At 46.7% G+C, this 288358-nt stretch overlaps 1 long non-coding RNA gene across 3 annotated transcripts; it reads left to right on the top strand.

The window, feature by feature from the left end:
- Positions 1–103013: 103013 nt before the first annotated feature.
- Positions 103014–280033, top strand: LOC147111465 (uncharacterized). 3 transcript variants are annotated; one of them, XR_015079693.1, is made up of 4 exons: positions 103014–103442; positions 103525–103687; positions 103939–104091; positions 279305–280033. It is a non-coding gene; the product is annotated as an uncharacterized LOC147111465 (long non-coding RNA). The 3 variants fall into 3 exon arrangements; XR_015079692.1 differs by having other exon boundaries at positions 103014–103687; XR_015079694.1 differs by lacking the exon at positions 279305–280033 and adding an exon at positions 136903–140164 and having other exon boundaries at positions 103014–103687.
- The last annotated feature ends 8325 nt before the right edge of the window (positions 280034–288358 follow it).

Genomic DNA, 288358 nt, shown 5'->3' with positions numbered 1-288358 from the left:
TTTAAGGTGATTGACTTGTCAATGCCAATATTGTATCGCTTATCAGGATACCAGATCTGACCACCATTTAATAAAAGTCATCAAATATGTAACACATTGTGATGGGATTAAGCAGCAATGTTACAGCTTGACGAAGTAGGCGACACACTCCCTTCTGAATCAGAAGGCGTTGGTTATGAGCTCATAATTTAAGCTGACACTCCACTCTAGTACTGTATCGCTAATGGTGCTGCCCTACAGGTGAGATGCTGTCTGGCTGTTCCATGGTTCAGTAGGGTGTTAGAGATCCCATGCCACTATTTGAAGAAAGGCAGGGAGTTCTCCAGGTGTCCCAGCAAACATCTCTTCCTCAACCAATACCACCAAAACCAGAATATTCATCTGAATTTTGCTTGTGGGATAGTGCTGGAGCAGAACAAATGTTGCATTTTCCTACGCAACAGCAGTCACGGCACTTCATCTGTAACTCATTGTGTGAAGCACTTTGCGATATTTTAATGTGGCAAAGTTGCTAAAAAACTCCAAGTATTATTTACTATTCAAAAGACATGCCTTCATTTTGTAAAACATAAATAAAGTGTTATTGCAAATTATCTTTAAAATGATTCTTTAGACCATACTTGTGAATATTTGATGCGAATTTTGACTACTATCACTTTTTTATTTTGAACATTTTCCCCATCACAACTTTCAGGGATTTTCATTAATTTCAATATGAATTGAATTGTTCTTATTGGCTGCTTGATCTTAACAAAAACAGCATCAAAGTGACAAGGTCATGCATGTTTTAAAGCAAGGTTCATAAGCAACGTCGCTGTTAATTCATGCATAAAATAGTTCTCTAGAAAGAGAGTAGACACATGCTGGGTTTCATTCACGTTCACTTGAATGTTACTGTATGGAAGATGTCTGGGACTGAATTGAATCCAAACCTTTTTGGCTTATCAAGGATGAACTGTGTTTCACTATGAAACATGCTGAATTGAAGATTGCTAGGTGCAAATATTTAAGAAGAGTTTCCTAATCAGAGCATTTTAATTGTAATAATGGCCCAGAAATGCGGGTCGGGGGCTTCCCGCGGGTGCAAGCCTCCGACCTGCACTTACCTAGCACGCCGGCTGTTGAGCTGTGGGCCCGTGTGGGATTCCGATCCTGGGCCTCCTCCAACGGCCGGTGTGCAGTGTTTGCCTATTCCACGGGCGTAGTTAGTTCGATGCGTCCCCTGGGATCATGTGGACCATGGAGAGCCAATGGTAGCAGGGAATGCTTCATTCATAAGTTTGACAGGAAGAGCTGTCAAACCTATAAATACTATAAGCCCCAAAACATCACTAAAACTTCAAATAAGTAAAAAAAAATCACATTTTTAAAGTAACTATAAATTATGTAAAATAACTATTTTAAACAATAATTTAAATTTTTGAGAAAATTAATTACATTTTCTAACGGGGCTAAAAATAAACTTACCTTTCTTTAAAGTATTTAAAAATAATAAACCTGTGGAAAGAATGTTTTAATTTTAATTAATTCACCACCTACCTTGTTAAAAGCAGGCCTTCCACCTGCTTTTATATGTGTAACTCCTGGAGACTTAGCCTCCTGGAAAAACCTGGAAAAAAATCGTAAGTTCAATGCGCACGCGCTGTCTCTCCAGCGCACGCGTTCCACCTCTGAACCCCTCCTTTCAGGGAACGAAAGTTCCAGTTTCCCACGCATGCGCAGTGCGTGCACGAAACCGGCACTTCCATTGGGCTTACGCGTGAGTACCCCGTGCGTACTCACCCGTGGAGACCCGAATTTCTGGGCCAATATTGGGCTCAATTTTAACTCAGCCGTCAAGCGGGCTTTGAGGCGTGTGGGGGGTTAAAATCGCAAAACCTGAGGGTCGGATCCCCCGCCTGGTTCCCGACACCTAGCCATTTTAACCCAGGCGTGTCTGATGGTCCCAAATCAATCCTGCCTCCAACAGGCGGGACTGGTCTTTAGGGCCTTTAAACAGCACTCATTGGCCTTTATAATCCCATTTTATCAGGCCCTTGCTTGTTTAAACCTTTTCCCGCGTAAAACACGCCTGGTGGGGATCACACCTGTGAAACCTGCCATGAGCACTATTGGCTTGCAGACTATCATAGAAACATAGAAGATAGGAGCAGGAGTAGGCCATTCGGCCCCTCGAGCCTGCTCCGCCATTCAATGCGATCATGGCTGATCATCCAATTTCAGTACCCGGTCCCTGCTTTCGCCCCATACCCCTTGATCCTTTTAGCCTTAAGAAATATATCCAACTCCTTCTTGAATATATTTAATGAATTGGCCCCTACTGCCTTTTGTGGTAGAGAATTCCACAGGTTCACCACTCTCTGGGTGAAGAAATTCCTCCTCATTTCTGTCCTAAATGACCTACCCCTTATCCTTAGACCGTGACCCCTGGTTCTGGACTCCCCGACCATCGGGAACATCCTTCCTGCATCTAGTCTGTCCAGTCCTGTCAGAATTTTATAAGTTTCAATGAGATCCCCTCTCATTCTTCTAAACTCCAGCGAGTACAAGCCCAATCGACCCAATCTCTCCTCATACGTCATTCCTGCCATCCCAGGTATCAGCCTGGTGAATCTTCGCTGAACTCCTTCCATGGCAAGAACATCCTTCCTCAGATAAGGCAACCAAAACTGCACACAATACTCAAGGTGTGGTCTCACCAAGGCCCTGTACAACTGCAGCAAGACATCCTTGTTCCTGTACTCAAACCCTCTTGCTACGGAGGCCAACATACCATTTGCCTTCTTAACCGCCTGCTGCACCTGTATGCTTACCTTCAGCGACTGGTGCACAAGGACACCCAGGTCTCGTTGCACTTCCCCTTCTCCCAATCTATTGCCATTCAGATAATAATCTGCCTTCCTGTTTTTGCCACCAAAGTGGATAACCTCACATTTATCCACGTTATATTGCATCTGCCATGCTTTTGCCCAATCACCCAACCTGTTCAAATCATCCTGTAGTTTCTCAGCATCCTCCTCACAGCACACATGCCCACCCAGCTTTGTGTCATCTGCAAATTTGGAGATATTACATCTAGTTCCCTTGTCTAGATCATTAATATATATTGTGACTAGCTGGGGTCCAAGGACCGATCCCTGCGGTACCCCATTAGTCACTGCCTGCCACTCGGAAAAAGAGCCGTTTATTCCAAATCTTTGCTTTCTGTCTGCCAACCAGTTCTCTATCCAAGTCAGTACCTTGCCCCCAATCCCATGTGTCTTAACTTTACAAGCTAATCTCTTATGCGGGTCCTTATCAAAAGCCTTCTGAAAGTCCAAATACACCACATCCACTGGTTCTCCCTTATCTATTTTACCAGTTACATCCTCAAAAAATTCCAGTAGATTAGTCAAGCACAATTTACCTATTGGAAATCCATGTTGACTTTGTCCGATCCTGTCACTGTTTTCCAAGTGCTCTGCTATTACATCTTTTATAATGGACACTAGCATTTTCCCCACTACCGATGTCAGGCTTACCGGTATTCCCTGTTTTCTCTCTACCACCTTTTTTGAATAGTGGGGTAACATTAGCTACCCTCCAATCCATGGGTGTTCCAGATTCCATTGAATGTTGGAAGATGATCAGCAATGCATCTGCTATTTCTAGGGCCACTTCCTTAAGTACCCTAGGATGTAGATTATCAGGCCCTGGGGATTTATGGGCCTTCAATCCCATCAATTTCCCTAACACCATTTCCCTACAAACACTGATTTCTTTCAGTTCCTCCCTTTCATCAGACCCTATATTCCCTGACATCTCTGGTAGCTTATTTGTGTCCTCCTTTGTGAAGACAGAACCAAAATATGCATTTAATTGGTCAGCCATTTCTTTGTTCCCCATTATAAATTCCCCTGATTCTGACTGCAAGGGACCTACGCTTGACTTCACCAACCTTTTTCTCTTCACATATCTATAAAAGCTTTTACAGTCAGTTTTTATGTTCCCTGCAAGCTTACTCTCATATTCAATTTTCCGCTTCTTAATTAATCCCTTTGTCCTCCTTTGTTGAATCCTAAACTGCTCCCAGTCCTCAGGTTTACTGCTTTTTCTGGCCAATTTATATGTCCTCTCCTTGGATCTTATGCTATCCCTAATTTCCCTTGTTAGCCACGGTTGAGTCACCTTTTTTGTTTTATTGTTATGCCAAACAGGGATGAACAAATTCTGTAGTTCATCCATGCGGTCTTTGAATGTTTGCCATTGCCTATCCACCGTCAACCCTTTGAGTGACATTCCCCAATCAATCCTAGCCAACTCGCACCTCAGACCATCGTAGTTTCCTTTATTTAAATTCAGGACCCTAGTCTCTGAGTCAACTACTTCATTCTCCATCTTAATGAAGAATTCAATCATATTATGATTGCTCCGACCCAAGGGGCCTCGTACAACAAGATTGCTAATTACTCCTTTCTCGTTACATAAAACCCAGTCTAAGATGACCTGATCTCTGGTTGGTTCCTCGACATATTGGTCCAGGAAACCATCCCGCAAACACTCCAGGATTTCTTCCTCCACAGTATTGTTACTAATTTGGTTAGCCCAATTTATATGTAGATTAAAGTCACCCATGATGACTGCTGTGCCCTTATTGCACGCTTCTCTAATTTCCCTTTTAATGCCATCCCCAACCTCCGCATTACTGTTTGGAGGTCTATATACCACTCCCACTAACGTTTTCTGCCCCTTGGTATTTCTCAGTTCTACCCATACAGATTCCACATCATCAGAGCTAAAATCCTTCCCTACAATTGTGTTAATCCCTTCTTTAACCAGCAATGCTACCCCACCTCCCTTTCCTTTTTGCCTATCTTTCCTGATTATGGAATACCCCTGGATGTTGAGTTCCCAGCCTTGGCCACCCTGGAGCCATGTTTCCATAATCCCAATCAAATCATATCCGTTTACCTCTATTTGCGCAGCTAATTCATCCACCTTATTACGAATGCTCCTCGCATTAAGACACAAGGCCTTCAGGCTTGTTTTTTTAACGCTCTTAGGCCTATTAGAATTATTATTTACTGTGGCCATGTTTGATTTAAACCGTTGATTTCTCTGACTGCCACTTATGTTTTTCTCCTTCCTATCTTTTGGTTTTATCCTTGTTTCCCTTTCCTCTGTCCCCCTGCTCAGTTTCCCAACCCCTTGCCATTTTAGTTTAAACCCTCCCCTAGAGCACTAGCCAACACTCCCCCTAGGACATCGGTCCCAGCCATGCCCAGGTGCAAACCGTCCAGTTTGAACTGATCCTACCTCCCCCAGAACCGGTTCCAATGTCCCAGGAATTTGAATCCCTCCCCCTCGCACCATTCCTCTAGCCACGTATTCATCTGAAATAACCTTCTATTTCTACTCTGACTAGCACGTGGCACTGGTAGCAATCCTGAGATTACTACCTTTGAGGTCCTATTTTTTAATTTACGTCCTAGCTCCCTATATTCAGCTTTTAGGACCTCATCCCGTTTTTTTACCTATATCGTTGGTACCTATATGCACCACGACAACCGGCTGTTCACCCTCCCCTTCCAAAATGTTCTGCAGCTGCTCTGAGACATCCTTGACCCTTGCACCAGGGAGGCAACACACCATCCTGGAGTCAACCATTAAAAATGAGATTTGATCAGTCATCATTTGCAGGTGGCAGGACTTTGTTGTCTCAGGCCTGGGGCAACTTTTACCAGGCTTAACCACACTTGTGGAAGGTTGGAGCCTCACACACTTCTCCAGTGTGATCTCCTGCGAAACCCCTGTCGCCACCCTCACTCACTGCTTCCTCAACTGAGGCATCTACCAGAAGCATGGGAGGCCTTTTTTTCCTTCCCTTCTTGGCATTAGAGGACCTCTAGCCCCATTCGCAAAATAACACACGCCAGAACTGCAGCAGTTGCCATCAGAATTTTTATGCAAAACAAACAACTGATGGCATTTTTACAAAATACATAACATTTCACCCAAGTGACTACCCTTGTGACTATTTGTGCATTATTTTCCTCTTACGCGTGCTCCTACGTAGTGGGTCCCCTGTGGCTTCAGCAGATGTGGAGGCCCCTTGCTCACTTTCCTGCTGCTCCTGTCTCGACACCTTTGGCGGGCGTCCTCTGGGGTGGCGAGCCTGTGAGGGCTCGTCAGCAGGCTGCTGCTCCTGCGGCTGTGCAGGAGTTGAGACATCTATCTCAGTTGGGTGTGGACTCCGGCGGGGCTCTGATTGAGGGCTCTGCAGTGGCATGGAAGTATGAGCGCTTGGAGAGGAGCTCCCACTTCCTTGAGGTCTGCCACCAACATCCCTCTCATGGGTCAGGTCCCCCTCAGTACCAGCAAGTGGCTTGAGAGCACCTTGCTGCACATCAGGGGGTCCATGGGGACCCGTATCTGCAATGGCTGTCCTACTCAGAAGAACTTCCATGAAGGTCTGGTTTCTCTGTTCATTAGATGCCCATCGCTCCTCAGGAGATGTCATTCTATTCTGAACACTCACCATGTTTTCCATACCCTGGCGACTAACCTCCTCCATGGCCGTAGCCCTCCTCTCCTCTACCGCAGCCCTCCTCTCCTCTACTGTAGCCATCCTCTCCTCTACGGTAGCCAGCCTTACCACGGAGGCAGCAATCATTTCCACGTAGTTAGCCATCCTTTCCGTGTTTATGCGTTCATGCGCCACTGACTCCACAAAGGCTCTGTTCATGTTCGCTATGGACTCCTCCATTCGCTCCACACTCGCAGCGACCCTGGAGACAAAACCTGCCAGAGACTCCTGCATCTGTGCATGGAGTTCCATCACCTCTGAACTTACAGATGGACCCAGAGGCTGAGGGTTGACATGCAGCTGAGCCGAGCTGGCAGAGTCCTGCGCCCTCCGACGAGGACTCTCCACTTCTGTCCCTGTCTCCACAATCTGCTGATGCTCACTTGTGAGCTGTGATACACCAGGTGACAACTCTACTCTATGTCCCGAAGGTCCCACCGAGGTGTGAGTGTCTGCGCTGGTGCTGGGCGCGCTTATTTCTGCTGATGCTGCGCCCTCAGATGTTGCAGGTTCCTCTGAGGAGTCTGGCTGCTCAGGCTCTTCCTCCTGCACAGTGGGGATGGGGGCTCTCGATGGTCCTGTGGGGGAGTCAAGGAAAAAGTTAGAGATGTGATGCCAAGGTTACATGCACATTGCATTTTGCAGATGATCATAAGTCCATATGATGTAGCTTCAGAGTCATTATCAGCGACTCATGCAATGCCAATGAGAGTGATGGAAAACTATTCTGTCACCAGCTTGCGGGGATGCACCTGTCTGTCCTTCCCCAATTTCCGCCTCTCTGTCAGCCCCGACAATCTCCAGGATGGCTTCCTCCCAGGGGGTGAGCTGGGCTAATGAGGGCGGCCCCCCTCCTGTCCTGGCTCACTCTCTCCTGTTGTGAGCTCTCTTTTCCTGCAATGAGGGAGACAAGTGGAGGTTGAGTGAGAATGAAGGCGTGAGTGCAGAGATTGCATAGCATAGATACTTAGAAGGAGAAAAAGATGGAGTGAGATTGCAAGTCCAAGGGCCCTCAGTTGTGTTCAAAGCATCAGAGTGAGAGGGAGTGTGAGGGCTGCCTGGTCAAATAGTTATGAGAATGTGAGCATAGAGAGAGAGGGAATGGGTAAGGGTGCATGGATGTGAGCGTCAAGTGGGATGTGGAGGAAGAGATTGTTAAAGCTGAGTGCTGGTGAGGAAAGGCAATGGGGATCAGATTGAGGGTGATGGAAACTTCATACAGTACTTTTCCAGTGTGATGAAGGTCATGGAATCTTTTCCTGCACTGCATCCAGGTGCGCCGTGTGAGCCGCAAGGAGTTGACTTCACCAGCCACCTGTAGCCACACAGCCTTGGTCTGACTGGGAGGCCTCTTCCTCCCTGAAGAAGGGAACAGGACCTCCTTGTGGGCCCTAGCACCATCCAGCAATGCCTGGAGTGAAGCCTCATCAAATTTGGGGGCAGCTCTTGCCCTCCCGCTGGCCGTTGCTCCTGCAGGCTCCTGTGCCATCTTAATGGTGAAGTTTGGAAGCCTGCAGAAGAAGCAAGGCTTGCTGTGGACCCTAAAAGCAGCAGCAATGATGACGTCATATTCTGCGACTTTCTGACTGGAAATACTCAATTGCCAAGGCTTCCCACACGTTGGAAATCAATTGGCCAATTGAGTTAAAATTGCATCAATCTCACAGACCCATTTGGATTCGGGGAACCTGACAATTCCCTGCACCTGAGTTAAAATCGACCCCATTGTCTTTAAAAAAAGGTTTTGTAGGAGTTCTCAACTCTTAACGAAAGTACTGAGATTGAAACTAGCAGTTAACCAAACGTGGTTTAATGCACTGGTAAAAGTTACAAACAAAAACGCAGGAGAAACTCTAAACAGGTCTGTACAATACTTGGTTCCACGAGGACTGAAAGGACACCTCCATGGAGGTTGCTATCCTTTCCATGGTGATGCGTTCATGCGCCAATGACTCCACAAAGGCTCTGCTCATGTTCGCAATGGACTCCCCCAATCGCTCCACACTCGCAGCGACCCTGGAGACAAAACCTGCCAGAGACTCCTGCATCTGTTCCTGGAGTTCCAGCACCGCTGATCTCATGGATGGACCCAGAGGCAGAGGGTCGACATGCAGCTGAGCCGAGCTGGCAGAGTCCTGCGCCCTCCGACTAGGACTCTCCACTGCTGTCCCTGTCTCCACAATCTGCTGATGCTCACTTGTGAGCTGTGATACACCAGGTGACAACACTACTCTATCTCGCGATGGTCCTACCAAGGTGTGAGTGTCTGCACTGGTGCTGGGTGCGCTGAATTCTGCTGACGCTGCGCCCTCAGAGGTTGCAGCTTCCTCTGAGGAGTCTGGAGGCTCAGCCTGTTCCTCCTGGCTAGTGGGGACGGGTGCTTGCGATGGTCCTGTGGGAGAGTAAAGGAAAGAGTCAGAGATGTGATGCCAAGGTTACATGCACATTGCATATTGCAGATGAAAATAAGTCCATCTGTTAGAGCTTCAGGATCATTATCAGTGACTCATGCAATGTCATTGAGAGAGATGGAAAACTATTCTGTCACCAGCTTGGTGTGATGCACCCTGTCCGTCCCCCACTTGCCCATCGTCCTCCACTTCAACGATCTCCAGGACAGCATCCTCCCAGGGGGTGAGGTGGGCTACTGAGGGTGGCCCTCCTCCTGTCCTCGCACTTTCTCTCTTATTATGAGCTCTCTTTTCCTGCAATGAGGGAGACAAGTGGAGGTTGAGTGAGAATGAAGGAGTGAGTGTAGAGAATCCATAGCATAGATGCTTAGAAGGAGACAAAGATGGAGTGAGGTTGCAAGTCCAAGGGCCCTCCCTGTGTGTTGTCAGTTGTTTCCATAGCATCACAGTGATAGGGAGTGTGAGGGCTGCATAGTCGAACAGTTATGTGAATGTGACCATAGAGAGAGAGGGAATGGCTAAGGGTGTATGGATGTCAGTGTCAAGTGGGATGTGGAGTAAGAGATTGCTAAAGCTGAGTGCTGGTGAGGAGAGGCAATGGGGATCAGATTGAGGGTGATGGGAAAGTCATACTCACTTTTCCAGTGTGCTGAAGGTCATGAAATCTCTTCCTGCACTGAATCCAGGTTCTGCGGGTTACTGATAATGAGTTGACCTCCTCTGCCACCTGGATCCACACAGCCTTGGTCTGCTGGGGAGGTTTCTTCCTCCCTGAAGAAGGGAAGAGCACCTCTTTATTGGCTCTTGCTCCCTCTACTAGAGCTTGCAGGGCAACGTCATCAAACCTGGGAGCAGACCTAGGTCTCTCGCTGGCCATTCTGCCTCCAGGTGCCTCTAACATGAAAGGCCAAAAGGTTGGCAGTCTGCAGAAGAAGCAAGGCTTGTTGCAGACCTTAAATGCAGCAGCAATGATGACGTCATCGGAGGCGACTTTCAGACTGGAAAAACTCATTGGCCATGGGTTCCCACACGCTGGGACTCAATTGGCCAATTAAATTAAAATTGCATCATCCTCCCACATTGATTTAGAATCGGGTGGCTAACATGAAATGTGGATTACATGACCCCAGCCCGCCCCAGTATCAAAATCCTGTCCTCTATGTTGAATTTATATAGAACCTCACTTAGATCACACTTAGAATACGATACACAATTCCAGTCTTCATCTTAAAAAAAGGATATAGAGGCACTGGAGAAGGTGCACAAAAGATTTACAAGAACTATACCAGACCTGAGAGGTTACAGCTATCAGGAAAGACTGAACAGATTGGGGCTTTTTTCTCTAGAAAAGAGAAGACTGAGGGGTGACCTTATAGATTTTAAAATTACGAAGAGGCTTGATGGAGTAGATGTAGAGAAAATGGGCTGGATTTTCCAAGCCCCGAGGAGGAGGGCATGGAGGCGGACTGCTGATAAAGTAGCAGAAAGTGGGGACGGATGGCAAACACGCCCCCATCCCGCCTCCGTGCCCTTTTGCCAGGAGGCGTGAAGATGTGCTGCTTCGGGTCCCATCTCCTGGAGGCGGGAAAGGCATTTAATCCTTTTAACTGCCTGTTAACAGGTAGTTAACAGGCAGAAAAAAGGATTAGAGCCATTTTACCTTCACAGGGGAAGGCTTCCCGACCAAGGAGAACCCCGTCGGGTTGGAGGAGATGTGAAGGGGGTCTGCGGCGGTCGGAGGCATCTAGAAGTAAGATGTAGAGGTGAGTGATGGGTGCAAGTGTGGAGTGGTAAGTATGTAAGGTGAGTGATAAGTGTAAAAAAATGTTCACTTACCTTGTTTTCTTCCTACTGCCTTCATCCTCTCTGGATCGGGAGATCTGACATCCTCGTTGTCGATTTCACAGACTGGCTGTTGGATCCTCCGAACCAGCAGCCATCTGAAATCGACAAAGTTGAAAGGTTTGATGAGTCCTGAACACAAGGACTCATCAAACTACAGAGAATGTCAGTGTTTGACAGCATCACAGAGCTGTCAAACACTGACATTTCTTCTTCCAAGAAGTCTTGACAGATAGCACATCTGACGTTGACGTGCTCTGTCAGTAACTTCCTCCCTAATTGGCCTGCTGAGCCCGCAAGGCGGGCTTAACAAGGTCAATCGGGGGAAAATCCCTCTGGTTGGTCAGACGAGGATGGAGGCGGGACATTGACACGACAAGCAGCAGTCCTGCCTCCAACTCATCTCCATTGAGAAAATCCAGCCCGATGTCGCCACTTGTGGAGGAGTCTAAAACTAGTGGTCATAAATAGAAGATAGTCACTAATAAATCCAATAAGGAATTCAGAAGAAACCTCTTTACCCAGAGAGTGGTGAGAATGTGGAACTTGCTACCACAGGGAGCAGCTGAGGTGAATACCATAGATGCATTCAAGGGGAAGCTAGATAAACACATGAGGGAGAAATGAATAGAAGGATATGCTGATAGCTAGATGAAGGGCTGGATTTTACCAGCCCTGAGGAGGAGGGTTTGGAGGCGGGACTGCCGGGAAAATGGCAGAAACTGGGAGCGGGTACCGATCGTGGTACCGACCGTGCTCCCAACCTGCCTCTGTGCCATCTTCCCAGGAGGTGGGCCCCGAGTCGTGCAGGGACCCGTCTCCTCGAGGCGGGAAGGTGATTAGAGCCAATTAACTGCCTGCTGACAGGTAGTTAACAGGCAGTTTTGAGGCTTTTCCCCATTTTACACCTGCAATTGTGGGCTTCCCGATGGCTGCGAACCTCGCCAGGGTCAGCGAAGTGAGCAGTGGGTCTGTGGGGGTGAGAGGGGTCGAAATGTCAGCTGTAGAGGTGAGTGATAGGTGCAAGTGTGGACAGGTAAATATGAGAGGTGAGTGTAAAGTGTTGGAAAAGTTTCCTTACCTTTGCTTCCTTCTGCAGGCTTCAACCTCTGAGGATCCAAAGGTACCTCATCTCAACGGCAGAGATGACAAAATGGCTGCTGCATTCTCAGATGCAGCAGCCATCTGCTTTCTGCTGAGGAGAGAGGTCTTGGTGAGCCTTCTGTGCAAGGGCTCACCTTAGAACAGAGATTGTCAGTGTTCGACAGCTTAACAAAGCTGTCAAATGCTGACAATTCATCTGTCAAAAAAATTTCGACAGATGAAGTGTCATACGCTGACGTCATCTGTCACCGGCTTTCCCTTAATTGGCCGGTATGCCAATCAAGGGAAAATAGCGTGGGTTGGTCAGACGTCGCTGGGGGCGGGACTGAAACCCGGAAACCAGGAGTCACGTCTCTAGCACGTCTCCATTGCTACAATCCAGCCCGAAGTAGAGTGGGAGGAGGCTTGTGTGGAGCATAAACACTGACATGAAGCTGTTGGGCCAAATGGCCTGTTTCTGTGCTATAAATTTTATGTAACTACTCTCGCAGCTTTAGTCTAAAATGTGTAATTTAAGTTCTATTCACGCACTCTGTAAACACTGAATAAAATATTATGTGTAAAGCACACACAGCAAAGAAGCTCTTTATCCTCTATCCCAGCATATAATCTGCTATAATTTAGTTCATTAGGCACAATACTTGCTGTCTTGTAGGTGCAATAAAATCTATGTAAATAAGTGCGGCAAACTATTTATTTGGTTAACTGATCTTTGGTGTTCTTTATTCTAATTAGCATCAATGAAGAGTGCAATATTTTATGTTCTATAAGCAAGATTTTTTGATAAAGTTCTGCTTGAAGAAAGGGTAGATTTTCTAAATAAATTGACACACTATTACTAATACTGTTAGAGCAGTAACAATTTACACTACAACAGAGATTTAGAAGATCTTTGCTCTATATTCAAAGAATAGTTTGTTTTTATATTTCACTACCAAAATAAGTCAGTATTCGATGAGGTCCTACATCACTCACCTGATATTATGTGGGACTCTACAACATGTGACATACTATCTGACATGAATCAGTCATTCATGAAAGAAAGACTTATGAAATAATACTGAGTGGCTTACGGGTGGCACTGTCCAGGGAGAATATAAATACTCGGGCACGGGCCCAGCTTGCGCGGGACATTCTTAACAGGAACTAGTGAAGGACACAACTAGACCTCCATGTTGTAAAACAGTTGATTAAAGCTTTGTTTAACGCTTAGACCAAGTGCCTAGTAGTTTTCTTACGTCACTATCGACCTGGCATCAAAGCTTTTGAGGCTGAAATAACATTTTAAGAATTAAAAAAAAAATTAAAATGTCACCAACCTCCATGTAGTAGACACAGGGGTGATCTTAACCCTACTCTCGCTCAGCAGAAACCTGGTGGGTGGGCAGTTAAAATCGCCCAGGCTCTTACCTGTCTAAATGTCGCCATGATCGCAACATCTGCAATTTTAACCTGCTCTTCTGAGCGGACAACAAGGTCAGGCGCCCGGAGCCAACAGGGTCCTTCTTTACATAGGCATGTTGCTGCCCGATGACATCATTGAGACCCGACTGTAATTTTAACTCAGGCCTGAGCGGGGAATCCACCTGGAGTTAAAATTGGGGCCAACTTGGTGTTAATCAGTGAATTGCAGATTGTAATCTAATCTCTGGGTTTAGCTGGTGAATAAAACTTTGCTCTTGTGGTTTTCAACATAATTTGAAGTTGTTGATTCGATCACTACCTTGTAATGACTGCACTGACAGCCATCGAGAGTCCTCTCTATATTTAATCCTTGCACAAATGGGAGTTGCATAGCTATTAGAGCAGAATAGATGTAATGCATTTAAAGCCAAATTAGTTTCAGGTATTAAAACAGAAAATGCTGAAGATACTCAGCAGGTCAGGCAGCATCTGTGAAAAGAGAAACAGAGTTAACGTTTCAGGTCGATGACCTTTCGTCAGAACTGGATCGTCCAGTTCTGACAAAAGGTCATCGACCTGAAATGTTGGCCCAGAAATTGGTGTCGGGGGCTTCCCGCGGGTGCAAGCCCCCGACCTACACTTACATAGCGCGCCGACAGTTGAAGCCTGGCCCTGCATGGATTTCCTGTCAGTGGCCCGGATCAGTTCCTGGCACGCTGTGCTTGCATGATCCAGCGGCGTAGTTAGTTCAATGAGCCGGCTGGGATCACGTGAGCACTGGGCAACCAATCGGAGGTTGCAAAAGTTCATTCATGAGTTTGATAGTAAGAACTGTCAAACTCATGAAAACTCTGGGTGCCCAAAACAGTACTTAAACTTCAAATAAAAGTTAAAAAAAATCCCACTAATTAAATGAACTATTAATAACTGTAAAAAACTAATTTAAACAATTATTCAAATTTTTGAAAAAAAATAATTTTTTAACAAATCGGGTCTAAAAATACACTTACCTTACTGTAAAGTCTTTAAAAATAATAAACCTGTGGAAAAAAAATTCTAGCTTTAATTGATAGACCACTTACCTTTTAAAACTAAGTACTTACATCTGCTTTTTTCTCGCGTAAAAACTGGAGGCCTTATTGCACGGGCAACCCTGTAAAAAAAAAGGAATTTCAGCGCGCACGCGCAGACTCCTGCGCGCATGCATTCGACCTCTGAACCCCTTGGTTCAGAGGAAAGGAAATGCTGGTTTTCCGCGCATGCGCTGTGCATGCTGAAAACCGGCACTTCCATCGGGCCCACGCATGAGTACACGCCGCTTACTCACGCGTTGGGACCCAAATTACTGGGCTGATAACTCTGTTTCTCTCTTCACAGATGCTGCCTGACCTGCTGAGTATCTCCAGCATTTTCTGTTTTTATTTCAGATTTCCAGCATCTGCTGTATTTTCTTTTTGTATTAGTTTCAGGGAAATTGTTAAGCATTTTGGAGAGGAAAACCAAAGGGTAGAATTAATTAATTCATTTATATAATTAAGACGCTTGCATCTATTACATGCCACATCTTGAATTTATATGTCACACTAAAATTTTGTGCGTATGCAACACTTTAAATCTTAATGTCATATTTTAAATCTCTCTTTTAAACTATAATCACTGACCAGGAATGAGGAATAAACGACCACAAAACCATCCAAATTGTTCAATAATTTTTTTTCCCCAAGCTGCTTTCAGCCCCCATTTTCTTGTTCATATAAAGTGGTCACAAGAGAAAACTTTAGGTGTAAAGATATTGAAACTCAATTTTTGTAGGCAATGCTGAAATTAAATATGCCTGGGAATTATCTTGTGCAATCATAGCATACGAAAGCTTAATGCATTCATATAGCATTACTGATTCCATTTTTTTAAAAATCAAGGCATTAACTGATTTAAAATAAAATGCTTCTGTTAAAATAATGGAAAATCAACGTCATACAAATGTGTTAGCATTCACCTGGTAATATCGCACACAGTCATTTCTAGACTTATAATTTACTACTTCCGAGGTTGGGGGGCGGGGGGGGTTGGTGGTCAGTGGTGGTTGATGATGCCATCTTAAACACAGAGCTCCTGGAACGATACTCCTTAGGTGTGCCAACAATTGTGCCCAAATAAGCGGGCCTCCCACTATAATTTACTTTCCCTCAGGACTTGACTGTGGGCTGACCCATTTTGAGAAGGCCTCGACTGGCAAGCTGTACGGTGATGCCCGATTGGCAGCTGGCTGGTATTACGTAGATGAGGCCTGAGGCTCAATTTCAACCAAGCCTCTGGCCTCCACCTTCGTGCGCGCCACCCACTTTGCGCCACAAAACCGAATTCCCGGACCTATGGGGGTGATTTTGCCAATGTGGTGCTTTTGGAGGCGGGACCCCCACTTGTCGGGTTTTAGTCCCGCCTCCATCAACTCCTGGCCAACCCACGCTATTTTCCCTTGATTGACCTTGTTAAGCCCGCCCAGCGGGCTTAGCAGGCCAATTAAGGGAAAGCCGGTTACAGAGACCGTCAACATATGACGTTTCATCTGTCAAATTGTCATCGTTTGACAGTTCTGTGAAGCTGTCAAACACTGACATTCTCTGTAGTTTGATGAGTTCTTGAACTCAAGACTCATCAAACCTTTTTCTTTTGCAGAAATGAGATGGTTGTTGCATTGGAGAATGCAACGGCCATCTGTCATCTCTACCGTGGAGGTGCGAGACTCTCCGCATCCCCATCGACTGAAGCCTGCAGGAAGAAACAAAGGTAAGTAAACTTTTTCTAACACTTTCCACTTACCTCAGATACTCACCTCTCCACACTTGCACCCATCACTTACCTCCACAGCACACTTTTGGACCCCTCCGACTGCCGCAGACCCACTACTCGCCTCGTTGACCCTGGTGAGGTTCAGAGCCTTCGGTAAGCCCGCACATGTGGGGGCAAAATGGTGATAAGCCTATTTTCTGCCTGTTAACTACCTGTTAACAGGCAGTTAAGTGGCTGTAATCCCTTCCCGCCTCCAAGGAGACGGGACATGCCTCCTGGCAAGACGGCACGGAGGCGGGTTGGGGGCGGGTTGGGCACCCGCCCCCAAATTCTGCCATTTTCCATGCAGTCCCGCCTCCATACCCACCTCCCCAGGGCTGGCAAGATCATGCCCATATGTCTCTGCACTCTTAGATCTCTGCTCCTCCAATCTGCTAAGAAGCTTATCATCTTAGGTATGTTTAAGAGTGAGTCAGAGGTCTAGGACATCACTATAAATGGTGCTGGTATGAAATACAATCACACGGTCTGAAATTAAGCAAATCCTGACCTGGTGGCTGGCCGGCAGAGATAGAGGCAGTGGCTTAGGCCTCAGAGCTGCCTGAAGCACATAGAGTTGCTCAGCTAATGTTGTGAGCGATCAGTAATTGGTCATGTATCCTATGTGAACACAAAACTATGCTTAAGATTTTTTGGAGTTAATTACTTAGCAAGCTTAAACAGTTTCAGCCTCTTAAAGTCATAATTCAGATGGATTCATCTGGACAATGCTAATTTTCTGCACTTCTTTCAACCATCCTGTGCGATGGCCTGGATGGGAATTGAGAAGACTCACCCACCAGCTAAGTTTGAGTGACAGGGAGCCAGACTCATATTCATTACCTTCTGCTTCAGAGACTAAACTAAGCTACTGGACCACTTTTACTGGATCAATTATTTAAATTTATGCTGATTACTTTGAAGTTCAATGACAGATGCAAAGAATATACAAAACGCTTCACTCAAAAAAAATTAATTTCCAGTCGATTCGTAGTATTAACACCATGACCAGTGGAGTAAGGTACAAAGTAAAATCGTGCTAGCAGATGTTAGATAAAGATGTCACACAATCTTTCAGATAATTATTGATACATGGTTAATCTGGGATCAGAAAGAAAGAAAAAGAAAGACCTGCATTTGTATAGCACCTTGCACGACCTCTGGACATCCCAAACTGCTTTACAGCCAATTAAGTAATTTTGAAGCGTGGTCACTGTTGTAATGTATAAAATGCGGCAGCCAATTTGCACACAGCCAGGTCCCACAAACAGCAATCTGATAATGACCAGATCATCTGTTTTTGTGATGTTGGTTGAGAGATATATTTTGGCCCAGGACACTGGGGAGAACTCCCCTGCTCTTTTTTAAAATAGTGTCATGGGATCTTTTATGCTCTCCTGAGAGAGCAGACGAGGCCTCGGTTTAATGTCGCATCCGAAAGACGGCACCTCCGACATTGCAGCACTCCCTCAGTACTGCACTGGGAGAGTCAGCCTAGATTTTGTGCTCAAGTCTCTGGAGTGGGACTTGAACCCACAACCTTCTGACACAGAGATGAGAGATTATAATTGGTAGATGATAATTAACATAGCTACCTTCAGGGGTCTGTGGACATGCACTCTAAGGCCGCGATTTTATCAGCGGTGTCAGGATGGTGGTGGGAGAGCTGGTTTCCGGGTTCCAGTCACAATCCTGGCTGCAGCCGCTCTGTCAAAGGGATTTTCCCTTGATTAAGTCCACCCTGCGGGCTTCCCGGCCAATTAACAGGAAGTGGGTCTTGTTAAGTATGTGTATTGTATTGAACAATTAACACAAAGACTTAAACGTTTAACTCAAACAGGTCTTTACTGGTTGGAGGTAGGGACTATACGTAGGTCTTTACTTCATGCCCACAGGCGGGAACTGAGGGGAGATCAGTACCCACAGTACTATTTATACCCCTATGGCCAGGAGTGGTACTGCGTATCACTACGCCCTACAAGTAGTGCAGTCCTGTCCATAGGTTCAAAGTAGCACACATATTACATACACAACATTCCTCCCTTCCTAGCTTTACAGTCATCTCCCCATTTAACATAACGTAATAACATATATACATATATAACTTCAGGTTTACATAACAGAATAACATAGATACATAGATAACTTCATGTCAAAACAGATCACAGATTCAGTCTCTGCAGAAAACAGTTCACAGATTCAATCTCTGTGGTGTAGTCGGTTCACGTTGCTGGAGTGACTCATTCAATAGTCCTTCCATGGATTTAACAGTTTGAACTTCCGAACTGAATTGGCTCCGTTCGGAGGGACCACGTGTGTGATCTGGTAGAGGTAATAATGGTTCAGATGGGTCATCTTCCGTTTCGACTTTTCCTTTTCTGCTTCTTGGAGACTCTCTGGGCCAAGGGCTGCTCTGTTGCAGTCATCTCAGTCTGTGTTGCCACCTCAGCTCTTCCAATAACCTTTGAGAGCTCCGAACCCCTTTCGTTTGAATATTGAAGTTCGTGTTCAAGTTTTTCCCATTTCAGAGTCCTGTCCTTCAGCATATGCAGGAGTTGGCTGACCGTTAACTCCTCTGACATCAGACGTTTTGTGTGCTCCTGCTCCATTTTCTCCATCAGCTGCTTCTGTTGTCTTTCCAGATTCTCCAACTCTATATCAAAGAACTCTTTCGTTGCATTCAACTCTTGCTCAAAACGGCGAAGCATTTGTTCTAATTGCTGTTGTAGTTTGAAATGGAGTTGAGTTCGAGCCCGGTGTCCCTCAGAAATGGGCACATCAGTAGACTTGCCAGACTCAGAATCCACAGTTAAACTATGTTGTTGTTGCTCAGTGAAATTCTGTGCTGAAACTTTGTCTTTTGCACCTGAGTTGGGCTTACCATCATCCGTTCCAGAGTCTGGGCCGACTATCTTCACCGAGTTCTCACTCGTTATTGTTTGTAGGAAATGCCAGTCCATATTCATTTTCCTAATCCACTCCCGTCCTAGTAGTGGAGAACCTCCTTCAGATATCACATATAAGTCCATTATTTGACTGTCTTCGCCCTTGTGGACCACTGCAACCTCTATTTTCCCAATGGGGTACACTCTTTGCCCCGTGTATGTTTTCAATATAATCCCCGTATCCTGTAGGGGAATATGTTGGAATAACTTTCCGTAATCTTTCTTATTTATGACCGTCAATGCCGATCCAGTGTCCAATTCCAGTTTTACTTGGACTCCTTCTATCTGAAGAGTGACCCAAATTGTCTGGAGGTCTGCACCCTTACCAGCGTTGAGTACTCTTAAGCTAGCCAGTTCATTACAGCTTAAGCTAGCCAGTTCATTACTGCTAGCGTCTGAATCGGACTCCTGTTCGGTCACCTTGTGTACCTTTGCGTATTTTCCTTGCGGTGACTTCTTGTTGCTGGTCTTCTTCCCTGACCTGCATACTCTAGCTATATGTCCAAGCCTACCACAAGTTCTACATTCTTGGTTTTTAAACCAACACTGGTTCTGATCATGCGTTGTCTTTCCACAACGATAACATTTGCCAGAACTCACACCCAATTTGTGTGCACTGAGCTCCGGTGACCGTAGCTGCATTACTGCCGTGCCTCTCGCTGCGGCTTCGTGTGCTGCTGCCATAGTGACCGCCTTCTCAAGCGTCAGCTCATTCTCCTCGAGCAGTCGCTTTTGTGTATCCTGTTTAAATAAACCACACACAAATTTGTCTCGTAGTGCATCTGTCAGTCCCGTTCCAAACTGGCAATATTTCGCTAATTTACACAATTCCAGCAAATATTCAGCATTGCTTTCATGCTGTAGCTGCCTTCTGTCGTAAAATTTAAATCGTTCCGCTAGCATCAGCGGCGTGGGGTTTAGATGATCTTTCAGGACAGTAACAATCTCATCGAACGTCTTATCCGCCGGTTCATCTGGTGATAACAGGTGTTTCAATTGCCCGTATGTCTTCGCACCCATTAAATTTAATAATGTTAGAGCTTTATCTTGGTCACGAATTTTATTGGCCTTACAATAATTTTTTACTCTTTCAACATATATGGCCCAATCTTCGAGGTCACTATCAAAGGTGCTAATATTCCTGTGTTTAGGCATTGTAGATTTGCAATTTCTCAGATTTTATTTTGTTTACTTGTTATCAAAGATGGCGGCTTCCCGCTCTTGCCGTCGTCCTCCGCCCACAAAATGGCGGTTTTCCCACGCTTGGCGGTCTTCACCCGTCCCCTGACGCCGTCTCCCTTCAGCCCCCGAGTGCGGCCCTTATCTTCGCCGCGATCGATAGCCCGCGCTGTGCACCGCGGCTCTCGCACCTTGAGCTTCTGCAGCCGCCGCGCCTTTCAGTCCGAGTGCGGCCCTTATCTTTGGTCCCGATCGCTGGCCCGCGCTGCGCCTCGCACTTGAAGCGGCTCCCGGCCTCTGGCTCACCCGCCTCTTGCTCGCTCCCTCCCGGGCTCTGGCTCACCCGCTCGCGCGTTTCACCGCGGCTCTTATCAGGGATTGCGATCGCCCTTATCTTCTCCAACTTCCCCAGCCCTGTCTTTGCAGCCGACGCTGCACGGCTTACCCCACCACCTAGGTTGAACAAGGAAACTGCAGAAAGACTTCTGTCAGTCGCTGGAAGCTGTCAGGATGGCTGCTGCACTCCAGTGCTCAGTCGCTGATGGAGGCTTCAGAGTCCTAAAGCCTGTCGCTTCTAGTGGGGTGGTGATGTTTGAAACCTCTCTTCAACTGCCGCAGGGTAAGAACCTGACTCGTCGCCAGTGTTAAGTATGTGTATTGTATTGAACAATTAACACAAAGACTTAAACGTTTAACTCAAACAGGTCTTTACTGGTTGGAGGTAGGGACTATACGTAGGTCTTTACTTCATGCCCACAGGCGGGAACTGAGGGGAGATCAGTACCCACAGTACTATTTATACCCCTATGGCCAGGAGTGGTACTGCGTATCACTACGCCCTACAAGTAGTGCAGTCCTGTCCATAGGTTCAAAGTAGCACACATATTACATACACAACAGGTTTGATGACGCGTCATCAGCTAGTTTCCTTAAAGGGACTACGGCCACATTGAGTTTAACAGTTGTTCTGTTAGTGTTTGACAGCATTGAGGTGCTGCAAACACTGACAAGTACTGCACAAAGGTGGACGCTTGCACCCAGGCTCTCCAATGACTCCCTCCATATGCTTTTGGAGGGAGTCACAGCACGCAAGGAGGATCTCTTCCCTTCTAAGGGCGGAAGAGACTTCCCCAGGACAGCAACGCAGCCTGGTTGCACATTGCATAGGAGGGCAAAAGCAGGGATGTCGTCAGGGGTCCCTGGCTGCAGTGGCGCACACCTTTCAATGATCTCAGTGGATCACAAAACGTTACTGCAAAGCCACACTCAAACTCACCCTGCTGTGCCACTCAACACATCCCTATCACTCTGCCTTCCATACCCTTCTCCTGCACATCCATACTCACACCAACTTACCTTGCACCTCCACCCAACCCTCTCTATCACTTCCCCATCTCAGTAGCCACCCCTCACACTCACCCTGATCCTATACAAGCATACCAACTAACAACACACAAGGATAGGCATTTGAGAGGTTTAGCCAATGTCCATGTGAAGTTTCTGGTAATGTGTTGTCATACAGGGAAATCTATTATTCCATCACTGTCCCTTATTGGACCGATCTGAGCACACATTGAGAAGTGTCTTTCTGAGTTCCAGTGAATGCTCAGACATTACTCCCCCTGCCCCCCCCATATAGTGATGTGTGTGCATGGAATGGTTTAGACATTAAAGGGATGCTTCCTTTGCTGGTGTGGGATGGTGTCAACCTGGCATATCATGTGGCAGCCAGGGTTAACAGCGTCAAGAGAAGTAAATCTGGCCATGGTGATGCCATCGCTGGCCTCCCGGGCAGCAATGTTGTCAAGGGCTGATGCCCTGTGTCCAGTGCAGCATCAGGTGATGGCGGAGAAGGTTGGTGATGTCGGTGTGCCTGGTGATGTTGGTGTTGGAGCTGATCGTGGAAGGATTCAGAGAACCAAGGTCTGATTTTTTCAAGGGCACCGATGTTGTTGCAATAAATGACAGCTGCAGGTGAGATGACAGAAGCGATCTGTCAATGGTGAGAGAGGTTGTTCCAATGAGGTGGCACTGGACATACAGTTGCCTCTAAACACTTGCAAGCTAAAGAAATCTCCATATGTATTACAAATGAAGTAACCAACAGTTTCTGCGTCTGAAACTGACCATCTGCAACATGGCATCCTTTACACCACTTCTGCAGCTGTCAGCTTTTCACAAACCTCAGAGCAGACTCAAATCACGCCAGGGTGAGCTGGCGTGTTCCCTGAGCAGCGGGTAACCCATGGGGGAGAACGTAAAATTGGAAGGAAGCCTCAAAATAGTTTTAAATTGGCTCTTAACAAGCCATTTAATTAGCTCAATTCTATCCCCCGCCGCTTGGTGTCGGGTCAGTTCTCCACTGACAGATCCAACACCTGGGAGACTCGCGTGGAGGCGGTTTGACCGTGGGTTTCCTACCCACTGTCAATCTTTGCTATTTTGACAGCGGACCCACCTGCAGACCCACCTTCTGAGCGCTGGCAAAGTTCCGGCCTAAGTTTTCAAACATTTCTCTCAAAGCTTAATTTGATCATTACCTTCAAACAGATAATGTGGTCCTGACGCTATGCCATCGGATTGCCACCCATTAGGCACTGCCCACACCGTCACACAAATGAGACAATCTCGCCTGATAACATGAGATCAGCTCATGATATACTGGGCGCACTAGGATGTCAGGAGCTGGAAGTTCACTGGCCAGTAACTAACAAAGAGCTGCTGGTTGCCCATTGAGCATTGACTTTGTTGAGTGGGGGTGGGGGGGGGGGGGGCGGTGCGGCGGCAGCAGTGGGAAGGAGAGATGGCCGTAAGGGCCAGGCAGGGAAAACTTTTTTTTAAACCTGTGTTAGTATGGAGTGGGACATCTTAAAATTAAAACATACATTTATTAACGGTTGATCAATACTGCATTGTGAAACAAAAAATAGGAAAGCTAACAACAGAACTGAGCGTAGCAGTACCAATAAAACAAAGTCAAGAAAGGTTACAATGGAGAGAGATGCAGGGGCTAATTTTAACTTAACCCACCAGGCGGGATAGTGGTGGGTTCGGGTTGCCCGCCTGCTGTACACCCGCCCAATTTTACTCTCTATTGAAGTCAACAAGGAGTAAAATGGGTCCGGGTGTAAAACTGTAGGCCAACCCAATCAAGCCAACTGCCTGCCGGGCGTAATAGGTTAAAATTTACTCCACCGAGTGAGAACAAGACAGAGGATCATTTAGAATCTACAGAGAAGGATCGTCCGCCAGGCAAGCCTTTTCTGTGTACGCTGCTCAAGTGTGCGAGTGTGAACAATTCCAGTGCTACAGGGTTCTGCAGGAAGGAACAGCGGCATCATCGGACGCAACCTGTGGCTCGAGGACCTATGCAAGAGGGAGAGACTTAGGGAGAAAAATTCAGTTGTTTGCACCTCCCGTTAGCGCCTTAAGAGGGCGCTAATGGGGCACAAAGCAACTAGCGCCCGGGCGCGGCGATGTTTGCGCCGCTCGCGAAATTAACTAGACATTTTGCAGTGGCGCTAAACACTACCGCCACGATCTCCTGCGCCAGCAGATCATGACATCAGTCGAGTGCGCAACACCCCGGTAGCGCCCTGGACCAGATATTGAGTGGCGCCCCCTGCCTTACCACCTGCCGCTAGCAACGACAGGTTGAGGGGAGTGTTTTGCAGTCAGGAAGGGACTGGGGGAGCGCTATTTAAAGGCAACCGCTTCCTGCCTTTTTTTGTTGGTGACATTTGTGCACCACGCATTCTGAGAGAGAGAGAGACTTCTGGAGAGATTCAACGCTGTGTGAAGGAGTTTTGGGTACTGAGCAGCACTTTGCAGGTTCATTTTGAAATGCACTTCCTTGCTTTGCCAGCGCTCTGAGGTAGCTCCTCGCTCCTTGGACTTTGCGTCTTAAGACAGGTGTGAAGCACCTGATTTAGCGCTCCAATCACCTCCAGGGGCAATAAAAGCCAAGTTTGCCGTCAGAGGGTATAATTAGCGCCAGGCGCTAAACTTTGCGCACGGCCGATAATGGCGCCCCAAACGGGGAGATACTGAATTTTTCCCCCTTACTTTTATAGACAACTGGGGAGCTTTTCAGCAGCAAGGTAAGCGTTTTAGGAGGGATGGCCTCCATCTTAACTTTCTGGGTGCACAGATGTTGGCTGAGAATTTTGAGGTGGCCTTTAGGGAGGATTCAAATGAGTTGAGCCAAGGGTTAGCATGGATAAACCAGCCAGTAATTTCACTCGGGTAGGTAGCACTAATAGACTGCCCAGATTTTCTAAAGGTAAGGAACGGAAAAGGAATGTTTCCCAGAGTCAGCTAACTGATAGACCATTCCATGCTAGTGGAAGAAGTATGAGAAATAAGCTGCTGGAGCTACAATCCTATGCAGCATTAGAAAACCCAGGTGTTATAGGTGTTATGGAGATGTGGCTAGATTTAAAAGATGGTGCCAAATGCCATATCGCAGGGTGTAACTGTTTTAGGAAAGGTAGAATAGGTCAGAAGGGATGAGATGCTGCCTTATTTGTCCAAGACAATCTGCCAGCTGTGGTACTGGCACATCAACATTAGCTGAAGCTGTTTGGATTCAATTAGTCCAAGCCAATGACCCTAAGTCTATGACTGGCACCAGTTATAGACCTCCAGGACAGACATCCCTAACTGATGAGGAACTTTGTTCATAAAGTGCTAAGACAGAGGGACAGAGTGATCTCCTGGATGAGTTTCGATCGCCTAGATGGGTCGGAGAGGAATTTCCCAGATTTTTTCTCCCAAATTGGCCATTGGGTTTTTTATCTGGTTTTTCGCCTCTCCCGGGAGATCACATGGGTTCGGGTGGATGGAGAGTGATAGAAGATTTGAGGTTAGGATCAGATCAGCCATGATCTTATTGAATGGTGGAGCAGGCTCGAGGGGCCGATTGGCCTACTCCTGCTCCTATTTCTTATGTTCTTATGTTCTTATGCCTTCTAACCTGGTCCTTTTTTGATGGACTTCCTCTGAATCCTGGTGAGAAACTCAGGGGGAGGGATCAAAGTGACCAACCGGTATCATAACATATTCTTTTATTCACTGGATGTTGGCATCGCTGGCAAGGCCAGTATTTATTGCCTATCCCTAACTTCTCATGAGAAGGTGGTGGTGAGCCTCCATTTCAGAGGGCAGCTAAGAGTCAATCACAATGCTTTGGGTCTGGAGTCACCTAAAGGCCAGGCCAGGTACGGATGGCAGATTTACTTCCCTAAAGGACACTAGCGATCCAGATGGATTTTTACAACAATCCAGTAGTTTATTTAATTAACTGAATGATGGGATTTGAACTACGTGTCTCCAGATTATTAGTCCAGACCTCTGAATTACTAGTCCAGTAACATTATGTTACCGTACCCCTATGCTAACATGTTGGTTTATGACCAGCGCGCGACCCCTGTAGGACAGCAGTCGGAGCAGTCCTGTCCAGCGCCCGAGGCAAGCGATAACTTTGGCCTCCGGCTCTTGCCAGTTCGCCAGCCAGACTTCCTCGGCAGGGCACAGGTAGACTTCCAGGTTCCGGAGGTGGGTGGTTCTCCAGGCATAGGGCCAGAGCTCCTCCGGCAGAGACTCCACCCACCACGGACCTACCAAGAGTCCTGGATATTTGACCCAATTGCTCCTTGCTGTGGAAGAGGCAGAATACACTCACTGGCGCTCGTGCATCCTCCGCAAGTCAACAGGGTCCGTGACCACGATGAGCACGTCATCGGCGTAAGCTGAGAAGATGACCTCCACGCCTGGCCCACGTAGAGCCAGTCCCAACACCTCCTTCTGCAAGACGCGCAGGAAAGGTTCCATGCAGATTGTGTATAATTGGCCAGACATGGAGCAACCCTGACGTGAAAGGATTCGCAAATTTCATGTCTCCCCTGAAGATTTACTTCTGGCTTATTGGAGAAACCCTGGCTGGACTGAGTTTAAAATCCAGGGCTCCAGGGCCCAACAAGATGGCTACGGTCAACCTCATGGCCAAGGCCTGCAAAGTTCAGGTTTGGACTGACAAAGAAGGAATGTTCCAGAAATTAGAAGGCAGACAGGCCTTCTGCATTTATGTATGAGAAGCAAACAGTGGCATTCGGGACTCTGATTAAAACCCATCAAGGCCGTTTGCACAGACAATCAACATGTAATAGCTGCATTCAGACCTTCGTTAGCTGACTTCAACACTGTTTGGAAACGATCAACGGGGCATTAAAACTGGAATGGCCCCATCACAAGACCAGTTACACAAAGAAAAACACTTATGGGACGTTTAAAGACCGATTAACCGGCCATCCAGGGCGATGGGCCCAGACCGGTTTCCTTTGTATCATCTTCAACACGTTCAGGTCAGACAAAGAAACAAGCTGATCTGACAGGTGATAAGGGCTCCCAGAAAGGGGTATAACTAGCCCCTCGGGAAGCCATCTCTCTCTCTCTTGCCTGGACTCCGGTGCCCTGCCTTACCATCAAGAAGATCGACGACGAAGAGCCCGTCCAGGGGAGCAGGATACCGACAGTTACCTTTGAATCACTGGGGTATCTCTGCTCTGGGCGGCGAAAACCCTAAAGACATCGGCAGGCAACGGGGCACGGAGCAGGCGTTCTAACATCCGAGACTGGTGAGCATAAACTTTCTGGCCCATCGCAAGACAACTTAGATAGGTGTAAAGGGTGGGAGTTAAGGGGATTGCTAAAATTGTCATTTTAGTCATTTTCCCTCGATGCGTCCATTTCTCCTCCCCCGCTAAGTGTAATTGTGTTACATACATAGTAATTTTTCTCTGTATAGGGTTTATTTTTCTCTATTTTTAATAAACATTGGTTTTCTTTGCACCAAACCACTGGTCTCGTTTTGTTTATATCGCTGCTCGTAATAAGTCCGGTGGTCAGAACCAGAGGGGAAGCGATTCGAACCGCATGGAGCTGGAGCAGCTCAGATATGCCTGACTGGCCAGACACAAACCCCAAACCAAAACCCCCTACAACGCATTCCTCTCCTGAAGTGAAGGGGCACCATCAAAGACCCGTTTACCTTAATCAGACACTCCGCGGAGGCATACAGACGTTGGATCTGGGCAACAAAATGTGACCCGAATCTGAATGCCCGCAGAGTCCTGAACAAGTATTCGTGATACACCCTGTGGAACGCCTTCTCCTGATTCAGGGAAAGGAAGGTGTTCAACAGACCAGTCTTTTGAGAATAGTGGACCAGGAACCGGACCAGTTGGATATTATCTTGGATGTTCTGGCCTGGGATCATGTAGGACTGGTGAGTGTGGATCATTTGGGCCAGCACAGTACCAATGCGAGCAGACATTGCCCTGTGAAAGGCCTGGTAATCCGCGCTGAGGGTGGAGACCAGGCACAAATTTTTCAGGTGCCGGAAATCCCCCTTCTTCGGCAGCAGGATAACAACTGCCCTATGCCGAGAGGGGCATCCCCCCGATCAATAGACTTCCTTCAGGACCCACAAGGAGTCGCCCCCACAGGATGTCCCAGAACACTCTGTGGAACTCCATGGTCAGCCCGTCCATCCCTGGGGCTTTGCCCCTCAAGAGCTGGCGGAGGACACTGGTCAACTCCGCCAGGCTTAGCGAAGTGTCATGGTGCCTGGCCCCCTCCGAACTGACCTTCTGCAGGTCCTCCCACAAAACTCTACGAGCATCCTCACTGGAAGGACAGAGTGAACAGAGCCCCATAATAGGCATGGATCCTGGTGCTGATTTGCTGACTGACACGCTGAACTTACCTCTGGGTTTTGTAACATTTGCATATTGAATTATCATTGACCCGCAGGCATCTGTAAGGAATACCTATTATATTCACATGTGATCACATGCTGAGTTGTCATTGGCCTGCAGGCATCTGTAAGGACTACTATTGTTTTGAAGACCCAGGCTAGGGGTTCTAATGCCAGGCTTTTTCCAATGGTGCTGCTATGAGTAAGATCAGACCTAATGCTTAATAAAAGAGTTAAACTGTAATGCTCCGTTGTCCTGCAAGTTATTATTTTTGTACAAAGTGTACAAAACAAGACAGGTTTCCCATGCGATATCAGATCCCTCTGCTCCCAACGAGCCTCCGAGTTCATAATGGGGCCTAGAGGTCTGGGTTGGCTTTCCTTTTCCTTTTTTTTGCTTCTCCAGAGCTCAGCTACAACTTCTTTCTACTTGAAAGCAGCTGTGACTTTTGTAGACATCATCAGCAATTGTTTCCTTACACAGCATGTTGTTGAATCAACTAGGAATAAACACATTCTAGATCTGGTTTTCAACAGTGACCCTAGTGCTGTATCAAACCGCCATGTGAGGGACCACCTGCCACCTGCCAACTCTGATCATAATATAATTAGGTTTAATCTTATTGGCCAATCCAAGGTTGCAGCCAATCTAATGCTGGTCCCAGATCTTAAGAGGGCTGAAGATGTGGCAAAAGTTGACTGGGCAACCCTACTAGATAGGAAATCAAGTACTGAGGACAAATAGGTTCTGTTTAAAACCATTCAACAGAATGAAGCCCAATGGTTAAAAGAAGAGTGCATGGTAAAACAAAACCATCATGGTTGATGAAGAATGTACAGAGGCAAATTTGATTGAAACAGAAGGCCTTCCACACACTGAAGGCATTTAACTCTCATAAGAACGGGGAAAAGTAATGCATGCAATTAAGGAAGACAGAAATAGCCTTAAGATTAGCCAAGAGATCTCTGGGAAAGAAGATGGTGCATAATTGGGGCAGTAATAGCAAAAGCTTTTTTAGCTATGCCAGAATTCAAAAGACCATAAAGGATCGTATAGGGCCACTAACGGATACTGTAGGACAGATTCAAACTGATTCTCAGCTGCTAGCAGAGCTGCTGAATGACAATTTCACATTGGTCTATACTCCTGTACATGATGCTTCTGTTCCAGACGAGGGGTGTTCAGTATTGAATAGCATCATTAATATTAAAATAGATAGTAATGTCATCTTGGATAGATTAGGAAAGCTCAAAATTGATAGCGCTCCAGGTCTGGTTAATATCCATCCAAGGGTGATTAAGGGGATGGGACAGATGCTCTGTGAGCCCCTTGCCCGTATCTTCAATACTTCACTAGAGTCAGGGATAGTTCCCTTAGACTGGAAGCCAGCTCATGTAGCTCCTATTTTCAAAAAAGGGGACAAATCAGCACCAGGGAACTCTAGGCCTATCAGCCAGACATCCATTATTAGGAAGATGCTAGAAGGGATCATAAGAGATGCTCTTTATGATCACCAGGAAAGGGAAGGAGCCATTAGAAATTCACAACACGGCTTTGGAAAACACAGGTCATGCCTAACAAATTTGAGAGAGTCTTTTTGAGGAAGTCACTAAGGTAGTGGATGAGGGAAATCCGGTAGACATTGCCTACCTAGACTTTCAGAAAGCCTTTGATAAGTTACCTCACCCTAGGTTACTTCACAAGTCGGAATCTTGTGGTATGAATAGAAATTTCAAATGCTGGATGAGGAATTGGCTCCATTTCCGCAGCCAAAAGGTTGTAGTTAACGGATGTGGTTCAGCTTGGAGACATGTTACTAGTGCTGTCCCCCAGGGCTCAGTCCTAGGCCCGCTACCCTTCACGGTCTTTATTAATGACCTCGACAGTGGTGTTGGGAATATGGTAAGTAAATTAGCAGATGACTCCAAAATCTGTGCAAGGGTTGAGATGGCAGAGGAGCGCAATCAAATCCAAAAAGATTTAGATGTGCTAGGGGAGTGTGCCACACATTGGCAAATGGCTTTTAATTTAGGTAAATGTAGTGTCATGGATGCTGGCCGTATCATTTGTAGGGAATAATACTAAAAGAGGCCGAGAGAGAAATAGATCTTGGTGTTATTGTGCACAGATCACTGAAGGTTCATGACCAATGTAGTGAAACAGTAGCTAAAGCTAACAGTGTATTGGGTTATATTAATAAAACCATTCAGTATAAACAAAGGACACCATTTTGACACTGTACAGGTCGCTGGTCAGACCACATCTAGAGTACTGTGCCCAGTTTTGGTTTCCCCTGCCCCACATGGTGGGTGATATAGTGGCCTTGGAAAAGGTCCAGAGGAGAGCTACAGGAATGATTCCTAGCTTAAAGAATCTCAGCTACTCAGAGGCGCAAGGACCTCGGTCTGTTTACGTTAGAGCAGCGTAGACCTAGAGGTGACCTGACAGAGGTCTATAAAATAATTAAAGGGCTGGAGAGAGTCCTTGTTGATAGATTATTCTAGTTCAACAGATTGGGGAGGACCAGAGGATATAGACTTAAACTATGTAAGAGTAGGAATATATAGGATGTTAGGTGGTTCTTGTCTTCCCAGAGAAGTGTGAGCCTCTGGAGTATATTGTCAGCTGGTGTACTGGGTGCTGACTCTCTGCACACCTTCAAGTGGGAGCCAGACTAGTTCCTGACTGAAGCAGAGATCACATCACAGAATCACAGAAACCCCACAACGCAGATAGAGGCTATTTCGGCCCATCGAGCCTGCACCGACACATATCCCACCCGATCCCTGTAACCCTTACACCAACACATATCCCACCCTATTCCCGTAACCCCACGTATTTAATCCCCCTAACACTAAGGGTCAATTTATCATAGCCAATCAACCTAACCCGCACATCTTTGGACTGTGGGAGGAAACCGGAGCACCCGGAGGAAACCCACGCAAACACGGGAGAATGTGCAAACATCATATAGAAGGTACGATAGCAAAATACTGCGGATGCTGGAAATCTGAAATAACAACAGAAAATGCTGGAAAAACTCAACAGGCCAGAGAAAAAAAAGGAAAAGTCACAAATCAAAAGTGTGAATAAAAAATATACAAAATATATATAAAAAATATAGGCACTTTACAGCCTTCCGGACTCAATATTGAGTTCAACTACTTCAGAATCATAACCTCGGCCCCGATTATGTTTTATATTTTTTATCCACACTTTCGGTTTGTGACTTTTCCTTTTTTCTCTCTCCCACACGGCAGCTGTCTCTCACTCTGCCAGCGCATTTCACACTTCATCTAGAGCCATTGTTTGTTTCTTTACCTGCCCTATTACCATCTCGTCTCCCCTTGAATATCTCTTAATGTCTCTTCTTTCATCCCCTCCCCCATTTCCCAGCCCCCAAACAGCCTTTTGTTTCATTTCCTGCCTTTTCTCTCAGTCCTGACGAAGGGTTTCGACCTGAAACGTTGACTCTATTTCTCTCTCCACTGATGTTGCCTGGCCTGCTGAGTTTTTCCAGCATTTTCTGTTGTTATTTCATATAGAAGGTAAGTGTCTTTATAGGTAATACTTGGCCCGTGTGATTTCCTGGACTGTTTTCGATCACCTGAGGGGGTTGGAGTGGAATTTTACGGAGTATTTTGTTCCTTATTGACCCTAGGGGCTGGATTTTCTCAGCCCCGAGGAGGCGGGTATGGAGGCGGGACTGCCGGTAAAGTTGCAGAATTTGGGGGCGGGCCCCCATTCCGCCTCCGTGCCCTCTTGCCAGGAGTTGGGAAGCTGCCCTGCCCCGGGTCCCGTCTCCTCGAGGTGGGAAATGGATTAAATCCTATTAACTGCCTGTTATCAGGTAGTTAACAGGCAGAAAATAGAATTAGCCCCATTTTCCCATCCGAAGTGCAGGCTTCCCGACCTCGGGGAACCCCGCCAGGGTGTAGGAGATGAGTAGGTGGTCTGCGGGGGTCGGAGGGGTCTGAAAGTGCAATGTAGAGGTGAGTGATGGGTGCAAGTGTGGAGTGATAAGTACGTAAGGTGAGTGTAAAGTGATAGAAAATGTTCACTTACTTTTTTTTCTGCCTACAGCCTTCAGCCGCTGTGGAGCCGGAGCACTGACATCTCCATTGTAGATTTCACAGACTGGCTGTTGGATCCTCCGAACCAACAGCCAGGTGATTTCTGCAAAGTTGAAAGGTTTGATGAGTCCTGAACACAAGGACTCATCAAACTACACAGAATGTCAGTGTTTGACAGCTTCACAGAGCTGTCAAACGCTGACATTTCTTCTTTCAAGAAATCTTGACAGATGGCACATCTTACGCTGACGTGCTCTGTCACTGACTTCCCCCTAATTGGCCTGCTGAGCCCGCTGGGCGGGCTGAACAAGGTCCATCAGGGGAAATCCCGCTGGTTGGCCAGAAGCTGATGGAGGCGGGATTGAAAGCTGGCAAGCAGCAGTCCCACCTCCAAAAGCTTCCCATTGACAAAATCCAGCCCGAGTTCTTTTCTGGGTTTTTTTGCCCTCTCCCAGGAGTGCACATGGCTGTGGGTGGGTGTGAGGTGGCGGGGGAGAAGGGGACTGGGGGTTGGGTGGTGGTGGCGGGGAGGGAAGGAGGGAGGGGGAAGGACTGTTTAGCCACGTGCTGTGGGGCAGGCTTGATGGACCAGCTGGTCTTTTCCTGCCCGTCATTTTTATACATTCTTAAGGCTGCTGATAAGTACACGGAATATAGTATGAGACGCCTCATATTCTTGGATCTCGTTGATAGATGAACAAGTAACATCCTGGCAGCCCATCCATCTCTGACTATAAACTATAAATCAAATTTATTAACAATTGAATTTAGCAAAAGCAAGAGCAAATATCACAGATATCACAAGGCAGACAAATTTTACTTAAGCTTACAGTTCCTATTCCTAAAATAATAGAGTTTGAACGTCCTTGAGGTTCTCCATAATGACACCTAATTAAAATCAGATTCAGTAATGTGACGTTTATACAAGATATTGAATATTCCTGCAGTGTCTCTGCTAACCCTCACTTGTTAACAGCCTGGTGAGGCAGAAACTCATTAAAAAGCCTTAATAGTTTTACCAAATCTTTGCTTTGAAATTCAAACTGAGACAAAGAGATATTAAAAAAGGTATCTTTCACCATTGAATAGAACTGTCACTCACAGTTGGATTCAATAGTATCAGGCTGGTTACCCAGAAATCTGTTTCCCGACATCTACCCTTTTTCGAACAAGGACAAGCTGCAAGAGCACGTCCTAGTAGGATCTCCTGATGGGACAAACACTTAGCTCTGTCTCTTTTTCACAGCCAACTAACTCATTAAGTGTTTCTGTCACCAATATGGATTTGGCAATTAACCTTCATTAAGTCGTCTACCTATACAAATGTGACTTATCCAGCCCTTTGAAGTGACATTAGCACATGCGACATAGTATATTCACAAGACCATCTGTTGCTAGCCAGCAGTAAACAAATTAAAGAGGTCACCAGCTGGCCAAGTACCAAAATACCATAAAATGTAGTCCTTCGTGATCTGAAACACGACATATTTCTGATCTGTCACAACCCTTGTCCGGCAGGTGTTATTAAATTCAACCCATATTTTGACCAGTGGGTTTGAATACACCCAATGCCAGAATTGGAACTTGTGCTTTCATTGTTGTGAAGAAGTCAGTGTTGTGTTATCAGGCCACACACTTGAGGACTACGTGGCCGAATCAGTAATGGTGCATGCTTTGAATGCATGCGTGCATTCTGGGACCGTGCTTTGCTGCATTGGGCAAGTAGGCCTGAAAGCCTAATTTGTGAAATCCAAATCCAACAACAGGAAATGGTTCCGTATTTTTGGAGGCAATGCATCGACCCTGTAAAAATTGCTCCCATGCTGAGTTCTCTGATTTTTTTTTCCACATTCATTATATTATAACTGTTTATACATATGAGAGGCGATCTCATTGAAGCATACAAAATGATTACAGGGCTTGATAGGGTGGATGCTGGGAGAATGTTTCCCTTGGCTGGGGAGTCTAGAACCAGGGGCCACAGCCTCAGGATAAAGGGTAGGCCATTCAGGACTGAGTTGAGAAGAAATTTCTTCACACAGAGGGTGGTGAATCTTTGGAATTCTCTACCCCAGAGGGCTGTGGAGGCTCAGTCATTGGGTATATTCAAAACAGAAGTGGATAGATTTCTGACTGGTAAGGACATCAAGGGATATGGTGATAGGGCCGGTGAATGGAGTTGAGGCAGAAGATCAGCCATGATCTCACTGAATGACGGAGCAGGCGCGAAGGGCCGAATGGCCAACTCCTGCTCCTATTTCTTATGTTCTTATAAAATAGACTGCTGAGAGTCACTGCTCTGGCCATTGGGAGTTTCCTTTATAAAGCTATGTTTTACCATGGCATCTAAAGTTTTGTCTTTTATTTCCCCTTTTAGGATAGCTATATCTGCATTGACTCATTGGCCCAGAAATTCGGGTCGGGGGCTTTCCCGCGGGTGCAAGCCCCCGACCTACACGTACATATCGCGCTGAAATTTGAAGACTGGGCCTGCGTGGATTTCTGGTCTGTGGCCTGGTTCAGCTCCCGGCGCGCTGTGCGTGCGTGACCCAGCGGCGTACTTAGTGCGATGAGCCGGCTGGGATCACGTGAGCACTGGGCAACCAATGGGAGATTGCAGAAGTCCATTCATGAGTTAGACATAAGACCTGTCAAACTCATGAAAACTCCGGGCGCCCAAAACAGTACTTCAAATAAAAGTTTTAAAAAATCCCACTAATTATATAAACTATTAATAACTGTAAAAAAGTATTTTAAACAATTATTCAAATTTCTGCAAAAAATTGTTTTTCAAGAAATCGGGTCCAAAAATACACTTACCTTACTGTAAATTCTTTAAAAATAATAAACCTGTGGAAAAAATGTTCTAACTTTAATTATTAGACCACTTACCTTTTAAAACTAAGTCCTTATGTCTGCTTTTTTCATTCGTAAAAAGTGGAGGCCTTCACGCACGGACAAACCTGTCAAAAAAACCAAAGTTCAACGCGTACGCGCTGCCTGAAACGTCGCAGGCAAACCGCCTCTTAACCCCTTGGTTCAGAGGAGAGGAAATGCTGGTTTTCCGCGCATGCGCTGTGCATGCTGAAATCCGGCACTTTCAACGGGCCCACGCGTGAGTACCCCGTCTGTACTCACGTGTTGGGACCCGAATTACTGGGCCAATATGTTCTTGCTTTCTGCTATTAACATTTTTTTTGCATTAAAGACTGTTTCCCCAATTTTTTCCCCGCAACCGTCTTGCTGACAGATGCCATTTCACTTGCAACAAGCAAATTGTTTAGTTTAAGTATTCCTTTGGACATTTTTGTGACAGACCTAGATTTTGAGAAGGTAGCGGAGTTCCTGTGGAGGAAAGAGAAACAAGTGCAACTGAGGCATTTGGCACTTGCTCGCCCATCTCTCAGGAGTCGAGTGCTTGGGCCTAGACACCTTGGTATGTCCGAAGAGACCTGGCTTGGCCTTTTCATTTTACAAGGTAAGCTGTCCCCTAGTTAGGCCTTCTTCTCGAGCATGTCCTCCAAACAAGTTCCACCACAGGCACAGATACATTGTGGTCATAGACTTAGTACTCTTCCTCAGACCAGGGACCTTTTCTTTCATCTGCTTGGACAATGTACAGACATGGAACATATTGTTGATCTGATCTGCTATCTTCTGCCATGCTTGTTGCACATGGTGGCACCCAAGAAGATTGCACTCAGCTCCAAATATGGCTACCCTCCTCTGCCATAGCTCATCTAAAAGAAAGAAAGACTTGCATTTCTATAGCGCCTTTCATGACCTCAGGACATTCCAAAGCACTTTACAGCCAATTAAGTACTTTTTGAAGTGTAGTCACTGTTGTAATGTAGAAAACACGGCAACCAATTTGCACACAGGAAGCTCTCACAAGCAGCAATGTAATAATGACCAGATAATCTGTTTTTAGTGATGTTGATTGAGGGATGAATATTGGCCAGGACACCAGGGATAGTTCCCCTGCTCTTCTTCAAAAAAGTGCCATGGGATCTTTTACGTCCACCTGAGAGAGCAGGTTTAATGTCCCATCCAAAAGACGGCATGTACTCTGACAGTACAGCACCCCCTCAGTACTGGCATGTCAGCAAAGATTTATGTGCTTAAGTGTAGTCACTTTTGTAATGTAGAAAACGCAGCAACCAATTTGCGCACAGCAAGCTCCCGTAAACAGCAATGTGATAATGACCAGCTAATCTGTTGAACCCACAACCTTCTGACTCAGAGGCAAGTGTGCTACTAACTGAGCCACAGCTGCCACACATCTAGGAAAATATCCAAGCTTTCTTCACTAAAGAGGAAAGCTCTGGCCATATTCCCTTGGGTATGTTCCATTGCTGATATAGCAGATGTGCTGCAGTCCAAGAAACCAGTCTGCTTGAAGTAGTTTAATAGCTGCCACTATTCAAATATCTTGCCAATAAGTGCACTCTCTCTGCTTGTGGAAAACATCCGGAGAGCCTACTCTAATGATATTCATTAACTGACCCTGCTGAATCCAGTGAGGTAAGCTGGCTGCGTCACTAGTGCAAAGTCTCATAAGGTTGCAGCACTCCCCACACTGTTCGGATAAATCAGCCCTTATATTTCAGCCATTATATTATTTAAACTTCAGGGGTGAATTCCTGTGGGGGGGGCGGGGCGGTTTCCTCCTGATCGTCTCCCATAACTTTGGCAGAAGAGCTGTGGAAACCCTGCAATAATGTTGTTAACGCCATTTACGCCATTTTCTGGGATTTGCCCAGCTCATCTGTTGAATTCACAGCAGATGACTGGGAGAATCCCCACGGAAATCCACCTGCTTCATGTCAAAAAGGGCTGGGGGTGATAAAATGTTAGGTTAATTAATTAGATACATGCTGTGCTCAATTTACACTGTAGGTGTTTGCATTTCTATAAGTTTTTACAAAATTAATGCAGATTGATGTTCAGTGCATTTTTGTGCAGCCAGGAACCAGGACTATATGGTTCACCATAACTTTGAAAGAGTTATAAAAACTGAATGCCTACAGCATGAAGTAGACGGAAATGCAGGATACGTTTCAAAATGGAGGAGAAACCTATGCCTAATAATCAAATATCAATCAAGAAAAGAACACTAGATAAAAATGAAACTTTCTAATTTTATTACTTAGCCTAAGAATAGATTTTCTTTGCTAAAACAAGGTCCAAATGTCAGTATGTGCTAGGAAGAAAGAACTAAAGGGAGTACTGGGGCATGATGAAACAACACAGTTAATGTAAAAGATTGTTTTCCAGATGGTTTGCTCATTCAACTGAACCCAAACTGAATGTGATTTTGTTCCCCCATTAATGAGCAAGCATTAGATTGGAGAAATAGATCAGCTGCTTCTCATGCCATACCTGAGACTGAAATGTCTGAAGCTTTTCAAACATGGGGAGGGGTACTTTCCCTTTGTCCTCTTTCATTATTGCTTGGTTCAGGTACATTCTACATTAGAATGGATTTTCGCTCCAATATACCAACAAAGGATGAAGATGAAGATGGAGTAGAAGTGTTGTTACTCATTCCCATTTCACACCTCCCATTTCATCCAATGGTCTGTGGTTAGTGTCCAGACTTTAAGGGACGTGTCATCCTTCAAGTCATGTGATTCTGTGCAAAAGCAATTTTGTGTTGAAGGTGGCGACTCGATACTATCTCCAGGTTTCTCACTTGCTGATTGACACCACTGCCTTGGACAGAGGCTGTCAGCCATTTATGACATTGATGGGTTTTCTTCTACCCCACTGGAGAATAAATTACTTTCCCTTTTTTATCCTATGCTCATTTTTGTGTGCTTTATTGCCTCCAGGCACAGGAAAGAAACACAGGGGGGAAGAGCTGGAGAAAGACATCTTAAAGGAGCAGCCAATGGTTATTTGGTCCGTTCCCTATAGTATAACTGCTAGTAGCAACCCATATGAATGTCAGATCACAGTTTTGTACCAATACACCTGCACTCTGATACTGATACATTTCTGTCCCCTGTACAAGCATGGAAAGGTTGCAGGGTAATTGGCAATCTCTTCTGCCATGATGTTCTGTATTTCTTTCTAATAAATTTGGATATTTTCTCACCAGCCTTCCATCATGTTTGAGCTGGATCCAAGTGTTCCAGAATACAGCTGAGTCAGATGGGATAATGTGTACACATTGGCTAAAATAAAAAAATGTTCTTGCAGAAAGTGTCTCCCATTTTTGGTGCATTATAAACACTGGACTGGTGCACAAATTACTCCCATCCCCAATTACACAGCCTTTAATGCTCCTCTGAATGTATTCCAGGAGATCTTTGGGTGGGGTCAGCAAAGAGCAGACTCAAGGGATTTGTTTCTTCCATCCCTTAGCATAAGACCCTGTGATTCTTTGACTCATTTGATGGCAATCAATCAAGGTTTAACGATCTAGTCATAAACATTCTCCAAGGCACAAATCCTGGATCATTCTTTAACAAGTGCTCTGAAGGATAGTCTCCTTGACAACTGTGTGGTGGACTCTTAATTGTTATTAATAATAACGATGTAAGCTTTGTCAGCCATGGCTCAGTTGGAAGTGCTCTCACCTCTGAGTCAGAAGGTTGTGGGTTCAAAATCCCACTTGAGACTTGAGCATAAAAAGCTAGGCTGACACCCCAGTGCAGCTTCTTCTCCTTCTTAGGCAGTCCCTCGGAACCGAGGATGACTTGCTTCCACATTAAAAATGAGTTCTCAGGTGACTGATGAGTCCAATGCGGGACCTACAGTCTCTGTCGCTGTTGGGGCAGACGGTGGTTGAAGGGGCGGGTGGGTGGGGTGCTTGGGTTGACGTGCGCTCCTTGCGCTGCCTGCGCTTGGCTTCCGCTGGCTCCCGGCGAAGAGACTCGAGGTGTTCGGCGCCTTCCCGGATGCTTCTCCTCCACTTTGTGCGGTCTTGGGCCAGGGATTCCCAAGTGTCGGTGGGGATGTTGCACTTTTTCAAGGAGGCTTTGAGGGTGTCCTTGAAGCGTTTCCTCTGCCCACCTGGGGCTCTCTTGCCGTGCCGGAGCTCCGAGTAGAGCGCTTGTTTTGGGAGTCTCATATCGGGCATGCGGACGATGTGACCCGTCCATCGGATCTGATCGAGCGTGGTCAAAGCTTCGATGTTGGGGATGTTGCCCTGAGCGAGAACACTGACGTTAGTGCGCCTATCCTGCCAATGGATTTGCAGGATCTTGCGGAGGCAGCGCTGGTGGTACCTCTCCAGTGCTTTGAGGTGCTTGCTGTACATGGTCCATGTCTCTGAGGCATACAGCAGGTGAGTATCACTGCTGCTCTGTAGACCATGAGCTTAGTGCCGGGTTTGAGGTCCTGGTCTTCAAACACTCTCTTCCTCAGGCGACCGAAGGCTGCACTGGCACACTGAAGGCGGTGTTGGACTTCGTCATCCAGTGCAGCACTGAGGGAGTGCTGAGGGAGTGCTGCACTGTCGGGGGTGCCGTCTTTCAGATGAGACATTAAACCGAGGCCCTGTCTGCTCTCTCAGGCGGACGTAAAAGATCCCATGGCACTATTTTGAAGATGAGCAGGGGAGTTATCCCCGATGTCCTGGCCAATATTTATCCCTCAATCAACATCACTAAAACAGGTTATTGGGTTATTATCACATTGCTGTTCATGGGAGCTTGCTGTGTGCAAATTGTCTGTCGCATTTCCTACATTGCTACGGTGACTATGCTTCAAAAGTACTTAATTGGCTGTAAAATGCTTTAGGATGTCCCGAGGTTGTGAAAGGCGCTATATAATTGCAAATTTTACTTTTTTTTGCATTGTTCTCATATTAAATATTTTCTGTTACCTTTAATGTCTACACAGCATTATTAAAAAGAACTGTGTTATAATTTGTGTAATTCAAACGCATGGCGTTGTAGTCCTCACTTGTAATTTTATATATCAACATTGAAATGAAGAAAAACAAAATAAAACTGCAAATGCTACCTAAATAACACAAACAATATGCAGAAAATTACATGGAAGCACTTTCCTATTAGATCAGACACCTTATCCTAATGTTCAAACCTGTTTAAAGATGATTTGCATTCCAAGTATTCCCATGCTCCAAGTTTTGCCTAAAAGAAGGGGTAAAAGGACTTACATTTTCTATAGCGCCTTTTACATCCTCAGGACATTCCCAAAGTGCTTTACAGCCAATGAATTACTTTTGAAGTGTAGTCACTGTTCTTGTGTAGGCAAAACTGTGGGAGCACCTTTACCACATGGACTGCAGCAGTTCAAGAAGGCGGCTCACCACCACCTTCTCAAGGGCAACTAGGGGATGGGCAATAAATACTGGCCTTGCCAGTGATGCCCACATCCCATAAACAAATAAAAAAACAAAGATCTTCCTTCCAGGACTTCCAACCAACACTTCAACCGCATACTTACAGGCTAGATTTTCTGATCATTTCGTTCATGCTAATCCATCTATCTTCTATCTTCTATCTTCTATCTATCCATCTATCTTCTATCTATCTATATCTATCTATCTATTCTTTCTATATATATACTAGCTGGAGTGCCCGGCGGTGCCGAGGGTTTTTTGAGGGCATGTTGTTATGAAAAAAGTAGAAATAATTTTAATATATATAAAAGAGTTTGTCTGTTTGTGTGGGAGAGAGAGAGAGAGAGAGAGGGAAAGAGAGAGGGAAAGAGAGAGGGGGAAGGAGAGAGAGAGAAAGGGGGAAGGAGTGAGAGGGGGTAAGGAGAGAGATAGAGAGAGAGTGGGAAGGAGAGAGAGAAAAAGGGGGAAGGAGAGAGAGAGGGGGAAGGAGAGAGAGAGGGGGAAGGAGAGAGAGAGGGGGGAAGAGAAAGAGGTGGAAGGAGAGAGAGGGGGGAAGGAGAGAGAGAGAGATTGGGGGAAGAGAGAGACTGGGGGGAGAGAGAGAGAGACTGGGGGGAGAGAGAGAGAGACTGGGGGGAGAGAGAGAGACTGGGGGGAGAGAGAGAGAGAGACTGGGGGGGAGAGAGAGAGAGAGACTGGGGGGGAGAGTGAGAGAGTGACTGAGGGGGAGAGAGAGAGAGACTGGGGGGAGAGAGAGAGAGAGACTCTCCATATCCACAGGAAACGAATATCGATCTTTGCTAAAGCCCTGAAGGACGTCGCTTTTAACCGGGTCCATACCCAGACTCCAGGAGGACCCCCCCGACCACCAGAGATCAGCGGGGTACATACCAGGACTACTACAGAGACCACCACCACACCAACCAGGACCAGAGAGGACCCCCATGCACAACAACAATGTCAGACCTGCACCACTCCTGTCCTACAGGGGAACAGGACCGCCCCCAGCCAGACAGAGGGAGAGATGCACAGGGCGTACGCAATACCTCAGGCAGAGACAATCCATTAAGAGACACTATGCAGATGTGCAGCAGCATCTCCTTCCGCCTTATGGATCAGAAAATGAAATAAAAAATTAAGGACTAGTTACTAGAAAGAGTTGTAACCAAGTAGTATTAGCATTTATAGACAATTGAGATGTTCTTTTTTTCCCCCATTTAGACACGACAAACACATATCATTCTTTAACCTATCATAGTAAAAGATCAAACTTAACATGAAATCCTTATATATTTCGACCTGGAATATCCAAGGTCTATGCTCTTCGGTGCTCGATGTGAAGAGTAGGACCCCAGAGTTCATAGATGAAATTAAAGATCTGGATATTATCATTTTACAGGAAACTTGGTATAGAGGAGAAGGACACACTGGCCGTCCCCAAGGGTACACAGAGCTGGTGGTCCCCTCCAATAAATTGACAGGAGTAACCCAAGGCAGAGACTCTGGAGGCATACTGATTCGGTTTAAAACAGAGCTTAAGAATTGCATCAAATTTATAAAAAAGGGCGAAAACCACATGTGGCTCAAAATTGAGAGGGGGATTATCTCTAACACTTAAGATGTTTTCATTTGCGCACTCTATATCCCCCCAATGGAATCCCCGTACTTTAAAGAGGACACCTTCTCCAACATTGAGAGGGAGATTATCCAATTCCAGGCCCAGGGGAACGTGTTGATCTGTGGTGACCTCAATTCAAGAACTGCCGAAAAACCAGACTTCACCAATAATCAGGGAAAAAATTACATATTCGGGAATAACCACTTCGATATCCCTTCCCATCCATACAGGCATAACTGCGACAAACAGACAAATACTAACGGAAAACAGCTCCTGCAGCTCTGTCGAAGCCTAGGTCTGTACATTGTCAATGGTAGGTTCATGGGAGACCTCCTAGGAAGATCGACCTATTGCTCACCTCTTGGCTGCAGCACCGTAGACTATATGATTATGGATTTGGACCCATCCTCTTTCAGAGCATTCACAGTCAAACCACAAACAACACTGTCAGACCACAGTCAAATTACTATGTATCTTAAAAAGACAGAAACAACCAACACAGAAACACAACCCAGTAAGCTGTACAACACCAAAAAATCGTACAGATGGGCCAAAAACAGCACGGAAAAATACCAGAAAGCAATTAGCAATCAATCAACTCAAGCTCTCTTGGACACCTTTCTGGAAAACATATACACTCACAATAAAGAAGGCGTAAACCAGGCAGTGAATAACCTAAATAATATTTTTGATAATTTGGCAACAAGGTCAAACTTGAAAGCTCACAAGAACAAACCCAAAACAAAAAACTATGAAAAATGGTTTGACCCAGATTGCCATAACATGAGGAAAAAACTTAGAAAAATATCAAACCAAAAACACAGACAGCCAGAAAACGAGGAATTACGCCTTACTTATTGTCAGACACTAACACAATACAGAAACACACTCAGAACCAAAAAAGAGCAGTATATTAAGAATACACTCAGCTCCATTGAGGAATCCATTGATTCCAATTGTTTCTGGGACAACTGGAATACATTACACAAAAAACAACATGACGAATTGGCCATTCAAAATGGAGACACATGGGAAAACCACTTTGAAAAATTATACCAGAAAAACACACTAAGGCCAGAGCAATACCAAATATGCAAAAAACTGGAAAAGCTCGAAATGGCCATAAAAGATAACCAAAACCCGCTAGACTCCATAATAACAGAAAAAGAACTATTTGAAAAACTCAAGGACCTGCGACCAGGAAAAGCTTGCGGTGCAGACGGCATACTAAGCGAGATGATTAAACACACAGACGATAAAATGAAACTGGCTATCCTAAAACTCTTCAACTTGGTTCTGAGTGTCAGTTACTTCCCTGATATCTGGAACAAAGGACTCATAACGCCCATATACAAAAGTGGGGACAAAGTCGACCCAAATAACTATCGAGGCATCTGTGTAAACAGTAACCTGGGGAAGGTATTCTGTAGTATCATAAACAAAAGACTTATAAACTTCCTTGAGGAGCACAATGTCTTGAGTAAAAGCCAAATTGGATTCCTACCAAACTATAGAACATCAGATCATATCTTCACCCTACAGACCCTAATTGACAAACATGTTCATCAAAACAAAAGCAAAATTTACGCATGCTTTATAGATTTCCAGAAGGCTTTCGATTCCATCTGGCATGACGGTCTATTCCTGAAACTTATCGAAAGCGGGGTAGGGGGAAAAACATATGATGTAATTAAATCAATGTATACAAACAATAAATGTGCAGTTAAAATTGGAGACAAACAAACAAAATACTTCCCACAGGGGCGTGGGGTGACGCAGGGCTCGCCCATCTCACCGACACTCTTTAATATTTACATAAATGAATTGGCAAAACTACTTGAACAATCTACAGCACCCGGCCTCACCCTATATGAATCCAAGGTTAAATTCCTCCTCTATGCAGATGACCTGGTTCTGCTATCACCAACTAAGGAGGGTCTACAGCAGAACCTGGATCTGCTGGAGTCGTTCTGCCAGACCTGGGCCCTGACAATAAATCCCCAAAAAACCAAAGTCCTTGTGTTCCAGCAAAGATCCAGACATCAGGGACCCAAAATAAATTTCACACTAGGAACAACCAAAATTGAACAAACCACTAACTACACATACTTGGGCTTAAAAATCAGTTCTACGGGAAATTTTCATCTGGCTGTGAATGAACTGAAAGAGAAAGCAAGAAGGGCTTTCTATGCCATTAAAAAATCAATCCAAATAGAAATCCCAATTAGCATTTGGCTCAAAATTTTTAAATCAGTAATTGAACCAATTGCACTCTATGGCAGTGAGGTGTGGGGACCGCTAACACAACAAGAATTTGCAAAATGGGACAAACACCCAATTGAGATCCTACATGCAGAATTCTGTAAAAGTATCCTCCGGACTCAAAGGAAAACCGTAAACAATGCATGCAGAGCAGAACTAGGCCAATATCCATTAATAATCACTATCCAAAAAAGAGCCACCAAATTTTGGAAACACCTAAAAAGGAGCAACCCCCACTGCTATCATTACGAAACCCTGAAATGCCAAGAGAGGACCATAAAGAAGAATACCCTCAGTCAACTAGTCCTGGGACTCAGTGAAGTAACTACTAACACTACTAACAATAACCAGCCCCAGGACAGTGACAGCGTAACACAAAGAATTCGACCCAACACAATCGTCACTAAGCAAAAGGAAAAATATCTGTCATATTGGGCAGAAACAACAAAAACCCAAAACAAACTCAATTGCTTCTTGGCCCTAAACAGACAATACAACATGGCTGAGTACCTGACTATGGTAAAGGATAGCAAACTGAGAAAAATCTTGACAATGTACAGACTTAGTGAACATAGCCTGGCGATAGAAAAAGGTAGACACAGGCAGACCCGGCTACCAAGAGAGGACAGGATATGCTATCACTGCAGTCAGGGAGTGGTGGAGACAGAGATGCACTTCCTCACAGCTTGTAGAAAATATCAGGGCATAAGGGAGAATTTCTACCCAAAATTCACAAAAATATGCCCGGAATTCAGAAATTTGAATGACGACCAAAAACTCCCATACCTACTAGGGGAAGAGAGAAATTGTGTAACCTTAGCGGCACACTATGTTACAGCTTGCCATAAACAGAGGGACAACCACTAAATATAAGAAAAGAGTATATACAAATTATATGAATGTATATTTATACACTCAGGGATATATCTGTTTATACACTGTATGGATAGACCTGTGTTTATGTGTTCAACCATGAATGTTTTTCGATGCTTTGGCAACATAAGATGTACCTTGTCATGCCAATAAAGCGATTTGAATTTGAATTTGAATTTGACTGGGGGGAGAGAGAGAAAGAGAGACTGGGGGGAGAGAGAGAGAGGCTGGGGGGAAGAGAGAGAGAGAGACTGCTGGATTTAGTTCGGGATTAGCCTGGAGAAAGAAGGCGAGCTCTCCCTCCCTCTCCCACCCCTTCACTCTATCCCTCCTGCACCCCCTCTCTCTCCCTGCCCCTCTCTCTCCCTGCCCCTCTCTCTCTCCCTGCCCCTCTCTCTCCCCTCTCTCTCTCCCTGCCCCTCTCTCTCCCCTCTCTCTCTCTCTCTCTCCCCCTCCCTCCCCGCTCTCTCTCCCTCCCTCCCTCTCCCACCCCTTCACTCTTTCCCTCCCTCACCCTCTCTCTCTCCCTGCCCCTCTCTCTCCCTGCCCCTCTCTCTCTCTCTCCCTGTCTCTCCCCCCCTCCCCGCTCTCTCCCTCCCTCTCTCTCTCTCCCTCTCTCTCTCCCTCCCTCTCTCTCTCCCTCCCCCTCTCTCTCCCTCCCCTCTCTCCTACTCTCCCCCTCTCCTCCCCCTCCCTCTCTCCCTCCCTCCCCCTCCCTCTCTCCCTCCCTCCCCCTCTCCTTCCCCACTCTCCCTCCCTCTCTCTCCCTCCCTCCCCTCTCCCTCCCCGCTCTCTCTCCCACCCTCTCTCTCCCTCCCTCCCCTCTCCCTCTCCCCCTCTCCTCTCCCTCCCTCTCTCCCTCCCTCCCCCTCTCTCCTCTCCCTCCCTCTCTCCCTCCCTCCCCCTCTCGCTCTCCCTCCCCCTGTCTCTCCCTCCTTTCCTCTCTCTGCCTCCCTCCCCTCTCCCTCCCTAGCGCCTCAGGCCCAGCCCGACTCACCTGAGCTGAGTTCCCGCTGATGAGCTCCCACTGCGGCCCGCCGCCCCGGAGACACCGTGGGCGGCGTAGCACCTGAGGCCCGGCCGGAGTCACCCGAGCTGAGTTCGTGCAGCGGCCCGCCGCCCCGGAGACACTGCGGGCGGCGTAGCGCCTGAGGCCCGGCCCGAGTCACCCAAGCAGAGCTGCTGCTCCGGCTGGCCGCCGAACGTGAAGAACAAACACCCTCCTCACCTGTTAGCAACACTGCCAAATTAATAACGGCCGCACGATAGGAAAAAAATGGAGATGCTGGAAATCTGAAATAACAACAGAAAATGCTGGAAAAACTCAGCAGGTCACGGATGTTGCCTGACCTGCTGAGTTTTTCCAGCATATTCTGGGGTCTTTAATGGCCGCCACTCACCTAAGCAACAGCAGTTTGAAGGATTAGGCCCCGCCCACACATGCCATGAAACTCCCCCCGTGACGCAGCGCGCTCCCCCCGTAGGATTGGTCAACCTTCACGTCACTCAATGCTAATGAGCGGATTGCCCCCGTATGATTGGCCAACCGCTAATGAGCGGAATTTTGAACGTTTTTTGTCTACTGTCCGAACAATTTTTGTCTGACCAAAAAGTAAATATGCCTATGACACCCTCCTAATCATAACCTTTCTTTTGATATAACATATGTGTAGGTACTCTATAACTTTTGAGTGATGCCCGGACATACACAGAGACACGCAGACAGACAGATCGATCCTTTTATATATATTATTATTATAGATAGATATATGTATATTATTTATTTATTTATTATATATAAAGTGGTTGGTTTGCCTGTCTGTCTGTCTGTCCATCTGTCTGTCTGTCTGTCCGTCTGTCCGCTATACACTCAAAAATTATAGAGCGTACCTACCCATATGTTATATCAAAAGAAAGCTGATGATCAGGGGAGTGTCATAGGCATATTTACTTTTTGGTCAGACAAAATTTGTTCGGACAGTATACAAAAAACCTTCAAAAATCCGCTCATTAGCGGTTGACCAATCCTACCACTCATTAGCGTGACCTGATGGTTGACCAATCGGTGCGTCACGGGCGGGACCTAATCCTGCAGCCTCCTGAAACTTCGCCGCCATTTTTTCCCCTGCTTTTCCTCAAAGCTGCGTCGGCCCGCCAGAGCGGGAGGTGAGTTGGGGTCACTCGGGCCAGGCCTCACAACCGCTCAGCCCGAGACACAAAACGGGGGAGCGGCAGCGGCCGGCTGTCAATCACGTGGCCCGAGACTGCGTCGACCCGCTGGAGCGTGAGGTGAGTTGCGGTCACTTGGGCCGGGCCTCACAACCGCTCGGCCCGACACACAAAGCGGGGGAGCGGCAGCGGCCAGCCGTCAACCGCGCAGCCCTCTAAACTGCCCTGGCAACGCCGGGCCCCCCCTGCTAGTTTAAAATAAATGGGATAAATTCAGTGTTACTATGATGCCAATTGGAAAATCAAGGCTGATAAACAGAAAGTGCTGAAAAAATACGCACATTAAGATGATTACACTTTATAGTGAAATACCTATACACCTATTACTCATTGTGACATAATGAGGGAATGTTTGAATATTAATCAATCCATGCAAAACTAACTCGACAAAAGGAAGGCTTTAATGTATTTAACAAACACATTACATTATGACTGTATTTCTTGAGTGTAAAGCACTGAGAGTTCATCATTGCATTTGATTCGTGATTCATGACTATGTGATAATGAATAAAGTGGTAAAATGTTTCATCCTGCAGCTTTCTCGCGTACTCTCACTGAACAAGGTTATGGACATGGTTTTTGTAATTTGAGAACTTTTTCTTCATTCATTCTCGGGGTGCGGTTGTTGCTGGCAAGGCCAGCATTCATTGCCCATCCCTAGTGGCAACATTGGCATCAGCTCATTCTCTCCTGCTGCAGCAATGGTCCCAATGTCAATCACTCCCACTGCTGCTAAAACGGTCTCGCCAACTCCAAATTGTCTCAACAGACCCAGCCCAATCGCTTCTGCTGCCACAGCAGTCCTACCACTCCCAGGACCTCCATCCCTTGTCTCCGCAGAGTTCTGTTTTGTTCCAAAGCTTGAGTTCCTTGCAGCCACATCCCCCCCACCCCCGCTCCACCCCACCCCCCAAGGAAGAAATAACAGGAGAAAGAGTTAGAGAGAAAGAGAAAAAAGATGGGGGAGAGAGCAAGAAGAGCAGGAGTAAACCAGAAAATGAAAAAGAGAGCGAAGCAGAAAAGGAGAGAATGTGAGCAAACTAGAATAGGAGGGGGAAAAAAGCAAAGCCAAAGAACAACAGAATATTAATCAGAAAGGGAGAGAAAGAAAACCAGAAGATGAGAAAGAATGAAGCAGAAGAGAGAGAGAAAAAATTATAATCAGAGAGAAACAGAAAAGAGTTGAGAAATAAAAGGGGTGAGAAGGGCAATGACTATCTCCAACAAGAGAGTCTAGCCACCGCCCTTGACATTCAAACACATTACCATCACCGAATCCCCCACCATCAGTATCCTGGGGGTCACCATTGAACAGAAACTTAACTGGACCAGCCACGTAAATACTGTGGCTACAAGAGCAGGTCAGAGGCTGGGTATTCTGCTGCTAGTGTCTCACCTCCTGACTCCCCAAAGCCTTTCCACCATCTACAAGGCACAAATCAGGAGTGTAATGGAATACTCTCCACTTGCCTAGATGAGTGCAGCTCCAACAACATTCAAGAATCTCGACAGCATCCAGGACAAAGCAGCCTGCTTGACTGGCACCCCATCCGCACACCATCCTGACTTGGAAATATGTCACCGTTCCTTCATCGTCGCTGGGTCAAAACCCGGGGACTCCCTCCCTAACAGCACACGGACTGCAGAAGTTCAAGAAGGCGGCTCACCACCACCTTCTCAAGGGCAATTGGGGGTGGGCAATAAATGCTGGCCTTGCCAGTGATGCCACATCCCATGAATGAATAAAAAGAAAAATTCACATTGGCCCAATTTTGCAGTCAGCGGTGAACGAACAGCGCCTGCCGTTCATTACACTGGCACTTGCCCAGAGACTTTCTATGGGGTTTTGCACTGGTAATTCCTGTCAGCCAACTAGCGAAAAAGCGCAGGGGATCTGAGACCCATGTGAACAGGACAAGCAACTGTGTGTCTCCTTCAATAATCAGATTGAAAAATCATTAATGAGGTAAGCAGAGTCGGAACCAGGAAGTGTCAGTGAGAATATTTAATTCAATGTAAAATCATGTACGGAAAGCAAAATAAAGAGAAAATTTGAACTAAGAGAGAGAGAGAGAAAATGAGACAAAAAGAAAAAGTAAAAAGAAGTATTTAAATGCTTTTATTTTCAGTGCCAGAGAGGTTGTTTGACAGTAATTAAGACTTACCACGTTGTTAAAAGGGTACTTACACTGGAATGGACAAGCCCTAACTTTTTCTGGTGGGTTTAGCCCATATCTATGAGGTAAATACAGCAACCTCACGCCATTCCATGTGTTTCAATGGCGTGTCTCTTGGCGAGGTAGCAGTATCGTAGAGCTTTTGGGGGAGCAGGGCATCTCGGACAGCAACTTTCGGATTTTCGTCTTTAACTGCGCAGGTGCACTCGCCGGAAGTTGCTGTCCGATTCCTGCGTAAGTAACGGTGAGCGCCGTCAGCTATTCCTATCTGAGCAACTTTAAAATAGCCAATAGCCCATTTGAAACAGTACACAGGAATTTAAAGCATGTGTTTGAATTAGTGTGCTAAAATATGCAGGGAGGGGGGCCTTGTAGTTTAAGTAAATCTGCTATATGTTAGAGGAGAAGATTGCCTCTGCTTGCTATATGAAATTAAATTGTAAATGTATTCTTTACACTTGTGTTCATGGTTTTGGAACAAATCGGAAAAATTTTGCCCCGTGTTGTTTATTTCCTGTTTCTGTGCTGTGCCGTTCCAGTAATACTGTTGGCTGCAGTTAACCTCAGTTTTAAAACATTCATCCCATGACATTTCATTGAGTTCAGCCAACAGTTACTACCTCGCATATAGGCCCAATGCCGAAAGTGAGGATGCTCTCAACCCAGGACAGTTGAACTCACAGCAATAGGGTGACTGGAAATATTCAACAACAACGACAATTTGCATTTATATAGTGCCTTTAACGAGGTAAAATGTCTCCAGGCACTTCACAGGAGCCACATAAGGAGACATTAGGACAGGTGGAGATAGGTGTTAAGGAGTGTCTTAAAGAAGGAGAATGAGGTAGAGAGGCGGAAAGTTTTAGTGAGGGAATTAAAAAGCTTAGAGCCTAGGCAGCTGAAGGCACAGCCACCAATGGTGGAGCGATGAAAATCGGAGATGTGCAGAAGGCCAGAATTGGAGAAGCGCAGAAATCTTGGAGGGTTGTAGGGTTTGAGGAGACTACAGAGATAGGGAGGGGCGAGGCCATGGAGGAATTTGAAAACATGGATGAGAATTTTAGAATCGAGGCGTTGCTGGACCAGGAGCCAACGTAGGCCATCGAGCACAGGGCTGATGGGTGAACAGGACTTGGTGTGAGTTAGGACACGGGCAGCAGAGTTCAATTCAGTAAACATCAGTTTCTTTGCATACACCTCCACTTCAGCTCTATGCTCATCAAGTTAAGCTCTGGATGCATTGTGTGCTGCTTTGCACTACATACCGCTCCATCTACATCATTCATTTACATCTGCTGCATGCCACTCAATGTACATTGTGTGCTGTTCCACATACCCCAACTGCCCTCAGTTCTGCTGATAATCTATCAAGCACAGTGCGAGATGCCTGCACAGCAGAGAAATGAAGTTATAGATGCTCGTTCTGCATTTGCAGAGTGATTGGGAAAGAGAAAGGGCGGGAAATTCATATACTTACCACCACCTGTTCGCACCAGCGATTCTTGAAAAAATGGCGGCCGCCGCTCTTGTGCCATTGCGGTCCCCGCGGCGGCCGCGTAGGCCCCTTTGCGCTGCTGGTAACTGGCACTGCCCTGCAAAAAAATGGCGGCGTGGTGATGTCAGTTGTCATGCAATGCTGGCTTAACGTCATCTACGCGAACTTCGACCCTAGCGCTCAATTCAGTGCTGGGTCCTAAGCAAGTCAGGTTCACCTGGCGTGTAAGCAGGCTGTCAGACACTGACGGGGGCGATATCTGCAGCTGTTAAAGGGACACACACATCAATCAGGTAAGTTTGAATGGAAGGGTTTGGCCTTGGTTTCTTGGGTTTTATTGAAGTGGTGGCTTGCTGCAATAAATGTGAAAAGATTTTTTAGTGTTTTGAGAGTGCTGCTGGACGCTCGCAAGGGCTCGGATGGTAAGTGAATGCCTTTGAGAAGACAGAACATGCTGTGAATACTCAGTGGGTCACGCTACATCCGTGGACTTCACGTCTCAGGTCGACATGCTGCCTGACCAACTGAGTATTTGCAGCATCTTATGCTGTCATTTCACATTTAGAGTATCTGCTTGCAGAGGGAAGAGGAAGACGTAGAAGAGGAGGAATCAGACGGAAGGATGCATCCCAGACAGCCCCTTTGTGGCCGGGATATCCGGGATGGAATCATCTGCCTGTGGCCCCACTGGCTGGGCAGGCTGAATTTCTTGGGTGTGTGAGATGAGGAAGACAAAAGGGTGGAGTTGTGCAGATGGGAGGGTGGGAAGCCTAGAGGTGCATGCCAGAAGGGGGATAACGTACGAGGATACCCACATCTTGTATCCTTCCAGCCCTGCCACAGGCCAAGGGCTCAGCCATGCCCCTGCCAAGAATGACCTGTTCCGCCTCCTCCAAGTGGGTGAGGTGATGCTAGGAAGGGTAGATGTGCCTTGTCATTGGTGCAGATTGTTGGTAGGTGAGGGATTGGGGGTCCTGCATTGAGCAGTGTGTGAGGCTAGTGGTGCCGTTGGTAGGAGATGGCTTTTGAAGATGCATTCACTGACCTTGGCCTGTGGTCTGAGATCATGAAGCTTCTTTGGGCACTGGAGCCAGGTGGTGGGGGCGACACTGCTGGCAGTGATGGCCTTGGTAATTGTAATTTATATACCTTTATAAGGGGGGAACTATCTTTTACAGCTCATGTATACTGCAGTACCGGCAGTGACCACACCTGTATATAACACTGAGTAGTAATCTGTACAGATCAGTTCCAGTGTGAGCCACATTGAGTAAACACCTGTTGTACCGTTCTCCTGCAGTCTGTGTCTTGTTATACACAGACACAACATTGGCGACAAGGCAAGTTCGAACCTACCTGCAACTCTGCATCACCTCCCGGGGATTCGTTCCTGGAGATCAGTGGATTGGAGGTCAAGGCCAGAGACTCGGGCGTCGACCACGGGCAATTGCCCAGTCATCCAGCAGAGACTCGAGAATTGCAGGGGAGGCTGTCGAGAGCCAGGCTTGGCTTTCCAGTCGAGGTGGTCCAGCGAAATGGGCTGGCAACAGGTTGTGCGCAGACCCTTCCCGGACAGCGGCGGGCTAGAGCCCGACCGAGCGGCACAGCAAAGGGCCAAGCAGCATCAACGGGGGAGAGAGAGAGAGGGCAGAGCGCACAGGATGCAGCCGGTGTTCAGGGGCTGAGCAGCGTCGAAGAGAGGGAGAGAGAGACGCGCAGAAACCCGCGAGGCACCGCCATTGCCACGAGGACTGCCGAGTGCGGCGTTGGCAGCAGCGCAGGAGAAGCGCGCAAAACCTACAGGGCGCCGCCATTGCCACGAGAACCGCCGGGAGCGGCGTTGGCAGCAGCGGGGGAGGAAGGAAAGCGCGGGAGATGCCATTTTAAACCATTGGGAGATGCCAATTTAAACGACACCCAAAATGCCGAAGAGTGGCAGTATCACCGCATTTGACAATGAAGTCGAAGATTGGACTACATATGTCGAACGAATAGAGGTATACTGCAAGGCAAATGAGGTGTCAGATGACAAGAAAGCGTCGGTATTGTTAAATTTAATGGGTGCAAAGACGTATGGTTTATTACGAAATCTAGTAACCCCAACGAAGCCAATGGAAGAGTTTTGAAGACATAGTAATGATACTACAGGAACATTTAAACACCACACTGCTACTGATAGCAGAAAGGTTCAAGTTTCACAAACGGAACCAGCATAAGGATGAAAGCAATGCTGATTATTTAACAGAACTGCGCAAACTATCGAAACACTGCCAGTTTGGAGCGGGACCGGCAGATACCTTAAGGGACAAGTTTGTGTGTGGGCTTCAAAGTGAAGGAACCCAGAAACGGCTTTTATCTGAAAAGGACCTTACGCTGGAAAAGGCTTTCAGCATTGCGGTATCATATGAAGCAGCAGCACGGGGCGCTGCAGAGATACAACAGAGACCGCAAGAATTTAGCACAAACGAAATGTCATATAGAACAGAGAAGTGCTATCGCTGCGGCAGAACAACACACGACCAGAATGATTGCTGGTTCAAAGACAAAGTGTGCAGACAGTGTGGAAAAGTAGGACACATAGCACGAGTCTGCAGGTCGGGAAAGAAAACCAGCAATAAGAAACCTACCAAAGAAAAGTACAAGAAGGTACATAAGATGACAGAGAATAGTTCAGACGAACAAAAGAGTGATAACGACTCCGAAAGCAGGGAACTGAGTTGTCTGAAACTACATAATGTGATCACAACGGAGGATCACCGAACCATTTGGGTCACTCTCAAGATAGCAGGAGTCCAGGTAAAGATGGAATTGGACACAGGATCAGCCCTAACAGTCATAAACCGACGGGACTACGAGCGGCTATTCTCACACATACACTTGAGAGACACAAAAATTATTTTGAAGACGTACACGGGGCAAAAAGTCTACCCCAAAGGAAAAATAAGGGTGACCGTTATATATAATGGTAAGGAAACACCAAAACTAGACCTGTATGTATTGCAAGATGGAGGACTACCATTACTGGGACGTGAATGGATCCGGAAAATACAACTGGATTGGCATTCCATACAGGCACTGATTGTGGCTGACAAAAAGGATGACGACGTCACACCTGGGCGACTGTCAAAGATCCTAACTGACGCAAAAGAAGTGTTCCAGCAAGGACTCGGAACACTAAAAGGCCTGACAGCGACGATTAAAATTGAAGAAAACGCAAGCCCAAATTTTTTTAAGGCCAGACCGGATCCTTATGCGATATGCCCAGCCGTCGAAGCAGAGCTGGAGAGTCTGGAACGTTCAGGTGTACTGTCCAAGGTAGACTGGAGTGAGTGGGCTACACCCATCGTCCCTGTGATGAAAAAGTCGTTGAGCAGCACGCCTGGGGAACCAAGGAAGGTTCGCATCTGTGGGGACTTTAAGGTAACAGTGAACCCAGTCCTTCACACCGTGCAATATCCACTTCCGCGGATTGAAGATATTTCCGCCTCGCTATCTGGAGGGAAACGCTTCACTAAGATTGATCTGGCCCAGGCGTATCTGCAAATGGAGGTAGAAGAAGCATAAAAAAAATACCTCACAATCAACACCCATAAAGGTCTCTACCAATACAACTGGCTGGTATTCGGGGTAGCATCAGCTCCGGCTATTTGGCAAAGGGCAATGGAACAAGTCCTGCAAGGGATCCCAGGGACCCAGTGTTATTTGGAAGACATCCTGGTCACGGGCGAAAATGACAGTGATCACCTTGCCAACCTGGAGCAGGTGCTCACTAGATTGCAGGAATATGGGCTCCGAGCTAACCGCCCCAAATGCGAGTTTTTTAGAAAACAGATCTCGTATTGTGGCCACGTTATCGATAAAGAGGGGTTACATAAGTCCCCAGAGAAGATTGAGGCAGTAGTCAAGGCTCCAGCACCGGAAAATGTGTCACAACTGAGGTCGTTCCTCGGGCTGGTAAACTGCTACCATAAGTTCTTGCCAAATTTGTCTACAATACTACACCCACTGAACACCCTACTGCAAACTGGGGTGCCATGGAAGTGGAGTAACAAATGTAGACGAGCTTTCCAGAAGAGCAAAACACTAATCACATCGAAAGAGGTATTGGCCTATTACAACCCGGCATTACCAATTCGGTTGGCATGTGATGCGTCACCCTACGGCATTGGAGCGGTGCTGTCGCACAAATTCTCGGACGGCTCAGAGAGGCCAATGGCCTTTGCGTCACGATCACTAACCTCAGCCGAGCATAACTACGCCCAGGTTGACAGGGAAGCCCTCAGCCTAGTGTGGGGAGTGAAAAAGTTCAATCACTATCTGCACGGGCAGAAATTCACCTTGCTGACTGATCACCAGCCTCTTGTCTCCATTTTTAATCTGAAGAAGGGCGTTCCGGTGATGACTGCACAACGACTACAAAGATGGTCATGTTTTCTAGGGGCACACCACTATGAGATTGAATATAAGGGCACAAAACAGCATGGAAACGCTGATGGGCTATCACGCCTGCCACTGCCTACAGCGGAGGAAGCACCAGCAGTGGATCCTTTCAAAATATTCCATTCGACTATAGTTGAATACCTACCGGTAACGAACGCTTGTATCGAAAAGGAAACCCGAAATGACCCGACACTGTCTTGGGTATATGATTTGACGGTGAAGGGATGGTCAGCACATGGCGACTCACTGTTGCCAGCATTCTCGACAAGGAGAGAACAGCTGTCAGTGTGCTGGGGGACCTTGATGTGTGGATCCCGAGTGGTAATTCCACCCAAGTTAAGGGATAGAGTGCTCAACGAGCTTCATGAGGGTCATCTGGGAGGGGTAAAAATGAAAAGCCTAGCCAGGGCTCATGTGTGGTGGCCGGGAATCGATAAACAAATCGAGGACGTGACCAAGAGCTGCTCAGGATGCCAGAAAGTCCAAAATGCACCACCACAGGCCCCTCTACACCCATGGGAGTGGCCCTCATCTCCATGGCAATGGGTGCATATTGATTTTGCTGGTCCATTCATGGACTCAATGTTTTTAATAGCCGTGGATGCGCACTCGAAATGGCCTGAGGTCATCAAAATGTCCTCCACCACCACGGAGAAAATTATTGCAGTCCTACGGACCATTTTTGCCAGGAATGGCTTGCCAGAACAGATTTGCTCCGACAACGGACCACAGTTTGTGTCCGAAGAGTTCCGGAGGTTCTTGAAAAAGAATGGGGTAAGGCATTACACATCCACCCCGTATCATCCAGCCACAAATGGATTGGCTGAGAGGTTCGTACAAACCTTTAAGAAGGCAATAAAGGCTATGTACAATGACAACATTCCGCTGCAGCACAAGGTGGACAATTTCCTGTTCGCCTACCGGAATGCGACACATGCAGTCACCAACCAGGCCCCAGCCATGATGTTCTTTAACCGAAGGTTAAGATCTCGCCTGAATTTGCTCAGACCAAACGTGCGAAGAGATGTTGAGAGTAAGCAATTCCAGCACATCCATGAGAAGCCAACAAGGAGCTTCAATGTAGAGCAACCAGTCTTGGCCCGCGACTACCGAACAGAAAAATGGCAGCCAGGAACGATATGCACATGGCAGGGCCCACTAATGTACACAGTGGACGTTGGGGAGAGCATCGTGAGACGCCATGCTGACCAGATCCTAGATTCACAGGAACAAGTCAACCCCATGCCTCGCCCATATGTACCTGGTGATGAACCCGACGTACAGGTCGCATCTACCCCAGAAACAGTAGCATCGGAAGCTGATGAACCAACCGACGACAGGGGGCCAGAATCGCCTCCGCACCAAGAGCAAGACACTCGGGAAAGGCGCTATCCAGAAAGGATCAGGAAGCCTCCCCAAAGACTGAATATATAAATAGACTATTTTCAGCTAATGTTGCATGTTAAAAGTGTTAATTGTAATTAGTTTGATATTTAATTGTTAAATGAGTGTTATGGTACTGTTAATCTAAAAGGGGAGGAATTGTAATGTATATACCTTTAAGGGGGAACTATCTTTTACAGCTCATGTATACTGCAGTACCGGCAGTGACCACACCTGTATATAACACTGAGTAGTAATCTGTACAGATCAGTTCCAGTGTGAGCCACGTTGAGTAAACACCTGTTATACCGTTCTCCTGCAGTCTGTGTCTTACTATACACAGACACAACAGTAATGTACTCCCACATTGTTCTTTCTGGAGGGCCTCCTGGCCCCTGTGCATAGAGGGCTGCTCTTGCAGTGTTGACCCCCTGCACAAAGCTGGAGCGCTGCATGTGAGACCCTGGGTGCCCCTTCCCTGGCTTGCTGAGCCATTTGTGTTAGTGCTGAAGCAGTCTTCCCATTTGTTCAGTTTAAGAAGGTAATTCAGCTTTACGAACTGAATAATCATATTTGGAACTTCTTTTAAATATTCAATATTTGTAAAACGACAGAAGGGACTGAAAAATGCATTGAATAGGTGCATTTTATTTTACCTTGTTCAATGTGCATGACCCCTTTAAATATCAGAGCTCCTCACTGCCCACAATGCATTGCGAGCTTCACAGCCTCGCACAAAGACGCTCGGGGAAGCAGCAACGCCGCACCAGGACTACAAATTGGTCCCGGATCCCTCGTGCAACACCACCAGGACGGCATTGCACCTAAGGTTAGCGCTGCGCCAACTACCTCCATGCCCCCCACACCAATTTAGGTCGGTTAGCGCGGCGGCCATTTCGGGTGGCCGTTACCGGCAGTTGGCGGTGACACTGACTGCTTTGCTGGCGATCACCAATATTTCCCCCAAAGCTTCTCAGAACTTTACAAATGCAGGGATTCAGAGAATGAATTTAAAGCTGATTTACTGCCCAGCTGTTTAAGGTGTGACTCTTTATAGCAAAAAGCCAAGAAATATATAAATATTTCGTTTCATCTCTTCTTATTTGATCATTTTGGCTAAAGGGATCATGGGGTATGGGGAGAAGGCAGGGACAGGGTACTGAGTTTGGATGATCAGCCATGATCTCATTGAATGGCGGAGCAGTCTCGAGGGGCCGAATGGCCTACTCCTGCTCCTATCTTCTATGTTTCTATCATTTCCTTCTTAACTAAATATCCCTGCAATGGTACTTGGTGTATTTAAGCAGAATCTTTTGGTAAAACATTTTTTTTTTTAATCAGAAATTTTATTCAGAGCTTCCCTCAAAACTTGCATGATGGTACAGTCCTTCCAGAAGTTTTAACCTGTTTATTTGTCGGTTATTTTAAAATAAAAGGCAGTTGCTATAACTTTGTAAAATACATTAAAAAATATTTGAAAATTAATGTTGAAATTTGGCACAGTTTAAAGCTTCATTTGTCACATCCTGGGGATTTGCAATCTGATTAACTTTCTATTGGTAGAAAACAGTGGAGAAAGGGCAGGCTTATAAATAGCAGTTGCCGAAATGCTCTGTTAACATTCAGTAGTGCTGTCATTTATTAAATAAATGATGGAAGTTATAATTACAGGGACATTTTTCAGAGTTGCGGCCTTCAATCAACATTGATGGCTCTGGAAATCTGGACAAAATGCAAGTTCAGGCCTTTTGCACCGGCATTGTCTTTCAACAGAAAACACTGTTACAGGTATTTCACAGAGAAAATAGTATTCAATGGGTAACATAGAAACATAGAAACATAGAGATAGGAACAGGAGTAGGCCATTCGGCCCTTCGAGCCTGCTCCGCCATTCAATGAGATCATGGCTGATCTTCATCTGAGATCTTAGCTGATCTTACCAGTTCAGTACCCCGTCCCCGCCTTTTCTCCGTAACCCTTAATCCCCTTAGCCTTCAGAAATATATCCAATTCTCTCTTGAAAATATTTATTGAATTAGCCTTCACAGCCCTCTGTGGCAGGGAATTCCACAGGCTCACCACTCTTTGAGTGAAGAAATTCTTCCTCATCTCTGTTTTAAATGATTTGCCCGCTATTTTTAGACTGTGGCCCCTGGTTCTGTGCTCCCCTGCCATTGGAAACATTCTCTCTGAATTCAGCCTGTCCAGGCCTGCCATAATTTTATATGTTTCGATGAGATCCCCTCTCAATCTTCTAAACTCCAGTGAGTACAAGCCCAAACTATTCAATCTCTCCTCGTAGGTCATTCCCGCCATTCCAGGTATCAGCCTGGTGAATCGCCGCTGCACTCTTTCCATGGCAAGAACATCCTTCCGCAGATGGGGCGACCAAAACTGTACACAATACTCCAGATGCGGTCTCACCAGCACCTTGTACAGCTGTAGTAAGGTATCCCTATTCCTATACTCAAACCCCCTTGATATGAAGGCCAACATACCATTTGCCTTCTTAATCGCCTGTTGCACCTGCATGCTCTCCTTCAGTGACTGGTGCACAAGAACACCCAGGTCCCTCTGCACTTCCCCATCTCCCAATCTATTGCCATTTAGATAATAATCTACCCTCCTGTTTTTACCCCCAAAGTGGATAACCTCGCATTTATCCACATTATAGTGCATCTGCCACGTATCCGCCCATTCCCCCAACCTGTCCAAATCGCACTGTAGCCTCCTGACATCCTCATCAGAGCCCACCCCTCCTCCTAGTTTAGTGTCGTCAGCGAATTTGGAAATATTGCATCCAATTCCCTGATCCAGATCATTTATATATATTGTGAACAGCTGGGGTCCCAGGACAGATCCTTGCGGCACCCCGCTGGTCACTGCCTGCCACTCCGAAAACGAGCCGTTTATTCCAACTCTCTGTTTTCTATCCGCCAGCCAGTTCTCTATCCACGTTAATACTTTGCCCCCAATCCCATGAGCCTTAATTTTGCATGATAATCTTTTGTGTGGAACCTTATCGAAGGCTTTCTGGAAGTCAAGGTACACCACATCCACTGGCTCTCCCCCATCTATTTTACCAGTTACTTCCTCAAAAAATTCCAGCAGATTAGTCAAACACGATTTACCCTTTGTAAATCCATGTTGACTCTGTCCGATCCTTTCCCCATTTGTCAAGTGCTCCGCTATTTTATCCTTAATAATGGACTCTAGCATTTTGCCCACAACCGATGTAAGGCTTACTGGTCTATAATTCCCTGCTTTCTCTCTACCCCCCTTTTTAAATATTGGGGTAACATTAGCTACCCTCCAATCCACGGGTACTGTTCCCGAGTCAATGGAGTTCCGGAAGATGATCCTTAGAGCATCTGCTATCTCCAGGGCCACCTCCTTAAGTACCCTAGGATGTAGTTTATCAGGCCCCGGGGATTTGTCGGCCTTCAGTCCCCTCAACTTACCCAACACCATATCCCTAGAGATACTAATTTCTGTCAGCTCCTCCCTCTCATTAGTCCCTATGTTTGCCGATATTCCTGGGAGGTTATTTGTGTCCTCCTTTGTGAATACAGAACCAAAGTATGAGTTTAATTGGTCTGCCATTTCCTTATTCTCCATTATATATTCTCCCGAATCGGACTGCAAGGGACCGACTTGGGATTTTACCAGTCTTTTCCTCCTGATATACCGATAAAAGCTTTTGCAGTCTGTCTTTATGTTTGCTGCAAGTTTACTTTCGTATTCTATTTTCCCCTTCCTGATTAATCCCTTTGTCCTCTTTTGCTGTATCCTGTACTGCCCCCAATCTTCCGGTCTGGTGCTTTTTTTTGCCAGTTGATATGCCCTTTTTTTTGATTTTATGCTGTCCCTAATTTCCCTCGTTATCCACGGTTGAGCCACCTTTTTAGGTTTATTTTTATGCCAAACCGGTATAAACATGTTCTGGAATTCTTCCATTCTATCTTTGAATGCTTGCCATTGTCTATCCACTGTCAATCCCCCCAGAAACACCACCCAATCAATCTTACCCAATTCCCGTCTCATACCCTCGTAATTCCCTTTATTTAAGTTCTGGACCTTAGTCTCTGATTCAATTTCCTCACTCTCCATCTCGACTGAGAGCTCGATCATATTATGATCGCTCTGACCCAAGGGGCCTCGTACAAGAAGATTGTTGATAAGTCCCTTCTCATTGCACAATACCCAGTCTAAAATGGCCTGATCTCGAGTCGGCTCCTCGACATATTGGTCCAGATAACCGTCCCGAAAACATTCCAGGAATTCCTCCTCCTCAGAATTTTTACTAATTTGGGTAGTCCAATCAATATGTAAATTAAAGTCACCCATGATGACAGCTGTGCTCTTATCGCACGCTTCTCTAATTTCCCTTTTTATGCCTTCCCTCACCTCCATATTACTATTTGGAGGCCTATATATCACACCCACTAACGTTTTCCTCCCCTTGCTATTTCTCATTTCTACCCATACAGATTCCGTTTCATCCGAGTTAATATCCTTCCTTTCCATTGCATTAATCCCCTCCTTTACCAGCAATGCTACCCCACCTCCCCTACCTTTTTGCCGATCCTTCCTAAGGTTAATAATCTTCTTGTGATATCTTTATTTCAAATAGTATATGCTCAGCTTAATGGCAGAATCAAGAAAGAAAGTACTTGGAGTTCTCGAGCGCATTTCATGACCTCAGGATGTCTCAAAGCACTTTACAGCCAATGAAGTACTTTAGAAGTGTAGTCACTGTTGTAATGTAGGAATCGTGGCAGCCAATTTGCGTGCAGCAAGCTCCCACAAACAGCAATGTAATAATGAAAAGATAATGGCCCAGAAATTCAGGTTGGGGGCTTCCCGCGGGTGTAAGCCCCTGACCTGCACTTACCTTGCGCGCCGACCGTTGAGCTGTGGGCCCCCGTGGAATTCCGATCCTGGGCCTGCTCCAACTGCCGGCGCACAGTGCTTGCGTATCCCAGGGGCGCAGTTAGTTCGGTGCGTCCCCTGGGATCACGTAGGCCATGGAGAGCCAATGGTAGCAGGGAATGCTTCATTCATAAGTTTGACAGGAAGGGCTGTCAAACTTATAAATACTATAAGCCCCAAAACATCACTAAATCTTCAAATAAATTTTTTTTTAAATCACATTTTTTAAATAAACTATAAATTACATGAATTTACGTAAAAAACAATAATTTAAATTTTTGAAAAAAATAATTTTATTTTCTAAGGGCTAAAAATAAACTTACCTTGCTTTAAAGTATTTAAAAATAATAAACCTGTGGAAAAAATGTTTTAATTTTAATTAATTCACCACTTACCTTGTAAAAAGCAGGCCTTAAAATGTGTAAATTTTAGAGGCTTACCCTCCCGGGAAAACCTGCAAAAAAAAACGCAAGTTCGATGCGCACGCGCAGTCTCTCCTGTGCACGCATTCGACCTCTTAACCCCTGCTTTCGGGGAACGGAAGTGTCGGTTTCCCGCGCATGCGCAGTGCATGCAGGAAACCGGCACTTCCATTGGGCTTACGGGTGAGTACCCCGTGCGTACTCACCCGTGGAGACCCGAATTTCTGGGCCAATGTGTTTTTAGCTGTGGGTTGAGGTATAAATAGTGGCCAGGACACCGGGGAGAAATTCCCATCTCTTCTTCGAAATAGTGCCGTGGGATCTTTTACACTTTCTTAAGAGAGGGCAGGCGGGGACTTTGGTTTAACGTCTCATTCAAAAGACAACAGCTGCAATAATGCAGCGCTCCCTCGGTACTGCATTGGAGCATCAGCCTGGATTTTGTGCTCAAGTCTCTGGAGTCGCTTCCCACTCCCAGACCGTTACCTGTGGTGTCCCCCAAGGATCTATCTTTGGCCGCCTCCTATTTCTCACCTACATGCTGCCCCTCGGTGACATCATCCGAAAATACAACATCAGGTACCACATGTACGCTGACGACACCCAGCTCTACCTCACTACCAGCTCTCTCGACCCCTCCATTCTCTATGATTTGTCGCACTTTGATTTGTCCGACATCCAGTCCTGGATGAGCAGAAGTTTTCTCCAACTAAATATTGGGAAGACCAAAGCCATTGGGCGAGAAATTGGCCTTCTTTGCACCTCCCGTTAGTGCCTCCGGGGGGCGTTAACGGGGCGCTACCAGCTTTGCGACCGGGCGTGGTGAGTGTACCGATGCCCACGGACTTCCCCTGCAGGTTAGCGGCGGCGGTAAACCCTAACGCCACGATCTCCTGCACCCCGGAATGCGTGACATCATCCGGTGCGCAGCGCCCCGGTACCGCCCCGGATGCGAGCTTGGCTTCCACCCCCTGCACCTACCTCATTGTCAACACCGGCAGCTGCAGGAGGCATTGTCACCACAGGTGGCCGCTTGGGGAGCGGTAGTTAAAGGGATTGCTGGTGAGGTAGGTGAAAAATGTTTCATCCAGACTCTGTGCTTTCTCTTCTATTTTTCAGGAGCCGCGCTTGATCAGCCCTGCACTCTGTTAGAGTGCTTGGGGCTGATCGGCGCCGATCGGAGGTATTGTTGGCGAGCAGGGGATTCGTTTTCTTGCAGAGCCTGCAGCGATGGCTCTTCCCTTTAGGGGAGGGAAGGAGCCTCTGATCTTGGCAGCGCTGCACTGGACATTGTGCAAGGCTCTGCCGCTAGCGCCTCTCTTGCCTGGTTTAGCGCTCCAGGGGAACTGGTAGTAATTGATTTAGCGCTCCACTTCCCTCCTGGAGCGCTAAACCGAAAGTTCGCGTTTGTTAGAATTGGGTAGCGCCTGGCGATACTTTTGCACTCCCGCAAAAGTTATCGCCCCAAACGGGGCGCTACGCAATTTCTAGCCCATTGTCTTCAGTCCCCGCCACAAACTCTGTTCCCTAGTTATTGAATCCTTCCCTCTCCCTGGAAACTGTCTGAGGCTGAACCAAACTGTTCTCAACCTTGGTGTCATATTTGACCCTGAGATGAGCTTCCGACCACACATCCGCTCCATCACCAAGACCGCCTATTTCCACGCCGACTCCGCCCCTGCCTCAGCTCATCTGCTGCTGAAACCCTCATCCAAGCCTCTGTTACCTCGAGACTTGACTATTCCAACGCTCTCCCGGCTGGCCGCCCATCTTCCACACTCCATAAACTTGAGCTCATCCCAAACTCTGTTGCCCGTATCCTAACTCGCACCAAATCCCATTCACACATCACCCCTATGCTCACTAACCTACAATAGCTCCTGCTCCGGCAACACCTCAACTTTAAAATTCTCATCCTTGTCAACAAATCCCTCCATAGACCCGCCCCTCCCTATCTCTGTAACCTCCTCCAGCCCCACAAGCCTTCGAGATCTCTGCTTTCCTCCAAATCTGGCCTCTTGCGCATCCCCAATTTTAACCGGTCCACCATTGGCAGCCTTTCCTTTCATCTGCCTGGGCCCTAAGTTCTAGAATTCCCTCCCTTAATCGCTCCACCTCTCTCTCTCCTCAAAACCTACCTCTTTGACCAACCTTTTGGTCGTCCGGTCCTTATGTGGCTCGGTGTCAAATTTAGTTTGGTAACGCACCTGTGAAGCGCCTTGGGATGTTTTGCTATGTTAAAGACATTTAGGACTGAGATGAGAAGAAATTTCTGCACACAGAGGGTGGTGAATCTTTGGAATTCTCTATCCCAGAGGACTGTGGAGGCTCATAGAAACATAGAAGATAGGAGCAGGAGTCGGCCATTCGGCCCCTCGAGCCTGCTCCGCCATTTAATGAGATCATGGCTGATCATCCAAATTCAGTATCTTGTCTCTGCTTTCTCCCCATATCCCTTGATCCCTTTAGCCTTAAGAAATATATCTAACTCCTTCTTGAATATATTTAATGAATTGGCCTCAACTGCCTTCTGTGATAGGGAATTCCACAGGTTCACCACTCTCTGGGTGAAGAAATTCCTCCTCATCTCAGTCCTAAATGGCTTACCCCTTATCTTTAGACTGTGACCCCTGGTTCTGGACTCCCCGACCATCGGGAACATCTTTCCTGCATCGAGTCTGTCTAGTCCTGTTAGAATGTTATAAGTTTCAATGAGATCCCCTCTCATTCTTCTAAACTCCAGCGAGTATAAGCCCAATTGACCCAATTTCTCCTCATGCGTCATTCCTGCCATCCCAAGATGCTATATAAATGCAAGTTGTTGTTGTTGTATTGGGGCTTGACCCCCCCACAACCTTCTGACTCAGAGGCGAGCGTGCTGCACTGAACCAAGGCTGACAAGCTGCCGGCCAAAAGGATTTTCAAGAAATATGGAGAGTGATTCATTGGTTCACCTTCTCCTTTCTTTCCTTGGTCCAATATGAACGTGAAGTTTGAGCTAATTACCTGTACATGCATTTACAGATCGACAGTCGTAATGCCCAAAGTGTGATGAGCAACTTTTTATAAGCAATAGATAATGTAAGGTTTTCATCATATATTGTTGGTAGTTTACTGTGTGATATATACATTTTATAGAATAGCTTATATGGTTTTACCTCACAAATTATGTGTCCGATAGCTCCTCAGAGAAGGGAGGCAATACAAGGGATGAGAAGTATAAGCTGGCAGCATCGTCATGTCTGCTAAATATATGTGATGAGAGAGAGCAGTCTAGCATTCTACCACAGCAGCTTGAATCCCATTTCCACACACAGCATTCACTACCAATTTAGCTATACTACATGACAGGCACTTCAACAAATTCCCTTCCCAATCAAAGAAATGCTTATTGAGGGGAAAATCCACTCAGTTTGTCAGTGAGCGTGGTGTGAAGACATTTAAGGTAGGCAAGCGGAAATGCTTGTATTGCATCCAGAAGGAGTCCAAGAAGAAACAGCTGGCAAAGCAGCGAGCTGCGAGCTTCTTGTTAGCAGGGAATGATTCCATTTGCAGTGAGTCTGACAAATTATAGTTGACTTTATCTTTGCTTCCAGCAAAAATGTGCAAGGTGCTTACTGAGTGCAGGGTTGCATGCAAAGACTGAAAGTGGCTGATGTCTCAAGTGCTTAGCTTGAACTCTGAGACTATGTGGAATATGTTCATATAAATAAACCACAGACTCCTGCAATCATACAGTTTAATGTTGCAGTATATTTCAATCACAGAAATCCAAAACAATTCATTAATGTCTCCATTGCCTTGGTTGTGACGTCTCAACCAGCCAATGTGTCTGAGTCCAATGTACAGAAATATATACAAACGCAGACATCCAATTATTCTGATACCTGAAGCTATTCAAGTATGATTCACTCCAAGTACCAGACAGATTAACTTTGAGATGCTCTGTATACACTTCAATTCATTGTGATGTGCTGATAGGGTTAGATAAAGTAGGGTGGGAGGAGGCTCATGTGGAGCATAAGCACCGGCACAGACCTGCTGGGAAAATGGTCTCTTTCTGTTCCATACACTGTATGTAATTCTATATGTAATATGATATAGAAAATGATAGAAATACACAATAGGTCATTCAGGAACTAAAAAGAAAAAAGATAGTTTGCCTAGTTGGATAGTGTGAAAGTGGCTGATATCTCAAGAGCTTGGCTTTGATTCTGTGGCTATAGACCCTTTGGCCGTGATTTTACAAACCTCGGAAGGTCCCGACCCCACTGCTGTCTCCCTCCCGGCCTCTGAAATGAATTTCCCCTGATTGGGCTTGACAAGCCTGCCCAGAGCGTTTGCCGGCCAATTAGAGGAAGCGGATCTGGTGACATAGAAACATAGAAGATAGGAGCAGGAGTAGGCTATTCGGCCCCTCGAGCCTGCTCCGCCATTCAATGAGATCATGGCTGATCATCCAAATTCAGTACCCTGTTCCTGCTTTCTCCCCATACACCTTGATCCCTTTAGCCTTAAGAAATATATCTAACTCCTTCTTGAATATATTTAATGAATTGGCCTCAACTGCCTTCTGTGGTAGAGAATTCCACAGGTTCACCACTCTCTGGGTGAAGAAATTCCTCCTTATCTCAGTCCTAAATGGCTTACCCCTTATCCTTAGATTGTGAGCCCTGGTTCTGGACTCCCCCGCCATTGGGAACATCCTTCCTGCATCAAGTCTGTCTAGTCCTGTTAGAATTTTATAAGTTTCAATGAGATCCCCTCTCATTCTTCTAAACTTCAGCGAGTATAAGCCCAATCGACCCAATCTCTCCTCATACGTCATTCCTGCCATCCCAGGTATCAGTCTGGTGAATCTTCGCTGCACTCCCTCCATGGCAAGAACACCCTCCCTCAGATAAGGTGGCCAAAATTGCACACAATACTCAAAATATGGTCTCACCAAGGCCCTGTACAAATGCAGCAAGACATCCTTGCTCCTGTGCTCAAACCCTCTCGCTACGAAGGCCAACATACCATTTGCCTTCTTAACCGCCTGCTGCACCTGCATGCTTATCTTCAGCGACTGGTGCACAAGGACACCCAGGTCTCGTTGCACTTCCCCTTCTCCCAATCTATTGCCGTTCATATAATAATCTGCCTTCCTGTTTTTGTCACCAAAGTGGATAACCTCGCATTTATCCACATTATACTGCATCTGCCATGCATCTGCCCAATCACTCAACCTGTCCAAATCATACTGGAGTTTATCGGCATCCTCCTCACAGCACACACACCCACCCAGCTTTGTGTGGTCTGCAAGCTTGGAGATATTACATCTAGTTCCCTCGTCTAGGTCAATAATATATATTGTGAATAGCTGGGGTCCTAGGACCGATCCCTGCGGTACCCCACTAGTCACTGCCTGCCACTCGGAAAAAGACCCGTTTATTCCAACTCTTTGCTTCCTGTCTGCCAACCAGTTCTCTATCCAGGATAGTACCTTACCCCCAATCCCATGTGCCTTAACTTTACACGCTAATCTCTTATGCGGGACCTTATCGAAAGCCTTCTGAAAGTCTAAATACACCACACCCACTTGTTCTCCCTTATCTATTTTACCAGTTACATCCTCAAAAAATTCCAGTAGATTAGTCAAGCACGATTTACCTTTTGTAAATCCATGTTGACTTTGTCCGATCCTGTCACAGTTTTCCAAGTGCTCTGCTATTACATCTTTTATAATGGACTCTAGCATTTTCCCCACTGCCGATGTCAGGCTTACCGGTCTGTAATTCCCCGTTTTCTCTCTACCACCTTTTTTGAATAGTAGGGTAACATTAGCTACCCTCCAATCCATGGGTACTGTTCCAGAGTCTATAGAATTTTGGAAGATGACCAGCAATGCATCTACTATTTCTAGGGCCACTTCCTTAAGTACCCTAGGATGTAGATTATCAGGCCCTGGGGATTTATCAGCCTTCAATCCCGTCAATTTCCCTAACACCATTTCCCTACAAATACTGATTTCTTTCAGTTCCTCCCTTTCATTGGACCCTATGTTACCCGACATCTCTGGGAGGTTATTTGCGTCCTCCTTTGTGAAGACAGAACCAAAGTATGTATTTAATTAGCCTGCCATTTCTTTGTTCCCCATTATAAATTCCCCTGATTCTGACGGCAAGGGACCTACGCTTGAATTCACCAATCTTTTTCTCTTCACATATCTATAGAAGCTTTTACAGTCAGTTTTTATGTTCCCTGCAAGCTTACTCTCATACCCTATATTCCCCCTCTTAATTAATCCCTTTGTCCTCCTTTGTTGAATCCCAAACTGCTCCCAATCCTCAGGTTTGCTGCTTTTTCTGGCCAATTTATATGTCCTCTCCTTGGATCTTATGCTATCCCTAACTTCCCTTGTTAGCCACGGTTGATTCACCATTTTTGTTTCATTTTTATGCCAAACAGGGATGAACAAATTCTGTAGTCCATCCATGCGACCTTTAAATGTTTGCCATTGCCTATCCACCGTCAAACCTTTGAGTACCATTCCCCAATCAATCCTACCCAACTCGCACCTCATACCATCGTAGTCTCCTTTATTTAAATTCAGGACCCTAGTCTCTGAGTCAAATAGTTCACTCTCCATCTTAATGAAGAATTCTATCATATTATGATCGCTCCGCCCCAAGGGGCCTCGCACAACAAGATTGCTAATTATTCCTTTCTCATTACATAATACCCAGTCTAAGATGGCCTGATCTCTAGTTGGTTCCTTGACATATTGGTCCAGGAAACCATCCCGTATACACTCTAGGAATTCCTCCTCCACAGTATTGTTACTAATTTGGTTAGCCCAATCTATATGTAGATTAAAGTCACCCATGATAACTGCTGTGCCCTTATTGCACGCGTCTCTAATTTCCCATTTAATGCCATCCCCAACCTCCGCATTACTGTTTGGGGGTTTGTATACAACTCCCACTAACGTTTTCTGTCCCTTGGAATTTCTCAGCTCTACCCATACAGATTCTACATCATCAGAGCTAATATCCTTCCTTTCAATTGTGTTAATCTCCTCTTTAACCAGCAATGCTACCCCATCTCCTTTTCTTTCTTGCCTGTCTTTCCTGAATATTGAATACCCCTGGATGTTGAGTTCCCAGCCCTGGTCACCCTGGAGCCATGTTTCCATAATCCCAATCATATCATATCCATTTATATCTATTTGCACAGCTAATTCATCCACCTTATTACGAATGCTCCTCGCATTAAGACACAAAGCCTTCAGGCTTGTTTTTTAACACTCTTGGACCTTTTAGAATTATTATTTACTGTGGCCATTAATGATTTAAACCCTTGATTACTCTGACTGCCACTTTGCTTTTCTCCTTTCTGCCTTTTGCTTCTATCCTTGTTTTCCTTTCCTCTGTCTGCCTGCACAGGTTCCCAACCCCCTGCCATTTTAGTTTAAACACTCCCCCACAGCACTAGCAAACACTCCCCCTAGGACCTCGGTCCCAGTCCTGCCCAGGTGCAAACCATCCATTTTGTACTGGTCCTACCTCCCCCAGAACCAGTTCCAATGTCCCAGGAATTTGAATCCCTCCCCCTTGCACCATTCCTCTAGCCACGTATTCATCTGATACATCCTTCTATTTCTACTCTGACTAGCACGTGGCACTGGTAGCAATCCTGAGATTACTACCTTTGAGGTCCTATTTTTTAATTTACCTCCTGACTCCCTATATTCAGCTTTTAGGACCTCACCCCATTTTTTACCTATATCGTTGGTACCTATATGCACCATGACAACTGGTTGTTCACCCTCCCCTTCCAAAATGCTCTGTAGCCGCTCCAAGACATCCTTGACCCTTGCACCAGGGAGGCAACATACCATCCTGGAGTCTCATTTGCAGCCGCAGAAACGCCTATCTATTCCCCTTACAATAGAATCCCCTATCACTATCGCTCTCCCACTTTTTTTGCTCCCGTCCTGTGCAGCAGAACCACCCACGGTGCCAGGAAGTTGACTGCTGCTGCCTTCCTCTGATAAGCCATCTCCCTCACCAATATCCAAAGCGGTATATCTGTTTGAGAGGGGGATGCCCACAGGGGACCCCTGCACTACCTACCTGCGCCCACTACTCTGCCTGGTGGTCACCCATTCTCTTCCTACCTGTACATCCCTTACCTGCGGTGTGACCAACTCCCTAAACGTGCTATCCACGATGTCCGCAGCATCGCAAATGCTCCAGTGTGCATCCATTCGCAGCTCCAGCGCCGCAATGCAGTCTGCCAGTAGCTGCAGCTGGATACACTTCCTGCACACATGGTCGTCAGGGACACAGGCAGTGTCCCTGATTTCCCACATCGTGCAGGAGGAGCATACCATGGCACCGTCATTTGATCAGCCGTTTTCCTTAATGGGACCATGGCCAAATTTATTTTGACATTTGTGCTGTCGGTGTTCTACAGCATTGAAGGGCTGCAAACACTGAGCGAGTGGACCTACGGGAGGAATGGAGTTGGAGACCGGGGATAAAGGCAGCGTGGAGCAGAGACCTGGGAGTCTGAGCGAGTGGACTACCTGTGAGGGAGACAGTCGGCAAGCGACACAACGGAGTGATGCCAGAATTCAAAGGTGTCGCTGGCACAAGGGAGCTGAGAGGTGAGTATAAGGTGAGTATTTATGGTAAGTTATTTTTGGTCTGTTTTCAGTATAATTCTGCCAAGTAGTTCATAGCCTATCTAACAGAGGGAAGTGCTGATTGGTGGGTAGCTGTTGAGTGTTTCTTGTTAAGTTTATTTCTGCTAAATTACCTCCATAATCTGATAAATAGAGGCATGGCAGGGTAGCTTAGTCCCGTGATTTGCACATCCTGTGCCATGTGGGATATCCTGGATGCTTCTTGCAGCCTGGAGGACCACATTTGCAGGAAGTGTCACCAACCGCAGCAACTTGAGCTCCGGGTTTCGGAGCTTGAGCAGCAGCTGGAGTCACTACAGTGCATCCGCGAGGCTGAGAAATACTTGGAAAGCATGTTTCTAGAAGTGGTCACCCCGCAGCCTCAGAATGTGCAGGCAGAGAGGGAATGGGTGACCACCAGACAGAGAAGGAGGACCAGGCAGGTAGGGCTGGAATCCCCAGAGTGCATCTTGCTCGCTAACCGGTTCACAGTTCTGGAAACTGGTGGGGGTGATGGCTCCTCTGGGGAGAGCAGCCAGAGCCAAGGCCACGGCACCACGGGTGGCTCAGCTGCACAGGGGGGGAGGAAGAAGAGTGGAAGAGCAATAGTGATCAGGGATTCGATAGTTAGGGGAACAGATAGGCTTTTCTGTGGACGTAGACGTGACTCCAGGATGGTATGTTGCCTCCCTGGTGCCAGGGTCAAGGATGTCACTGAGCGGCTGCAGGACTCTCTGAGGGGGGAGGGTGAACAGCCAGCAGCCGTTGTCCATATCGGTACCAACGACAAAGGCAGAAAGAGGGATGAGGTCCTGCAGACAGTCTGTAGGGAGCTAGGAGTGAGATTAAAAAGCAGGACCTCAAAGGTAGTAATCTCAGGATTACTCCCAGTGCCACGTGCTAGCGAGAGCAGAAATAGGAGAATAGACCAGATGATTGCATGACTGGAGAGATGGTGTAGGAGGGAGGACTTTAGATTCCTGAGGCATTGGGACCATTTCTGGGGAAGGTGGGCCCTGTACAAGCCAGACGGGTTACACCTCAACAGAGCCGGGACCAATATTCTCGCTGGGAGGTTTGCTAGTGCTGTTGGGGAGGGTTTAAATTAGCTTGGCAGGGGGATGGGCACCAGCATGTAGGAGTGGAGGGGACGAATAGGGTGCATGGAAAAGTGAGTGTGTTGGATGGTACTGGAGAGGAAGGTAGTGCTGGAGGCGGAAGTAGTACCATATTAGATAGGAGCAGACTAAGAAAGGCCAAGAAAAATTCAAAAATGGGTTTAGAATGCATGTACGTAAACGCACAACGTGTGGTTTCCAGTTTCCAGTTTCCTGGCCCCAACCGCTTCCTTTTCACCATGGACGTACAATCCCTCTACACCTCCATCCCCCACCCAGATGGCCTGAGGGCGCTCCGCTTCTTCCTTGAACAGAGGCCCGACCAGTCCCCATCCACCACGACCCTCCTCCGCCTGGCTGAACTTGTTCTCACATTGAACAACTTCTCCTTTAACTCCACTCATTTCCTCCAAATCAAAGGTGTTGCCATGGGTACCTGCATGGGTCCGAGCTATGCCTGCCTTTTCGTGGGCTATGTGGAACAATCTTTGTTCCAGTCCTACTCGGGTCCCCTCCCTCACCTCTTTTTCCGATACATTGATGACTGTATCGGTGCCGTTTCCTGCTCTCGCCCTGAACTTGACAATTTCATTCACTTTGCCTCCAATTTCCACCCTTCCCTCACCTTCACATGGTCCATCTCGGACCCTTCCCTTCCCTTCCTCGACTTCTCTGTCTCCATCTCTGGGGATAGGTTATCGACCAATATTTACTACAAGCCCACTGACTCCCACAGCTACCTGGACTACACTTCCTCCCACCCCGCTTCCTGTAAGGACTCTATTCCATTCTCCCAGTTTCTCCGCCTCCGCCGTATCTGCTCCGACGACGCCACCTTCCACACCAGTGCTTCAGACATGTCTTCCTTTTTCCGCAACCGAGGATTCCCCTCTACTGTGGTTGACACTGTCCTCGACCGTGTCAGTTCTATCTCCCGCACTTCTGCCCTCACCCCTGCCCCTCCCTCCCGGAACCACGATAGGGTTCCCCTTGTCCTCACCTTTCACCCCACCAGCCTCCACATTCAACGGATCATCCTCCGGCATTTCCGCTACCTCCAAAGTGATCCCACTACCAAACGTATCTTCCCCTCCCCTCCCCTTTCAGCATTCCGCAGGGACCGCTCCCTCCGAGACACCCTAGTCCACTCCTCTATCACCCCAAACAGCCCTTCCTCTTCGCCTGGCACCTTCCCGTGCAAGCGGAGGAGATGTAACACCTGCCCCTATACCTCCCCCCTTCCCACTGTCCAGGGCCCCAAACACCCCTTCCAGGTGAAACAGCGATTTACTTGTACTTCTCGCAATCTAGTATACTGTATTCGCTGCTCACGATGCGGTCTCCTCTACATTGGGGAGACCAAACGCAGATTGGGTGACCGCTTTGCGGAACACCTCCGTTCAGTCCGTAAGGGTGACCCCGAGCTTCCGGTCGCCTGTCATTTTAATTCACCGCTCCATTCCCACTCGGACCTCACCGTCCTTGGCCTCTTGCATTGTTCCACGGAAGCTCAACGTAAACTCGAGGAACAGCACCTCATCTTCCGATTAGGCAGTCTGCAGCCTTCCGGACTCAATATCGAGTTCAACAATTTCAGATCATAAGCTCGGCCCCCATTTCATTTTCTCTTGTAATTGTTCCACTCCTTTTCCCCCCCCCCCTTTCCTTTTGTTTCTCTCTCACACCTGGCAGCTATCTTTTGCCCTGCCAGTACACTTTACACCTAATCCCAGCCTATTACCATCTCGTCTAGCTTCTAATCTCTTTTACTTCTTTTGTTTCTTTTATTCTTTTGTCCGATCGCAGCCCTGCCTCCGATCTAGTTTCTTTTCTTTCCAGTTTTGAAGAAGGGTCCAACCCGAAACGTCAACTCAAATTTCTCTCCACGGATGTTGCCTGACCTGCTGAGTTTTTCCAGCATTTTCTGTTGTTATTTCGGATTTCCAACATCTGCAGTATTTTGCTATCGTCGTCGTGTGGTAAATAAGGTTGGTGAGCTACAAGCACAATTAGCCATGTGGCAATATGATGTGGCAATAACGGTAATGAGGTTTAAAAATGGTGAGGAATGCACACTTAATATTCAAAGGTACAAGTTGTTCAGAAAAGATAGGGAAGGAAAAAAGGGAGGTGGGGTGGCAGTGCTGATTAAGAAAGACATTGTAGTGTTGGAAAGGGAGGACGTTCTTGAGGGGACAAGGACAGAATCCATTTGGTTAGAGTTGAGGAGTAAAAAGGGTATGATCACGCTATTGGGGGTATTCTACAGGCCTTCAAATAGCGAGAGGGAGGTAGCGGAGCAAATCTGCAGGGAAATCAAAGAGATATGCAAGAGCAATAGAGTGGTGAAATTGGGGGACTTTAATTACCCAAATATTGATTGGGATAATGCTAGGGTAAAGGGAAAGGAGGGGGAGGAATTTCTGAAACGTGTTCAGGACAATTTCCTTGATCAGTATGTTCTTGTCCCAACTAGTGAGGAGGCATTGCTGGATCTGGTGCTGGGGAATGAGGTGGGCCAGGTCGACCAAGTGTCTGTGGGAAAACACTTGGGTACGAGTGATCATCGTATCATAAGATTTAGATTAGCAATGGAGAGGAGCAAGGAACAATCTAGAGTGGAACTTCTAAACTGGAATAGGGCTAACTTCAATGGGATGTGAAAGGATCTAGCCAGGGTAAAATGGAACCAAAGACTGACAGGAAAAACTGTAATGGAACAATGGGTGATCTTTAAGGAGGAGATGTTCCATATACAGGTTAGGTACATTTCAACAAGAGGGAAGGGTAAGGGAGCCAAAGCAAGGGCTCCTTGGATAACGAGGGAGATTGAGAAGATGATGAAACAAAAAAAGAGGGTGTATGATGAATGTCAGGTGAATTCTTCAAGGGAGAACCAGACCAAATACAATAAGTTGAGAGGGGAAGTGAAGATGTAAATAAGATTGTCAAAGAGAGAATATGAGAGTAGAATGGCGATTAACATAAAAGGGAACCCAAAAATCTTCTACCGGCATGTAAACAGTAAGCGGGTAGTAAGAGGTGGGGTGGGGCCTATTAGGGACAAACAAGGTGATATATGCTTAGAGGCACAGGGCAAGGCTAGAATATTCAATGAGTACTTTTTATCGGTGTTTACTAAAGAGGTGGATGCTGACAAAATATTGGTAGAAGTGGAAAAGGTAGAAGCAATGGAAGGGGTGAAAATTGATAGACAGGATGTATGAGAAAGACTTAGTATGCTTAGGGTGGATAAGTTGCCTGGTCCAGATGGCTTGCATCCCAGGTTGTTAAGTGAATTGGGGAGGAGATAGCAGAAGGGCTTGCCATAATTTTCCAATCTTCCCTAGATGTGGGGGAGGTGCCTGAGGATTGGAAAGTGGCAAATGTGACACCATTGTTCAAGAAAGGGTGTAAGGACAATCCTAGTAACTACAGGCCGGTCAGTTTAACATCAGTGGTGGGTAAAGTTTTTAAAACAATAATCAAGGAAAAAACTAACGGGCACTTGGAGAGATTTAAGCTAATTAAGGAGAGCCAACATGGATTTGTAAAAGGCAGGTCATGTTTGACTAATCTAATTGAATTTTTTGATGAAGTAACAGAGAGGATTGATGAAGGGAATGCAATGGATGTTGTCTACATGGATTTTAGGAAGGCATTTGAAAAGTACCACATAGAAGGCTGGTTAATAAAATTGAGGCTCCTGGAATAGGTGGGTCTGTGGCAGCTTGGATAAGGAATTGGCTTAAGGACAGAAAACAGCGAGTTGTGGTAAATGGCTGTTTTTCAGACTGGGGGATGGTAGACAGTGGTGTTCCCCAAGGGTCAGTGCTGGGGCCACTGCTTTTTTTGATATATATAAATGCCCTGGATATTGGAATACAGAGTAGAATTTCTAAATTTGCCGATGACACCAAACTTGGGGGTGTGGCAAACAGTGAGGATGATACCAATTGACTGCAGCGGGGCATAGAAAGGCTAGCAGAATGGGCAGACAAGTGGTAGATGGAATTTACTTCAGAGAAATGTGAGGTGATGCATTTTGGCAGAAGGAACAGGGAGAGGCAATATACACTTAATGGCACAGTTTTTAAGATTGTGCAGGGACAGAGAGACCTGGGAGTTAATGTGCATAGGTCCCTGAAAGTGGCGGGGCATATTGAGAGACTGGTTAGGAAAGCATATGGGATCTTGGGCTTCATAAATAGAGGTATTGAGTACATAAGTAGGGAAGTTATGCTGAACCTTTATAAAGCGCTGGTTAGGCCACAACTGGAGTATTGCGTCCAGTTCTGGTCACCACAGGAAGGATGTGAAGGCACTTAAGGGTGCAGAGATTTACCAGAATGGTTCCGGGGAAGAGGGATCTTAGCTATAAGGACAGGTTGGAGAAGCTGAATTTGTTTTCATTAGAGCAAAGGAGGTTGAGGGGTGATTTGATAGAGGTATACAAGATTATTATGGGTTTTGATAGGATAGATGGGGAAAGGCTGTTCCCACTAGTTGATGGTACAAGGACTAGGGGACACAGATTTAAGGTTTGGGGCAAGAGATACGGGGGGTGTGAGGAAAAACTTTTTTACGCAGCGAGTGGTGAGGACCTGGAACTCGCTGCTGATGGAAGTGGTAGAAGCGGAGACACTTAATGTTTTCAAGGGGAGACTGGATAGACACTTGAGGGAACTAAACTTGCAGGGTTACGGGGATAGAGCGAAGGAATGGGACTGACTGGATTGCTCGACAGTGAGCCGGCACAGACTAGATGGGCCAACTGGCCTCCTTCTGTGCCATTATGACTCTATGGGCAGGATTTTCATTGGGCCGTGGAGGCGGGATTGGAGGCATGTGGGGGGGTTAAAATCTCAAAATCAGGGGGCACAAACCCATCCCGCCCCCAACCCGCCTCCATGCCAGTTTCAAAGAAGGCGGATACCCGACCTGTGCTGGGACCCGCCTCCCCGAGGTGGGAAGGGGATTAGTGCCAATTAACTGCCTGTTAACAGGTAGTTAACAGGCAGTTTTTAGCCTAATCCCTATTTTTATTGCTGAAGTGTGGGATTCCCGACAGCTCCAAACCACGCCAAGTTAGCGAGGCGGACCGTCGGGCTGAAGGGATTGGAGGGTTCGAGATGTCCGGTGTTCAGGTGAGTGATGGGGGCATGAGTGCAGAGGTAAGTGTGTTTGGTGTGTGTAAAGTGTTTAAAGCAGTTTTACTTACATTTACTTACCTTTACAGCCTTCCTTCCCTCAGGTCTCGGGAGTCCCTCATCTCACCGGCACAGAAAGCAGAATGGCTGCGAGCTGTCAAAAGTTGCAGCATTCAGCTTTCTGTTCTGGAGAGATCTCTAAATCAGCCTGAGAGGAAGGAGTTAACTTGGAGTACAGATTGTCAGTGTTTGACAGCTTCAAACAGCTGTCAAATGCTGATATTTCTTCTGTCAAAAGCTTTTGACAGATGAAATGTCAATCTGTGACATCACCTGTTGCCGGGTGGCCCTTAATTGGCCTGCTGAGCTCGCTGGGTGGGCTCAACAAAGTCAATCAAGTGAAAATCGCGTGGGTTGGCCACAACTCGATGGAGGCGGGACTACAACCCCGAAAGTTGTAGTCCCGCCTCCTACACGCCTCCTCAATGAAAATCCAGCCCTATGACTCTATGACTGAAAATTACTGCACAGAGTTGTAGGGCTGCACCCAGGCGCTCCCATGACTTCCTCCATATGATTATGCTTATGGAGGGAGTCGTAGCACACAGGGAGGTCCTCTCCCCTTCCCATGGGTGGAAGAGACCTTCCCAGGGGATCAACACAATGTGGTTGCACATTGCAGAGGAGGTCACAAGCAGGGATGTGGCCAGGAGGTCCTGGGTGCAGTGCCACAAACATTTCAATGATCTCAGTAGATCATGAAACGTTAGTACAAAGCCACACTCAACCTCATCCTGCTGTGCCACTCATCACATCCCCATCACTCTGCCTTCCCCACCCTACTCCTGCACATCCTACTCACAGCAACTTACCTTGCACCTCCACCCATCCCTCTCTATTTACATTATCACATCCTCATCTCAGTAGCTACCCCTTACACTCACCCTCATCCTAGTGCAATCATACAAGCACTTGGGTGTTTTAAGCAATGTTCATTTAATTTGCTGTCAAACATTGAAACCTTTATTTTCAACACTTTGCGTTCTTGGACAGATTTGTGTGCACCTTTGGAAGTGGCTTCGTGAGTTGCAGTGAATGGTGAGACATAACGGTACCCCTCACAATGGTGATGAGTGTGAAAGGAATGGCTTGGGCATTATAGGGATACTTTATGGTGTTGGTGTGGGGTGGTGCCAACCTGGTGCATCGTGTGGCAACCAGGGTGTACAGCGTCAAGTGAAGTCAATCTGGCCACGGTGAGGCCATCCCTAGCCTCCTGGGCAGCAATGTGGTCAGGTGCTGATGCCCTCGGTCCTGTGCAACATCCGTTGATTGCGGAGAAGGTTGGTGGTGTTGTTGGTGCTTCTGGTGTGCCTGGTGCTGCTGGTGTGCCTGGTGATGCTGGTGTTGGGCTGATAATGGTGGGATTCTGAGGACCAGGGTGAGAGAGTTTCAAGGGCACCCATGCTGATGGAATCGATGGCAGGTGAAGCAGAGATGATGGAAGCAATCTGTCAATGGTGGGAGAGGTACTGAGGCGAGATGGAGGCCGGTTTTGGCTTGGGTGTATCAGAAACTCGCCTCCACTGATAGTTTTCAAAAAATTGAGATTTTCCCATGATTGGCTACTTGATTTCAGAGGTGTGGGATGCCTTGCTCAATTAGTGTTTTAGGACTGAAACTCGTCTCTGTTGACAGCACTTTTCCAGTCTGATTTTATGGCTGGATGGAGACTTGTGTATAGACTTGCAGCATCCTGAATCTGTAGTGGAAATGCAGTTTAGAGAAGCGAGTGGTTAAGTGAACATTTCTCAATCAGCTGGGAGCTCTGACTTGACAATTGAAGCTGTCAACTCATCAGCTGATTCAATGGCAATTGAGCTCCTGCCTCAGCTTCACAGTCGAGGTCTAGGCACAGCGGGAAACTCGTGGGCAACCTCTCAAATCCAAAAAAGCTGGAAAAAACCATTGATAAGTGGCTGTAAACAAGCCACTAATGATTGTAATTGCCTCCCCTGCCTCTGTGTCTCGGGTGTGCTTAGCGCTGACAGACCCGACATTTGGTAAAGGCGCGTAGCGGCAGGTTCACAGCGGGGTCCCCACCTGCTGGGGGAAAAATATGCTTTCCCACCCAACCCGCCACCGAACATGCCCGCTGACCCCCTGCAACATCCAGCCCTTTGAGTTCTGACAAAAAGCCTATACTCTAAATGATAGGTGGTGATGGATCTGTTTTGCATTTACAGCATTGTCCGTTATATTACAGAATTCCAGCATTTACGGTTTCTTTCTTATTATCTCTACTTTGAAATTCTGTGTATGTGCAGAGAATTTTAAACAGATATAAATTGCGATTTGTACTGTGGCATGAATATCACATCGCAATACTTAGATTAGGTTTTTTGAGTTTTGGAGAGATGTGAATTCATCGGGGGAAATTTAATTCCCTCCGCCCAATGGAAACCTGGATGAACGCGAGTTAAATTCTAAGCAGTGCACTTACCACCCATTTCACGCTACCTAAAGGGTAGACCATTCAGGACTGAGATGAGAAGAAATTTCTCCACACAGAGGGTGGTGAATCTTTGGAATTCTTTACCCCAGAGGGCTGTGGAGGCTCAGTCATTGGGTATATTCAAAACAGAAGTCGATAGATTTCTGACTAGTAAGGGCATCAAGGGATATGGCGATAGGGCCGGTGAATGGAGTTGAGGCAGATGATCAGCCATGATCTCATTGAATGGCGGAGCAGGCTCGACGGGCCGAATGGCCTACTCCTGCTCCTATTTCTTATGTTCTTATGTTCTTATTTTAATGCCACTGTTTTCTTGGGCAGTTGAGGTATTTTTTTCATTCGTTCCTGGGATGTGGGCGTCGCTGGCAAGGCCAGCATTTATTGCCCATCCCTAATTGCCCTTGTTAGCCATTGTGTCCTCTGTGCACAATGCTTTGTGATCGAAATGACAGGTGATTATATTGGCTTTTCTTTCTGCCTGAAATTAAGATGGTGCCTCTGATCCCTACGTGTTTCCTGCTCATGATTTCTATCCACTGACACTGTGGAAACATGTGTCTGTTTGGACATGCCAAGTGAGGCCTGGATTGATGTCTGATACTCTCCAACACAATTGAACAATTACCAATACTTACTGTTCACATGAAGAATGGCCAATTATTAGAAAAGTGTAGTTCCTTCAGGAGGGCAGTAGACAGATGGGGAGAAAATTTGGGGGGAAGCGTCCCTATCCCAATAGCTGACCAATTACAAAATGTTGTCCTAAATGTGTTGCTATCCTCCATTAAAAGTTCTATTATTTCTAAACTTCTGTGCTTGTAATCCCCATCAGAAACATCTTTTTTCTTCTTTTCAGGAATTTACCTTCTCTACTGTGCCTATGACAAGCACCCTTTAAAACTATAAAGGCACAATTGACTATTTCATTTTATTAAATGTAACATCTGGGAACAGTCGGCAGCAGCCATGTAATATAATGTTTTGATGACTCAAGGATGATGGTAATTAGCTCAGGATCGACTTCCTGGATCCTCTGGAACTATGAAGTGTTAGTGAATCAAATACATAAAGACTCTGGAAATGATCAGCGGATCTTCCCCCCGCCCCCCAGTGCTGTTTAAAACACCTTTTGAGTGCTGGGATCTATTGTTGAATGATTGGATCTGGGAGTTGCCACAGAAACGTAATGCAGTCTGCTTGAAAGTGTACATCAGGTTTTTGAGATTTTCATCTCATGTTGTAAAAAGATGCTCCTGCTTAGTCGAGTGTGGGTTTAAGATGCCCTAGTAAAATTGAAGTGAATGGGAATCAGGGGGAAAACTGTCCACTGGCTAGAGTCACACCTTGCACAAAGGAAGATGGTTGTGGTTGTTGGAGGCCAAGCATCTCAGCCGCAGGACATCGCTGCAAGAGTTCCTCAGGGCAGTGTCTTCAGCCCAACCATCTTCAGCTGCTTCATCAATGACCTTCCCTCCATCATAGGTTCAGAACTGGGGATGTTCACTGATGACTGCACAGTATTCAGTGCCATTCACAACTCCTCAGATAATGAAGCAGCCCATGCCTGCATCCAGCAAAACCTGGATGACATTCAGGCTTGGACTGATAAGTGGCAAATAACATTTGCGCCACACAAGTGCCAGGCAATGGCCATCTCCAATAAGAAAGAGTCTAACCACCGCCCCTTGACATTCAACGGCATTACCATCGCCGAATCCCCCACTATCACCATTGACCAGAAACTTAACTGGAACAGCCACATAAATACTGTGGCAACAAGAGCAGGTCAGAGGCTGGGTATTCTGCGGTGAGTGTCTCACCTCCTGACTCCCCAAAGACTTTCCACCATCTACAAGGCACAAGTCAGGAGTGTGATGGAATACTCTCCACTTGCCTGGATGAGTGCAGCTCCAACAACACTCAAGAAGCTCGACACCATCCAGGACAAAGCAGCCCGCTTGATTGGCACCCCATCCACCACCTTAAACATTCACTCCCTCCACCACCAGCGCACCGTGGCTGCACTGTGTACCATCTACAAGATGCACTGCAGCAACTTGCCAAGGCTATTTCGACAGCACCTCCCAAACCCACGACCTCTACCACCCAGAAGGACAAGGGCAGCAGGCGCATGGGAACAGCACCACCTCCAAGTTCCCCTCCAAGTCACACACTATCCTGACTTGGAAATATATCGCCGTTCCTTCATAGTCACTGGATCAAAATCCTGGAACTCCCTCCTTAACAGCATTGTGGGAATACCTTCACCACACGGACTGCAGCAGTTCAAGAAGGAGGCTCACCACCACCTTCTCAAGGGCAATTAGGGATGGACAATAAATACTGGCCTTGCCAGTAATGCCCACATCCCATGAACGAATGCAAAAAAAGCCAGAAATTATGTAATAGGCTGTGATTAGTGTGTGACCTACTCTAAAACATCGGGGAGAAATTGGGTGAGTAGCGCCACCTGTTAGCGCCTAAAGAGGCAGTCAGTGGCTGTAGCACCACTGGCTGCGCCTCCCGCGATATTCAGCAGGGGCGCTAATGGTGGCGTTAGCCTGTTGCGCTGCGCTGCCACCGATGACGTCATCGGTGTGCACAGCGCCCCATTAGCGCCCCTTTCGCGATATTTGGTAGCGAACAGCGCTGTAGCGCCGTTCGCTACCCGCGCCCGGTTCACGGGGCCTTGCTGTGCCGGCAGCAGCGCAAGTTAAGGTGGAGGTGCGGGGTGGCCGCCTTTTTCGGCGGCCGCCTGCCAGCATCCCCGTCCCCGGCCTCCTGACCCCGATCGCGCTGTTGCAGGCCCCTCCCCCTTAACAATGGGAGGAAGGCCTGCAGTACCGCAGCGTGCCGTGCCGCACCGTGTGGCACTGCGGCACGTTGCGCTGTGATATTCAGTTTCAGCGCCCTAAGAGGGACACAGAGCGCCTCGAGCCTCGCCCCGTCTCCCTCGAGGGTTTCTGAAATGAATTTCTAGTGATCGGTATTACTCCCAACGCAGCGCAAAAATCAGCGCCCAGGCGAACTTGGCACCAGTTTGGCGCCTCAACCCAATTTCTAGGCCGTTTGTATGGTATTGATTTGGTGGTTAGTTTAAACTATGGCTGTTGCAGTGAGATCTGAGGTAGAGTCCTCCTCTTGGTGGGAAGTAATGGATTCAGCACTGGTTGTTGAAGATCAGCAGAATTGTCCAGAGAACACTTTTGCCTATATAATGGCGAGATTTTCCTGGGGATTTGCCCCATTGTAACAGCATAGTGACCCTTGAATGGCACATAAGAAACAGGAAATTATGGAGTAAGTGAGCTCCCCCATTAAGTACACCACTCCATGTTTTCCTGGGACTTTTGTGCCCATCCACCCTGACCCTCACCAAAAACTGTGAGAAGTGAATTATCATAGCTCCGCCCTCACCTAATAAAATCAACGGCGATGGCGATTTTCCTGGATTAATACCAATTGCCACTTACTCAAAAATAATGGCGCTGGTGGTCTCAAAGATCAGTTACTTTAAACATAATTCCAATGTCCGTAAAAACATTTATAATCAGCCTTAGCAACAGCAGCTGAGCCAGAAGCACTGCATCTGCGACTGGAAAACAGCGCTCAGTGAGTACAACAGTGATTTGTGATCCAAGGTCCCCGGTGCCATGCTTGAAGCCCCTCCCACCACGCGCTCTATTGGTTTGAGGTTTGCAATGGTGGGTTGGAGTAGTGCAGAGTCCGAGCCTGTCCCCCAGCCCTGCCTGCTTTGTTTAAAGTGATAGAGTTAGAATGGATGGACGTCTCACTCAATTATACACACACACCTCGGCGTACACACGATCCACTTGGCACCTTAGCATTGGTCATCGGCTGCACCACTTCTGATTCATCGCTGTGCCCGCCGTGGCGTATTCTAATCCGAAATGGAGTAAGTTATCAACGGCAAGTTCGGCACGCTAGATGGCGAAATTTACAGTGTACGTCATCGATCTCGCTGATGCAGGAAAATCTGGGATTCTTAGCATATTTAAACTCCGCTGAATTTAATGACAGCACAAAAAGGGTTAAGAGGTGGCATGTGTTACCAAATAGTTCCTTAAGCCATAGTGGCAGTTCCCTACCATTGATGCTTAGGAAGGGGGGGAAAATTGAACACCTATTAGTGTTACAGACTTACTGCTAGAAGTCTGCAAAGACTATCAGCGGTAGCACCACTATAATATAACAGTTGTGCAGACTAACAGCGATTTAAAACTTAATGCTTACGCATTTGTTCTGGGTTGAAACACTTCCCCTTAGATAATGTCATAGTTTTTCAAGTCTGTAACTACTAGAGTGCATGGGGTTAATTTTCCTCCAACTGCCCCCCCCCCCCCACCCCCAGCACAAATTGGTCAGCGTGCTTGACTGCTGAACCCAGATACATTTCTGAGTTCTGCTGATTTTCATCCCCAGGCTCTCATCTAGACTTCGAAACACCCTTGGGAATGGGTGGGCACCCGAGTTGGGAGAGGGGACTTGTCCACTGTTGCATGCTATTACTTCCTCAATGGAGTGGGCCTTTGGCGTAGCGGTAGCATCCCCGCCGCTGGGCCAGAAGGCGTAGGATTTCAAAACCCGCTCCAGACAGTCCCGGCAAGTGGAGTCGGAGCTCCGGCTCTAAATTCTGGGTTGACATCCAGCGGGATACTTGCGTCCGTGGGTGTGGGTGGCCCCCCCCCTCGTATGGGTTGTGGGAGCCCGTAAAACCCTCCCGCCATAGGACTAACCACCCTAATGGCTGGTACGAAGATGGTTACGGTCACGGAAGGAGCGTTAATCGCAGCCAGAAATCCTTCCACCACTTCATACAGTTCCCCAAAGGGAACAGTGTGAAGACACGTACGACGATGACTTCCTCAACATTTTAACATTAATCAGACATAACTTGCCTTGTGATGGGTGCCCTGAATTAACCCATCTTTTTGAGTATTAATTTTATTCAACATTCTGATCTAGAAGGTTTCCCACTACCAATGTTAGGCTAGTTGGTCTGTAGCATCCTGGTTGATCCTTTGCTTCCTTTTTGAAAAGAGGAAACATTTCAGCCCTTTGGCACAACTTCCATATCCAAGGACATTTGAAAGATTCTGGTCAGATCCTCTGCTATTTCCTCTCTTGACATATGAAGTCTACCATCAGGACTCGTTGCCTTTTCCCCTTTGAGTTTGACTCCAGTCGGGTCAATGCTGGAGGGCACCAGTGGGTGCGATCTTGGCATAACTGCTGGGCTCGTGATCCACGGAGTTTATAGGAGCAACATGTTTGTGAAATGTTCTATTTCTCTTTATGTTACCAGCCAATATTTTTTTTGAAAGAGCGATATCATCTGCTTGCTTGAGAATCCGTTTTGCCAGCATCTCCTTGCTAATGGGATACCATGAGTCATTGATTTATTTTGCCTGGGAAAAGATATTATTGAGAATTCCTGGCGAAAATACCTCTGATGCTGAACAGATTGAAACCGCAGTTTTTCAGTTCAGCAGTCCAATCTGAGCCTTAAGATTTTATCAGAAGGAAGACACTGTTCATCTGCAAAGACAGCTCTTGAAAAAGGCAATGGATTATGGATTTTGTTGATTACAATTAGCTTTAATATTTGTACTTGATCGTATTCACTTAATTCTTTGCACTTTACATTTCCATTAAATTGTAAACAAATATATTAATTGCTTTACTGAACAAATTCGGTCCATTTGTAATATCAGCTTAGTTAAAGGGAGCATGTAGTGTAATGCCCAAACTATGGTAAATCCAAAGAGCCAATCATTACATTGACAGTAATAATTAATCTTTGCAGTCATGCAACTCTACAAGAGCAGGAACTGCTGAAGTGATTTCTTTTTAAATACCTGCCTTCCAATATGTCAACATTATTTTCTGTCTCACTCCTTTCTCACTTCCTAATCATTCTTTATTATAGTATGTACGTTTTTCATTTTAAATATTTTCTGCTTTATTTTCCATTCAACTATTCTTCTACATTTAATAACACTGTACTGTCAAAGAACTATTGCATAACCTTGTTCTCAAAAATTAACATTAGACTCTCGTGGTCATAAAAACAGAAGAACAAAAAAAAAGGTTTTCTGCCAACCTTGCTCAACTTGTCTAATTCACACAATAAGACCTGCTCAAATTATTTTAATCGTCCAGAAATTCAGGTCGGGGGCTTCCCGCGGGTGTAAGCCCCCGACCTGCACTTAGCTTGCGCGCCGGTCATTGTGCTGTGGGCCCCCGTGGAATTGCGATCCTGGGCCTGCTCCAACTGCCGGCACGCAGTGCTTGCGTATCCCAGGGGTGCAGTTAGTTCGATGCGTCCCCTGGGATCACGTGGGCCATGGGGAGCCAATGGTAGCAGGGAAATGCCCATTCATAAGTTTGACAGGAAGAGCTGTCAAAACTTAGAAATACTACGGGCCCCAAAACATCACTAAATCTTCAAATAATTTTTTTTTAAATCACCTTTTTTAAATGTACTATAAATTACATGAAATAACTATTTTAAACAATAATTTAAATTTTTGAAAAAAATAATTTTATTTTCTAATGGGACTAAAAATAAACTTACCTTTCTTTAAAGTATTTAAAAATAATAAACCTGTGGAAAAAATGTTTTAATTTTAATTAATTCACCACTTACCTTGTAAAAAGCAGGCCTTACGCCTGCTTTTTAAATGTGTAACTTCTGGAGACTTACCCTCCCGGAAAAACCTGGAAAAAAAAACGTAAGCTCAATGCGCACACGCAGCCTCTCCCGCGCACGCGTTCAAACTCTGAACCCCTGCTTTCAGGGGAACGGAAGTACCGGTTTCCCGCGCATGCGCAGTGCATGCAGGAAACCGGCACTTCCATTGGGCCTACGGGTGAGTACCCAGCGCGTACTCACCCGTGGAGACCCGAAGTTCTGGGCCATAATATTAATACCTCTTTTCCCTTGGTGTCATAACTTTAGTCTTCTACCCTCTGTTGAATACGGAATTTGCCCATTTCTTTTCTAAATTCTACAGTCAAATTTGCATTTATTCCATTGGGTCACGATCTATTCTGTAAATTGGGCGAGGTAGTTACTCCTTAAGTTACATTTAGCTCGAAGTTTTCTTAGATTACTTCATGACCTCTGGTTCACTTCTCCTAGTTCAACACAAAGAAACACTGTTATTAGCTGTCTCAGCGCTGTGAAGCCCATGGTATACTCACTCACTATGTGGATTTCAGAGTTTAATTGTATCCTGCATGCAGCACTGTGTGAAGATCCTGTTCACTGTTGGTGCTACTGACACTATAATTTGAAACATGTCTGTAAACCATTTACCTCTGACATTAGGGGCTCAGGAAGTTTTTGAATTATGATTTTGAAAACAGGGGTATATTTTCTCTTGTATCCCTGTGAATGGGATAAGTGATCAATAGCAGTAATGAATGAGATGTATGAATACTCACTTTTAAACTAACTTTTGCTTTAACAATTACTTTTAACTCACACTAAACTGTCTCAGTTACGATGAAAACTACTGATATATTTATGTGCTCTCTTTCATTACTGCTTAAGTATTCTTAAGCCAGTGACTCAAGCTTCCTGTTGGAAGGGTTAAATAAAGGTGCTTATTCATAATAACAGCAGAAAATGCTGGAAGCACTCAGCAGGCCAGGCAGCATCCGTGGAGAGAGAAACAGAGTTAACGTTTCAGGCCTGTGACCCTTCATCAGAACTGGAAAATGTTAGAAATGTAACAGATATTAAGCAGGTGCAGAGACATATTCATAATTCCCTTTGCACGTTTCATTGATTTTGACGTTACCACAGATCAACAATATCAATAATTTGAATTTGTAGAGCGCCTCTAGTATAGAAAAATGATCCTAAAGCGCTTCACATAAACAATTGGACGACGAGGTAAAGAAGGAGATATTAGGATGGGTGACCAAAAGCTTAATCAAAGAGATGGGTTTTAGGAGGGTCTAAAAAAAGAAGGAGTTCTAGGGATGCAATTTCAAAGCATGAGGCCGAGATGGTGAGTGGTGCACAATGTCCAGTGAGAGGAACAGAGAATCCTGAAAGGGTTTGCAGGACTGGAGAAGATTACAGAGATAGAGAGGGGACGAGGCCATGAATGGATTTAAACACAAGGATGAAAGTGTTAAATTGAGGCATTGGAGGACCGGGAACCAGTCAGAGACTGGGTATTCTGTGGTGAGTGTCTCACCTCCTGACTCCCCAAATCCTCTTCACCATCTACAAGGCACAAGTCAGGGTGTGATGGAATACTCTCCATTCGACATTCAGGCTTGGGCTGATAAGTGGCAAGCCATTTTCGCACCACACAAGTGCTAGGCAATGACCATGTCCAACAAGTGAGAGTCTAACCACCGCCCCTTGACACTCAACAGCATTACCATCACCGAATCCACCACCATCAACATCCTGGTGGTCACCATGGACCAGAAACTTAACTGGACCAGCCACGTAAATACTGTGGTTACAAGAGCAGGTCAGAGGCTGGGTATTCTGTGGCGAGTATCTCAACTCCTGACTCCCCAAAGCCTTTCCACCATCTACAAGGCACAAGTCAGGAGTGTGATGGAATACTCTCCACTTGCCTGGATTAGTGCAGCTCCAACATCACTCAAGAAGCTCGACATCATCCAGGACAAAACAGCCCGCTTGATTGGCACCCCGTCCACCACCTTAAACTTTCACTCCCTCCACCACCGGCGCACGGTGGCTGCAGTGTGTACTGTCGTGAATGTTACCATTCATGTAGAAATGACTCATGAGATAACACTGGGCGGCCAGCTGGTGGCGCCGTCCAAGGAAAGTATAAATACTCGGGCGTGGGCCCAGCTTGCTCAGGATGTTTCTGTAACCAGGAACTAGTGATGTAACTAGAAACTCATGGTTGTGAAACAGTTGATTAAAGCCTTGTTTTATACTCAAACCAAGGGCTGAGTAGTTTTCTTACGTCAATTTAATCAACTGTGTATCGGCTTCACGCCCTGATTGATTTTGGGAACAGCCAGCTACGACTTCAACTGTAGAAGGGAACTCCGACGTAGTAATCAATCCACCATGGACAAACTACTCAGACCCGCCCATCTTGATCTGGACCCGAATTCACCTACACCTGCTAAGGTCTGGAAACACTGGTATCGTACCTTCAGCAACTTCCTCAGGGTGTGTGGTGAGAATGTTCCTGATAAATTAGAGATACTTGCCAATTATGTATCTCCTCATGTGTTTGACTATATCGAAGACTGTGTAGACTATACTCCGCTATCCTAATATTACAGCGACTATATGTTAAGGCCCGAAACGAAATTTTTGCTCAGCATGTACTGACCACAACTCGACAACAACCCGGGGAATCACTTGACGAATTCCTTCAAAAGCTTCGCAGGCTCAGCAAGGATAGTAATCTTAAAGTTGTCACAGCTGAGCAGTACCAGGAGGAGTTAATTTGTGATTCCTTTATTAATGGGATTGCGTCTCCCTTCACACGCCAGCATCTGTTGGAGAATAAAACCCTTGAGTTACAGGCTGCCTATGACCAGGCATGTTCTCTGGACTTAGCAAAGAGGAATGCAGATACCTATCTTTTACCATATGCACGGGCTGCTGCTATCACTTTTAGTGACTCCTTCGATAGGCCTCGGGCGGAAGCCCTCACTGATGTTGACTCTAACCTAGCTGATGACAACCCTACCCTAGAAGCCTTCACTGATGATGACCCTGCCCTAGCGGCATCTTGGCAATCTGAAAGGAAGTGTTTCTTCTGTGGAGGTGCATTCCACTATAGGAAATTTTGTCCTGCTCGTAACGCAATCTGCAATCATTGCAGTAAGAAAGGTCACTTTTCTAAGGTATGCCAGTCAAGAGCCTCTGTTAGTAAGAAAGGCCACTTTTCTAAGGTATACTGGTCGAGAGCCCCTGTTAGTTTTATAGCTACTATCTATAAAACTGCTCCTCCCCCAAGAACCACTACTAAGGTTACAGCTGTCAAGGATAAAACTGCTCCTCCTCCCATCACAGCTGTTTTTCCCCAAAGCCTGTCCCATGCAGCCATGAAGGTTTCGGTAAATGGACACATTTTGAGTGCACTAATCAACTCATGTAACTCTGACAGCTTCATTAGTGAGCAGGCTGTCAGTAAGTTAAAACTGCGTATTTACCCCTCGGACAGGGAAATTGCAATGGCTCTGACAACACTGACCACCAACTCTTCCAGCTTTTGTCTTGTCGACCTTATTCTCAATGGCTGCACTTATTTCTCCACCCGGCTCGGGGTGCTCAAAAACCTATGCAGTGATGTGCTCCTGGGACAGGATTTCCAGAAACAACACAAAGGCTCACTTTCAAGGTTGGAGGGTCAAAGCTGGAGCTTACTATTTCCAAAGTACCGTTTTGTGCACTTTCGGTGGCTTCGCTCGACGAGCCCTCCTTGTTTGCCAATCTTTCCCCCCGATGTAAGCCCATAGTCACTAAATCATGACGTTTCAGCCAAGGTGATCGATCCTTTATCGAGGCAGAAATCTCTTGCATTCTAGCTGACGGTATCTTTGAGCCATGTTCATCTTCCTGGCAGGCTCAAGTCATCGTTGTTAAAAACCCTCTGAAGCAACACAAGAAACATCTTTGCATTGATTACTCGCAAACTATTAATCAGTATACTGACCTGGATGCCTACCCACTACCACGCAAAAATGACATGGTCAATAACCTTGCCAACTACAAGGCATTTTCAACTTTTGAATTGAAGAGCGCATACCATCAAGTACCATTAAAGGACTCTGACAAAAAGTATACGGCCTTTGAGGCCAATGGTCGGCTTTACCAGCTTTGTCGCCTTCTATTTGGGGTCACCAATGGGGTGGCCATCTTTCAGCGGGCAATGGATAGCCTAGTCAAACAGGAGAACTTAACGGACACTTTTCCATATCTGGATAATATCACCATTGCTGGTCATGACCAGAAGGAGCATGATGCCAACCTCCAGAAATTTTTTGACGTTCTCCGTCGTCGCAACTTAACCTTAAATGAGTCCAAATCTGTGAAATCAGTACCATCAGTCAACATCCTTGGCTACTGGATGGGCAATGCTGTCATCAAACCGGATCCGGAGCGACTTCGTCCGCTTCAGGAGCTCCCTCCTCCTACGAATCTCGGCTCTCTTCGTTGGGCACTTGGCATGTTCGCCTATTATGCAAAGTGGATACCCCACTTCTCCGACAAGATCCAGCCCCTGCTTCACACAAAGTCATTTCCGTTGGAGGCAAAGGCTTTTTCAGCTTTCAACCTCCTCAAGCAACAACTGGAAAAAGCCACGCTTCGTTCCATCGATGAAAATCTCCCTTTCGTGGTCGAGTGTGATGCATTGGATGTGGCAATCTCTGCTACCTTGAATCAAGGTGGCCGACCCGTTGCATTTCTGTCCAGAACTTTGCAGGGTAGCGAGTTCCATTATCCTCCTGTCAAGAAGGAGGCTACGGCTATCATCGAAGCAGTACATAAATGGAGTCATTTTCTCGCTCGTCGCCATTTCACGTTTATAACCGATCAGCGCTCCGTGGCCTTTATGCTGGATAACCAGAAACGCACTAAGATCAAGAATAACAAAATTCAGCTCTGGAGGATGGAATTGGCCGCCTTTGGCTACACCATACATTATCGACCCGGCAAAGAGAATGTAGCCCCGGATACCCTCATGCATGCATTCTGCTTTTCCATGTCAACTTTGACTCTTGCTGATCTTCACACTGACTTGTGCCATCCTGGCGTTACCCGTATGTTGCACTTGGTGCGATCTAACAATCTCCCATTTTCTACGGAAGACGTGAAAAGAACATGCTCCACTTGTAGAATTTGTGCAGAATTAAAACCACAATTCTTCCATCCGTCGGATGGCTCGCTCATACATGCTATGCAGCCTATGCAGCGACTCAACATTGACTTTAAAGGGCCATTGCCTTCCTCAATGCGAAACACCTACTTGCTTACTATGGTGGATGAATATTCATGCTTTCCCCTGTCCCAATATGCTTACTTCCATAGTGATCAAATGTCTCGATCAGGTCTTTTCCCTTTGCGGTAAGGCCAATTTCATCCACTCTGATCAGGGTCCCTCCTTCATGTCAAGCGAACTCAAAAGTTATCTTTCCCAACAGGGAATCACCACAAGTAAAACGACACCGTATCATCCTATTGGTAACGGACAGGTTGAGAGATACAATGCTATCATTTGGAACGCTGTTCGTCTTGCACTGAGGTCACGCAACCTACCAGACCAGCAGTGGAAAACTGTGCTCCCTGATGCGTTGCATTCCATCAGGTCTCTTCTTTCTACGTCCACCAATGTCACTCCTCATGAACGATTCTTCGGGTTCCAGTTTCCCTCCACTCATGGGACGTCCCTACCATCATGGTTGGCGGCTCCCGGACCCGTGCTGCTCCGAAGATTCGTCCGATCTTCTAGGAATGATCCCCTCATCGACGAGGTGGAGCTAACAGATGTTAATCCCACATACGCGCACGTGTGGTACCCTGATGGCTGGGAGTCTACTGTTTCACTCCGAGATCTGGCTCCCTGTCCAACCGATCCCACGGACCCAACCGATAGAGGAATCCATAGTAATGATGCCGACACTCTGCGCTCCATTGAGGATGACACCCTACCCGGGACATCAAGGGATCTGCCAGCTACTCCGCCGGATCAACTCGGGGAGCCGAGCACTTCCCAGGGGATGGCCACCCGAAGCCAGGACGCTGGTCAATCTCCGGCTACCGAGCAAGATGAAGCCAGCTCTGTGCCTGTGGGGACCCGCACCCGGAGTCGCGATCTCCCCAGTCCCCCTCAGGTCGATCAAGGCGACATGGCCCTGTCAATCTACCAGTATGAACCAAGTGACCCAGGGACCAAGACACGATCCGAGGAAACGTGCCTTCCAGCCACAAACAGAGATCTAAAAGACTGCGGCTATTCGTGGTCCATCTAATCCGCTAGAAGGAAGTCGGCAGACTTCCAAATTTTTCAGGCGGGAAGAATGTCATGAATGTTACCATTCATGTAGAAATGACTCATGCGATAACACTGGGCGGCCAGCTGGTGGCGCCGTCCAACAATAGTATAAATACTCGGGCGTGGGCCCAGCTTGCTCAGGACGTTTTTGTAACCAGGAACTAGTGATGTAACTAGAACTCGTGGTTGTGAAACAGTTGATTAAAGCCTTGTTTTATACTCAAACCAAGTGCTTAGTAGTTTTCTTACGTCAATGTACCATCTACAAGATGCTCTGTAGCAACTCGCCAAGGCTTTTTCGACAGCACCTCCCAAACCCGCGACCTCTACTACCTAGAAGGACAAGGGCAGCAGGCGCATGGGACCACCACCACCTCCAAGTTCCCCTCCAGGTCACACACCATCCTGACTTGGAAATTTATCGCCGATCCTTCATCGTCACTGGGTCAAAATCCTGGAACTCACTACCTAACAGCACTGTGGGAGTACCTTCACCAGTGGTTCAAGAAGGCGGCTCACCACCAGCTTCTCAAGGGCAATTAGGGATGGGCAATAAATGCTGGCCTTGCCAATTAAAAAGAAGCCTGTGTAGGCCAGCAAGTAGGACCTGGTGTAGAATTGGATATGACAGCAGAGTTGTGGATGAGCTGATGTCATAGTTAATATTATAAAATGTGGTGGGTTAAAATGGCTGGTCCATTATATAAGAGCAACTAGAAAAATAGCAGATCCCAACTGGGCCAGACAGTAATAATTTCTGTATTATTCTCTCATATTCAGCCCAGTTCATATGCTACTCTACCCACCCCTGTACTTATACCACACCTGTTACATTCATTAAAGATTTTACACAAGGCAAACCCTTTTGTTTTGCAATGTGATACAAACTATTCCTTAAGGAAAGCGTCCCTCATGAAATCAATCATTGACCACAATGTATTATATATTGGTGGTCATATATACAATTTTTGGAAATCTTTAACACAAGCAAATACTAAAAGAAAATATGGATAAATATAGTAAAATTGCAGTTTCATTTGGAGCAGATGTTAACTACCCGCGCCTGAGGTTGGTAAACCATGTATAAACAGTCTAGGGATTATGTGAACAGGAACCATATCATTTTGGTCCATTATGAACTTTAGTAAATGGGCATGTAAGTGATTATGTGTTGGATAAAGTAAGAGGTTCTCTGCTCAAAGACGCAGAGCTATTTTGTTGATGTACATTTTGTCGACCCACCCACCTACTCTTTAAAATCCAATGATGATTAGGTAGTCATTTTTCATGAGGGTTTTCCAGGGATGGTGGTCACTATCTGTAATGATATCATCGACATGTTTCTGGAGATCAATCCTCTACTTGGCATTTCCAGCAAAATTGTAAACACATTCTAAAAGATTTTGCAAGAAAGAGGAGGTCCCCAGAAAGACATTTATGCTGCTTCTGTACACAGTAGCCAGAAGAATCCTTACCCCATGTGAGCCATATGTTTTTAATATCCTAATTCCTACCACCGTCTGGTTAGGCCAAACTGTCTGTTTCCATGTTTCTAATTTCAATGTAATTTAAACTGATGGAAGAAATTGATGTAGAGGGTCTAAAAACAGTATGAGGAAGTAAGCTGATATTGTGCTATATTTGAAATCTTCTAGCGAATTAATAATTAACTATTCTGTTTAATCACTATTTTAATTATTACCCTTTACTTACGTTTTCTGCAGACTCTGCTATTTTTATATAATTTCCAGATATTTTTAGATTATTGTTACACACTGAAAAGCATCTGTTTAGGTATTGCTATACCATCTCCATCTATTTGCACATAGGAACATAGGAACAGGAGAAGGCCATTTAGCCCCTTGAGCCTGTTCTGCCATTCAATGAGATCATGGCTGACCTGTGACCTGACTCCAAATACCCGCCTTTGGCCCATATCCCTTAATCCCTTTGGTTGACAAAAATCTAGCAATCTCAGATTTAAAATTAACAATCGACCGAGCATCAACTGCCATTTGTGGAAGAAAGTTCCAAACTTCTACCAGTACATCTGTTAGTAGGTTTGAATTTAGCCAGGGAATTCTTAAATGGTCTAGTTTTTAACAACTCCTCCTTGTGGCTTCTGTAACCCTATACTTTTCCAATCCAGTATTTCTGAACGAAAATATGCAATTATGGATAGCCAGTGAGTTGCTACATATTATTATTACAATTACATATTTCCCACATTACAACAGTGACTACACTCCAATGGTACTTCATGGCTGTAAAGCACTTTGAGACGTCCGGTGGTCGTGAAAGACGCTATATAAATGCAAGTCTTTCTTTCTTTTATATATACCTTCCCTTGATGTGGTGGGATGGCAAGCGTGATCCTGTGACATTGAGAACTATACTGGTGGGAGTATAACTCCTGGTAGGATCAATCAAGCCAATCAGGTCGAACGGTAGGAGCCAGATTAAAGACAGTCCACCAATCCTCCTGGCAGGGAGTTGTGAGTCAGGCTATCGACCTGGCCATGTAAAAGTGTCTCGTTTGGTTCCACTTTTACCTATCCAATCGTTGCCAGAGCATCTCCAGCAATGGCTTCTCTACCTAACCCTGCACCATTACCTCTGGAGTCTCCCAACGATTTATCCTTGGTCGCCTCCTGCTCCTCATCTACATGTTGTACCTCAGCGACATCATCCGAAGACATGGCATCAGGTTCCACAAGTACGCTGATGACAACAAACTCCACAACCTCGCTCGACCTGAAACCAACGAGGATGAGAAGTCGCTCGGTGCAGAGGCTGAGGGAGGAAAGCAGTGAAACTATCTCGGTAATAATATTTTTATGGTACTTGGTTGGGCGTTAGAGAACGAGAATTTTAAATGAGAGGTGAGAGGGATGGAATAAGGTGAGATGCTCAAAGGAGGAGAAAGTGCTGGAGGAGTAGTGAGACAGACCAAGGTGTGATTTGGTGATGAGAGCCACACCGCCACCACAGCGGTCTGAGCAGGACAAGTGGTGGAAGGTACAGCCAGGCGGGGAGGCTTCATTTAAGGGTAAGGGTAGCTAACATAAAAGGTAATCCAAAAGTCTTCTATAGGCATATAAGTAGTAAGAGGAGGGGTGGGGCTGATTAGGGACCAAACAGGAGACCTATGCATGGAGGCAGAGGGTATGGCTGAGGTACTAAATGAGTACTTTGCTTCTGTCTTCACCAAGGAAGAGGCTGCTGCCATAGACATAGCGAAGGAGGAGGTAGAGGAGATACTGGATGGGATAAAATTGATAAAGAGGAGGTACTAGAAAGGCTGGCTGTACTTAAAGTAGATAAGTCACCAGGACCAGGTGGGATGCCTCCTAGGACGCTAAGGGAAGTGAGGGAAGAAATCGTGGAGGTACTGGTCATAATCGTCCAATCCTCCTTAGAAATGGGGGTGGTGCCAGAGGACTAGAGAATTGCAAATGTTACACCCTTGTTTAAAAAAGGGTGTAAAGATAAACCCAGCAACTACAAGCCAGTCAGTTTAACCTTGGTAGTGGGGAAGCTTTTAGAAACAGGGACAAAGTTAACAGTCACTTGGACAAGTGTGGATGAATTAAGGAAAGTCAGCACAGATTTGCTAAAGGCAAATCGTGTTTAACTAACTTGATTGAGTTTTTTGATGAGGTAACAGAGAGGGTTGATGAGGGTAATGCGGTTGACGTGGTGTACATGGATTTCCAAAAGGCATTCGACAAAGTGCCGCATAATAGACTTGCCAGCAAAGTTGAGGCCATGAAATAAAAGGGACAGTGGCAGCCTGGATATGAAATTGGCTAAGTGACAGGAAACAGAGAGTAGTGGTGAACGGTTGTTTTTCAGACTGGAGGAAGGTATACAGTGGTGTTCCCCCGGGGTTGGTACGAGGACCACTGCTTTTCTTGATATATATTAATGACTTGGATGCAGGTGTACAGAGCACAATTTCAAAATTTGCAGATGACACAAAACTTGGAAGTATAGTGAACAGTGAGGAGGAGAGTGATAGACTTCAAGAAGACATAGACAGGCTGGTGGAATGGGCGGACACGTGGCAGATGAAATTTAACGCAGAAAAGTGCGAAGAGGTACATTTTGGTAGAAAGAATGAAGAGAAGAAATATAAACTAAAGGGGGTGCATGAACAGAGAGACCTAAGGGTATATGTGCACAAATCGTTGAAGCTGACAGGGCAGGTTGAGAACCAGAGGACACAGGGTTAAGGTGATTGGCAAAAGAACCAAAGGCGACATAAGAAAAAAACTTTTTACTGAGCGAGTGGTTAGGATCTGGAATGCACTGCCTGAAAGGGTGGTGGAGGCAGACTCAATCACGGCTTTCAAAAGGGAATTGGATAAATATCTGAAGGAAAAACATTTGCAGGGCTACGGGGAAAGGGCGGGGGAGTGGGACTAGCCGAGGTGCTCTTGCAGAGAGCTGGCACAGGTTTGACGGGCCGAATGGCCTTCTTCCATGCTGTAACCATTCTATGATTCTACTTTTCCTCTCTGTATCTTTTTTCTCTCTCTCTTAATCCAATCTTTCTTTCCCTCTCTTTATCTTTCTTTCTTGACTCTAATTGACCCTATATCCTGTCGTTCCGCTGTTTCTTTCTCTATTCTTAAATTTCATTGGTTAAGGAGATAGACTGTTGAGCTCATCGTTCAGCAAGGTCCCAGATGCCCCGCTGACCTCGCCGCGTGCCGTTATCAGCTCGCACTTCCAGCAATTTGCAATGCAAAAATAATTGGAGCTGAAGATAGGGAAAATATCCAACTCATGGTGCCCACCGCAAGATAAACCAAACACATCTGTTAGAGATTCAATGAGAGAGATTTTAATCCATTTCTATCCCATTCATACTGTTAGATCTTGAAGAGTTATTTGGAGAAATAAGTCCCAGAATTAGAGAATCAATGGTTTGATGTCAAGCTGGGTGGTTTAAGGAGTAGCTTTATGCTGTGCCAATTGGAAGTACAGATAGGAGCCAGGAATACACAAACTTGTTTGACATAAATATTCAAAAGTATTAAAAAATACATCTTGCAGCATGCAATTCTGTTACATTCCCAAATAAAATCTGTTTTGTGCTGCAATGCATCAATAAAATTGTACCCACTATCTGTACCTTGTCAGCCATTTTGGGACTTCTTAGTCAATATATCAGTGTTTTTCTTTAAGATGCTACGGGCTTGATAAAGTTAACTTCTAATAGTGGAAAAAGCAATGCAGAATGGCATTAGGAGTTTCCCCACTAATTTCTTTGGTAGTTCTAGACAACAGGAATATTTGGGGGTCATTGTATTTGCTTAGTCACTGAGCTGTGAATGTGTCAATCACTCTGCCAAGTACAATCACATATTCTGATGCAGGAACACAGCATGCTGTGAGCTTTACGATAAAGGGCAAATCAAGCTGAAGTATAAATGAAAAAGGAGTGCGGATGAGGTGATTTTTAAATAAAGAAAGAAAGACTTGCATTTCTATAGCGCCGTTCACTAACTTAGGACATCCCAAAGTGCTTTACAGCCAATGAAGTACTTTGGAAGTGTAGTCACTGTTGTAATGTGGGAAATGCGGGAGAACTCCTCTACTCTCCTTCTAAATAGTGACATGGGATCTTTTACATCTACCATAGATGGCAGACGGGGGCCTCGGTTTAACATCTCATTCAAAAGACGGCACCTCTGGCAGTGCAGCGCTCCCTCAGCACTGCACTGGAGTGTCAGCCTTGATTATGTGCTCAAGTACCGGAGTGGGCTTGAACCCAAAACCTTCTGACTCAGAGGCGAGAGTTTAAGTGTATAAGATTAAGCAGTTATGTATTGCGAACCCTAGATGGCACAAAGTTAAAGGCATATACACACACACACATTTTATGTATATATTTACACATTTGGACCATAGATACACATATATATATTTGGCCCTGAACTTTTGGTAATGAGTCATGCCAGCAGTCTATTTTTGAGAGGACTTGCACAAGTTGATCTAATTTCATGGTATCAAGGTTAAAATAGCAAATTTCATATTAACCTGTTAACTCATTTGTTATCATCAGTTCACGGCTCAATTTCAAGGCATTAGCTTCAAAGTTATTTTTAACTTTTTCCCCCAGTTTTCTCTCTCCACAGCACACATCTTCCATTATTGATGAGCAGCATGTTGCAAGGTCTCTGCTAATGCTCCTCGGAAACTGGTAGCTGTGACTTGAATATCATTGAATCTGTGCGCTTATCGGGCACGAGGCGAAAAATAGCCCCCAAAGACACTGGAAATAACTGTTTTCAAAACGCAACGTTATTCTGAGCTTTCAAGAATAACAACTAGAAATTTATCGATGATTAAAAATGATAAAGCTGGCTGGCAGATTTACAAGGCTCTAGTTAAGAACATAAGAACATAAGAAGTAGGAGCAGGAGTAGGCCATTCAGCCCTTCGAGCCTGCTCCACCATTCAATGAGATCAGGGCTGATCTTCTGCCTCAACTCCATTCACCGGCCCTATCGCCATATCCCTTGATGCCCTTACTAATCAGAAATCTATCGACTTCTGTTTTGAATATACCCAATGACTGAGCCTCCACAGCCCTCTGGGGTAGAGAATTCCAAAGATTCACCACCCTCTGTGTGAACAAATTTCTTCTCATCTCAGTCCTGAATGGCCTACCCTTTATCTTGATGCAGTGGCCCCTGGTTCTAGACTCCCCAGCCAAGGGAAACATTCTTCCAGCATCCATCCTATCAAGCCCTGTAATAATTTTGTATGCTTCAATGAGATCCCTTCTCATTCTTCTGAATTCAAGAGAATACAGGCCTAGTTTACTCAATCTCTCCTCATACGACTGTCCCGCCATCCCAGGAATCAATCTCGTGAACCTTCGTTGCACTCCCTCTATGGCAAGTATATCCTTCCTTAGGTAAGGAGACCAAAATTGTACATAGGGGTTCTGCTAACATGGAAACAAAGCTCTCACAGATTATGCATTCATCAGCACCCTTAAATTCAATTATTGTCTTGTATCTCAGTGTTAACCATCTATATATATAATTAGTCAGAGTCTCCTGTGCCTAGTTTCTTCCACTGCTCTCTGTCCAGAGCAAGATATTTGACTCCATTGGAGCATCATCTTGGCTTACATGCAGCAGATCGTGGTTTTCCACAAGTAATGTTCAAATCCCCAAGTCTGTAGCAGACTTGTCTTGTCTCTGGGCTGTTTCTATAACAAAACAACAACAGTAACTTGCATTTATACAATGCCTTTACCATAGGAAAACCTCTCAAGGTGCTTCACAGAAACCTAATCAGGCAAAAATTGACACTGAGCCAAAGAAGCAGAGTGACAATGCTTGGTTCAAGAAATAGATTTTAGGGAGGGTCTTAAAGGAGCAGAGAGAGGTGGAGAGGTTCAGGGAGGGAATTTCAGAGCTTTGAGGCTAGACAGCAGAAGGCACGGCCGCCAATGGTGGGGCAAAGGGATTGAGAGATGCACAAGAGGCCAGAGTAGGAGGAATGCAGAATTCTTGGAGGGTTGTAGGCTGGAGGAGGTTACAGAGATAGGACAGGTGAGGCCATGAAGGGATTTGAACACGAGGATGAGAATTTTAAATTGGAGGCATTGAGGGACTGGGAGCCAATGTCCGTCAGCAAGCACAGGGGAGTTGGATGAGCGGGACTTGCTGCGGGTTGGGATACGAGCAGCAGATCTTTGGATGAGCTATTTATAGAGGGTGGAGGATGGGAGGAACGCCAGGAGAGCATTGAAACAGTCGAATCTGGAGGTGACAAAGGCATTGGTGAGGGTTTCCGCAGCAAATGGGCTGAGGCAAGGGCGGAGACGGGCGACGTTACAGAGGTGCAGATAGGTTGTTTTTGTGATGGAGAAGATGTTGGGTCAGAAGGATGCCGAGGTTGCGAACAGTTGGCTTCGTCCTGAGTATTGCGATACCAAGCCAAAAAAATCCTGAACCATCTGGTGTGAATGGATTAAGGCAAGTCTTTTATCCAGTTCACATCTGACCAATTTGGATTGTTTCTAATTGATGTGTGGGGGGGGCGGGGGGGGGGCGCGGAGGGGAGAGTTCCGCTTTCTGCAGAACCTCCGCCCGCAGAAAACCCTTCGAAATCTTGCGCCTGGTCACAGTAGGCGTAAGGCCTGCTTTTACCAGCATAAGAGTTGAAAAAATGTAAAAGAAAAAAAATGGTTTCATTCATTTATAATTTAAAAATACTTTTAAAAAGGTAAGTTTCTTTTTAGTCCTGTAAAAAAAATTTCAAAAAATTAAATTTTTGTTTAAAATATTTAATTTATTGTAATTTTAACTCATTTTAAAAAAGGGATGGTTTTTAAAAAATTTATTTAATGTTTTTGTGTCTTTTTGGGGTGATCGCCACTCATATATTTGACAGGTCTATCTGTCAAAAGTATGAAGGGAGATTCCCTTCTCCTATTGACTGGCCTGGCCCACGTGATCCCAGGGACACTTGCGAACTGCCTGCACCCCTGGGATACCCGGGCCCTGCGCATTTCGAGTTGGAGAGGCCCAGGAACGGAAATGGCCGGACCTCGGAAGCCCTCAGGTAAGTTCATAGATTTTTTTCCGATAGGAGGCCTCCGCACGCAGGAAGCCTCCTATCAGAAATTACGGGCCATTAACTTATAGAAAAGATGTTGACAAACATCTAAGGAACACTCCCCATGCCACCACAAGACTCAGTGAGGAGCTACAGAAGAAAGATAACCTAAAAATAGAAATGGCTGGAAACTCAGCATCTGTGGAGAGAGAAACACAGTTAACGTTTCAGGTCGATGACCTTTCATCAGAACTGGAAGATTTTAGAGATGTAACAGTTTATAAGCAAGTGCAGAGCCTGGGAAAAGGAAGTGGGTGGGTGAGGAAAGGAATACAAAAGGGAGAGGTCTGTAATCGTTTGGAGGGCAGGAGTTAAATCACTTGCCCTGAAACGTTAACTGTCTCTCCACAGAGAGTTTCCAGCTTTTTCTGTTTTTATTTCAGATTTCCAGCATCCACAGTATTTTACTTTTCTTTTAGAAGAAAGTGATGTTTAACAAGGCGGCGGGAGACAAATGTGCATAAAAGAACATAAATATGTCAGGAAACAATAAATCAAGCCAATGGTGTTTCCACTTAGTGCTAGGACACAGGAGAAGAAAGATAAGGTATTGTGGTTTCAAAGCCTGGATCGAAAAGGAACGTTGTAACATGCAAAATGGATGGACAGGAAATGGCGTATCTGCCCCTGTGGCCTGTCCCATATAGTCGTGTTGTAACTAAACATCATGAACCCCCACCCCTCCCTCCAATGCTCCCCACCCACCAGCAGTCATGAGAAAGGCAAACAAAAAAGATTAAAAACAAACCCTAGGCCAATTCAGGGAAAAATGATTACTGGGAAATTCCTTCCTGAACACTCCCACTCCCCCCGAAGATGATCAAAGTAAGTTGGAGTAGACCACACTGACAATGACGCACATCAATCGACATCTCACCTACATTTTGCGTGCAGTGGCATCAGCCTTACCTGGTGACTCATCCAGGTGTGTTAGGGCTGCTCAGGGAACAGGTGGGGGATCCTCCACCATGGAAGATGGAATTGGCCAGGAGGAACGATTCCAAGAAGGAGGTTATCACTGGAGTCCCCACGTATAACAACCGGCGGAATTAGAAAACACATAGATACAGCCTCGATCCAAGGACCGAACCTGCACACTACTTTCCCTTCAAGATGCGTGGCCCTGAGGAGCTTAGGCCATCCCAGCCCCAAACTCCCCCTCCCCCATTCCCAAACACGAGAACCCCCCCGTGAACCGAACCCGTAACTCAATCCCGCCATTTACCTTGTGTTGGCGGGCGGCCTCCAGGTTACGTGATTTTCTGCCAACCGGCGGCATGTTAATGAGGCCCGGGGGTTAAAATAGCTCGGGCCTAATTTCTGGAGCGGCGGCTGATTTCCAACTCACCTTACCACCAACCCGCCCCAAAACCCACCCCGTGTTAAAATCACAGCCGATCGTTCCACCCTTTTCCCCTCACAACTGCTCTCACTGACAACAAGTCATGATCCAAAACCCTCAGCAATCAGTAACCAGATCTAAAGGGGGTCTGCAGTTTTTGCATTGACGATTATCTATTACCCCGAATGAAAGTTTGGCTCAATTCCCCGATTCCACGAGAGATTGGGAGCAATTTTCAAGCAGTGCCCACAAAGTGCACGAGGTGGTGGAGGGGCCGCCCACCTGGCTGAACGCCAGCGTGAGGCCGGGACTCATTAACATGCTGCCGGCAAGCTGTGGCCGTCAGACCGCTGCCCTGCTGCAGATCTCCTGCGTGAGTGGAAATTGAGCCAGCTCCCACACTGAAGCTGGCTGGTAGTTTAATCCTGGGGTGGGCGGAGGGGAAGAAATCCTGGGGCGGGTGGGCCTTGCACGTGTCAGCAGCCGGCAGGAGATTTTCTTCGTGGTATCGGAGGGGGCACTTGTGCGCCTCTTGGCCCCACCAAAATAAAAGTTAAAAAGAAACTTCTGCTCATTCTCTGAGCGTCCTCCAACAACCTAAGACCGGCGTGCGACCCTGATTTGCATTGTTAAGCAGCCTCCTGCCTGCTTTTAGGTGTGTGGCTGCTCATCTATTTACAGACCCACCTGAATATTGCACCAGGTAGGCCTTGAACGTCAATGGGGTGGCCAAGGTATCCCCCTCATACACCAATTTTCAACTGCCAAACACCCGTTTTTTTCAGGCGAGGTGAATATCGTCTACCCTCCGTGTTTCTCAGCATTTAGAAAAAATGCAACTATGATCAAGACATCAGGAGGAACATTTTAATTTACTTCATAATGTATTGTAAAAAATTATCCTCTACAAGGTTTTTCAATGTGATAGTCAAACACCTGTGAAGAAAGGTAAGCTAATTCATAACATCAAGGAGAATACTGAAATAGTGGTCTGTAACATATTTAATATCATTTTAAAAGCACGAATAATATTAATAGAATGTTTAGCAGGCATGTAACGATGTATCTTGTTGATCTCTCTCATGCGCCAGAGCTTCATATTTCATTCATGACTTTGTTACCCACGGGATAACAATTATACTGCACAGTTAACCTTTAAGTAACTTTTACTTACACTTGACTCGTTGCTTAATTCAAAGAAAGAACTTGCATTGATATAGCGCCTTTCACGACCTCAGAACATCCCAATGCGCTTTACCGGCAATGAAGGGCTTTTGAAGTGTTGTCACTGCTGTAATCCAGGAAACGCGCAGCCAATATGCGCACAGCAAGATCCCACAAACAGCACTGAGGTAAGTGATCAGAGAATCTGTTTTCTTTCTCTTAGCGATGTTGGTTGAGGGATAAATATTGGGCCCAGGACACCGGGGAGAGTTCCCCTGCTCTTCTTTGAAATAGCGCCATGGGATCTTTTACTTCCACCTGAGAGGGCAGACGGAACCTTGGTTTAATGTCTCATCCGAAAGGGCAGATTTTAAAAATGTCATGGAGTAAGTACTGTGAATTTGAAGTATTTGCCCCTAAATGGACCCAGGTCGTTACATTTCCTACTTTGAAAATATACCGATTTACTCATCACCCTGTGTTCTATTTTCTTACTCATCAGTGAGATTGTTGTGCTTATTTAGTGTTGTCAACCAAGATGATTTGCCTGGAGCAGGTCTACTTCCTAGCACTGATGTCAATAAGTTCAGCCTATTTCCAGACTGACTGTAATCCATCTCTTCTCTTTCTGTAGACCATGGCAATTTTTCCAGCCTGCTGACAGAAAGCATTTTTAGAATTTCTGTTGTACTGGTGACTGGCAGTTGTCCTGGTGACTGACAGGTGTCCTGGTGACTGACAGGTGTCCTGGTGACTGACAGGTGTACTGGTGACTGAGAGGTGTACTTGTCACTGACAGGTGTCCTGGTGACTGACAAGTGTGTTGATGCCTGACAGGTGTACTGGTGACTGACAGGTGTACTGGTGACTGACAGGAGTCGTGGTGATTGACAGGTGTCCTGGTGACTGACAGGTAAATTGGTGACCAACAGGTGTACCGGTGACTGACATGTGTCCTGGTGACTGACAGGTGTACTGGTGACTGACAGCTGTACTGGTGACTGACAGGTGTCCTGGTGACTGACAGGTGTCCTGGTGACTGACAGGTGTCCTGGTGACTGACAGGTGTTTTGGTGAGTGACAGGTGAATAGGTGAATGACAGGTGTACTGGTGAATAACAGGTGTACTGGTGACTGACAGGTGTCCTGGTGACAGACAGGTGTACTGGTAACTGACAGGTGTCCTGCTGACTGACTTTTTGGTGACTGACAGGTGCCCTGGTGACTGACAGGTGTATTGGTGATTGTCAGTTGGCCTGGTGAAAGATAGTTGTATTGGTGACTGCCAGGTGTACTGGTGACTGAGAGGTGTCCTGGTGACAGACAGGTTTACTGGTGACTGACAGGTGTACTGGTGACAGACAGGTGTACTGGTGACTGACAGATGAATTGGTAACTGAGAGGTGTACTTGTCATTGACAGGAGTCCTGGTGACTGACAGGTGTGTTGATGACTGACAGGTGTAATGGTGACTGACAGGTGTACTGATGACTGACAGGTGTACTGGTGACTGACAGGTGTCTTGGTGACTGACAGGAGTCCTGGTGACTGACAGGTGTTTTGGTGAGTGACAGGTGAATAGGTGAATGACAGGTGTACTGGTGAATAACAGGTGTACTGGTGACTGACAGGTGTCCTGGTGACAGACAGGTGTACTGCTAACTGACAGGTGTCCTGCTGACTGACTTTTTGGTAACTGACGGATGCCCTGGTGACTGACAGGTGTATTGGTGATTGTCAGTTGGCCTGGTGACAGACAGGTGTATTGATGACTGACAGGTGACCTGATGAAAGATAGTTGTATTGGTGACTGCCAGGTGTACTGGTGACAGACAGGTGTCCCAGTGACAGACAGGTTTACTGGTGACTGACAGGTGTACTAGTGACAGACAGGTGTACTGGTGACTGACAGGTGTCCTGGTGACTGACAGCTGTACTGGTGACTGACAGGTGTCCTGGTGACTGACAGGTGTCCTGGTGACTGACAGGTGTCCTGGTGACTGACAGGTGTTTTGGTGAGTGACAGGTGAATAGGTGAATGACAGGTGTACTGGTGAATAACAGGTGTACTGGTGACTGACAGGTGTCCTGGTGACAGACAGGTGTACTGGTAACTGACAGGTGACCTGCTGACTGACTTTTTGGTGACTGACAGGTGCCCTGGTGACTGACAGGTGTATTGGTGATTGTCAGTTGGCCTGGTGACAGACAGGTGTATTGATGACTGACAGGTGTCCTGGTGAAAGATAGTTGTATTGGTGACTGCCAGGTGTACTGGTGACTGAGAGGTGTCCTGGTGACAGACAGGTTTACTGGTGACTGACAGGTGTACTGGTGACAGACAGGTGTACTGGTGACTGACAGATGAATTGGTAACTGAGAGGTGTACTTGTCATTGACAGGAGTCCTGGTGACTGACAGGTGTGTTGATGACTGACAGGTGTAATGGTGACTGACAGGTGTACTGATGACTGACAGGTGTACTGGTGACTGACAGGTGTCTTGGTGACTGACAGGAGTCCTGGTGACTGACAGGTGTTTTGGTGAGTGACAGGTGAATAGGTGAATGACAGGTGTCCTGGTGACAGACAGGTGTACTGCTAACTGACAGGTGTCCTGCTGACTGACTTTTTGGTAACTGACGGATGCCCTGGTGACTGACAGGTGTATTGGTGATTGTCAGTTGGCCTGGTGACAGACAGGTGTATTGATGACTGACAGGTGACCTGATGAAAGATAGTTGTATTGGTGACTGCCAGGTGTACTGGTGACAGACAGGTGTCCCAGTGACAGACAGGTTTACTGGTGACTGACAGGTGTACTAGTGACAGACAGGTGTACTGGTGACTGACAGGTGTCCTGGTGACTGACAGATGAATTGGTAACTGAGAGGTGTACTTGTCATTGACAGGAGTCCTGGTGACTGACAGGTGTGTTGATGACTGACAGGTGTACTGGTGACTGACAGGTGTAATTCTAACTGACAGGTGTAATGGTGACAGACAGCTCTAATGATGACTGACAGGTGTCCTGATGACTGACAGGTGTCATGATGACTCACAGGTGTACTGGTGACTGACAGGTGAACTGGTGACTGAGAGTTGTACTTGTGATTGACAGGTTTCCTGGTGACTGACAAGTGAATTGGTGACTGACAGATGTATTGGTGACTGAAAGGTGTCCTGGTGATTGATAGGAGAATTGGTGAGAGGCAGATGTTTTGTTGACTGGCAGGTGTCCTGATGACAGACAGGTGTATTGAAGACTGACAGGAGTCCTGGTGACTGACAGGTTTTCTGGTGATTAACAGGTGTATTGATGACTGACAGGTGTCCTGGTGACTGACAGGTTTTCTGGTGATTAACAGGTGTATTGATGACTGACAGGTGTCCTGGTGACTGACAGGTGTACTGGTGACTGACAGGTGCATATATGACTGACAGGTGTCCTGGTTACTGACAGGTGTACTTATGACTGACAGATACATTTATGACTGACAGCTGTCCAGGTTACTGACAGGTATACTGGTGACAGAGAGGTGTACTTGTGACTGACAGTTTTACTGACATGTGTACTGGTGATTGACAGGTGTGTTGATGAATGACATGTGTCCTGCTGACTGACAGCTGTAATGATAACTGACAGGTGTCCTGATGACAGATGGGTGGAATGGTAACTCACAGGTGTCCTGATGACTGACAGGTGCACTGGTGACTGACAGGTGCATTTATAACTGACAGGTATATTGGTGACTGACAGATGAATTGGTGACTGGAAGTTGTACTGGTGACTGACAGGTGAATTGATGACTGACAGGTGTATTGGTGACTGAAAGGATTACTGGTGACTGGTGACTGAAAGGTGTACTGGTGACTGACATGTGTATTGGTGAATGACAGGTGTCCTGGTTACTGACAGATGTGTTGATGACTGACAGGTGTACTGGTGACTGACAGGTATAATTCTGACTGACAGGTGTAATGGTGACTGACAGCTCTAATGATAACTGACAGGTGTCCTCATGACTGACAGGTGTCATGATGACTGACGGGTGTACTGGTGACTGACAGGTGAGCTGGTGACTGACAAGTGAATTGGTGACTGACAGATGCATTGGTGACTGAAAGGTGTACTGGTGACTGATTGGAGAATTCGTGATAGGCAGGTGTTTTGTTGACTGACAGGTGTCCTGATGACAGACAGGTTCATTGATGACTGACAGGTGTCCTGGTTACTGACAGGTGTACTGGTGACTGACATTTGTATTGAAGACTGACAGGTGTACTGGTGACTGACAGGTGTCCAGGTGAATGAGAGGTGTGCTTGTGACTGACAGGTGTCCTGGTGACAGACAGGTGTATTGGTGAGTGACATGTGTACTGGTGACAGGCAGGTGTATTGGTGAGTGACTAGTGTACTGGTGACTGACAGGTGTCCTGGTGACAGATAGGTGTCCTGGTGAATGACAGGTGAATTGATGACTGACTGGTGACCTGGTGACTGACAGCTGAATTGGTGACTGACAGGTGTACTGGTGACTGACAGGTGAATAGGTGACTGACTGTTATATTGGTGATTGACAGGTGTTTTGGTGACTGACATATGTACTGGTGCCTGATAGTTGTCCTGGTGACTGACAGGTGAATTTGTGACTGGAAGGTGTACTGGTGACTGACCGATACACTGGTGATTGACAGGTGTTTTGTTGACTGACCGTTATACTGGTGACTGACAGGTGTATTGGTGACTGACAGATATACTGGTGACTGAAAGGATTACTGGTGACTTTCAGGTGAATTGGTGACTGAAAGGTGTACTGGTGATTGACAGGTGAAGTGATGACTGACAGGTGTTTTGGTGACTGACAGGTGTCCTGGTGACTGACAGGTGAATTGGAGACTCACAGGTTTTTTGGTTACTGAAACGTGTACTGGTGATTGACTGGTGTACAGGTGATTGACAGGTTGACTGGTGACTGACAGGTGTATTGGTGACTAAAGTTTGTACTGGTGACTGATAGGTGTACTGGTGACTGACAGTTGCATTGTCGACTGACAGTTGTCCTGCTGACAGACAGCTGTGTTGAAGACTGCTGGGTGTCCTGGTGACGGGCACGTGTCCTGGTGATTGACAGGTCTATTGATGACTGACAGGTGACCTGGTGACTGACAGCTAAACTGGTGACTGACAGGTGCACTGGTGACAGACAGGTGTCCTGGTGACTGACAGGTGTCCTGGTGACTGACAGGTGAATTGGAGACTGACAGCTCTATTGGTTACTGAAACGTATACTGGTGACTGACAGGGGTACAGGTGACTGACAGGTGGACAGGTGACTGAGAGGTGTACTTGTGACTGACAGTTGTACTGGTGTCTGACGGGTGAATGGGTGACTGCAAGGTGTACTGTTGACTGACAGGTGTCCTGGTGACAGACAGGTGTATTGAAGACTGGCAGGTGTCCTGGTGACTGACAGGTGTCCTGGTGATTGACAGATGTATTGATGATGGACAGGTGCATTTGTGACTGACAGATGTACTGGTGACTGACAGATATAATGATGGCTGACAAGTCTATTGGTGAGTGACAGGTGTACTGGTGACAGACAGTTAAATTGGTGACTGACAAGTGTCCTGGTGAATGACAGGTGTACTGGTGAGTGACAGGTGTTTAGTGATTTACAGGTGTTTTGGTGATTGACAGTTGTTTTGTTGATTGACAGGTCCTTTGGTGACTGACATGTGAATTGGTGACTGACTGGTGTAATGGTGACTGAAAGTTGTACTGGTGACTGACAGGTGTCCAGGTGAATGAGAGGTGTGCTTGTGACTGACAGGTGTCCTGGTGACAGACAGGTGTATTGGTGAGTGACATGTGTACTGGTGACAGGCAGGTGTATTGGTGAGTGACTAGTGTACTGGTGACTGACAGGTGTCCTGGTGACAGATAGGTGTCCTGGTGAATGACAGGTGAATTGATGACTGACTGGTGTACTGGTGACAGACATGTGTATTGATGACTGACAGGGGTACTGATGACTGACAGGTGTCCTGGTGAAATAAAGGTGAATGTTTGACTGACAGATGTACTGGTACTGAAAGGATTACTGAAGACTGACAGGTGAATTGTTGACTGACAGGTATATAGGTGATTGACAGGTGTCCTGGTGAGTGACAGGTGAACTGGTGATTGACAGGTTTTTTGGTGAGTGACAGGTGTACTGATGACTGACAGGTGTATTGGTGAGTGACATGTGTCCTGGTGGCAGACAGGTAAATTGGTGACTGACAGGTGTACTGGTGACAGACAGTTGTCCTGGTGACAGACAGGCGTATTGGTGAGTGACAGGTGTCCTGGTGACAGACAGTTGTATTGGTGAGAGACAGGTGTACTGTTGACAGGCAGGTTTATTGGTGAGTGACTGCTGTACTGGTGACTGACAGGTGTCCTGGTGACAGATAGGTGTCCTGGTGAATGACAGGTGAATTGATGACTGACAGGTGTACTGGTGACAGACATGTGTATTGATGACTGACAGGTGTATTGATAACTGAAAGGTGTCCTGGTGAATGAAAGGTGAATGTTTGACAGACAGATACTGGTGACTGAAAGGATTACTGATGACTGACAGGTGAATTAGTGACTGACATGTATATAGGTGATTGACAGGTGTCCTGATGACTGACATATCAATTGGCGACTAAAAGTTGCACTGGTGACTGACAGGTGAATTGGTGACTGAGAGGTGTATTGGTGATTGACAGGTGTCCTGGTGAATGACAGGTGAATTGCTGACTGACAGGTGAACTGGTGATTGACAGGTGAATTGGTGACTGACAGGTGAACTGGTGATTGACAGGTGTTTTGGTGAGTGACAGGTGTATTGGTGATAGACAGCTTTAATTGTGTCAGACAGTTGCATTTGTGAATGACAGGTGCATTGGTGCCTGTCAGGTGTACTGGTGAATGAGAGGAGTATTGGTGACTGACAGGTGTCCTGGTGATGGACAGGGATCCTGGTGACTGACAGGTATCCTGGTAACAGACAGGTGTATTGGTGAGCGCAAGGTGTCCTGGTGACAAACAGGTGTATTGGTGAGTGACATGTGTACTGGTGACAGGCAGCAGTATTGATGAGTTACCGGTGTACTGGTGACTGACAGATGTCCTGGTGACAGATAGGTGCCTTGGTGACTGCCATGTTTATTGATGACTGACAGGTGTATTGATGACTGACAGGTGTCCTGGTGAAGGAAAGATGAATGTTTGACTGACAGATGTACTGGTGACTGAAAGGATTACTGATGACTGACAGGTGAATTGGTGACAGACAGGTATATAGGTGATTGACAGGTTTCCTGATGACTGACAGATGAATTGGTGACTAAAAGTTGTACTGGTGACTGACAGGTGAATTTGTGACTGAGAGGTGTATTGTTGATTGACAGGTGTTCTGGTGAATGACAGGTGAATTGCTGACTGACAGGTGAATTGGTGACTGAAAGGTGAATTGGTGATTGACAGGTGTTTTGGTGCATCACAGCTGTACTTGTGACAGACATGTGTATTAGTGAGTGACAGGTGTCCTGTTGACAGACAGGTGTATTTGTGAGTGACAGGTGTAAGGGTGACAGGCAATTGTAATTGTGAGTGACAGGTGTACTGGTGACTGACAGGGGTCCTGGTGACTGACAGGTGTATTGGTGAGTGACAGATGTACAGGTGACAGACAGGTGCATTGGTGAGTGACAGGTGCCCTGGTGACAGACAGCTGTACTTGTGATGGGCCGGTGTATTGGTGACTGACAGGTGTATTCGTGACTGACAGGTGTATTGGTGACTGAAAGGTGTACTGGTGACTGACAGGTGTATGGTGAGCGACAGGTTTCCTGATGACCGTCAGGGGAACTGGTAACTGACAGGTGTATTGTTGACTGAGAGAAGTACTTGTGACTGACAGGTGTCCTGGTGACTGACAGGTGGACTTGTGACTGACAGGTGTCCTGGTGACAGACAGGTGTTCTTGTGACTGACAGGTCTACTGGTGACAGACAGGTGCATTTGTGACTGACAGCTGTATTAGTGACTGACAGGTGAATTGGTGACTCACAGTTTTACTGGTGACTGACAGGTGCATTGGTGTATGACATGCGTTTTGGTGACTGACAGGTGTACTTCTGACTGACAGGTGCATTGGTGGGTGACAGGTGTACTGGCGACAGACAGTTGTCTTGGTGAGTGACAGGTGCCCTGGTGACAGACAACTGTACTTGTGACAGACAGATGTATTGGTGACTGACAGGTGTTTTGTTGACTGACAGGTGTCCTGGTGACTGACAGATGTATTGGTGACTGACAGGTGTTTTGTTGACTGAAAGGTGTACCGGTGACTAACAGGTGTCCTGGTGACTGTCAGGTGTATTGGTGACTGACAGATGAATTGGTGACTGACATGTGTATTGGTAAATGACAGGTGTACTGTTATCAGACAGTTATCGTGGTGACAAACAGTGTTATTGGTGACTGACAGGTGTCCTGGTGACTGACAGGTATATTGGTGACTGACAGGTGTCCTGATGACTGACAGGTGAACTGGTGACTGGCAGGTGTCCTGAAGAATGACAGGTGAACTGGTGACTGACAGGTGTTCTGGTGACTGACAGGTATATTGGTGACTGACAGGTGTCCAGATGACTGACAGGTGAACTGGTGATTGACAGGTGTATTGGTGACTGAGTGTTGCACTGGTGACTGACAGGTGTATGGTGAGCAACAGGCGTCCTGGTGACTGACAGGTGTACTGGTTACTGACAGTTGTATTGGTGACTGACAGGTTAATTAGTGACTTAAAGGTTTATTGGTTATGGTCAGGTGTACTCTTGACAGGTAGGTTTATTGGTGACTGATAGGTGTCCTGGTGACTGACAGGTTTACTGGTGACAGACATGTGTACTGTTGACATACAGGTGTCCTGGTAACAGGCAGGTGTACTGGTTACTGACAGGTGTCCTGGTGACTGACAGGTGAATTGGTGACTGACAGGTGTGCTGGTGACTGAAAGGATTACTGCTGACTGACAGGTGAATTGGTGACTGACAGGTGTATTGTTGATTGACTGGTGTCCTGGTGAATGACAGGTGTATTGGTAATTGACAGGTGTTTTGTTGACTGCCAGGTGTACTGGTGACTGACAGGTGCATTGCTGAGTGACAGGTGTACTGGTGACAGACAGGTGTATGGGTGAGTGACAGGTATAATGGTGACTGACAGGTGTCCTGGTGACAGATAGCTGTCATGGTGAATGACAGTTGAGTTGGTGACTGACAGGTGTACTGCTGACTGGCAGGTGTATTGATGACTGACAGGTGTCCTGGTGACTGACAGGTGAATTGGTGACTGACAGGTGAATAGGTGACTGACAGGTGTGCTGCTGACTGAAAGGATTACTGGTGACAGACAGGTGTTTTGGTGACTGCCAGGTGCATTGGTAACTGACAGGTGCATTGGTGAGTGACAGGTGTACAGGTGACAGACAGGTATATTGGTGCGTGACAGGTGCCCTGGTGACAGACAGCTGTACTTGTGACAGACAGGTGTATTGGTGACTGTCAGATGTATTGGTGACTGAAAGGTGTAATAGTGCCTGACAGGTGTATGGTGAGTGACAGGTTTCCTGGTGACATACAGGTTTATTGGTGACTGACAGGTGTATTGGTGACTGACAGGTTTACTGGTGACTGACAGGTGTACTGTTGACATACAGGTGTCCTGGTGACAGGCAGGTGTATTGGTGAGAGACAGGTGCCCTGGTGACAGACAGCTGTATTGGTGAGTGACAGGTGTAATTGTTACAGGTAGATGTAATTGTGAGTGACAAGTGTACTGGTAACTGATAGGTTTCCTGGTGACAGACAAGTGTATTGGTGAGGGACAGGTGTCCTGGTGAATGACAGGTGAATTGGTGACTGACAGATGAACAGGTGACTGACAGGTGTTTTGGTGACTGCCAGGTGTACTGGTGACTGACAGGTGATTGACAGATGTTTTGGGGTCTGACAGTAGTACTGGTGATTGACAGGTGCATTGGTGAGTGACAGGTTTTTTGGGGGACAGGGAGGTGTACTGGCACCTGACAGGTGTATGGTGAGCGACAGGTGTCCTGGTGACTTACAGGTGTATTGGCGACTGACAGGTGTATTGGTGACTGACAGGTTTCCTGGTGACTGACATGTGTATTGGTGACTGACAGGTGTCCTGATGCCTGACAGGTGAACTGGTGATTGACAGGTGTATTGGTGACTGAGTGGTGTATTGGTGACTGACAGGTGTATGATGAGTGACAGGTGTCCTGATGACTGACAGGTGTACTGGTGACAGACAGGTTTCCTGGTGACTGGCAGATGTATTTGTGACTGACAGGTTAATTAGTGACTAATAGGTTTACTGGTGATGGTCAGGTGTACTCTTGACAGGCAGGTGTATTGGTGACTGACAGGTGTCCTGGTGAGGTGACAGACATCTGTACTTGTGTAAGAAAGGTGTATTGGTGACTGTCAGATGTATTGGTGACTGAAAGGTGTACTGGCACCTGACAGGTGTATGATGAGCGATAGGTGTCCTGGTGACATACAAGTTTATTGATGACAGACAGGTGTATTGGTGACTGACAGGTTTACTGGTGACTGACAGGTATACTGTTGACATACAGGTATCCTGGTGACAGGCAGGTGTATTGGTGAGAGACAGGTGTCCTGGTGACAGACAGGTGTACTGGTGAGTGAAAGATTTAATAGTGACAGGCAGGTGTATTGGTGGGTGACAGGTATAATGGTGACTGACAGGTGTACTGGTGACTGGCAGGTCCATTGATGACTGACAGGTGTCCTGGTGACTGACAGGTGAATTGGTGACTGACAGGTGTGCTGGTGACTGACAGGTGAATTGGTGACTGACAGGTGTATTGTTGATTGACTGGTGTCCTGGTGAATGACAGGTGTATTGGTAATTGACAGGTGTTTTGTTGACTGCCAGGTGTACTGGTGACTGACAGGTGCATTGCTGAGTGACAGGTGTACTGGTGACAGACAGGTGCACTGGTGCCTGAAAGGTGTATTGGTGACTGAGTGGTGTACATGTGACTGTAAGGTGGACTAGTGACTGACTGCTGTCCTGGTGACTGACAAGTGTACTGTTGACTGACAGGTATACTGGTGACAGACAGGTGCATTTGTGACTGACAGGTGTTTTGGGTACTTACAGTGGTTTTGGGGACTGACTGTTGAATTGGTGATTGACAGATGTATTGGTGCCTGACAGGTGTATTGGTGAGTGACAGGTGTTCTGGTGATAGACAGGTGTATTGCTGATTGACAGGTGCCCCGGTGACAAACCGCTGTACTGGAGACAGACAGGTGTATTGGTGACTGACATATGTATTGGTGACTGACAGGTGTCCTGATGACTGAGTGGTGAACTGGTGATTGACAGGTGTATTGGTGACTGGTTTGTGTAGTGGTGACTGACAGGTGTATGGGGAGCGACAGGTATCCTGGTGACTGACAGGTGTATTGGTGACTGACAGGTTAATTAGTGACTAACAGGTATACTGGTGATGGTCAGGTGTACTCTTGACAGGCAGGTGTATTGGTGACTGACAGGTGGCCTATTGACTGACAGGTTTACTAGTGACAGACAGGTGTACTGTTGTCATACAGGTGCCCTGGTGACAGGCAGGTGTATTGGTGAGTGACAGGTGCCCTGGTGACAGACAGCTGTACTTGTGACAGACAGGTTTATTGGTGATTGAAAGGAGTTTTGGGGTCTGACAGGATTACTGGTGATTGACAGGTGCATTGGTGAATGACAGGAGTACTGGTGCCTGACAGATGTATGGTTAGTGACAGGTGTCCTGGTGAAATACAGGTGTATTGGTGACTGACAGGTGTATTGGTGACTGAGTGGTGTACTTGTGGCTGACAGGTGGACTGGTGACTGACAGTGGTATTGGTTACTGATAGGTCTACTGGAGATTGACAGGTGTCCTGGTGAAATACAGCTGTTTTGGTGACTGATGGGTGAATTGGTGACTGACAGGTGTATTGGTTACTGATATGTGTATTGGTGATTGACAGGTGTTTTGGTGACTGACAAATGAACTGGTGACTGACAGGTGTATTGGCGAGTGACCGCTGTTTCGGTGACTGACAGGTGAATTGGTGACTGACCGGTGTATTGGTGACTGACAGGTGTATTCGTGACTGACAAGTGTCCTGGTGACTGACAGGTGTATTGGTGACTGACAAGTGTATTGGTGATTGAAAAGTGTACTGGTGACTGACAGATGTAAGGTGAGCGACAGGTGTCCTGATGACTGACAGGTGTACTGTTGACTGACAATTATACTGGTGACAGACATGTGCATTTGTGACTGACAGGAGCATTGGTGACTGACAGATGTACTGGTGACTGACAGGTGTCCTGGCGATTGACAGGTGTATTGGTGACTGAAAGGATTACTGGTGACTGAAAGTTGTACTGGTGCCTGACAGGTGTATTGGTGACCGAAATTTGTACTGGTGACTGACAGGTTAATTGGTGACTGACAGGTGTATTGGTGACAGACATGTGCATTTGTGACTGACAGGAGCATTGGTGACTGACAGGTGTACTGGTGACTGACAGGTGTCCTGGTGATTGACAGGTGTATTGGTGACTGACAGGTGAATTGGTGACTGACAGGTGAATTGGTGACTGACATTTTTACTGGTGACTGCCAGGTGTACTGTTGGCATACAGTTGTCCTGGTGACTGACAGATGTATTGGTGAGAGACAGGTGCCCTGGTGACAGGCAGGTGTATTGGTGAATGACAGGTATACTGGTGACTGATAGGTATCCTGGTGACAGATATGTGTCCTGGTGAATGACAGGTGAATTGGTGACTGAGAGGTGTCCTGGTGACTGACAGGTGTACTGGTGCCTGACAGGTGTTTTGGTGATCGACAGGTGTCCTGATGACTGACAGGTGAACTGGTGATTGACAGGTGTATTGGTGACTGACAGGTGTATTGGTGACTGACAGGAGCATTGGTGACAGACAGGTGTTTGGTGTCTGAAAGTTGTACAGGGGTCTGACAGGTGTATGGTGAGTGACAGGTGTGCTGAAGACAGACAGGTGTATTGGTGACTGACAGGTGTATTGGTGACTGACAGGTGTATTGGTGATTGAAAGATATATGGTGAGCAACAGGTGTCCTGATGACCGACGGGTGAACTGGTGATTGACCGGTGTATTGGTGACTGAGTGGTGTACTTGTGACTGACAGGTGGACTGGTGACTGACAGGTATCCTGGTGACAAACAGGTGTACTGGTGACTGACAGGAATACTGGTGACAGACAGGTGCGTTTGTGACTGACAGATGTGTTTGTGACTGACAGGTGCGTTTGTGACTGACAGGTGAATTGTTGACTGACAGATGTATTGGTGATTGACAGGTGTTTTGGTGACTGACAGGTGTATTGGTTACTGCCAGGTGTCCTGGTGACTGACAGGTGTACTGGTGACAGGCAAGTATCCTGGTGACAGGTAGGTTTATTGGTGAGTGACAGGTGTCATGGTGAAAGAGAGGTGTATTGGTGAGTGACTGGTGTACTGTTGACTGGCAGGTGTATTGTAGAGTGACCGGTGTACTGGTGACTGACAGGTGTCCTGGTGACAGATACGTGTCCTGGTGAATGACAGGTGTACTGGTGAAAGAAAGGTGAATTTTTGACTGACAGGTGTACTGGTGACTGAAAGTATTACTGGTGACTGACAGGTGCATTGGTGACTGACAGTTGTATTGGTGATTGTCAGGTGTCCTGAGGACTGACAGATGAATTGGTGACTAAAATTTGTACTGGTGACTGACAGGTGTCCTGGTGATTGACAGATATTTTGGTGACCAACAGGTGAATTGGTGACTGACAGTGGTATTGGTTACTGATAGGTGTACTGGAGATTGACAGGTGTTTTGGTGACTGACAGGTGAATTGGTGACTGACAGGTGTCCTGGTGATTGACAGGTGTTTTGGTGACTGACAGGTGAATTGGGGACTGACAGGGGTATTGTTGATTGACAGGTGTTTCACTGACTGACAGGTGTAATGGTGACTGACAGGTGTATCAGTGAGTGACAGGTGTACTGGTGACAGATAGGTGTTTCGCTGAGTGACAGGTGCCCTGGTGACAGACAGCTGAATTGGTGACTGTCAGGTGTATTGGCGGCTGACAGGAGAATTGATGACCTGCAGGTGTCCTGGTGTCTGACAGCTGAATTGGTGAGTGACAGCTGAATTGTTGACTGACAGGTGTATTGGTGATTGACAGGTGTATTGGTGATTGACAGGTATTTTGTTGATTGACAGGTGCTTTGGTGACTGACAAGTGTATTGGTGACTGACAGGTTTAATGGTGACTAAAAGGTGTCTGGGTGACTGTCAGTTGTATTGGTGACTGACAGGTGAATTGGTGATTGACAGGTGTATTGGTGACTGACAAGTGTCCTGCTGACTGACAGGTGAATTGGTGACTGACAGGTGAATTGGTGACTGAAAGGTGTACTGGTGATTGGCAGGTCTCCTGGTGACTGACAGGGGTATTGGTGAGTGACAGGTGTCCTGGTGACAGACAGGCATATTGGTGAGTGACAGGTGTACTGGTGACAGGCAGGTGCATTGGTGAGTGACAGGTGTACTGGTGACTGACCGGTGTACTGGTGACTGACAGGTGTCCTGGTGACTGACATGTGAATTGGCAGACAAGTGTACTGGTGAAGGAAAGGATTACAGGTGACTGACAGGTGAATTGGTAACTGACAGGTGTATTGGTGACTGACAGGTGAATTGGTGACTAACAGATCTATTGGTGTTGGACAGGTGCCCTGGTGAATGAAAGGTGAATTGGTGACTGACAGGTGAATTGGTGACTGACAGATGTATTGGTGATTGACAGGTGTATTGGTAATTGACAGATGTCCTGGTGACAGACAGGTGTATTGGTGATTGACAGGTATCCTGGTGAATGACAGGTGAACTGGTGACAGACAGGTGTATTTGTGACTGAGTGGTGTACTTGTGACAAACAGGTGTACTGGTGATTGACAGGTATGCTGGTGACAGACAGGTGCATTAGTGACTGTCAGGTGCATTGGTGACTGACAGTTGTACTGGGGACTGACAGGTATATTTGTGACTGACCGGTGAATTGGTGACTAACAGATTTAATGGTGACTGACAGGTGTCCTGTTGACTGACAGGTGTATTGGTGGCTGACAGGTGAATTGGTGACTGACAGTTTAACTAGTGACTGACAGGTGTACTGTTGACAGACAGGTGTCCTGCTGACAGACATGTGTATTGGTGAGAGACAGGTGTCCTGGTGGCAGACAGGTGTATTGGTGAGTGACAAGTGTACTGGTGACTGACAGGTGTCCTGGTGACTGACAGGTGTACTGGTGACAGAAAAGTGGACTGGTGACTGACAGGTGAATTGCTGACTGACAGGTGTATTGGTGACACAAAGGTGGACTGGTGACTGACAGGTGAATTGCTGACTGACAGGTGTATTGGTGACAGAAAGGTGGACTGGTGACTGACAGGTGAATTGGTGACTGACAGGTGTATTGGTGACTGAAAGGTGTACTGGTGAGTGACAGGTGTTTAGTGATTACTAGACGTTTTGGTGACTGACAGCTGAATTGCTGACTGGTGGGTGTACTGGTGACTGACAAGTGTATTGATGACTGACAGGTGTCCTGGTTACTGCCAGGTGGACTGGTGACTGACAGGTGTATTGATGACTGACAGGTGTATTGATGACTGACAGGTCTCCTGGTTACTGACAGCTGAATTGGTGACTGACAGGTGTATTGGTGAATGACAGGTGTCCTGGTGACTGACAGGTGTACTGGTGACAGACAGGTGTATAGGTGAGTGACAGGTGTACTGGTGACAGGCAGGTGTATTGATGACTGGCAGGTGTCCTGGTGACTGACAGGTGAATTGGTGACAGACAGGTTTACTGATGATGGAAAGGCTTACTGGTGACTGATGACTGACAGGTGTATTGGTTGTTGACAGGTGTCCTGATGACTGACAGGTGAATTGGTGACAAAAGTTGTACTGGTGACTGACAGGTGAATTGATGATTGACAGTTGAATTGGTGAGTGACAGGTGAACTGCTGACAGACAGGTGTATTGGTGATTGACAGATGTTTTGGTGACTGACAGCTGTACTGGAGACTGACAGGTGCACTGGTGACTGACAGGTGTATTGGTGAGTGACAGGTGTCCTGGTGACAGACAGCTGTACTTGTGACAGACAGGTGTATTGGTGACAGAAAGGTGTATTGTTGACTGAAAGGTGTACTGATGACTGAAAGTTGTCCTGATGACTGACAGATGAGTTGGTGAATAAAAGTTGTGCTGGTGATTGACAGGTGAATTGGTGACTGACAGGTGTATTGATGATTGACAGGGGTCCTGGTGAATGACAGGTGTATTGGTGAGTGACAGGTGCCCTGGTGACAGACCACTGTACTTGTGACAGACAGGTGTATTGGTGATTGACAGGTGTTTTGGTGACTGACCGGTGTATTGGTGACTGTCACGTGAATTGGTGACTGAGAGGTGTACTTGTGACTGACAGGTGTCCTGATGACTGACAATGGACTGATGACTGACAGGTGTACTTGTGAAAGACAGGTAGCCTGGTGATTGACAGGTGAATTGGTGACAGACATATATACTGGTGACAGACAGGTATCCTGGTGACAGACAGGTGAATTTGTGACTGACAGGTTTATTGGTGGCTGACAGGTGAATTGATGATTGACAGGTGTTTTGGTGATTGACAGGTGAATTGGTGAATGACAGGTGTCCTGGTGACTGACAGGTGGATTGGTGACTGACAGGTGAATTGGTGATTGGCAGGTGTTTTGGTGACTGACAGGTGCCTGGTGACTCACAGGGGTGTAGGTGACTGACAATTGTACTGGTAACTGACAGGTGTCCTGATGACTGACAGGTGTACTGGTGACTGACAGGTGTCTTGATGACTGACAGGTGTACTGGTGACTGACAGGTGTCTTGATGACTGACAGGTGTACTGATGACTGAGAGCTGTAGAGATGAGTTGGTGATTGACAGGTATTTTGGTGCCTGGCAGGTATATTGGTGGCTGAAAGGTGTACTGGTGAGTGACATGTGTCCTGGTGACTGACAGGTTTCCTGGTGACTGACAGGTGAATTGGTGACTGACAGGTGTTTTGGTGACTGAAAGGATTACTGGTGACTGACAGGTGTATTGTTGACTGAATGGTGTACTTATGAGAGACACGTGTCCTGGTGACTGACAGGTAGCCTGGTGACTGTCAGGTAGCCTGGTGACTGACAGGTAATTTGGTGACTGACAGTTTTCCTGGTGACAGACAGGTGTCCTGGTGACAGACAGGTGTATTGTTGAGTGAGAGGTGTACTGCTGACAGACATGTTTATTTGTGACTGACAGGTGTACTGATGACTGACAGGTGCTCTGGTGACAGAGAGCTGTACTTGTGACAGACAGGTGTACTGGTGACTGACAGGTGTGTTTGTGGCTGAAACACATATTGTTGACTGACTGGTGTACTGGTGACTGACAGGTTTATTGGTGGGTGACAGGTGCCCTGGTGACAGACAGTTGTACTTGTGACGGCAGGTGTACTGGTGACTGACAGGTGTATTGGTGGCTGAAAGGCATACTGGTGACTGACAGGTGTACTGGTGACAGACAGGTACCCTGGTGACAGACAGGTGTATTGGTGGTGGAAAGGCATACTGGTGACTGACAGGTGAATTGGTGACTGAAAGGTTTACTGGTGAGTGACAGGTATTTAATGATTAATAGGTGTTTTGCTGACTGACAGCTGAATTGCTGACTGGTGGGTGTCCTTGTGACTGACAGCTGAATTGATGACTGACAGATTTATTGGTGACTGACAGGTGTATTTGTGGGGGACAGGTGACTGATAGGTGCCCTGGTGACTGACAGGTGTATTGGTGGCTGCCAGGTGTCCTGGTGACAGGCAGGTGAATTGGTGAGCGACAGGTGTGCTGGTGACAGACAGGTGAATTGGTGACTGAACGGATTACTGGTGACTGAGAGGTGCATTTGTGACTGACAGGTGTCCTGGTGATTGAGAGGTGTATTAGTGAATGACAGGTGTCTTGGTTGCTGACAGGTGAATTGCTGACTGACCAGTGTATTGGTGACTGAAAGGTTTACTGGTGACTGACAGGTGAATTGGTGACTGACAGGTGTCCTGCTGACTGACAGGTGTATTGGTGACTGAAAGGCATCCTGCTGACTGACAGGTATGTTGGTTACTGACAGGTGTGTTGGTGATTGACAGGTGTTTTAATGACTGACAGGTGCACTGGTGACTGACAGGTGTATTGCTGAGTGACAGGTGCCCTGGTGACAGACAGGTTTACTGGTGACTGACAGGTGTCCTGGTGACTGACAGGTGAATTTGTGACTGACAGATGTTTTCATGGCTGAAAGGATTACTGGTGACTGACAGGTGAATTGGTGATTGATAGGTGTTTTCGTGACTGACCGGTGTACTGGTGAGTGACATCTGTCCTGGTGGCAGACAGGTGAATTTGTGAATGGCAGGTGCCCTGGTGACAGGCCGCTGTATTTGTGACTTACAGGTGTTTTGCTGACTGAGAGGGGTATTGGTGACTGATAGGTCTACTGGTGATTGACAGGTGTTTTGGTGATTGACTGTTGTATTGGTGATTGACAGGTATTTTGGTGACTGACAGGTGAATTGGTGATTGACGGGTGCAATTGTGACTGACAGGTTTAATGGTGACTAAAAGGTGTCTGGGTGACTGTCAGTTGTATTGGTGACTGACAGGTGAATTGGTGACTGACAGGTGAATTGGTGACTGAAAGGTGTATTGGTGACTGAAAGGTGTACTGGTGACTGACAGGTGAATTGGTGACTGACAGGTGAATTGGTGACTGACAGGTGTATTGGTGACTGACAGGTGAATTGGTGATTGACAGGTGTTTTCATGATTGACAGGTGTATTGGTGACGGACAGGTGTACTGGTGACTGACAGGAGTATAGGTGACTGACAGATGTACTGGTGATTGACAGGTGCATTGGTGATTTACAATGGTGTTGCTGACTGACAGGTGTCCTGGTGACAGGCAGGTGTCCTGGAGACAGACAGGTGTATTGTTGAGTGACAGGTGACCTGCTGACACAGGTTTATTAGTGACCGACAGGTGTACTGATGACTGACAGGTGCCCTGGTGACAGACACATGTACTGGTGACAAACTGATATCCTGGTGACAGGTGGGTGTATTGGTGACTGACAGGTGTACTGGTGAATGACAAGTGAATTGGTGACTGATAGGTGTACTGGTGATTGACAGGTGTATTGGTGAATGACATTGGCCTGGTTACTGACAGGTGTACTGATGACTGACAGGTGTACTGGTGACTGACAGGTGTCCTGATGACTAACAGTTGGACTGGTGACTGACAGGTGTCCTGATGACTGACAGGTGTACTGGTGACTGACAGGTGAACTGGTGACTGACAGGTGTATTGGTGATTGACAGTTGAATTGATGACTGACAGATGAACTGGTGACTGACAGTTGTATTGGTGATTGACAGTTGAATTGGTGACTGACAGATGTATTGGTGACTGAAAGATGTACTGGTGCACAACAAGAATTTACAAAATGGGACAAACACCCAATTGAGATCCTACATGCAGAATTCTGTAAAAGTATCCTCCGGACTCAAAGGAAAACCGTAAACAATGCATGCAGGGCAGAACTAGGCCAATATCGATTAATAATCACTATCCAAAAAAGAGCCACCAAATTTTGGAAACACCTAGAAATGAGCAACCCCCAATGCTATCATTATGAAGCCCTGAAATGCCAAGAGAGGACCATAAAGAAGAATACCCTCAGTCAACTAGTCCTGGGACTCAGTGAAGTAACTACTAACACTACTAACAATAACCAGCCCCAGGACAGTGACAGCGTAACACAAATAATTCGACCCAACACAATCGTCGCTAAGCAAAAGGAAAAATATCTGTCATATTGGGCAGAAACAACAAAAACCCAAAGCAAACTCAATTACTACTTGGCCCTAAACAGACAATACAACATAGCTGATTACCTGACCATGGTAAAGGATAGCAAACTGAGAAAAACCTTGACAATGTACAGACTTAGTGAACATAGCCTGGCGATCGAAAAAGGTAGACACAGGCAGACCCGGCTACCAAGAGAGGACAGGATATGCTCTCACTGCAGTCAGGGAGTGGTGGAGACAGAGATGCACTTCCTCACAGCTTGTAGAAAATATCAGGGCATAAGGGAGAATTTCTACCCAAAATTCACAAAAATATGCCCGGAATTCAGAAATTTGAATGACGACCAAAAACTCCCATACCTACTAGGGGAAGAGAGAAATTGCGTAACACTAGCGGCACACTATGTTACAGCTTGCCATAAACAGAGGGACAACCACTAAATATAAGAAAAGAGTATAAATTATATGAAAGTATATTTATACACTCAGGGATATATCTGTTTATACACTGTATGGATAGATCTGTATTTTTGTGAACAAACATGAATGTTTTCCGATGCTTTGGCAACATAAGATGTAACTTGTCATGCCAATAAAGCGATTTGAATTGAATTGAATTGAATTGAATTGACTGACAGGTGAATTGGTGATTGACAAGTGTATTAGTGTTGGACAGGTGCCCTGGTGAATGACAGGTGAATTGGTGACTGACAGGTGCATTGGTGATTGACAGGTGTATTGGTGATTGACAGGTGTCCTGGTGACTGACAGGTGAATTGGTAATTGACAGGTGTATTGGTGCTTGACAGGTGTATTGGTGATTGACAGGTGTCCTGGTGAATGACAGGTGAACTGGTGACAGACAGGTGTATTTGTGACTGACAAGTATACTGGTGACAGACAGGTGCATTTGTGACTGACAGGTGCATTGGTGACTGACAGGTGTACTGGGGACTGAAAGGTATATTTGTGACTGACCGGTGAATTGGTGACTAACAGGTTTACTGGTGACTGACAGGTGTCCTGTTGACTGACATGTGTATTGGTAACTGACAGGTGAATTGGTGACTGACAGATTTACTAGTGACTGACAGGTGTACTGTTGACAGAGAGGTGTCCTGCTGACAGGCATGTGTATTGGTGAGAGACAGGTGTCCTGGTGGCAGACAGGTGTATTGGTGACTGACAGATTTACTAGTGACTGACAGGTATACTGTTGACAGAGAGGTGTCCTGCTGACAGACATGTGTATTGGTGAGAGACAGGTGTCCTGGTGGCAGACAGGTGTCCTGGTGACTGACAGGTGTACTGGTGACAGAAAGGTGGACTGGTGAATGACAGGTGAATTGGTGACTGACAGGTTTTTTGGTGGCTGAAAGGTGTACTGGTGAGTGACAGGTGTTCAGTGATTACTAGATGTTTTGGTAGCTGACAGCTGAATTGCTGACTGGTGGGTGTACTGGTGACTGACAAGTGTATTGATGACTGACAGGTGTCCTGGTTACAGCCAGGTGGACTGGTGACTGACAGGTGTATTGATGACTGACAGGTGTATTGATGACTGACAGGTCTCCTGGTGACTGACAGCTGAATTGGTGACTGACAGGTGTCCTGGTGACAGACAGGTATATAGGTGACTGACAGGTGTACTGGTGACAGGCAGGTATATTGGTGAGTGGTAAGAGTACTGCTGACTGACAGGTGTATTGATGACTGGCAGGTGTCTTGGTGACAGACAGGTTTACTGATGATGGAAAGGCTTACTGGTGACTGACAGGTGAATTGATGACTGACAGGTGTATTGGTGACAAAAGTTGTACTGGTGACTGACAGGTGAATTGGTGACTGACAGGTGTTTTAATGATGACAGGTGTACTGGTGACTGACAGGTGTATTGCTGAGTGACAGGTGCCCTGGTGACAGACAGGTGTACTGGTGACTGACAGGTGTCCTGGTGACTGACAGGTGAATTTGTGACTGACAGATGTTTTCATGACTGAAAGGATTACTGGTGACTGACAGGTGAATTGGTGATTGACAGGTGTTTTCGTGACTGACCGGTGTACTGGTGAGTGACATCTTCCTGGTGGCAGACAGGTGAATTTGTGAATGACAGGTGCCCTGCTGACAGACCGATGTACTTGTGACTGACAGGTGAATTGGTGATTGACGGGTGTTTTGGTGACTGACAGGTGAATTGGTGATTGACAGGTGCAATTGTGACTGACAGGTTTAATGGTGACTAAAAGGTGTCTGAGTGACTGTCAGTTGTATTGGTGACTGACAGGTGAATTGGTGATTGACAGGTGTATTGGTGACTGACAGGTGTATTGGTGACTGAAAGGTGCACTGGTGACTGACAGGTGAATTGGTGATTGACAGGTGTTTTCGTGATTGACAGGTATATTGGTGACGGACAGGTGTACTGGTGACTGACAGGAGTATAGGTGACTGACAGTGGTACTGGTGATTGACAGGTGCATTGGTGACTTACAATGGTGTTGCTGACTGACAGGTGTCCTGGTGACAAACAGGAGTCCTGGAGAAAGACAGGTGTAAGAACATAAGAACATAAGAAATAGGAGCAGGAGTAGGCCAATCGGCCCCTCGAGCCTGCTCCGCCATTCAATAAGATCATGGCTGATCTGATCCTAACCGCCAATCCACTATCACAGAACCATCTCCTGAATCTAACAGAATTAGACACATGAAATAGGAGCAGGATCAGGCTACACGGCCCCTGGGCCCGCTCTGCTACCCACAGGGCCATGACCGATCCGAACCTAGACTCATGTCCAAATTCCTGCCCGCTCCCCATAACCATTAATTCCCTTTACTTCTAGGAAACTGTCTATTTCTGTTTTAAATTTATGTAATGATGTAGCTTCTACAGCTTTTTGGAGCAGCATATTCCATGGACCTACCACCCTCTGAGTGAAGTAGTTCCTCCTCATCTCAGTTTTGAAAGAGCAGCCCCTTATTCTAAGACTATGCCCCCTAGTTCTAGTTTCACCCATCATCGGGAACATCTTCCCCGCATCCACCCGATCCAACCCCTTCACAATCTTATATGTTTCAATAAGATCGCCTCTCATTCTTCTGAACTCCAATGAGTAGAGTCCCAATCTACTCAACCTCTCCTCATGTGTCCATCCCCTCATCCCCGGGATTAACCGAGTGAACCTTCTTTGTACTGACTCGAGAGCAAGTATGTCCTTTCTTAAGTATGGACACCAAAACTGTACGCAGTATTCCAGGTGCGGTCTCACCAATAGCTTGTACAACTGAAGCAATACCTCCCTATTTTTATATTCTATCCCCCTAGCAATGAAAGCCAACATTCCATTGGCCTTCTTAATCACTTGCTGCACCTGCATACTAACCTTTTGAGTTTCGTGCACCAGGACCCCCAGATCCCTTTGTACTTCAGTACTTTCCAGTTTCTTGCCATTAAGATAATAACTTGCTCTACGATTTTTCCTGCCAAAGTGCATAACCTCACACTTTCCAGTATTGTATTCCATCTGCCAAATCTCTGCCCACTTACTTTGTCTGTCGATGTCCCCTTGCAGGTTTTTTATGTCCTCCTCACTCACTACTTTCCCTCCCATCTTAGTATCATCTGCAAACTTTGATATGTTACACTCGGTCCCCCCCTCCAAATCGTTAATATAGATTGTAAAGAGTTGGGGACCCAGCACTGACCCCTGCGGAACACCACTAGTTACTGATTGCCAGTCTGAGAATGAACCATTTATCCCAACTCTCTGCCTTCTGTTAGATAGCCAATCCTCTATCCATGCCAGAATATTACCCCCAATCCCATGATGTTTTATCTTAAGCAATAATCTTTTGTGTGGCACCTTGTCAAATGCCTTTTGGAAGTCTAAATACACTACGTCCACTGGTTCCCCTTTATCCACCCTATATGTTACTTCCTCAAAGAACTCCAGCAAATTTGTCAAACATGACTTCCCCTTCATAAAACCATGCTGACTTTGTCCTATTAAATTATGATTGTCCAAATGTCCTGTTACTGTCTCCTTAATAATGGACTCCAAAATTTTACCTACCACAGATGTTAGGCTAACCGGTCTATAGTTTCCAGCCATCTGTCTACTGCCCTTTTTAAATAAGGGTGTTACATTTGCAGTTTTCCAGTCTGCCAGGACCTTTGCTGAGTCCAGGGCATTTTGGAAAATTATTACCAATGCATCCACAATCCCTACCGTCACTTCCCTCAAGACCCTTGGATGTAAGCCAACAGGTGCAGGTGATTTATCCGCCTTGAGTCCCATTATTTTACCGAGTACCACTTCCTTAGTGATTTTGATCATGTTTAGCTCCCTTTAGCCCCCTGTTTGTCCAGTGTTGGGATATTCTTAGTGTCTTCTACTGTAAAGACTGATATAAAATATTCATTCAGTGTTTTTGCCATCTCCATACTTCCCACCATTAATTTCCCGGTCTCATCCTCTAAGGGACCAACATTTACTTTAGCCACCCTTTTTCTTTTTATACAACTATAAAAACTCTTACTATCTGTTTTTATATTTTTGAGTGTATTGTTGAGTGACATGTGAACTGCTTATAGACAGGTTTTTTTAGTGACCGACAGGTCTACTGATGACTGACAGGTGCCCTGGTGACAGACACATGTACTAGTGACAAACTGATATCCTGGTGACAGGCGGGTGTATTGGTGACTGACAGGTGTACTGGTGAATGACAAGTGAATTGGTGACTGACAGGTGTACTGGTGATTGACAGGTGTATTGGTGAATGACAGTGTCCTGATGACTGACAGGTGTCCTGATGACTGACAGGTGTACTGGTGACTGATAGGTGAACTTGTGACTGACAGGTGTATTGGTGATTGACAGTTGAATTGGTGACTGACAGATGAACTGGTGACTGACAGGTGTATTGGTGATTGACAGTTGAATTGGTGACTGACAGATGTATTGGTGACTGAAAGATGTACTGGTGACTGACAGGTTAATTGGTGATTGGTAGGTGTTTTCGTGATTTACAGGTTTTTTCATGACTGACAGGTGTTTTGGTGACTGACAGGCGCAGTTGTGACTGACAGGTGTCCTGGTGACTGTCAAGTGTATTGGCAACTGGCAGGTGAAATGGTGATTGACAGATGTACTGGTGCCTGATATGTGTCATGGTGACTGATGGATGTCGTAGTGATAGTCAGATATACTGATAACAGACAGGTATCCTGGTGACTGACAGGTGCATTGGTGATTGACAGGTGTTTTGGTGACTGACAGGTGTCCTGGTGACAGACAAGTGTATTGGTGATTGACAGGTGTCCTGGTGACTGACAGGTGTACTGGTGACAGACAGGTGAATTGCTGACTGACAGGTGTATTGGTGACAGAAAGGTGGACTGGTGAATGACAGGTGAATTGGTGACTGACAGGTTTTTTGGTGGCTGAAAGGTGTACTGGTGAGTGACAGGTGTTCAGTGATTACTAGAAGTTATGGTGGCTGACAGCTGAATTGCTGACTGGTGGGTGTACTGGTGACTGTCAAGTGTATTGATGACTGACAGGTGTCCTGGTTACAGCCAGGTGGACTGGTGACTGACAGGTGTATTGATGACTGACAGGTCTCCTGGTGACTGACAGCTGAATTGGTGACTGACAGGTTCATTGGTAAATGACAGGTGTCCTGGTGACTGACAGGTGTCCTGGTGACAGACAGGTATATAGGTGACTGACAGGTGTACTGGTGACAGGCAGGTATATTGGTGAGTGGTAAGAGTACTGCTGACTGACAGGTGTACTGATGACTGGCAGGTGTCTTGGTGACAGACAGGTTTACTGATGATGGAAAGGCTTACTGGTGACTGGCAGGTGAATTGATGACTGACAGGTGTACTGGTGGTTGACAGGTGTCCTGATGACTGACAGGTGAATTGGTGACAAAAGTTGTACTGGTGACTGACAGGTGAATTGGTGACTGACAGGTGAATTGCTGACTGACAGGTGTATTGGTGATTGACAGGTGTTTTAATGATTGACAGGTGTACTGGTGACTGACAGGTGTATTGCTGAGTGACAGGTGCCCTGGTGACAGACAGGTGTACTGGTGACTGACAGGTGAATTTGTGACTGACAGATGTTTTCATGACTGAAAGGATTACTGGTGACTGACAGGTGAATTGGTGATTGACAGATGTTTTCGTGACGACCGGTGTACTGGTGAGTGACATCTGCCCTGGTGGCAGACAGGTGAATTTGTGAATGACAGGTGCCCTGGTGACAGACCGCTGTACTTGTGACTGACAGGTGTTTTGCTGACTGAGAGGGGTATTGGTGACTGATAGGTCTACTGGTGATTGACAGGTGTTTTGGTGATTGACTGTTGTATTGGTGATTGACAGGTATTTTGGTGACTGACAGGTGAATTGGTGATTGACGGGTGTTTTGGTGACTGACAGGTGAATTGGTGATTGACAGGTGTATTGGTGACTGACAATTGTCCTGCTGACTGACAGCTAAATTGGTGACTGACAGGTGAATTGGTGACTGACTGGTGTATTGGTGACTGACAGGTGTATTGGTGACTGAAAGGTGCACTGGTGACTGACAGGTGAATTGGTGATTGACAGGTGTTTTCGTGATTGACAGGTGTATTGGTGATGGACAGGTGCACTGGTGACTGACAGGAGTATAGGTGACTGACAGTGGTACTGGTGATTGACAGGTGCATTGGTGACTTACAATGGTGTTGCTGACTGACAGGTGTCCTGGTGACAGACAGGAGTCCTGGAGACAGACAGGTGTATTGTTGAGTGAGAGGTGAACTGCTTACAGACAGGTTTTTTTAGTGACCGACAGGTGTACTGATGACTGACATGTGCCCTGGTGACTGACAGGTGTACTGGTGAATGACAAGTGAATTGGTGACTGACAGGTGTATTGGTGATTGACAGGTGCATTGGTGAATGACAGTGTCTTGGTTACTGACAGGTGTACTGATGACTGACAGGTGTACTGGTGACTGACAGGTGTCCTGATGACTGACAGTTGGACTGGTGACTGACAGGTGTCCTGATGACTGACAGTTGGACTGGTGACTGACAGGTGTCCTGATGACTGACAGGTGTCCTGATGACTGACAGGTGTACTGGTGACTGACAGGTGTATTGGTGATTGACAGTTGAATTGGTGACTGACAGATGTATTGGTGACTGAAAGATGTACTGGTGACTGACAGGTGAATTGGTGATTGGCAGGTGTTTTCGTGATTTACAGGTTTTTTCGTGACTGACAGGTGTTTTGGTGACTGACAGGTGCAATTGTGACTGACAGGTGTCCTGGTGACTGTCAGGTGTATTGGCAACTGGCAGGTGAAATGTTGAATGACAGATGTACTGGTGCCTGATATGTGTCATGGTGACTGACGGATGTCGTAGTGATAGTCAGGTATACTGGTAACAGACAGGTATCCTGGTGACTGACAGGTGCATTGGTGATTGACAGGTTTTTTGGTGACTGACAGGTGTACTGGTGACTGACAGCTGAATTGGTGACTGAAAGGTGTGCTGTTGACTGACAGATGTCCTAGTGACTGACAGGTGTGCTGGTGACTGACAGGTGTGCTGGTGACTGACAGCTGTCCTGATGACTGACAGGTGCCCTGATGACTGACAGGTGTACTGGTGACTGACAGCTAAATTGGTGATTGACAGGTGTTTTGGTGAGTGACAGGTGTCCTGGTGACAGACAGGTGTATTGGTGATTGACAGGTGTACTAGAGACTGACAGGTGTCCTGATGACAGACAGGTGTCCTGGTGACAGGCAGGTTAATTGGTGACTGCCAGGTGTCCTGGTGACAGACAGATGTCCTGGTGACAGACGGGCGTATTGGTGACTGCCAGGTGTCCTGGCGACAGACAGGTATCCTGGTGACAGACAGGTGTATTGGTGACTGCCAGGTGTCCTGGTGACAGGCAGGTGAATTGGTGAGCGACAGTTGTGCTGGTGACAGACAGGTGAATTGGTGACTGAACGGATTACTGGTGACTGACAGGTGCATTTGTGACTGACAGGTGTCCTGGTGATTGACAGATGTATTAGTGAATGACAGGTGTCCTGGTTGCTGACAGGTGAATTGCTGACTGACCAGTGTATTGGTGACTGACAGGTGAATTGGTGACTGACAGGTGTCCTGCTGACTGACAGGTATGTTGGTTACTGACAGGTTTACTGGTGACTGACAGGTGTCCTGCTGACTGACAGGTATGTTGGTTACTGACAGTTGCATTGGTGACTGACAGGTGTGTTGTTTATTGACACTTGTATTGATGACTGATAGGTGTATTGGTGACTGACAGGTGCCCTGTTGACTGACAGGTGTATTGGTGAGTGACAGGTGTGTTGGTTACTGACACTTGTATTGATGACTGATAGGTGTATTGGTGACTGACTGGTGTCCTGGTGACTGACAGGTGTATTGGTGACTGACAGGTGATTTGGTAACTGACAGGTGTACTGGTGACTGACAGGTGAATTGGTAACTGAGATGTGAATTGGTGACTGACAGCTGTCCTGGTGACTGACAGGTGTATTGCTAACTGACAGGTTTATTGGTGACTGGTAGGGGTGATGCAGGCAGTGAAAATAGATTTGCTTGTTGAGTAGTTGAAATGAGCTTTGGCATTAACTTTACCAGCAGTTTATTCTGGCACCCATCCTGATCAGAACCAGCATGACATCATTCCCTGTGACAGGTCATGTTTACACCAGTAATAATTTGGACAGTGTGATATATGGCTCTGGATCAATTTCAGGTCCAATACCACTGCTGAAATACAGCATAATCATGGTGTAAGAGGAATAGTTAATCCGGACAATCCAAGCATTGACAATAGGGCAGGCTGACACTTGTACCTTACCTTTGCTCACGGGAACTGGTTCTTCACATTATACGATATCACATGGTTTATGATTGCTGCTTCTTTTGGTCATTAGCAGCAGAGCTACATGCCTTCCATCATTCTTATTCTTCCCAGTTGTCTGCTTCTTCCAGACCCACAAAACAAAGTGCAGAGAAGGATAAGGAGAGATTTGATAGACGTGTTCGAAATCATGAAGTGTTTTGATAGAGTAAATAAGGAGAAACTGTTTCCAGTGGCAGAAAGGTCGGTAACCAGAGGATTCAGAGTTAAGGTAATTGGCAAAAGAACCAGAGGCGACATGAGCAAACATTTGTTTTACACAGCGAGTTGTTATGATCTGGAATCCACTGCCTGATAGGGTGGTGGAAGCAGGTTCAATAATAACTTTTCAAAAGGGAATTGGATAAATACTTGAAGGAGAAAAATTTGCAGGGCTATGAGGAGTGGGACCAATTGGAGAGCTCTTTCAAAGAGCCGGCACAGGCACAATGGGCCGAAAGGCCTCCTTCTGTGCTGTATCATTCTATGATTCTATGTCCCTGGTTTCATAATACCTCATTATACTGACCACTGGGAAATTAATGCTGCAGTGTTTTGAGGGACAAATGTGTTAGGATATCTTAAAAATATACTTGTTTTCATTTTTCAGAGATGCACTTGATGATACAACCAATGTCACATTGTAGATGACGTCATTCATGTTACATGTAGTAATCTCTACTGAAAATATTGCCAAACATTTTTCAGGGGCAGTGATGCCCTTTTAAATGAATTATCGTGACCCGATTAAGCAATTGAGCATCAACAAGAAACCAAATCACACACACCGGTAGCTGCTCGCCCACAGTGGCACTGGAGGAGGTCACTAGTCTTCCTTTTTGGTCACAGTTGATTTGTAGCCTGGAGATACCGGGGGGAGCGGGCGGGGGTGTGGTGGGGTGTGGGGGCGGTGGGGGAAATGACAGGGCAAAATAACTAGAAAAAATATGTCTGTACCTTCAAAGAAAGGAAAGGCACATTAACTTGACTGGGCTACTAAAATCTAACCTTATTAAGTCAATAAGATACAATTAAATTTGAGCATTTTAAATAGTTGTGAACAATATTGCCTGGAGTGTATTATTCCCTCCCTCCAGTCCACTTTGAACGTTAGTTAAACATGTTTGCGACATAGATTCATGTTATTCAAATAAGATTTTGGTAGTAACTGATGTAAAAAGCAGATTTACTACTAATTGAACAAGTATGAGATCAACTATTTTATGCATTCGAGAATGATATCATAGAGTACTAGTGTTTACCACAGTTTTATGACAAGGTGGTATAGTATCATACAGAACTAGTACATTCTACAGAGCTTTCTGACCGTATAGGTGCTTGATACATTTTTGGGGCACTGTTTAAATGTTTTAGATTTAATTTTATGGCATTTACATACAGCAAAGTATTTAATAATACAGCTTTATAGTTCCTTGGAATAAAAATCTGGCAGTACTACAATAGTATTGCTGCAGGACTACAATGGGACTCCTTAGAATACTTTATATACAGCAGAGTATGAGGACAAATGCAATAATGTGGCTAAACAAACATATATTCAGAAAACCCTGAGTAGCGGAAATTTTATTATTGAGATTCACTTCCACTAAATGCATATCACGTCTATAGAATCTGTACTATCTAATCTGAATCAAAAATGCATCTGATTAATCCAACAGCCTCATTAACCCAACAATTTTGCTCATGGCACAACTAATCAGATCAGTAGATTGCAGATACGTTGTCAGCTTTGGTCAAAGGAAACAGAATACATTTTTAATGAATATTCACCCAGCGGTATTCAGTTCTGTCAAATAGACAGGATGAAATCTCTATAGATTTCAGTGACAGTTGGATACAGAATACCAGATAGATGGGTAGCTCAGCGAACAGCTGACAGCACTGATCTGGGAATCGTCACGGGTTAAAACAAGCTGGCAGAAACGACAAGAAATAAATATTTGAGTTACATTTATCCATGGGCTTTTTTTGAGCAAGACTGTGTGCTTGGATACCCTTCAGTACTATAACCAGCAAAGATAGGGAGGTGGGAGAAAAAGACACAGAGAGAAAATTTCAAAATAAGCATATTTCATTATCGAAGTGTTAGCTGATGAAAGTATTAATATTGTCCTGATTGTTTCATGAACCTCCCTTATTGCCAAAAAGGAATAAACAGATGGTTCTACTGAAAAATATATTGTTATTTTTTTTCTTTACGCATAAAATACTTGCCTAGGCAAAACGATGCTGAGTTCGACCTTGGCTTGTGGTTGCTGCAAGCTATTTCTGTCAGCAGCACACTGCACCTGGCAGCCTCTGGCAATGTGGACCTCACTATTCACAGAGACTGGCAGCAGGAGCCCTGGGCACAGCTAGCAGGCAGTCGGGAAAAAATCCCTTGATGCCATAGTCAGGTCACAGGAGGAGATAAAAACCCTTGACCATTGTGTCGTCAAGAATAACTGAAGACTGCTCTGGAAATCTAAACTGGGTTTGACAGAGTCACTGGCCTAGTCCCAGAATGTGAGAAAAAGGATTTTTTTTTGTGGTGATTGTGTCCCATTGGGAAATGTGATTTGGGGCTTTTATAGGCTGCATTAACATTTTTCTTCAACATGATCATGGCCATAGATTGCTTTAGGGCTGCATATACTGTGAAACTATTTAAAACAATTAAAATTAATTTGACTAACGTGTATAATGTAGTCTTGCTGCTGCGTTCCAGAAAATATTAGCTTGTTTCCCCTCATGGGACTATGCTTGTATCTGACTATTATATTCACCAAGCCTCACAGTAGAACTGATCACACGCACTGTTCCATTTGTTAAGAATAGGTTAAAAGTGTCCCTTTTTAACCTTGCAATTCCGGTGGGGAACTTTGCTCGCTGAGATTGCATATCAGAAGTTCCGGCGTGCACTGCCCACAATTTTCCTAGCACTTTCTGCAAAGCTGGAAAATTATCCTTTAGAGCTGAAGTTAAGATCATTTGCAAAAGAACCAGAGGAGAGATGAGGAGAATTTTTTTTAGGCAGTGAGTTGTTATGATCTGGAATGCGCTGCCTGAAAGGGCAGTGGAAGCAGATTCAATAGTAACTTTCAAAAGGGAATTGGATAAATACTTGAAGGGGAAAATAGTTGCAAGACTATGGGGAAAGAGCAGGGGAGTGGATAGCTCTTTCAAATGGTCTCCTTCTGTGCTGTATGATTCTATGATTCAATGAAATCCCTGGGCAGCAGTTGAAAATCGCCCCCAATGTTTATCAAGAAAGGCACTTGTCATTTTCTATAGCAAGCAACATGTTTCTCACATTGGTTTGATGATGTGGGACTCTCCTAATTAAAGATCCACTTTATAGAAGTTTGACATTGTTTCACATAACATGTATTGCATAGTAAAATAGAATAAACAGTGTAAAGTCGATTAAATCACCAGGTTCTTTAGCAACTTTCTGCACAACATCACTCTCAGATCGGATCGGCTTTTAATGAATTCTGCAAAATCATCTCCTTCACTTCTACAAAGTCATTTACTTTCTGAGTGAGATGAAAAAAGAAACAGCAATGTCGTTAATTCTTGATTACTGCAACCTCTTACAGTTATTTTTCTTAAATGTATATTGCATGGCGTATGAATGACATTGACCAGAGACATATTTCTAATTTTCTAACTGGCATGTACTCAACAGAGCATCTGATTCCAATTGTCCGTGTGCACCGGGAACTTGATTTAAACACCATCACAAAGGAAAACCTGTGCCTTTGAAAACTTTTTGAAACATTCTTGTGCTCTGTTGAGTCATATATGTAAATAGCTCAAACGATAGCTCACTTGGGAGGCAATTTTATTTTGCTAATTTTTCCTTTGTTTCATTTGCAGAATAGATTTATTCATGCATCTTCCGAAATTATTACAATATATCAGAATGGGGCCACACATATAAACAAAAAGAATTGATATCATCGCTGGTTGTCCCCAGATAACTGGGTTGTTCTGTTTGTGATTCCTTCACTTCTGGCTTGAAATCCCATGGTGTGATGTTAATAATAAGCCTGCTAATACTTCATGTGAAATTCATTTGAACTGAGATGGTCCAATGAAGGCATTAATCCACTTAAAATAAACATTGTCGTAGCTCAAGTTTTGGTCTCACAGTTCTAACGAACATACGAAAATGCTGGGCAGGAAAAGACCAGCTGGTCCATCAGACCTGCCCCAAGCCTGATCTCTTCTGAACCACTGATGTGGAGTATTTTAAACCAATACTCGACACAAGGTTTTCAGATCGATAGTCAAGTTGTCTTTATTACACCGGTGGGGAGACAGTCTGCTCTGTCTTAGCCAGACTTCTCCAAATTGTTACAGCAAGCACTACATTTTTATACATTCAAATAAGCATGGTGGCCTCATGCACAATTCATTCCCGCAACCTGATTGGATCTTGGCCTGCATACACCTTCACGGATTGGGTTACATGTCCTAAGGTAAACATGTGTAAGCTGCATACTCAATTATTAGTCCAAACTGCTGAATGCTGATTAAAAAATAACTTGGAAGTATTGTGACCCAGATAACAAAACCATAAGGGCTGCTGAAGTGCTAGACATCTGTCTCAACTGAGTTGTTTTTAGGCTCAAAGCTCAGTTATCTTGACCACACCTTATGTATGTGGTCTTTCATGTCAGCAACTGCCCCTCTTACACCATTCTGTGAGCTGCTAGCGATGTTATTTTAACTCTTTCCCCACTTCAACCACCTTGCTACAAACTTTGAATCTTTCTTACATATTCTCTCAGGTTAAAATCACTGATCTCTGCAGTAAGTGGACTGGTGTCTCTTACAATCAGAGGTTTACTTTCCCTACATATGATAGCATGACCACGGAGAGGGGGGCTTTGAAACATAACAAAGAGGTGTCCTTGCTATATGGACTGCATACTGTAATTCTCTGCATGTGTCTTTACCTGTGCTTCTCCAAACTTCGAAAAGATGGACTGATTAGCACTTTAGTGGGACAAGACCAGATACAAATCATTAAACTGCTTTATTTAAATAGTCAGTAAGTGAACTCAGAGAGCAACAGCTACAGCAAATGCCACCTTACTTCAACTTAACTTCAGTTTATTCTCATATATAAGAAAAAATAATAACCAGCCTGCCCTGGTTAGTGGGCTAAGTAACACTTTCTTTTGGTCAGCCCTACAATTGAATAAGACCAAGGCTTGCTCTGAGCTCGGTTGGATCTCTTATTAAAGTAGACTGGCCTAAGCCTTAACTGGCTCACTCAGCAGACATTACCAACTGAACTTGAACGTGTGGGTCTTATTTCTTTTGTGGCCTCTCTGGACAGGACATTTGGCAGTTTGACACTGACTCCTTCCCAATCCAGGGGCTGGCCAGTAGAGATGCCCATTAAACCAACTATTCCCCTCCCAAGAGTGGCTTTCTACCAGACAACAAAACAACAACTTACATTTATATGGCGCTTTTAACATCGTAAAAACTTCCCAAGGTGCTTCACAGGAGCATTATCAGAAAACATTTGACACTGAGCCACAGAAAGAGATAGTAGAACAGGTGACAAAAAGCTTGGTCAAAGAGGTAGGATTTAAAGAGCAACTTAAAGGAGGAGAGAGAGGCAGAGAGGTTTAGGGAGGGAATTCTAGAGCTTAGGGCCCAGGCAGCTGAAGGCACGGCCACCAATAGTGGAGCGACAAAAATCGGGGTGTGCAAAAGGCCAGAATTGGAGGTGTAGTGTTCTCAAAATTCCCACATTCCCCAAAAGTTATGGATAAAGGGATCCTGTATGGACAAGTTATTAAAAAGGGTACCCAACATGGCTTCTGAAACCTCGTGACCAAAACCTACAAGATTCTTAAAAGCAAGGCCCTGCAAAAGGCAGGCCCTGAAACGAAACCTAATATGCATGGATCTGTGAAAGACTTTGTAAAGCCAGACAGCTAGGTAAACACAGAATATGCATTCTTCACCTTGGAACAGATCAAGTCAGGATGGACCTAATCTTGATGCCATCAACTTTTTGCATACATAATCGGTAACAGATCAAAGTGGCCACCGACCCAGGAAAAGACGATTAAGTTTCATAAATAACAAACAGCCAGGATATTGAAGCCATTAAACCAGGAGACAACCGGCCCAAAAGCTGTTAAAGTGGATGACCGTAATCACTTTGGATGAGCCCGCCAAAAGTTAGACAAAGGACTGACCTGATTTGGTGCGCAGATAAGGGGTGAAAAACCGGGTATAATTATAGGCCCACCGGTAGCTCTCGCTCTCTTCGCTCCTTGCCTCTTGCCTCTCGCTCTTGCGTCGTGCCTCGTTGCAGGCTCTCTTCTCCCTCCCCGTGCCGCTCAATGCCAAGGACACCCATTACTACACCGGGGGCCAAACGCGGGAGGAGAACGAGACCCGAATTGAAAATGCACGGGCCACGAACGGGCAGACGAGACAAACGGTAAAACCGATAAAAGCAGAGAAGGGCAGCGGAAAAGATGCATTGGGGATGAGCGGGTACACACCCCAGCCTAGTTATAAGCTGGCGTTCGAAGCATGGGTAGGAAGATCAATTGACAATAAACAGCCAACTGAGCCCCAACCGCAACAAAACCGTCGGCGACCAAACCGCCAACAGAAGAAGAAAACCCATCGCTGCAAAGTACCCAACGAAGACGTTAACGGAGGAAAAGGAGGGTACTTCGCACAAATGACTCCATCGCCACGCCCTGTGGCCACGTGACGACAACGGACCCCAACGGACAACAAGAGTGAACCCCAAAAACCACAACCGGTTTAATCAACAAGTTTCGAATTGGTGAGCATAAATCTCTGGCCCCTCATAGCTTAATCTCGTTAGGTATTGGGGGTGGGATAAGGATAAGGGATTTGTAATGTGTTTGTTCCCTCGATGTGCCGTGTGTTCCCCATTCCCAAATAAGTGTATTGTTTTTTTATATATATGCCTGTAATTATCCTAGTAATTCTCAGTATTGTGACTTTATTTTGCTTTTAATAAAAATTGCGGTTTTCTTGCACCAAACCACTTGTCTACTCTATTTTCTGTATCGCCGCCTGTACCTAAGTCTGGTGTCTAGAACCCAGGGGTGTGGGAGCGATTCGAACCGCTCAGAGGCAGTCAGGGGTGTTAAATCCGTGTATCTTGATGTATGGTGTCCTTCAATAAATAGACAGAGACTGCAGATAACAAACAACAGGTGTTTACTGGATGAGGGTTACTCTAAAACTAAAAGTACAGATCCCTACTCAGGGTTTATATACAGGTGTGGTCACTGCCGGTACTACAGTATACAGGAGCTTTAAAAAGTAGTTCTCCCCTTAAAGGTACATACACTACAAGGGGCAGTGCTGACTGGGCACACGCCACCCCCTACAGAGGAGTGCAGTGATCCGAGGTGTTTTAGGGCTGGAGGAGGTTACAGAGGTAGGGAAGGGTGAGGGCATGGAGAGATTTGAACACAAGGATAAATATTTTTAATTTGAGGCCTTGCCAGACCGGGATCCAATAGGTCAACGAGCTCGGGGGTGATGGGTGAACGGGACTTGGTGTGAGTTAGGATTTGGGCATTCTGCGTATTCAAGAACAGTTTCTCCACAGTCTCTTACAAGAATGCCTACTGGAAGCATCTGAAATTAAATTATGAACCCCACCCCCCCATATTATTCCAAATTGTTATTGGTACCAGTTTCAAGGGCTGGTTCATTAACTCTTAGATGAGCTCATTAAGAAAGCAATAGGAGCAGGAGTAGGCCATTCAGCCCCTCAAGCCTGTTCCACCATTCATTTAGATCATGGTTGATTTGTATCACAATTCTATTTACCCTCCTTTGCCCCATATCCCTTGATACCCTTAACTAACAAAAGTTTATTAATCTTAGTCTTAAAATTTTTAATTGACCCAGTATCCACAGCTATTTGGGGAAGAGAATTCCACATTTCCACTACCCTTTACGTGATAAATTACTTTATTGTTTTCACTCATAAACGGCCTAGCTCTTGCTTTAAGATTATGCCGCCTTGTTCTTGATTCACCCGCCAGAGGAAAGAGTTTCTCTGTATCTACCCTAGCTGCTCCTCTTATCATTTTAAAGAGCTCGATTAGGTCACCCCCTCAACCTTCTAAACTCAAGGGGAAACAAACCAAGTTTATGCAACCTGTCCTCATAATTTAACCCTTTAAGCACTGGTATCATTCTGGTGAATCTGCACGGTGCTACTTCCGATTATATCTTAATTTACTTACTAAATGACCCTTATTAAATAACAGGCCCATAAACTAACCTTTGAGTTTCGGCAATCTTTAGTCCTTTCGTAACTACCTTGTAATGGGCTTGAATTTGCGGTCGGAGGCTTCCGATCCGCAAATAAAGTCCGCGCCTACCTTCTGCCTCCGGATGCACGGAGACTCACGCTCCTGGGCCTCTATGCATAGACGTGCGTAAAGGCCCACGTATCCCGGGGGCGCAGGCGGTTCGCAAGCATCCCTGGGATCACGTGGGCCGGCCCAACCAATGAAAGAAGGGAATCCCCATTCATAATTATGGGAATTCTGCACGTGCTGAATCTCCATAAGCATGAATGGGGATCACATAAAAAACACATTTACACACCAAATGAATGTTTAAAAATTACATATTAAAAATTAATTAAAATACAATTTAATGAAACATTTAAAACAAAAATGTAATTTTTTGAAAAATAAATTTAAATGTTTTAAAGGGGCTAAAAATAACCTTAACCTGTTTTACAGGTGTTTTAATGTTTAAATAATTGAAAAAAATTATTTTTATGTTCATTTAAACTCTTACGCTGGTAAAAGCAGGCCTTACTCCTGCTTTGACCAGGCATAAGAATTTCACGGGCATTCGCTGGGCAGTAGTTGGGCAAATAGCCCAACTCCTGCGCACGAATGTCCATTTCCCGGGGATGCAGAGGACCTATCAAGAAGATTCTTGACTAACCACAAGTTCCGGGCCAATATCTCTGCAACTCCTCTTTTCTCTGTTTTACTATACAATGAATCTTCGCATTTTTTTAAAGTAAATTTTCTTCACTCCATTTCTAAAGGCATTGACTCCTTGCTGGGGAATGCCTCCATAGGTACTAGGCATGCTGAGGTGGCCATTCCTTATGTGTCAGTGTAAACAATGAAAGACAGCAGGCTAATGATCAACTGGGGTCCTCACACTAAGCCCAGTCCTGTCCACAGTTTCAGCAGGAGGCCACAGTATCGCGATTAGGGGTGACAGGCCTACCTGATTCCCTCTCCAGCTCGAGGAACTAAGGTCCAATATAATACCAATATCACCACCTCAGCTGAGATTAACTAATTCAGTGAGACCAGAAATTGAACCTTGTCCTTTTTCTGGACTATATTGCTCAGCTATTTCTTGGCTTAACCTGCTGAGGCACTGAGGAAAACCCAATCTATCATTTCAATTCTTCAAAAATAATAATTATGCTCAATCAGGTGAAAATTGTCACCTTTGCACTTGTTGTATCCAGTGTCAGTATCAAGTACTCCAAAACTAGATCTTCGTGGATTAGGTGTGAGTTAAATTACCTCTACAGTGCCTGAACAATTAAACTTAACTCTAATCCTAACCTAGGCAAATACTAAATGACATTTTCAGATCCTGTGCCAACTACCTTGGTAACATTTCTGAGTGAGCCTGCCAAATACTGGTAAATAATACTTAATGAATTCTTGCCCAGGAGGATTGAGCTGAAACGACCCGAATTGATTTCAATTGGGACCCTGTCGGTTGGCAGAGAGAGGAGGCACTTATCCCACATGAACACAGTTCTTAGTTTTTCTTCTGCACTCTTTCATGGGATTTGTAAGGCTGATATTTTCTTGCTAAAAAGTAATGCAATGCCCTTTACACAGTTTGTAAACACAGTTGTCTGCAATTTCCATGGGATTTCACCATTTCTCCATTGTCGTTGCTGATCTTCCACTAAAGTTCATAGAATCATACTGAAACAGAATATAGAATATAGAATCATTGAAACATTTAAGATTCCAAGGGGGTTGGACAGGGTAGATGCTGAGAGGATGTTTCCCCTCGTGGGGGAATTTAGAATGAGGGGGCATAGTCTCAGAATAAGGGGTCGCCCATTTAAGACGGAGATGAAGAGGAATTTCTTCTCTCAGAGGATCGTGAATCTGTGGAATTCTTTACCCCAGAGAGCTGTGGAGGCGGAGTCATTGAATATATTCAAGGCGGAGAGAGACAGATTTTTGAGCAACAGGGGAGTCGAGGGTTATGGGGAGTGTCCAGGAAAGTGGAGTTGAGGCCAAGATCGGATCAGCCATGATCTCATTAAATGGCGGAGCAGGCTCGAGGGGCCGAATGGCCTACTCCTGCTCCTATTTCTTATGTTCTTATGTTCTAATCAAACAGCACAGAAGGAGGCCATTCGGCCCATTGTGCTTTTGCCAGCTCTTTGAAAGAGAAAAAAAAACTTAAGTAGGTATATATAATATAAATAATATAGATTAAGCTATGGCGGAGCAGGCTGTGTGTCTGTGGGAGTTTGTCAACAGTGAGACTGTCCCGAGTGAACGCAACTGCAGCAGATGTCTCCGTCTCAAATATTTCTGGCTCAGAGTCATTGAGCTGGAGTGCGAGTTGGAGACACTCTGACACATAAAGGAGGGGGAGCAGTTTCTGGACAGTTTGCTCCAGACTTCGATCACACCTCGTAGAGAGGTGCAGGTTCAGATCAGGGCTCGTGTGACCAATAGTGTGCAGGGTAAGGAGAACTCAGGTGAGATAGAGAATGAGGATCCGCAGAAACTGATCCTATTCAACAGGTACAATGTACTTGCTACCTGTGAGGATAAGGATAAAGACTGTCGGAAGGACAGCCAGAATGCGGACCATGGCACTTTGGAGCAGGAGGCTGTCCAAAGAGGGGAGGAGGAGGAGGAGGGGAAGCGTAATATGGTAGTTGTAGGGGATTCAATAATTAGGGGGACAGACAGCATCCTTTGTAAGTAATCGAGGGATGATATGTTGCCTACCTGGTGCCAGGGTGAGGGACATCTCAAACCGGCTTGAAAGGACATTGGAGAGAGTGGGGGAGGATCCAATCATTGTGATCCATGTTGGGACCAACAACATAGGGAAGTGTAGGCAAGAGGTCCTGTTTGGTGAGTACCAGAAGCTAGGAGCAAAATAAAAGAACAGGACCTCAAGGGTTATAATCACTGGATTATTACTTGAGCCACGTGCAAATTGGCGTAGCGATAAGCAGATTAGGGAGGTGAACACGTGGCTAAAGGAGTGCTGTAGGAAAGAGGGGTTCCATTTCATGGGGCACTGGCACCAGCATTGGGACAAGAAGGAACTGTACCATTGGGACAGGCTCCACCTGAACCGGGCTGGGACCAGGGTCCTAGCGCTAAAGATAAATAGGGGGTCACAAGGACTTTAAACTAGTAAATGGAGGGGAGGGCTCAGGTGGAAAATGTAGTATAAATAATAGTTCAAAAACAAACAAAAGGAAAGCGAGTAGAGTATGTAAGATTCTCAAAATTCACAGATTCCCCCAAAACTTGGAGAAAACCCCTAAAGAAAAGGACTTTGGACTCTTTTCTAACCACTTCAGGGTAATAAAATGTATTGGGCCTAACAGAGGGAGATTCAAGGTCAAAAAAAACAAGATTTGGTATTTAAAAAAAGGCATGTTTGGGCTTGTAAAGGAGAAAGGCTGCAACAGGAGATGGGATCAACCTCTGTAATAGACAGTTTGAGTATTGGAGTTAATCAAGCTGTCTGGGGAACTGTCTAACATCATGCAGCCCCTATCAGACAATTTACATTCTAACAATAGACCCACGGAAGAGCAGTCCTCACCCAAATTACAGGACCCATCCAAAATATGCATAAAACAAATCACCTGGCCCAACTCCATAGAAATCTCAGGCCCAGTCAGGAAACTCGAAACTGGAACACAATGACTACAATCAAGTAAGAGCTCAACAGCTCATGGAACCATCCCGAAACCACTTCACACATTACTATTAATGAGCCTGCCAAAATCCTACAATAAACCGGGATTGATTTGGCGCGCGGATTAGGAGGCCCCAATTAGTATAATTGAAAGCCTGTTTTCTAAAGACAGAGAAGCCAAGAAGTTCGAAAGACTCGTTCAGCAGTTCAGTTCAGCAGTTACACAGTTACAAGTTCTCTACAAGCTCTACAGTTTTCGGCAGTTCTCAGGAGTTCATCGAGTTCGAAGAAGTTCACAGTTCTGGAAGCAGGTCAACACACAAGAAGAAACCAGAGCAACAGTTTCAGTGACCATCAGACACCTCGCAGCAACAAGGGCCTTACAAACAAACAACCAGGGTACGGCAGGCACCAACCCACACATCCAGCGAACCCCGAAACCGCGAACCAGCTCAACTGTCAAGGATTCATTTGGTGAGTATTATCCCTGGTCCTCTAGAGCCCAACTTAGCTAGTAAAGTGGGATTGGGAGGGGTGAGGTATTTTTCTACTGTAATTTCCCTCATGTGTATCGAAGTGTTCCCCATTTTATTAGAGTGTTAAGATTGTTGTGTTATCTTTTCTCTCTTGAATAAAGATCAAAGTTTCTTGCACGAAAACCAGTTGTCTGCTGCACTTTTGTCACAACCCCCAAATAAGTCCAAGGTCTAGAACCAAGGGAGTGGGAGCGATTCGAACCGCTCATAAGTCAGAGGTGAAGCTGACACACACCACCACCCCCTACAGAGTACCAGTCAGAAATTGTGCTTTAGACACTACAGGTAAAGGGAAAACTAAAAGATGTAAAGTGATTAAACCAGGAGAGAGAAATAAGAAATCTGTGAGTAAAATATTAGAGCTGAAGGACAAGTTAGGGTGTGTGGCCCAAATAAACATTCTTTATACAAATGCATGGGCCTAGAAATTCAGTGCCCTTAGCGCCGATTTTGCGGCGCTAGAGGGCCTAGCGCTGCAATTGGCGCCGGCGCCTAAATTGCCTGGGGCCCTTCCGCCGCAGTAGACCGGTAGCGCTGCGCCGGCACCGATGACGTCATCGGTGTGTGCAGCATCCCGGTTGCCATGCCGACGGGCCCCAGCGCCGAAATTCAGTTGCGGCCGCCTCGCCCGTGGCAGCCGCAACTAAGACTCTGGCAACAGAGTCCAACATGTTTTTGCGCCGGCGCATTAAAGGCCCCGCGGCGGCCGGCCGCTTTCCCGCCGGCCGCCTGGCCGCAGCTCCCTCCCCGGACTTCCCCCCCCCCCCCCGGAACAGAAGCAAGCCCGGCACTTGTCCGAGGTGCCGGGCTCATTTTTAAAAAGATTTTCACGGGCCGCGGCCGGGTGCAGGCAGCTCCTCCTTAAGGGAAGGAGGAGGCCTGCACTTCCCGAACCTGCCGCACCGCAGCGGGCGCCGCAGCGCCGGAATAGCGCCGAAATTCAGCGCGTTGCGCCAGTTTTCAGGCGCAAACAGCTCTCAGCAGCGCCGGCAGCCGTTTGGGCGCAGAACTATTGAATTTTGGGCCCGACCAGCGCGACTTAGCTCCGGCACTAACTTCCGGCGCTAAAGCCCTGGCTGCGCCAAAACTCAATTTCTAGGCCATGGAGTATAAGGAATAAATTGAATGAACTACAGGCGCAAATTCAACTTGGAGGGTATGACATAGTAGTCATTACTGAGATATGGCTGCAAGATGGTCAGGACTGGAAGCTAAATATACCAGGTTATAAGGTAATACAGGAAAGATAGGGAAAATCGCAGAGGGGAAGGAGTAGCCTTAGTGATTAAGGATGAAATCACTTCAATGATAAGAGAGGATATAACGAGAGGTAAGTAGGCAGTGGAGACTTTATAGGTAGAATTAAGAAATAGGAAAAGATTTTAAACTGTAGTGGCAGTTGCGTATAAACCCCCCAGTAGCAGCTATGATGTGCTAGATTGCATAAATGCAGAGATTAGACAAGCATGTAGTAAAGGCAGAGTGGTTTTAATGGGGGATTTTAACTTTCATGTAGATTGGGATAAGCAGACTAGCACCTGTCAGAAAGGTAGTGAATTTCTTGAGTGTGTCCGGGATAGTTTTCTACAACAATATATCCTAGAGGCAACAAGGTGGCATGCCATATTAGATTTAGTAATGAGTAATGAGCCAGATTTAGTTAACAGCCTAACGGTGCATGAACATTTATGCACTGTTTATGCACGGTGGCATAGTGGTTAGCACTGTTGCCTCACAGCACCAGGGTCCCGGGTTCGAATCCGGCCTCGGGTGACTGTCTGTGTGGAGTTTGCACATTCTCCCCGTGTTTGCGTGGGTTTTCTCCGGGTGCTCCGGTTTCCTCCCACAGTCCAAGGATGTGCGGGTTAGGTTGATTGGCTATGATAAATTGACCCTTAGTGTTAGGGGGATTAAATACGTGGGGTTACGGGGATAGGGTGGGATATGTGTTGGTGTAGGGGTTACGGGGATCGGGTGGGATATGTGTCGGTGCAGGCTCGATGGGCCGAAATGGCCTCTATCTGCACTGTGGGGTTTCTGTGATTTCTGTGATTTATCTAATAGTGACCATAACATGACCGAGTTCAACGTAATGTTTGAAAGGGAAAAACACGAAACAGCTACTACAATTCTAGATTTAGATAAGGCTGACGTCAATGAGATGAGACAGATAATGTCCACAGTAAACTGGGCACATCTGTTAATGGGTAAAATGACAGGATCAGTGGGAGGTGTTCAAAAAATAATTTAATGTGATACAGAATCAGTTTATATCCCTGAGGGGCAAGAGCTCCACTTGCCAAAAAAAAAAGCCATGGAAAACTAAAGAGGAAAGAGACAACATAAAACTAAAAGAAAAAGCATACAAAAATGCAAAAAATAGCACAGATCCTGGCAAATGGGAAAGATACAAAGAACAGCAAAGGGTCACAAAACAACTAATAAGAGGTACAGAAAGGGAGTAAAAAAGAAACTTGTAAGGGATATCAAAATCAACACAAACATTTTTTACAATTATATTAGGATAAAGAGGGTGGTCAGGAGCAATGTTGGCCCCTTGAAAACTGATAACCGTGATATTGTCAATGATAATAAGGAAATGGCGGACATGTTGAATAATTAATTGTGTCAGTATTTACAGTAGAAGAGGATAGCATTCCAGAAATCCCAAGCAATCTAATATTGAATCAGGGACGGGGACTCAACAAAATTAATGTAAGCAAAATAACAATAATGAAGAAAATAATGACACTAAAGAGTGACAAATCCCCAGGACCAGATGGTTTCCATCCAAGGATTTTAAAGGAAGGTGAGTACATTGCAGATGCCCTAACTATAACGATTCAGTAACCATTCCCTTAGATTGGAAAATTGTGCATGTCACTTCGCTATTTAAGAATGGTGAGAGAGGGAAACTAGGGAATTATAGACTAGTCAGCCGAACATCTGTTGTTGAGAAATTACTAGAGTCTATAATTAAGTGTCAGGTAACTGAACACCTTGAAATTTTTCACTTGATCAGAGAGAGCCAGCATGGATTTGTGAAAGGTAAGTCATCTTGACAAACCTGATTGAATTTTTTGAAGAGGTGACTAAAGTAGTGGACAGGGGAAAGTCTATGGATGTTATTTATATGGATTTCCAGAAGGCATTTGATAAAATCCCTCACAAGAGACTGTTAACTAAGGTTGAAGCCCTTGGAATTGAAGGCAAATTATTGACCTGGTTAGGAAGTCAGCAGCAGGAGACAGAGAGTAGGGATAATAGGCTGATAGCCTAATTGGCAGGATATGACTAGTGGTGTCCCGCAGGGATCTGTGTTGGGGCCTCAACTATTCACTGTATTTATTAACGACTGAGATTATGGGATAGAAAGCCACATATCCAAATTTGCCAATGACACAAAGGAAGGCGGCATTGTAGGCAGTGTAGATGAAAGCATAAAATTACAAAAAGATATTGATAGGTTAAGTGAATGGGCAAAACTGTGGCAAATGTGAGGTCATTCACTTTGGACCTAAAAAGAATAGAACAGCATACCTTCCAAATGGTGAAAATCTAAAATCAGTGGAGCTCCAAAGAGACTCGGGGGGAGTCCAGGTACACAGATCATTAAAAGTTATGCTGCAGCTATACAAAGCCTGAGTTAGACCACACCTGGAGTACTGTGAGCAGTTCTGGACACCACACCGTAGGAAGGATATACTGGCCTTGGAGGGAGTGGTGTAGGTTTACTAGAATGATACCTGAACTCCAGGGGTTAAATTACAATGAGAGACTACGCAAACTAGGGTTGTAGTCCCTGGAATTTAGAGTGTTAAGGGATGATTTGATTGAAATGTTCAAGATATTAAGGGGAACAGATAGGGTAGACATACTATTTCCGCTGGTTGGGGAGTCTAGGACCAGGGGGCATACTGTAAAAATTAGAGCCAGGCCTTTCAGGAGAGTAATTAGGAAACAGTTCTACACACAAAGGGTGGTAGAAGTTTGGAACTCTTCCGCAAACGGCAATTGATGCTAGATCAATTGTTAATTTTAAATCTGAGATTGATAGATTTTTGTTAACCAAAGGTATTAAGGGATATGGGGCAAAGGTGGGTATATGGAGTTAGGTCGCAGATTAACCATGATCTCATTGAATGGCAGAACAGGCTTGAGGGGCTAAATAAGAACATAAGAAATAGGAGCAGGAGTAGACCATTCGGCCCTTCGAGCCTGCTGCGCCATTCAATGAGATCATGGCTGATCTTCTGCCTCAACTCCATTCACCGGCCCTATCGCCATATCCCTTGATGCCCTTGCTAGTCAGGAATCTATCGATCTCTATTTTGAATATACCCAATGACTGAGCCTCCACAGCCCTCTGGAGTAGAGAATTCCAAAGATTCACCACCCTCTGTGTGAAGAAATGTCTTCTCATCTTAGTCCTGAATGGCCTACCCTTTATCCTGAGGCCGTGGCCCCTGGTTCTAGACTCCCCAGCCAAGGGAAACATTCTCCCAGCATCCATCCTATCAAGCCCTGTAATAATTTTGTATGCTTCAATGAGATCCCCTCTCATTCTTCTGAATTCAAGAGAATACAGGCCTAGTTTACTCAATCTCTTCTCATACGACAGTCCCGCCATCCCAGGAATCAATCTCGTGAACCTTCATTGCACTTCCTCTATGGCAAGTATATCCTTCCTTAGGTAAGGAGACCAAAATTGTAAACAGTACTCCAGGTGTGGTCTCACTAAGGCCCTATATAATTGGAGTAAGACTTCTTTACTCCTGTACTCAAATCCTCTTGTAATGAAGGCCAGCATACCATTTGCCTTCCTAATGGCTTGCTGCACCTGCACATTCACTTTCAGTGACTCATGTACAAGGTCACCCAGGTCCCTTTGAGCATCTGCATTCCCCAATCTTTCACCATTTAGGAAATACTCTGCCTTCCTGTTTTTTCTACCAAAGTGGATAACTTTACACTTATCCACATTATATTCCATCTGCCATGTTCTCGCCCACTCACTGAGCCTGTCGAGATCCCCTTGAAGCCTCTTCACATCCTCTTCACAACTGATACTGCCACCTAGCTTTGTATCATCAGCAAATTTGGAAATGTTACATTTAGTCCCCTCATCCATATCATTGATATAGATTGTGAATAGCTGGGGCCCAAGTTCCGATCCTTGCGGTACCCCACTAGTCACAGCCTGCCATCCTGAAAAAGATCCGTTTATCCCTACTCTTTGTTTTCTGTCTGTTAACCAATTCTCAATCGATGCTAGTATATTACCCCCAATTCCATGTGTCCTAATTTTGTTCACCAACCTCTTGTACGGGACCTTATTGAAGGCCTTCTGAAAATCCAAATACACCACATCTACCAGTTCCCCTTTGTCTACTCCAGTAGTTACATCCTCAAAGAATTCCAATAGGTTTGTTTTAAACAGGATTTCCCTTTCATAAATCTATGTTGACTCTGACCAATCTTACTATTAGTTTCTAAGTGACAGTTATTGCATCCTTTATAATAGATTCCAACATTTTCCCAACTACTGATGTGAGGCTAACAGGTCTGTAGTTCTCCGTTTTCTCTCTCCCTCCTTTCTTAAATAGTGGGGTTACATTTGCTATCCTCCAATCTGCAGGAACCATTCCAGAAACTATAGAATTTTGGAAGATGAGAACCAATGCGTCCACTATCCCAATGGTCACCTCTTTCTAAACCCTAGGATGTAGGTCATCTGGTCCTTGGGATTTATTGACTTTTAGTCCCATTAATTTTGCTAGTACTGTTTTTTTACTACTAATAATTTTTTTAAGTTCCTCATTCTCACCAAACCCTTGGTTTTCTCGTATTTCTGGGAGGTTTTTTGTGTCTTCATCCGTGAAGACAGAAACAAAGTATTTATTTAATTTCTCTGCCATTTCCACATTCCCCATTATAAATTGTCCCGTCTCTGACTGTAAAGGACCTATAGTTACCTTCACCAGTCTTTTCCTTTTCACATACCTATAGAAGCTTTTACAATCCGTTTTTATATTTTTCACTAGTTTGTGCGCATATTCTATTTTCCCTTTCTTTATCAATTTCTTGGCCTACTCCTGTTCCTATTTTCCTATGTTCCTATTTTCCTATGTTCCTATCCAATTAGTCCCAATCCCCTTCTCTTTCCCCATAGCTTTGCAAATTTCTCGTTTTCAAATATATATCCAATTCCCTTGAAAGTTACTATTGAATCTGCTTCCACCACCCTTTCAGGCAGCGCATTCCAGATCATAACAACTCGCTGAATAAACAAATTCTCTTCATCTCTCCTCTGGTTCTTTTGCCAATTACCTTAAATCTGTGTCCTCTGGTTACTGACCATCCTGCCAGTGGAAATAGTTTCTCCTTATTTACTCTATCAAAACCCCTCATACTTTTGAACACCCCTATCAAATCCTCTCTTAACCTTCTTGGCTCCAATGAGAACAATCCCAGCTTTTCCAGTCTCACCACAATGGATGATCAGGAGATACCCACAGAAATTCTTTCCCAGTATCTGTAAAAATACAACCATATTTAATGATGCTTATTAGTTTAGTATATAGATATGTGGCCTCGTGAATTACTTTTGAAAAAGCCACTTTGCTCATTCCTGAATTCATGCAACACTTCATGTAGTACACACTTGTAAGGGGTTTTCGATCGCAGAGGTTTCTCTCTCTAGAGGCCTCTCTTGCACAGTAAAACCTTGAGTGGTTCGACCCACTCGCCCCTTAGGTTCTAGACACTGGACTTTGGGGCAGGAACTACAATGTAGAGAAAACTCTATAGACCAAGTTTAATGGAAAACAAAATGAAATTTTATTGCATAGAGTAAAACAAATCAAATGCAAGTCAATAAAAGGTACATGGGAGGGGAAAACAAATTCATAATACATTACTAACTGAGATAGATACAGGCATATTATACTTTACAAAAATCATCAGGAAATGGGGAAACACATGGAACATCGAGGGACAACAACTCATTGTTAAAATTACCCCTTAAATGCCCACCCCCTAAGCCTATCTAGATCAGATTGTGAGGGGCCAGAAACATGCTCACCAATCCAGTTAGGAACTGCAAGAGTTTTGAAACAGGTCTGCGTTTTGATCCTTTCAGGCGTCCTGTCTCCACGTGGTTGTTGCGGGCTGCGACACTCTCTCTTCTTCCTCGAGGCGAAGGTCACGGACAGGCTGGACACTGGCAAGCCTGGATGTCGGTAGGGACGGCGACCACCTGTTTGACCATAGTTAAAGAGGTCTCTTCGCAGAGTCTAGCTGATTACCATTTTCAGCTAGATTCCTTCTGTAGGGCTGCTGTCCTTTGTCTCGTCAACGGCCCGGGGTTTGTCGATGATCTCCCGATGGTTACCCCGGGGCGGGACGCAGACTCGAATCACCTTCTTGGTCTCCGCATCGACGTTCCTCCACGGCTCTTAAAAGAACACGCTGGCTACCAAAAGCTGTAAAAGCTCCAAGCTCCAAAAAGCTGCACAAAGCAAAAACAAACGCTGCAAAAGCTACCGATGGCTACCCCGGGACTCCAGTTATACTTTTCAAAGAAGCCTTTATCTCCCGCCAAATCAAGGTTAGTCTTTGTTTAACTTTTGGTGGGCTTGTATCACAACGGGGTAGTTATATTTAAACTGCTTTCGGGATGGCCGGTGATGGCCATCTCTGGTCTGGAATGACCTTGTATTGTTTTGAATGTCTTCTTGATGTCTTTAATGGGTCTTTGATGTGCCCCTTATGAATATAAAGCTGTTTCCCTTTGTCTGGGTAAACATTTAGATAGCCTTTATCTGCAGGCCGATCTGACTGGATCTGCATCCAATCCATATGTATGTGGTTCTGTCTGGTTTCGTTTTCTCCGAAACGGCCTTCCAGAACTTACTGTGGGCTGAATCCACAAAGGCTGTCTGGGGACTGCAGGCACCATTTTAAAGTGTCCAAAAAGCTGGTCACAGGGTCTGGTGGCCATTTTGTGTGTCCCTTTTCCTGGGCTTCTTTTAAAACAGTCTTTTTAAAAGTAAAGGCCTCTTCTGCCAAGGGATCCTTATCTGACAATATTAATTTGCGGATCTTACACACTGGTGCATACCCAAATGACTGCAGACTTTTAAACTGTCCACCCTTGTGCCAGCTAATACAACAAACTGCAGACCTGTGGTGCATCCCAGTATCATAGCAACAGCCAGCAGTAGACAATCAAAACAATTCAGCATCGTAGCCCATATAAGACCTCAAATCTACACACAACAGGCAATAACCATCACAAAAGTGATAAAATACAAAAAAATGAAAAGAAGCAGATATCTATACTATAACAAATTAAAGCTACTGAGATGACATTACCTCATTGGTTGATATTGAAAATGATAATTTCCTAACAGAATCCTAAAATTAAATTCAATACCCACCTAAAAAACTTGGAATAAATATGATTCAGGCTACCAAAAGCTTTCCAACAAGAATCACAGGTAATGGGTGAATAACAAATTCTGGGATGTTGCTGAAACAATTAATACATTTTACAGCACATAACAAATCCTACAGGACTTCAAACTAGTAGATAAATTGCACATAATGGCTGGAATTTGGCCGGTGCTCGGAGTGCGGGTTTGGAGGCGATTCCGCTGTCAAAATCACAAAGATTGACAGCGGGTCAGTATCCCGCTGTAAACCCGCCTCCTTGTCAGTTTCCCAAGTGTCGTGTCTGCCATCCCTGAACAGACCCAATACCAAGCGGCGGGTCAGCTAATTTAGATACTTAAAAGCTTGTTAAAAGGTAGTTAAGCACCATTTTCCCATGTACTTAACATTTTTACCAAGTTTTTAACGAAGCTTCCGGAGGGCAGGGATCACGTCAGGTAAGTATGTCGGGTTCTCAATGACTCTCCATTGCTGTGAATAGGTGACAGATGCAAAAGTGATATAAAACCTTGTGGTAAACCACTGTTTGTTATTGTTGTTGTTGTTGTTGTTGTTGCACACTGTTGTGCCTATGCATGCCTCAGCTGACTCCGCCCCTGGCTCCACCCACATGCCCGGGTATAAAGGTGACTGCTCTGCAGCCCCCTGCCTTTTGGATACCAGGCAACCACAAGAGGCATGCTCTGTTCTTTGCTAATAAAAGCCTATTAATTAACTCTCTGTCTTTTATGAGGAATTGATAGCGCATCAATTTTATTAGCAAAACAAAATGTCGGATCCAAATGCTGAACAGCAGGAGCTGCATCAACCGACGGTGCCAAACGCTGAGCAGCAGGCGCTGCTGCGAGCCCTCAGACCAACATGCCTGGACCTAGACCCCCAAGAAGCGGGTTCGGCTACCAAATTCGCACAATGGCTGCGTTGCTTCGAGGCTTACCTGAAAGCCTCAACTGTGACCCTAGACGAAAACAAGCTGAAAATCCTGGCCTCAAAGGTGAGCCACCAAGTTTATACACTAATCCAGGACGTGACGACCTACGCGGCGGCTATCGATCTGCTTAAAGGGCAATACGCACGCCCGGTAAATACGGTCTATGCCAGGCACCTCTTAAGATCCCGCAGACAGCAGCCCGGGGAATCGGTGGAGGCTTTCCTACGGGCACTACGGATACTCGGCTGAGGCTGCGATTGCAAAGAAGTATCAGCCGCAGCACACATGGAGGGACTGATCCGAGATGCTTTCGTTGCGGGTCTAAGGTCCGACTACTCCCGGCAGAGACTGTTGGAGAAGGGAGAAATAGACCTGAAAAAGGCAGTGTCCCTCGCGCTCTCGCTCGACGCGGCCCACAGGAATATGGAGGCTTTCTCCCCTAACCGCTCCGCACCGTGGACGCCGCAACCTTGGGTCATGGGACCGCCACCTCCAACTGCTGCAGCGATGTCCAAGGCACAGAAATGTTATTTTTGTGGCCAGGCAAAACACCCCAGAGCACGCTGCCCGGCGAAAAACGCTACCTGCTCCGGCTGCGGGAAGAAAGGACACTATGTCAGCGCCTGCAAAGGTAAAACCGCTAACACCAGCAGCGCCGCGTGCGAACCGTGGGGGCAGCCATCTTGTCCGCCATCTTGGGCTCCCCCAGCCGCGTGGGGCTCGGGATCATGGGCGCCGCCATTTTGTCCGCCATCTTGGACGCTTCCAACTTCAATCACGGGGGACCCGGACTCAACCACCGCCTCATCTGACGACCACATCGACTCGCTTGACCATACGCTGGCCTCCGTGACGCTGGACCAATCTCTCCCTCATCAACTGTCCAGGTCCATGATGGACATTACGGTAAACGGCCGCGCCACTACCTGCCTTTTTGACAGCGGGAGCACGGAGAGCTTTATCCACCCCGACACGGTGCGCAGTTACTCTCTCCCGGTGCTGCCGACACGCCATCGGATCTCTATGGCTTCCAAAGCCCAGTCAGCGGACGTCGGTGGCCACTGTGTAGTGACCCTTTCAGTACGGGGCACAGAATACAAAAATTTTAAACTTCTGGTCCTGCCCCATCTCTGCGCTGCCGTTCTACTGGGGTTGGATTTTCAGTGCCACCTTAAAAGTGTCACATTAGCGTACGACGGACCCCTCCCCCCACTCACAGTCTGCAGCCAGCAGCTTTTAAATCGCCCGCCGCGCACCATTTGCAGCCTCTCCACCCTTAAAGTCCCCCCCCGCCCTTGTTCGCTAACCTCACCCGCGACTGTAAGCCCATCGCTACCAAAAGCAGGCGTTACAGTGCCGGGGATAGGAGCTTCATTAAATCCGAGGTAGCGAGACTCCTGAAGGAAGGGATTATTGAGAGTAGCACCAGCCCATGGCGAGCACAAGTGGTGGTGGTGAAGACTGGCGGAAAACAGCGCCTAGTTATTGACTACAGCCAGACGATCAATCGCTACACCCAGTTGGATGCATACCCACTCCCCCGCATATCTGACATGGTCAATCAGATAGCACAATACCGGGTGTTCTCGACGATTGATCTGAAGTCGGCATACCACCAGCTCCCCATCAGGGCTGAGGACCGCCAGTACACAGCTTTTGAAGCTGACGGTCGTCTCTACCACTTCCTCAGAGTTCCCTTCGGCGTCACCAACGGGGTTTCAGTCTTCCAACGGGAGATGGACCGGATGGTCGACCAGAACGCGCTGCAGGCCACTTTCCCCTATCTAGACAACGTCACCATCTGCGGCCACGACCAGCAGGACCATGATGTTAACCTAGAGAAATTCCTCCGTACGGCCCAGCGGCTGAACCTAACATACAACAAGGACAAATGTATGTTTCGTACCACGCGCCTTGCCATTCTTGGCTGCGTAGTGGAGAACGGAGTCATCGGCCCCGACCCCGACAGAATGCGCCCCCTTATGGAGCTCCCCCTCCCCCACTGCCAAAAAGCACTGAAGAGATGCCTAGGGTTTTTCTCGTACTATGCTCAGTGGGTGCCCAACTATGCGGACAAAGCCAGACCCCTCATCAAGTCTGCCTCCTTCCCCCTGACAGCAGAGGCATGTGCAGCCTTCACTCTCATAAAAAGAGATATTGCGAAGGCCACAATGCACGCAGTGGATGAGTCCATCCCTTTCCAAGTGGAGAGCGACGCATCCGACTTTGCCCTAGCTGCAACCCTTAACCAGGTGGGGAGACCCGTGGCCTTTTTCTCAAGGACCCTCCGGGGCCCCGAGATTCGACACTCCTCTGTCGAAAAGGAGGCCCAGGCCATTGTGGAAGCTGTGCGACATTGGAGGCATTACCTGGCCGGAAAACGATTTACCCTGCTCACTGACCAGCGTTCAGTAGCTTTTATGTTTAATAATAAGCAGAGGGGCAAAATCAAGAACGACAAGATCTTAAGGTGGAGAATCGAACTCTCCACCTACAATTACGATATCTTGTACCGGCCCGGGAAACTCAATGAGCCCCCAGATGCCCTATCACGTGCTACATGATAGACTGAAGACCCTCCACAATGACCTCTGCCACCAGGGGGGTCACCAGGTTCTTCCATTTCATCAAATCCTGTAACCTGCCCTACTCCATCGAGGAGGTCAGGACCATGACCAGGAACTGCCAAATCTGTGCCGAGTGCAAACCGCATTTTTATAGGCCAGACAGAGCGAGCCTGATCAAAGCCACGCGCCCCTTCGAGCGCCTGAGCGTCGATTTTAAAGGGTCCCTCCCCTCCTCTGACCGCAATGTGTACTTCCTCAATATAATTGACGAGTACTCCCGTTTCCCGTTTGCCATCCCTTGCTCAGACATGACCAGTACCATGGTCATTAAATGTCCGAATGACCTCTTCGCCTTGTTCGGTTTCCTTAGCTATATTCATAGCGACAGGGGCTCATCCTTTATGAGCGACGTACTTCGTCAGTACCTGCTCGCGAGAGGTATTGCTACAAGCAGGACCACCAGCTACAACCCCCGGGGGAATGGCCAGGTGGAAAGAGAGAATGCGACGGTCTGGAAGGCAGTCCTTTTAAACTTGAAATCTAAGGGCCTTCCGACCTCTCGCTGGCAGGAGGTCCTCCCTGCAGCGCTCCATTCCATTCGGTCACTGCTCTGTACAGCCACCAATGCCACCCCTCATGAGAGAATGTTCTCCTTCCCCAGGAAGTCCACATCGGGGATCTCGTTACTGACATGGCTGACTTCTCCAGGACCCGTCCTACTGCGGAAGCACGTGAGGTCCCATAAGACGGACCCCCTGGTCGAGAGGGTGAGCCTCCTCCACGCCAACCCTCAGTATGCTTACATGGTGTACCCGGACGGGCGGGAGGACACAGTCTCCATACGAGACCTCGCACCTTCGAGTGCTCCCGAAACACTTCCTTCGCCACCCACCACTACCCACGCCTACCCCCAGTATGCTTACGTAGCGTACCCGGACGGGCGGGAGGACACAGTCTCCACACGAGACCTCACACCTTCGGGTGCCCCTGAGACACCACCATCGCCACCCACCACTACCCACACCCCGACCCCTGTAGACGGCATGCCGCAGCCCCAGGACCCGCCATTGACTACACAACCTCTCAACGAGACGCCAGGTTCGGCGTTGGATGCTGCACCATCACCGCCGCTGCTACGACGATCAGGACGGCATACAAGGCCACCTGATAGACTTAATTACACGAACTTTTAGTTTACACAAACTTTTAGTACACTTCACCCCGCCGGACTCAATTTTTAAACAAGGGGTGAATGTGGTAAACCACTGTTTGTTATTGTTGTTGTTGTTGTTGTTGTTGCACACTGTTGTGCCTATGCCTGCCTCAGCTGACTCCGCCCCTGGCTCCACCCACATGCCCGGGTATAAAGGTGACTGCTCTGCAGCCCCCTGCCCTTTTGGATACCAGGCAACCACGAGAGGCATGCTCTGTTCTTTGCTAATAAAAGCCTATTAATTAACTCTCTGTCTTTTATGAGGAATTGATAGTGCATCAAACCTACCATTTCACAGCTGTTCATTTCCCAATCTTAGAAGGTGGAGCCTTCATGATTTGGAACCAACCTTTGAGCTTTATGCAGTTTGGAAGTGTTTGGAGTAAATTCTCTCCACTGTCACCTCCTTGGAGCAACCTCGCTCATCATTGACAGATTGCTTCTGTAACAAATGTAACACTGCTATTCAAGAAAGGAGGGAGAGATCAAACAGGGAACTACAGGCCAGTTAGCCTGACATCAGTTGTCGGGAAAATGCTATTGTTAAGGAAGTGATATCAGGGCACTTAGAAAATCATAATATGGTTAGGCAGAGTCAACATGGTTTTATGAAGGGGATATCGTGTTTGACAAATTTATTTGAGTTTTTTGAGGATGTAACTAGCAGGGTAGATAAAGGGGAACCAGTGGATGTAGTATATTTGGATTTCCAAAAGGCATTCGATAAGGTGCCACATAAAAGGTAATTACGCAAGATAAGGGCTCATGGGGTTGGGGGTAATATAGTAGCACGGATAGAGGATTGGTTAATGGACAGAAAACAGAGAGTAGGGACAAACAGGTCTTTTTCAGGTTGGCAGGCTGTAACTAGTGGGGTGCCGCAAGGATCAGTGTTGGGGCTTCGGTTATTTACAATCTATATTAATGACCTAGATGAAGGGACCGAGTGTAATGTATCCAAGTTTGCTGATGATGCAAAGCTAGGTGGGACAGTAAGCTGTGAGGAGAACACAAAGGGCTGGATTTTAGCTCAGGTGCGGGATGGTTGTCGTGTTATCCGCATTTGGTGTTATCCACCCGAATCTAAATGGATGTGGGAGATAGATGCAATTTTAACTTAATTGTCCAATTGATTTCCAACATGTGGGAACCCTTGGCAAATGGGTTTTCCTGACTGAAAGTCGCCTCCGATGACGTCATCATTGCTGCTGCATTTAAGGTCTACAGCAAGCCTTGCTTCTTCTGCAGACTGCCAAGCTTTTTGCCTGTGGAGTGTGAGAGACCTGCAGGAAAGATGACTAGCGGGAGACCCAGATCAGCTCCTCGTTTTGACGAGGTGGCCCTGCAGGCATTAGTAGATGGGGCTGCAGCCAACAGGGAGGTGCTCTTCCCTTCTACAGGGAGGAAGAGGCCTCCCAAGCAGACCAAGGCAGTGTGGATGCAGGTGGCTGAGGAGGTCAACCGCAGAACCTGGATACAATGCCGCAAGAGATTTCATGACCTTCTCCGCACTGGAAAAGTGAGTATAATTCTCCCATCACTCTCAATCTGATCCCCATTGCCTTTCCTCACCAGCACTCAGCTTCAGCAATCTCTTCCTCCACATCCCACTTGACACTGACATCCATGCACCCTCACCCATTCCCTTTCTCTCTATGGTCACATTCACATAACTATTCGACTATGCAGCCCTCACACTCCCTATCACTGTGATGCTATGCAAACAACTGACAACACACAGGGAGGGCCCTTGGTCTTGCCACCTCACTCCATCTTTGTCTCCTTCTAAGTATCGATGCTATGGAATCTCTACACTCACTCCTTCATTCTCACTCAACCTCCACTTGTCTCCCTCATTGCAGGAAAAGAGAGCTCACAATAAAAGAGAAAGAGCAAGGACAGGAGGAGGGACAGCCTCATTAGTCCACCTGACCCCCTGGGAGGAGGCGGTCCTGGAATTTATGGGAATATAGAATGATTCGCGCATGGGGGATGGACAGCTGGGTTCAACACAGCAAGCTGCTGACAGAAAAGTTTCCCATCTCTCTCATTGGCATTGCATGAATCACTGATAATGATTTTGAAGCTCTAACAGATGGACTTATGAGCATCTGCAATATGCAATATGCATGTAACCTTGGCATCACATCTCTGACTCTTTCCTTTACTCCCCCACAGGACCATCGCAAGCATCCGTCCCCACTAGCCAGGAAGAACAGGCTGAGCTTCCAGACTCCTCAGAGGAAGCTGCAACCTCTGAGGGCGCAGCGTCACCAGAATTCAGCGCACTCAGCACCAGCGCAGACACTCACACCTCGGTGGGACCTTCGGGACATAGAGTAGTGTTGTCACCAGGTGTATCACAGCTCACAAGTGAGCATCAGCAGATTGTGGAGACAGGGACAGCAGTGGAGAGTCCTAGTCGGAGAGCACAGGACTCTGCCAGCTCAGCTCAGCTCCATGTCGACCATCTGCCTCTGGGTCCCTGCATAAGATCAACGGTGATGGAACTCCAGGAACAGATGCAGGAGTCTCTGGCAGGTTTTGTCTCCAGGGTCACTGCGAGTATGGAGCGAATGGAGGAGCCCATAGCAACCATGAGCAGAGCCTTTGTGGAGTCATTGGCGCATGAATGCATCACGACGGAAAGGATGGCAACCTCCCTCGAACGGATGACAACAGTAGATGAGAGGATGGCTTCGGCCATGGAGGAGATAACTCACCAGAGTGCTGAAAACATGGTGAGTGTTCATAATAGAATAACATCTCTGGAGGAGCGATGGTCATCTATTGAACTGAGAAACCAGACCTTCATGGAAGTCCTTCTGAGTAGGACTGCCATTGCAGATACGGGTCCCCATGGCCCTCCTGATGTGTAGCAAGGTGCTCTCCAGCCACTTGCAGGCGCTGAGGCGGACCTGACCCATGAGAGGGAAGTTGGTGGCAGACATCAAGGAAGTGTGGGCTCCTCTCCAAGCGCTCACACTTCAATACCACTGCAGAGCCCTCGGTCAGAGCCCCACCGGAGTCCACACCCAAGTAAGATAGGCGTCACAACCCCTGCACAGCCGCAGGAGCAGCAGACTGTTGACGAGCCCTCACAGGTTCGCCACCCCAGAGGACGCCCGCCACAGGTGTTGAGACAGGAGCAGCAGCAAAGTGAGCAAGGGGCCTCCACATCTGCTGAAGCCACAGGGGAGGCACCACATAGGCGCACGCGTAAGAGAAAAATTCTGCACAGTCACAAGGGTAGTCACTTGGGTGAAATGTTGTGTTTATTGTAAAAATGCCATCAGTTGGTTCTTGTACATAAAAACTCTGATGGCAACTGTTGCAGTTGTGGCGTGTGTCATTTCACGAATGGAACTTTCACATTAAGGGCTTAGGATTACTTGCAGTTGTCAGTATGCTGGTCAAATAGCTAGGAATCAGCAGGGTGTTGGCCATTGTCAATGCTCAGGCAAGAAGCTGCGAGGCAAAAGTGTTTGATCGGCTAGGCTAGGCAAATCTGGCCAAGATGAGTGCGTTCCTTGCATCCCGGGCAGCAATGATCTCGCGTAATGCTGCCGCTGGTTGATGGGCCTCTGCAGGATGTGCGTTTTCGCACTCCTCCTCCTCCTCCTCCTCCTCATCTGTGGAGGGTATATGAGGAGCCACTTGGTCCTCAGGAATCTGCAAGCCACGATGCTGTGCCATGTTGTGAAGTGCACAGCAAACCACAATGATTCTGGAGACCCTGGCTGCTGAGTACTGCAGGGCTCCACCGGATCTATCCAGGCATCTGAAGCGCATCTTCAGCAAACTGATGGTTTGCTCGATTATGGCTCTGGTGGACATGTGGCTGGAGTTGTAGCTCTCCTCAGCTTCGTTGGATGGTCTCCTCAACGGCGTCATTAGCCACGTCCTCAGGGGATAGCCCTTGTCTCCAAGAAGCCATCCGTTAAGTTGGTCTGGCGGACTGAATAGTGGAGGCACACTAGACTGGCGCAGTATGAAGGAGTCATGGCAACTGCCAGGGTACTTAGCACAAACATGCAAAATTTCCTTCTTGTGGTCACACACCAGCTGAACGTTAAGGGAGTGGAGCCCTTGCGATTGACAAAAATACCTGGATTGCGATGGGGTGCCTTAAGGGCCACATGCGTGCAGTCAACAATGCCCTGCACCCTTGGAAAGCCTGCCAGATTAGCTAATCCAACTGCTCGCGCCGTGACACTTGCTCGATCCTTGGTGAAATGGATGTGATTGTGCGCGATGGCAAAGAGGGCATTGGTTATCTGCATGATGCAAGTGTGTGCGGCCACCTGGGAGATGCCGCTGATGTCTACTGCTGATCCCTGGAATGAGCCTGAGGCAAAAAAGTTGAGTGCGGTGGTGACTTTGACGGCCACTGGTAATGCTTGTCCACCTGGTCCTCTGGGCTGCAGGCATTGTTGCAGCATTGCGCAGCTGTCACTCACTACCTCTCGCGAAAGTTGGAGCCGCCTTTGGCACTGCTGCTCAGACATGTTGACGTAGCTGACCCTGTGTCTGTAGACGCTGTTTGGGGGGTCTCTCCTGCGCCGACGGGCTTCCATGCACTGGCCCCTTCTGGCCTGTGCAGCTTCAGGTGGGTGAGCAGCAGCCTGGCGCTCCTGTTGCTGCTGCTGCTTTGGTGCTGCTGTTGTTCCTGGTTCTGCTGGTGCCACGGCTGGTGCTCGAGCTCATCTAATGCCAGAAGGGAAGGAACTAAATGGCTCCCATGCTTCTGGTATATGCCTCAGTTGAGGAAGTGCTCAGTGAGGGTGGCGAGAGGGGTTTCCCAGGAGGTCACACTGGAGATGGGTGTGTAAGATTTGCAAAATTTCTACATTCCCCGAAGGTTGCTATTAATAAACGGGACCCTGCGTGGACATTTTAAATCAAAAAGGGTACCCAAGATGGCGTCCGTGCCTCGTGGCAGAAAGCCTGTGGGATTTTAAAATGGACTCTGCAACGCAGACAGCTTGTGGATCGAAACCCAAGCTGCAGTGTCTGTGAAGAGAGACTTTGTATTTTGAAACCAGACAGGACTCTGAATTATGTATTAGACTGAATTGGAGACAAATCTAAATTCAGTTTAGGCCTATAGTTAAGGCCATCAAACAGTCTACATATATAACCGGAAACAGATTAAGAGAGCCATCGGGGACGGACAGGCCCATCAAGAAACATTCATGACAATACAAGTCAATTATCGGGCCGGTAGAGGCGATTACTGGCCATTTAAAAACAGTTAGTATGGATTGCTACCATTATTTAAAATAGCCCGCCAAAATTAAGACAAAGAACTAACCTGATTTGGCACGCAGATAAGGGTTTTCGAAAGGAGTATAATTGAAGGCCCTCGGGTAGCAATCGCGGGCTCTCTTCTCTTCTCTTCTCCCTCTACCCGCCCTCATGGCTGCTGCTCTTTCCCCGTCCCACGCTTACCCCCTGGCCTTTGCCCGTGCCTTTTGCCATCGCCCCAGCTTTGCATCGGGCGGACACGGACAATTCAGGCGAGGCGAGGCGGGACGCGACGAGAGGAGGAGGAAGACCAACTGAGGAGACAAACTGAGGAAGACCGACTGAAGAAGACCAACTGAGGAGACGAACTGAGGGGAGGCTTCTAATTATCGGGCCTTCAGCCTCAGCCGACCTTCGAATATCTGCACACCAACTCAAACTGTTGGCTGGCGACGAAGAATCATCCCTGCAAGATAAAGTACCCAAACAGAGACTTTAACTTTGGGGTACTCGAACCGGGACAGCGCCCTTGCAGCGCCCGGAGACCACGTGATGATGGTAGGCTCCAGAGAGCACCAAGAGCGAACCCTTAACCCCACCGCTGTTTTGAGTCCAACAAACCCTTTTGATTGGTGAGCATGAAGTTCTGACCCCTCATAGCTTAATCTAGTTAGGTATAGGGAGTGGGATAATGATAAGGGGATTGTTAAGATAGTTGTTTTCCCTCGATGTGCCGTGTGTTCCCCATTCCCTGTATAAGTATATAGTTATTCTTTTGTATTTTTGCCTGTAGAGTGTACACCAGTAAGATTGTATCAATTTTTCCTCTTCAATAAAATCTTGGTTTTTGTTTACATCCAAACCACCTGTCTACTCGAGTCTTCTCTGTACCGCCGCCTTGTACCTAAGTCCGGTGTCTAGAACCCAGGGGAGTGGGAGCGATTCGAACCGCTCACTAAACAGTCAGAGGCATAACTGACTGGGCGCACGCGCCACCACCACAGGCCACCCCCCTACCGGTGTCAGGCTCCAAACTTCCACAGCTGTGGTTATGCCTTCTAAAAGTTCCCCCAGACCTGAGACAAAAAAGTTTTGCCACCTGCAAATGATGGCTGATCAAATCTCCTCTTTAATGGTTGACCTGCAGTTGATAGTCAGCAATCCAATAGTGCTCCCGCCAGGTTTCACCATCGTGTTTCCCACCAGGTGTGTTTCACGTGGGAAAAGGGTTAAATTCGCTAGGGCCTTTCAAAATAGGATTATAGAGGCTATTTAGTGCTTGTTAAGGGCCTTAACGACCTATCCCGCCTGTTGGAGGCGGGACGGAGTCGAGACCATTAGACACGACTGAGTTAAAGTTGCTCGGAGTCGGGAACCAGGCAGCAGGTGGGGGGGGGTCCCGCCCGTCCCGCCCGCCAGTTTTCGCAATTTTAACCCACCACACGCCTCCAATCACGCCTCCACGGCCCATTGAAAATCCAGCCCAAAGATCCTGCAAAGGGATATAAATAGACTAAGTGAGTGGGCAGTAAGGTGGCAGATGGAGTATAATGTAGGGAAATGTGAGGTTTGCTAGGAAGAATAAAAAACAGAATATTTTTTAAATGGTGAGAAACTTTCAAATGTTGGTGTTCAGAGAGTTTTGGGTGTCCTCGTGCAAGAAACACAGAAAGCTAGAATGCAGGTACAGCAAGCAATAAGGAAGGCAAATGGCATGTTGGCCTTTATTGCAAGGGGGTTGGAGTATAAGAGTAAGGAAGTCTTGTTACAATTGTACAGGGCTCTGGCGAGACCACACCTGGAGTGCAAAGTTTTGGGCCTAGAAATTCAGTTGTTAGCGCCAGCCACTAGCGCCTTAGGAGGAGGAGAAGTGGGGTGCTAAGCGGATAGCGCCCGGGCGCAGCGCGATCTGCGCCTCTCGCGAACTTCAGTCAAGATTTAGCGGCGGCGCAAAACCGCAGCGCCCGCTCAGATGCACGCGCAGATCCTGACATAATTTCATGGTGCAACGTCCTTGGTGCGCCCCGATCCGGAACTTCAGTGGCGCCACCCTTCTGTGCACCTGGCGCCCCCAGCGACTGGTAGAGGGGAACGGTTCCCAGTCGCTGCGGGGCGCGGGGGGCTCTATTTAAAGGGGACTCCTCCTGCATTATAAGTGGCAGCCATTTTGTGCCAATCCTTCTGTGTGAGAGACAGATATTTGAAGAGAGACAAAGGGAGGGAGCTTTCTGCTTTGACTCAGCGCTCGCACAGGTACTTCTGGCTTCAGGCCAGAGCTTTGCACTTGGATTTAACTTTCAGTGCCATAGCCGAGAGTCGCCACATATAATGGGGGCTGCAATGGGTGGAAACGTTGGCTTTCTGCATTGCTTTCAAAGGGCTCAGAGACGCCGTGAGAGAGTGCCAATCATGGCCAGACGGAGAAGGGCCAACAGGCATCGGCACAGGAGGCCTTACCCACCCAGGGTATACCGCCAGCAGTTCTCATATCTGAACATGTCTGAGGAGCAGTGTGTTCGGAGGCTGCGATTCAGAAGGGAGGTGGTCACTGAGATCAGCCACCTGCTTCGCAGAGCTCTGCAGCCACAGCTGAGGAGCAAGACGTCTCTGTCGGTGGCAGTGAAGGTGACGGTGGCTCTCAACTTCTATGCCACCGGCTCCTTCCAATCCGTTACTGGGGACATTGCCAACATCTCCCAGTTCGCGGTACATTGCTGCATCCGCCAGGTGACCAATGCCCTTTTCAGAAGGAGATGTCAGTACATCTCCTTCCCCGTGACCCTGGACAAGCAGCAAGAGCGTGCAATGGGATTTGGAAGAATAGCGGGCTTCCCCATGGTCCAGGGCGCCATTGACTGCACGCATGTGGCTTTGCGGGCACCTCTACAGAATGCCGAGGATTACCGCAACTGGAAGGGCTACCATTCGCTCAACGTCCAGTTGGTGTGTGACCACAGGCAGCTCATACTAGCTGTCAATGCCTGCTTTCCAGGCAGCAGCCACGATGCCTTCATCCTGCGCCAGATTTCTGTGGCAGACATTTTCGAAGCCCAGGCGCACCCACGAGGATGGCTTCTCGGGGACAAGGGCTATTCTTTGTGTACCTGGCTGATGACCCCGCTCCATGCGCCCAGCACCCCTACTGAAGAGCGATACAATGACAGCCATCAAGCTACCAGGAACATCATTGAGCATGCAATCGGCATGCTCAAGCAATGGTTCCACTGTCTGGACCGTTCCGGAGGAGCCCTACAGTACTCGCCTGAGCGAGTCTCCCATTTCATTGTAGTGTGCTGCATGCTGCACAACCTGGCTATCCTCAGGACTCAGCCACTGCCAGCAGATATTGGAGGACCACCAGAGGAGGAGGAGGAGGAGGAGGAGAAGCACCAAGACGGCAGGGAGGCACAAAGTGCAAGGGCCGTCCGTCGGCGGCTTATTGCAACTCGGTTCTAGGCCCCCTCTCAGGGAATGGCTTGTGCCAATGAAAGAACATGAATGGAGCCACTCCGCAAACCCTCAGCCGGTCAAGGCAACAAATAGTTCAAAGTGCAAACATGGACAATGTGAATAAAGAAATTTTTTTATTGTGCAAACTCTGTGCCCTTCCCGCATGACAAACTAATTCAGATAAACCCCCCAAAAAACAGTCAGAGACATAACTGGCTCTCACAACCTTCAGAAAATGAAAAAAACAGTTAAACAAAAATGACCATGATCCTCGGCCTTCATATAAAAAACAAACACAACATTCCCGGCCCTCATATAAAAAACAAACACAACAGTCTCGGCCTTCATATAAAAAACAAACACAACAGTCTCGGCCTTCATATAAAAAACAAACACAACAGTCTCGGCCTTCATATATAAACACAACATTTGGCCACACCTTCTACTTTTTCCCCTGCGAGGGTGATCCACCTCGCTTCCACGAGTGGCCCCTTCCCGCCCTGCAGCTCCTCCTCAATGGGACCCCAGTGGCTGCAGCAAGGCTGGGGGAAGGCTGCTGAGGGTCAGATGGTGAGATGGCAGACGCCCTTGGGGGACGGCCTGGACCAGCTCTGGGCCTGGAGGGCCTGACTGCTGACTGCTCCAGCTCTGCTTGGGCGGCAGCAGTCTGTCCTACGGGCGGTGGCAGCTGCAGTGGAAGAGTGACAGTGTTGGCAGCAGGAATGCTGCCAACCTGACAGAGCACAGGCACACCCTGGTCAGCTGATACACTGGCACTCGCACGTGCCAGCACTGCAGCATGCGCAGCAATCTGCTGAAGCACAGACTGCTGGGCTGCTGCGGCGCGGCGAGGGCCCCAGCGATGCCTGGCCGATTCAGCGAGGGTGGCAGCAGTTAGTGCCCGTGTGGCCCTGATCTGTGTCTGCATCACACCAGCCAGTGAATGCACACGGCACGACTGAGCACTTGGCTGGAAGCCGCCTGTGATGCAGCGAAGTCCTGCTGACTCCTAGCCTGTGCTGCCGCGAAGTCCTGCAGACTCCTTGCCTGTGCTGCACTGAATTCCTGCAGACTCCTGGCCTGCGCTGCCCTGAATTCCTGAACACTCCTTCCCAGTGACTCTATGGAGTCAGGCATCCTTGCCACTGCAGCCATGAGCTGAGTGTGCCTGTGCTCAGCCTGGGCGCCCATTTCACCAAGGAGCCGCACCTCCTCTGCGCTCACCGTAGCAGGACTGGAGGCCACACTCACCCTCCAGGGCGAAGGTCGCCGAGCTTCCCCACCCCTCCCGCGTTGCTACAGCTCGCTGGGCCCCGGAGCTTCACTCTCCTCAGACCCTTCCCCCCTGCTCCCCTCCAGGGAAGACATGTCCCCATCATGGCCATGGGCTGCCTCGGCTGAGGGTGGCACTGATGGGCCGGCTTCCTCTTCCTCCTCCTCGAATTCAGAATCACTGACAGTGGCAGCTTGAGGGGCCGCCTCCTCACCTGGCGAATCAGCATCTGAAAGCAGGGAGGCACAAGAGTTGCTTTAGAGTGAGGACAGGGCGGCAGCGAGGGAGGCATGAGTGCTGCTATGCACTGCATTGGTTCGATAGTGGCAAAGGATGCTGGTGTGAGGCACAAGTGGAAAGAGAGAGGTTAAAAAGGTGATGACCTTACCATTGCTGTCCAGAATAGGGTCAGCATCTCCAATGGCGACGGGGCCAATCAGCCGGCCTGCCATAATGCGCTCCACATGCTGCTCCAGGTCGCTGAGCTCTTTCAGGTCAGGACGGCCTCCCCCGGTCCGTAGCTGCTGCCTGCGATTGTGGGCCAGCTTGCCCTGCAAGAGAAAGGACAGCCTCTAAGTATAATGTCAAGCCCTGATCTTGCCTGCACTGCCTCCCATGGTGGAATAGCCCTGACAGTGTCAAGCCCTGATCTTGCCTGCACTGCCTCCCATGGTGGAATAGCCCTGACAGTGTCAAGCCCTGATCTTGCCTGCACTGCCTCCCATGGTGGAATAGCCCTGACAGTGTCAAGCCCTGATCTTGCCTGCACTGCCTCCCATGGTGGAATAGCCCTGACAGTGTCAAGCCCTGATCTTGCCTGCACTGCCTCCCATGGTGGAATAGCCCTGACAGTGTCAAGCCCTGATCTTACCTGCACTGCCTCCCATGGTGGAATAGCCCTGACAGTGTGTAAAGTGCTGAATGTGCAAGTGGTTTGCATGAGAGTCCCATAGCTCTTGGATGAGGGCTGGGCATTGGGGCTTTCAGGTCCCTTTGGCCAGAAACTTAGGTGCACATGCAGGGATGAACAGGATAGTGGAAAGGGTACTCACCCTGACAACCCGAGTGAGGTCATTGAACTTTTTTCTGCATTGAACTGGAGTCCTGGCAACCATGCTGTTGGTGGTCACTTTGTTTGCCACCTTCCTCCAGGCTTTTCGGTACTCGCTGGGAAGCGGCCTCCTCCCACTGTCAGGGAAGAGGACAGGTCGCCTGCGCTCCACTGCGCCATCCAGTAGCCTCAGGGCACCCTCGCTGAAGCGCTCCGCTTGTTCCCTAGCCTTCTCCATGGTCCTGGGCGTTGAACTGTTGAACCAGCAATGGTCAGGCCTTGCTTCAGGGCTGCAGTGTGCAGGGCGTGGCAGCCAAACAAATCGACCCTCCCCCTTTAAGAGCTGACCGGCGCCAGCGTGTCTGCCTTCAATCAGCAACTCGCCGCACCTGCGCTGCGCCCGCCCTCGGTGTTAGCGCCTCGGCTCGCCGGCTTAACGCCTTATGATAGTTATGCATCGCCTGCTTTAGCGCAGCAGCAACCTCTTGGGGTGATGCAAATCAATTCCGGCGAAGGTGGCGCTAAGTTGCGCCGGGCGCTAAATTTAGCGAACGCCCGGCTGTAGCACCCCAAACGTGGCGATACTGAATTTCTAGGCCTTGGTCTCCTTATCTAAGGAAGGATATACTTGCCTTGGAGGCAATGCAACAAAGGTTCACTAGATCGAATCCTGGGATGAGAGGGCTGTCCTATATTGAGAGATTGTGTAGAATGGGCCGATACTCTCTGGAGTTTAGAAGAATGAGAGGTGATCTCATTGAAACATACAAGATTCTGAAGGGGATTGACAGGGTAGATGCTGAGAGGTTGTTTCCCCTGGCTGGAGTGTCTAGAACTAGGGGGCATAGTCTCAGGATAAGGGGTCGGCCATTTAAGGCTGAGATGAGGAGGAATTTCTTCACTTAGAGGGTTGTGAATCTTTGGAATTCTCTGCCCCAGAGGGCTGTGAATGCTGAGTCTTTGAGTATATTCAAGACTGAGATAGATAGATTTTTGGACTCTAGGGGAATCAAGGGATATGGAGATCGGGCAGGAAAGTGGAGTTAAGGTCAGCGATCAGCCATGATCTTATTGAATGTTGGAGCAGGTTTGAGGGGCCGAATGGCCTACTCCTGCTCCTATTTCTTATGGTCTTCTGTTCTTATCTCAACTTCAGCTGCCATCTATTTCAGCAGCATCGGGACCCTTGAAAAAATCTCACCTTGGTCCTCAGAACCCCACCACGATCAGCCCCAACACCAACATCACCAGGCACACCAGCATCACCAACAACAACACCAACCTACTCCGCAATCACCTGATGCTGCACAGGACACAGGGCATCAGCACCCGATCACATTGCTGCCTGGGAGGCCAGGGATAGCCTCACCATGGCCAGATTTACTTCACTTGATGCTGTACACCCTGGCTGCCACATGATGTGCCAGGTTGGAACCACCCCAAACCAGCACCATAAAGCATCCCTACAATGTCCAAGCCATTCCTTTCACACTTATCACCATTGCGGGGGGTATTGTTATGTCTCACCATTCACTGCAGCTCACTAAGCCACTTCCAAAAGTGCACACAAATCTGTCCAAGAATGTAAAGTGTGGAAAATAAAGATTTCAATGTTTGGCACATTGGTGAAAACACCCAAATGCCTACCCTTGTGTGTTGTTAGTGGTATGTTTGGACTAGGATGAGGGTGAGTGTGAGGGGTGGCTAGTGAGATGGGAATGTGATAATGTAGATAGAGAGGGATGTGTGGAAGCACAAGGTAAGTTGGTGTGAGTAAGGATGTGCCGGAGTAGGGTAGGGAAGGCAGAGTGGTGGGGATGTGATGAGTGGCACAGCAGGATGAGATTGAGTGTGGCTTTGCAGTAACGTTTCATGATCTACTGAGATCATTGAAAGGTTTGCGCCACTACAGCCTGGTCTTCCTGACGACATCCCTGCTTGTGCCCTCCTGTGCAATGTGCAACCAGGCTGCGTTGGTGTCCTGGGGAGGTCTCTTCTGCCCACTGGAAGGGAAGAGGACCTCCCTGCATCCTGTGACTCCCTCCATAAGCAAATGGAGGGTGTCATGGGAGAGCCTGGGTGCAGCCGTGCGCCTCTGTGCAGTGATTGTCAGTGTTTGCAGCACCTCAATGCTGCAGAACACTGACAGCACGACTGTCAAAATGAATGTGGACATGGCCCCTTTAAGGAAACCGGCTGATGGCGCGTCATCAAGTGATGTCGTCAGACCCGCTTCCTCTTAATTGGCCGGGAATCACGCTGGGCGGGCTTAACAAGCCCCATCAAGGGAAAATTCTTCTCACACAGCGGGATGGAACCGGGAGCGGGGTCGCCATCCACCACTTACCTCGGCCGCACATAGCCCGCCTCGGTAGGTGAAATTGCAGCCAATGTCACTGATACAAAGCGTAACACAATCACGCCAAGTGAAGTTTCTGATCCGGGCACTAAATGTCAAGACCATGGAGCAGCACAGCTGCAGCTCACCGATATTGTGCTGGCCACAGGAAGACGGTTTAACAGTACCATTTACCAGATAGATGGCTGAAGTGTGCCACAAAGTGTGACCTGTCAATCTGTTCCATATTTACTGCTGGCCCATGCTAAGCCCACACATGAGCCCTTACAGCTCTTTCATTACTTATCATGCACATCAATGCCCCAGCAGGCGACAAATTCAAGCTGCAGCTGCCAACTCACGCTCTTAACACATCAACATCCATAAAGAGCTTTATACATAAAATCTTCATAATGGGAAGCTATCCCTCCTTATCCTTCTCGACCTGTCTGCATACCTTGACATGGTTGACCACGCCATCCTTCTCCAACACCTCTCCTCCGTTGTCCAGTTGGGTGGGACTGCACTCAGCTGCTTCCATTCTTATCTATCCAGTCGTAGCCAGAGAATCACCTGCAATGGCTTCTCTTCCCGCTCCCGCACCGATACCTCTGGAGTCTGTAAGATATAATTCACTGTTCGTTGTGACTTGGCTGAATTTAATGTACCAACATGCTTCGAGAGTTCTGCAAACAAACCTTTAAACAGATTTAGTTAACTTCTGTAGCCCTTTTAGACATGACATAAGCAGCCCATTGTCTACAGAAAAGGAGAAGAGATGACATGGCGGAAGTGGCCTTGAGGCCCATTGCCTACAGATTTAGTTAACTTCTGCAACCTCAACAGACAGGACCTCGAGAGTTCTGCAAAAACAAGCCTTTGAGCTTATTGAACAATGAGGAACTTCTGCAACAACTTCAGACATGACGCAAGCAGCCTTGAGGCCCATTGACTTCAGATAAGGAGAAGAGATACCCAAGACTGATCAACCGTCAACGTGGTCTGAGACAGAACAGATGCCAATGATTGAACAATAGGCAACGTGGTCTGAGACACGTACGCATTGGGAGGCCTACCAAGTTTTGGGTATAAAGGAAACAGTTAGGGAATGCTTGGGACTGCTGCAGTGAGTTGGGCGACTTGACCAGTTGCACAGAAAGAAGAGCCTGCTAGTCACCGCCAAATTGGTCACTCGCTGGCGATAGTACGTATGTATGCTTATTCTTGCTCATTGAAGCTTGCGTGTGTAAACTTGATTTTAAGCTTGCTTGTAAACTTGATTGATTTTAAGTAAAGAAGTAGTTACCCTGAAATCTTTGTCTCATTGTCTTCATTCTGGTTCAAGTTCAAACTCTAAGGGGGTGTGTGATGAAATATTCCATTCATCACTCATTGGTATTCTCTGCCTGTGACTGTGGTTGGTTTCAGTTTCATTTCCCTTACCTCAGTTCTGTTTCCTCACCATTGTATTGTACTGTGTGTAGGGCTCCGCCCATACCTGGCCCCTATGTAAGCTGGCCCAGCCTGCATCACATCCAGTACGGCAGACCTCTGGATGGAAGATACCTCTCTTCTGTGTGTTACCTTCTAAGTCAATAAAAGCCTTGTTTTGTTTTGCTAACATCGAGTCTCGGATTTATTGAGGCACATCAGGGTGGAAATCAGTTAAAAATCGCACCCCCCCCCGCCCTCCCCCCCCTCCCCCACTCATCCAAACTCCCAGAAAGTGCTCAAGTCCCCAAAGCTGCAGCCTCCTGCATGGAACAATCCATTGCAAGTTTACCAATATTAGCTCATCTTTTCTGATATTTCTAGGTGCGGTGCCGCTAACGCCTCCCGCGAAATTCAACGGGAGGTTAGTGGCGGCGGTAGGAGGGAGGCCTGCAATACCACGGCGCTATGTGCCAACGCGCGTGGCGCTGTTGCACGTAGCGCTGTGATATTCAATGGCAGCGCCTCAGGAAGGAGGGGGAGCGCTTCCAGTAGCGCCCTGCCTCCTGCTTGGGGCGCTACCACTAAATTTACAGTGCAGGGGCACCAACGTTTTCGGTGCGCTAAAAGTAGCGCCCCGGCGACATTAGCGCCCCAAAGGGAGCGCCACCGAATTTCTCCCCCTAAGTAACTGTCAGACCGGGATACCGTAAAGGGCCCAGTCTTACAAGTCCCCCAAGAATCTATCCTTGGCCCCCTTCTATTTCTCATCAACATGCTCCTCGGCGACGTCATCTGAAAACACATCAGTTTCTAACTGTACGCTGACGACACCCAGCTCTACTTCACCATCACTTCTCTCGGCCCCTCCACTGTCTCTAATTTGTCACATTGAATCAGATCAGTCACAACCTTGGTGTCATATTTGACCCCGATATGAGCATCTGAATACATATCTGCTCTATCATGAAGACCGTCTACTTTCACCTCTGTTGCCTGACTCCACCCTGCCTCAGCTGATCTGCTGCTGAAACCCTCATCCATTCTTTTGTTACCTGTAGACTAGACTATTGCAATGCTCTCCTGGCTAGCCTCCCCTCTTACACCCTACATAAACTGAAGCTCATCTAAAACTCTGCGTATCCTAACTCGCACCAAGTCCCGTTCACCTATCACCCCTGTGCTCACTGACCTACATTGACTCCCGGTCCAGCAACGCCTCAATTTCAAAATTCTCATCTTTGTTTCCTAATCCCTCCTTGGCCTCGCCCCCTCCCTACCTCTGTAACCTCGTCCAGCCCTACAAGCCCCCGAGATCTCTGTGCCCCTCCAATTCTGGCCTGTTGTGCATCCCTGATTTTAATTGCTCCACCACTGGTGGCTGTGCCTTCAGCTGCCAAGGCCCGAAGCTCTGGAATTCCCTCCCTAAACCTCTCCACCTCTCTACCTCTCTCTCTTCCTTTAGGATGCTCCTTAAAACCTACCTCTTTGACCCAGATCTTGGTCATCTGTTCTAATAGCTCCTTATGTGGCTCAGTGTCAAATTTTGTTTGATAACACTCCTGTGAAGCACCTAGGGATGTTTTACTATGTTAAGGGTGCTATATAAATGCAAGTTGTTGTTGTTGTTGTTGCACCTACCTGCATGATGCATGGTTACTTACCAACACCAGCCTTAGATGGCCAGATGACCATATGCCCACAATTAATGATCTCTCTACTCTGTGACATGTAGCAGTGTGGGTACAATGGGCACACATTTTATGCTGCTGTTACTATTCATTGGGAAAGTAGATGTAAATACTGACCATGTATTAAATACTCATGTAAGCAGCACATTGGCTGATAAGGCAGATAACCCCAATGCTACCCTTGATGAGGCAGTGCCAAACGCATTGAGGGAGGAGGTGACCTAAACTGCCACTGACAGTACCATCACTATGGTACTATGGTACAGGTGCCCTGGCAGGTCTTCTTGCAGATATCCTTGTATCTGATGGCACATATCGTCAACTGGGAGTGTGTTAGTGGCAGTCTTGTGAGGCATTCAGAGAATGTGCCTGTCACGGTGGAATAGCTGGTATGCAGTGTGCAAATTGTGAGGTACGGGGAAATGAGGGTTTCAATAGTGGTGAGGTGTAGTGAAGTGTGGTGCAGTGATTGTAGGAGAGTGGAGGGAAGTGGGGGAGGGGAGTATTGTGAGGCTAGTGGTGATGGAGGTGAGAGCAGAGAGTAAGAAAGCAGCATTCTTACCTTGACAGCTCTAGCGAGGTCGTTGAAATTCTTTCAGCATTGCAGCCATTTCCTGGGAGCTAAGCTCCTGGCATTGACTTGCTCTGCCACCCCACTTCACACTGTCGATGGAGTTGATCCCTGGAGGGCTTCCTGCCCCCTGGTGTAAAGAGGATGTCCCTCCTCCTATCAATGACCTCACTAGAGCTGTCAAAGTAAGAATACTGCCTGGACTAGGGCCTCCGAGGCAGCATCAGTGAACCTGGGGGCACAATCTGTTGGTCTAGCAGCCAGTTGACCAATTCAGAAGAGTTTCTCTGTTCTCTGCAGCCAGAGTGCACTCCCCTTTAAGAAATGCCGGTAGCCTTTAAGTGATATCCAGCCCCCCAAAGAGGTGGGCAGCCAATGAGCAGCATGGGCAGCACTGACTGCACGCCAGAGTGATTATAATCAGTAGCCAGCACAAAGAAGATTTTGAAGGATGGAGAGAGAAGCAGTTTGGTTTTGGGCAGGAAGTTACAGATATTAGAGAGTAGAATCTCCGTGGCGGTTCTCCTGATTGTCTGCTGTAATTTCAGCAGAAACCCCAGAGAAATACGTTTCCGCTGTTTCTGCGGGTTTTCTGCCAATCTTCTGTTGAATTTATGATGGATGATCGGGAGAAACCCCCTCAAAAATTCCAGGTGCAGGACCAAGGCAGCGCCAACAATGATAGGATAAATGAGGGCGGGGGGGGGGGAGGTTAAGGGAATGCATAAAAGGCCAGAGTTAGAGGACCGAAGGGTGCAAGAAGGGGTGTAGGGCTGGGGGGCGTTGCAGTGATAGGGTGGGTCAAGGCTCTGGAAGGATATGAGGATAAGGAAGGTGATTTTAAATGTGTTGGGAGCAGGAAGCCAATAGAGGTGAGCAAGATTGGCATTTAATGCAGGACAGGATATGGGCAGCTAAATATGGATCATGTTGAGGTTTATGGAGGCTGGAGGTAGGGGAACATTGGAGAAATTGGGCTGGATTTTGTGAATGGAGGCGAGTTGGAGGCGGGACTGCTGCTTGTCGTGTCAATGTCCCGCCTCCATCCTCGCCTGACCAACCAGAGGGATTTTCCCCTGATTGAGCTTGTTAAGCCCTCCCTGCGGGCTCAGCAGGCCAATTAGGGAGGAAGTCACTGACAGAACAACGGAGTTCTCTACAATGACTTTAACCGCCCGCCGCACCAGATGGGGTGAGTTTAAATCGCCCATAAAGAGTATTGTGCAGGAAACATTTTCTTATGCGCTGTGATCTCTTATATTTTTTAAATACAAGGAGCTACCTACTGTCAAAGTGGTACTTTTCCATGTCTCATCTCCAAAGTAATATATCGAGCTACAAGACAATTTGGACACCACAGTATAAATAAAATGAATGGCATATAAAATGAAACATGAAACATTGCATCATCAAATATAATTATAGGCAACAAGTTTCATAGAATTATAGAGATTACAACACAGAAGGAGGGAGTTCAGCCCATCACACCTATTCAGTGCTGGAGCTATTTACTGTAGTCCCACTTCCATGCTCTTTTCCAATCACTTTCATGTTGCTTTTCTAAATATCTTTTTCAATTAATATCGAGTTCCATTTTAAATGATGATACAGCCTCTACCACTTTTAACTTACTTCAGTATAATTGCTCTGGATCTATCTATTACTGGAGCAGTTCATAACACAGTTACCTGAAAGATTCAATTGTTGACTTCAAGAGTAAAAATGACACAAATATATTATTGATTCACTGAAATGTTTCCAAAGATAAACACTGGACTAAAGCTGACATTTTTTTCCCCCTGCTCACACATGGTCAGGACCTAACCTCGCACATTTTTAAACAGAAGATCAGACTTTATTGCAAAGTCACGGGCACAGTGAGGTAAGTGATGTCGACGGATCCAGCACTTCGGAGCATTATCACTCCCATGTCTGAGGTTGAAATCAAGAAATAGCTACAGCAGAAACTGCAGTTTTGAGGTATTAAAACAGGACATTTGCTGAACTGGATTGAACATGATGTTGGTTTACTTCGACATTCCTCAAGCTTCACTCTGTCAGTCATGAAATCATTATACTGTATAGTGGGGAGTCAGAGATAATATGGAGCACAGGTTGTGCCTTCCAGATTCCATCCATCACCTGTATGGCTGGTAATGTTTGATACAGGTGAATACATGTCTAGTGTCAGCAATCACAGCCCCAGGACATCGCTGCAGGAGTTCCTCAGGGCAGTGTCCTCGGCCCAACCATCTTCAGCTGCTTCATCAATGACCTTCCCTCCATCATAGGGTCAGAAGTGGGGATGTTCGCTGATGACTGCACAATGTTCAGTGACATTTGCAACTCTCAGTTAATCAAGCAGTCTATGTCCGCACGCAGCAAGACCTGGACAACATTCAGGCTTGGGCTGATAAGTGGCAAGTAACATTCATGCCACACAAGTGCCAAGAAATGACTATCAGCAAAAATCGAGAGTCTAACCACCTCCCCTTGACATTCAACCACATTACCATCACCAAATCCCGCACCATCAACATCCTGGGGGTCACCATTGACCAGAAACTTAATAGGACCAGCCACATAAATATTGTGGCAACAAGGGCAGGTCAGAGTCTGGGTATTCTGCGGCAAGTCTCTCACCTCCTGACTCCACAAAGCCTTTCCACCATCTACAAGGCACAAGCCAGGTGTGTGATGGAATACTCTCCACTTGCCTGGATGAGTGCAGCTCCAACAACACTCAAGAAGCTCAACACCATCCAGGACAAAGCAGCCCGCTTGATTGGCACCCCATCCACCACCTTAAACTATAGTAATCTGGGATGTTATGATTAAGGTTATCCACCAGGTGGTGCTGTAGCCAGTGCTGCCACTAGTTAAGGTCAGGGGGTTGCTTCCTGTCAAGGTCAGCAAAGGTGGAATGCCAGGATGCAGGATGCAGGCCTGTTTTGTTTGCTACACAGTTGCTAATAAAGTACTCATGCTAATTCTAAGATATCGCCTCTTCGAGTTCTTGTTCCACTACATGGATTTATCACATTTGGCGATGAGGTAAAAAGGTCCCTGAAGTGAAGTCTGCCGAGACTTTTAAACAACAAAATCACGAGCTAAAGTTAGCTACCAGTTGGAAGAGAGCATGGCTGCCACGGTAGGAACGGTCTCCGCTTTTGATATTCGAGCACAAACCTGGGAGGAATACTGTGAAATGTTGGGTTATTTCTTCGAAGCAAATGAAATAAATGATGCCGAAAAAAGAAAAGCCATTCTGCTTAGTTCAGTGGGAAGCCAGACCTACAGTTTGATGAGGAATCTGCTCAGTCCTGAAAAGCCTGGAGACAAATCATTTGTTGAATTAGTGGCCTTGCTCAAAGAACATTTCAACCCCAAGCCTAGTGAGATTGTACAGCGGTTCAAGTTTAATTCAAGGAACAGAAAAGAGGAAGAGAGTGTAATGGACTATGTCGTGGTGTTGCGTAAATTAGCACAAGATTGCAATTATGGGAACAACCTGAAGGAAATGCTGAGAGATAGGCTAGTTTGCGGAATAATGGACGACCGAATGCAGCGTAGATTATTACCCGAGACTGGGCTTACTTATGAAAAAGCATTGGAACTTGCTCAAGCCATAGAGACAGCGAACCGAGATGTAAAAGAATACAGGGTTCAGACAGGGCTAATGCTAAGCAAGTTGCAGGTCAGGTTGTTGTGCACAAGTTAAACATGCATCAGAAACCACAACGTGAGCATGGGAAGGTATGTTATAGATGCAAGGGCGATCACCTGGCGAGTGAATGCCGGTTTCTGGAGGAAAAGTGCCACAAGTGTGGGAAACAAGGACACATAAAACGAGCATGCAGGGCGAAATCACCTGTGGAGGAATCCAAACCAAAAGGGGGAGGACAGCAAAACCAAGAAAGGGAAGTGAAAAAACATGGAGCACACCACATCAGCGGGGAAGCTGAGGAAGAAGAGGACATGTTCATAATGTGTAGCATGTTAGAGAACATTCCAAAAGTGGCTCCTATCACATTGCAACTGACAGTAAATGACTCTAAGGTGAGCTTTGAAGTCGATACAGGGTGCGGTGTAACCATAATGAACAAGGCAGAGTACTCAAAATTGTGGAACCGTGCAAAAGTTCCAGAGTTAAAGTCTTGCTCTCTGCATCTTAAAACATATACAGGTGAATGAGTAGCAACATTAGGTGCAGCTAATGTGACTGTGCAGCACAGGGACACAGTGGAACAGCTACCTGTAGTTATAGTATCGGGTACCGGACCAAACCTGTTAGGTCGGGGCTGGATAAAAGAACTTAAATTAGACTGGGGAGCAGTAAATCAAATAGATGAGGGCAAACAGTTGACTTTGCAAGAAGTGTTGAGTGAACATGAGAATGTGTTCAAGGAGGAACTTGGCACATTTAATGGCCCCCCAGCTAAGATTTATGTAAACAAGGAGGCACCGCCAAGGTTTTTTAAACAATGACCTGTGCCTTATGCCATGAAGCCAAAGGTAGAGGCTGAGCTTGACCGTCTATTGAGAGAGAACATACTGGAGCCGGTGAAATGTTCGGAATGGGCAGCTCCCATAGTACCTGTTTTGAAACCGGACAATTCGGTAAGACTCTGTGGAGATTATAAATTGACAGTCAATCGGGTGTCCAAACTAGAGCAGTATCCTATTCCCAAAACAGAGGATCTCTTTGCAAACCTGGCTGGAGGAAAGAAATTCACAAAGTTGGATATGAGTCAGGCATACTTGCAGATTACACTGGATGACGAATCAAAGAAGTATGTCACCATAAATACACACAAGGGCTTGTTTACATATAACCGCTTACTGTTTGGTGTCTCATCTAGTCCAGCTATCTTCCAGAGGACAATCGAAGGTGTACTGCAAGGGATTCCGCATGTTTCCATCTATCTGGATGACATTCTGGTGACGGGAAGAACCGACCAGGAGCATCTGAGCACTCTGAGAGAGGTACTACAGAGATTGGAGAGGGCAGGGTTACGACTCAAGAGGAGTAAGTGCACTTTCCTGGTGAATGAGGCAGTGTTCCTGGGACACAGCGTGGACGCCACCGGGCTCCATCCACTCAAGGAGAAGGTACAAGCACTGCAGGACACCCCTGCTCCTACCAATGTGGCTGAGTTAAAAGCTTACCTGGGACGGCTGAACTATTATAACAGGTTTTAACCAAACTTGTCAACAGTGTTAGCACCGCTTCACAAACTGCTGCGCAAGGAAACACAGTGGCAGTGGAGAGAGGAGCAGGGGGTTTCATTTGAACAGTCCAAGAAATTGATGCTGTCATCGGATGTGCTGGTTCACTACAATGAAGAGAAAGACATCATTCTCTCTTGTGATGCTTCACCTTACGGGGTGGGGGCAGTTTTTTCACACCGCATGGAAGATGGAACTGAAAGACCAATAGGGTTTATGTCCCGAACTCTAACACCAGCGGGAAAAAACTATTCCCAGTTAGACAAAGAGGGGTTAGCAGTAATGTTTGGGTTACAGAGGTTCCACAAGTACATATATGGCAGGAGGTTCACCATATGCACCGATTATAAACCTCTTATCTCTCTTTTCAATGAAATGAAAGCAGTTCCACAGATGGTGTCACCCCGGATCCAGAGGTGGGCCATGACGTTGAGAGCATATGAGTATGTCATCGTCTACAAGGCGGGCAAGTACCATGGGAACGCAGATGCCTTGAGCCATCTTCCACTGCCAGGCACACCTATCCGTGCAGCTCCAGAGGACAGAGTTTTGATGTTGGAGGACACTGACACGGCACTTGTGACTGCAGAGCAAGTAAGAACATGGACAGGTAAAGATCCAGTACTGTCTAGAGTTCGAGAATATGTGGTGAGGGGATGGCCACAGCATCCAGAAGGGGCTGACTTCATACCCTACAGTGTCAGGAAAACAGAGCTGAGTGTGCAGGATGGTTGCATGTTGTGGGGAGCACGAGCGATTATTCCACAGCCAGCACAACAGTCTATCCTAGGGCAACTACATCAGTGTCATCCTGGGGTCTCGCGTATGAAAGCCTTGGCTAGGAGTTACTTGTGGTGGCCAAAGCTAGATGAGGAGATAGAAAATCTAGTCAAGACATGCAGCACTTGTCAGGCACACAGGAAGGCACCAGCAGCGGCTCCTCTCCACCCCTGGGAGTGGCCGGATAAACCATGGAGAAGATTGCACTTAGATTATGCGGGTCCATTCATGGGGAAGATGTTCCTCATAATCATTGATGCACATTCCAAATGGATGGATGTTTATCCTGTTAATTCTGCTTCCTCTACTACTAATATAGACTGCCTGCGTCGGAGCTTCAGTAATCAAGGGCTACCAGAGATCGTGGTAAGCGACAATGCCACTTGTTTTGTGAGTACAGAGACAAAAGAGTTCATGAGAAACGACGACAACGAACACCTCGCTAAGGCCATCCCCACGCCTCCACTACTCACAGAAATCACAGAAATCACAGAAACCACACAGTGCAGATAGAGGCCATTTCGGCCCATCGAGCCTGCACCGACACATATCCCACCTGATCCCCGTAACCCCTACACCAACACATATCCCACCCTATCCCCGTAACCCCACGTATTTAATCCCCCCAACACTAAGGGTCAATTTATCATAGCCAATCAACCTAACCCGCACATCTTTGGACTGTGGGAGGAAACCGGAGCACCCGGAGTAAACCCACGCAAACACGGGGAGAATGTGCAAACTCCACACAGACAGTCGCCCGAGGCTGGATTCGAACCCGGGTCCCTGGCGCTGTGAGGCAACAGTGCTAACCACTATGCCACCGTGCTGCCCATCTCACCTTCAAACAGCCGCCTAACCTCAAACAGACCATCGTTCGCAGCAAATTACCCAACTTCCAGGAGAACAGCGACCACGACACCACACAACCCTGCCACTGCACCCTCTGCAAGACATGCCAGATCATCAACACAGATACCATCATCACACGTGAGGACACCACCCACCAGGTACATGGTACATACTCATGTGACTCGGCCAACATTGTCTACCTCATACATTGCAGGAAAGGATGCCCCGGAGCATGGTACATCGGCGAGACCATGCAGACACTGCGACAACGGATGAATGGACACCGCGCAACAATCGCCAGGCAGGAGTGTTCCCTTCCAGTCGGGGAACACTTCAGCAGTCAAGGACATTCAGCCTCCGATCTTCGGGTAAGCATTCTCCAAGGTGGCCTTCGAGACACACGACAATGCAAAATCGTACAGCAGAAACTGATAGCCAAGTTCCGCACTCATGAGGACGGCCTCAACCGGGATCTTGGGTCCATGTCACACTGCATGTAACCCCATCTGACGTAGGGTCATCTAGACTCGAGTCGTCTTTGGCTTGTTCTCTCTACACAGATGCGGCCGGACCTGCTGTGATTTCCAGCAAAGAAAATGTTTTGTCTGTTTTTTGTTTTTCATACAGACCCCAGCATCTGCAACATTTTACCCCTTGTGACCCCACCTCATTATTCTTTGATGTAATGTTTTCCTGACTGACCTGTTTGGACACCATTCACACCTTTGATTGCTGTGATTATCTCTCTGCTGAGGTGTGATAAGTGGCAGTTAGAAAGATTACCTGTAATCATCTGGCATTATTCTCGGACTATATAATCTGTGTCTATAGGCATCTCTCCACTTCACCTGACGAAGGAGCAGCGCTCTGAAAGCTTGTGAGTTTAAATAAAACTGTTGGACTATAACCTGGTGTTGTGTGACTTCTTACATGAGAAAAAATGGCATAGTGCAGGTGATCTCGGCTCCATATCATCTGTCCTCAAATGGACTTGCGGAGAGAGCCGTACAAACATTTAAAGAGATGATGAAAAAAAGTGAAGAAGGGAGTTTAGCAGCCAAGGTGTCATGGGTTCTGTTCAGCTACAGAATAACACCTCAATCCACCACAGGTCGTAGACTACGCTCCACTCTGGACGTTGTCCACCTAGACCTAAAAAGGAAAATGGAAAACAGACAAAACAAACAAAAAGAGAACCATGATAAAAGAACAAAGAGCCGAAGTTTTGGAGAAGGAGATGTGGTCCTTACCAGGAATTTCAGTTATGGACCAAAGTGGATTCCTGGCTTCATAGACTCAATGACAGGTCCAGTATCATACAAGGTCATGTTGGGAGATGGTAGGGTAGTACGCAGACATGTAGATCAGATACTTCACAGACACGGGGAAATTGAAATGAAGGTTCCAGATGCAATGGCTGAGGACAGGTTTGCCCCCAGTTATCCAAGTGCATCTGTGGTGCCACCACCATGGACAGAGACAATTCCACAGGAACCTATTCTTCAAGAGGAAACCATCGTTGCAGAGTCAGATACTCTGAGCACTGCTCAGGAGCAGCTGGTGGCTTCACCACAAACAAGCAGGGACTTTACTGTTAGACATTCACAAAGGGCTCGCAAGCCACCAGAGAGATTGATACTGAGCTGTTAGAGTCATCACGTATGGAACATAGTGAATGGAGACTTCTTATGTGACCCTTAGGAATGGTGGGTTGTTAAGAAATTCATACTGAAATCTTAAGGGGGGAGGAATATAGTAATCTGGGATGTTATGATTAAGGTTATCCACCAGGTGGTGCTGTAGCCAGTGCTGCCACTAGTTAAGGTCAGGGGGTTGCTTCCTGTCAAGTTCAGCAAAGGTGGAATGCCAGGATACAGGATGCAGGCCTGTTTTGTTTGCTACACAGTTGCTAATAAAGTATTCGTGCTAATTCTATGATATCGCCTCTTCGAGTTCTTGTTCCACTACATGGATTTATCACATTTAACATTCACTCCCTCCACCACCGGCGTACCGTGGCTGCAGTGTGTACCATCTATAAGATGCACTGCTGCAACTCGCCAAGGCTTCTTTGGCAGCACCTCCCAAACCCGCGACCTCTGCCACCTAGAAGGACAGGAGCAGCATAAGAACATAAGAATTAGAAGCAGGAATAGGCCACTTGGCCCCTCGAGCCTGCTCCGCCATTCAATAAGATCATGGCTGATCTTGGGCTCAAAGCCACTTCCCTGCCCACTCCCCATAACCCTTCACTCCCTTACCTTGCAAAAATTTGTCTATCACCACCTTAAATGTTTTTAATGACCCAGCCTCCACGGCTCTCTGGTGCAGAGAATTCCACAGATTTATGACCCTCTGAGAGAAGAAATCCCTCCTCATCTCAGTTCTAAAAGGGCGACCCTTTATTCTAAAACTGTGCCCCCGTGTTCTAGATTTCCCCACGAGGGGAAACATCCTCTCTGCATCTACCTTGTCGTGCCCCCCAGTATCTTATATGTTTCAATAAGATCACCTCTCATTCTTCTAAATTCCAATGAGTATAGGCCCAGCCTGCTCAACCTTTCCTCATAAGTCAACCCCCTCATCTCTGAAATTAACCGAGTGAATCGTCTCTGAACAGCCTCCAATGCAAGTATATCCTTCCTTAAACAAGGAGACCAAAACTGTATTCAGTACTCAAGGTGTGGTCTCACCAATACCCTGTACAGTTGTAGCAGGACTTCCCTGTTTTTATACGCCAACCCCTTTGAAATAAAGGCCAACATTCCATTTGCCTTTTTGATTACTTGCTGTACCTGCATGCTAACTTTTTGTGTTTCATGCACAAGGACCCCCAGGTCCCTCTGAACTGTAGCGTTTTGTAATCTCTCTCCATTTAAATAATAATTTGCTTTTTTATTTTTCCTGCCAAAGTGTATAACCCCACACTTTCCCACATTATACTCCATCTGCCAAATGTTTGCCCACTCACTTAGCCTGTCTATATCCCTTTGCAGGTTCTTTTAGTCCTCTGCACAACTTGCTTTCCCACCCATCTTTGTATCATCCGCAAACTTGGCTACATTACACTCGCTCCCTTCATCCAAGTCATTTATGTAGATTGTAAATAGTTGAGGCCCCAGCACTGATCCCTGTGGCACCCCACTCGTTATCTTTTGCCAGCCGGAAAATGACCCATTTATCCCGACTCTCTGCTTTCTGTTAGTTAGTCAATTCTCTATCCATGCTAATATATTACCCCCAATTCCGTGAGCTCTTATCTTATGCAGTAACCTTTTTCCTGACACCTTATCGAATGCCTTCTGGAAATCCAAATACACCACATCCACTGGTTTACCTTTGTGCACCCTGCTCGTTACCGCCTCAAAGAACTCCAGCAAATGTGTTAAACATGATTTCCCTTTCCTAAAACCATGCTGACTCGGTTTGACTGCATTATGATTTTCCAAATGCCCTGCTACTGCTTCCTTAATGAAGCACTCCAGCACTTTCCCAATGACAGATGTTAGGCTAACTGGTCTATAGTTTCCTGCTTTCTGTCTCCCTCCTTTCTTAAATAGGGGCATTACATTTGCGGTTTTCCAATCCGCTGGGACCTCTCCAGAGCCTAGGGAATTTTGATATATTGCAACCAATGCATCCACTATCTCTGCAGCCACTTCTTTTAAGACCTTGGGATGCAGGCCATCTGGTCCAGGGGACTTGTCATCTTTTAGTCCCATTATTTTACCAAGTACTATTTCCTTAGTGATAGTGATTGTCTTTAGTTTCCCCCTCCCTGTGGCCCCTTGATTATCCATTATTGGGATGTTGTTAGTGTCTTCTACCTTGGAGACAGATACAAAATATTTCTTCAGAGTCTCTGCCATTTCCCTGTTCCCCATTATTAATTCCCCAGTCTCATCCTCTAAGGGACCAACATTTACTTTAGCTACCCTCTTCCTTTTTATATACCTGTAGAAGCTCTTACTATCTGTTTTAATGTTTCTTGCCAGTTTACTCTCATAATTCATCTTCTCTCTCTTAATTATTTTTTTAGTCATCCTTTGCTGGTTTTTAAAAATTTCCCAAACCTCTGGTCTCCCACCAATCTTGGCAACATTGTATGCCTTCATTTTCAATTTGATATCATCCTTTACTTCCTCAGTTAGCCACGGATGGTGCTCCCTTCTCTTAAAATCTTTCTTTCTTACTGGAATATATTTTTGTTGAGAGTTATGAAATATCTCCTTAAATGTCCGCCATTGCATTTCAACTGTCTTACCCTTTAATTTATTTTTTCAGTCCTCTTTAGCCAGTTCTGCCCTCATGCCATTGTAATTGCCTTTGTTTAAGATCAGGACACTGGTTTGAGATACAACTTTCTCACCCTCCAACTGAATTTGAAATTCAACCATGCTATGATCACTCTTTCCTAGAGGATCCTTTACTATGAGATCATTTATTAATTCTGTCTCATTACACAGTACCAGATCCAAAATAGCCTGCTCCCTGGTCAGTTCCATTACATACTGTTCTAGGAAACCATCCCGGATGCACTCTATGAACTCCTCCTCAAGGCTACCATGGCCAATTTGATTTGTCCAATCAATATGGAGAATAAAATCACCCATGATTATTACAGTACCTTTTTTACAGGCCTCTATTATTTGTTGATTTACACTCTGTCCAACAGTATTGCTACTTTTCGGGGGCCTGTAGACTACGCCCACCAGAGACTTTTTCCTTTTATTAATTTTTATCTCCACCCAAACCGATTCTACATGATCTTCTGAGCCAATATCACTTCTCACCACTTCACTGATCCCATTCTTTACCAACAAAGCCACCCCACCTCCCTTTCCTTTCTGTCTATCCTTCCGAATTGTCAAATAACCTGGAATATTCAGTTCCCAGCCCTGATCACCTTGCAACCACGTCTCTGTAATGGCGATCAGATCATACCTATTTGTATCTATTTGTGCCGTCAACTCATCTATCTTGTTACGAATGCTGCGTGCATTCAGATATAGAGCTTTTAACTTTGTCTTTTTATCATTTGTCCTTGTTTTGGCCCCATTTTCTCTTGCACTCTTATTTTTAAACGTTCTGTCCCTTCCTGTCACACACTGGTTATTATTTCCCCATTTCTGTCCTGCTCTATTGCTTTCTCATTTATCATTGACTTTTTAAATTCCCGCTCACCTGGATCCTCCCCCACCCCCGACTATTAGTTTAAAGTCCTCTCTACAGCCCCAGTTATTCGATTCGCCAGGACTCTAGCCCCAGCATGGTTCAAGTGAAGCCCGTACAAACGGAACAGCTCCCTCTTATCCCAGTACTGGTGCCAGTGCCCCATGGGAACACCATCACCTGCAGGTACCTCTCCAAGTCACACACCATCCTGACTTGGAAGTATATCGCCGTTCCTTCGTCGTCACTGGGTCAAAATCCTGGAACTCCCTCCCTAACAGCACTGTGGGAGTACCTTTACCACAGGGACTGTAGCGGTTCAAGAAGGCAGCTCACCATCACCTTCTCAAGGGCAATTAGGGATGGGCAATAAATGCTGGCCTTGCCAGAGATGCCCACATCCCAGGAATGAATAAAAAAATAACTGCATTGCATTGTGAAAATTTAAACACTCATTTCGCTGAAGGAGATACTTTTAGGATTTATGACAGTGACTTAAGTAAAACTTAAATGACAGGGGGGGCTGTGCATCTTTAAAAGGGCATCAGTTTCATGTAAAAATAACCTTATTTCGTATGCTAACCAGATAATGAAAATCATGTCAGAATACACCATCATGCTACTTGCACCTGATATTATTGTGGCAACTGATACGTTTATAGTGCTCCTCGTGTAAAAAAAAGAGCACTTGACAAAATGGGAAGAATGATGCACAACTCTTGTGCCACGTCTACTCCCCAAAGCAATAAAACAGTTGTCGGCCACTTATTTTCATGCAGATAATACCACTTTAATTTGAATTGTACTCATCTTATCACTCAGAATGCAATGCATTTTGTTTCTCATACTGCAGTCCATTATAAGCACATTGACAAATATAAATGTACAAATTATCTTCCATAAATACTTTAAAGAGGAATTGATATGAGAAAATGCCCACCACATGAAACACGACAATTGCCTTCCTGCAATATATTAACAGATAGCAATATAGCTTAAAGTTCAAAAGATGCTTGGCTAAAAAAAAATGTTTGTATAATAAGACATACATGGATTCAAGGTATATGCCTGTTAGCACAATCTATTACTATATAACTATAGCAGCTGACTGGATGCAGCAAGGGTGGGAACAGGTAATAAATAAATAATTTCTTTAGATATTAGTTACCCCTTTTCAAAGTCTGCAGCTATTTCAATAATGATGCCGATGCTGCCATTCTTTTTCTTTTATAAAACCTCAATCCTCTACTTTTATTTTCCTCATGGAAGGTGCTAACCTCCAGGCAACCTCTCCTTCGGTGACAGGACAGGGCAGTCTACATACCGGCTGCCATTTTGTGATTGCTTACGTTCAGGCAAGCCGACTGTCATTTTTATTCTTCCCCCCTTTCCTGAGGAACAGGAGCCTGACAGAATATGGGGCTTTTTCTGCTGGTGCGGCCAAGAAATGACCAGATTAAGTTAGGCCCCCGATTCGGAGTGGCAACTCGCCCTGAGATTTAAGTAGGAATTTGAATGGAAAATAAGAACTTTATATAAAATTCTCAGCATGTTTAGCTGCTATGCCAACACACTCTGTCATGTTAATGCAACCACTTTGAGACAGCCAAGGGTAAAAGCAATAGCTGTGCTGAGTACCATTGGCTTTTGAGTATTATTATTCATTTTGTCAAGTTCCTCACTAATAATGATTCCACTCTTGACATGCTTCTAGATTTAAAGTTTTACTCTCTCTCCTGAACTTGTTACCACTTGTATCTGTATTATATAGAATTACATAGAATTTACAGCATAGAAACTGGCCATTCAGCCCAACTGGTCTATGCTGGTGTTTATGCTCCGCATGAACCTCCATCCACCCTACTTCATCTCACCCTATCAGCAGATCCTTCTATTCCTTTCTCCCACGTGTACTTATCTAGCTTCCCCTGAAATGCATCTATGCTAGTCGCCTCAACCGCTCCACGTAGTAGGGAGTTCCACATTCTCACCACTCTGAGTAAAGAAGTTTCTCCTGAATTCCTTATTGTATTTATTACCATAGAAAAATAGAAGATAGGAGCAGGAGTAGGCCATTTGGCCCCTCGAGCCGGCTCCACCATTCAATGCGATCATGCAAATTCAGTACCCTGTCCCTGCTTTCTCCCCATATCCCTTGATCCCTTTAGCTTTAAGAAATATATCTAACTCCTTCTTGAATATATTTAATGAATTGGCCTCAACTGTCTTCTGTGGTAGAGAATTCCACAGGTTCACCACTCTCTGGGTGAAGAAATTCCTCCTCATCTCAGTCCTAAATGGCTTACCCCTTATCCTTAGACTGTGGTTCTGGACTCCCCCGCCATCGGGAACAGCCTTCCTGCATCTAGTCTGTCTAATCCTGTTAGAATTTTATAAGTTTCAATGAGATCCCCTCTCATTCTTCTAAACTCTAGCGAATATAAGCACAATCGACCCAATCTCTCCTCATACGTCATTCCTGCCATCCCAGGTATCAGTCTGGTGAATCTTCGCTGCACTCCCTCCATGGCAAGAACATCCTTCCTCAGATAAGGCGACCAAAACTGCACACAATACTCAAGGTGTGGTCTTATATTTATGACCCTTGGTTTTGCACTCCCCACAAGTGCAACCATCTTCTCTACATCTACCCTATCAAACCTCTTCATAATTTTAAAGGTCTCTATTAGGCCTTCTCTTTGCTAGAGAAAGAACCTCCAGCCTTATTAATCTTTTTTTGCACCTTCTGCAGTGCCTCTATGTTTTTTTGTAATACGGAGACCAGAACTATGCACAATACTCCAAATGTGGTCTAACCAAGGTTTTATATAAGTTTAACATAACGTATCTGAAGGAGTCAGTGTCAGCAGGGCTAGAACGTGAACAGATATGACCTTTGAGCTGTGAAGTGAGTGTTGATATTTAGGTATTGTGCCATCTTCTTTTGTAAGTTGGCATTTTCCTTAAGATAATGACGAATGTTACAGCCTTGATTGTATGGAAAAGTTAGGAATTCTAGTTGATCTCTTGTGGCATTGCCTCATGAGCAAAAAGTAAGTGTTTGATTGATTCCTGGGGTGAGAGGGCTGTCCTATGAGGAGAGATTGAGTAGAATGGGCCTATACTCTCTGGAGTTTAGGAGAATGAGAGGTGATCTCATTGAAACATACAAGATTCTGAAGGGGATTAACAGGGTAGATGCTGAGAGGTTGTTTCTCCTGGCTGGTTAGTCTAGAGCTAGGGGGCATAGTCTCAGGATAAGGGGTCAGTCATTTAAGACTGAGATGAGGAGGAGTTTCTTCACTCAGAGGATTGTGAATCTTCGGAATTCTCTGCCCCAGAGGGCTGTGGATGCTGAGTCTTTGAGTATATTCAAGGCTGAGATAGATAGATTTTTAGACTCTAGGGGAATCAAGGGATATGGAGATTGGGCAGGAAAGTGGAGTTGAGGTCGATGATCAGCCATGATCTTATTGAATGGCGGAGCAGACTCGAGGGGCCATATGGCCGACTCCTGCTCCTATTTCTTATGTTCTTATGTAAGTGTCCGTCTTTCTGTAAACGTTGCTCTGTTTGCCTCATGCTGTAATTCTTTCTGTCTCCTAAATTGAGTCTTTCTTTTTGTCTTTTACACTGTCTGCTTCTTTTCTATCTCTCTCCGTGCCCCTCACACACTTGATAAATTTCTATTTGCAATACCTGGGAGGTAATCTCGCAGAGCGGATCACCCACCCATTGTAGCACCTGCCCATTTTGATTCCATGGGTAAATAAGCAGATGACATGAGCTAACCAGGATGCTTTGCCCCCTACAATCCTGTCAAAATGTTCCTGGGCCCTACAGTCCCTACTCCGGGGAGATTGCATGCCAAATGCCAAACTTGGATAGATATGAAATTTAACCTGTGCAGGGAGACAGAGGAAAGGGAAGCAAGGATAGAAACGAAAGACAGGAAGGAGAAAAGCAAAAGTGGAAGGCAGAGAAATCAAGGGTGTAAATCAAACAGAGCCACAGTAAATAATAATTCTAAAAGAACTAAGAATGTTAAAAAATCAAGCCTGAAGGGTTTGTGTCTTAATGCGAGTAGCATTTGTAATAAGGTGGATGAATTAGCTGCGCAAATAGATGTAAACGGAAATGATATAATTGGGATTACGGAGACATGGCTCCAGGGTGATCAAGACTGGCAATTCAACATCCAGGGGTATTCTATATTCAGGAAGGACAGGAAAAAAGGAAAAGGAAGTGGGGTAGCATTGCTGGTTAAAGAGGAGATTAACACAATAGTAAGGAAGGATATTAGCTCTGATGATGTGGAATCTGTATGGGCAGAGCTGAGAAATACCAAGGGTCAGAAAACATTAGTGGGAGTTGTATACAGACCCCCAAACAGTAATGCTGAGGTTGGGGATGGTATTAAACAGGAAATTAGAGACGTGTGCAATAAGGGCACAGCAGTTATCGTGGGTGACTTTAATCTACATATAGATTGGGCTAACCAAATTAGTAACAATACTGTGGATGAGGAATTCCTAGAGTGTATACGGGATGGTTTCTTGGACCAATATGTCAAGGAACCAACTAGAGATCAGGCAAACTTAGGCTAGGTGTTATGTAATGAGAAAGGATTAATTACCAATCTTGTTGTGTGAGGCCCCTTGGGGAGGAGCGATCATAATATGATAGAATTCTTCATTAAGATGGAGAGTGAAGTAGTTGACTCAGAGACTAGGGTCCTGAATTTAAATAAAGGAAACTATGATGGTATGAGGCATGAGTTGGCTAGGATGGATTGGGGAATGTTACTTAAAGGGTTGATGGTGGATAGGCAATGGCAAACGTTTAAAGATTGCATGGATGAACTACAGAATTTGTTCATCTCTGTTTGGCATAAAAATAAAACAAAAAAGGTGACTCAACTGTGGCTAACAAGGGAAATTAGGGCTAGCATAAGATCCAAGGAGAGGACATATAATTTGGCCAGAAAAAGCAGCAAAGCTGAGGATTGGGAGCAGTTATGGGGATTCCGCAAAGAAGGACAAAGGGATTAATTAAGAGGAGGAAAATAGATTATGAGAGTAAGCTTGCAGCGAACATAAAAACTGACTGTAAAAGCTTCTATAGATATGTGAAGAGATAAAGGCCTAGAAATTGGGTTTTGGCGCAGCGACGGCTTTAGCACCGGAAGTTAGTGCCGGAGCTAAGTCGCGCTGGGCGGGCCAAAAATTCACTACTTCTGCGCCCAAACGGCTGCCGGCACTGTTGAAAGCTGTTAGCGCCTGAAAACTGGCGCTATGCACTGAATTTCGGTGCTATTCCGGCGCTGCAGCGCCCGCTGCGGTGCGGCAGGTTCGGGAAGTGCAGGCCTCCTCCTTCCCTTAAGGAGGAGCTGCCTGCACCCGGCCGCAGCCCGCGATAATCTTTTTAAAAATGAGCCCGGCACCTCGGACAAGTGCCGGGCTTGCTTCTGTTCCGGGGGGGGGGGGGAAGTCCGGGGAGGGAGCTGCGGCCAGGCGGGCGGCGGGAAAGCGGCCGGCCGCCGCGGGGCCTTTAATGCGCCGGCGCAACGTTCTGTAAGGCACCTCTGCCAGAACGTTGCTTGCGGCTGCCACGGGCGAGGCGGCCGCAACTCAATTTCCGAGTTCGGGCGGGTTACCATGGCAACCGGGACGCTGCGCACACCGATGACGTCATCGGTGCCGGCGCAGCGCTACCGGCCTAACGCCGATTTAGGGCCCCTGTCAATTTCAAAACTGGCCATAACTTCGCCGCTAGGCCCTCTAGCGCCTCAAAAGCGGCGCTAAGGCCAGTGAATTTCTAGGCCATAGATTGGTGAAGTCAAGCGTAGGTCCCTTGCAGTCAGAATCAGGGGAATTTATAATGGGGAACAAAGAAATGGCTGACCAATTAAAGCCCATTGGTTCTGTCTTCACAAAGGAGGACACAAATAACCTCCCAGAGATGTCCGGGAACATAGGGTCTAATGAGAGGGAGGAACTGAAAGAAATCAGTATTTGTAGGGAAATGGTGTTAGGGAAATTGACGGGATTGAAGGCTGATAAATCCCCAGGGCCTGATAATCTAGATCCTAGGGTACTTAAGGAAGTGGCCCTAGAAATAGTAGATGCATTGCTGGTCATCTTCCAAAATTCTATAGACTCTGGAACAGTTCCCATGGATTGGAGGATAGCTAATGTAGCCCCACTATTTAAAAAAGGTGGTAGAGAGAAAATGGGGAATTATAGACCGGTATGTCTGACATCGGTAGTGGAGAAAATGCTAGAGTCCATAATAAAATATGTAATAGCAGAGCACTTGGAAAGCAGTGACAGGATCGGACAAAGTCAACATGGATTTACAAAACGTAAATCGTGCTTGACTAATCTACTGGAATTTTTTGAGGATGTAACTGATAGGATAAGGGAGAACCAGTGGATATGGTGTATTTGGACTTTCAGAAGGCTTTCGATAAGGTCCCGCATAAGAGATTAGCGTGAAAAGTTAAAGCACATGGGATTGGGGGTAAGGTACTGACTTGGATAGAGAACTGGTTGGCAGACAGGAAGCAAAGAGTTGGAACAAACGGGTCTTTTTCCGAGTGGCAGGCAGTGACTAGTGGGGTACCGCAGGGATCGTGCTAGGACCCCAGCTAGTCACAATATATATTAATGATCTAGACGAGGGAACTAGATGTAATATCTCCAAGTTTGCAGACAACACAAAGCTAGGTGGGTGCGTGTGCTGTGAGGAGGATGCAGAGACACTCCAGTATGATTTGGACAGGTTGAGTGATTGGGCCGATGCATGGCAAATGCAGTATAATGTGGATAAATGCGAGGTTATCCACTTCGGTGGCGAAAACAGGAAGACAGATTATTAACTGAACGGCAATAGATTGGTAAAAGGGGAAATGCAACGAGACCTGGGTGTCCTTGTGCACCAGTCGCTGAAGGTAAGCATGCAAGTGCAGCAGGCGGTTAAGAAGGCAAATGGTATGTTGGCCTTCATAGCAAGAGGATTCAAGTACAGGAGCAAGGATGTCTTGCTGCAGTTTTACAGGGCCTTGGTGAGGCCACACCTTGAGTATTGTGTGCAGTTTGGTCGCCTTATCTGAGGAAGGATGTTCTTGCCATGGAGAGAGTGCAGCGAAGATTCACCAGAATGATACCTGGGATGGCAGGAATGACGTATAAGGAGAGATTGGGTCGATCAGGCTTATATTCGCTAGAGTTAAGAAGAATGAGAGGGATCTCATTGAAACTTATAAAATTCTAACAGGACTGGACAGACTAGATGCAGGAATGATGTTCCTGATGGCGGGGGAGTCCAGAGCCAGGGGTCACAGTCTAAGGATAAGTGGTAAGCCATTTAGGACTGAGATGAGGAGGAATTTCTTCACCCAGAGAGCAAGAAGGAGTTAGATATATTTCTTAAGGCTGAAGAGATCAAGGGATATGGGGAGAAAGCAGGGATAGGATACCGAATTTGGATGATCATCCATGATCTCATTAAATGGCGGAACAGGCTTGAGGGGCCGAATGGCCTACTCCTGCTCCTATCTTCTATATTTCTATGTTTCTATGTTAAAGCTTAACAGTGTTATGTGCAGTAAACTTCCTGGCCCTGAATTTCTCTCCTGCTGGAGACTGGCAGAACCACTGGAGCAATGACGTTAACGGCAATTTTCTGCCATTTTCCCAAGGATTCCACTGATCTCCTGCTGAAGTTAACGCCGGACTTCCAGAAACTTCAGGGCCTAGAAATTCAGTATAGCCACTTTTGGGGCGGTAAAGTCGGGCGGGCGCTAAAGTTAGCGCCCGCCGGAAAGTGGAGGCCACTTCGCCGATATTCAGTAGCTTTGGCCAAGGAGTTTGGGCGAGCGCTGAAACTGGCGTTGCACCCCTATCTTTAGGCGCTAAGCCGGCGGTGCAGAGTGATAACGCCGAGGCCGGGCGCAGCGCAGGTGCGGTCATGTTTTGATTGACAGCCGACACCCTGACGCCGGCCAGCTCTTAAAGGGGGAAGGGTCGACTTGGTCTGCTGCCACGCCCTGGATAGTGGAGCCCTCCAGCTAGGCCTGAACACTGCTGCTGGACCCAAATAGCGCCTGAAGCCATGCAGAAGGCCCGTGAACGAGCGCAGCGCTTCTCAGAGCATGCTTTGAGGGTGCTGCTTAGGGGTTTGGAGAAGAAAAGAGATATCTTGTGCCCGGACAGTGGCAAGAAGGCTCCCAAGAGGCTGTACAGGAGAGCCTGGAGGGAAATCGCCCAGAGGGTCACAGCCAACAGCGATGTCCCCAGGACTGGTGACCAATGCCGCAAGAAGTTCAACGACCTCACTCGGTTGGTCAGGGTGAGTACCCTTTCCAGTGTCCTCCTCATCCTTGCATGTGCACCTCACATTATGGGCAAAGGGACCTCAAAGGCCTAATGGCCAGCCCTCCTCCAGCAGCTATGGCACTGGCATGATCATCAGTAGCACTTTTTGCACTTGATACACTGGCCAAGCTATTCGACCATGGGAGGCAGTGCACACAACAACAGGGCACCACACTGGCCAAGCTATTCCACCATGGGAGGCAGTGCACACAACAACAGGGCACCACACTGTACTTAGAGGCCGTCCTTTCTCTTGCAGGCCAAGCTGGTGCAGAATCTGAAGAGCCGGACTGTCACCGGGTGAGGCCGTGTCCAGTTCCAGGAGCTCAGTGACCTGGAGGAGCGCGTGGCTCGACTCATGCGTGCCCGGGTGATTGGCCCCATTGCTATTGGAGATGCCGACCCTGTGCTGGGCCCCAATGGTAAGGACATGACCGTTTGGACCTCTCTCGTTCCCCTTGCGCTTCAGATCTACATCCTTTGCCACTGTCCCACCAATGCGCATAATGCCACCACTCATGCCTCCCTCGCTGACGCCCTGTCCTCACTCTAAAGCTACTCTTGCGCCTTCCTGCTTTCAGCTGGTGAGGAGGAGGTCCCTGAAGCTGCGAGTGTCAGTCCCTCGGAAGAGGAGGATGACGAGGACCAAGAGGAAGGCGGCACATCGGGGGAACCCTCATCCGCGCCAGGGGATGGCAATGGAGGGGACACGTCTTGCCTGGAGGAGAGCCAGGGGGAAGTGTTGCAGGGGGGTGTAGCTCCTGTGCCCAGTGGCGTCCAACCACGCGGGAAGGGTCGGGCAGCACGGCTGCCTTCTCCCCAGAGGGGGGAAGTGTTGCAGGGGAGGGCAGTTGCTGGGCCCAGTGGGGTCGAGGCACGCGGGAAGGGTCGGGCAGCTCGGCGGCCTTCTCCCCAGAGGGAGAGTCCGGCCTCCAGTCCGGAGACGGTCCTCGCCCAGGAGGTGCGCCTCATTGATCAAATGTCCGCGGATTCGGAGCGGCGCCACACCGAGTTCATGGGGGTTGTGGGACAGTTGCCTCAGGCCATTGAGTCCCTGGCTCATAGTGTGGCTGATTTCGGGGACTCACAGGCCAGGGGTGTCGAACAACTCGCGGCAGCACAGGACGCGAGTCGAGAGTTCATGAGTGGTGCCGTGCAGACACTGGCTGGTCTGATGCGGGCAGAGACCAGGGCAGTACGGGCACTCACTTCTGCCACACTCGCTGTGTCACGGACGCATCGCCAGGGCACCCGCCGCGCTGCTGCAGCACAGCGGTCTGGCCTTCACCAGATTGCTGCGCTTGCTGCAGTGCCAGCCCAGCCGAGTGCCAGTGTCTCTGGCGACCAGCGAGCGCCTGGCATCAGCCAGCTTGCCCCCATTGCTGCAGCCGCCACTGCCACTCCCCCAGCAAAGCTGCGACGAGCTGCTGGAGAGACTGATGCTGCCCAGCCACAGCTGCAGCAGTCAGCAGCCGGCCCCTCCAGGGCCGGACCTCGTCTAGGCCGACCCCCAAGGGCATCTGCCGTCACGCTTTGTGCCCCTCAGGAGCCTTCCCCCAGCCTTGCAACACCCACAGGGCCCAGGTTGAGGCGGAGCAGCAGGTCGGGCAGGGGCCCGAGAAGCCTGCACAAGGACTCACCCTCTCGGCACACCAAGTAGAGTGTGTTGCCAAATGTTTTTTTATATGGGGGTGTTTGTGTTCTGTATGGGGGGGGTTTATTTTGGTAAGGCTGAAGATGATGGCAAATGTTTTTTTAGATGGGGGTGTTTGTGTTCTGTATGGGGGGGTTTGTCTTGGTAAGGCCGAGGATGAAGGCCAATTGGATGGACAAGTTTTGTTATTCCTCCCCAGGTTGTGGGAGTGAGATATGTTTTTGACTGTTTTTTGGGGGTCTTGTCTGTTTTTGTGTTTCATGTGGGAAGGGCCCTGAGTTTGTTAAATAAAGCTTTTTATTTATTCAGCTTGTCCGTGTGTCATGTTTCAAGTGGTTGTTGCGTTAACCGGCTGAGGGCTTGCGGAGCGGCTGCATTCAGGTGCGTTCATTGCCACAAGCCATTCCCTGACAGGGGGCCTAGAAGTGTCGTTCAATAAGCCGCCGGCGGACGGCCCTTGGACCTTGTGGCTCCCTCCTGGGCTGGTACTCCTCCTCCTCTTCCTCCTCCTCCTCATGGTCCTCCTGCTCATCCTCCTGAGGTGGTGGTCCAATGTGAGGTGGCAGTGCCTGAGTCCTGCGGATAGCCAGGTTGTGCAGCATGCAGCAAACGATGACGAACTGGGAGACTCTATCCGGCGAATACTGTAGAGATCCGCCGGAACGATCCAGGCAGCGGAACCGTTGCTTGAGGACGCCAATCGTTTGCTCTATGATGTTCCTTGTGGTTTGATGGCTTTCGTTGTATGCCTCCTCAGCAGGGGTCCTGGGCGCGCGGAGCGGGGTCATGAGCCATGTACACAAAGGGTAGCCCTTGTCCCCGATAAGCCATCCCCTTGGGGGAGGCTGTGCCTGGAACATGTCAGCCACAGTAGTCTGGCGCAGGATAAATGCATCGTGGCTGCTTCCTGGAAAGCGGGCATTGACAGCTAGGATGCGCTGCCTGTGGTCACACACCAGCTGTACATTGAGGGAATGGTAGCCCTTCCGGTTGCGGTAATCCTCGGCATTGTCGATAGGTGCCCGCATAGCCACATGCATGCAGTCAATGGCGCCCTGCACCATGGGGAAGTCGGCGATCCTGGCAAATCCGACTGCACGCTGCTCCTGCCTCTCTAGGGTCATGGGGAAGGAGATGAATTGGTGTCTCCTTGCGAAAAGGGCATCGGTGACCTGCCGGATGCAGCGATGCACGGCGAACTGGGAGATGTTCGCTATGTCCCCAGCAGCGGCTTGGAAGGAGCCGCTTGCATAAAAGTTCAGAGCCACCGTGACCTTCACTTCCACCGACAGAGACGTCCTGCACATCAGCTGTGGACACAGATCTCTGTGAAGCAGCTGGCAGATCTCTTCACCTCCCTTCTGAAGCGCAGCCTCTTAACACAATGCGCGGCAGTCATGGTGAGATAGGACACCTGCTGCCGGTATTCCCTGAGTGGGTAAGGCCTACGTTGCCGACGCCTGATGGCCCCTCTGCGTCTAGGCATGGCTGCCCCTCTCACACAGCGTCTGCGAGCCCTTCGCACATAATGCTGGAACTGAGGGTTGGAACCCCATGCAGCCCCCATAATATACTTGCAAACAGTCAAATCACAATGAGTCAAATTTCCAAGCTCTGGCCAGAAGCCAAAAATACCTCTCCTATGTTGTCCCAAATCAGTAAGGTCTGTTCCTTGGTCTCTGTCCAGAAATCCAAAGCACTAAAGTCATTGCAGCAAAATGGCTGGCCTTTATACCTCAGTCTAAGTGCCCTTTAATTAGTGCTCCCCGAGGCCCGCAGGGCCTCTGCTGCGTTCCACTTCACAGTTCTTAGCAGCGCCACACCCACATTGGGCGGGCGCCACTGAAGTTCCGGTTTGGGGCGCACAAACGGCGTTGCACGACGAAATGACGTCATAAGGTGCGCGCGCAGCAAAATGTCAACTGAAGTTGGGCGTAGGCGCAGATCGCTCTGCGCCCGGGCGCAAAGTGCCTAGCGCTCGAAATCTACTCCTCTTATGGCGCTAACGGCTGGCGAACGCAACTGAATTTCTAGGCCCAGGACTCAGCTTGTAAGAGATATTTGAATTGGTAAGAGACTCTGTCAGGATAAAGCCATAAATCTTTATCCCCAAATTCAAAGTCCCGATCATTCCGTTTGTTTCGGAATCTGTTTGCTTCTTAAGTAAATTCAACAGCAACAATAACAATTAGATTTCACTGCTCTACCTCACTACCACCTCTCTCGATCCCTCCACAGTCTCTAAATTGTCAGACTGCTTGTCAGACATCGAGTACTGGATGAGCATAAATTTTCTCCAATTACATATTGGGAAGACCAAAGCCATTGTTTTCGGCCCCCGCCACAAACTCCACTCCCCAACCACCGACTCCATCCCTCTCCCTAACATGTGTCTGAGGCTGAACCACACTGCTCACAACCTTGGTGTCATATTTGACCCTGAGATAAGCTTCCGATCACATATCCACAACATAACAAAGACTGCCTATTTCCACCTCCGTAACGTCGCCCATCTCCGCCCTTGCCTCAGCTCATCCACTGCTGAAACCCTAATCCATGCCTTTGTTACATCTAGACTTAACTATTCCAATGCACTCCTGGCTGGCCTCCCACATTCTGTCCTACGCAAACTTGAGGTGATCCAAAACTCAGCTGCCCATGTCCTAACTTGCACCAAGTCCCATTCACCCATCACCCCTGTGCTCGCTGACCTACATTGGCTCCCGGTTAAGCAGCGCCTTGATTTCAAAATTCTCATCCTTGTTTTCAAATCCCTCCATGGCCTCGCCCCCTCCCTATCTCTGTCGTCTCCTTCAGCCCCACAACCCCCCCGAGATATCTGCGCTCCTCTAATTCTGCCCTCTTGAGCATCCCTGATTATAATCACTCAACCACTGGTGGCCGTGCCTTTTGTTGCCTAGGCCCTAAGTTCTGGAATTCCCTGCCTAAACCTATCTGCCTCGCTACCTCTCTTTCCTCCTTTAAGACGCTCCTTGAAACCTACCTCTTTGACCAAGCTTTTGGTCACCTGCACTAATTTATCCTTATGTGGCTCGGTGTCGAATTTTTTGTCTTATAATACTCCTATGGAGTGCCTTGGGACTTTTTACTATGTTAAAGGCGCTATATAAATACAAGTTGTTGTTGTTGTTGATTGTAATTTTAATGATTAAAAGAAAAGAATCTGGGCATTTATCAATAGTTGGTTGCTGCAAAGGTCTTGTAGCTATGAATCCTGACAGCAATGACCTAAGGTGATGGAAACACCCTTGTGGCTTGTCCCTGTAGATTTTGATTGACAGCCTACAGCACAGCCTGAGGTATACATCCAGATTGGATCTTTCTTTCTCTTTCTCTCCTAATAGTTGTAGAGATAGTAAAAGAATGTACACTGTTAGCAGATATAATGATGCGATATTTCATTATAAGAAACATCTGGGTTAAAGAAGCTACTGAATAAGAAGCACAGAACTTATTTAATTTGAGTAAATGAAAATGATATTGTATATCAAACTTAATCATTTTCTGATTTAACTATTTTATTTGGCCAGGGAGTTGCTCTGTTACTGTATGCAGGCTGGAGTCTGATGTATTTTCTGCAAACCTGCTTATGGGTCTTAAATTCTTGTCTTCCTCAACAATGCCTACTGTATACCTGGTAATGAGGGGGGGATTAGGTTATCACCTGTAAAGTCAAACAATGAGGCCCTGGACACCCAGCCCAGATCCTTTGCATGAATCTGTGAAATCATTTAAGCTCAGTATTTGTGAAATCACTTAAGAAAGAAACGGATGTCCCTGATTCGGGAAGGAATGGAAATATAGAGACTTGGCACTGGTGAAGGTATCTAGAAAATGGACTTCAATTTGAATAAGATGGATGGGCTGAATTACATTTTCCTATGTGCTTGTGGGATGGCAAAATGTCTTCAAAGAACAGTCAAATTGATGTTCTTGAACAGGAGATTTCAACTCGCTTTGAATCTTGTGCTCTTTATGGGTAAGAATATTAAGTGAGAGACCCTCTTCAGCATAATTTAATAAGATATTACAATCCTGCACAAAATATAATGGCCCAGAAATTTGGGTCCCCACGGGTGAGTACGCGCTGGGTACTCATGCTTAGGCCCAACGAAAGTGCCGGTTTCGTGCATGCACTGCGCATGCGCAGGAAATCGGAACTTCCGTTCCCTTAAAGGAAGGGGTTCACAGGTCGAATGCGTGCGCCGGAGAGGCAGCGCGTGCGCCTGGAACTTATATTTTTATTGCAGCTTTCTCCGGGAGGGTAAGTCTCCAGGAGCTACGCTTTTAAAAAGCAGTCGCAAGGCCTGCTTTTAACAAGGTAAGTGGTGAATTAAGTAAAATTAAAACATTTTTTCCACAGGTTTATTATTTTTAAATACTTTAAAGAAAGGTAAGTTTATTTTTAGCCCTGTTAGAAACTGTAATTAATTTTTTCAAAAATTTAAATTATTGTTTAAAATAGTTATTTTATGTAATTTATAGTTATTTTTAAAATGTGATGGAAAAAAAATTATTTGAAGATTTAGTTATGTTTTGGGGCTGATTTGTATTTATAGTTTTGACAGCTCTTCCTGTCAAATCTATGAATAGAGATTCCCTGCTACCATTGGCTCTCCATGGCCCACGTGATCCCAGGGGGACGCTTCGAACTAACTGCGCCCCTGGGATACGCAAGCACCGCAGGCCGGCAGTTGGAGGAGGCCTAGGATCGGAATCCCACACGGGCCCACAGCACAATGGCCGACATGTTAGGTAAGTGCAGGTCGGAGGCTTGCACCCGCGGGGAGCCTCCGACCTGAATTTCTGGGCCAATGTCACCTTGAGCACCACACCTCAGTCTTTCTAAGTACCTCTAGAGGATCACAGTTCACTACTTGAGAACTCCTGGTGTAAAGTAATTTCTACTCCTCACTGGTCCTCGTGTAGGTTTAACCTAAATAAGAGGCGTGGCTATTAAGATTTGATACACAACAGAAAGTTTTCAATTTTGAGTCCCAGTGATAGCTATCATCAAGCTCTTGCTATGGTTCAGTTACTTTTGATAGATCTTAGCTGGACTTCCCCCTGGAATCTATTCCAACTTGGAGGATGGGAGACTATTGGCAGAATATGAGGATTTGAGTACAGGAGCAAGGATGTCTTACTGCAGTTATACAGGGCCTTGGTGAGACCACACCTGTAGTACTGTGTGCAGTTTTGGTCTCCTTACCTAAGAAAGGATATACTTGCCATAGAGGGAGTGCAGCGAAAGTTCACCAGACCGATTCCTGGGATGGCAGGGCTGTCGTATGAGGAGAGATTGGGTCGACTAGGCCTGTATTCACTAGAGTTTAGAAGAATGAGAGGGGATCTCATTGAAACGTATACATTTCTGACAGGGCTAGACAGACTGGATGCAGGGAGGATGTTTCCCCTGGCTGGGGGGTCAAGAACCAGGGGTCACAATCTCAGGATACGGGGTAGGACATTTAGGACTGAGATGAGGAAAAATGTCTTCACTCAGCGGGTGGTGAACCTGTGGAATTCTCTACCACAGAAGGCTGTGGAAGCCAAGTCAATGAATATATTTAAGAAGGAGATAGATAGATTTCTAGACACAAAAGGCATCAAGGGGTATGGGGAGAGAGCGGGAATATGGTATTAAGATAGAGGATCAGCCATGATCATATTTAATGGCAGAGCAGGCTCGAAGGGCCAAATGGCCGACTCCTGCTCCTATTTTCTATGTTTCTATGACGTTCTCCACTCCAATTGCACATCATTAACCAATTACAGCATGGCATTGGCGGGAGAAATGTTAGAAAAAGAGGAATCAGGGTTTAAGCAATAAATAATGGGCGAGCAGATCATTCCTAATTTAAAACAAAATCCCGTACTTCCGCACTTTACATATTACATAGTGGCCTAGAAATTCAGTCTGGCCACTTTTGGGGCGGTAAAGTCGGGCGGTCGCTAAAGTTAGCGCCCGCCGGAAAGTGTAGGCCACTTCGCCGAAATTCAGTAGATTTGGCCAAGAGTTTGGGCGAGCGCTGAAACTGGCGTTGCACTGCTATCTTCAGGCGCTAAGCCGGCGATGCGGACTGATAACGCCGAGGCCGGGCGCAGCGCAGGTGCGGTCATGTTTTGATTGACAGCAGACACCCTGACGCCGGCCAGCTCTTAAAGGGGGAAGGGTCGACTTTGACTGCTGCCACGCCCTGCATAGTGGAGCCCTGCAGCTAGGCCTCAACACTGCTGGTGGACCCAAATAGCGCCTGAAGCCATGGAGAAGGCCCGTGAATGAGCGCAGCGCTTCTCCCAGCATGCTTTGAGGGTGCTGGTTAATGGTGTGGAAAAGAAAAGAGAGATCTTGTGCCCGGACAGTGGCAAGAAGGCTCCCAGGAGGCAGTACAGGAGAGCCTGGAAGAAAATCACCCACAGGGTGTCATCCACCAGCGATGTCCCCAGGAGTGCGGATCAATGCCGCAAGAAGTACAACGACCTCACTCGGATGGTGAAGGTGAGTACCCTTTCCAGTGTCCTCCTCATCCTTGCATGTGCACCTCACATTATGGGCAAAGGGACCTCAAAGGCCTAATGGGCAGCCCTCCTCCCGCAGCTATGGCACTGGCATGATCATCAATAGCACTTTCTGCACTTAACACACTGGCCAAGCTATTCGACCATGGGAGGCAGTGCACACAGCAACAGGGCACCACACTGGCCAAGCTATTCGACCATGGGAGGCAGTGCACACAGCAACAGGGCACCACACTGTACTTAGAGGCCGTCCTTTCTCTTGCAGGCCAAGCTGGCGCAGAATTTGAGGAGCCAGTCTGCCACCGGGGGAGGCCGTCCCCAGTACCAGGCGCTCAGTGAGCTGGAGGAGAGCGTGGCTCGACTCATGCGTGGCCGGGTGACTGGCCCTGTTGCCATTGGAGATGCGGACCCTGTACTGGGACCCACTGGTAAGGACATGACCGGTTGGACCTCTCTCGTTGCCCTTGCGCTTCAGATCTACATCCTTTCCCACTGTCCGACCAATGCGCATAATGCCACCACTCATGCCTCCCTCGCTGACGCCCTGTCCTCACTCTAAAGCTACTCTTGTGCCTTCCTGCTTTCAGCTGGTGAGGAGGAGGTGGTCCCTGAAGCTCAGAGTGCCAGGCCCTTGGAGGAGGAGGACGACGAGGACCAGGAGGAAGGCGGCACATCGGGGGAACCCTCATCCGCGCCAGGGGATGTCAATGGAGGGGAGACGTCTGGCCTGGAGGAGAGGCAGGGGGAAGTGTTGCAGGGGGGTGTGGCTCCTGGGCCCAGTGGGGTCGAGGCACGTGGGAAGGGTCGGGCAGCACGGCGGCCTTCTCCCCAGAGGGGGGAAGTGTTGCAGGGGAGGGCAGTTCCTGGGCCCAGTGGGGTCGAGGCACACGGGAAGGGTCGGGCAGCTCGGCGGCCTTCTCCCCAGAGGGAGAGTCCGCCCTCCAGTCCGGAGACGGTCCTCGCCCAGGAGGTGCGCCTCCTTGATGAGATGTCCGCGGCGTTGGAGCGGCGCCACAAGGAGTTCATGGGGGTTGTGGGAGAGTTGCCTCAGGCCATTGAGTCCCTGGCTCATAGTGAGGTCGCTTTCGGGGAATCACAGGCCAGGGGGGTCGAGCAACTCGCGGCAGCACACGACAGGGGTGTCCAGCAACTCGCGGCAGCGCAGGACAGGGGTGTCCAGCAACTCGCGGCAGCGCAGGACAGGGGTGTCCAGCAACTCGCGGCAGCGCAGGACGCGAGTCGCGAGTCCATGAGTGGTGCCGTACAGACACTGGCAGATCTGATGCGGGCACATACCAGGGCAGTTCGGGCACTCACTTCTGCCACACTCGCTGTGGCGCGGAAGCATCGCCAGGGCACCCGCCGCCCTGCTGCAGCACAGCGGTCTGGCCTCCACCAGATTGCTGCGCTTGCTGCACTGCCAGCCCGGCCGAGTGCCAGTGTCTCTGGCGAACAGCGCGCGCCTGGCATCAGCCAGCTTGCCCCCATTGGTGCAGCCGACACTGCCACTCCCCCAGCCAAGGTGCGACGAGCTGCTGCTGAGACTGATGCTGGCCAGCCACAGCTGCAGCAGTCAGCAGCCGGCCCCTCCCGGGCCGGGCCTCGTCTAGGCCGACCCCCAAGGTCATCTGCCGTCACGCATTGTGGCCCTCATGAGCCTTCCCCCAGCCTTGCCACACCCACAGGGCCCAGGTTGAGGCGGAGCAGCAGGTCGGGCAGGGGCCGGAGAAGCCTGCATAAGGACTCGCCCTCTCGGCACACCCAGTAGAGTGTGGTGATAGCGTTTTTTTTTATATGGGGGTGTTTGTGTTCTGGGGGGGGCTTATTTTGGTAAGGCCGAAGATGAAGGCATTTTTTGTTTTTATGGGTGTGTTTGTGTTGTGGAGGGGGGGGCTTATTTTTGTAAGGCCGATGATGAAGGCCAATTGGATGGGCAAGTTTTGTTATTCCTCCCCAGGTTGTGGGAGTGACAGATGTTTTTGACTGTTTTTTGGGGGTCTCGTCTGTTTTTCTGTTTCATGTGGGAAGGGCCCTGAGTTTGTAAAATAAAGCTTTTTATTTATTCAGCATGTCCAGGTGTCATGTTTCAAGTGGTTGTTGCGTTAACCGGCTGAGGGCTTGCGGAGCGGCTGCATTCAGGTGCGTTCATTGCCACAGGCCATTCCCTGACAGGGGGCCTAGAAGTGTCGTTCAATAAGCCGCCGGCGGACGGCCCTTGGACCGTGTGGCTCCCTCCTGGGCTGGTACACCTCCTCCTCCTCCTCCTCCTCCTCATGGTCCTCCTGCTCGTCCTCCTGAGGTGGTGGTGCAACGTCAGGTGGCAGTGCCTGAGTCCTGCGGATAGCCAGGTTGTGCAGCATGCAGCACACGACAATGAACTGGGAGACTCTATCCGGCGAATACTGTAGAGATCCGCCGGAACGATCCAGGCAGCGGAACCGTTGCTTGAGGACGCCAATCGTTTGCTCTATGATGTTCCTTGTGGCTTGATGGCTTTCGTTGTATGCCTCCTCCACTGGGGTCCTGGGCGCGTGGAGCGGGGTCATGAGCCATGTACACAAAGGGTAGCCCTTGTCCCCAATAAGCCAGCCCCTTGGTGGAGGCTGTGCCTGGAACATGTCAGCCACAGTAGTCTGGCGCAGGATAAATGCATCGTGGTTGCTTCCTGGAAAGCGGGCATTGACAGCTAGGATGCGCTGCCTGTGGTCACACACCAGCTGTACATTGAGGGAATGATAGCCCTTCCGGTTGCGGTAATCCTCGGCATTGTCGATAGGTGCCCGCATAGCCACATGCGTGCAGTCAATGGCGCCCTGCACCATGGGGAAGTCCGCGATCCTGCCAAATCTGACTGCACGCTGCTCCTGCCTCTCTAGGGTCATGGGGAAGGAGATGAATTGGTGTCTCCTCGCGAAAAGTGCATCGGTGACCTGCCGGATGCAGCGATGCGCGGCGAATTGGGAGATGTTCGCTATGTCCCCAGCAGCGGCTTGGAAGGAGCCTCTTGCATAAAAGTTCAGAGCCACCGTGACCTTCACTTCCACCGAGAGAGACGTCCTGCACATCAGCTGTGGACGCAGATCTCTGTGAAGCAGCTGGCAGATCTCTGCAACCACCTCCCTTCTGAAGCGCAGCCTCTTAACACAATGCGCTGCAGTCATGGTGAGATAGGACACCTGCTGCCGGTATTGCCTGAGTGGGTAAGGCCTACGTTGCCGACGCCTGATGGCCCCTCTGCGTCTAGGCATGGCTGGCCCTCTCACACAGCGTCTGCGAGCCCTTCGCACATAATGCTGCAACTGAGGGTTGGAACCCCATACAGCCCCCATAATAAACTTGCAAACAGTGAAATCACAATGATTCAAATGTCAAAGCTCTGGCCAGAAGCCAAAACTACCTCTCCTATGGTGTCCCAAATCAGTAAGCTCTGTTCCTTGGTCTCTGTCCAGAAATCCAAAGCAGTAAAGTCATTGCAGCAAAATGGCTGGGCTTTATAGGTCAGTGTAAGTGCCCTTTAATTAGCGCTCCCCGAGGCCCACAGGGCCTCTGTTGCGTTCCACTTCACAGTTCTTAACAGCGCCACGCCCACATTGGGCGGGCGCCACTGAATTTCCGGTTTGGGGCGCACAAACAGCGTTGCACGACGAAATGACGTCATAAGCTGCGCGCGCAGCTGAGCGGGTGCAAACACTTTGCGCCGGCGCTAAATGTCTACTGAATTTGGGCATAGGCGCAGATCGGCCTGTGCCCGGGCGCTAAGTGCCTAGCGCTGGAAATATACCCCTCTTATGGCGTTAACGGCTGGCGAACGCAACTGAATTTCTAGGCCAGTATTTGCAGCACAGAGACTGGCCATTCGGCCCAACTGGTCCATGCCGGTGCTTATGTTCCACATGAGCCTCCTCCCACCCCTCATCATCTCACCCTATCAGCGTATCCTTCTATTTCCTCATGTGTTTATCTAGCTTCCCCTTAAATGCATTGATGCTATTCTCCTCAACTACTCCTTGAGTTCCCCACTCTAACCACCCTCTGGGTAAAGAAGTTTCTCCTGAATTTCCTATTAGATTTATTAGCGACTATCTTATACTTTTATCTTCATGCCGTTGTCAATACCTTGCTTTGTTTCCTTTTATTCAATTTGAGAAAAAGGTATCTCTTATTAAAATGCCACATTTCAAATTTTAGCAGCATCACATTACAGAGGCCCAGAATTTGCATTGAGAATAATGGTGAGCCCATCGATGCCCTGTAGAGGGCGCCACGCCAGATTCGACGCCCAATGACAGTAAGTTGCAGCTCAAAAGCCCGTGAAATGTCGGTGGGCAGTTGTCAGTGAGGTGAACGGCGAGTGCTGTTCCTTCGCCGCTGACTGCAAAATCCGGGCCATAAAATCCAATACAGACTTCAGCAAAGAAAAAAAAAGATTATTTTGTTAGCTGGAGCAGAAACAATTGCATTGGCTTTGCATTTCTATTTGCTCAGGTTTGGTGCAGTTTCAATAAGCTTTCAGACATAACAGATATACAAGGCGGAACTTTCCGCGTGTATAGTCAGACAAAAATTACTGCGGTAATGGCCCCTCTGTTCTACAAATTGAGCATTCAGGGACAGAGCAGCTTTACAGCTCGTGACATCTTCCCCAAACAAAGGCTGGGTTGAACGAGGAGAGGTCACCAATGTGAGTCCAAATCACTCTGCTGAATGGAGGAAAGCACGTGAGGAGAACCCTTTAGTGAAACTCATTATAAAATACCGCATCCTGACCCCAGTAATTATTGCAGTTAAGAGCCATAACTGGTACTGTAATATATGCTTGTAGCAAACTGTCACCTCCTTATTATGTCTTCCCTGCACTTCTCCATAGCGACTGTTAAATTATCACAACCTTTTGTTCTGAATCTAGTAAGTGGCTTTATTTGTCATGGGTAGATTTTAAGATTTTTTTCATTGACCTGTTTGATTCTGCAGCAGAGAACCTTTAGACATACGGGTATCCGTGATGCACCAGGGAGATGGTCATTTTCTCTCCGTTGTCTACCCTACATGGAGGGCTTGGCATGTGACGAGAATCTGAATGCAGAAAAAGCCTTAAGCTCTGTGACACCTCCAGGGTTGGAGTGAACTGTAAATTGTTAAGGATGTAACCACTGGAAGCCATATTGGAAGCGTATCAGTTCTCCCTAAGTTAACAGTGACAGCTAGCATTTCTGCTCCATGGACTACAACATGTCTGTTGCCTCTTTATTGGGAGAAAGATATAAGAGAAAATTCAATGACCAGGCACTCCCAATGGGGGGCATCTCCTGAAGGGGGATGCAGGTTGGAGAAGCGGCGCAAACAGTATTGTATTTTTTTTTTTTATGACATCAGCGCCGACCTGTATGGCTGCTGTTTTACGAGCTCCTCCCCAACTGGTATTTTAATGTTGTATTTAATTTATTTATTTGTATTTAATGTATTTAATGTATTTAATATTGTATTTTAATATATCGTACTGTTAGTTTTTAGTATTCTACTGTTTAGTATTTAGCACTCTAGTTTTAGTTGTTTTTTAAAAAATATTCTACTGTTTAACCGACCTGTATGGCTGCTGTTTTATGAGCTCCCCAACTGGTATTTTAACGTTGTATTTAATGTATTTCATGTATTTAATGTTGTATTTTAATATATCGTACTGTTAGTTTTTTAGTATTCTACTGTTTAGTATTTAGCATTTTAGTTTTAGTATTAGTAGTTTAGTTGTTTTTAAAAAATATTCTACTGTTTAACCGACCTGTATGGCTTATGAGGGTAGCCGCTGTTTTACGAGCTCGTCCACAACTTTCCACTTTATTTATTATTTTATTGTTATTATTAAACAATTTTGTAAGTACTGTTTCTTCACTTATCCGCTACGACCGTCTATCACTTCTGGACATAAGATCGTCCGGAGATATAGGACCTACCCCCGATTTTTCAAACTGGGATTCTGCTGCTACTACCATCTACCCTCCCACCTGCTTACCTGACTTCATTCCTGTGATCAGGAAGCGACGACGGCGCAAGCGGGGCAGACGAGCAGGTGCATTAGTGAAGCTGAGGCGACATGAACACCACCCCCCCCTTTCGAGTATTCTCCTGGCGAATGTGCAGTCACTGGACAATAAGCTGGATGAACTCAGAGGGAGGCTCACCTTCCAGCGAGACATTAAGAGCTGCAATGTCTTGATTTTTACTGAGACTTGGCTTGATCCATCGACACCAGCTTCGGCCATTCAACCAGAGGGATTCAACATTCACTGGCTAGACCGAACAAAGGATTCGGGGAAAAATAGAGGGGGTGGAGTATGCTTTATGATCAACAATTCTTGGTGTTCCGACGTGGAACTACTTACATCTTCTTGTTCACCCGATCTTGAACACCTGATGATCAAATGCCGACCCTTCTACCTCCCGAGAGAGTTCTCATCCGTGATCATTATAGCGGTGTATATTCCACCACAGGCCGACACAAATAGGGCACTAAACGAGCTGTATGGGATCATTAGCAGGCTTGAAACTTCCCATCCAGAGGCTGCATTCATCATAGCTGGCGATTTCAACAGAGCCAATCTGAAGAAAGTACTGCCTAAATACCATCAGCATATCACCTGCCCAACGCGAGCCAAGAACACACTAGATCACGTTTACACTCCATTCCGGGATGGATACAAGGCCCTCCCCCGCCCTCCCTTTGGCAAACCAGATCACGACTCCATCCTGCTGCTACCCACCTATAGGCAGAAACTGAAACAGGAAAAGCCTGTGATGAGATCTCTACAATGCTGGTCGGATCAATCAGACGCTACGTTACAAGACTGTTTTGATTCCACTGACTGGGATATGTTTCGGAATGCCTCGGACAATGACATCAATACATATACAGATTCAGTCATTAGTTTCATAAACAAGTGCATAGACGACGTTGTTCCGAGGATTGTTGTACGAACATTTCCCAACCAGAAACCATGGGTAAATGGCAATATCCGTGCTATACTAAAAGCACGGTTCATCGCATTCAACTCTGGGGACATGGATGAGTACAAGAAATCAAGGTACGACCTCAGAAAAACCATCAAAAATGCAAAAAGACAATACACGGACAAAGTGGAGTCACACTATCATAGCTCAGACTCGCGAAGGATGTGGAGTGGACTACAATCTATTACAGACTACAAAGGGAAACCCAACTGTGTCATGCCCAGCAATGCCTCTCTCCCGGATGAGCTTAACACTTTTTACGCCCGGTTTGAGGCCAACAACAACTGGCCTGTTACAAGGGCGCCCGCGGCTCAGGACGACCGGGTCTTCTCAATCTCCGTGGCTGACGTGAGCAAGACCTTTAAGAGAGTGAACACCCACAAAGCACCCGGTCCAGATGGAATCCCTGGGCGTGTCCTTAGAGCATGTGCTGACCAGCTGGCAGCCGTGTTTACGGATATATTCAACCGTTCACTGTACCAGTCTGTAGTCCCCACCCGCTTCAAGATGACATCGGTTATTCCAGTCCCCAAAAAAACAAAAGTAACCTGTTTAAACGACTACCGCCCCATAGCACTCACTTCTGTCATCATGAAGTGCTTTGAGAGGCTGGTCAAAACCCACATCAACTCGTTACTACCTGACACACTGGACCCACTCCAATTTGTCTACCGCCCAAACAGATCTAGGGATGATGCCATCGCCACTGTACTGCACACTGCCTTATCACACCTGGATAAGAGGAACACCTATGTGAGAATGTTGTTCATTGATTATAGTTCAGCATTCAATACCATTATCCCCTCCAAGCTTGTCAACAAGCTCAGTGAGCTAGGACTTAACACCTCCCTATGCAACTGGATCCTGGACTTCCTGACGGGAAGACCCCAGGTGGTGAAAATAGGCAGAAACACCTCCTCCACACTGATCCTGAACACGGGAGCTCCCCAGGGTTGTGTGCTCAGCCCCCTTCTGTACTCCCTGTTTACTCACGACTGCGTGGCCACGCACAACTTCAACTCCATCATCAAGTTTGCTGATGACACTACCGTTGTAGGCCTGATCACAGATGGCGACGAGACAGGCTACAGGGAGGAGGTAAGAGCCCTAGGAGAATGGTGCAAGTACAACAACCTCTCCCTCAACATCAGCAAAACAAAGGAGATGATCGTGGACTACAGGAAGTGGCAGGGGGAGGGACACACCCCAATCTACATCGAAGGGGCTGAGGTGGAGAGGGTCAGCAGCTTCAAATTCCTGGGTGTATTCATTACGGAGGACTTAGCGTGGTCCCATCACATTGACGTTGTAACCAAGAAGGCATGCCAATGCCTGTTCTTCCTCAGGAGACTGAAGAAATTTGGAATGGCCCCCCAGATTCTCACCAACTTCTACCGGTGCACCATCGAGAGTATCCTGTCCGGCTGCATCACTACCTGGTATGGCAACTGCACCGCCACAGACCGCAAGGCTCTACAGATGGTAGTGAAAGCTGCACAACACACTATAGGAATTAAACTACCTGCTGTGCAGGATATCTACCCTGAGAGGTGTCAGGGGAAGGCCCTGAGAATCATTAAAGATGTGAGTCACCCCAGCCACAACCTCTTCGCCCTGCTCCCGTCCGGTAAGAGATACCGAAGCATACGGTCTCGTACCAACAGGTTTCAAAACAGCCTCTACCCACAGGCCATAAGACTCATGAATGATTAATTTATTATTATTTATTACTGTTGTTTTATTATTATTACTGTCTTTCTATTAGTATTTCTATTAGTATTTTTATCATTGTTATGCCATATTTATTCCAATGTTGGGAGGACTCGTAAAAATCAACATTTCATTGTGCAGTACACACGTCTGCTGCATATATGACAAATAAAATTGGATTGAATTGAATTGAATTGAATTGTAAGAAAGAAAGACTTGCATTTATATAGCGCCTTTCATGACCTCCGGACATCCCAAAGCGCTTTACAGCCAATGAAATACTTTTGAAGCGGAGTCACTGTTGCAATGTAGGAAACACGCCAGCCAATTTGTGCACAGCACGCGCCCACAAAACAGCAATGTAATAATGACCAGATAATCTGTTTTTGTGATATTGATTGAGGGATGAATATTGGCCAGGACACCGGGGATAGCTCCCCTGCTCTTCTTCAAAATAGTGCCTTGGGATCTTTTACATCTATCTACCTGAGAGAGCAGACGGGGCCTCGGTTTAACGTCTCATCCAAAAGACGCAGCCCTTTCACCGACCCCTGCTCCTTTCAAGTGCGACTCGCTGCTGTGAGTTCAGGATCTCTGAATTTACCCTATAATTAACAATGAATATGTTTTTGCTATGTAGTATTTCCCTCTCCTGGATTTAGTTACAGCATGTTGTAAAGATATAACAGCAAGAATAGGAGCCAAAGGTTACCTGAATTGACTTGTAATAAGAAAGAAAAGGATGTTTGGCAGCTATCATTAATTGTGTAACAGTGTAAGCCAGCAAGCTGGTGACAAGAATAGCTTTTGGAAGTAAAGGATCAGCACCTTAACAATGATCTGTGCACAGCACGGGCTAAAATATTGATTTTAAATTGGAAATGCATCGCAATCTGAACTCTGACTTTCCATGTTCGGATTGCTCACCATTATCATGCTGCAGCTGGGTGCAGGTTTCCCTTATGAACCTGCTCAAAACTCCCTGAAACAGCAGTGTGGCACAAAATCATGCGAGTGTAATTTGTTCGGAGTACTAGACAAATATGGTCTTGGCTTTCTGACAGTTTCAGCAGTACTGCATCTGAAGGGAATGATGGCAATACAAGAGACTGGCCAGGGTTTCCTCTTCTGCTATACGTGTGTGGGTCTGTGCCTCTGCCTAGTCAGGGGCGGATAATGATACTGTTAAAAGAAAACTAGTAACTGAATGAGGAAGGGTCTTCTATTGAGGGCCGCAGCAAGTAACACCTCATGAAGGGTCAGCATTGGATAAATTCAATGCCATGCCAAAAAAGGCCACAACAGATACACAAATCCCTAAAGTAAAGGTTAATAAGGCCCTTAAAAAAAGCAAACTGGGGTTCATTTCTGGAAAGATAGAACTGAAAAGCAGAGAAGTTATGTTAAACTTGTATCAAACCTTGGTTCGACCACACTTGGAGTACTGAGCACAGTTCTGGTCTCCATATTGTAGTGTCCGCGTATAAATAACACACGGACTGCAGGAGAACGGTAATAACAGGTGTTTACTGAACAGAGGGTATGCTGGAACTAACTGTACAAATTACTACACGGTGTTATATACAGGTGTGGTCACTACTGGTACTGCAGTATACAGGGGCTGTAAAAGATAGTTCCTCTCTTAAAGGTACATACATTACAATTCCTCCCCTTTAGATAAACAGTACATAACATTCATTTAACAATTAAATAATAACTAATTACAGTTACAATTTTCTTTGTACTATATACATCAGCTGGAAGTAATCATTTATAAATTCAGTCTTTGAGGAGGTTTCCTGATCCTGTCTGGATAGCGCCTTTCTCGAGTATCCTGTTCTTGCGGCGGAGTCGATTCTGGCTCATTGTCATTGGTTGGTTCGTCAGCTTCCAATACCACTGATTCTGAGGTAGACGCAATCTGTACTTCGGGTTCATCACCAGGTGCGTATGATCATGGCATGGGTTTGACTTGTTCCTGTGACTCTAGAATCTGGTCAGCATGGCGTCTCACGATGCTCTCTCCAACGTCCACTGTGTACATTAGTGGTCCCTGCCGTGTGCATATCGTTCCTGGCTGCCATTTTTCTGTTCGGTAGTTGCGGGCCAAGACTGGTTGCCCTATCTTGAAGCTCCTGGTTGGCTTCTCATTGATGTGCTGGAATTGCTTATTCTCAACATCTCGTCTTATGTTTGGTTTGAGCAAATCCAGGCGGCATCTTAACCTTCGGTTAAAGAACATCATGGCTGGAGCTTGGTTGGTGACTGCATGTGTCGCATTCCGGTAAGCAAACAAGAAATTATCCACCTTGTGTTGCAGTGGTATGTTGTCGTTATACATCGCCTTTATTGCTTTTTTAAAGGTTTGAACAAATCTCTCAGCCAATCCATTTGTGGCTGGATGATATGGGGCAGATGTGTAATGCTTTACCCCATTATTCCTCAAAAACCTCCGGAAATCCTCGGACACAAACTGTGGTCCATTGTCGGAGCAAATCTGTTCGGGCAAGCCATCCCTGGCGAAGATGGTCCGTAGGACTGCAATAGTTTTCTCCGTGGTGGTGGAGGACATTTTGATGACCTCTGGCCATTTCGAATGTGCATCCACGGTGATTAAAAACATTGAGTCCATAAATGGACCAGCAAAATCAATGTGTACCCATTGCCATGGAGATGAGGGCCACTCCCATGGGTGTAGCGGGGCCTGTGGTGGAGCGTTTTGGACTTTCTGGCATCCTGTGCAGCTCTTGGTCATTTCCTCGATTTCTTTATCGATTCCCGGCCACCACACAAACGCCCTTGCTAGGCTCTTCAGTTTTACCCCTCCCAGATGACCCTCATGAAGCTCATTGAGCACTCTATCTCTCAACTTGGGTGGAATTACCACTCGGGATCCACACATCAAGGTCCCCCGGCACACTGACAGCTGTTCTCTCCTTGGTGAGAATGCTGGCAACAGTGAGTCGCCATGTGCTGGCCATCCCTTCACCGTCAAATCATAGACCCGAGAGAGTGTCGGGTCATTTCGGGTTTCCTTCTCTATACTTGAGTTTGTAACAGGTAGACATTCGACTATGGTCGAATGGAATGTCTCAACAGGGTCCACTGCAGGTGCTTCCTCCACCATAGGCAGCGGCAGGCGTGACAGCCCATCAGCGTTTCCAAGCTGCTTCGTGCCCTTATACTCTATTTCGTACTGATGTGCCCTAGAAAAAGGGACCATCTTTGCAGCCGTTGCGTGGTCATCACCGGAACGCCCTTCTTTGGGTTAAAAATGGAGACAAGAGGCTGGTGATCAGTCAGCAAGGTGAATTTCTACCCGTGCAGATAGTGATTGAACTTCTTCACCCCCCACACCAGGCTGAGGGCCTCCCTGTCAATCTGGGCGTAGTTACGCTCGGCTGAGGTTAACGAGCGTGACGCAAAGGCTATTGGCCTCTCTGAACCGTCAAGGAATTTGTGCGACAGCACCGCTCCAATGCCATAGGGAGAAGCATCACATGCCAACCGAATCGGTAGTGTTGGATTGTAGTGGGCCAATACTTCTTTTGAAGTGATTAGTCATTTACATTTCTGAAAGGCATGCTTACACTCATCACTCCATTTCCATGCTACTCCAGTTTGCAGCAGGGCGTTCAGTGGGTGCAGAATTGTAGACAAATTTGGCAAGAATTTATGGTAGTAGCTCACCAACCCGAGGAACGACCTCAGTTGCGACACATTTTCCGGTGCTGGAGCCTTGACTACTGCCTCAATCTTGTCTGGGGACTTATGTAACCCCTCTTCATCAATCATGTGGCCACAATACGAGATTTGTTTCCTGAAAAACTCGCATTTGGGGTGGTTGGCTCGTAGCCCATATTCTTGTAATCTAGTGAGCACCTGCTCCAGGTTGGCAAGGTGTTCACTGTCATTTTCGCCCGTAACCAGGATGTCGTCCAAATAACACTGCGTCCCCGGGATCCCTTGCAGGACTTGTTCCATCGCCCTTTGTCAAATAGCCGGAGCTGATGCTACCCCGAATACCAGTTGGTTGTACTGGTAAAGACCTTTGTGAGTGTTTATCGTGAGGTATTTTCTAGATGCTTCTTCCACCTCCATTTGTAGATACGCTTGGGCCAGATCAATCTTCGTAAAGCATTTCCCTCCAGATAGTGAGGCGAAAATATCTTCTATGCACGGAAGTGGATACTGTACTGTGTGAAGGACTGGGTTCACAGTTACCTTAAAGTCCCCACAGATGCGAACCTTCTTCGGCTCCCCAGGCATGCTGCTCAATGATTTCTTCATTACAGGAACGATGGGTGTGGCCCACTCGCTCCAGTCCACCTTGGACAGCACACCCGAACGCTCCAGACTCTCCAGCTCTGCTTCGATGGCTGGGTGGATCGCATACGGTACCGGTGTGGCCTTAAAAAATTTTGGGTTTGCGTTATCTTCAATTTTTATCATTGCCGTTACGCCTTTTAGAGTCCCAAGTCCTTGCTGGAACACTTCTTTCGCGTCAGTTAGAATTTTTGACAGTTGTCCAGGTGTGACGTCGTCATCCTTTTTGTCAGCCACAGTTAGTGCCTGAATGGAATGCCAATCCAATTGTATTTTTCAGATCCATTCACGTCCCAATAATGGTGGTCCTCCATCTTGTAGTATATATAGATACAGTTTCTGTGTTTCCTTGCCGTTGTATTTAAAGGGCACCCTTATTTTTCCTCTGGGGTAGACTTTTTGCCCCGTATATGTCTTCAAGACAATGGACGTGTCCTTCAAGGGTATGTGTGAGAATAGCCGCTCGTAGTCTCATCGATTCATGACTGTTAGGGCTGATCCTGTGTCCAATTCCATCTTTACTTGGGACCCTGCTATCATGAGGGTGACCCAAATGGTTTGGTGATCCTCCTTTGCGATCATGTTGTGTAACTTTAGACAACTTAGTCTCCTGCTCCCGGGGTCATTATCACTCTTCTGATCTTCTGAACTACTGTCCGTCATCTTTTGTACTTTCTTGTACTTTTCCTTAGTAGTTCTTTTAGTGTTGGTTTTCTCTCCCGATTTGCAGACTCGTGCTATGTGTCCCACTTTTCCACATTGCCTGCATACTTTGTCCTTAAACCAGCAATCCTTCTGGTCATGGGTTGTTCTGCCACAGCGATAGCACTTTTCTGCTCCATATGCCATTTCATTGGTGCGATAGTCTTGCGGTTTCTGTTGTATTTCCGCAGCTCCCCGTGCTGCTGCTTTGTAGGATACTGCAACGCTGAAAGCCTGTTCTAGCGTCAGGTCCTTTTCCGAAAGTAGTCGTTTCTGGGTTCCTTAACTCTGGAGCCCGCAGACAAACTTATCCCTTAAGGTATCTGCCAGTCCTGCTCCGAACTGGCAGTGTTTCGATAACTTGCATAGTTCCGTAAGATAGTCAGCATTACTTTTGTCTTTGTGCTGGTTTCTTTTATGGAACTTGAATCTTTCTGCTATCAGCAGCGGTGTAGGGTTTAGATGTTCCTGTAAGATATTGACAATCTCTTCAAAGCTTTTCTCCATTGGTTTAGCTGGGGTAATTAAATTCTGCAATAGGCCGTACGTTCTCGCGCCCATCAAATTCAATAATACCGACGCCTTCTTTTCATCGGCCACCTCATTTGCCTTGCAGTACACTTCAATTCTTTCCACATACGTGGTCCAGCCTTCTATTTCGTTGTCGAAAGCAGTGATGCTGCCACTCTTCGGCATCTTGGGTGGTTTAAAATGGCACCTCCCGCGCTTTTCCTTCTTCCCCAATGGATTAAAATGGCGCTTCCCGCGCTTTTCCTTCTTCCCCCGCTGCTGCCAACGCTGCTCCTAGCGTTCTAAATAGTAATGGCGGCGCCTCGCGGCTTTCTGCGCGTCTCTCTTTTGTTAATTAATTTTCTTTGTTTTATTCTTCTTCGACGCTGTCCACTGCGCGTCTCTTTTCCTTCCCCCTTTTTTATTTTCTTTAACGCTGCCCGGCTCTTGAGCACCGGCCGCGCCCTGTGCGCTCCACCCTCTCTCTCTCTTTTTCTTCCTGACGACGCTGCTCGGCCCCCTTGCAGAGCCGCTCGATCGAGCTTTAGCCCGCCGCAGTCCGGGAAGGGTCAGCGCACTACCAGCTACCAGCCCGATTTGCTGGAACACCTTGACTGGAGAACCAAGCCCAGCTCTCCACAGCCTCCCCTGCGATTCTCTGAACTCCGATGGATCACTGGGCGGTTGCCCGCGGTCGACGCCCGTTGCTCTGGCTTCGACCTCCAAGAAGCTTCTTTTCAGGGATGGATCCCCGTGAGGTGATGCAGTACTGCAGGTGAGTTCGAACCTGCTCGTCGCCACTGTAGTGTCCGCGTATCAATAACACACGGACTGCAGGAGAACGGTAATAACAGGTGTTTACTGAACAGAGGGTATGCTGGAACTAACTGTACAAATTACTACACGGTGTTATATACAGGTGTGGTCACTACTGGTACTGCAGTATACAGGGGCTGTAAAAGAAAGTTCCTCTCTTAAAGGTACATACATTACACATATTACAAAAAGGATAGAGAGGCACTGAAGAAGGTTCACAAAATATTCACAAGGGCGATACCGGCACTGAGAGGATATACTTATCAGGAAAGACTGAACAAGCTGGGGGTGACCTAATAGAGGTCTTTAAAATTATGAAGGGTTTCGATAGGATTGATGTAGAGAAGATGTTTCCCCTTGCAGGGGAGACCACAACTAGGGGCCATAAATATAAGATAGTCACCAATAAATCCAGTAGGGAATTCAGGTGAAATTCCTTTACCCAAAAAGTGGTAAGAATGTGGAGCTCGCTACCACAAGGAGCGTTTGAGGCGAATAGGGTAGCTGCATTGAAGGGGAAGCTAGATAAGTACATGAATGAAAAAGGAATACTGTAGAAGGATATGCTGATAGGGTGAGATGAAGAGGGGTGGGAGGAGGGTCATGTGGAGTATGGACCAGTTGGGCCGAAGAGCCTGTTTCTGTGCTGTAGATTCGATGTAATTCTACGCAATATTTGAACAGATAATAGCTTCATTTACAAATTCAGATTACATAATTAATATCAGAGGAAGAGATCGGAGCAAAGCTGTTTCATCCTGTTCTAGTCTATGAAGCTTTACAAGAAGACAAACAGATACCTTTTTCTGACTTATCTTTTCCACTGCAATCTCCTTTGTATTCTTTTAAAAAATCCACATTATGCCACCAAGGTTGTTTTGTTCTCCTGTGACCAGAATTTGTATACTTAATAATCAATGAAAATCTGTTCTTCAAAACCCATTTCCTTCAGTCTTAATTGTTCACACTTTCTCCTGTATTTTTCAAGCTGTCACTTATAAACTGCTGTGAAATATTACACATTTTAATAACATATTTAAATCTTATTTGCAGTTCACTTAAGCTTCTGTGCGCCTGTGAAGTCATTAAGTTAGCACTTGATGGAAAACTGTTACAAAAATATTAAATAGAAGCTTGGATAAAATGTTCTTCAGATTATATGAGTTATTACTTAAACTATTCCAGTGAGAAAATATTTCCCTTGTGTCCTAGGCAGTATAATAATCCCTTGTTTTCCTTGAAGCCTTTTTTTTTGTCTTTAGCTTTTGATGCCTCGTCACATTACCCAGAATTTGCTAGGGACCTTTGTTGAAGAATTGCTGCGTCGGTGAATTATACAGGAGTGCTGAAATGCCCTTGCCAGACTGGCTGGGATTCACCTGCATGGATCGATGGAGACAACTTCTCATGTTGCTTTATAATTCTCGGTGAGCTTGACTACAGCGTAGAGGACAAACAGAGGCAAACAAAAGAAAGACTTACATTTCTATAGTGCCCATCACAACCTCAAGACGCCTCAAAGCGCTTTACAGCCAATGGAATACTTTTTGAAGTGTGTTGATGTAGGCAACGCGGCAGCCAATTTGCGCACAGCAAGGTCCCACAAACAGTAATGTGATAATGACCAGATCACCTGTTTTCGTGATGTTGGTTGAGGGATAAATATTGGCCCAGGACACTGGGGAGGACTACCCCCCACAAACTTCCTCAAACATGACCAAACTCCAGTCTTCTTCTTCTTAGGCAGTCCCTCGGAACCGAGGATGACTTGCTTCCACATTAAAAATGAGTTCACAGGTGACTGATTAGTCTAATGTAGGACCTACAGTCTCTGTCACAGGTGGGGCAGACGGTGGTTGAAGGGGCGGGTGGGTGGGGTGCTTGGGTTGACGTGCGCTCCTTGCGCTGCCTGCGCTTGGCTTCCGCTTGCTCCCGGCGAAGAGACTCAAGGTGCTTGGCGCCTTCCCGGATGCTTCTCCTCCACTTTGTGCGGTCTTGCGCCAGGGATTCCCAGGTGTCAGTGGGGATTGTTACGTTCATTAATAAATAGACATTCTTATTATGAACACAGCTAGCTTTTGCTAGTTACTTTATTGAGCACATGTGGACTTGTACAGCATCTTGTAGAGGCTTCCATCTTGACTGCTACCTTGTGGGTAGCCTAGCCTCATGGATAATGCAGTCTTAATATATATACAGCTGGGTAGTGTAGTCTTAATACATACAGCTATATACAGCTCTACACAGCTCTATGGCTCCACCTAGTGTCCACTATAGAATGACATGTTTTTGATCGTTACATCCCCCTTTCTTTGAGGTTTAACAAAATCAAAATCAATCAACTTTCAAGAAAACAATAAAGATAATATCAGTAACACTTTTGTTAGTGCTCTATAAACATAAACATTTTCAAAACAGTCAACACATTTTCAAAGCTTTACATTGTACTCAAAGATTAAGTCTATCAGGCTTTTTTACTTCACGTGTGGATCTTCTCAACACGGGTAAGTCTGATGTGTCTTCATGAGATTGTTCTGGCGGTGAATGACAAGATGCAGTTGCGGCATTATCATCAATCTGCTCTTGTATAGATCGAGGTCTCCTTGCAATCTTTGCTTGGAGAGGGTTTCAGTGTTTCCTTCACTCTTCATGCCATAACTCTCAATGTAGTCAATGCACTCTCGAAAAACTGCTGGCAGCTGGATCCCATCATACAGCATAGTCCTCTCAGCAGCCTCGGCTAATGGAACACCAAAGATTGGCCTGAGGGAAGAAGGAGTATCCACCGGAACTGCTTCCTGCTCTGGTGCAGGCTTCTTCTTTTTCTTTTTCACTTTCCACTGCTTAACAACATCTGCTGCGGTTATATCTTTGGACTTTTTCTCCTTGTGTTTTTCCTCTTTGTGCTTTTCTTCCTTTGGCTTCTCTTTGACCTTAAAGTCTTTTTCTTTCTTCTTGGAGAAACTAGGCTTTTTGAAGACGTGGATACCCTTTGGCCTTTTCATCCTTGATGGGCTCTCTGCTTCATCACCTGAGTCATCTGGTCTGCTTATGGCACAGTTTATACGGTAGACTCTTTTGACCAGTTCTAAGTCCTCACAAGCTTTGTCACCTAGTATCAAATCAAGTCTTTCAGCCACAACAGAAAACATGAGATGATGCACTTTGTCTTTGACTGTCACTTTAAGTCTGCATACACCTAAGCTATCTATTTTCTGTCCATTATAGTCCTTCAGTAGTACTGACTTTTTCTGAATTTTGGGCTTTTCTTTCATATTGCTAATGTCACTCATACTGATTAAGTTTGCTTTTGCCCCAGTGTCCAGTTTCAATGTAACTAATGCTCCATTTATCTGCAGTGAGATCATCCATTTGTCCTCTTTTACTGCATTAACTTTATGTTCAGCATTGTCTATTTCTGAGGGCTGCACATTTTCTGTATCTTTTTTGATATCGTCACATGACACCATTCCTACAAAAAATGTCTCACTTAAATCAGTGTCCTCAATCACATTAACTCGTTGCCCTTTCGTCGTTTTTACTTTTGAAAAGCATTGTTTGGCAAAGTGATTCTTTCCATTACACTTTGTGCACATTTTTCCAAACGCTGGGCATTGTCTTAACTGGTGTTTGTAACCACAGCGTTTACAATTAAAAATTTCATCCTCCGATTGCTTTTCATTTCTGTTCTGCCCACGTTTCTTCCCCTTGTAGGACACAGCACCGACAGCAGCATTTTCACTCATTACAATCGCATCATTATTGATTTCACTGAAAGTCTTCGCGTGCTTTCGAGCTAGCTCGCTGGCTTGGCATATTTTCATTGCATTTTCCAAATTTAGTTCGGTTTCTCTCAACAGACGTTCCCTGACTTTTTTATCATGAATACCAAACACAATCTGGTCCAAAGATGTGCGGGTTAGGTTGATTGGCCATGATAAAAATTGGCCCTTAGTGTTAGGGGGGATTAAATATGTGGGGTTACGGGGTTACGGGGATAGGGCTTGGGTGGGATGGCTGTCGGTGTAGGGACTGGGTGCTAGGGTTTGGATGATCAGCCATGATCTCGTTGAATGGCGGAGCAGGCTCGAAGGGCTGAATGGCCTACTCCTGCTCCTAGTTTCTATGTTTCTATGTAAATACCTCTATCGCCTGTGGGCCTGCAACCGTGAGCAGCAATGCTATCTTCCTTGCGTCTGGCTTCGTACCGAATCCGATGGCTGCAATGTAGAGTTCGAATTGCTGTTTAAAAGTCTGCCAATTGTAGTCGATTTTTTCTGTGAGATTCAAACGCTCTGGTGGCTTCAAATTCTCCATGTCGCTTTTCACAATTTTCAGCAGATCTTCACCACCCTGGTACCATGTTATGTTCATTAATAAATAGACATTCTTATTATGAACACAGCTAGCTTTTGCTAGTTACTTTATTGAGCACATGTGGACTTGTACAGCATCTTGTAGAGGCTTCCATCTTGACTGCTGCCTTGTGGGTAGCCTAGCCTCATGGGTAATGTAGTCTTAATATATATACAGCTGGGTAGTGTAGTCTTAATACATACAGCTATATACAGCCCTACACAGCTCTACGGCTCCACCTAGTGTCCACTATAGAATGACATGTTTTTGATCGTTACAGGGATGGTACACTTTTTCAAGGAGGCTTTGAGGGTGTCCTTGAAGCGTTTCCTCTGCCCACCTGGGGCTCTCTTGCCATGCCGGAGCTCCGAGTAGAGCGCTTGTTTTGGGAGTCTCGTATCGGGCATGCGGACAATGTGACCCGTCCATCGGAGCTGATTGAGCTGGGGATGTTGGCCGGAGCAAGAACACTGACGTTGGTGCGCCTATCCTGCCAATGTATTTGCAGGATCTTGCGGAGGCAGCGTTGGTGGTACCTCTCCAGTGCTTTGAGAGTACTGGAGAGCACTGGAAACTCCAGTAGTCCCAAATTCACACACCGAGCCCAGAGATAGTTTCCCCAGTACTCCCAGGTCAAAGACCTCTAAAGTGATTTCTAACTCCCCAGTAATCCCAGATCCCACCGCCCCCCCCCAAATTCTCCAACCCCACACACTTTCCAAATCCCAGGCCTTCCAGGTCGCATACCCCGAATCAGAAGCTGATGTAAAATGGCTAGACTGTCTGTGATGTGGACTCACACCTACTACTAAACCATAAGGGCATAGCGGTATTGCTGATGGACACCTAATACTAATCTATCAAGGAATGTAAGCAGCCCCAGGATGTTGCTCGCCCACATGCCGCCTCCCATGAGCCATCCTGAACCCCAACGCCTCCCCCTCAGCTGTCTCCCGGTCCCAGCCACTCCACTGCATCCCGGCCTCATTTGTCAGCTCCCTCACACTCTTCTCCACTAATATGTGTTAATTTGGGCAGTCTCGCCGCCAATCCAGTATACATTTATCTTGCAGTAAAACTTGCTGCATACACTGGATTTAAAAAATGGTAAAAGGTAGAAATTAAAGGTGAAAAAGTCGGTGTCGACCATTTTGGGGCGCTAACATCGGCCGGATGCAAAATTTTGCGCCTGCTGCAAATTATCGCCAGCGACCACGAAATTCGTCTCCAGCACCCCTGGAGTTGATTGGAGCGCTAAATTTCCGCCGCACCTGCTCTGACGATGCTACCTTCCATACCAGTGCTTCTGACATGTCTTCCTTTATCCTCAACCGAGGATTCCCCTCTACAGTGGTTGACACGGCCCTTGACCATGCCCATTCTATCTCCCGCACTTCTGCCCTCATCCCTGCCCATCCCTCCCAGAACCACAATAGGGTTCCCCTTGTCCTCAGCTTTCACCCCACCAGCCTTTACATTCAACGTATCATCCTCCGCCATTTCCGCCACCTCCAACGTGATCCCACCACCAAATGCATCTTCCCCTCACCTCCCCTTTCAGCATTCCGTAGGGACCGCTCCCTCCACGACACCCTTGTCCACTCTGTTATCACCCCCAACACCCCTTCCCCTTCGCCCGGCACCTTCAGCAAGCGCAGGAGATGCAACACATGCCCTTATACCTCCTCCCTTCCCACTGTCCAGGGGCCCAAACACCCCTTCCAGGTGAAACAGTGATTTACTTGTACTTCTTGCAATTTAGTATACTGTATTCGCTGCTCACGATGTGGTCTCCTCTACATTGGGGAGACCAAACGCAGATTGGCTGACCACTTTGTGGAACACCTCCGTTCAGTCCGTAAGGGTGACCCCGAGCTTCCGGTCGCCTGTCATTTTAATTCACCGCCCCATTCCCACTCAGACCTCACCGTCCTCGGCCTCTTGCATTGTTCCACGGAAGCTCAGCATAAGCTCGAGGAACAGCACCTCATCTTCCGATTAGGCACTTTACAGCCTTCTGGACTCAACATATAGTTCAACAATTTCTGATCATAACCTCGGCCCCTATCATATATATATAGATTTTTTATCCACACTGTCTTTTTTCCTTCTCCCCCACATGGCAGCTGTCTTTCATTCTGCCAGCACAATTCACACTTCATCTAAAGCCATCCTTTGTTTCTTAACCTGTTCCATTACCATCTCCTTTTGTCATGAATATTTTTTAATGTCTCTTAATCTCTCCCGCCTTCCATCCTATCACAGACCTTCCCTTTTTGTTCTTTCATCCCCTCCCCCCTTTCCCACCCCCTACACTTGCTTAAAAATCTGTTCCATTTCCTGCTTTTTTCCAGTTCTGACGAAAGGTCATCGACCTGAAACGTTAACTCTGTTTCTCTCTTCACAGATGCTGCCTGACCTGCTGAGGTTCTCCAGCATTTTCTGTTTTTATTCCATGTGTTCAGTTGTTATATCTCCCTTTGTGCTGCAGTTGTGCACCTTAAAATATGTCTTTGCTACATCTGAGACGTTCCAGAGTATTTAAAGGCCATCTTTCCAGGTCTACGCACTTTGCATTCAAGATGTGAATGTCACTCACTGGAGTCCCGGTGACGTCAGGATTGCAGCCAGCTATGCTTGAAGGTTGGGCCATCCTTGTAGATACAGGAAGCCTAGACACAGGAGATAAAGAGAGACACAGGCAGGCAGCATTACATATAGTGTTGTAGTCACATTTTGTTTAACCCCTTAGTCACAGGATTCTGTTCTCCTAACTGTACTGAATTCCAGTTTGTGTACTGGGAAAAATTAAGCATCGTTTGAATATAATTTAAGAAAAATTTGGTAACACACAAGCAGCACGGAAAGACCAGGATGCCCCACCGAAGTAAAGATAATTGTAACAAGAATCAAAATAAAATGAGATAACTTCTCAATTTCTATAACACTATTATTCAAGAAGAATTTTATTTTCCTCAAAAATATAAGGGTAAATTTTATGAGGCTTGTTCAGCAGGAGTGGGAATCAGAGGATTAAGTGTGGCGGTCAGCGTGCCTGATTCGCACTGCTCCCGATCTTCTGGTGATTAACTGTTAAATTGGGAGTAGCACAAATCTTTTGTTAGGCAGGGGTATTAAGGGTTAGGGAACCATGGCGGGTGGATGGAGTTAAGATACAGATCAGCCATTATCTAATTGAATGGCGGAACAGACTCGAGGGGCTGAATGGCCTGCTCCCGTTCCTATGTTCCTACAAATCGGGTGTGCTGACCGCCCCCCCCCTACATGCCAAACGCTCTGATCCGCGCTCCCGTTGAGCAAAGCCGCGCGCTGGGAGCGTTCCCTTGCAGAATGTACCCTATAAAGTACACGGGCAAGCACTCCATTTAAAGAAAAAAAGAAAGAAAGACTTGCATTTATATAGCGCCTTTCATAACCACCGGACGTCTCAAAGCGCTTTACAGCCAATGAAGTACTTTTTGAAGTGGAGTCACTGTTGTAATGTGGGAAACGCGGCAGCCAATTTGTGCACAGCAAGCTCCCACAAACAGCAATGTGATAATGACCAGATAATCTGTTTTTAGTGAAGTTGGTTGAGGGATAATTATTGGCCAGGACACCGGGGATAACTCCCCCGCTCTTCTTTGAACTAGTGCCACGGGATCTTTTACATCCGCCTGAGAGAACAGACGGGGCCTCGGTTTAACGTCTCATCTGAAAGACGGCATCTCCGACAGTAAGAAAGAAAGAACTTGCATTTACAAGGCACCTTTCTTGACCTCAGGACGTCCCAAAGTGCTTTACAGCCAATGAAGCACTTTTGAATTGTAGTCACTGTTGTAATGTAGGAAATGCAGCTGACAACTTGTGCACAGCAAGCTCCCACAAACAGCAATGTGATAATGACCAGACAATCTGGGGGTGGGGGGAGGGGGGAGGTGGATATGCGCAGTCTCTGGTGACACTGTTGTTTCTGAGCTAACCTTTCAATATTTAAGTCACTGCGTTAGCTCTTTGTGAGCCCCACAAAAGGTATGGCAAGAAAGGATTGTATAGAAAAGGTTGCACAATACTTCCTGCAGCTCACATTTCGAGGTTGTAACATTCATGCTGTGCCCCGACAGTGAAAATCTTTGCAAAGCTTGGTACACTTACCTTGGTGCTCCTTCTGATACCAGAAAACATTTTTAACTTGCGCCTCCATTTGCACTCTGCAGCTTACATCACCGCATCTCACTGCTCTCCTGGCTTAGCAGCCTTTGCCCATTTTTTTCTGATGCGCCGGAAGCCTATTAAAACGAGGAGAGGCTAACCTCACAAAGCTTGACAAAGCCGACTCTCCTGTGTTGTTTTAAGAACATAAGAAATAAGAGCAGGATTAGGCCATACGGCCCCTCGAGCCAGCTACACCATTCAATAAGATCATGGCTGATCATCCACCTCAACTCCATTCACCGGCCCTATCACCATATCCCTTGATTCCCCTAGAGTCCAAAAATCTATCGATCTCTGCCTTGAATACACTCAATGACTCAGCATCCACAGCCCTTTGGGGCAGAGAATTCCAAAGATTCACAACCCTCAGAGTGAAGAGTGAAGAGAGCACGGTGGCATAGTGGTTAGCACTGTTGCCTCACAGCGCCAGGGACCCGGGTTCGAATCTGGCCTCGGGTGACTGTCTGTGTGGAGTTTGCACATTCTCCCCGTGTTTGCGTGGGTTTCCTCCGGGTGCTCCGGTTTCCTCCCACAGTCCAAAGATGTGCGGGTTAGGTTGATTGGCTATGATAAATTGACCCTTAGTGTTAGGGGGATTAAATACATGGGGTTACGGGGATAGGGTGAGATATGTGTTGATGTAGGGGTTACGAGGATCGGGTGGGATATGTGTCAGTGCAGGCTCGATGGGCCGAAATGGCCTCTATCTGCACTGTGGGGTTTCTGTGATTCTGTGATTCCTCCTCATCCCAGCCTTAAATGGCCGACCCCTTATCCTGAGACTATGCCCCCTAGTTCTAGAGTTTAGGGCGTAAGTACACTAATAGGTATGTTTTCAATGCATTTTTAAAAAATTTGCTAAGGAACTGACTACTGTACCCCAATCTAACTAACAAATAGTTTTGTATATTTTTTTAAAGTCATTTTTAGTGATTTTAAATGGGGTTAACACAGCTGGTGGATAAACAAATGCTTATTTTTTGTGGTAAACACATTTTCAGCTGTATTAATCAAACTTTACCGAGTTACCACTCTTAAATTTATTGAGGAATATTTTTTAAAGTTACATTTTTTTTTTTAATTACGTTTTAAAACGTTGCCAGATTGCGCTGGTTCATGGCAGATTTTGCGTTTGGTGATATCCAAACGAGTGTAAGCGGAAATTCAGGGAAGAAAACACTTTTCAAAACGGGCAAAATATTGGCCGCAATTTGCGCCGGAATTGCCGACTGAGCCCAAAGCGGCAACTCTACCCCAGGAACAGGAGGAGGCCATTCAGCCCCTCGAGCCTGCTCTGCCGTTCAGTTAGATCATGGCTGATCTGTCCCTCAACTCCATTTACTCGCTTTAGCTCCACATCCCTTGATACCCTTACCTAACAAGAAAATATCAGTCGCAGTCTCGAAGGCTCCTATTGACCCCCGGCAGCCGCAGCTTTTTGCGGGGGGGAAAGAGATCCAGATTTCTGCTACCCTTCATGTGAAAACGTGCTTCCTGATTTCACTCCTAAAACAGCTTAGCTCCAATTTTAAGATCACATCTCCCTTGTTCTTGATTCGCCCGCCAGAGGAAATTGTTTCTCTGCATCTACCCTACAGAATCCTTTGTGACATCCTATCCAAAGTGTGGCTGTAATTGTGTCTACATGAGCAGTTTAACTATAAATAATGTCTCACATCCAGATAGCAGTGAATGAGTGAAAATGAACAGAAATACGACCTGTGGAAGCAAAAGTTAATGATTTTTTTTGGTGTACATGTGCCACCATATTAACAGCAATACCTAAATAAGTCATCATAACATGCAGTTTGGTGCAGTTAGAGAGTGTGGTGAATGGGAATGTTTCAGTCACAACACCATTATTAGAATCTTATGTAAAAGTTTCAGTTTATTAGTGCTGCGCTGACTATCAAATGTTGGTACAGCACTGAACATGAAGACAGCTGCTTGTAACTGATGCTGGTATCTGATAGCCCATGTGGAAGCCAGCGTAACCCAGTCAGTGCTATCAGACGCTGGCACCAGCACACTTGAGATTTCCTTTTTAATTCAGAAAGCCTTAGAATGAAATTCTGGTGACCACAATACATTATAAAATCACGGCAGAAGCTGAATTTTTCCATTCATAACAATCGCCACCTATGCTAGCTTCCGTCGACCAGTACAGCTTACTGAAAAGAAAAGGAAGACCTGGATTTATATTGCGCCTTTTATGACCCTGGGACATCCCAAAGCGCTTAACAGCTAATGATATACTTTTGAAGTGTAGTCATTGTTGTAATGCAGGAAACACAGCAGCCAATTTGCGCACAAACAGCAATAAGATAACGACCAGATCCTCTGTTTTAGTGATGTTGATTGAGGGATAAATATTGGCCAGGACACCGGGGATAACTGCCCTGCCTTTCTTCAAAGAAGGTCATGAGATCTATTATGTCCACCAAAGGCAGCAGGGCCTTGGTCTTGATGCCCTCCACACTGTAATGGAGTGTCAGCCTAGATTTTGTGCTCAAATCTCTAGGGCGGGACTTTGAACCCACAACCACGCGGACTCAGAGGTGAGAGTGCTGCCCACTGAGCCACGGCCGGCCAACACGAGTACAGTAAATATGGCCACTTGGACATGCATGTGGAGAAATTTATTTGCACTTTAGATTCTGGAAGGATGAGCTCAAATGAATCCTTCATCTGAATCTATCGTGTGATTTGAGTAGGTGGCACATCTTTGCTGAGACATTTACATAATCAAGATTTCACTGTGTGAAAAGATTAGAAACTGATTTGAGCAACGATAAGCATGTGAAAATGTAGGGACTTGCGAAGGCAATCTGATCCATCCAGCTGCCTCTCTAATCAGTTCGAGTTTCAGGTTCTATCTGACTATTTTTCCATTTTTTTTAATTCTTAACTCTAGCCGATAGGAACAATTCATTCAGAATCAGTGTTGAAGTCACTGTGAACTGAGAGAACCCATGAGCTGGCCGTCACATTGCTGTCTGTTCGATGTGGTTTGTGTCTGGGAGATGAGGATAAAGGTACAGTGATACACAGGAAGCGCATGTCTAGCTACCCGCAGTCATTTACGCAATGCAACTGCTATTTCCTTTCTCAGGCCCTGTAGGGTGCAAGCTGATCAAAAACAGTTTCTTTATGAAAGATTTCCGTGTGATAATGACCCATGATAAGTTGCTGTGGAGGCTCATAGAAGACTACTGCCAGCGACACAATGAATCAAAATAAGTCATTAATAGTTGGAAATCCCGTGCGACAATTCTTAATTCAATAATTATTGCAAAAATAGATTCTGAATAATCTCAATATTAATAGACATTAAAAAAAGAATTTTGGAAAAACAGTTAAATATATATGATTGTCTTTTATTGGGGGTACAAGAAGAAATTGAACTGCAATGCCTGTTACCTGAAAACTAAAAATGTATTGTCCAGCCAGACATGTAAGTAATACAGAGCAACAACAACTTGCATTTATATAGCGCCCTTCAAAGAAGTAAAACGTCCCAAGGTGCTTCACGGGAGCGATTATCAAACAAAATTTGTCACCGAGCCACATAAGAAGATATTAGGACAGGTTGGTTAAAGAGGTGGGTTTTATGGAGCGTCTTAAAAGAGCAGATAGAGGTAGAGAGGTGGAGAGGTATAGGGAGGGTGTCCCAGAGACTAGGGCCTTGGCAGCTGAAGGCACGGGTGCCAGTGGTGGAGCGATGAGCGGTGCTAAAATTGCATGTAAATGTTATGCAGATGTGACCACGTAGGACTCGTTCCTGGAAAGAATGGTGATACGAAAAAACAGGTAAGTTATGTAACAAACAATATAAAACATCATCGACGATTGTCGGATTCTTCCTGAAGAAGCCGTGAGTAGCGACTTTTCACCAATATTTCGCTCTTAAAACAAAAAGTAGCAAAGTTACACCACACAGGAACTGGTCTTATCTGTGTGGTCACCATTGTCTAGACGAACAGCAAAACTCCTGCCAAGTCGCCTCTCTCAATACTGGTGAAAGCGCTAGGCCTAGAATAATATTCAAAAAGTAATGGAGCAAAAAGAAAGCCCTAAATTTGTTTGCACACCTGCGATGAAACACCACTAGGGAAATAACTGGGCCACTGCCTTTAAGAAAAAAGTTTGCCAGAAACTTCTTAGAAACTATCAAAAAAACAATGAGATATAAAAACTGTATTTCATTACAAATCCAAAAAAGAAACTGACAAACTTTAACTAAACAAGCTATAATTTTTTTACAGGAAAAACATTGAAAAAAAGAACTTGCATTTATATAGTGCTTTTCACAATCTCAAGCTATGAAGTGTAGGCCAAGATTTTCCGGGGGGTCAGCGGACGCAATCGGTGGCGGGTTGGGTGGGAAAGTGATTATTTCCCCCAACGGGTCAGGACCCCACTGTGAACCTACCACCACGCACCTTTACCAAATGTCGGGTCTGTCAGCACTGAGCAGACCTGACACACAGCGGCGGGGGAGCCAATTTAAATGATTAGTGGCTTGTTTACAACCACTTAACAATGGTTTTAAACTGACCTTTTGAATTTGACAGGTCGCCCATGGGTTTCATGCTGTTGCTAGACCACGCCTGTGAAGCTAAGGCGGGAGGTCAGTGGCCATTGAATCAGCTTCAAATGTCAAGTAAAAGCTCCCACCTTACAGAGATATCTTCCCTCAGCCACAAGCCCTTCCTCACTGCATTTCCACAACCATGATGCAAGTCTTTACACAAGTCTCCATCCAGTCTGACCTCATTACCTCTCTCACCATTGACCACTTCTGTCATCTCTACTTCACCTGCCATCTATTCTATCAGCATGGGTGCCCTTTATACTCTTTCACCTTGGTCCTCAGAATCCCACCACGATCAGCCCCAACACCAGCAGTACCAGGCACACCAGCAGCACCAACATCAACACGAACCTTCTCCGCAATCACCTGATATTCCACAAGACAGAGGGCATCAGCACCCGACCACATTGCTGCCCGGGAGGCCAGGGATGGCCTCAGCATGGCCAGATTTACTTCACCTGATGCTGTACACCCTGGCTGCCACCACCCCATACCAGCACCATAAAGCATCCCTAGAATACCCAAGCCATTCCTTTCACACTCATCACCATTGCGGGGGGTACCGTTATGTCTCACCATTCACTGGAACTCACTAAGCCACTTCCAAAGGTGCACACAAATCTGTCCAAGACTGGAAAGTGTTGAAAATAAAGGTTTCAATGTTTGACACCACATTAACAGAAACTTTACATGGACATTGGCTAAAACACACAAGTGCCTACCCTTGTGTTGTTAGTTGGTATGCTTGCAGTAGGATGAGGGTGAGTGTGAGGGGTGGCTAGTGAGATGGGGATGTGATAATGTAGATAGAGAGGGATGGGTGGAGGTGCAAGGTAAGTTAGTGTGAGTAAGGATGTGCAGGAGTAGGGTAGGGAAGGCAGAGTGATTGGGATCTGACGTGTGGCACAGCAGGATGAGGTCGAATGTGGCTTTGTACTAATGTTTCGTGATCTACTGAGATCATTGAAACGTTTACGGCACTGCAGCCTGGTCCTCCTGATGACATCCCTGCTTGTGCCCTCCTCTGCAACATGCAACCAGGCTGTGTTGATCTCCTGGGGAGGTCTCTTCCTCCCATGGGAAGGGAAGAGGACCTCCTTGCGTGCGGTGACTCCCTCCATAAGCATATGGAGGGAGTCATGGGAGAGCCTGGGTGTAGCCCTGTGCCTCTGTGCAGTACTTGTCAGTGTTTGCAGCACCTCAGTGCTGTAGAACACTGACAGCACAAATGTCAAAATAAATTCGACCATGGTCCCTTTAAGGAAAGTGGCTGATGACATGTCATCAAATGATGTCACCAGACCCACTTCCTCTAATTGGCCTGGAAATGCGCAGGGCGGGTTTAACAAGCCCAATCAACGGAAATTCATTTCGGACAGCTGGATGGAGCCAGCAGCGGGGACGCGACCCGCCACCGACGTTGCCCGCCACGGACCCACCAAGGTCAGTAAAATCACAGCCGTAGTCACTGTTGTAATGTAGGAAACACAGCAGACAATTTGAGCACAAGATCCCACAAATAGCAATGAAATGAATGACCAGATCCAATGATCCCTGTAAGCTGCACAGCCACACAGTCGTGCAACGCTCCAAGGAACCCACGCAGCCGGCTTTTCAATAGAAAATCCACGCATGCGCGGTATTTTAAATGGCAAATGCCAAGAAGGTGTCCCAGCTGCTTGCTCATTTGCCAGTTCAAGGCAAAAGCCATATATTACACGTTCAGAACAAAAAAAGTCCCACAGATATTTATGCTGCTGGTGGCATGGTGGGGAGGGGGGCACACAGGGAAGTGGGGGGGGGGGCGAATACAGCTTTACATCTTAGGTGAGCGCGACAGAAAAGGGTGTGAATGTGTGGGGATCACACTATTGGTCACAATTTTTGTGTTATCTCTGTTCATTGCCCAATATGATTGAATCTAGGGTCAAGAACCGATGCCGTGGAGGACATGCCAGTTTGGCCACATCCTCTCCAGAGTTCAAGCAGCAGAGAGAGAGGTGCTATCTGTGCATCTTATGTGGGCTGTGTTATGCTTGGTGCATGGGTCTGAGTGCCACACACGTTCTGCTGCAAGTGTTAGTTGTGAGGGTTTGTCCCTAAAATAAGAACACAGAAAACACATTGAAAATAAAATGTAAAATACTAGCCGTGGTGCTGCATCATAGAGAGTCAAGACCAAGTGTAGCCTTCAGGTGAAGTAAGGATAGCGGGCAGGAGATTATTGAACCGGAACATGCAAACGTAACTCAGTCCCCATTTTAAAGTCATATACACAATATTTTAATTTAATATTTACAACTAAATAGCAAAATATACGGCAACTTGGGAAGCAGAGAAGTAGAGTTTGTCGGTGCCTAAGAGTTTCTCTGCAATGCAAGCTGAGGAGTTGGAAGGTGCAAAATACAGGTGCTGTAGTGCCACCACTGGCAGAAGGATATAACTACAGCCTAACAAGTTTACATAGACAGTTTCCATTCTAACTGCAGACATAGGAATTTATAATGGAAAAGCTGACGGGAAGTGCACACAGATGTAACAATTTTGATATATTATAGATAGACTACAACATTTGTTTGAATTATTCAATGAATGTCAGCCAGTTTGAGAGATATTTGAGTCATTTTCTGAGAAGTAATAATTGACAATAAGATTTTCCTCCTCATTTTTAAAAGGCACACTCACTTTAGAAACAAGCCTTTTGACAGCGATTTGCCTTTAGCTGTCTTTTATGTGTTTATTCAATTATTTCCTAAGTTGATAATTCATCAGTTAGTTGAGCAGAAAAAAAATCTATAGGGTGCTCCTGAGGTTACTTTTCCTGGAGATTCCCCATAAGTATTAAATTGTGGAACAAAAAAAGATAACCTGATCAGTAATTCAGCAAGAGTACTTATTGTAGGCAAACTTTACAATTCCAAATGTGTTTACACTCTACTTCATGATGGTTAATTCAGAATGCATATCTTTGTTTAAAATTAAGAGGCACAGAACTTTGTTACTATTGTTCCAAAGTATGTTGTTTTAGTGAGTGTAAGACTAGTTTTTTTTAAGTAATTATCCCCTTCTATATCTCTAAATGTCTGACTTGCTCCCAAGCCATTGTCAATGGCATTCTGAAGTGTAGCACTAGGAAGTTCTCAGGAATAATCTGGACTGCTCTCCGCTGGACTGTCTACCTAAAGCAATAAAGTTGTGACTGATAAGTCAGAAAGTGGAAGGTTGCAAGTGAAACTTTGCTCTGTAATGTTGTATACTCAGGGCTGAATGGACTCCTCCATTATGCCATTTGATTTGAGTGGACTCTGAAATCCATTACATGTGACCATCTCAAACACAATGAAAGGTTACACAACAAAGAAAGAACATCCTTTTCTTGCAAAGGTGGTTAAATATTTGACACTGGGGCAAAGGGTTGACACCTACCAGTGCTTTATTACACTGAACTCTTATCCGATTCTGAGTAGGCTTTGCCACATTGTAGTCATTATTATAATCCAGGAGTTTCAGTGGTACAGGATGGTTGCACATCTGTATGAAAACAAGATAGACTGCACCAGTTCAGGGGTGGGAATGTGCCTGGGTTTGAAATCGCGGCAACATTGAACAACTGGTTTAGTGATACCAGATTTTGCTTTTAAATGCTTGGTTCTATGTGCTTTGAAATCCAATCTTGTAAGGCTGCATTTTTCTGCCACATTTAATCATCTGATATTACCGGGAACAGGGAAATAGCAAGTCATAGAATTCCACTCTCTTGCTCGCTCCCCATACTCTTTAATATTCCTCTTTTACAAACAACTATTTAACTCACTTATAGAAGTTACAGACACTTATTCAGTGGTGGTTTGTGCCTGAGTGTCCCATATTCTAACCATCTTCCATGTCAAGAAATATTTCGTAAACTCTCTTTACCATCTTGCTGACCAGTGGAGATAACCCGTTACTATTTACCTTATCATAAGCCTTCCTAATCTTGAAGAAGGTCAGGAATGGGATTCAGTAATTAGAGGTTAACTAAAGAGCTCATGATCAAAAGGAAGCCAGATAAGGAAGGTATGGCTAGCGGTAGAGCAAGTTACAGATGGGAGCTAGTTTTGGATAATCTGTTCAGAGATAAAACATACAGATGGAGAATATATCTGTGGTTTAAAAAAACATAGGATAAACCTACAGTAAATCTGATTAAGAATAAATATTTGAAGGGGAATAATTTCCCGGAGGTATGAGGAAAGTGTAGGGGAGTGGGACTAATTGGATAGCTCTTCCAAAGACCCAGCACAGGCACGATGGGCCGAATGGCCTCCTTCTGTGCTGTTTCATTCTATGATTCTAAGAGGTTACCAGAGGAAGAACCTTGGACCCAAAGCTGGATTAGAATCTAGATATAAGCGTTCATATTTTTCAAATTTGGACTCACTGAACTGTTAGTGGCTTGTCTTGGAATCCAAACTTTAAATAAACACCACAAATACACAAGAGGCTGGTGAAAAGAATCCTCCCCAACCCCCAGTCAGGATAATGGGAACTTTGGACTGACAGCGTGCCAGAGACGCAGGTGGCTTGAATGGATATCCTCTCGAGATCCCCAGAGTAATAGATGCCTTGGATACATATTCTTTTCCCCAGGTTACCAAGGAAACAAACAATTTGGATGGATGGAACACTCATCTCCCTGTAGACCAGCAGAGAAATGGATGCCTTGAACACATAAACTGGACCATAATGAATAAATGGGCTGGAGCTTTGTGTCTGTAATAGAGAATAAATACACCGCACAGCACAATCTACAGTTATTTAAGACCAAAGCGCTTTATCCTATATTTCAAAACTATTTAAAATAAACCAATTTACAATCTTAATTGCCACTGCTATTTTGTTTTAAAGGATTTTTTTTTCTAACTGGAGTCTTTCACACATTCTAAGTTACAATTTTTGTGGGACAGTCTAAGTCCCTCAAGAAACTGTGCAGACTGATTACTCTTAGATGATACTGTTCTCAGTATGGTTCATTCTTATCCACTGCCAATTTTAGGCCCTCTTCCTCCTCCTCTGAAGGCATTGGCTCCTTGCTGGGGTATAGTTTCTTGGGCAACTGTCACCCTCAAGTACCTTATCCAAGTGGCCATTCTTCAGGTATGAAGCCAAAACACAGTGAAGATTTGGCATTGGGCTCTTCACAGTTGACCTCGATTCTTGCTTCACACAACCTCCCATTTCCTGCAGGGGGTTGCTGGATGGCAAGCAAGAATGGGGACGCTAGCTGATTATCTCCTCTGTAGTCCAGCGACACAGAGGGGACTTAAAGCACTCCTACTGTTGCCTGGCTGAGATCAACTAACCTAGCACAAACCTGGAACCTTCCTGATCCATATGGTTCAGCTAGTCACTGCCTGAACCAGCTGAACCATCAGAGGAGCCTCAGTAAAGTTACAAACATTGTTTTAACTAGTCGATCTACTGATTTGCAGGAAGATAAATTTTATATTCAACTTTGTAGATTAACAAAAGTGACACTACAAGCTTTAACGTACACCTACAAATAATGAATAATTACAGTAAACAACTCTCAGCAAATACAAAAGTCTTCACATTTTTAATTAGCTCTTTAGCAATTAGTTTTTTAGTCGTAAATTTCAACATCATATATTCTGGCTGTGTTTCTGTAAGTTAGAATGGCTACCCCAAGCGGTTTCTATCTCCCCTCTCATCTGCTGAGAATGCCCAATGATCAGAGGATTCTATTCCTGCACTTCCTGTTGGCTAACTCCTATCATGTGTCTGCTGGGTAAACTTACACTCTTCCTGTTTGCTATATTGGGCGTTGCAGTGGGGTACTAATTGTGATGAAATTGTTTAGCTAATTCGGGCACAATCCCATTAAACCAGACCTTCTGCAAATGCTGAGTACTATCGCATAACTTGGGGAATGAGTAGGAAGTATCGTTCTCCAAAACTGCAGAAGCCCTGCCAGAATTTCAAATGAAGCTTATTAAGAACAGTCCTCTAAAGCATCAAGTCATCTCCCACTGGATGAAATCAATGTTGAGCCTTGGCGTAGAGCACTATAAATTAACTTTAGAATACATAGCATATTTTGTTGTATTCTGCAACAAATAAACTGGTATTAGTGTAGTGCCAGCCACATAAACATAACCAAAATATAATTTAAAAAAGTATAAACCCTCCGGCAGTAAGTTTAAGATAGTAATTCAGTTCTTCAGTTCTAGCTTCTAAATTACTCGTTTCATTCTCATTGTTTAGAGCATTGTCGTAACCATTTCATCAAATCTTTGCCTTGTCCAAACCCTATTTATGCAAAAGTTTGCATGGGACATAATTTGCTGTCAAGCTAATGGCGAGTCTGTATAACACTGTTATTTATGCACACATGCTACAGCAACTTCAGGCGAGGTTAAACGCGGAAATCCAAAAGTTGCTGCCCCAGATGTGCTACTCCGCCGTTAGCTTCACGAAAACGGCATCTCACTGTTTGGCTCACCATTGCATTGCACGCCGTGAGGTTGCTGTATTTGCACGGTGGATATGAACTAAACTTGGCACAGAAAGTTAAGTCTTGTCCATTCCAGTCTAAGTGCCCTTATAACGATGTGATAAGTGTTAATTGTGACCAGACAACCTCTCTGGCCCTGAAAATTAACTATTACAAGTGTGGAGTCCTATTCCTTCAGATTTGGGATTGCACCTACCTGTAATTGCGTCCTCTTGTCCCATATTGCCCGCCCGACTGGAAGCCAGCCTTTCAATCAGACTGACTTCCGGCCGGGGAACCTATCCGTGACATCACATGCACACTTGGAGTTAAAACTCCACAGTGTGCAGGGAAACCCGGACATCTGGGTTTCCCATGCTCTACCGGGAACCACACCCCCCCCCCCCCCCCGCCGGCTCCCAGCGGATCTCCAAATTCCGGCCACAGTCTCTGAAACAGACTTGACTTCTATTATCACTGTAATCCACTGTAAACATCACTAGCACACCTACAATCATTTTTTTGTTAATCTTCTAAAGTGTCATTAATATTCAAGGAGTGGGCCTTTGGCGTAGCGGTAGCATCCCCACCGCTGGGCCAGAAGGCGTAGGGTTTCAAACCCTGCTCCAGACAGTCCCGGCAAGTGGAGTCGGAGCTCCGGCTCTAAATTCTGGGTTGACATCCAGTGGGATACTTGCGTGTGTGGGTGGCCCCCCCCCCCCACCGTATGGGTTGTGGGAGCCTGCAAAACCCTCCCGCCATAGGACTAACCACCCTAATGGCTGGTACAAAGATGGTTACAGTCACGGAAAGAGTGTTAACGCGGCCAGAAATCTTTTCACCACTTCATACAGTTCCCCAAAGGGAACAGTGTGAAGACACGTACAACGACGATTAATATTAATCCCTTTGGGAAATGCAATTGGATATGTGTGGAGTGTCAAAAATGTTCTCCATGTTTCAAATGGATTTACTTGTGATTTGGTGCAGAATTAGGCTGATAAAAAATAGGAGGAAACCTGTCCATGATAATGAATTTTTTACTTATAAGTGGCAACGCTGAAATTCTTGAGGCATTTTTCCTCTTCTCTTTCTTTTATTCCTCACTTGTGTCCCAGGCAGGCTTCTGTGCTTTGAAATCTCTAGTTTTGTAGTGGCACCATTTATTGCCACGAGTGAATCACTCTATTAAATATTAACCCATGCGGGTGTGGGACTACGAACCCAGTTTGGGTTCGGGTCCCATTACCTTGCTGCTGGCTAGCTCCAGGTACCAAGCTGTGTCTCAATGCAGCTCATCGGTGCCAGGCAGTGTAATATCAGGTGGCCCGGAGTTCGACCCAGCCGACAGTTGAGGTCAGTCTAGAGAGGCGGGCAGAAATCTGGGGTAGCAGTGGCCCATTTCCCTTCCCCCTGGCCCCTCAAAAATAATTGATCGCTTACCCTTTTTGGGGCCTCTTCCTCTTCACCGCCTGGTACAACTAGGCAAGAGCGTGCGTACGTGACGCACTCTGCATGCGTTTGTACCTGAATTTTGCAATCAGGGTTTGCACATTTAAGGGCCGTCGGCCAGTTTCAGGCAGTTTGGTTGCTCACCCATTTACAGGCATGCCTGACTATTGTATCAGATGGGCCTTAGGCATCAATGGGTGGCCAAGCCCCCCCACTGCCAATTTTCAACTTCTGACTGCATATTTTTCAGTAAACAACAAGCAACCATGAGTTGAACTTCTCCGCCGGTGAGTAGTGGTCTCAGGATTCCAAAGGTACTGTTCCTGTAGGTGGCACTGTGACTAGAATGTTACAAAACCAATAGATTACAATGGGACATCATCTTACGTTACAGATCCAGCTTCCACACTTCATAACCCCCCCCAGGTAGTCCTTTCCACAAAACAAACCACATGATCGTGGCCTTCCAGCCCAGTTGAAGAGACAATAGCGTAAAGCAACCTGAGTGGCTAGAATTCATTAGAGCTCACATGTCAGCTGTGGCTCAGTTGGTAGCAGTCTTGCCTCTGAGTCAGAAGGTTGAGGGTTCAAATACCACACAGACTGCAGCGGTTCAAGACGGTGGCTCACCGCCACCTTCTCAAGGGCAATTAGGGATGGGCAATGAATGCTGGCCTTGCCAGCGACGCCCACATCCCATAAATGATTTTCTTTTAAAGTCCCGCTTCAGAGACTTTTAGCATGTTATCTAAGCTGACGCTCCAGTGCAGAACCGAGGGAGCGCTGCACTATCAGAGATGCCAGTCTTTCGGATGAGACGTTAAACTGCCCTCTCAGGTAAAACATCCTGTGGCACTATTTCGAAGAAGAAGAGTTGTCCTGGCCGATATTTATCCCTCAACCAACATCACTAAAGCAGATGATCTGGTCATTTATCACATTGCTGTTTGTGGGAGCTTGCTGTGCGCAAATTGGCTGTATTTCCTACATTACAACAATGACCACACTTCAAAAGTACCTAATTATCTGCACTTTGGGACATTCTGAGGTCATGAAAGGCGCTATATAAATGCAAGTCTTACTTTCTTTCTTACATGTCAATGATATGAATCTCCTAAAAATGATTCATGGGTTGTCAGAATCTGTTGCCAAATCTACTGAAGGTGACCCCACTGCTGAACAATAGCAGTGAAACAGTGTGGCCAAGAAAGTTGTAAATATTTATCCGCATGAGAAAGGAAGTACGCGAAGATGAGCCAACACAGTCCCTGAGGCAAACACCCACCCCAATCCAACTCCACGTCAGAAAGAATCGTGAAACCCATCCTTCCCCAGAGAGGATATTGTGGCAACTCCCCCCTCCCACTGATCACAAGCCATGGCAAAACCCCAGCCAGCTAAATATCAATCTCAATCCATGCCTCCCACCATGCAGAAAAAACAGGCATTACCCTCCGCCCCCACCCTACTGAGCAGAAGTCCTGGCACCAACACCCATCTCCTCAAACTGAGCAGGGATACACACAACAACCTCCAGCTACCGACCGACACCCAGCCCCTGTTCACCAGCAATTAAGCCACAGGCACCCAATTCCACCACTGAGCAGAAATCAGTACACAAACCACCTCGCCTTGAGACTCAATGGCATCAGCATCGCCGAATCCCCCACCATCAACATTGGGCAAAAACTCAACTGGACTAGTCACATAAATACCGTGGCAACTAGAGCAGGTCAGAGGCTGGGTATTCTGCGCTGTGTGGCTCATCTCCTGACTCCCTAAAGCCTTTCCACCACCTACATAGCCCAAGTCAGGAGTGTGTTGGAATACTTGCCTTGATGGGTGCAACTGCAGCAACACTCATAAACTCAACACCATTCAGGGCAAAGCAGTCCGCTTGATCAGCAGCCCATCCACCACCTTAAACATTGAGGGCGAGAAATTCGTGGCCTTAGCGCCACTCCATAGCGCCTCAAAGCCTCCTTGAAAAAGTGTAGCATCCCCATCGACACCTGGGAATCCCTGGCCCAAGACCACACAAAGTGGAGGAGAAGCATCTGGGTAGGCGCTGAACATCTCGAGTCTCTTCGCCGGGAGCCAGCGAAAGCCAAGCGCAAGCAGCGCAAGGAGCGCACATCAACCCAAGCACCCCACCCACCCGCCTCTTCAACCACCGTCTGCCCCACCTGTGACAGAGACTGTAGGTCCCGCATTGGACTCATCAGTCACCTGAGAGCTCATTTTTAATGTGGAAGCAAGTCATCCTCGGTTCCGAGGGACTGCCTAAGAAGAAGATAGCGCCATTAAATGGCACTAAAACGGTGGCCACCGCTCTTTCACCAGCTGCTGTCGGGCCCCGCGGCAGCCGACATTTTGGTCCCTATCTTTGCCTTGCCGGTAACTGGCAGCGCCATCTCCAGCAAAATGGCACCGTTGTGACGTAAGTCGAAGTTCAACGCCAACTTTACGTCGCAGGCGCTAACTTTGACCCTAGCGCTGAACTCAGCGTTGGGTCCTAAACATGAGACGTTAACCTGGCGTGCAAGCAGGCTGACAGAGGTGAAGCCTGAACCTCTTAAAGGGACACAAACATCTTTCAGATAAGTTTGGATTTAAGGTTTTGGATTTTTTCTTTGATTTTATTGAAGGGGTGGCCTGCTGCAATAGATGTGGAAAGTTTTTTTTTAAGTATGTAAGGAGTGCTGCTGGATATTTTCAAGAGCTCAGAAGGTAATTGAAGGCCTTTGAGAAGACAGGACATGCTGTAAATGCTCAGCAGGTTACGCAACACCCGTGGAGAGAAAAGGAGTCCACGTCTCAGGTTGAGGTGCTGTCTGACCAGCTGAGTATTTCCAGCATTTTACGGTGACATTTAACGCTGTCATTTCACATTTACAACATCCCCGCTTGCAGAGGGAAGAGGAAGACACAGAAGAGGAGGAAGCTGAAGAGGAGGAATCGTACGGAAGGATTCACCCCAGACAGCCCATTTGTGGCCGGGATATCCGGGATGGAATCATCCGTCTGTGGTCCCAGTGACCACAGCCCTAATTCCCCTTTCAACATTAGTCCCACACCTTACCTTCCACCTGTTACTGACCATCACAATGTCCTCTTGGCCACAATGCTGAAATAAAAGCCACCACAAAGCAAATTTTCCAATCCACCTATATACGCCTATCCATCCAATGTGACATCAGAAATCAACTCATCACCCTTATGCATTCTCTTAGTGATTGTCTTGTGTGTGCCTTTGCCTATCCTAGTGATGTCACACAGTGCTACCCCAGTGGCTGTAGCATGGCTGGTGGAAGGCAGCCTACTTTCAGTGGGGGACTTCAAATGGCCTTGCTGGTCGATCTTGAGGAGCTGGTGACTGGGAGTGTCAAATCGAGTGACGGTGCTTCTTCTACTTCTTCTTCACTCTACTCTCCTTCTTCTTGGCCAACCACTGGCTGGGCAGGCTGCATTTCTTGGGCGTGTGAAATGAGGAAGGCACAAGGGTGGAGTTGTGGTGAGGAGAGGGCAGGAAAGCAAGAGGTGCATGCCAGAAGGAGGATAATGTATGAAGATGAGGGCCAAGGGCTCAGCCATGCTCCTGCCAAGAATGGCCTGCACCGTCTCCTCCAAGGAGGTAAGGTGAGGCTAGGAATGGGAGAAGTGCCTCGCGATTGGTACAGATTGCTGGTAGGTGAGTGATTGGTGGTGGGGGTCATGCAGTGAGTAGTGTGTGAGGCTAGTGGTGCAGTTGGTAGGGGACGGCTTTTGAAGATGCATTCACTGACCATGACCAGTGGTCTGAGATCGTGAAGCTTCTTTCGATACTGGAGCCAGGTGGTGGGGGCGACACTGCTGACCTGAATCGGCTCTCGATCCGGCAACGTGTAATATCTCCGTATGTGGCTCGGTGTCAAATTTTGTTTGATAGCGCTCCTGTGAAGCACCTTGGGACATTTTTACTACATTAAAAGCACTACAGGAAACTTTGTTATATCCGGCACCGACGGGACTGAGCTGTTGCCGATCTATCAAAACTGCCGGACATACCAGCATTATTGTTAAAGCATATGGAGATTTTCATCTCTGTATCTGACAACAAACACTGTTGCTTAGCAACAGCTTCTAAACAGTCGGCCCGTACCTTGGAAGCGTCTCTGTAGCTTAGCAACAGCTTCAGAGAGACGTTCCAGAGCCTGACTGTTGAAAAAAAAGTCACGAGAAGAAAAAAAAACTAACAAAACGGCTCCTGATTTCTGCCGGTAGATCGAGGTTTCCGGACATACAACCTCCGGATAAACTAAAGTCTCCTGTATATAAATTCAAGTTGTTATTGTTGTTGAACATTATGCAACATGAGTTCAGCAGCTGTGAAAAATCCTCATCTAAGTGTGATGTACCCAGGTTATTAATATTTGCATGTATCCATTTGTCTCTGAAATAACTGGACATTTTTTTCAATACAGATTTTTGTAATGGATTGGTGAAGGTACTCTCACAATACTGTTAGGTAGGGAATTCAAGGATTTTGACCCAGTGATGCTGAAGGAACGGCGATACATATCCAAGGCAGGGTGATGTGTAACTTGGAGGGGAATTTGAAGGTGGTGGTGTTCCCATGCACCTGCTGTCCTTGTCCTTCTAGGTGGTAGCTGTCGTGGGTTTGGGAGGTGCTGCCGAAGAAGCCTTGGTGAGTTGCTGTCATGCATCTTGTAGATGGTACACACTACAGCCACGGTGCGCCGGTAGTGGAGGGAATTCGTGTTAGCCAGTAAAGTTGCTGGAGTTAACGGCCGCTGAAAATGGTCGCAATGCTAACGGAGCAAAATTCATCTGGGGGGGATGGAGATTGTTGGCGCAGCGCTTACCTGTCATGCAATGCCGTCCTGGTGGTGTTGCTGGAGGAATCTGACCCAAAGTTTGTGTGCAGGTGCGACGTTTGAGCCTCGCACAACCTCTGGAAGTGAGGCTGTGGAGCTCACAAGCAATTGTGGGCAATGAAGAGGCCTGAGAATTAAAGGGGCCATGCACACTGAAGCAATACAAATTAAAATGAAGTGAAACAATGCAGTTTTCAGCCCTTTCTGGCTATTAAAAAATATTTAACATTAAAAAGAAGTTCCAAATGTGAATATTCAGCTCTTAAAGCTGAATTCCCTTCCTAACCTCAAAAAATGGGAAAAGTGCCTCAGCATTAACACAAATGGCTCAACAAGCCAGTGAAGAGGCACCCAGGGTCTCGCACGCAGCACTCCACCTTTATGCAGGGGGTCAACACTGCAAGACAGGCCCTCTACCCCCAAGGGCCAGGAGGCCCTCCAGAAAGAATGATGTCACTCAAAGGGAGGCAAGGCCTTTAACTTTCTGGTTTCCCCCCTTCAGTTCATGTCTGTTCTCCTTTTATTATATGACATCTTGTCTTGAAAGCAAAGCATTTTGCTTTGAGGTGTTGTTGAAAGGATAATTACTAGTCCTAGCCCCTTTCGGGCTACCCAGATCAAGCATATTCCCCGGATGTTCACCTTCAACTAAAGTTTGAGGTAGCCGAATCCTAAAGACGCTTATTTGGGTCTAAAGGTCCAGACTATCTCTCCCTAAAGGAAAGGAATGACCTGAAGATGTTACTGTCCTCCAGATAACACTTTTAATAAGTTTAACTAGACTGTAACCTTCCGGATATTATGAGGGTCTGGAAAACTCCCCCAGAATTATGCAACTCCTCACCAAAGCGTGTACAGAGATTGAGTTTGCGAGTTTGATACAGAAGTACTATGTGCGACAATTCTAAAAATATATAGATTTATTAAAGAACCGACATGTAGTTTACAGCTGGTGATTCAATCACAACTTTAACAGTTCCAAAAACAGAAATCTTACAATTCTTATCATCAGAGATCCTTATTCTCAAATTTTAACTTTGTTACATTTTTACATTTCTTAGTCTTATTCCAGGATAGCCACCAAAATCAAATACCTTTGATACCCAAGACTCAAAGAGTTGAAAGCTTACAGAGCCTGCCTCTGAAGCCTGAGAATCACTTTGCCCCTTCCAGCGAATCTATCTTCCCATTTGAAAGTTCTATATTTATACCCTTTTTTCAGTGGTATATCCTTTGAAGTTTTCTGCTGATGTAAGCTGATTATCTCACGTCATTTTTCTGTTGACTCCTGCTGTTCTTACTGTCAGTTCAGCTTGTAACTTGCAGGATTATGTCTGCTGTGTAAGTGCTCAAAACGTATCATAAAAACAATGTGATGGCTTTATCTATTTGATGTCATTCTTATCAAGGTCTTCTGTTCGTATATTTTGCATTTAGAACACCTCAACTGGTTGCACCACAGACTTCGTGTCTTCTAGGTGTTCCAAGTTCAACACAAAAACAATGTGATGGCTGGTGCCTCCCATGTTTCATTTGATGTCAGGTGTTTCTTTTACTAGATGTCATTTTTACAAAGGCACATGTTTCTTTAATTTATGTGATTTCTTTCCGAAGTGTTGGTTTATAACACTTAAACTAGGTATGGCTATTGTGTTCTTTCCATGCTGCAGACTTTTAGGAACCTTTAACTTTCTACTTCAATAAGGCCATTATCTCAGTGTCAGCAACCCATCTTATCTCAACAGCCTGTATGCTGTTTACAGCTTTTGATTGTTAAAGCTTCCAGACTTCCAGACCCAGTATGTCATGTTTTAATAAAGTCAAAATGCTGTTCATAGAATGGTGTATTTTTCTGAATATGGCATATTCCTTCACATTGTAAGTTTAATGATCACATTCAGTGGCAGACATATTCTCATCCTGCAGCCCATCTTATGTGTCATTAACTAAAACATGCTAAAAGGATTTGCCATGTAAAGCCCCACCAAGATTTAAATGTGACAGTGGTTGCAGATGTAAGTGGCAGTCTCTATATGTGTCATTCCACTATACAGCCATGCATGCTAAGCATTCTAAGAGTTGCAAAGTTGCACGTAAGTTTTGGAGGAGCGAGCAGCTGAAAGATAACAGTTTCTGAGGGCACAATTTTTGATATGGTTACTTGAGGTAGAAACTTGCGCTAGGAATCTGTGAGGTAGCATTATCTTGGCATCTTTCCTCTGGTCTGCCATCTTCTTGTGCATTGATAGCCAAGACTTCTGTGTCTCCAGAACAGGACTTGCACTCAATTCGTGATGCATCTTTCACTGCTACATCAATTGTTCTGCTGCAGCACTAATCAGGAAACTCAGCTTCCTTCTAAAGTAATTTTCTCAGTTCTACTTGCTTTAAAGGTTGCTGCAGCCCTTTAATGTGCAACAGCACTCATAAATTCTGACCCAGTGCATGCAAGCTCCCAGAGGCTGCCTGTTGGGCATGGGGATTTGGGGTGGGAGGAGGTGCGGTGGGGGGATATTTTATATAGCAGGGGCTAAATTGGGCTGTGTAGTGCCTGTCTTTTAGGTGCTACGTGCCCAACTAACAGTCAAAAATAGGGTCCAAGATAAATGCGCACACTTCCAACAGGATTTGGTGACGGGGTTTGCGTGGGCGCACCTAAGGACTGCCGGCAGCATGCAGAGCAGGCAGATTATGACGTCAACCAGTGTGCAACGCTGATTTGACACCAGTGCTGCCATTTTTGAGCTCCACACTCCAGCTAACGCCCTGTCTTAACCTCGTACAGCTCAACACAATGTTAAACGTAATGAAGGACCCCCCCCTCCATCAGCAGTATTTACAGGGATCATGAACTACTTACAGGTTAGTTGCTGGATTATTTCTTCTGACTGCTGGTGCAATTGTATGCGTTTTTGGAGCTTTCCTATACTTGGCTAAAGTTTGAATTGTCTACAGGGAGTGATCTGGCTGGCGCTGAAGGACTTTTCTGTTCACTTAAAAGCTTGTGCCAAAATAAGTTGCTTCCAGACAGGAGTGGCCTGGTAGGTCTCCCTCTGGGAATTGAGCATGACTGGGAGAATGATGAGAGGCCACCTAGAGCAGGACATGCTGCTGGATGATGGAGGAGGAGGTGGGGAGAAGGGCTCTCAGCAGGAGGCCATATCCGCTGAGGGTCTATAGGGAGCAATTCTCTTACCTCAACCTCAGCAAGGACCAATGCATGTGACATCTTCACTTTACAAAATATCTGCCAACTGCTGCAACCATAATTGCAACCTCAAAGCAGGACAAGGGCAGCATTGCCTGCGGCTGTCAAGGTGACCGCGGATTTTAACTTTTATGCGCATGGCTCCTTCAAGGCTGCTGCTGGAGATATAAGCAACATCTCACAGTTTGCAGTGCATTTTTAACCCCCAGCATTCCTAATTATCCCAAGCCCATAAGTTCAAATAGGAATGACCATACACAGGTTGGGTGAATGACACTGTGCGCTATTTCCGCCCGAGGATTGCGTGAATCAGAACATGTGTCGATTGCAAAAGTATTATATCGGGAGTTTAAAATGGTGCCTTACGGATATAGCTATCGAAATTCTAGGTTATTTTTTTAAAAATTAATGGCCCAGAAATTCGGGTCGGGGGCTTCCCGCGGGTGTAAGCCCCCCGACCTGCACTTACCTAGCGTGCCGGCCGTTGAGCTGTAGGCTCCCGTGGAATTCTGATCCTGGGCCTGCTCCAACTGCCGGCGCGCAGTGCTTGTGTATCCCAGGGGCGCAGTTAGTTCGATGCGTCCCCTGGGATCACGTGGGCCATGGGGAGCCAATCGGAGCAGGGAATGCTCCATTCATACGTTTGACAGGAAGAGCTGTCAAAACTTATAAATTCCTACGGGCCCCAAAACATCACTAAATCTTCAAATACATTTTTAAAAAACATCACATTTTTTAAATAAACTATAAATTGCATGAAATAACTATTTTAAACAATAATTTAAATTTTTGAAAAAAATAATTTTATTTTCTAACGGGGCTAAAAATAAACTTACTTTTCTTTAAAGTATTTAAAAATAATAAACCTGTGGAAAAAATGTTTTAATTTTAATTAATTCACCACTTACCTTGTAAAAAGCAGGCCTTACGCCTGCTTTTTATATGTGTAACTTTTGGAGACTTACCCTCCCAGGAAAACCTGCAAAAAAAATGTAAGTTTGATGCGCACGCGCTGCCTCTCCTGCGCGCGCGTTCGAACTCTGAACCCCTTCGTTCAGAGGATCGGAAGTGCCGGTTTCCCGCGCATGCGCAGTGCATGCAGGAAACTGGTACTTCCATTGGGCTTTACGGGTGAGTACCCCATGCGTACTCACCCGTGGAGACCCGAATTTCTGGGCCAATGTTGCTCTAACACTTAAAAGCACAATTTCTGCTCTTTCCAAATTAGTAGCTCAATAATTTACCGCTATTCAAGTGCATTACTCTAAAATATCGAATCAAAGAAGCAGCACAAAGTGCAGCTCCAAAAACTAAATTCCATTGATTTTTGCCACATTCCTCAACCACCACCACCTTCTTCAGATGAAACACCATCAAACCTTGTCTGCATGCACAGTCACTTCGAGTGAATTAACAGCACATACTGAAGTCATTTACAAAAGTGACATCATAAATGCAGCTAATAATGAGCTAAGGTTCTTCTGACCTCTGGATTTAACAGAACCAGCTGCTAGACCTAAATGCTGATTGTACCGATATATAAAATGCTGCTTTTTAGCTTTCTTTTTATGTATAAGACTGATTACTGGTAATAATATGATTTGACCTCACATTCTCTGGATTATTAATCCAGAGCCTTGACTAATAATCCAGAGAATACGGGGGTTATTTTGGTCCAAGTGTGAAATCAGGCACTAAATGGGTGCAGTGCTAATAAGACACGCCTGTTTAAAGTCTGGGTTTAGCACACAATTTTGGTCCTAATTGCTGTTTATTATCATTTGAATTTGCTAAACCAGAAACCTGCAGGTTAAGCACTCGTTTTATGGAGCGGTATATGTGGGCTCCTCGCACCCGCTTCCACTGAAGGTGTGGAGTGCGCTGACTGGCACACAGTGACATGTCGCAGGATAGCTCAGGGACCGAGGGAGAGGGGGCACAGGTTCTCGGATACGGCACTGGAGGTCCTGGCCGAGGAGGTCCAGAGGAGGAGGGATGTCCTGTACCGAAGGGGGGAAGAACGCCACCTCGCCCTCCTGTCCCTCCCTCCTGCAGCAGCTGGTGCTGCTCTGCCTGGCCTCATCTCCTCTTCCCATTCCTTCTTCAGACCAAGCAGGACCCCTAGCACGATGCCCATGACCAAACACTTCCTTTCTCCAGGTGACTCCTATAAGGTGTCCAATAAGGTGGAGTAGCACAGCACTTACAATTTTTGGGGGGAATTCCTCAGAGAATTTGCGGAATAAATGTTGCTCGAGTGTTGGTGAAGCCTTGACAAAGTGTCCCAGAAGGTCTCCCGATGTATTTCAGAGGTTCTCTTCACAGCTCCAGCAGCAAGTGAACATGAAATGATGAGTATCCCTTTAAATAGTGCTTGAAATCAACGTCAACACCGTGTTTGCTCCCATACAGCTGGTCGCTGTTAGGAGAGAGCGTTAAGCCAAGCGCTAGTCACCAAAATGCTGTGCAGCCTCTTTAATGAGTGCTAGCACGCATTTTAAGTGGCAATCAGCCCCTTAACAAGCCTCCGGTCGGCCATTCCTAGCACTGCCTTCAACTCCTTTACCAAGATGGCGTTGTGCACTAAACGCGGGGCTAAACCATGGGGGTATGGTAGCATAGTAGTTATGTTACTGGATTAATAATCCAGAGGCCTGGACTAATAATCCAGAGACATGAGTTCAAATCCCACCACGGCAGCTGTGGAATTTAAATTCAGTTAATTAAATAAATCTGGAATAAAAAGCCAGTATCCGTAATGGTGACCATAAAAATAGTAACTGTAAAAACCCATCTGGTTCACTACTGTCCTTTAGGGAAGGAAATCTGCTGTCCTTCCCTGGTCTGGCCTATATGTAACTCCAGACCCACAGCAATGTGGTGAATCCTAACTGCCCTCTGAAATGGCCTAGCAAGCCACTCAGTTGTTCAAGGGCAATTAGGGATGGGCAATAAATGCTGGCCAGTGGCACCCATATCCCATGAACGAATTTTTAAAAAATGATCCAACATTTCAGCTCAAGACTCCATCTCGGAGGCTCATTAGCACCTGAACGTGCTGCTGAAAATCGCCCCCAATAAGTTCAAATCCCACCACAGCAGTTTGGGAATTTGAATTTGGTTTAAATACATCTGGAATTAAAAAAAAAAAATTGTATCAATAAAAGGGAGCATGAAGCTGTCAGATTGTCATATACAACCCAATTGGTTCCTTCGCTTCCTTTAGAGAAGGAAGCCTGTCGCCCTTACCTAGTCTAGCTTATATGTGGCTTCAGTCCCACACCGTTGTGATTGACTCTTAACTGCCTTGTGAAGTGGCCAAGCCGGCCACTCAGTTGTATCAAACCACTACAGCGGTTCAAGAAAAAGACCCACCGCCACCTTTGCAGGGTACTAAGGGATGGGTAATAAACGTCAGCCTTGCCAGCTACGCTCACAGCTCAAGAATGAATTTTTAAAAAGTTGGGCAAATCAGACGTAAAGGTGCTTTTATTATTATAACTCTGGCATCCGTCCTTTAAAAGATGCCCCCGGTATTATATACTCGATAGTGTGCTATAGCCCTTAGCCATAGATAACAGCTACAGACAGGAGGTGTGTTGAGCATGACGTCATTTTTCACCATCCCACACCATCTACCTCATGATGTACGATAGCAAAACACTGCAGATGCTGGAAATCTGAAATAACAACAGAAAATGCTGGAAAAACTCAGCAGGCCAGGCAAAATCCATGGAGAGAAATTAGAGTCGACGTTTCGGGTCGAAACCCTTTTTCAAAACTGGAAAGGAAATGAAATAGATCGAAAGGCAGGGCTGCGATAGAACAAACGAAGTAAAGAGACATTAAGAGGTATTCAAAACCAGACGAGATGGTGATAGGACTAGTGGAGACAAAAGATGGCTCAGATTAGGTGTGAAATGTACTGGCAGAATGGGAGACAGCTGCCATGTGGGAGAGAGAAAAAAAAGAAAAAGAGGGGGAGGGAAAACCCAAAACAAAGGGGTGGAAAAAATATATAAGTAAAAATGTAATAGGGGCCGAGGTTATGATCTGAAATTGTTGAACTCGATATTGAGTCCGGAAGGCTGCAAAGTGCCTAATCGGAAGATGAGGTGCTGTTCCTCGAGTTTACGTTGAGCTTCCGTGGAACAATGCAAGAGGCCAAGGACGGTGAGGTCCGAGTGGGAATGGAGCGGTGAATTAAAATGCCAGGTGACCGGAAGCTCAGGTTCACCCTTACGGACTGAATGGAGGTGTTCCACAAAGCGGTCACCCAATCTGCGTTTGGTCTCCCCAATGTAGAGGAGACCGCATCGTGAGCAGCGAATACAGTATACTAGATTGCAAGAAGTACAAGTAAATCGCTGTTTCACCTGGAACGGGTGTTTGGGGCCCTGGACAGTGGGAAGGGGGGAGGTATAGGGGTAGGTGTTACATCTCCTGCGCTTGCACGGGAAGGTGCCAGGTGAAGGGGAAGGGCTGTTGGGGGTGATAGAGGAGTGGACTAGGGTGTCTCGGAGGAAGCGGTCCCTACGGAATGCTGAAAGGGGAGGGGAAGATGCGTTTGGTGGTGGGATCACTTTGGAGGTAGCGGAAATGGCGGAGGATGATCCGTTGGATGTGGAGGCTGGTGGGGTGAAAGGTGAGGACTAGGGCACCCTATTGTGGTTTCGGAAGGGAGGGGCAGGGGTGAGGGCAGAAGTGCAGGAGATAGAACGGACACGGTCGAGGGCCGTGTCAACCACGGTAGAGGGGAATCCTCGGTTGAGGAAAAAGGAAGAGATGTCGGAATCACTGGTGTGGAAGGTGGCGTCGTCGGAGCAGATATGGCGGAGGCGGAGAAACTGGGAGAATGGAATAGAGTCCTTACAGGAGGTGCCTCCTGTAAGGACTCTGTTCCATTCTCCTAGTTTCTCCCAGTTTCTCCGTCTCCGCCGTATCTGCTCCGACGACGTTGGGGAGACCAAATGCAGATTGGGTGACCGCTTTGCGGAACACCTCCTTTCAGTCCGTAAGGGTGACCCCGAGCTTCTGGTCGCCTGGCATTTTAATTCACCACTCCATTCCCACTCAGACCTCACCGTCCTTGGCCTCCATGGAAGCTCAACGTAAACTCGAGGAACAGCACCTCATCTTCCGATTAGGCACTTTGCAGCCTTCCGGACTCAATATCGAGTTCAATAATTTCAGATCATAACCTCGGCCCCTATTACATTTTTACTTATATTTTTTTCCCACCCCTTTGTTTTGGGTTTTCCCTCCCCGCAATTTCCTTTTTTTTCTCTCTCCCACATGGCAGCTGTCTCTCATTCTGCCAGTACACTTCACACCTAATCTGAGCCGTCTTTTGTCTCCACTGTCCTATTACCACCTCGTCTGGTTTTGAATACCTGTTAACGTCTCTTTACTTCGTTTGTTCTATCGCAGCCCTGCCTTCGATCTATTTCATTTCCTTTCCAGTTTTGAAAAAGGGTTCACCCGAAACGTCGACTCTAATTTCTCTCCACAGATGTTGCCTGGCCTGCTGAGTTTTTCCAGCATTTTCTGTATCTATCTCATGATGTTGCTTCAAGGTTAGGAGTGGCACAGGCTCATGGTAAGGCTGGCACACGCCCCTGGATTTTCATCAGCAATGCAGCTTCAACCCTGGCATCAAAAGAGCACAAGAGCTTCTAACACAGTGCAAGGATGGTAAAAGGAGGAAACTAGACTTAAGACGTTATTTCAGTTCTGTGCTGCAGCCATTTAAAGCTCTCAATTGTCTTTTATACTACAAAGCATATTTATTTACTGCAAAATTAAAATTTTCCAGAGTAGTTCATAATTTGTTTTTTTCAGCATTTAAGTTTAGAAATCTAATCGCCAGGGAAATTACAAGCAAGTTTGTTAGACACAAGCATGCCTCCAGACTAACAGAAAACATGTTGCGACAACAGATTTCTTTTAATATCACCATGGAATATGTCTAATTTTATCTTAAAACAGACATTCTATTTAGTTCCTGTATTGGTTTGCAGTTCAAACCTTAATGAGGACACCATTTAAAAATCAAAATAGTTACAACGTATTAAGATAATCGTCCACATTTCCCTGTGTTCTGTCCATTGTGGTTTGTTTTCCTGAATAATTTTGTTTAAACAGTGTGTGCTGATGACAACGTTGTGGGTAATGGCTTGGAAGAGTCAGTGAGCCTGAAAATATGAGGGAACTAAATTATAATGTACAGCTGATGCGGAGCTGAGGCTACGACTGTGCCCAGTGGTGAAAGGTGATGTTTGCAGGGAGTGTCGGTCAGGAAATTGTAGGGCCACAGCCCGTGATTTTCCATCCATTTAAATGACTGAATGGAAAATGAGGGACCCTGGGCTCGCAGTTTCCCAACCAGCACTTCCTGGGAACGCTGCTCCTCTGTTGAAGTGCCTGGTAGGGCAAAGCAGGCCTTGTATCTTCTCTCATGAGACTTCAGCTCCCTCAGAGTTGGCTAGGCTGGTAATTCGGTGCAGTACTGAGGGAATGCTGCACTGTCTGGGGGTGTTGTCTTTCAGATGAGACGGTAAACCGATGCCCCGTCTGCCTTCTCACGTGGGCGTGAAAGATCGCATGGTACTATTTCGAAGAAGAGCAGGGGAGTCCTCCCCAGTGTTCCGGCCAACATTTATCCCTCAACTAACACCTAAAAACAGATGATCATTGTCATTTATTTCATGGCTGTTTGTGGGAACTTGCTGTGCACCAAATTGGCTGCTGCTGCATTTCCTACATTGCAACAGTGACTACACTTCAAAAGTACTTCAGTTGCTGGGATGGCAGGAATGACGTATGAGGAGAGATTGGGTCAATTAGGCTTATATTCACTAGAGTTTAGAAGAATGAGAGGGGATCTCATTGAAACTTATAAAATTCTAACAGGACTAGATAGACAAGATGCAGGAAGGATGTTCCCGATGGCGGGGAAGTCCAGAACCAGTGGTCACAGTCCAAGGATAAGGGGTGAGCCATTTAGGACTGAGATGAGGAGGAATTTCTTCACCCAGAGAGTGGTGAACCTGTGGAATTCTCTACCACACAAGGCAGTTGAGGCCAATTCATTAAATATATTCAAGAAGGAATTAGATATATTTCTTAAGGCTAAAGGGATCAAGGGATATGGGGAGAAAGCAGGGACAGGGTGATGCGCCATCAATTACTCAAAAGACTGAAGTTGAGCGAGTAACAATCAGGCTTTTATTAACTAAAGAATGAAGGTCTTGTCTCGAGTGGTCGACCCGTCCAGAATACTAAGGGACTGGGAGGTAGTCACTTATATACCTGGAATAGTGGGAGGAGTCAGCCGAGGCATGTCCAGACCTGTACCTAGTGGAATACACATACAGACACAGACAGGTATGACAGTGGTTTACCACATTCACCCCTTGTTTAAAAATGAGTCCGGCGGGGTGAAGTGTATTTAAAAGTTCGTGTATTGGAGTCTCTCCGGAGGTCTTGTCTGCCGCTGTGATCGACGTGGCGACGGCAGGGGTGGTGGAGCTTCCGGCGTCGCGTCCCGTGTAGGCTGGGGCCCTGGAGTGTAGTCCTCATGGGTGACGGTCCAAGGCGAGCCGGCTGCTGGGGTTGGATATCGGGTCGTGGGGGGGGGTGGTAATGGGTAGTGGGTTACAGCGGTCCCCGAGGGTGCGAGGTCTCGTATGGAGACTGTGTCCTCCCGCCCGTCCGGGTACGCAATGTAAGCGTACTGGGGGTTGGCGTGGAGGAGGTCGACCCTCTCGACCAGGGGGTCCGTTTTATTGGCCCTCACGTGTCTTCTCAGTAGTACCGGCCCTGGGGACGTCAGCCATGGCGGTAACGATGTCCCCGATGTGGACTTCCTTGGGAAGACAAACATTTTCTCGTGAGGGGTGGCATTGGTGGCAGTGCAGAGAAGTGACCGAATCGAGTGGAGCGCATCGGGGAGCACCTCCTGCCAGCGGGAGGTCGGAAGGCCCCTAGACTTTAAGGCTAGTAGGGCAGCCTTCCAAACAGTTGCATTCTCTCTTTCCACCTGTCCGTTCCCCCGGGGGTTGTAACTGGTGGTCCTGCTTGTGGCTATACCCCTAGCGAGCAGGTACTGGCGGAGTTCGTCGCTCATAAACGATGAGCCCCGGTCGCTATGGATATAGCTGGGGAAACCGAACAGGGTGAAGAGGCTGTTCAGACATTTAATGACTGTGGCACTGGTCATGTCCGGGCAGGGGATAGCGAACGGGAACCGGGAGTACTCGTCAATGATGTTGAGGAAGTACACATTGCGGTCGGAGGAGGGGAGAGGCCCTTTAAAATCGACGCTCAGGCGTTCGAAAGGGCGAGTGGCTTTTATCAGGTGGGCTCTGTCTGGTCTATAAAAGTGCGGTTTGCACTCAGCGCAGACTTGGCAGTTCTTGGTCATGGTCCTGACCTCCTCAATGGAGTAAGGCAGGTTGCGGGCCTTGATGAAGTGGAAGAACCTGGTGACCCCCGGGTGGCAGAGGTCATTGTGGAGGGCCCTCAGCCTATCGATCTGCGCGCTGGCGCAGGTGCCACGCGATAGGGCATCTGGGGGTTCATTGAGCTTCCCAGGCCGGTACAAGATCTCGTAATTGTAGGTGGAAAGTTCGATTCTCCACCTCAAGATCTTGTCATTTTTGATTTTGCCCCTCTGCTTGTTGTTGAACATAAAAGCAACTGAACGCTGGTCAGTGAGCAGGGTAAATCGTTTTCCGGCCAGGTAGTGCCTCCAATGACGCACAGCCTCCACGATAGCCTGGGCCTCCTTCTCGACCGCGGAGTGTCTGGTCTCCGGGCCCTGGAGGGTTCGTGAGAAGAATGCCACAGGTCTCCCCGCCTGATTAAGGGTGGCGGCCAGAGCGAAGTCGGACGCATCGCTTTCCACCTGGAAGGGGATGGATTCGTCCACTGCGTGCATGGTGGCTTTGGCAATGTCTTCCTTGATACGGTGGAAGGCTAAGCGGGCCTCTGCCGTCACGGGAAAAGAGGTGGACTTGATCAGCGGACGGGCTTTGTCTGCATAGTAGGGGACCCACTGAGCGTAGTAGGAAAAAAACCCTAGGCACCTCTTCAGAGCTTTTAGGCAGTGGGGCAGTGGGAGTTCCATAAGGGGACGCATCCGGTCCGGGTCGGGACCGATGACCCCGTGTTCTACAACACAGCCAAGGATGGCGAGGCGGTCTGTGCGGAATATGCACTTCTCCTTGTTATATGTCAGGTTCAGGAGTTGGGCGGTGCGGAGGAATTTCTCGAGGTTTGCGTCATGGTCCTGCAAGTCATGGCCGCAGATGGTCACATTATCTAGGTAAGGGAAAGTGGCCTGCAGCTCGTTTTGATCGACCATCCGGTCCATCTCCCTTTGGAAGACGGAGACCCCGTTGGTAACGCCGAAGGGAACCCTAAGGAAGTGATAGAGGCGGCCGTTTGCCTCAAAAGCAGTATACTGGCGGTCTTCAGGGCTGATGGGGAGCTGGTGGTACGCTGATTTCAGGTCAATGGTCGAAAAGACGCGGTACTGCGCGATCTGGTTGACCATGTCAGCTATGCGGGGGAGTGGGTAGGCGTCCAGCAGGGTGTAGCGGTTTATTGTTTGGCTGTAGTCGATGACCAGGCGTTGTTTCTCGCCGGTCTTAACGACCACAACCTGGGCTCGCCAGGGGCTGGAGCTGCCCTCAATAATCCCCTCCTTCAGGAGCCGTTCCACTTCGGTTTTGATGAAAACCCTGTCCCCGGCACTGTATCGCCTGCTCTTTGTGGCGATGGGCTTACAGTCGGGGGTGAGGTTAGCAAACAGTGGGGGGGGTGGGACTCTGAGTGTGGAGAGGTTGCATCTAGTGCGCGGCGGGCAATTTGGAGGCTGCTGGCTGCGGACTGTGAGTGGGGGGAGGGGGCCACCGTACGCCATCGTAACGCTTTTGAGGTGGCACTGAAAATCTAACCCCAGTAGAACGGCAGCGCAGAGGTCGGGCAGGACCAGGAGTTTAAAATTATTGAACACAGTCCCGTCTACTACTAGTGTCACCACGCAGTAGCCGCCAATGTCCGCTGACTGGGACTCGGAGGCCATAGAAATCCGCTGGTGCGCAGGCAGGACTGGGAGAGAGCAACGCCGCACCGTGTCGGGGTGGATGAAGCTCTCTGTGCTCCCGGAGTCAAAAAGGCAGTTTATTGCATGGCCGTTTACCTTAACGTCCATTTTGGACCGAGCTAGCTGGTGCGGTCTCGTTTGGTCCAGCGTCACAGAGGCCAGCGTAGGGGTCGGTGTGTCGCTGCGAGTATCAGATGGGGGGGGGTTGGCGGTCTGCTGCGTCCCGGCTGGTGTCCAAGATGGCGGCGCCCATGATTCCCATGTGGCTGGAGTCGTCCAAGATGGCTGCTGCTGCGGTGGTTCGCACATGGCTGGGGAGGCCCAAGATGGCGGCTCGCACGGCCCACACGCGGCGCTGCTGGCGTTCGGGGTGGCTTTGGCCTTGCAGACGCTGGCGTAGTGTCCCTTTTTCCCGCAGCCCGAGCAGGTTGCATTCTTCGCCGGGCAGCGCGCTCTGGGGTGTTTGGCCTGGCCACAGAAGTAGCATTTCTGGCCTTGGGATACTGCTGTCTGGCTTTGGGACACTGCTGCGGTAGTTGGGCCGTTGTTGGGCTGTGGCTGGGGTGGCACGGTGCTATGGGGCTGTCCTACCGTGTCCCAGGTTGTCGTTCCCCGCGGCGTCCACGGTGCAGAGGAGTAGGCATCCATGCCCCGGAAGGCTGCGTCCAGCGTTAGTGCGATGTCGGAGGCTTTGTCGAGGGTGAGGTCACTCTGCTCCAGCAGTCGCTGTCTGGTGTAGTTGGACCTGTGGCCCGCTACGAAGGCATCCCGGATCAGTTCCTCCGTGTACTTAGTGGGCGTTACCGCCTTACACCCACAGGCCCGGCCAAGCACGGACAGTGCTTGGAGGTATTCCTCAGTCGATTCCCCAGGTTGTTGCTTGCGACTCCCCAGAAGGTGCCTAGCGTATACTTCGTTCACAGGGCGCGTGTACTGGGTCTTGAGGAGCTGGAGGGCGGCTGTGTACGAGGTCGCGTCCCGGATGACTGAGTACACTCGGTGGTTCACCTTGGAGATCAGGACAGACAGTTTGTCCGCATCCGTTTCGACCGCAGTGGAGGCAGTCAGGAATGTCTCGAAGCACATGAGCCAGTGAGCAAACTTGGTGGAAACGTCCGCTTCCCGACTGTCCAGGTCCAGGCATGCTGGTGTGAGGATCTTCTCCATTATAAAAAATTTAGTTAATAAAATTGATGCGCCATCAATTACTCAAAAGACTGAAGTTGAGCGAGTAACAATCAGGCTTTTATTAACTAAAGAATGAAGGTCTTGTCTCGAGTGGTCGACCCGTCCAGAATACTAAGGGACTGGGAGGTAGTCACTTATATACCTGGAATAGTGGGAGGAGTCAGCCGAGGCATGTCCAGACCTGTACCTAGTGGAATACACATACAGACACAGACAGGTATGACAGTGGTCCTGGTAGGGCAAAGCAGGCCTTGTATCTTCTCTCATGAGACTTCAGCTCCCTCAGAGTTGGCTAGGCTGGTAATTCGGTGCAGTACTGAGGGAATGCTGCACTGTCTGGGGGTGTTGTCTTTCAGATGAGACGGTAAACCGATGCCCCGTCTGCCTTCTCACGTGGGCGTGAAAGATCGCATGGTACTATTTCGAAGAAGAGCAGGGGAGTCCTCCCCAGTGTTCCGGCCAACATTTATCCCTCAACTAACACCTAAAAACAGATGATCATTGTCATTTATTTCATGGCTGTTTGTGGGAACTTGCTGTGCACCAAATTGGCTGCTGCTGCATTTCCTACATTGCAACAGTGACTACACTTCAAAAGTACTTCAGTTGCTGGGATGGCAGGAATGACGTATGAGGAGAGATTGGGTCAATTAGGCTTATATTCACTAGAGTTTAGAAGAATGAGAGGGGATCTCATTGAAACTTATAAAATTCTAACAGGACTAGATAGACAAGATGCAGGAAGGATGTTCCCGATGGCGGGGAAGTCCAGAACCAGTGGTCACAGTCCAAGGATAAGGGGTGAGCCATTTAGGACTGAGATGAGGAGGAATTTCTTCACCCAGAGAGTGGTGAACCTGTGGAATTCTCTACCACACAAGGCAGTTGAGGCCAATTCATTAAATATATTCAAGAAGGAATTAGATATATTTCTTAAGGCTAAAGGGATCAAGGGATATGGGGAGAAAGCAGGGACAGGGTACTGAATTTGGATGATCAGCCATGATCTCATTAAATGGAGGAACAGGCTCGAGGGGCCGAATGGCCTACTCCTGCTCCTATCTTCTATGTTTCTATGTAAAGTGCTTTGGGGCATCCGGCGATCGTGGAAGGCGCCATAGAGTTCGTTCTTTAATTCAGTGGGGAAAATGTTCCTATACATGAACTGCAGCGAGCAAAGGGGCAGGCAAAGGTAACTCTTGCCTGAAATGGAAAAGATGCAGTGGTGATGTAACAATGCCTTCTGCATCGTTTTCCTGCCTTCAAGCTGGACATATGAGGGTGCAAAGAATGCTAACATATATGGGGCGTTCTGAGTTGCTAGGCTGCAACTTTGGGTCAAAAGATTTTTAAAGGGGTAACCAGCTGCTTTGACTTTGGATATAATGATAGTTTTCTTTTCCAGTGATTTAAAACCGTCTTTGCTGCACTTGTGTTGTACTGTGTTAGTCAAAGTGGAGGAAGAGGAGGAGCTTGAGGAGGAATGTTCGGATGCCAGGGGAAGCAAAGCTACATTGCAAAAGGAGGCTTCTCACATTCCATCACTGTGCAAACAGCACAGTGCAATTACCGTGTGTGATAAATCCATGTAGTGAAACAAGAACTCGAAGAGGCGAGATATTAGAATTAATCTGTATACTTTATTAACAACTGCATAGCAAACATACAGGCCTGCATCCTGCATCCTGGCATTCCACCTTTGCTGACCTTGACAGGAAGCAACCCCCTGACCTTAACTAGTGGCAGCACTAGCTACAGCACCACCTGGTGGATAACCTTAATCATAACATCCCAGATTACCATATTCCTCCCCCCTTAAGATTTCAGTATGAATTTCTTAACAACCAACCATTCCTAAGGGTCACATAAGAAGTCTCCATTCACTATGTTCCATACTTGACGAATCTAACAGGTCAGTATCAATCTCTCTGGTGGCTTGCGAGTCCTTTGTGAACGTCTAACAGTAAAGTCCCTGCTTGTTTGTGGTGAAGCCACCAGCTGCTCCTGAGCAGTGCTCAGAGTATCGGACTCTGCAATGATGGTTTCCTCTTGACGAATAGGTTCCTGTGGAATTGTCTCTGTCCATGGTGGTGGCACCACAGATGCACTTGGATAACTGGGGGCAACCCTGTCCTCAGCCATTGCATCTGGAACCTCAATTTCAATTTCCTCTTGTCTGGTAAGTATCTGATCTACATGTCTGCGTACTACCCTACCATCTCCCAACATGACCTTGTATGATACTGGACCTGCCATTGAGTCTATGAAGCCAGGAATCCACTTTGGTCCATAACTGAAATTCCTGGTAAGGACCGCATCTTCTTCTCCAAAACTTCGGCTCTTTGTTCTTTTGTCATGGTTCTCTTTTTGTTTGTTTTGTCTGTTTTCCATTTTCCTTTTTAGGTCTGGGTGGACAAGGTCAAGAGTGGAGCGTAGTCTACGACCTAATAACACCTCAGCAGGAGAGAGTCCTGTGGTGGATTGAGGTATTATTCTGTAGCTGAACAGAACCCATGACACTTTGGCTGCTAAACTCCCTTCTGCACTATTTTTCATCATCTCTTTAAATGTTTGTACGGCTCTCTCCACAAGTCCATTTGAGGATGGATGATATGGAGCCGAGGTCACCTGCACTATGCCATTTTTTCTCATGAACTCTTTTGTCTCAGTACTCACAAAATAAGTGGCATTGTCACTTACCACGATCTCCGGTAGCCCTTGATTACTGAAGCTCTGATGCAGGCAGTCTATAGTAATAGTGGAGGAAGCAGAATTAACAGGATAAACATCCATCCATTTGGAATGTGCATCAATGATTATGAGGAACATCTTCCCCATGAATGGACCCGCATAATCTAAGTGCAATCTTCTCCATCGTTTATCCAGCCACTCCCAGGGGTGGAGAGGAGCCGCTGCTGGTGCCTTCCTGTGTACCTGACAAGTGCTGCATGTCTTGACTAGATTTTCTATCTCCTCATCTAGCTTTGGCCACCACAAGTAACTCCTAGCCAAGGCTTTCATACGCAAGACCCCAGGATGACACTGATGTAGTTGCTCTAGGATAGACTGTCATGCTGGCTGTGGAATAATCACTCGTGCTCCCCACAACACGCAACCATCCTGCGCACTCAGCTCTGTTTTCCTGACACTGTAGGGTGTGAAGTCAGTCCCTTCCGGATGTTGTGGCCATCCCCTCACCACATATTCTCGAACTCTAGGCAGTACTGGATCTTTACCTGTCCATGTTCTTACTTGCTCTGCAGTCACTAGTGCCGTGTCAGTGTCCTCCAACATCAAAACTCTGTCCTCTGGAGCTGCAAGGATAGGTGTGGCTGGCAGTGGAAGGCGGCTCAAGGCATCTGCGTTCCCATGGTACTTGCCTGCCTTGTAGACGATGACATACTCATATGCCCTCAATGTCACTGCCCACCTCTGGATTCGGGGAGACACCATCTGTGGAACTGCTTTAATTTCATTGAAAAGAGAGATAAGAGGTTTATGATCGGTGCATATGGTGAACTTACTGCCATATATGTACTTGTGGAACCTCTGTAACCTAAACATTACTGCTAACCCCTCTTTATCTAACTGGGAATAGTTTTTTTTCCACTGGTGTTAGAGTACGGGACATAAACCCTATTGGTCTTTCAGTTCCACCTTCCATGCGGTGTGAAAGAACTGTCCCCACCCCGTAAGGTGAAGCATCACAAGAGAGAATGATATCTTTCTCTGCATTGTAGTGAACCAGCGCATCCGATGACAGCATCAGTTTCTTGGACTGTTCAAATGAAACCCCCTGCTCCTCTCCCCACTGCCACTGTGTCACCTTGTGCAGTAGTTTGTGAAGCGGTACTAACACTGTTGACAAGTTTGGTAAAAACCTGTTATAATAGTTCAGCAGTCCCAGGTAAGCTTTTACCTCAGCCACATTGGCAGGAGCAGGGGTGTCCTGCAGTGCTTGTACCTTCTCCTTGATTGGATGGAGCCCGGTGGCGTCCACTCTGTGTCCCAGGAACACTACCTCATTCCCCAGGAAAGTGCACTTACTCCTCTTGAGCCGTAACCCTGTCCTCTCCAATCTCTGTAGTACCTCTCTCAGAGTGCTCAGATGCTCCTGGTCAGTTCTTCCCATCACCAGAATGTCATCCAGATAGATGGAAACATGTGGAATCCCTTGCAGTACACTTTCGATTGTCCTCTGAAAGATAGCTGGACTAGATGAGACACCAAACGGTAAGTGGCTATATGTAAGCAAGCCCTTGTGTGTATTTATTGTGACATACTTCTTTGATTCGTCATCCAGTGTAATCTGCAAGTATGCATGACTCATATCCAACTTTGTGAATTTCTTTCCTCCAGCCAGGTTTGCAAAGAGATCCTCTGTTTTGGGAATAGGATACTGCTCTAATTTGGACACCCGATTGACTGTCAATTTATCATCTCCACAGAGTCTTACCGAATTGTCCGATTTTAGAACAGGTACTATGGGAGCTGCCCATTCTGAACATTTCACTGGCTCCAGTATGTTCTCTCTCAGTAGACGGTCAAGCTCAGCTTCTACCTTTGGCTTCATGGCATAAGGCACAGGTTGTTGTTTAAAAAACCTTGGCGGTGCCTCCTTGTCTACATAAATCTTAGCTGGGGGGCCATTAAATGTGCCAAGTTCCTCCTTGAACACATTCTCTTGTTCACTCAACACTTCTTGCAAAGTCAACTGTTTGCCCTCATCTATTTGATTTACTGCTCCCCAGTCTAATTTAAGTTATTTTATCCAGCCCTGACCTAACAGGTTTGGTCCGGTATCTGATACTATAACTACAGGTAGCTGTTTCACTGTGTCCCTGTGCTGCGCAGTCATATTAGCTGCACCTAATGTCGCTACTCATTCACCTGTATATGCTTTAAGATGCAGAGAGCAAGACTTTAACTCTGGAACTTTTGCACGGTTCCACAATTTTGAGCACTCTGCCTTGTTCATTATGGTTACACCGCACCCTGTATCGACTTCAAAGTTCACCTTAGAGTCATTTACTGTCAGTTGCAATGTGATAGGAGCCACTTTTGGAATGTTCTCTAACATGCTATACATTATGAACATGTCCTCTTCTTCCTCAGCTCCCCCGCTGATGTGGTGTGCTCCATGTTTTTCACTTCTCTTCCTTGGTTTTGCTTTCCTCCCCCTTTTGATTTGGATTCCTCCACAGGTGATTTTTCCCTGCATGCTCATTTAATGTGTTCTTGTTTCCCACACTTGTGGCACTTTTCCTCCAGAAACCGGCATTCACTCGCCAGGTGATTGCCCTTGCATCTATAACATGCCTTCACATGCTCATGTTGTGGTTTCTGACGCATGTTTAACTTGTGCACAATAACCTGACCTGCAACTTGCTTAGCATTAGCCCTGTCTGAACCCTGTATTTCTTTTACATCTCGGTTCGCTGTCTCTTTGGCTTGAGCAAGTTCCAAAGCTTTTTCATAAGTAAGCCCAGTCTCGGATAATAATCTACGCTGCATTCGGTCATCCATTATTCCGCAAACTAGCCTATCTCTCAGCATTTCCTTCAGGTTGTTCCCATAATTGCAATCTTGTGCCAATTTACGCAACACCGCTACATAGTCCATTACACTCTCTTCCTCTTTTCTGTTCCTTGAATTAAACTTGAACCGCTGTACAATCTCACTAGGCTTGGGGTTGAAATGTTCTTTGAGCAAGGCCACTAATTCAACAATTGATTTGTCTCCAGGCTTTTCAGGACTGAGCAAATTCTTCATCAAACTGTAGGTTTGGCTTCCCACCGAACTAAGCAGAATGGCTTTCCTTTTTCCGGCATCATTTATTTCATTTGCTTCAAAGAAATAACCCAACACTTCACAGTATTCCTCCCAGGTTTCTGCTCGAATATCAAAAGCGGAGACCGTTCCTACCGTGGCAGCCATGCTTCCGTCCAATTTGCAGCTAACTTTAGCTCATGAGTTTGTTCTTTAAAAGTCCGGGCAGACTTCACTTTTTCATGCAGTGTCCTTTTACCTCATCGCCAAATGTGATAAATCCATGTAGTGAAACAAGAACTCGAAGAGGCGAGATATTAGAATTAAGCTGTATACTTTATTAATAATTGCGTAGCAAACATACAGGCCTGCATCCTGGCATTCCACCTTTGCTGACCTTGACAGGAAGCAACTCCCTGACCTTAACTAGTGGCAGCACTAGCTACAGCACCACCTGGTGGATAACCTTAATCATAACATCCCAGATTACTATACCGTGACTGGGCAAAAAAGCAACGCATGCACAGGCACAAAGGAGATGGTGAGAGACGTGTGCAATATCCTGCAGGAGGACCTCTAGCCAAGCTTCAAGGCAGGCCGGCACTTCCTTGGCCCTGAAGGTCACAGCCACCTTGAACAATATTGCCTCGGGCTCCTTCCAGGCTGTCGGCATGGGCATCATTAACATCAGTCTGTCTGCAGTGCAGTCAGATGCATCAAGCAGGTTACTGGGGCCTTGTTTATAAGAGTAAGTAATCACATCATTTTCCCCATGGACAAGAGAATCCTAGGATTTTTCTTCCCAGCACAGAGGAGTACTCCATCCATGAGGCCCATCCATGAGCCGGAAGGGCGTCTACTCAATGAGCAGCAGCCCTGTGACTATCTGCACAGGATAATGTAGGTGAATAACAACAGAGAATGCTGGAAAAACTCAGCAGGTCAGGCAACATCCGTGGAGAGAAATTTGAGTTGACGTTTCGGGTTGAAGCCCTTCTTCAAAACTGGAAAGAAAATAAAAAGATCGAAGGCAAAGCTGCGATCGAACAAAAGAAGAAAAGAGACAATAAAAGGTATGCAAAGACAGATGAGATGGTAATGGGCCCTTTGAAGAAGGGTTTCAACCCGAAACGTCAACTCAAATTTCTCTCCACGGATGTTGCCTGACCTGCTGAGTTTTTCCAGCATTCTCTGTTGTTATTTTGGATTTCCAGCATCTGCAGTATTTTGCTATCGTAGTGATGTAGGTGAATGTCCACTTGCCCAGCAAGAGTCTTGATGCATTTATTTTCCAGCAATCCACCATGTCCCCACGCTCTCCCACTGTCCCTGTCAAAAACTTCTGCCAAGTTCCTTCGTAAGACAAAAGTCTACATTTCCCCAACCTCCAAAAGCTGAACGCATACACAGAAATGAACTCCAAACTCTTCGTGCACTTGCTGTGTTTACTTCACACACTGGGGTTAATTTTTGACTTTCGGCGTTAGTGTAAAACAGGCAAATATTGATTGGCCTCTCTTTATACATCTCGATTTTTGTTTCTGTTGACGTTTTACACTATCACCAAAAGCCAAAATTATCCCGACAGACTTTTCAAAAAGGGCAATAAATTGGAATCACTCTATGTACAACCACTTTTCAACGCCATGTCTACTCTTTGTGCCAGCTAACTTAATCGTCTGTGATCCTAATCTACTATTCCAAGAGGTGCTGTCTGAGTGAGATGGGATTGAGAGGTGGGTGTCTGGGATGGTCCTCCTGGAGCTTTAGAGCCCTGAGGTAACTCTGGTCTCAGGGGACCAGTTTCCAGCAGCCTTTCTCTTACAGTGGCAAGAGGTGCTAGGCTTCTTGCTGCCTCGTGTGTGGGCACTGGAGGGGGCCTTCAAGCAGTCGGCCCAATGCCAACAGGCAGAGGGTCAAAGGAGCTGCTGGTCTGTGTCCGTACAGACCAAAAAAATCCCTTGAAGCCAGGGATTTGTTCAAAAAAATCTCAGAACCCTTCCAGAGGCTGCCACCAAAAAGGCTGCAGGTTGCTTCAGCTAGAAAAGTGATGCCGTTCTTTAACTGAGTTTCCCTCCTTCTCCGCAGCGGTGAACCTATCAGCAACGGTGTTATTTGTCAGGGTTGGGGAGCCACGGGGCCGTAAAAATACGAGGCCGTGCTCTCCGGGCGAGGTAGGATCTGGACCCAAGTGCAGAAACCAGACAAGAGACAAATATACAGTACTTTGTTTGAACTTTACTAGATTTACACATAACCAGATTAACACAAGGGACACAGCAATATACATAAGAACTAGAGACAAGAGAACTAGAGACAAGTTACAAGACAGCTAGTCAAGATAGGAACTCAGGACAGCTTCCATGAGGAAGCCCACTTGTCTATACTGAGCTTGCAACAAGCTACCACAAGGGGCAACCGGCTTGCCGAGGCACAACTCCAGACAAGCTACCCCGAGGGTAATCGGCTTATCAATGCAAGGCTCAAGACAAGATCCCAACAGCTCCCACATAGCAACACGCTAGTCCAAACAGCACCTTACCAAGACAAGCAGCTCAACAGAACAAGACTTAAATACATCTTAAATCCAGAGACAAGAACACAGACTTAGATACATAACTCGAGAGAACTAGAACACAGACTTAGATACATAGCTCAAGAGAACTATGGCAGCCAGCTTGTGAAGGCAAGCTGCCATAGAGGAAAGGCTAGTCACACAGAGAACCTAGTCAAGACAAGGAACATTGTCAAGACTAACACCCTAGTGAGGACTAAGCACTGAGTGAAACAACAACAGAACTTATATACCAAGAAAACCAGGTGCCACCCATAAACAGCTAACAGGCTGATTAAGACTAACAGGGTTAGAAACAATTAACACCAAAAACTAGGACAATTAACAAAGGAACAAAACAAGTGAAGGTGCCATCTAGAGGTTACAAAAAGGAACTGACTGGCACCCTCACAGTTATTGCTCCAAACCCGCCTTGTGCAGCAAATGAGACACCCGGAGGAAATTGCAGCGGGTTAGCGGAGGATTCGCACCGGAGAATGGTGTTCCTGTTCCACCGTTAACCCGCCAGTGGGAGGGAAACCCAGGCCCTGATCTCCAGAGATGAAAGGAACTTTCTGAAGTTACTCTTTGGCCAACGAGGCTACCTTCTTCTCACTGCTCTTCAGACTTGATTGGCTGTTAGAGTAAGGAAACTGCCTCGAGGGAACAATTTTAACCTAATCAGCCTGTCGGGAAACTAATGGGATTGGATGCAATGCTGGTTTTACCCCCCCCCCGCCCGATTTTACACTCCATCGAAGACAGCGGGGGGGCAATATTGGGCGGGACGTAAAGCCGGCGTTCCACCCGATCCCGTGGGATTCCCGCCCGGCGAGTTAAGTTAAAATGACTCCCTATGTCTTCTTTTAACTGCTTGATAAAGGCACTCAGTTGCAATATAAATACATTGAAGCCTTACTTAGATGGAATTTTGAGACAGAATCATAATTCATTTTTCCTTTTGAATCAATGTATTACGAGGCTTTCTTTGATTTTTTTTTTCTCTGTGGACTGAACAGTGAAAGGGAATTCCCTCCAGCTCTGGGCTCCAGGAACGAGGAAAACCACAGTATTTTTCCATTGTATATGCGGCACCATCTGCCGTCGCTGAAAATGCTGCATCTACGCCTCTCCCAGGGGAAATAGCTGCAGATAAGTTATTCAATTAGAACCGCATTATTGACCAGCTACCTTGGAGGATAGGGAGTTGATAATATTGTGATTATCCTTTGCTGCATTCCTTCATGCTCCAGACAGTCTGTTTCGCTGAGGCAACTTCCTGAAGTATTTACTGTGTTGTAAGTGGAAGGGGGAGAAATGGGGACCATAAGCAAAACCTGATGGAAAATCAATCCAAAATGAACTACCTAGGCTACACAATACCTTGGCTCTGAGTCATGCAACCAGGAACTAACAAAGCAAGACCTGCATTTTAATTGCCACTGCTATTTTGTTAATTATTTTTAGTTTAGCTTGCGGCCTGGCAATTGTGTCATTATCCACAAGTATTTGTATCGCTCCATGCATGTTTTACGTATGACTGGTGTATTAACAGCAAATTCCCAGCATGCTGCATCTAGTTTCAGACTGAGCATGAGGACAGAGGTCAGAATTTTTTTTACTCACACCATGACCACTGGCCAGTAGTACAGACGTTTGGTTAACCTCTTCAGTGCTGCAATGGCATCGCTTCACATTTTGTTTCCTCAATTTAGCAACCCACAAGCATCTTAATTGGTTGAAAGGATAAAACTGCCTGACCTGCCGACAGTACAAGGGTTGTCAATACAGCAACCTGCCGTCCAGGTTTCCCATGATCCCTCACATAGTCACTGTGTCTGAGATTCTTATTGATTGCTTTCAGAACAAAGTCCAAGTACAAATATTAGTCATATATTTGGACTGAGGCTAGAGGGCCTCGTAATTGGCTGGCGGCTGAAGTGGGGCACGGTTCAGGTGAAGCATATGCTGCCATTGCGGGATCATGGCAAATTGGTCCAGCGGCCTCATTTGTATGTGGCCGGAGAGCTGCAGTTGGCAGTCGCGGCCCCAGAGGCAGCTCGGTGGTCATGGGGGTGGTGGGGGGGGTGGAATTAAGTGGGGTGTGTGGGAGCCAGACCAATCAGCTGGGACACCAGTGAGGGCCTAAGGTAAATCCAGAGTTGGGGTGGTGGGGATGGGGGGAAGGACAAGCGCTGGCGGCATTGGCCCGCTGTTTTAATGTAACTTTTAACTCGCCTTTTGGGGTGGCAATCTCCAGCGATCCCTGTAGGGGCCATTGGTTTGGCTGCTGCGCGCCTGAGAACACCGACCACGTGAATGCACGGCACGTACTCCGGTTCAGCCGCAAACCGATTTCACAAAGGGGCCTGAAACAGGCATTAGGCCCTCGAATCACGTAAGCAATCGGCCTGACATCAGCTTCAGCCGAGCGCCCTGGAAGACTACGGGCGGCAGACTTCCTGTGCGGACTGAGCCAAGTGCCATATTGGGCCCGGCAGTGCCCGTTTATCATCCAATAATCGAACTTCTAGGCCAAGTACTCTGATGCTGTATTGTTATAGCTGCCAGGCCACCCCATATTTTTTACTAATGCAGAAAATACCGTGAACTGAGGAACACCCACAATTCTCGGTGCCATATTTCTGTGATTTTACCCTTTACTAATTTGTTTGCCTCCTTCAAAATATATTTTTCCCGCTCCTCTCTGTATTGACCACCACTCCCCATCTGAGAGATAAAGCTCAGATGCCTCTGCTTTTGAACTGACTCTAAGATATCAATGAAGCATCCATGATAACACCCAGGATTGCTCTGTTTGGCCTGTGGCAGCAGCTGAACTCCACTCACCACCCCTATCCCTGAAGCTCCGACTGACTCTTTGTAATCTCCTTGGGGTGACCCCCTGTTCTATTACTCTGTGGCACGGCTGATTCGAGCACCAATGTGTTACACGCCTGGAGCTCTTTAATGTGGCCCTAGTTTGTAATTTTTGACATTAGAAATGTGGTGAAAATTACTTTTACAGCTGTCGCATGATAGAAAACATGTATATTTTGAAAATAAACAAATGGCCCTCCATACTCACGACCTAATAAAACATCCAAAATGAAAAGTAAGTTAAAACTTGCTCTGTTTAAGTGAAGAATAGCAAACTGTACATGAAATAAATATGTAAGCGGTCTCACTATACGCTTGTATTGTCTTGCAGCTGATATTAATCGTCAGTTACAATCAGGAGATATTATTTATATATATATAAGTGCAATAGAATTGTGATGCACTGTGCTAATGAGCTACTCCACAGACAGACAGACCTGGGTTCAATTCCCAGCCTTGACTGAGAAGTTGCTCGCAGGCATTCCCTCCACATGTTGCCAATCTCGGCCAACTCATCAGATGCAGTCACTGAGCCCGGGCAAGGTGCCCAGCTTTTGTGACTAGAGAGGAAATTGGCATAGTTTGGACCAGCAGTCACACCTCAGCACCCCTGCCAGCTGTTCACAAAGCAACATTGGCAGAGGCCAAGGGGACGTTTGTAGTCAGCTGCCTGGTACTATCGGCAAGAATCTCTTGCTTACAAACCAGGGAGAATCTGAATTAAATATGACTTGCTTTTTCATGCAATATTGAGATATCAAAAAGCTGAATGCTGTATCGGAGTTTTATCAGAACTAAAGAAAAAAGAAAGACTTGCATTTCTGTAGCGCCTTTCACGACCACCGGATGTCCCAACGCGCTTTACAGCCAATGAAGTACTTTTTGAAGTATAGTCACTGTTGTAATGTAGGAAACACGGCAGCCAATTTGCACACAGCAAGCTCCCACAAACAGCAATGTGATAATGCCCAGATAATCTGTTTTAGTGATGTTGATTGAGGGATAAATATTGGCCAGGACACCGGGGAGAACTCCCCTGCTCTTCTTCAAAATAGTGCCATGGGATCCTTTACGTCCGCCTGAGAGAACAGACGGGGCCTCGGTTTAACGTCTCTTCCAAAAGACGGAACAGTTTTCATGATATGTCATTTCAATTGCATTGCTGGATAAATAAATGGCTGAATGACTTTTATTTAAAGAATATACAAATCTATAACATGGATCTATAGGCTGACATGGAACATTTTGACATTCTGTCGGTAGGATATACAGTTATTGCTTGTTCTCCATTCTGTTTCTATTGTCTTTATATTCATGACCTAGACTTTATGTAAGAATAAATAAGAAGACAATTAATAAACAAATGGAATATAAATGTGTATTCTTTCCCTTTGTCAGGCCTCTTACTACCACACACCTACCTCCAGACGGAGAAGGGAGGATAGTCTGAGCCGTGTGTGCGTGGGTTAATCAGAAAATATCAACTTTTCTTTCCTCCCTAGGTGGAATGCCTTAGAATGCTCTATCCAGCAATCTGCCTGAAAAATGAACAAACTTATGCAAAACTGAGATGAATAAGATTGAGTGGTCTCCCTCTGTGAATGGCCTCGGGAGACACAGCTCAAACAGGAGGAACAGGACATAGGCCATCTCAATTTTATTTTCTTCCAAGTTGAGCAGCATTTTACAGTCGCATCTCTATTGAAGAATTAGCTTTCTTCAAAAGAAAAATAATGCTGCACACCAAAAGGCGTGCAAGAAAAATGCTTCCAAATGGAAAAATGATTTGCTCTAGAATTGCTTTCGTCCGAACACAAAAATAGCATTGAAGAACATTCCCTGCTGATTGGTCGAACAAGATGCTGTAAGCTTCTGAGAGACCCATGGGGTTTAGTGCACCATCTGTAAGTAAAATATCTGACCTCAAATAACCGTTATCCATCAGGGAAAAGGCCAAACGAAGAAAATGGGTGGGAACAAACTTGGCAACATCTACAAGATAACTTTGAATCATTATTCTTTTGTGATTGTAATCATAACACAGGGGGAACACTTTTTGGCTTGTGTCACCACCTCTTCCTGCTTCGACTTTCGATTGCAAAACTCAACGGTAGGACCAGGAGATATGGAGGCCAATTTGCCTGTCCTTCCCGCACCTGAGTACAGGCTGGCTGAGTGATTCCAAAGTGCTCTCTATTTGTAATGACCTGAACCTGCCTGTATTTCTGGGATCAGGTTATTATCTTGTACCCGACATGCTGCTCAGGCAGGCCCTTCCCCTTGCAGGGCCTTTTTTATTTTTTATTCATTGATGGGATGTGGGCGTCGCTGGCTAGGCCTGCATTTAGTGCCCATCTCTAATTGCCCTTGAGAAGATGGTGGTGAGCCGCCTTCTTGAACCGCTGCAGTCCATATGGTGTAGGTACACCCACAATGCTGTTAGGAAGGGAGTTCCAGGATTTTGGCCCAGCGACAGTGAAGGAACGGCGATACAGGTCCAAGTCAGGATGGTGTGTGGCTTGGAGGGGAACTTGTAGGTGGTGATGTTCCCATGCGCCTGCTGCCCTTGTCCTTCTAAGTGGTAGAGGTCACGGGTTTGTAAGGTGCTGTTGAAGGAGCTTTGGCGAGTTGCTGCAGTGCATCTTGTAGATGGTACACACTGCAGCCACAGTGCGCCGGTGGTGGAGGGAGTGAATGTTGAAGGTGGTGGATGGAGTGCCAATCAAGCGGGCTGCTTTATCCTGAATGGTGTCGAGCTTCTTGAGTGTTGTTGGAGCTGCACTCATCCAGGCAAGTGGAGAGTATTCCAGCACACTCCTGACTTGTGCCTTGTAGATGGTGGAAAGGCTTTGGGGAGTCAGGAAGTGAGACACTCGCCGCAGAATTCCTAGCCTCTGGCCTGCTCTTGTAGCCACAGTATTTATATGGCTGGTCCAGTTCAGTTTCTGATCAATGGTAACCCCCAGGATGTTGATAGTGGGGGATTCAGCGATGGTAATGCCATTGAATGTCAAGGGGAGATGGTTAGAGTCTCGCTTGTTGGAGATGGTCATTGCCTGGCACTTGTGTGGTGCGAATGTTACTTGCCACTTGTCAGCCCAAGTCTGAATGTTGTCCAGGTCTTGCTGCATATGGACACGGACTGCGTTAGTATCTGACGAGTCTCGAATGGTGCTGAACAGTGTGCGATCATCAGCGAACATCCCCACTTCTGACCTTATGATGGAGGGAAGGCCATTGATGAAACAGCTGAAGATGGTTGCACATAGAAACTTGGCCAGGACTACAGCTGCCACAGCAGGCCTGAGAAAATGGTAGGAATAACTGAGTTTTGAAGCCTTCTGGCTGTTTTATTTAGTATTTCTTTCCTTCACTGCATTTTCAGAGTATTTGTGATACATTAAGCAGCCAACAGTATAATGTTCCTGTCATTATAAAACAGCTGATCAGAAAGAACACACAGATAAACATGGGTGGGAGAGGCCATTTGGCCCATCTAGCTCAACCTTCCATAGAAACCTACAATCCCCCCATTCAAGCATTCCTCCTCAAAGACTCCGGAGATTCCCTCTTTCCCTACCCTTCCCCTCGGGAGTATTTGCCTCGCCCCTTTACCTTTCGTTTGTGCCTTCACTCTAGTCCTCCATCTCACCGTGACTAACAGCGCAGGAGATTCTGTTAGTAAATATTAAATAGACAATTTACGTGTATTTTTGACATGACAGAATGTGGCCTGTAAAGGAGGAAATAGCGTAGAATATGGAGTCCTTATCTGCCATAGGATGGTGGCACAAGTATTTAAGTTTGAACAACTAACCATTTTGCAAGTACTGTAACTTTGACTTTTATTTTAATATACACATTTGTTGCCAGGTACTCCACTCTAGCACCTCACACTTTTCTTCATGATGTTGTCGCACCAAAGGTGTCACAAAGCACTGATGGCAAAGCATTAGGTCATGTACCTATGCTGCCTTGTCCTGACCTTTGAAGCACAGAATATATTAAATGCTCCGTGACAAATGGATTGGCAGAATATTGCACAAAATCTCATGCGAGCACATGTTTGCCTCATCAAATGTAGAGGAAGTTTATTTTAGCCATAATGCTAAATAAATAAAACTGAGCCCATAAACAGGATGGGAAGAAGATTGTAAATAGCTAGTGTAGCCACAATGGTGAGCTTGAGAAACCCGTCTACCTATTATATGGTTAGAAATTAATATTGCTGCACATTAATTTTCTACCATGTCAGTAATGAGAGCTTTTTGATGTCTTGCTAAAACAAAGGTGATATTTAGGATCACAAGGTCAGAATTCAGAGCATAGCCAGTATTACCAACAAGTTACACGAATGTTTCCATGTGAAGAGAAAAGTGGGTGCCATCAAGTGATGATGAATGAGCGAAAGTGGAGGGTCAAACACCCGGCTACCGACCATAGAGCACATATACCAGAAACGCTGTTTACGGAGGTCACGGACCATCATCAAAGACCCTACCCACCCCAGCCACAGTCTGTTCGCCCTCCTGCCATCTGGGAGACGCTACAGATGCATTCGCACCCGAACGACCAGATTTAGGAACAGCTTCTTTCCCAGGGCTGTCATCCTACTGAACTCCACAAATAAACTATAAAGCCTGCACATCTGCCAATGCACTTTATTATGGTTATGTTTATGTTAATGTATTACAAGCCAAATGAATGTTGAATGTTTAAATGTCTTAATCTAAATGTACACTCTCGGGAGCCGCAAGCCTACATTTCGTTGTACTGCACTTGTGCACTAACAATGACAATAAAAGTGATTATTATTATTATTATTATTATTATTATTATGAGTTGGACCACACAAAACGGAAGCTATCAAGAAATTGTGGGACATTACCACAGAAGTGGAACAAGCGGTTTCAATGCTTTAGCCAGAATAAAAAAATAGACGACAGTTGGGCATCTTGATACTTCTGCAGTGATTGTTACAGTAGGTCGAGTGAGATATTTAGGTGAGCTCTGCTAGTAATATTGACGGGATATAGAAGAGAATACATCAAAGGAGCAGACGCTTCCTGCGGTCCTTTGAGCATATTCAGAGTTCCCTGAATTGCATGCCAGAAACTTTGTAGAAGCGCTGCTCCAGCACCTGTGCAATCATGTGAGAGGGTTTGGGAAACCTACAGTCCACCACAGGACTAGTGGCCTCTCCACGGGAACCTGCAAAGGATGCTTCCAAGAACATAAACCCAAAGTGTAGACACCATTTGCCTTGCCAGTACTGTAATCGTGGTTATTGAGAATTGGGGCTCGAATTTACAGCAGGCTCTCATTTTTGGCTTGAGGAGTCTAGAGGACTAGCTGGAGAGGGGTTCATTGCCAGCACTGAGGGAGGAGGAGGCTAAATGAGGCAGCTCCCACTCAGGGAATGCAGAGGCGTGTCGACCCTCTCTGGAGAGCAAAGGTATGCAAGATACAACAGATGCAGATCACTTTTGTTACCCTGTAAGAGTATTAGAGCAATATCCTCACCTCCCCCATCTGATGGATGTGCCCATGCTGCTGAAGCTCCTTTCGTGTGCCAATTACATGTTCTACCAAAATTTGGGTGGAGACGTGGGCCTAGAAATTCGAGAGCGCTAAAAACCTGCCGGTGCCGCCGCGGGCCGGAGTTAACGGCTGCCGAAATCGATGGCGCTGGTAGGACCGGGATATTCCTGCTGGTTGCTAATTAACATTAGCCCAGCGCTAAACTCACCGTGCAAGGCCGTTGTGTGGCGGTAGTCCCGGCAGGAAGCCCGATGTAGCGTGGCCGTAGCGTCATTGCAGCAAGAACAGCCTTCTCTTAAAGCAAGGCTGCCATTTCAGAAAGCAGTGCGGTCTCTTAAAGGGGTACTGCCTTCTAAAATGAAAAAAGTAAAAATCATTAAAAGAAATAGGCAGCTTTTAGCCCTTACAGCTCAACTGCCTTCTGAAAAATAACTGAACGTTAAAAAGATTTCCCAAATGGGAGTCTTCAGCTCTTAAACCTGAATTGTCTTGCACACCTAAAAAAATGGGAAAAGTGCTCCATATTTGCATCTCCATGGCCAGCGCTGCTATCAGCAGCGCTAAGACCCTCACCAAAATGGCGGCCACTGTTGTCCCATGCCAGAGAAGGGTGATAGAGTGGCTGCCACCATTTTTTTCAGGATTGCGGCGGTAACTCGTGGCGGTAAGTAGCTCAATTTTACAAGATAATCTGTAGCCCAGGGAATGGAAACATAGTGCTTATGTTGTTGGACTAGTAATCCAGAGGCCTGGACTAATAATCTGGAGACATGAGTTCAAATCCCACCACGACAGCTGGGGAATTTAAATTCAGTTTTTTAAATAAATCTGGAATAAACAGCTAGTATCAGTAATGGTGACCATGTAACTACTGGATTGTCGTAAAAACCCATCTGATTCACTAATGTCCTTTAGGGAAGGAAATCTGCCGTCCTTACCCGGTCTGGACTATATGTGACTCCAGACCTACAACAATGTGGTTGACTCTAAACTGCCCTCTGGAGCCACTCAGTTGTACCAAACCGCCACGACACACCACACAGTCTGCAGTGGCTCAAGATGATGGCTCACCGCCACCTTCTCATGGGCAATAAATGCCGGCCTTGCCAGCAATGCCCAAAACCTGTGAAAGAATTTTTTTTTAAATTCTGGGCCGTGAGCTTTGTTGTACTTCTGTTTGGCTTCTGTTCAGTGACTTCTCAACTGTAGCCAGGGTCAAGGATTCTGTCCGCCTAGCAGCCAGCCATCCAATCTGCCTGCTGATTCAAAAAATGTGGTGGGACGGCGGACTGCTGTAAAATGAAGGCATCATGGACGCATTAACTCACATTATTCTGTTCCTGTGGTCTGACCCTACCTGCTATGAATGGAATGACAGCCTTTGGAATATGCAGGGAGCCATTGTTAGCATTCTTGATGGCTACATGTGTGCCATTAGTGAGGCCCTGCACTTTTGGAAAGCTTGCCGCCTGGTAAAAGTGCCGCCGCCTCTTATTCTGTTGCCTCCTTTCCTTGACAAACAATGCTCTGTTTCACTGCAATAAAGAAATAAATTTGGCCCATAATTTCCGACCGGAGGCTTCTTGCGTGCGGATGCCTCCTAGCGGGAAAAAAATCTACGCCCTTACCTCAGGGCTCGTGAGGTGCGGCCATTTCCGGTCCTGGGCCTCTCCACGACGAAATGCGCAGGGCCCATGTATCCCAGGGGTGCAGGCGGTTCGCAAGCATCCCTGGGATCACATGGGTCAGCGAAGCCAATGGGAGAAGGGAATCCCCCTTCATACATTTGACAGGTAGACCTGTCAAACTTATGAATGGGAATCACTGAAAAAAGACATCAAAACATTAAATACATTTTTAAAAAACCATCATGTTTTTAAATTGAGTTAAAATTACATTAAACTAAATATTTTAAACAAAAATTAAATTTTTTGAAAAAAATAATTAAAGTTTTTTATGGGGCTAAAAATAAACTTACCTTTTTTTTTAAAGTATTTTTAAATTATAAATGAGTGAACATTTTTTTTTTTTTTACTTATGCTGGTAAAAGCAGGCCTTACACGTTCCTTTACCAGGTGTAAGATTTTTAAGGGTTTTCAGCGTGCGGAGGTTGTGCAGAAAGTGGAACTCTCCCCCCGCAGAGGCCCTTCTCCAGGGCAGATGGAGGATCTGTGAAGAGGATTCTTGACAGATTGGAAATGCCGGTTTTCAGCGCATGCGCTTCGCTTGCCTGCAACCGGCACTTCTGATGTCCCTACGGGTGTATACACACGTGTACACGCACGTAGGGATCGGAAAATACGGGCCATTGTATTTTTGTCAGTGTTGATCAATTGTTTTTGAACCCTTGGCATACAGGGCTAACAATGTTTCCTATTTGCAATTATTCTGCAAGGTACTGGGGTGAACATTTTGGTGGGAAGGCTATATTTCATGACCATGCATCTGAGTTTTGGTTTCAGTCAAACAATGATGTTGGTTGAATGTAGAGTGATTGGCCTGAATCTGTTAGCAATTGGATTATTACAACAATTCAATCTAAGGCCAATGCCCTGTGTATTCTTTTAAAGCATTGAAGAATATTGTGGTAATGTCTTTTGTTCTAACATATCTTCACAGGATCTTGCAACAAGCCAGTGAAGGTGTCTGATACAGATCAAAATGAACCAAGCCTGCTGAGGGTTGTGATTTTCACCAACAGTTCTGTCTTGGACCTGTGAACAGGGCCAGGATCAGTGATTTGCATGAGATCCTTTAAGGGACAATTCTGCATGGTGTTTACCTTTGGATTCCTGGCCCTTTCAGTCATTCTACAGTCAGCTGTCGGTTGAGCATAGTTTGGCTTCCTGCTATCATTTCACCACGTAAGTTGTGAACTTTCATTTTCAAGATTCAATCTACAGACATAGATAGTTCAAGTAGAAGTGCCGTGAAAGGTAACAAAGTTTATACAGTACTGTAAATGCAAAGTTTTGTATCAATGACTGTTCATGTACCAGGCCTATTTGAAATAAACCATTTGTTGAGTTATAGTTTGACTCTCAGTCTGATAGAGTGTATATTCAATCCATCCACCAAACATAAAGGCCGCGATTTTATCATTGGTGGTGGGTTGGGTGCGGGTCAGGTGGTTGGCGGGTCCTGGTCCCGGTCCCGCCTCCGCTTTCAGCTGGTAAAAAAAATCCGATTTCGCCCTAATTGGGCAATTGAATCCCAACTTTTGCGTTCCCCTGGCCAATTAGTGTTTTGGGTCTGGAACTCGCCTCTGCTGACGTCTGTGAGCTAGCTGCTTTTAAGGGGCCCATGCAGCCTTGGTTGATTTTCTCATTATTTGCTGCTGGATTGACTACTCTGTGGACTACTGCTGACATGGCAGCCTCAAAGGCCAAGGCCTCACCACGATTTGCTGCTGACTCCCTCCATGCTCTTGTGGAGGGAGTCAGAGGTCTAAAGGAGGTATTCCTCCCATCCTCTGGGAGGAAGAAGGCACCACAGCAGACCAAAGCTGTGTGGCTGCAAATTGCACAGGAGGTCAGCTCGAGATCGATGTGCAGTCGAACCTGGGTGCAGTGCCGAAAAAGGTTCAATGACCTGGTCCGCTCAGGGAAAGTGAGTATAACATCACCGTGACCCTCAATCTGCTCCCCATCTCCTCTCATCATCAGCACTCTGCATTGTCAACCTACTCCTGCACATCCCACTTTACCCTTACATCCCTTGCACCCTTAACCATCCCTCTCTTTCTCTATGTACACAGTCACTTCACTATTCGACATTGCTGCCCTCACACTCGCTATCACTGTGATGCTATGACAACAACTAACAACACACAGGGTATTGGTATTGGCACCTCACTCCATCTTTGTCTCCTTCTAAGCATCTATGCTATGGATTCTCAACACTCACTCCATCATTCTCACTCAAACTCCACTTGTGTCCCTCACTGCAGGAAAAGAGAGCCCACAATAAGAGGGAAAGGGCTAAGACAGGAGGAGGGCCACCCTTAATAGCCCATTGCTGAGGAGGCGGCCCTAGAGATAATTGGAACTGATGAGGATCTGGAAGTGGGGGACGGACAGATGGGCGCATCAGAGCAAGCTGCTGACAGAATAGATTTGCATCTCTCTCATTTACATTGCATGAGTGACTGATATGGCATCTGATGCTCATTTAGATTGACTTATGATCATCTGCACAAGTCCATGCGCATGCTATGTTAATATCACATGTCTAACTCATGCCTTTACTCCCCCACAGGACCATCGACAGCCTCCCTCCCCACTGTCCAGGAGGAAGAGCCTGAACCTGAAGACTCCTCAGAGGAAGCTGCAACCTCTGAGGGTGCAGCGTTAGCAGAATTAAGCGCACCCAGCACCAGCGCAGCGACGCACACCTCGGTGAGACCTTCGGGAGATAGAGTAGTGTTGCCACCTGGCGTATCACAGCTCACAAGTGAGCATCAGCAGATGGTGGAGTCAGGGACAGCACTGGAGAGTCCTCGTCGGAGGCCAGAGGGTGCTCCCAGTTCTGCTCAACTGCATGTGGACCCTGTGCCTCCCGGTCCATCCAGAAGGAGAACGGTGCTGGAACTCCAGGAACAGGAGTCTCTGGCAGGTTTTGTCTCCACGGTTATTGTGAGTGTGGAGAGGATAGAGTCCAACTCTAACATGAACAGTGCCTTTGTGGAGGCAATGGCGCATGAACGCACCAACATGGATAGGATGGCAACCTCCGTGGAAAGGATGGCTATCTCCGTGGAAAGGATGGCTATGGCCATGGCGGAAATAAGTCGCCAGAGTCAGGAAAACATGGTGAATGTTCAGAATAGACTGACATCTCTGGAGGAGCGATGGGCAGCTATTGAGCAGAGAAACCAGAGTTTCATGGAAGTCCTTTTGAGTAGGACTGCCAGTGCAGATATGGGTCCTCATGGCCCCCCTGATGTGCAGCAAGGTGCTGTCAAGCCACTTGCTAGCACTGAAGTGGGGCTGACCAATGAGAGGGATGTTGGTGGCAGGCAACAAGGAAGTGGGGGCTCCTCTCTAAGCGCTCACACTCCCATGCCACTGAGTAGCCCTCGGTCAGAGCCCCACCAGAGTCCTCACCCAACTGAGATGGGCGTCTCAGTCCCTGCACAGACGTAGGAGGAGCAGACTGTTGCTGAGCCCTCACAGGCTCGCAAATCCAGAGGATGCCCGCCAAAGGTATCGAAGCAGGAGCAGCATGAAAGTGAGCAAGGTGCCTCCACATCTGCTGAAGCCACAGGGGAAGCACCACGTAGAAGCACGCGTAAGAGGAAGATAAAGCACAATTAGTCACAAGGGTGGTCACTTGGGTGTTCTGTTCTGTTGTGTATAACTTTTGACATTGTCATCCTTTTGTGGATGGATTAAGCAGAAGTGATGGCAAACAGTTGAAGTTCTGGCCTATGTGATCTCGGAAATGGAAGTTCCTCATTGAGAGCTCACGGTGACTTGCATTTGTAATCATGGTGGTGAGTGTGATAGGAACCCACAGGTTTTTGTACATTGTGTATGGTGTGTTAAGAAGGTGCCAGCCACATTTGTTTCATTCGTCTACTTAAGAAAATCTGGCAATGATTAGTGCATCCCTTGCATCTCGGGCAGCAATGTGCTCGCATACTGCTGGAACTGGCACACCTGCCTCTGCAAGGTCTTCCTCCTCCTCCTCCTCTTCCTCCTCCTCCTCCACCTCCTCATCTGAGCAGGCTATGCGCTGAACCATTTGTTCCTCAGGCAGCTGCAAGCCACGATGCTGTGCGATGTTGTGCAGTGCACAGCAGACCACGACAATTCTGGAGACCCTGGCTGCTGAATATTGTAGGACTCCACCTAATCTGTCAAGGCATCTGAATCGCATCTTCAGCAAGCCGATGGTTTGCTCGATGATGTATCTGGTCGCAATGTGGCTGGCATTGTAGCGCTCCTCAGCTTTGTTCGATGGCCTCCTCAATGGCGTCATCAGCCACGTCTTCTGGGGATAGCCCTTGCCTCCAAGTAGCCATCCGGAAAGTTGGTTTGTCGGATTGAAGCACGGAGGCACACTAGACTGCCGCAAGATGAACAAGTCATGGCAACTGCCAGGGTACTTCGCGCAAACATGCAAAATGTCCTTCCTGTGGTTACACACCAGCTGCGCGTTGAGGGAGTGGAAGCCCTTGCTGTTGACAAAAACAGCTGGGTTGTGATGGGGTGCCCTAAGGGCCACATGTGTACAGTCTACGATGCTCTGCACCCTTGGCAAGCCTGCCATATTTGCAAAGCCAACCACACGCGCGGTTACAATTGCTTGATCTGTCGAGAAGTGGATGTAATTGTGCGCCTTGGCAAAGAGGGCATCGGTTACCTGCGTGATGCAAGTCTGTGCGGCCGACTGGGAGATGCCGCTGATGTCTACTGATGAGACCTGGAAGGACCCTGAAGCAAAAAAATTGAGGGCGGTGGTGGACTTTGACAGCCACTGGTAAGGGGTATCCACCAGCTCCTCTGGGCTCCAGGTGTTGCTGCAGCATTGCGCAGATGTCACCAACTACTTCTCGTGAAAGTCTCAGCTTCCTTTGGCACTGCTGCTCAGTTATGTTGAGGAAGGTCATCCTCGGCCTGTAAACCCTGTGTTGGGGGTATCTCCTGCGGCGACGTGCATCCCTACGCTGACACCCTCTGCCCTGTGTAGCATCAGGTGGGTGAGCAGGAGGTTGGCGCCCCTGCTGTTGGTGCTGCTGTTCCTGGTTCTGCTGCTGCCACGGCTGCTCTTCCTCCGAATCTGAGGACCAGGATGAAAGGAAATAAATGGTTCCCATGCTGCTGGTAGATACCTCCGTTGAAGAAGCGCTCAGTCAACGTGGGGAGAGGGTTTTCCCAGGAGGTCACAGTGAAGATGGATCTCAGCTTCACCACTTCCAAGATCAGTAGACCTGCAAAATGTTATCCAAGACCTGAAAAAACAAAGTTCTGCCACCTGCAACTGAGCCTTGTTGAGAGCTCTGGTTTTATGCTGGAGCTGCAGCTGTCAAGAAGGCAGCCACTTGTGAAACCGACACAAATAGCTGTCGTGGTTTGGGAACGGCGTGGAACACGCAGAAAAAGTGGTAAAACTTAAAACGGCTGTCAAAATGGCATTATCCAGGCAGTTAACAAGCAGTTAACTGCCTTAAGTGCCTATTCTGCCGCTTGGTGGTGGGACCGAACGGAAGTCTGGGAGCCCGCCTTTGGCAAAGTTTTACGGAGGCGGGTTGACAGCGGGATCGGAACCCGCCGTCATTTTAAAAATTTTTACCACCTGACCCACCTCCAAACCCGACCCTGAGCGCCTGCAAAATCGCAGCCAAAGAGATGTAACATTGCAGCACACGATACTTTCTAGTCAGCCACAGTATAATGGTGAAGGATCTCTTTTCAATCACTTGGTCTCTTTATTGTTTACTAAATATTGGGCAGATAATGACACATGGCATGCAAGAATCACCTACAGGAGTGGTCAGTGATGCTGAACCCAAGTAGATTATCAAGCATAAAAGACAAAAATTGGAATATTAAGGTGGCAGATATCATCATTGGTGGCTTGGAAGGATTCAGTCAATAAAAATTCAATGCTTTGATTATCTTCACAGCAATGGGCAGGGTTGCCCCATAATAGATCTTGTCTGGAGGTCAACCTTGAATAAAGAAAGAACTTGTATTTATATAATACTTTCCACGTCCTCCGGATATACTAAAGCAGTTTACAACCAGTGAATTACTCTTGAAGTGTAGTTGGGGCCAGGAGGCGCAGGAGTGGTCCTCTGCTCTCCGCAAGAATAATGTGGGTTGCGGCCGCTCTTGACTCTTCCTCTCTATGATCGTCCCCTGCCCCCACCAGGATCGACAACTCTGCCGGCCAGGCCAACCTCTGGGCTGCCCAATATTGTATTGACCCGGAGCCAGCCTGCTGAACGGACATCCCAGTGCCGCTCATCGGTGGCAAGTTAACGAGGCCCTTCCCTCAAAAGAGACGGAGTCAGAAATCGGCTGGCCACCCGATAGTTAAAATCGGCCCTTGTGTGTTCTGTGATCAGCAAGAAACAAATCCAAAAAGCAGTCTATCAAAGACAAAACTTTAAGGGACGTGGAAAAATAGTACACCTGTGAAACAAGTAAGCTGAAGACCACAGGGGCAAAAGTAAGAGGCCAAAAAGAATCAAAAGCTTTGAAGAATAATTTGAAAAGATCCAAGCAATCTCTTTGATATTCAGCTATTCTCAATCTCACTAAACAAATACAATTTTCACAGCTTTTAACTTGTACTTTGCAAATTTTTTGCACCTGCCATTCAACACTATGGTAATTATGGTCTTAAAATCACACTGTGGAGATTCTAAAATAGCCGGCAAAGGAATTTCATATGAACTTGGCATATGTTATTAGCACACAGTATAATTGTCAGGCTTATATTTTCTATAGTGAATACACAAAAACTATTTAGCAATTTAGCAATGTCACTGTTAAAAGCACTCAAAACATGTAAACAACGATTTAAGCACCCACCATCTCCAAAGAAATGTCTGAATTGGCTAAGGTCAAGTGGTGCCCAAATATCTCACTGAAATTGGCCAATGGTAGGTGACCGCTGTTATTAATCCTTCAAATTTCATTTCTCCAGCTATTAAGTACCAGTTGTCAAATATACTGAAGCTCTCCACGGGAGAATGTGTTATTTTGACAAACACTGGAACAGAGGGAGTAATTGAGAGCAGACAGTGGAGTTTTTTTTCCTGGAAGGACATCAGAGAGCTTTAGCCAGCTACTCAGTATTGTGAAATCATTTCACAAATGTTTGTTTGATCAATCCCTTATGAATAAGTGTCTTTTTGTTAACAAAAGGGAACAATTGAAACTGTGGAGTCTCACTCCTGCAGGTAGTAAATTGTTCCCGGAGCTTTTTTTACATTTTTAATTTTTTTCTTACTTTTCCTTTCTGTCTCTTTTCCCTCTCTCTTAATCAATATTTCTTTCCCTCTCTCTTTATTTCTCTTTCTGTATCTAATTTGACTCTAATTCGCCCTATTTCCTTCTACTCCATTCCTGGTTCTTTATCTATTCTTAAATTTCATTGGTTAAGGAAATACATTGTTGGTCCTGTCGTTCTCCAAGTTCCCAGATGTCCCTGTTGACCTCGCCGCACTGTTATCAACTCATATTTCCAGCAATTTGCGGTTCAAAATTAATTGGAGCGTGAGGGGGAAAATATCCAACTCACGGCACTCACCACGAGATGCCCCGCTCCAGGAAATTCTGGGCCATTGCTCTTTGGCCCATGCTAACCATGAGCTATTACCCAGGATTGCCATGGACTAATCATATCCAGAGAATCAATTCCACAAAAATACACAAGTTAGACATGTTTGTTTTACAACTAATCAACTCAATTTTTAAAATTATTTTCCCCCACTCCCACATCACTTCGCACCCTCCCTTCCTCCCTGGTGCCCTCTTATGATCCCTCCCATCCTCCGCCTCACTCTTAGCCCAGATCTGCAAACTTCTGTCCCATTTTTTCACCTCCAGCGCAACCCTGGCCTATATCTTCTGGTCTTTTTTTTTAATTCTTTACTCTGCCTGTTCTTTTCCACACTCAATTAAACCCTGGCAAATGGTTTGGACTGATGCTCAGCCTTGGCTCTGGCTTGCAACTTCTGGCCTAATCCTAATCCTAAACCCCACGCGAACCCCAGGTATTTGTATTTACACAGCTAAGTGTCCAAAATATTTTGTAGCAATGCCTCTACAGCACACAAAACAATGTTGTGTGGACATGTTTCCAACACTGTAAAGTTTCCAAGTTTGCTGACAATAGAAAGCTAGGTGGGAAAGTAAGCTGTGAGGAGGGTGTAAAGAGGCTGCAAAGTGATATAGACAGGGTTAAGTGAGTGGGCAAGAAAGTGGCAGATGGAGTATAATGTGGGGAAATGTGAAATTGTCCACTTTGGTAAGAAGAATATTTTTTTTTAAAGGTGAGAGACTAGTAAATTTTGGAGTTTAGAGGGTTTTGGGATTTGTCCTTGTGCACAAATCATAGAAAGTTAACATGCAGGTACAGCAAACAATTAGGAATTCAAATGGTATGTTAGCCTTTATTGCAAGGGGGTTAGGTTATAAGATTAAGGAAGTTTTGCTACAATTATATAGGGCTTTGGTGAGACCACTTCTGGAGTACTGTGTACAGTTTTGGGCTCCTTGCCTAAGGAAAGACATACTTGCCTTGAGGCGGAGCAATGAAGGTTCACTAGATTGATTCCTGGGATGAGAGGGTTGTCGTATGAGCAGAGATTGTGTAGAATGGGCCTATACTCGCTGGAGTTTAGAAGAATTAGAGGTGAGCTCATTGAAATGTATAAAATTCTTTGGGGGGCTTGACAGGGTAGATGCTGTGAGGCTGTTTCCCCTGGCTGGAGAGTCTAGAACTAGGGGGCATAGTCTCAGGATAAGGGGTCGGCCATTTAGGACCGAGATGAGGAGAAATGTTTTCACTCAGAGGGTTGTGAATCTTTTGAATTCTCTACCCCAAAGGGCTTTCGATGTTCAGTCATTGAGTATATTCAAGAATGAGATCGATAGATTTTTGGACACGAAGGGAATCAAGGGATATGGGTGGGAAAGTGGAGTTGAGGTCGAAGATCAGCCATGATCTTATTGAATAGCGGAGCAGGCTCGAGGGGCCGTATGGCCTACTCCTGCTCCTATTTCTTATGTTCTTGTGCTATTTGGGTGAAGGAGGTTGGCCCTCCTAAACTGGACTTCTTTGTACCTGTTTTTTGCTTGGAAAATGGTGCAAAAAGGTCAATTTTACTCCATAGCCTCAGACTTCCCATGTGCCATGCTACATTTTGGAGCCAACTGAACAGAGAAGGGTCCTACTGTGATTGATATGGGGCACAGCCAAATGGAGATAAACTAGTTGCCCATTGTATGGTTGGAAGGGTATGCTGCAGTGTGGGAATGGGGGAGTATGCTGCAGTGTGGGAATGGGGGAATGGGTGCGCATGACCACTGTAAAGACGTTTGGATGAAATGTTGCTTAAAATTAATTGCATAAGTGTTTTTTGATTGGTTCCTGGAAAATAAATAAGCTTCCCTCATCCAGGTAGATCAATAAATAAATTGATTCTCCTCACATCCCTAAGTTCATTACTAAATAAATCTGTGTTGCATAAATAAACAACTCCTTGTATCATTTTTATTGTTGATTCTAATCAACTTCTTGCTTAATTTTGCCGATCAAAGTTACCTCTGATACAAGTCAAAAGTTTAGGCTTTTCTTTGTTTTGATATTTTTATCCAGAAAACAAAACCAACTCAGACTCCTAATAAAGGTTCCCTAGTTTAGTGATGTCTGTCCTTTCCCATCACTGGACAGGCAGAGGGGGGTGCGAACGTGCAAAACAGCAAGTCTTGGCTTATACCATTAATGACCAGGCTTGCTGTCAATGATTAAGAAAAGGATTGGTGCATTATGTCCCCTCCATTTCCAAAAGATGATGACAGACTCAGAAGGAAGGCAGCCTTAAGCTACATTTTGCAGCCAACTGGACAGAGAAGGGTCCTACTGTGATTGATATGGAGCACAGCCAAATGGAAGGAACCAAGGAATCAGCAACAAAAAAAATAGACAACAAAT

This window comes from Somniosus microcephalus, chromosome 10 (assembly GCF_052327205.1).
Source record: "Somniosus microcephalus isolate GS21.2 chromosome 10, FLI_Smic_1.0, whole genome shotgun sequence".
Lineage (NCBI taxonomy): Eukaryota > Metazoa > Chordata > Chondrichthyes > Squaliformes > Somniosidae > Somniosus > Somniosus microcephalus.
The sequence above is the reverse complement of the archived record's forward strand: the minus strand, read 5'-3'. Positions and strand labels throughout refer to the sequence as shown.